The following is a 249,156-nucleotide window of genomic DNA, read 5'->3' as shown; positions in this document are numbered from 1 at the left end:
CAAGGAAACATTCAAACGTAAGTGTAAAAAAGCTCTACTCCCAAACTTTTCAGTAAAGCCAATTACCACTCATGTGATGAATGCTGTATTGATGCCATGCCTTCATTTCAATTTTCTCTTAAACAGGTTGCTCAGTTCCCGATTCCTTCACGGTGAGTTCAATTCTATGCATGTTTTACATAGACTATAAACTGTAAAAGATCATCAAATTTAAGGGTACACAATTTTGGCACTCTACATTTTTGAAGTAGGCCGCACTAACATATTTTAACTTTAAGTAGCCTCTGCCACTAGAATAACAATTATGCTTTACTTGTCTGCAGTGCAAGGAGACCCCAGTTAATGGTAAGTCTCCAAATTACCAGGAATTTCAATTTTGCTGACAAGATTGTATTTTGAAGGTAATATCTGATACACGAATGTTGTCGTTTCACAGAGGACCTCATCTGTGCATCAGTCAATAGGTAGGTGAATTACTGTTTTGACTGGTGCTGAGTTTGCGTGTCTAGTGATTTTACACAAACTAATTGATGTGACAACTGTTTAATTTGTATTGTTCTCCACAGATCACACATGAACCAGAACCTGTCTGTTGGCTATTTCTCTGAAGCCGTGTGCAACTATAACATCACTGAGCATGCCTGTTCCTCGGTAAGATTGTTTTATGGAAGCTGTGAATCCCAGGAAAATACTTGGCTTTTGTTTCATTGCCGTCTTGATACGAATCTCCACAAGCTCTGAGAGTCTGCTTTATGTCTTGTCTATTTTTTCAAAGGCTGCACTTCTCACAGCCAGCAACTTGATCACACTATGGAAATGCTTTCTGGAAAGCCCAAGGACATACCCAGTAGAAGTCTGGAAGCTTTTCCTCCAAAAAGCTTCTCCTGTACTAGACCAGGCTCTCGAGACCTTCGCCACCATGGTAAATCCAATTCCACAATTTCACAAAATTGGTGTTTCCCCAGGGCAATTCTGTGTGAAACCGAAATGATTTTTCAAATTCCAGGCCCCCAACAACAGCCACCCATCCTTGTCACCTCTGCTTGAGGCTCTTGGAGAGGTGAGAATTTCTAACTTCAGCCAGGAACAACTGCAGAATGACACCTTTGTGAGCAGTTGGTTCCAGACAAAGACTCGTCCGTTTTTGGCCTCTGCATCCCTCAACTTCCTGTCCTGCCTGAGCTCCAAGAACTTCAGCTGCCAAACGTACCAGACTGTGTAAGCAACTATGCAATATATTACTCCACTGTTTACAAGATTGCAGAGGAACATGCAGTTTTCTAGTTGTTTAGTTGTTAAAAGCCTTCTCTGAAACTTTAGCATCCAGGCATTCAGCAGCCAAAGGGAATTCATGGACAGTGAAAGACAGAAAGCAGTCTTCACTCATTTCATCAAGCAATTCCTTTCAAGAAATGACACATCAGGTAAAGGCGGGTGCTCAGACTCAGTTTGGTCAAGACTAATGTCATGTGGTGATTATACCCTGTCAATATCTAATTTTTTATCTTCTTTGCAGAGCCTGGCTGTGTCTCATTTACCAGAGGTAGTAAAGAGTGGCTACAGGCAAACCTTGGAAGCTTCTCTGGTTTTGCAACCCTGCTGGATCTGCAAGCCCTCAATGGCAACTTCTCCAGCGTAAGCAGCAACGACGGCTGTAGTATTCCTCTGCCAAACTGAAATGTCTTGCCTATGCTTTTGCAATGACTGCTATTTGACTTCATATTCTTTCCCTTTTTCCCAGACCGAAGCGTTGACAGTGCTCACTCCTACTCAGGTGGCACAGTTGACACTGAGCTCAGGGGCCTTGAATGACACAGACAAAATCGACCTTGTGTTTGAGCGGCTAGAGGAGGGCAATGCTATGGAAAATGTTGAGGAATTCCTGAGGCAGCTGACAGCAAATGGAGAGGTAGGTTATTCTTGATACCTGGAGAAGAAGGACATTTGTGGGCTTTTAACCTGGAATACCTGTCTTTTTACCTGTCAGTATGTATCTTACCCTCAACTTCAGTTGTAGGGGACTCATTCCTATCAAATATTTCAACACATCCTTTCTTGCATCCTGTTTGGTGTACTATGGTATTTAAATGCTTTCATGCCATGATATGACAGGTCCCCGAATTCCAACCTGTTGTGAGAGATCGTGTGATGAATAGGACCTTCGCCATCATCAGTCCCAGTTTCCCACAATTTGACAAACATGACTGGTTTGTTTGGTTCGATGTGATACTGTTTCCTGTCCTCCCGAGTTTCAGTCCAAAGATGCTCAAGAGTGTAACAGCAAACATAAACTGCACAAACTACCATGTTGTGTGAGTAGCATTTCAAGGTCAAGCAAGATTGCAATGCACAAACTACAAAATGCTAAGGAGGGACTGTGTAAGAATTTTCTTTTCATCGTTTCCAGTGTGAGCGGGATGGCCAAAGTAGTCACTGCAAAGCCGATGAAAAGACGAAAAGAAATAGCAGAAGTTCTGCTTGGCTACCTGAGAAAGTCTAAAAGCGTCATCAACGAGCCAGGTAGGCCTTACACAATTAACTGTGCAATGTGGTTCCTTGTGTGGGTTTGCCCATGGATTGGAAATGGCGAACAAGTATGCTGAAATGGCAATGAGAAGAAAACGGCTACTTGACTGGTCCTATTTGTATCAATGCAATTTAAAACTTGCTAAATGGTGTGTATGCTAAAATCTATCTACTTGTCTTAGTTTGTAGGAGGGGAATTGAGAGTGATGCCAAATGGCTTGAAGTAAACTTGGGTCCATTTTCCCAATACACAAAATACTCTGACCTCAAAGTCTTCAACCTCTCTGGGGTAAGTCATACATTTCAATAGCAATCATCATTGAAAACAGCAAGACAATATTCAATCTTGGAGAATCTGCATACACGGTGTGTTTTTTTGCCATGTCAAAGGGAAAAGCAATTCATGTTAGCTCTTTGTTTGTGTCATCAGGTGGCAGTTGTAGACTCCCTCTCACCAGAACAAAAGGCTGAGCTGATTCTGGACCCAGACAGCGGTGCTTTGAAGGATGAGGCCTTCATAAGGGAGGTGTTTACAAGATTGACAGAGTCCCCTGACAACGAGCAGCTTGAGCAATTTTTCCAGGCTTTTGCAAACATCAGCAAGCAGGTGAATGCTCAACTTTAAGTCATGCATATTTTCACACAATGTTGGCTGGAAAACCGGCCATGCACGACTTGTTAAGGGCTGGATAAATTTTGGCAGGATCTAATCAGGGACTGACATTTCGCTCTAGAAATTTCTAATACCTATAGAATGAATGGCCACCGATGATGGCTTGTGCTCATGCCCCTGATGCACTTAAGTACAAAGATGTGTCCCCGAGCTTGTAGACATTTCTACAATTATTTCTGGAAAGTAGATTGTCCCCCTGAAACAAGAATCCTTTTATTTCCAGAAAAACATCAACTTTATCAGAAACACAGGTGTACGAGACACCATCTTGAACCTGACCTTGACAGCCCTTGCTCCTGAGTTTCAAAACTCTGAGCCTGAAGACTTTGAGCTGTGGTTCCAGTACAATTTGCCTCCTGTGATGGCAAGCCTCAACCCTGGCAGCTTGGTGGTGATCCCCAGTAACATCAGCTGTGCATCCTATGCAGCAATGTAAGACATGATATTTTTCAAGTCCACAGCTTGACATCTTGGGTTGGCATGATGATGTCAAACTTTGGCTCCAGACAAGTCACTACGTTTTATGTTTTCCTCTTTCAGACTCGGTGGTCTTCGGCAAAGTTTGAACTCCCTGCCGCTGCATCTTTCAAAGGGTGTGAGATCAAGCATGAAGTTACTCAAGGAAACATTCAAACGTAAGTGTAAAAAAGCTCTACTCACAAACTTTTCAGTTAAGCCAATTAATTAAGTAATGCCATGCCTTCATTTCAATTTTCTCTTAAACAGGTTGCTCAGTTCCCGATTCCTTCACGGTGAGTTCAATTCTATGCGTGTTTTACATAGACTATAAACTGTAAAAGATCATCAAATTTAAGGGTACACAATTTTGGCACTCTACATTTTTGAAGTAGGCCGCACTAACATATTTTAACTTTAAGTAGCCTCTGCCACTAGAATGACAATTTTGCTTTACTTGTCTGCAGTGCAAGGAGACCCCAGTTAATGGTAAGTCTCCAAATTACCAGGTTTTTCAACTTTGCTGACAATATTGTATTTTGAAGGTAATTTCTGATACACAAATGTTGTCGTTTCACAGAGGACCTCATCTGTGCATCAGTCAATAGGTAGGTGAATTACTGTTTTGACTGGTGCTGAGTTTGCGTGTCTAGTGATTTTACACAAACTAAATGATGTGACAAGTGTTTAATTTGTATTGTTCTCCACAGATCACACATGAACCAGAACCTGTCTGTTGGCTATTTCTCTGAAGCCGTGTGCAACTATAACGTCACTGAGCATGCCTGTTCCTCGGTAAGATTGTTTTATGGAAGCTGTGAATCCCAGGAAAATACTTGGCTTTTGTTTCATTGCCCTCTTGATACGAATCTCCACAAGCTCTGAGAGTCTGCTTTATGTCTTGTCTATTTTTTCAAAGGCTGCACTTCTCACAGCCAGCAACTTGATCACACTATGGAAATGCTTTCTGGAAAGCCCAAGGACATACCCAGTAGAAGTCTGGAAGCTTTTCCTCCAAAAAGCTTCTCCTGTACTAGACCAGGCTCTCGAGACCTTCGCCACCATGGTAAATCCAATTCCACAATTTCACAAAATTGGTGTTTCCCCAGGGCAATTCTGTGTGAAACCGAAATTATTTTTCAAATTCCAGGCCCCCAACAACAGCCACCCATCCTTGTCACCTCTGCTTGAGGCTCTTGGAGAGGTGAGAATTTCTAACTTCAGCCAGGAACAACTGCAGAATGACACCTTTGTGAGCAGTTGGTTCCAGACAAAGACTCGTCCGTTTTTGACCTCTGCATCCCTCAACTTCCTGTCCTGCCTGAGCTCCAAGAACTTCAGCTGCCAAACGTACCAGACTGTGTAAGCAACTATGCAATATATTACTCCACTGTTTACAAGATTGCAGAGGAACATGCAGTTTTCTAGTTGTTTAGTTGTTAAAAGCCTTCTCTGAAACTTTAGCATCCAGGCATTCAGCAGCCAAAGGGAATTCATGGACAGTGAAAGACAGAAAGCAGTCTTCACTCATTTCATCAAGCAATTCCTTTCAAGAAATGACACATCAGGTAAAGGCGGGTGCTCAGGCTCAGTTTGGTCAAGACTAATGTCATGTGGTGATTATACCCTGTCAATATCTAATTTTTTATCTTCTTTGCAGAGCCTGGCTGTGTCTCATTTACCAGAGGTAGTAAAGAGTGGCTACAGGCAAACCTTGGAAGCTTCTCTGGTTTTGCAACCCTGCTGGATCTGCAAGCCCTCAATGGCAACTTCTCCAGCGTAAGCAGCAAGGACGGCTGTAGTATTCCTCTGCCAAACTGAAATGTCTTACCTATGCTTTTGCAATGACTGCTATTTGATTTCATATTCTTTCCCTTTTTCCCAGACCGAAGCGTTGACAGTGCTCACTCCTACTCAGGTGGCACAGTTGACACTGAGCTCAGGGGCCTTGAATGACACAGACAAAATCGACCTTGTGTTTGAGCGGCTAGAGGAGGGCAATGCTATGGAAAATGTTGAGGAATACCTGAGGCAGCTGACAGCAAATGGAGAGGTAGGTTATTCTTGATACCTGGAGAAGAAGGACATTTGTGGGCTTTTAACCTGGAATACCTGTCTTTTTACCTGTCAGTATGTATCTAACCCTCAACTTCAGTTGTAGGGGACTCATTCCTATCAAATATTTCAACACATCCTTTCTTGCATCCTGTTTGGTGTACTATGGTATTTAAATGCTTTCATGCCATGATATGACAGGTCCCCGAATTCCAACCTGTTGTGAGAGATCGTGTGATGAATAGGACCTTCACCATCATCAGTCCCAGTTTCCCACAATTTGACAAACATGACTGGTTTGTTTGGTTCCATGTGATACTGTTTCCTGTCCTCCCGAGTTTCAGTCCAAAGATGCTCAAGAGTGTAACAGCAAACATAAACTGCACAAACTACCATGTTGTGTGAGTAGCATTTCAAGGTCAAGCAAGATTGCAATGCACAAACTACAAAATGCTAATGAGGGACTGTGTAAGAATTTTCTTTTCATCGTTTCCAGTGTGAGCGGGATGGCCAAAGTAGTCACTGCAAAGCCGATGAAAAGACAAAAAGAAATAGCAGAAGTTCTGCTTGGCTACCTGAGAAAGTCTAAAAGCGTCATCAACGAGCCAGGTAGGCCTTACACAATAAACTGTGCAATGTGGTTCCTTGTGTGGGTTTGCCCATGGATTGGAAATGGCGAACAAGTATGCTGAAATGGCAATGAGAAGAAAACGGCTACTTGACTTGTCCTATTTGTATCAATGCAATTTAAAACTTGCTTAATGGTGCGTATGCTAAAATCTATCTACTTGTCTTAGTTTGTAGGAGGGGAATTGAGAGTGATGCCAAATGGCTTGAAGTAAACTTGGGTCCATTTTCCCAATACACAAAATACTCTGACCTCAAAGTCTTCAACCTCTCTGGGGTAAGTCATACATTTCAATAGCAATCATCATTGAAAACAGCAAGACAATATTCAGAACTTGGAGAATCTGCGTACAGGGTGTGGTTTTTTGCCATGTAAAAAAGGAAAAGCAATTCATGTTAGCTCTTTGTTTGTGTCATCAGGTGGCAGTTGTAGACTCCCTCTCACCAGAACAAAAGGCTGAGCTGATTCTGGATCCAGACAGCGGTGCTTTGAAGGATGAGGCCTTCATAAGGGAGGTGTTTACAAGATTGACAGAGTCCCCTGACAACGAGCAGCTTGAGCAATTTTTCCAGGCTTTTGCAAACATCAGCAAGCAGGTGAATGCTCAACTTTAAGACATGCATATTTTCACACAACGTTGGCTGGAAAACCGGCCATGCATGACTTGTTAAGGGCTGGATAAATTTTGGCAGGATCTAATCAGGGACTGACATTTCGCTCTAGAAATTTCTAATACCTATAGAATGAATGGCCACCAATGATGGCTTGTGCTCATGCCCCTGATGCACTTAAGTACAAAGATGTGTCCCCGAGCTTGTAGACATTTCTACAATTATTTCTGGAAAGTAGATTGTCCTTCTGAACTGAAACAAGAATCCTTTTATTTCCAGAAAAACATCAACTTTATCAGAAACACAGGTGTACGAGACACCATCTTGAACCTGACCTTGACAGCCCTTGCTCCTGAGTTTCAAAACTCTGAGCCTGAAGACTTTGAGCTGTGGTTCCAGTACAATTTGCCTCCTGTGATGGCAAGCCTCAACCCTGGCAGCTTGGTGGTGATCCCCAGTAACATCAGCTGTGCATCCTATGCAGCAATGTAAGACATGATATTTTTCAAGTCCACAGCTTGACATTTTGGGTTGGCATGATGATGTCAAACTTTGGCTCCAGACAAGTCACTACGTTTTATGTTTTCCTCTTTTAGACTCGGTGGTCTTCGGCAAAGTTTGAACTCCCTGCCGCTGCATCTTTCAAAGGGTGTGAGATCAAGCATGAAGTTACTCAAGGAAACATTCAAACGTAAGTGTAAAAAAGCTCTACTCCCAAACTTTTCAGTAAAGCCAATTACCACACATGTGATGAATGCTGTATTGATGCCATGCCTTCATTTCAATTTTCTCTTAAACAGGTTGCTCAGTTCCCAATTCCTTCACGGTGAGTTCATTTCTATGCGTGTTTTACATAGACTATAAACTGTAAAAGATCATCAAATTTAAGGGTACACAATTTTGGCACACTACATTTTTGAAGTAGGCCGCACTAACATATTTTAACTTTAAGTAGCCTCTGCCACTAGAATGACAATTATGCTTTACTTGTCTGCAGTGCAAGGAGACCCCAGTTAATGGTAAGTCTCCAAATTACCAGGAATTTCAATTTTGCTGACAAGATTGTATTTTGAAGGTAATATCTGATACACGAATGTTGTCGTTTCACAGAGGACCTCATCTGTGCATCAGTCAATAGGTAGGTGAATTACTGTTTTGACTGGTGCTGAGTTTGCGTGTCTAGTGATTTTACACAAACTAATTGATGTGATAACTGTTTAATTTGTATTGTTCTCCACAGATCACACATGAACCAGAACCTGTCTGTTGGCTATTTCTCTGAAGCCGTATGCAACTATAACGTCACTGAGCATGCCTGTTCCTCGGTAAGATTGTTTTATGGAAGCTGTGAATCCCAGGAAAATATTTGTCTTTTGTTTCATTGCCCTCTTGATACGAATCTCCACAAGCTCTGAGAGTCTGCTTTATGTCTTGTCTATTTTTTCAAAGGCTGCACTTCTCACAGCCAGCAACTTGGTCACACTATGGAAATGCTTACTGGAAAGCCCAAGGACATACCCAGTAGAAGTCTGGAAGCTTTTCCTCCAAAAAGCTTCTCCTGTACTAGACCAGGCTCTCGAGACCTTCGCCACCATGGTAAATCCAATTCCACAATTTCACAAAATTGGTGTTTCCCCAGGGCAATTCTGTGTGAAACCGAAATGATTTTTCAAATTCCAGGCCCCCAACAACAGCCACCCATCCTTGTCACCTCTGCTTGAGGCTCTTGGAGAGGTGAGAATTTCTAACTTCAGCCAGGAACAACTGCAGAATGACACCTTTGTGAGCAGTTGGTTCCAGACAAAGACTCGTCCGTTTTTGGCCTCTGCATCCCTCAACTTCCTGTCCTGCCTGAGCTCCAAGAACTTCAGCTGCCAAACGTACCAGACTGTGTAAGCAACTATGCAATATATTACTCCACTGTTTACAAGATTGCAGAGGAACATGCAGTTTTCTAGTTGTTTAGTTGTTAAAAGCCTTCTCTGAAACTTTAGCATCCAGGCATTCAGCAGCCAAAGGGAATTCATGGACAGTGAAAGACAGAAAGCAGTCTTCACTCATTTCATCAAGCAATTCCTTTCAAGAAATGACACATCAGGTAAAGGCGGGTGCTCAGGCTCAGTTTGGTCAAGACTAATGTCATGTGGTGATTATACCCTGTCAATATCTAATTTTCTATCTTCTTTGCAGAGCCTGGCTGTGTCTCATCTACCAGAGGTAGTAAAGAGTGGCTACAGGCAAACCTTGGAAGCTTCTCTGGTTTTGCAACCCTGCCGGATCTGAAAGCCCTCAATGGCAACTTCTCCAGCGTAAGCAGCAAGGACGGCTGTAGTATTCCTCTGCCAAACTGAAATGTCTTACCTATGCTTTTGCAATGACTGCTATTTGATTTCATATTCTTTCCCTTTTCCCAGACCGAAGCGTTGACAGTGCTCACTCCTACTCAGGTGGCACAGTTGACACTGAGCTCAGGGGCCTTGAATGACACAGACAAAATTGACCTTGTGTTTGAGCGGCTAGAGGAGGGCAATGCTATGGAAAATGTTGAGGAATACCTGAGGCAGCTGACAGCAAATGGAGAGGTAGGTTATTCTTGATACCTGGAGAAGAAGGACATTTGTGGGCTTTTAACCTGGAATACCTGTCTTTTTACCTGTCAGTATGTATCTAACCCTCAACTTCAGTTGTAGGGGACTCATTCCTATCAAATATTTCAACACATCCTTTCTTGCATCCTGTTTGGTGTACTATGGTATTTAAATGCTTTCATGCCATGATATGACAGGTCCCCGAATTCCAACCTGTTGTGAGAGATCGTGTGATGAATAGGACCTTCACCATCATCAGTCCCAGTTTCCCACAATTTGACAAACATGACTGGTTTGTTTGGTTCCATGTGATACTGTTTCCTGTCCTCCCGAGTTTCAGTCCAAAGATGCTCAAGAGTGTAACAGCAAACATAAACTGCACAAACTACCATGTTGTGTGAGTAGCATTTCAAGGTCAAGCAAGATTGCAATGCACAAACTACAAAATGCTAATGAGGGACTGTGTAAGAATTTTCTTTTCATCGTTTCCAGTGTGAGCGGGATGGCCAAAGTAGTCACTGCAAAGCCGATGAAAAGACAAAAAGAAATAGCAGAAGTTCTGCTTGGCTACCTGAGAAAGTCTAAAAGCGTCATCAATGAGCCAGGTAGGCCTTACACAATAAACTGTGCAATGTGGTTCCTTGTGTGGGTTTGCCCATGGATTGGAAATGGCGAACAAGTATGCTGAAATGGCAATGAGAAGAAAACGGCTACTTGACTTGTCCTATTTGTATCAATGCAATTTAAAACTTGCTAAATGGTGCGTATGCTAAAATCTATCTACTTGTCTTAGTTTGTAGGAGGGGAATTGAGAGTGATGCCAAATGGCTTGAAGTAAACTTGGGTCCATTTTCCCAATACACAAAATACTCTGACCTCAAAGTCTTCAACCTCTCTGGGGTAAGTCATACATTTCAATAGCAATCATCATTGAAAACAGCAAGACAATATTCAGAACTTGGAGAATCTGCGTACAGGGTGTGGTTTTTTGCCATGTAAACAAGGAAAAGCAATTCATGTTAGCTCTTTGTTTGTGTCATCAGGTGGCAGTTGTAGACTCCCTCTCACCAGAACAAAAGGCTGAGCTGATTCTGGATCCAGACAGCGGTGCTTTGAAGGATGAGGCCTTCATAAGGGAGGTGTTTACAAGATTGACAGAGTCCCCTGACAACGAGCAGCTTGAGCAATTTTTCCAGGCTTTTGCAAACATCAGCAAGCAGGTGAATGCTCAACTTTAAGACATGCATATTTTCACACAACGTTGGCTGAGGACCGGCCAGGCACGACTTGTTAAGGGCTGGATAAATTTTGGCAGGATCTAATCAGGGACTGACATTTCGCTCTAGAAATTTCTAATACCTATAGAATGAATGGCCACCGATGATGGCTTGTGCTCATGCCCCTGATGCACTTAAGTACAAAGATGTGTCCCCGAGCTTGTAGACATTTCTACAATTATTTCTGGAAAGTAGATTGTCCTTCTGAAACAAGAATCCTTTTATTTCCAGAAAAACATCACCTTTATCAGAAACACAGGTGTACGAGACACCATCTTGAACCTGACCTTGACAGCCCTTGCTCCTGAGTTTCAAAACTCTGAGCCTGAAGACTTTGAGCTGTGGTTCCAGTACAATTTGCCTCCTGTGATGGCAAGCCTCAACCCTGGCAGCTTGGTGGTGATCCCCAGTAACATCAGCTGTGCATCCTATGCAGCAATGTAAGACATGATATTTTTCAAGTCCACAGCTTGACATTTTGGGTTGGCATGATGATGTCAAACTTTGGCTCCAGACAAGTCACTACGTTTTATGTTTTCCTCTTTCAGACTCGGTGGTCTTCGGCAAAGTTTGAACTCCCTGCCGCTGCATCTTTCAAAGGGTGTGAGATCAAGCATGAAGTTACTCAAGGAAACATTCAAACGTAAGTGTAAAAAAGCTCTACTCCCAAACTTTTCGGTAAAGCCAATTACCACTCATGTGATGAATGCTGTATTGATGCCATGCCTTCATTTCAATTTTCTCTTAAACAGGTTGCTCAGTTCCAGATTCCTTCACGGTGAGTTCAATTCTATGCGTGTTCTACATAGACTATAAACTATAAAAGATCATCAAATTTAAGGGTACACAATTTTGGCACACTACATTTTTGAAGTAGGCCGCACTAACATATTTTAACTTTAAGTAGCCTCTGCCACTAGAATAACAATTATGCTTTACTTGTCTGCAGTGCAAGGAGACCCCAGTTAATGGTAAGTCTCCAAATTACCAGGAATTTCAATTTTGCTGACAAGATTGTATTTTGAAGGTAATATCTGATACACGAATGTTGTCGTTTCACAGAGGACCTCATCTGTGCATCAGTCAATAGGTAGGTGAATTACTGTTTTGACTGGTGCTGAGTTTGCGTGTCTAGTGATTTTACACAAACTAATTGATGTGACAACTGTTTAATTTGTATTGTTCTCCACAGATCACACATGAACCAGAACCTGTCTGTTGGCTATTTCTCTGAAGCCGTGTGCAACTATAACGTCTCTGAGCATGCCTGTTCCTCGGTAAGATTGTTTTATGGAAGCTGTGAATCCCAGGAAAATATTTGGCTTTTGTTTCATTGCCCTCTTGATACGAATCTCCACAAGCTCTGAGAGTCTGCTTTATGTCTTGTTCATTTTTTCAAAGGCTGCACTTCTCACAGCCAGCAACTTGGTCACACTATGGAAATGCTTACTGGAAAGCCCAAGGACATACCCAGTAGAAGTCTGGAAGCTTTTCCTCCAAAAAGCTTCTCCTGTACTAGACCAGGCTCTCGAGACCTTCGCCACCATGGTAAATCCAATTCCACAATTTCACCAAATTGGTGTTTCCCCGGGCAATTCTGTGTGAAACCGAAATTATTTTTCAAATTCCAGGCCCCCAACAACAGCCACCCATCCTTGTCACCTTTGCTTGAGGCTCTTGGAGAGGTGAGAATTTCTAACTTCAGCCAGGAACAACTGCAGAATGACACCTTTGTGAGCAGTTGGTTCCAGACAAAGACTCGTCCATTTTTGGCCTCTGCATCCTTCAACTTCCTGTCCTGCCTGAGCTCCAAGAACTTCAGCTGCCAAACGTACCAGACTGTGTAAGCAACTATGCAATATATTACTCCACTGTTTACAAGATTGCAGAGGAACATGCAGTTTTCTAGTTGTTTAGTTGTTAAAAGCCTTCTCTGAAACTTTAGCATCCAGGCATTCAGCAGCCAAAGGGAATTCATGGACAGTGAAAGACAGAAAGCAGTCTTCACTCATTTCATCAAGCAATTCCTTTCAAGAAATGACACATCAGGTAAAGGCGGGTGCTCAGGCTCAGTTTGGTCAAGACTAATGTCATGTGGTGATTATACCCTGTCAATATCTAATTTTCTATCTTCTTTGCAGAGCCTGGCTGTGTCTCATCTACCAGAGGTAGTAAAGAGTGGCTACAGGCAAACCTTGGAAGCTTCTCTGGTTTTGCAACCCTGCCGGATCTGCAAGCCCTCAATGGCAACTTCTCCAGCGTAAGCAGCAACGACGGCTGTAGTATTCCTCTGCCAAACTGAAATGTCTTACCTATGCTTTTGCAATGACTGCTATTTGATTTCATATTCTTTCCCTTTTCCCAGACCGAAGCGTTGACAGTGCTCACTCCTACTCAGGTGGCACAGTTGACACTGAGCTCAGGGGCCTTGAATGACACAGACAAAATCGACCTTGTGTTTGAGCGGCTAGAGGAGGGCAATGCTATGGAAAATGTTGAGGAATACCTGAGGCAGCTGACAGCAAATGGAGAGGTAGGTTATTCTTGATACCTGGAGAAGAAGGACATTTGTGGGCTTTTAACCTGGAATACCTGTCTTTTTACCTGTCAGTATGTATCTAACCCTCAACTTCAGTTGTAGGGGACTCATTCCTATCAAATATTTCAACACATCCTTTCTTGCATCCTGTTTGGTGTACTATGGTATTTAAATGCTTTCATGCCATGATATGACAGGTCCCCGAATTCCAACCTGTTGTGAGAGATCGTGTGATGAATAGGACCTTCACCATCATCAGTCCCAGTTTCCCACAATTTGACAAACATGACTGGTTTGTTTGGTTCCATGTGATACTGTTTCCTGTCCTCCCGAGTTTCAGTCCAAAGATGCTCAAGAGTGTAACAGCAAACATAAACTGCACAAACTACCATGTTGTGTGAGTAGCATTTCAAGGTCAAGCAAGATTGCAATGCACAAACTACAAAATGCTAATGAGGGACTGTGTAAGAATTTTCTTTTCATCGTTTCCAGTGTGAGCGGGATGGCCAAAGTAGTCACTGCAAAGCCGATGAAAAGACAAAAAGAAATAGCAGAAGTTCTGCTTGGCTACCTGAGAAAGTCTAAAAGCGTCATCAATGAGCCAGGTAGGCCTTACACAATAAACTGTGCAATGTGGTTCCTTGTGTGGGTTTGCCCATGGATTGGAAATGGCGAACAAGTATGCTGAAATGGCAATGAGAAGAAAACGGCTACTTGACTTGTCCTATTTGTATCAATGCAATTTAAAACTTGCTAAATGGTGCGTATGCTAAAATCTATCTACTTGTCTTAGTTTGTAGGAGGGGAATTGAGAGTGATGCCAAATGGCTTGAAGTAAACTTGGGTCCATTTTCCCAATACACAAAATACTCTGACCTCAAAGTCTTCAACCTCTCTGGGGTAAGTCATACATTTCAATAGCAATCATCATTGAAAACAGCAAGACAATATTCAGAACTTGGAGAATCTGCGTACAGGGTGTGGTTTTTTGCCATGTAAACAAGGAAAAGCAATTCATGTTAGCTCTTTGTTTGTGTCATCAGGTGGCAGTTGTAGACTCCCTCTCACCAGAACAAAAGGCTGAGCTGATTCTGGATCCAGACAGCGGTGCTTTGAAGGATGAGGCCTTCATAAGGGAGGTGTTTACAAGATTGACAGAGTCCCCTGACAACGAGCAGCTTGAGCAATTTTTCCAGGCTTTTGCAAACATCAGCAAGCAGGTGAATGCTCAACTTTAAGACATGCATATTTTCACACAACGTTGGCTGAGGACCGGCCAGGCACGACTTGTTAAGGGCTGGATAAATTTTGGCAGGATCTAATCAGGGACTGACATTTCGCTCTAGAAATTTCTAATACCTATAGAATGAATGGCCACCGATGATGGCTTGTGCTCATGCCCCTGATGCACTTAAGTACAAAGATGTGTCCCCGAGCTTGTAGACATTTCTACAATTATTTCTGGAATGTAGATTGTCCTTCTGAAACAAGAATCCTTTTATTTCCAGAAAAACATCACCTTTATCAGAAACACAGGTGTACGAGACACCATCTTGAACCTGACCTTGACAGCCCTTGCTCCTGAGTTTCAAAACTCTGAGCCTGAAGACTTTGAGCTGTGGTTCCAGTACAATTTGCCTCCTGTGATGGCAAGCCTCAACCCTGGCAGCTTGGTGGTGATCCCCAGTAACATCAGCTGTGCATCCTATGCAGCAATGTAAGACATGATATTTTTCAAGTCCACAGCTTGACATTTTGGGTTGGCATGATGATGTCAAACTTTGGCTCCAGACAAGTCACTACGTTTTATGTTTTCCTCTTTCAGACTCGGTGGTCTTCGGCAAAGTTTGAACTCCCTGCCGCTGCATCTTTCAAAGGGTGTGAGATCAAGCATGAAGTTACTCAAGGAAACATTCAAACGTAAGTGTAAAAAAGCTCTACTCCCAAACTTTTCGGTAAAGCCAATTACCACTCATGTGATGAATGCTGTATTGATGCCATGCCTTCATTTCAATTTTCTCTTAAACAGGTTGCTCAGTTCCAGATTCCTTCACGGTGAGTTCAATTCTATGCGTGTTCTACATAGACTATAAACTATAAAAGATCATCAAATTTAAGGGTACACAATTTTGGCACACTACATTTTTGAAGTAGGCCGCACTAACATATTTTAACTTTAAGTAGCCTCTGCCACTAGAATAACAATTATGCTTTACTTGTCTGCAGTGCAAGGAGACCCCAGTTAATGGTAAGTCTCCAAATTACCAGGAATTTCAATTTTGCTGACAAGATTGTATTTTGAAGGTAATATCTGATACACGAATGTTGTCGTTTCACAGAGGACCTCATCTGTGCATCAGTCAATAGGTAGGTGAATTACTGTTTTGACTGGTGCTGAGTTTGCGTGTCTAGTGATTTTACACAAACTAATTGATGTGACAACTGTTTAATTTGTATTGTTCTCCACAGATCACACATGAACCAGAACCTGTCTGTTGGCTATTTCTCTGAAGCCGTGTGCAACTATAACGTCACTGAGCATGCCTGTTCCTCGGTAAGATTGTTTTATGGAAGCTGTGAATCCCAGGAAAATATTTGGCTTTTGTTTCATTGCCCTCTTGATACGAATCTCCACAAGCTCTGAGAGTCTGCTTTATGTCTTGTCCATTTTTTCAAAGGCTGCACTTCTCACAGCCAGCAACTTGGTCACACTATGGAAATGCTTACTGGAAAGCCCAAGGACATACCCAGTAGAAGTCTGGAAGCTTTTCCTCCAAAAAGCTTCTCCTGTACTAGACCAGGCTCTCGAGACCTTCGCCACCATGGTAAATCCAATTCCACAATTTCACAAAATTGGTGTTTCCCCAGGGCAATTCTGTGTGAAATCGAAATGATTTTTCAAATTCCAGGCCCCCAACAACAGCCACCCATCCTTGTCACCTCTGCTTGAGGCTCTTGGAGAGGTGAGAATTTCTAACTTCAGCCAGGAACAACTGCAGAATGACACCTTTGTGAGCAGTTGGTTCCAGACAAAGACTCGTCCGTTTTTGGCCTCTGCATCCCTCAACTTCCTGTCCTGCCTGAGCTCCAAGAACTTCAGCTGCCAAACGTACCAGACTGTGTAAGCAACTATGCAATATATTACTCCACTGTTTACAAGATTGCAGAGGAACATGCAGTTTTCTAGTTGTTTAGTTGTTAAAAGCCTTCTCTGAAACTTTAGCATCCAGGCATTCAGCAGCCAAAGGGAATTCATGGACAGTGAAAGACAGAAAGCAGTCTTCACTCATTTCATCAAGCAATTCCTTTCAAGAAATGACACATCAGGTAAAGGCGGGTGCTCAGGCTCAGTTTGGTCAAGACTAATGTCATGTGGTGATTATACCCTGTCAATATCTAATTTTCTATCTTCTTTGCAGAGCCTGGCTGTGTCTCATCTACCAGAGGTAGTAAAGAGTGGCTACAGGCAAACCTTGGAAGCTTCTCTGGTTTTGCAACCCTGCCGGATCTGCAAGCCCTCAATGGCAACTTCTCCAGCGTAAGCAGCAAGGACGGCTGTAGTATTCCTCTGCCAAACTGAAATGTCTTACCTATGCTTTTGCAATGACTGCTATTTGATTTCATATTCTTTCCCTTTTCCCAGACCGAAGCGTTGACAGTGCTCACTCCTACTCAGGTGGCACAGTTGACACTGAGCTCAGGGGCCTTGAATGACACAGACAAAATCGACCTTGTGTTTGAGCGGCTAGAGGAGGGCAATGCTATGGAAAATGTTGAGGAATACCTGAGGCAGCTGACAGCAAATGGAGAGGTAGGTTATTCTTGATACCTGGAGAAGAAGGACATTTGTGGGCTTTTAACCTGGAATACCTGTCTTTTTACCTGTCAGTATGTATCTAACCCTCAACTTCAGTTGTAGGGGACTCATTCCTATCAAATATTTCAACACATCCTTTCTTGCATCCTGTTTGGTGTACTATGGTATTTAAATGCTTTCATGCCATGATATGACAGGTCCCCGAATTCCAACCTGTTGTGAGAGATCGTGTGATGAATAGGACCTTCACCATCATCAGTCCCAGTTTCCCACAATTTGACAAACATGACTGGTTTGTTTGGTTCCATGTGATACTGTTTCCTGTCCTCCCGAGTTTCAGTCCAAAGATGCTCAAGAGTGTAACAGCAAACATAAACTGCACAAACTACCATGTTGTGTGAGTAGCATTTCAAGGTCAAGCAAGATTGCAATGCACAAACTACAAAATGCTAATGAGGGACTGTGTAAGAATTTTCTTTTCATCGTTTCCAGTGTGAGCGGGATGGCCAAAGTAGTCACTGCAAAGCCGATGAAAAGACAAAAAGAAATAGCAGAAGTTCTGCTTGGCTACCTGAGAAAGTCTAAAAGCGTCATCAATGAGCCAGGTAGGCCTTACACAATAAACTGTGCAATGTGGTTCCTTGTGGGGGTTTGCCCATGGATTGGAAATGGCGAACAAGTATGCTGAAATGGCAATGAGAAGAAAACGGCTACTTGACTTGTCCTATTTGTATCAATGCAATTTAAAACTTGCTAAATGGTGCGTATGCTAAAATCTATCTACTTGTCTTAGTTTGTAGGAGGGGAATTGAGAGTGATGCCAAATGGCTTGAAGTAAACTTGGGTCCATTTTCCCAATACACAAAATACTCTGACCTCAAAGTCTTCAACCTCTCTGGGGTAAGTCATACATTTCAATAGCAATCATCATTGAAAGCAGCAAGACAATATTCAGAACTTGGAGAATCTGCGTACAGGGTGTGGTTTTTTGCCATGTCAAAAGGAAAAGCAATTCATGTTAGCTCTTTGTTTGTGTCATCAGGTGGCAGTTGTAGACTCCCTCTCACCAGAACAAAAGGCTGAGCTGATTCTGGATCCAGACAGCGGTGCTTTGAAGGATGAGGCCTTCATAAGGGAGGTGTTTACAAGATTGACAGAGTCCCCTGACAACGAGCAGCTTGAGCAATTTTTCCAGGCTTTTGCAAACATCAGCAAGCAGGTGAATGCTCAACTTTAAGACATGCATATTTTCACACAACGTTGGCTGAGGACCGGCCAGGCACGACTTGTTAAGGGCTGGATAAATTTTGGCAGGATCTAATCAGGGACTGACATTTCGCTCTAGAAATTTCTAATACCTATAGAATGAATGGCCACCGATGATGGCTTGTGCTCATGCCCCTGATGCACTTAAGTACAAAGATGTGTCCCAGAGCTTGTAGACATTTCTACAATTATTTCTGGAAAGTAGATTGTCCTTCTGAACTGAAACAAGAATCATTTTATTTCCAGAAAAACATCAACTTTATCAGAAACACAGGTGTACGAGACACCATCTTGAACCTGACCTTGACAGCCCTTGCTCCTGAGTTTCAAAACTCTGAGCCTGAAGACTTTGAGCTGTGGTTCCAGTACAATTTGCCTCCTGTGATGGCAAGCCTCAACCCTGGCAGCTTGGTGGTGATCCCCAGTAACATCAGCTGTGCATCCTATGCAGCAATGTAAGACATGATATTTTTCAAGTCCACAGCTTGACATTTTGGGTTGGCATGATGATTTCAAACTTTGGCTCCAGACAAGTCACTACGTTTTATGTTTTCCTCTTTCAGACTCGGTGGTCTTCGGCAAAGTTTGAACTCCCTGCCGCTGCATCTTTCAAAGGGTGTGAGATCAAGCATGAAGTTACTCAAGGAAACATTCAAACGTAAGTGTAAAAAAGCTCTACTCCCAAACTTTTCAGTAAAGCCAATTACCACTCATGTGATGAATGCTGTATTGATGCCATGCCTTCATTTCAATTTTCTCTTAAACAGGTTGCTCAGTTCCAGATTCCTTCACGGTGAGTTCAATTCTATGCGTGTTCTACATAGACTATAAACTATAAAAGATCATCAAATTTAAGGGTACACAATTTTGGCACACTACATTTTTGAAGTAGGCCGCACTAACATATTTTAACTTTAAGTAGCCTCTGCCACTAGAATAACAATTATGCTTTACTTGTCTGCAGTGCAAGGAGACCCCAGTTAATGGTAAGTCTCCAAATTACCAGGAATTTCAATTTTGCTGACAAGATTGTATTTTGAAGGTAATATCTGATACACGAATGTTGTCGTTTCACAGAGGACCTCATCTGTGCATCAGTCAATAGGTAGGTGAATTACTGTTTTGACTGGTGCTGAGTTTGCGTGTCTAGTGATTTTACACAAACTAATTGATGTGACAAGTGTTTAATTTGTATTGTTCTCCACAGATCACACATGAACCAGAACCTGTCTGTTGGCTATTTCTCTGAAGCCGTGTGCAACTATAACGTCACTGAGCATGCCTGTTCCTCGGTAAGATTGTTTTATGGAAGCTGTGAATCCCAGGAAAATATTTGGCTTTTGTTTCATTGCCCTCTTGATACGAATCTCCACAAGCTCTGAGAGTCTGCTTTATGTCTTGTCCATTTTTTCAAAGGCTGCACTTCTCACAGCCAGCAACTTGGTCACACTATGGAAATGCTTACTGGAAAGCCCAAGGACATACCCAGTAGAAGTCTGGAAGCTTTTCCTCCAAAAAGCTTCTCCTGTACTAGACCAGGCTCTCGAGACCTTCGCCACCATGGTAAATCCAATTCCACAATTTCACAAAATTGGTGTTTCCCCAGGGCAATTCTGTGAAACCGAAATGATTTTTCAAATTCCAGGCCCCCAACAACAGCCACCCATCCTTGTCACCTCTGCTTGAGGCTCTTGGAGAGGTGAGAATTTCTAACTTCAGCCAGGAACAACTGCAGAATGACACCTTTGTGAGCAGTTGGTTCCAGACAAAGACTCGTCCGTTTTTGACCTCTGCATCCCTCAACTTCCTGTCCTGCCTGAGCTCCAAGAACTTCAGCTGCCAAACGTACCAGACTGTGTAAGCAACTATGCAATATATTACTCCACTGTTTACAAAATTGCAGAGGAACATGCAGTTTTCTAGTTGTTTAGTTGTTAAAAGCCTTCTCTGAAACTTTAGCATCCAGGCATTCAGCAGCCAAAGGGAATTCATGGACAGTGAAAGACAGAAAGCAGTCTTCACTCATTTCATCAAGCAATTCCTTTCAAGAAATGACACATCAGGTAAAGGCGGGTGCTCAGACTCAGTTTGGTCAAGACTAATGTCATGTGGTGATTATACCCTGTCAATATCTAATTTTTTATCTTCTTTGCAGAGCCTGGCTGTGTCTCATTTACCAGAGGTAGTAAAGAGTGGCTACAGGCAAACCTTGGAAGCTTCTCTGGTTTTGCAACCCTGCTGGATCTGCAAGCCCTCAATGGCAACTTCTCCAGCGTAAGCAGCAAGGACGGCTGTAGTATTCCTCTGCCAAACTGAAATGTCTTACCTATGCTTTTGCAATGACTGCTATTTGATTTCATATTCTTTCCCTTTTTCCCAGACCGAAGCGTTGACAGTGCTCACTCCTACTCAGGTGGCACAGTTGACACTGAGCTCAGGGGCCTTGAATGACACAGACAAAATCGACCTTGTGTTTGAGCGGCTAGAGGAGGGCAATGCTATGGAAAATGTTGAGGAATACCTGAGGCAGCTGACAGCAAATGGAGAGGTAGGTTATTCTTGATACCTGGAGAAGAAGGACATTTGTGGGCTTTTAACCTGGAATACCTGTCTTTTTACCTGTCAGTATGTATCTTACCCTCAACTTCAGTTGTAGGGGACTCATTCCTATCAAATATTTCAACACATCCTTTCTTGCATCCTGTTTGGTGTACTATGGTATTTAAATGCTTTCATGCTATGATATGACAGGTCCCCGAATTCCAACCTGTTGTGAGAGATCGTGTGATGAATAGGACCTTCGCCATCATCAGTCCCAGTTTCCCACAATTTGACAAACATGACTGGTTTGTTTGGTTCGATGTGATACTGTTTCCTGTCCTCCCGAGTTTCAGTCCAAAGATGCTCAAGAGTGTAACAGCAAACATAAACTGCACAAACTACCATGTTGTGTGAGTAGCATTTCAAGGTCAAGCAAGATTGCAATGCACAAACTACAAAATGCTAATGAGGGACTGTGTAAGAATTTTCTTTTCATCGTTTCCAGTGTGAGCGGGATGGCCAAAGTAGTCACTGCAAAGCCGATGAAAAGACGAAAAGAAATAGCAGAAGTTCTGCTTGGCTACCTGAGAAAGTCTAAAAGCGTCATCAACGAGCCAGGTAGGCCTTACACAATAAACTGTGCAATGTGGTTCCTTGTGTGGGTTTGCCCATGGATTTGAAATGGCGAACAAGTATGCTGAAATGGCAATGAGAAGAAAACGGCTACTTGACTTGTCCTATTTGTATCAATGCAATTTAAAACTTGCTAAATGGTGCGTATGCTAAAATCTATCTACTTGTCTTAGTTTGTAGGAGGGGAATTGAGAGTGATGCCAAATGGCTTGAAGTAAACTTGGGTCCATTTTCCCAATACACAAAATACTCTGACCTCAAAGTCTTCAACCTCTCTGGGGTAAGTCATACATTTCAATAGCAATCATCATTGAAAACAGCAAGACAATATTCAATCTTGGAGAATCTGCGTACACGGTGTGGTTTTTTGCCATGTCAAAAGGAAAAGCAATTCATGTTAGCTCTTTGTTTGTGTCATCAGGTGGCAGTTGTAGACTCCCTCTCACCAGAACAAAAGGCTGAGCTGATTCTGGACCCAGACAGCGGTGCTTTGAAGGATGAGGCCTTCATAAGGGAGGTGTTTACAAGATTGACAGAGTCCCCTGACAACGAGCAGCTTGAGCAATTTTTCCAGGCTTTTGCAAACATCAGCAAGCAGGTGAATGCTCAACTTTAAGACATGCATATTTTCACACAATGTTGGCTGGAAAACCGGCCATGCACGACTTGTTAAGGGCTGGATAAATTTTGGCAGGATCTAATCAGGGACTGACATTTCGCTCTAGAAATTTCTTATACCTATAGAATGAATGGCCACCGATGATGGCTTGTGCTCATGCCCCTGATGCACTTAAGTACAAAGATGTGTCCCAGAGCTTGTAGACATTTCTACAATTATTTCAGGAAAGTAGATTGTCCTTCTGAACTGAAACAAGAATCATTTTATTTCCAGAAAAACATCAACTTTATCAGAAACACAGGTGTACGAGACACCATCTTGAACCTGACCTTGACAGCCCTTGCTCCTGAGTTTCAAAACTCTGAGCCTGAAGACTTTGAGCTGTGGTTCCAGTACAATTTGCCTCCTGTGATGGCAAGCCTCAACCCTGGCAGCTTGGTGGTGATCCCCAGTAACATCAGCTGTGCATCCTATGCAGCAATGTAAGACATGATATTTTTCAAGTCCACAGCTTGACATTTTGGGTTGGCATGATGATTTCAAACTTTGGCTCCAGACAAGTCACTACGTTTTATGTTTTCCTCTTTCAGACTCGGTGGTCTTCGGCAAAGTTTGAACTCCCTGCCGCTGCATCTTTCAAAGGGTGTGAGATCAAGCATGAAGTTACTCAAGGAAACATTCAAACGTAAGTGTAAAAAAGCTCTACTCCCAAACTTTTCAGTAAAGCCAATTACCACTCATGTGATGAATGCTGTATTGATGCCATGCCTTCATTTCAATTTTCTCTTAAACAGGTTGCTCAGTTCCAGATTCCTTTACGGTGAGTTCAATTCTATGCGTGTTCTACATAGACTATAAACTATAAAAGATCATCAAATTTAAGGGTACACAATTTTGGCACACTACATTTTTGAAGTAGGCCGCACTAACATATTTTAACTTTAAGTAGCCTCTGCCACTAGAATAACAATTATGCTTTACTTGTCTGCAGTGCAAGGAGACCCCAGTTAATGGTAAGTCTCCAAATTACCAGGAATTTCAATTTTGCTGACAAGATTGTATTTTGAAGGTAATATCTGATACACGAATGTTGTCGTTTCACAGAGGACGTCATCTGTGCATCAGTCAATAGGTAGGTGAATTACTGTTTTGACTGGTGCTGAGTTTGCGTGTCTAGTGATTTTACACAAACTAATTGATGTGACAAGTGTTTAATTTGTATTGTTCTCCACAGATCACACATGAACCAGAACCTGTCTGTTGGCTATTTCTCTGAAGCCGTGTGCAACTATAACGTCACTGAGCATGCCTGTTCCTCGGTAAGATTGTTTTATGGAAGCTGTGAATCCCAGGAAAATATTTGGCTTTTGTTTCATTGCCCTCTTGATACGAATCTCCACAAGCTCTGAGAGTCTGCTTTATGTCTTGTCCATTTTTTCAAAGGCTGCACTTCTCACAGCCAGCAACTTGGTCACACTATGGAAATGCTTACTGGAAAGCCCAAGGACATACCCAGTAGAAGTCTGGAAGCTTTTCCTCCAAAAAGCTTCTCCTGTACTAGACCAGGCTCTCGAGACCTTCGCCACCATGGTAAATCCAATTCCACAATTTCACAAAATTGGTGTTTCCCCAGGGCAATTCTGTTTGAAACCAAAATGATTTTTCAAATTCCAGGCCCCCAACAACAGCCACCCATCCTTGTCGTCTCTGCTTGAGGCTCTTGGAGAGGTGAGAATTTCTAACTTCAGCCAGGAACAACTGCAGAATGACACCTTTGTGAGCAGTTGGTTCCAGACAAAGACTCGTCCGTTTTTGGCCTCTGCATCCCTCAACTTCCTGTCCTGCCTGAGCTCCAAGAACTTCAGCTGCCAAACGTACCACACTGTGTAAGCAACTATGCAATATATTACTCCACTGTTTACAAAATTGCAGAGGAACATGCAGTTTTCTAGTTGTTTAGTTGTTAAAAGCCTTCTCTGAAACTTTAGCATCCAGGCATTCAGCAGCCAAAGGGAATTCATGGACAGTGAAAGACAGAAAGCAGTCTTCACTCATTTCATCAAGCAATTCCTTTCAAGAAATGACACATCAGGTAAAGGCGGGTGCTCAGGCTCAGTTTGGTCAAGACTAATGTCATGTGGTGATTATACCCTGTCAATATCTAATTTTCTATCTTCTTTGCAGAGCCTGGCTGTGTCTCACCTACCAGAGGTAGTAAAGAGTGGCTACAGGCAAACCTTGGAAGCTTCTCTGGTTTTGCAACCCTGCCGGATCTGCAAGCCCTCAATGGCAACTTCTCCAGCGTAAGCAGCAACGACGGCTGTAGTATTCCTCTGCCAAACTGAAATGTCTTACCTATGCTTTTGCAATGACTGCTATTTGATTTCATATTCTTTCCCTTTTCCCAGACCGAAGCGTTGACAGTGCTCACTCCTACTCAGGTGGCACAGTTGACACTGAGCTCAGGGGCCTTGAATGACACAGACAAAATCGACCTTGTGTTTGAGCGGCTAGAGGAGGGCAATGCTATGGAAAATGTTGAGGAATACCTGAGGCAGCTGACAGCAAATGGAGAGGTAGGTTATTCTTGATACCTGGAGAAGAAGGACATTTGTGGGCTTTTAACCTGGAATACCTGTCTTTTTACCTGTCAGTATGTATCTAACCCTCAACTTCAGTTGTAGGGGACTCATTCCTATCAAATATTTCAACACATCCTTTCTTGCATCCTGTTTGGTGTACTATGGTAATTAAATGCTTTCATGCCATGATATGACAGGTCCCCGAATTCCAACCTGTTGTGAGAGATCGTGTGATGAATAGGACCTTCACCATCATCAGTCCCAGTTTCCCACAATTTGACAAACATGACTGGTTTGTTTGGTTCCATGTGATACTGTTTCCTGTCCTCCCGAGTTTCAGTCCAAAGATGCTCAAGAGTGTAACAGCAAACATAAACTGCACAAACTACCATGTTGTGTGAGTAGCATTTCAAGGTCAAGCAAGATTGCAATGCACAAACTACAAAATGCTAATGAGGGACTGTGTAAGAATTTTCTTTTCATCGTTTCCAGTGTGAGCGGGATGGCCAAAGTAGTCACTGCAAAGCCGATGAAAAGACAAAAAGAAATAGCAGAAGTTCTGCTTGGCTACCTGAGAAAGTCTAAAAGCGTCATCAACGAGCCAGGTAGGCCTTACACAATAAACTGTGCAATGTGGTTCCTTGTGTGGGTTTGCCCATGGATTGGAAATGGCGAACAAGTATGCTGAAATGGCAATGAGAAGAAAACGGCTACTTGACTTGTCCTATTTGTATCAATGCAATTTAAAACTTGCTAAATGGTGCGTATGCTAAAATCTATCTACTTGTCTTAGTTTGTAGGAGGGGAATTGAGAGTGATGCCAAATGGCTTGAAGTAAACTTGGGTCCATTTTCCCAATACACAAAATACTCTGACCTCAAAGTCTTCAACCTCTCTGGGGTAAGTCATACATTTCAATAGCAATCATCATTGAAAACAGCAAGACAATATTCAGAACTTGGAGAATCTGCGTACAGGGTGTGGTTTTTTGCCATGTCAAAAGGAAAAGCAATTCATGTTAGCTCTTTGTTTGTGTCATCAGGTGGCAGTTGTAGACTCCCTCTCACCAGAACAAAAGGCTGAGCTGATTCTGGATCCAGACAGCGGTGCTTTGAAGGATGAGGCCTTCATAAGGGAGGTGTTTACAAGATTGACAGAGTCCCCTGACAACGAGCAGCTTGAGCAATTTTTCCAGGCTTTTGCAAACATCAGCAAGCAGGTGAATGCTCAACTTTAAGACATGCATATTTTCACACAACGTTGGCTGAGGACCGGCCAGGCACGACTTGTTAGGGGCTGGATACATTTTGGCAGGATCTAATCAGGGACTGACCTTTCGCTCTAGAAATTTCTAATACCTATAGAATGAATGGCCACCGATGATGGCTTGTGCTCATGCCCCTGATGCACTTAAGTACAAAGATGTGTCCCCGAGCTTGTAGACATTTCTACAATTATTTCTGGAAAGTAGATTGTCCTTCTGAAACAAGAATCCTTTTATTTCCAGAAAAACATCACCTTTATCAGAAACACAGGTGTACGAGACACCATCTTGAACCTGACCTTGACAGCCCTTGCTCCTGACTTTCAAAACTCTGAGCCTGAAGACTTTGAGCTGTGGTTCCAGTACAATTTGCCTCCTGTGATGGCAAGCCTCAACCCTGGCAGCTTGGTGGTGATCCCCAGTAACATCAGCTGTGCATCCTATGCAGCAATGTAAGACATGATATTTTTCAAGTCCACAGCTTGACATTTTGGGTTGGCATGATGATGTCAAACTTTGGCTCCAGACAAGTCACTACGTTTTATGTTTTCCTCTTTCAGACTCGGTGGTCTTCGGCAAAGTTTGAAATCCCTGCCACTGCATCTTTCAAAGGGTGTGAGATCAAGCGTAAAGTTACTCAAGGAAACATTCAAACGTAAGTGTAAAAAAGCTCTACTCCCAAACTTTTCAGTAAAGCCAATTACACCACATGTGATGAATGCTGTATTGATGCCATGCCTTCATTTCAATTTTCTCTTAAACAGGTTGCTCAGTTCCCGATTCCTTCACGGTGAGTTCAATTCTATGCGTGTTTTACATAGACTATAAACTGTAAAAGATCATCAAATTTATGGGTACACAATTTTGGCACTCTACATTTTTGAAGTAGGCCGCACTAACATATTTTAACTTTAAGTAGCCTCTGCCACTAGAATGACAATTTTGCTTTACTTGTCTGCAGTGCAAGGAGACCCCAGTTAATGGTAAGTCTCTAAATTACCAGGTTTTTCAACTTTGCTGACAATATTGTATTTTGAAGGTAATATCTGATACACAAATGTTGTCGTTTCACAGAGGACCTCATCTGTGCATCAGTCAATAGGTAGGTGAATTACTGTTTTGACTGGTGCTGAGTTTGCGTGTCTAGTGATTTTACACAAACTAAATGATGTGACAAGTGTTTAATTAGTATTGTTCTCCACAGATCACACATGAACCAGAACCTGTCTGTTGGCTATTTCTCTGAAGCCGTGTGCAACTATAACGTCACTGAGCATGCCTGTTCCTCGGTAAGATTGTTTTATGGAAGCTGTGAATCCCAGGAAAATACTTGGCTTTTGTTTCATTGCCCTCTTGATACGAATCTCCACAAGCTCTGAGAGTCTGCTTTATGTCTTGTCTATTTTTTCAAAGGCTGCACTTCTCACAGCCAGCAACTTGATCACACTATGGAAATGCTTTCTGGAAAGCCCAAGGACATACCCAGTAGAAGTCTGGAAGCTTTTCCTCCAAAAAGCTTCTCCTGTACTAGACCAGGCTCTCGAGACCTTCGCCACCATGGTAAATCCAATTCCACAATTTCACAAAATTGGTGTTTCCCCAGGGCAATTCTGTGTGAAACCGAAATGATTTTTCAAATTCCAGGCCCCCAACAACAGCCACCCATCCTTGTCACCTCTGCTTGAGGCTCTTGGAGAGGTGAGAATTTCTAACTTCAGCCAGGAACAACTGCAGAATGACACCTTTGTGAGCAGTTGGTTCCAGACAAAGACTCGTCCGTTTTTGACCTCTGCATCCCTCAACTTCCTGTCCTGCCTGAGCTCCAAGAACTTCAGCTGCCAAACGTACCAGACTGTGTAAGCAACTATGCAATATATTACTCCACTGTTTACAAGATTGCAGAGGAACATGCAGTTTTCTAGTTGTTTAGTTGTTAAAAGCCTTCTCTGAAACTTTAGCATCCAGGCATTCAGCAGCCAAAGGGAATTCATGGACAGTGAAAGACAGAAAGCAGTCTTCACTCATTTCATCAAGCAATTCCTTTCAAGAAATGACACATCAGGTAAAGGCGGGTGCTCAGACTCAGTTTGGTCAAGACTAATGTCATGTGGTGATTATACCCTGTCAATATCTAATTTTTTATCTTCTTTGCAGAGCCTGGCTGTGTCTCATTTACCAGAGGCAGTAAAGAGTGGCTACAGGCAAACCTTGGAAGCTTCTCTGGTTTTGCAACCCTGCTGGATCTGCAAGCCCTCAATGGCAACTTCTCCAGCGTAAGCAGCAAGGACGGCTGTAGTATTCCGCTGCCAAACTGAAATGTCTTACCTATGCTTTTGCAATGACTGCTGTTTGATTTCATATTCTTTCCCTTTTTCCCAGACCGAAGCGTTGACAGTGCTCACTCCTACTCAGGTGGCACAGTTGACACTGAGCTCAGGGGCCTTGAATGACACAGACAAAATCGACCTTGTGTTTGAGCGGCTAGAGGAGGGCAATGCTATGGAAAATGTTGAGGAATACCTGAGGCAGCTGACAGCAAATGGAGAGGTAGGTTATTCTTGATACCTGGAGAAGAAGGACATTTGTGGGCTTTTAACCTGGAATACCTGTCTTTTTACCTGTCAGTATGTATCTTACCCTCAACTTCAGTTGTAGGGGACTCATTCCTATCAAATATTTCAACACATCCTTTCTTGCATCCTGTTTGGTGTACTATGGTATTTAAATGCTTTCATGCTATGATATGACAGGTCCCCGAATTCCAACCTGTTGTGAGAGATCGTGTGATGAATAGGACCTTCGCCATCATCAGTCCCAGTTTCCCACAATTTGACAAACATGACTGGTTTGTTTGGTTCGATGTGATACTGTTTCCTGTCCTCCCGAGTTTCAGTCCAAAGATGCTCAAGAGTGTAACAGCAAACATAAACTGCACAAACTACCATGTTGTGTGAGTAGCATTTCAAGGTCAAGCAAGATTGCAATGCACAAACTACAAAATGCTAATGAGGGACTGTGTAAGAATTTTCTTTTCATCGTTTCCAGTGTGAGCGGGATGGCCAAAGTAGTCACTGCAAAGCCGATGAAAAGACGAAAAGAAATAGCAGAAGTTCTGCTTGGCTACCTGAGAAAGTCTAAAAGCGTCATCAATGAGCCAGGTAGGCCTTACACAATAAACTGTGCAATGTGGTTCCTTGTGTGGGTTTGCCCATGGATTTGAAATGGCGAACAAGTATGCTGAAATGGCAATGAGAAGAAAACGGCTACTTGACTTGTCCTATTTGTATCAATGCAATTTAAAACTTGCTAAATGGTGCGTATGCTAAAATCTATCTACTTGTCTTAGTTTGTAGGAGGGGAATTGAGAGTGATGCCAAATGGCTTGAAGTAAACTTGGGTCCATTTTCCCAATACACAAAATACTCTGACCTCAAAGTCTTCAACCTCTCTGGGGTAAGTCATACATTTCAATAGCAATCATCATTGAAAACAGCAAGACAATATTCAGAACTTGGAGAATCTGCGTACAGGGTGTGGTTTTTTGCCATGTCAAAAGGAAAAGCAATTCATGTTAGCTCTTTGTTTGTGTCATCAGGTGGCAGTTGTAGACTCCCTCTCACCAGAACAAAAGGCTGAGCTGATTCTGGACCCAGACAGCGGTGCTTTGAAGGATGAGGCCTTCATAAGGGAGGTGTTTACAAGATTGACAGAGTCCCCTGACAACGAGCAGCTTGAGCAATTTTTCCAGGCTTTTGCAAACATCAGCAAGCAGGTGAATGCTCAACTTTAAGACATGCATATTTTCACACAATGTTGGCTGGAAAACCGGCCATGCACGACTTGTTAAGGGCTGGATAAATTTTGGCAGGATCTAATCAGGGACTGACATTTCGCTCTAGAAATTTCTTATACCTATAGAATGAATGGCCACCGATGATGGCTTGTGCTCATGCCCCTGATGCACTTAAGTACAAAGATGTGTCCCAGAGCTTGTAGACATTTCTACAATTATTTCAGGAAAGTAGATTGTCCTTCTGAACTGAAACAAGAATCATTTTATTTCCAGAAAAACATCAACTTTATCAGAAACACAGGTGTACGAGACACCATCTTGAACCTGACCTTGACAGCCCTTGCTCCTGAGTTTCAAAACTCTGAGCCTGAAGACTTTGAGCTGTGGTTCCAGTACAATTTGCCTCCTGTGATGGCAAGCCTCAACCCTGGCAGCTTGGTGGTGATCCCCAGTAACATCAGCTGTGCATCCTATGCAGCAATGTAAGACATGATATTTTTCAAGTCCACAGCTTGACATTTTGGGTTGGCATGATGATGTCAAACTTTGGCTCCAGACAAGTCACTACGTTTTATGTTTTCCTCTTTCAGACTCGGTGGTCTTCGGCAAAGTTTGAACTCCCTGCCGCTGCATCTTTCAAAGGGTGTGAGATCAAGCATGAAGTTACTCAAGGAAACATTCAAACGTAAGTGTAAAAAAGCTCTACTCCCAAACTTTTCAGTAAAGCCAATTACCACTCATGTGATGAATGCTGTATTGATGCCATGCCTTCATTTCAATTTTCTCTTAAACAGGTTGCTCAGTTCCAGATTCCTTCACGGTGAGTTCAATTCTATGCGTGTTCTACATAGACTATAAACTATAAAAGATCATCAAATTTAAGGGTACACAATTTTGGCACACTACATTTTTGAAGTAGGCCGCACTAACATATTTTAACTTTAAGTAGCCTCTGCCACTAGAATAACAATTATGCTTTACTTGTCTGCAGTGCAAGGAGACCCCAGTTAATGGTAAGTCTCCAAATTACCAGGAATTTCAATTTTGCTGACAAGATTGTATTTTGAAGGTAATATCTGATACACGAATGTTGTCGTTTCACAGAGGACCTCATCTGTGCATCAGTCAATAGGTAGGTGAATTACTGTTTTGACTGGTGCTGAGTTTGCGTGTCTAGTGATTTTACACAAACTAATTGATGTGACAACTGTTTAATTTGTATTGTTCTCCACAGATCACACATGAACCAGAACCTGTCTGTTGGCTATTTCTCTGAAGCCGTGTGCAACTATAACGTCACTGAGCATGCCTGTTCCTCGGTAAGATTGTTTTATGGAAGCTGTGAATCCCAGGAAAATATTTGGCTTTTGTTTCATTGCCCTCTTGATACGAATCTCCACAAGCTCTGAGAGTCTGCTTTATGTCTTGTCTATTTTTCCAAAGGCTGCACTTCTCACAGCCAGCAACTTGGTCACACTATGGAAATGCTTACTGGAAAGCCCAAGGACATACCCAGTAGAAGTCTGGAAGCTTTTCCTCCAAAAAGCTTCTCCTGTACTAGACCAGGCTCTCGAGACCTTCGCCACCATGGTAAATCCAATTCCACAATTTCACAAAATTGGTGTTTCCCCAGGGCAATTCTGTTTGAAACCAAAATGATTTTTCAAATTCCAGGCCCCCAACAACAGCCACCCATCCTTGTCGTCTCTGCTTGAGGCTCTTGGAGAGGTGAGAATTTCTAACTTCAGCCAGGAACAACTGCAGAATGACACCTTTGTGAGCAGTTGGTTCCAGACAAAGACTCGTCCGTTTTTGGCCTCTGCATCCCTCAACTTCCTGTCCTGCCTGAGCTCCAAGAACTTCAGCTGCCAAACGTACCACACTGTGTAAGCAACTATGCAATATATTACTCCACTGTTTACAAAATTGCAGAGGAACATGCAGTTTTCTAGTTGTTTAGTTGTTAAAAGCCTTCTCTGAAACTTTAGCATCCAGGCATTCAGCAGCCAAAGGGAATTCATGGACAGTGAAAGACAGAGAGCAGTCTTCACTCATTTCATCAAGCAATTCCTTTCAAGAAATGACACATCAGGTAAAGGCGGGTGCTCAGGCTCAGTTTGGTCAAGACTAATGTCATGTGGTGATTATACCCTGTCAATATCTAATTTTCTATCTTCTTTGCAGAGCCTGGCTGTGTCTCATCTACCAGAGGTAGTAAAGAGTGGCTACAGGCAAACCTTGGAAGCTTCTCTGGTTTTGCAACCCTGCCGGATCTGCAATCCCTCAATGGCAACTTCTCCAGCGTAAGCAGCAACGACGGCTGTAGTATTCCTCTGCCAAACTGAAATGTCTTACCTATGCTTTTGCAATGACTGCTATTTGATTTCATATTCTTTCCCTTTTCCCAGACCGAAGCGTTGACAGTGCTCACTCCTACTCAGGTGGCACAGTTGACACTGAGCTCAGGGGCCTTGAATGACACAGACAAAATCGACCTTGTGTTTGAGCGGCTAGAGGAGGGCAATGCTATGGAAAATGTTGAGGAATACCTGAGGCAGCTGACAGCAAATGGAGAGGTAGGTTTTTCTTGATACCTGGAGAAGAAGGACATTTGTGGGCTTTTAACCTGGAATACCTGTCTTTTTACCTGTCAGTATGTATCTAACCCTCAACTTCAGTTGTAGGGGACTCATTCCTATCAGATATTTCAACACATCCTTTCTTGCATCCTGTTTGGTGTACTATGGTAATTAAATGCTTTCATGCCATGATATGACAGGTCCCCGAATTCCAACCTGTTGTGAGAGATCGTGTGATGAATAGGACCTTCACCATCATCAGTCCCAGTTTCCCAAAATTTGACAAACATGACTGGTTTGTTTGGTTCCATGTGATACTGTTTCCTGTCCTCCCGAGTTTCAGTCCAAAGATGCTCAAGAGTGTAACAGCAAACATAAACTGCACAAACTACCATGTTGTGTGAGTAGCATTTCAAGGTCAAGCAAGATTGCAATGCACAAACTACAAAATGCTAATGAGGGACTGTGTAAGAATTTTCTTTTCATCGTTTCCAGTGTGAGCGGGATGGCCAAAGTAGTCACTGCAAAGCCGATGAAAAGACAAAAAGAAATAGCAGAAGTTCTGCTTGGCTACCTGAGAAAGTCTAAAAGCGTCATCAACGAGCCAGGTAGGCCTTACACAATAAACTGTGCAATGTGGTTCCTTGTGTGGGTTTGCCCATGGATTGGAAATGGCGAACAAGTATGCTGAAATGGCAATGAGAAGAAAACGGCTACTTGACTTGTCCTATTTGTATCAATGCAATTTAAAACTTGCTAAATGGTGCGTATGCTAAAATCTATCTACTTGTCTTAGTTTGTAGGAGGGGAATTGAGAGTGATGCCAAATGGCTTGAAGTAAACTTGGGTCCATTTTCCCAATACACAAAATACTCTGACCTCAAAGTCTTCAACCTCTCTGGGGTAAGTCATACATTTCAATAGCAATCATCATTGAAAACAGCAAGACAATATTCAGAACTTGGAGAATCTGCGTACAGGGTGTGGTTTTTTGCCATGTCAAAAGGAAAAGCAATTCATGTTAGCTCTTTGTTTGTGTCATCAGGTGGCAGTTGTAGACTCCCTCTCACCAGAACAAAAGGCTGAGCTGATTCTGGACCCAGACAGCGGTGCTTTGAAGGATGAGGCCTTCATAAGGGAGGTGTTTACAAGATTGACAGAGTCCCCTGACAACGAGCAGCTTGAGCAATTTTTCCAGGCTTTTGCAAACATCAGCAAGCAGGTGAATGCTCAACTTTAAGACATGCATATTTTCACACAATGTTGGCTGGAAAACCGGCCATGCACGACTTGTTAAGGGCTGGATAAATTTTGGCAGGATCTAATCAGGGACTGACATTTCGCTCTAGAAATTTCTTATACCTATAGAATGAATGGCCACCGATGATGGCTTGTGCTCATGCCCCTGATGCACTTAAGTACAAAGATGTGTCCCAGAGCTTGTAGACATTTCTACAATTATTTCTGGAAAGTAGATTGTCCTTCTGAAACAAGAATCCTTTTATTTCCAGAAAAACATCACCTTTATCAGAAACACAGGTGTACGAGACACCATCTTGAACCTGACCTTGACAGCCCTTGCTCCTGAGTTTCAAAACTCTGAGCCTGAAGACTTTGAGCTGTGGTTCCAGTACAATTTGCCTCCTGTGATGGCAAGCCTCAACCCTGGCAGCTTGGTGGTGATCCCCAGTAACATCAGCTGTGCATCCTATGCAGCAATGTAAGACATGATATTTTTCAAGTCCACAGCTTGACATTTTGGGTTGGCATGATGATGTCAAATTTTGGCTCCAGACAAGTCACTATGTTTTATGTTTTCCTCTTTCAGACTCGGTGGTCTTCGGCAAAGTTTGAACTCCCTGCCGCTGCATCTTTCAAAGGGTGTGAGATCAAGCATGAAGTTACTCAAGGAAACATTCAAACGTAAGTGTAAAAAAGCTCTACTCCCAAACTTTTCGGTAAAGCCAATTACCACTCATGTGATGAATGCTGTATTGATGCCATGCCTTCATTTCAATTTTCTCTTAAACAGGTTGCTCAGTTCCAGATTCCTTCACGGTGAGTTCAATTCTATGCGTGTTCTACATAGACTATAAACTATAAAAGATCATCAAATTTAAGGGTACACAATTTTGGCACACTACATTTTTGAAGTAGGCCGCACTAACATAGTTTAACTTTAAGTAGCCTCTGCCACTAGAATAACAATTATGCTTTACTTGTCTGCAGTGCAAGGAGACCCCAGTTAATGGTAAGTCTGCAAATTACCAGGAATTTCAATTTTGCTGACAAGATTGTATTTTGAAGGTAATATCTGATACACGAATGTTGTCGTTTCACAGAGGACCTCATCTGTGCATCAGTCAATAGGTAGGTGAATTACTGTTTTGACTGGTGCTGAGTTTGCGTGTCTAGTGATTTTACACAAACTAATTGATGTGACAACTGTTTAATTTGTATTGTTCTCCACAGATCACACATGAACCAGAACCTGTCTGTTGGCTATTTCTCTGAAGCCGTGTGCAACTATAACGTCACTGAGCATGCCTGTTCCTCGGTAAGATTGTTTAATGGAAGCTGTGAATCCAAGGAAAATATTTGGCTTTTGTTTCATTGCCCTCTTGATACGAATCTCCACAAGCTCTGAGAGTCTGCTTTATGTCTTGTCTATTTTTTCAAAGGCTGCACTTCTCACAGCCAGCAACTTGGTCACACTATGGAAATGCTTACTGGAAAGCCCAAGGACATACCCAGTAGAAGTCTGGAAGCTTTTCCTCCAAAAAGCTTCTCCTGTACTAGACCAGGCTCTCGAGACCTTCGCCACCATGGTAAATCCAATTCCACAATTTCACAAAATTGGTGTTTCCCCAGGGCAATTCTGTTTGAAACCAAAATGATTTTTCAAATTCCAGGCCCCCAACAACAGCCACCCATCCTTGTCACCTCTGCTTGAGGCTCTTGGAGAGGTGAGAATTTCTAACTTCAGCCAGGAACAACTGCAGAATGACACCTTTGTGAGCAGTTGGTTCCAGACAAAGACTCGTCCGTTTTTGGCCTCTGCATCCCTCAACTTCCTGTCCTGCCTGAGCTCCAAGAACTTCAGCTGCCAAACGTACCACACTGTGTAAGCAACTATGCAATATATTACTCCACTGTTTACAAGATTGCAGAGGAACATGCAGTTTTCTAGTTGTTTAGTTGTTAAAAGCCTTCTCTGAAACTTTAGCATCCAGGCATTCAGCAGCCAAAGGGAATTCATGGACAGTGAAAGACAGAGAGCAGTCTTCACTCATTTCATCAAGCAATTCCTTTCAAGAAATGACACATCAGGTAAAGGCGGGTGCTCAGGCTCAGTTTGGTCAAGACTAATGTCATGTGGTGATTATACCCTGTCAATATCTAATTTTCTATCTTCTTTGCAGAGCCTGGCTGTGTCTCATCTACCAGAGGTAGTAAAGAGTGGCTACAGGCAAACCTTGGAAGCTTCTCTGGTTTTGCAACCCTGCCGGATCTGCAAGCCCTCAATGGCAACTTCTCCAGCGTAAGCAGCAACGACGGCTGTAGTATTCCTCTGCCAAACTGAAATGTCTTACCTATGCTTTTGCAATGACTGCTATTTGATTTCATATTCTTTCCCTTTTCCCAGACCGAAGCGTTGACAGTGCTCACTCCTACTCAGGTGGCACAGTTGACACTGAGCTCAGGGGCCTTGAATGACACAGACAAAATTGACCTTGTGTTTGAGCGGCTAGAGGAGGGCAATGCTATGGAAAATGTTGAGGAATACCTGAGGCAGCTGACAGCAAATGGAGAGGTAGGTTATTCTTGATACCTGGAGAAGAAGGACATTTGTGGGCTTTTAACCTGGAATACCTGTCTTTTTACCTGTCAGTATGTATCTAACCCTCAACTTCAGTTGTATGGGACTCATTCCTATCAAATATTTCAACACATCCTTTCTTGCATCCTGTTTGGTGTACTATGGTAATTAAATGCTTTCATGCCATGATATGACAGGTCCCCGAATTCCAACCTGTTGTGAGAGATCGTGTGATGAATAGGACCTTCACCATCATCAGTCCCAGTTTCCCACAATTTGACAAACATGACTGGTTTGTTTGGTTCCATGTGATACTGTTTCCTGTCCTCCCGAGTTTCAGTCCAAAGATGCTCAAGAGTGTAACAGCAAACATAAACTGCACAAACTACCATGTTGTGTGAGTAGCATTTCAAGGTCAAGCAAGATTGCAATGCACAAACTACAAAATGCTAATGAGGGACTGTGTAAGAATTTTCTTTTCATCGTTTCCAGTGTGAGCGGGATGGCCAAAGTAGTCACTGCAAAGCCGATGAAAAGACAAAAAGAAATAGCAGAAGTTCTGCTTGGCTACCTGAGAAAGTCTAAAAGCGTCATCAACGAGCCAGGTAGGCCTTACACAAAAAACTGTGCAATGTGGTTCCTTGTGTGGGTTTGCCCATGGATTGGAAATGGCGAACAAGTATGCTGAAATGGCAATGAGAAGAAAACGGCTACTTGACTTGTCCTATTTGTATCAATGCAATTTAAAACTTGCTAAATGGTGCGTATGCTAAAATCTATCTACTTGTCTTAGTTTGTAGGAGGGGAATTGAGAGTGATGCCAAATGGCTTGAAGTAAACTTGGGTCCATTTTCCCAATACACAAAATACTCTGACCTCAAAGTCTTCAACCTCTCTGGGGTAAGTCATACATTTCAATAGCAATCATCATTGAAAACAGCAAGACAATATTCAGAACTTGGAGAATCTGCGTACAGGGTGTGGTTTTTTGCCATGTCAAAAGGAAAAGCAATTCATGTTAGCTCTTTGTTTGTGTCATCAGGTGGCAGTTGTAGACTCCCTCTCACCAGAACAAAAGGCTGAGCTGATTCTGGATCCAGACAGCGGTGCTTTGAAGGATGAGGCCTTCATAAGGGAGGTGTTTACAAGATTGACAGAGTCCCCTGACAACGAGCAGCTTGAGCAATTTTTCCAGGCTTTTGCAAACATCAGCAAGCAGGTGAATGCTCAACTTTAAGACATGCATATTTTCACACAACGTTGGCTGAGGACCGGCCAGGCACGACTTGTTAAGGGCTGGATCAATTTTGGCAGGATCTAATCAGGGACTGACATTTCGCTCTAGAATTTTCTATACCTATAGAATGAATGGCCACCGATGATGGCTTGTGCTCATGCCCCTGATGCACTTAAGTACAAAGATGTGTCCCCGAGCTTGTAGACATTTCTACAATTATTTCTGGAAAGTAGATTGTCCTTCTGAAACAAGAATCCTTTTATTTCCAGAAAAACATCACCTTTATCAGAAACACAGGTGTACGAGACACCATCTTGAACCTGACCTTGACAGCCCTTGCTCCTGAGTTTCAAAACTCTGAGCCTGAAGACTTTGAGCTGTGGTTCCAGTACAATTTGCCTCCTGTGATGGCAAGCCTCAACCCTGGCAGCTTGGTGGTGATCCCCAGTAACATCAGCTGTGCATCCTATGCAGCAATGTAAGACATGATATTTTTCAAGTCCACAGCTTGACATTTTGGGTTGGCATGATGATGTCAAATTTTGGCTCCAGACAAGTCACTACGTTTTATGTTTTCCTCTTTCAGACTCGGTGGTCTTCGGCAAAGTTTGAACTCCCTGCCGCTGCATCTTTCAAAGGGTGTGAGATCAAGCATGAAGTTACTCAAGGAAACATTCAAACGTAAGTGTAAAAAAGCTCTACTCCCAAACTTTTCGGTAAAGCCAATTACCACTCATGTGATGAATGCTGTATTGATGCCATGCCTTCATTTCAATTTTCTCTTAAACAGGTTGCTCAGTTCCAGATTCCTTCACGGTGAGTTCAATTCTATGCGTGTTCTACATAGACTATAAACTATAAAAGATCATCAAATTTAAGGGTACACAATTTTGGCACACTACATTTTTGAAGTAGGCCGCACTAACATAGTTTAACTTTAAGTAGCCTCTGCCACTAGAATAACAATTATGCTTTACTTGTCTGCAGTGCAAGGAGACCCCAGTTAATGGTAAGTCTGCAAATTACCAGGAATTTCAATTTTGCTGACAAGATTGTATTTTGAAGGTAATATCTGATACACGAATGTTGTCGTTTCACAGAGGACCTCATCTGTGCATCAGTCAATAGGTAGGTGAATTACTGTTTTGACTGGTGCTGAGTTTGCGTGTCTAGTGATTTTACACAAACTAATTGATGTGACAACTGTTTAATTTGTATTGTTCTCCACAGATCACACATGAACCAGAACCTGTCTGTTGGCTATTTCTCTGAAGCCGTGTGCAACTATAACGTCACTGAGCATGCCTGTTCCTCGGTAAGATTGTTTAATGGAAGCTGTGAATCCCAGGAAAATATTTGGCTTTTGTTTCATTGCCCTCTTGATACGAATCTCCACAAGCTCTGAGAGTCTGCTTTATGTCTTGTCTATTTTTTCAAAGGCTGCACTTCTCACAGCCAGCAACTTGGTCACACTATGGAAATGCTTACTGGAAAGCCCAAGGACATACCCAGTAGAAGTCTGGAAGCTTTTCCTCCAAAAAGCTTCTCCTGTACTAGACCAGGCTCTCGAGACCTTCGCCACCATGGTAAATCCAATTCCACAATTTCACAAAATTGGTGTTTCCCCAGGGCAATTCTGTGTGAAACCGAAATGATTTTTCAAATTCCAGGCCCCCAACAACAGCCACCCATCCTTGTCACCTCTGCTTGAGGCTCTTGGAGAGGTGAGAATTTCTAACTTCAGCCAGGAACAACTGCAGAATGACACCTTTGTGAGCAGTTGGTTCCAGACAAAGACTCGTCCGTTTTTGGCCTCTGCATCCCTCAACTTCCTGTCCTGCCTGAGCTCCAAGAACTTCAGCTGCCAAACGTACCACACTGTGTAAGCAACTATGCAATATATTACTCCACTGTTTACAAGATTGCAGAGGAACATGCAGTTTTCTAGTTGTTTAGTTGTTAAAAGCCTTCTCTGAAACTTTAGCATCCAGGCATTCAGCAGCCAAAGGGAATTCATGGACAGTGAAAGACAGAAAGCAGTCTTCACTCATTTCATCAAGCAATTCCTTTCAAGAAATGACACATCAGGTAAAGGCGGGTGCTCAGGCTCAGTTTGGTCAAGACTAATGTCATGTGGTGATTATACCCTGTCAATATCTAATTTTCTATCTTCTTTGCAGAGCCTGGCTGTGTCTCATCTACCAGAGGTAGTAAAGAGTGGCTACAGGCAAACCTTGGAAGCTTCTCTGGTTTTGCAACCCTGCCGGATCTGCAAGCCCTCAATGGCAACTTCTCCAGCGTAAGCAGCAACGACGGCTGTAGTATTCCTCTGCCAAACTGAAATGTCTTACCTATGCTTTTGCAATGACTGCTATTTGATTTCATATTCTTTCCCTTTTCCCAGACCGAAGCGTTGACAGTGCTCACTCCTACTCAGGTGGCACAGTTGACACTGAGCTCAGGGGCCTTGAATGACACAGACAAAATTGACCTTGTGTTTGAGCGGCTAGAGGAGGGCAATACTATGGAAAATGTTGAGGAATACCTGAGGCAGCTGACAGCAAATGGAGAGGTAGGTTATTCTTGATACCTGGAGAAGAAGGACATTTGTGGGCTTTTAACCTGGAATACCTGTCTTTTTACCTGTCAGTATGTATCTAACCCTCAACTTCAGTTGTATGGGACTCATTCCTATCAAATATTTCAACACATCCTTTCTTGCATCCTGTTTGGTGTACTATGGTAATTAAATGCTTTCATGCCATGATATGACAGGTCCCCGAATTCCAACCTGTTGTGAGAGATCGTGTGATGAATAGGACCTTCACCATCATCAGTCCCAGTTTCCCACAATTTGACAAACATGACTGGTTTGTTTGGTTCCATGTGATACTGTTTCCTGTCCTCCCGAGTTTCAGTCCAAAGATGCTCAAGAGTGTAACAGCAAACATAAACTGCACAAACTACCATGTTGTGTGAGTAGCATTTCAAGGTCAAGCAAGATTGCAATGCACAAACTACAAAATGCTAATGAGGGACTGTGTAAGAATTTTCTTTTCATCGTTTCCAGTGTGAGCGGGATGGCCAAAGTAGTCACTGCAAAGCCGATGAAAAGACAAAAAGAAATAGCAGAAGTTCTGCTTGGCTACCTGAGAAAGTCTAAAAGCGTCATCAACGAGCCAGGTAGGCCTTACACAAAAAACTGTGCAATGTGGTTCCTTGTGTGGGTTTGCCCATGGATTGGAAATGGCGAACAAGTATGCTGAAATGGCAATGAGAAGAAAACGGCTACTTGACTTGTCCTATTTGTATCAATGCAATTTAAAACTTGCTAAATGGTGCGTATGCTAAAATCTATCTACTTGTCTTAGTTTGTAGGAGGGGAATTGAGAGTGATGCCAAATGGCTTGAAGTAAACTTGGGTCCATTTTCCCAATACACAAAATACTCTGACCTCAAAGTCTTCAACCTCTCTGGGGTAAGTCATACATTTCAATAGCAATCATCATTGAAAACAGCAAGACAATATTCAGAACTTGGAGAATCTGCGTACAGGGTGTGGTTTTTTGCCATGTCAAAAGGAAAAGCAATTCATGTTAGCTCTTTGTTTGTGTCATCAGGTGGCAGTTGTAGACTCCCTCTCACCAGAACAAAAGGCTGAGCTGATTCTGGATCCAGACAGCGGTGCTTTGAAGGATGAGGCCTTCATAAGGGAGGTGTTTACAAGATTGACAGAGTCCCCTGACAACGAGCAGCTTGAGCAATTTTTCCAGGCTTTTGCAAACATCAGCAAGCAGGTGAATGCTCAACTTTAAGACATGCATATTTTCACACAACGTTGGCTGAGGACCGGCCAGGCACGACTTGTTAAGGGCTGGATCAATTTTGGCAGGATCTAATCAGGGACTGACATTTCGCTCTAGAATTTTCTATACCTATAGAATGAATGGCCACCGATGATGGCTTGTGCTCATGCCCCTGATGCACTTAAGTACAAAGATGTGTCCCCGAGCTTGTAGACATTTCTACAATTATTTCTGGAAAGTAGATTGTCCTTCTGAAACAAGAATCCTTTTATTTCCAGAAAAACATCACCTTTATCAGAAACACAGGTGTACGAGACACCATCTTGAACCTGACCTTGACAGCCCTTGCTCCTGAGTTTCAAAACTCTGAGCCTGAAGACTTTGAGCTGTGGTTCCAGTACAATTTGCCTCCTGTGATGGCAAGCCTCAACCCTGGCAGCTTGGTGGTGATCCCCAGTAACATCAGCTGTGCATCCTATGCAGCAATGTAAGACATGATATTTTTCAAGTCCACAGCTTGACATTTTGGGTTGGCATGATGATGTCAAATTTTGGCTCCAGACAAGTCACTACGTTTTATGTTTTCCTCTTTCAGACTCGGTGGTCTTCGGCAAAGTTTGAACTCCCTGCCGCTGCATCTTTCAAAGGGTGTGAGATCAAGCATGAAGTTACTCAAGGAAACATTCAAACGTAAGTGTAAAAAAGCTCTACTCCCAAACTTTTCGGTAAAGCCAATTACCACTCATGTGATGAATGCTGTATTGATGCCATGCCTTCATTTCAATTTTCTCTTAAACAGGTTGCTCAGTTCCAGATTCCTTCACGGTGAGTTCAATTCTATGCGTGTTCTACATAGACTATAAACTATAAAAGATCATCAAATTTAAGGGTACACAATTTTGGCACACTACATTTTTGAAGTAGGCCGCACTAACATAGTTTAACTTTAAGTAGCCTCTGCCACTAGAATAACAATTATGCTTTACTTGTCTGCAGTGCAAGGAGACCCCAGTTAATGGTAAGTCTGCAAATTACCAGGAATTTCAATTTTGCTGACAAGATTGTATTTTGAAGGTAATATCTGATACACGAATGTTGTCGTTTCACAGAGGACCTTATCTGTGCATCAGTCAATAGGTAGGTGAATTACTGTTTTGACTGGTGCTGAGTTTGCGTGTCTAGTGATTTTACACAAACTAATTGATGTGACAACTGTTTAATTTGTATTGTTCTCCACAGATCACACATGAACCAGAACCTGTCTGTTGGCTATTTCTCTGAAGCCGTGTGCAACTATAACGTCACTGAGCATGCCTGTTCCTCGGTAAGATTGTTTAATGGAAGCTGTGAATCCCAGGAAAATATTTGGCTTTTGTTTCATTGCCCTCTTGATACGAATCTCCACAAGCTCTGAGAGTCTGCTTTATGTCTTGTCTATTTTTTCAAAGGCTGCACTTCTCACAGCCAGCAACTTGGTCACACTATGGAAATGCTTACTGGAAAGCCCAAGGACATACCCAGTAGAAGTCTGGAAGCTTTTCCTCCAAAAAGCTTCTCCTGTACTAGACCAGGCTCTCGAGACCTTCGCCACCATGGTAAATCCAATTCCACAATTTCACAAAATTGGTGTTTCCCCAGGGCAATTCTGTGTGAAACCGAAATGATTTTTCAAATTCCAGGCCCCCAACAACAGCCACCCATCCTTGTCACCTCTGCTTGAGGCTCTTGGAGAGGTGAGAATTTCTAACTTCAGCCAGGAACAACTGCAGAATGACACCTTTGTGAGCAGTTGGTTCCAGACAAAGACTCGTCCGTTTTTGGCCTCTGCATCCCTCAACTTCCTGTCCTGCCTGAGCTCCAAGAACTTCAGCTGCCAAACGTACCACACTGTGTAAGCAACTATGCAATATATTACTCCACTGTTTACAAGATTGCAGAGGAACATGCAGTTTTCTAGTTGTTTAGTTGTTAAAAGCCTTCTCTGAAACTTTAGCATCCAGGCATTCAGCAGCCAAAGGGAATTCATGGACAGTGAAAGACAGAAAGCAGTCTTCACTCATTTCATCAAGCAATTCCTTTCAAGAAATGACACATCAGGTAAAGGCGGGTGCTCAGGCTCAGTTTGGTCAAGACTAATGTCATGTGGTGATTATACCCTGTCAATATCTAATTTTCTATCTTCTTTGCAGAGCCTGGCTGTGTCTCATCTACCAGAGGTAGTAAAGAGTGGCTACAGGCAAACCTTGGAAGCTTCTCTGGTTTTGCAACCCTGCCGGATCTGCAAGCCCTCAATGGCAACTTCTCCAGCGTAAGCAGCAACGACGGCTGTAGTATTCCTCTGCCAAACTGAAATGTCTTACCTATGCTTTTGCAATGACTGCTATTTGATTTCATATTCTTTCCCTTTTCCCAGACCGAAGCGTTGACAGTGCTCACTCCTACTCAGGTGGCACAGTTGACACTGAGCTCAGGGGCCTTGAATGACACAGACAAAATTGACCTTGTGTTTGAGCGGCTAGAGGAGGGCAATGCTATGGAAAATGTTGAGGAATACCTGAGGCAGCTGACAGCAAATGGAGAGGTAGGTTATTCTTGATACCTGGAGAAGAAGGACATTTGTGGGCTTTTAACCTGGAATACCTGTCTTTTTACCTGTCAGTATGTATCTAACCCTCAACTTCAGTTGTATGGGACTCATTCCTATCAAATATTTCAACACATCCTTTCTTGCATCCTGTTTGGTGTACTATGGTAATTAAATGCTTTCATGCCATGATATGACAGGTCCCCGAATTCCAACCTGTTGTGAGAGATCGTGTGATGAATAGGACCTTCACCATCATCAGTCCCAGTTTCCCACAATTTGACAAACATGACTGGTTTGTTTGGTTCCATGTGATACTGTTTCCTGTCCTCCCGAGTTTCAGTCCAAAGATGCTCAAGAGTGTAACAGCAAACATAAACTGCACAAACTACCATGTTGTGTGAGTAGCATTTCAAGGTCAAGCAAGATTGCAATGCACAAACTACAAAATGCTAATGAGGGACTGTGTAAGAATTTTCTTTTCATCGTTTCCAGTGTGAGCGGGATGGCCAAAGTAGTCACTGCAAAGCCGATGAAAAGACAAAAAGAAATAGCAGAAGTTCTGCTTGGCTACCTGAGAAAGTCTAAAAGCGTCATCAACGAGCCAGGTAGGCCTTACACAAAAAACTGTGCAATGTGGTTCCTTGTGTGGGTTTGCCCATGGATTGGAAATGGCGAACAAGTATGCTGAAATGGCAATGAGAAGAAAACGGCTACTTGACTTGTCCTATTTGTATCAATGCAATTTAAAACTTGCTAAATGGTGCGTATGCTAAAATCTATCTACTTGTCTTAGTTTGTAGGAGGGGAATTGAGAGTGATGCCAAATGGCTTGAAGTAAACTTGGGTCCATTTTCCCAATACACAAAATACTCTGACCTCAAAGTCTTCAACCTCTCTGGGGTAAGTCATACATTTCAATAGCAATCATCATTGAAAACAGCAAGACAATATTCAGAACTTGGAGAATCTGCGTACAGGGTGTGGTTTTTTGCCATGTCAAAAGGAAAAGCAATTCATGTTAGCTCTTTGTTTGTGTCATCAGGTGGCAGTTGTAGACTCCCTCTCACCAGAACAAAAGGCTGAGCTGATTCTGGATCCAGACAGCGGTGCTTTGAAGGATGAGGCCTTCATAAGGGAGGTGTTTACAAGATTGACAGAGTCCCCTGACAACGAGCAGCTTGAGCAATTTTTCCAGGCTTTTGCAAACATCAGCAAGCAGGTGAATGCTCAACTTTAAGACATGCATATTTTCACACAACGTTGGCTGAGGACCGGCCAGGCACGACTTGTTAAGGGCTGGATCAATTTTGGCAGGATCTAATCAGGGACTGACATTTCGCTCTAGAAATTTCTAATACCTATAGAATGAATGGCCACCGATGATGGCTTGTGCTCATGCCCCTGATGCACTTAAGTACAAAGATGTGTCCCCGAGCTTGTAGACATTTCTACAATTATTTCTGGAAAGTAGATTGTCCTTCTGAAACAAGAATCCTTTTATTTCCAGAAAAACATCACCTTTATCAGAAACACAGGTGTACGAGACACCATCTTGAACCTGACCTTGACAGCCCTTGCTCCTGAGTTTCAAAACTCTGAGCCTGAAGACTTTGAGCTGTGGTTCCAGTACAATTTGCCTCCTGTGATGGCAAGCCTCAACCCTGGCAGCTTGGTGGTGATCCCCAGTAACATCAGCTGTGCATCCTATGCAGCAATGTAAGACATGATATCTTTCAAGTCCACAGCTTGACATTTTGGGTTGGCATGATGATGTCAAATTTTGGCTCCAGACAAGTCACTACGTTTTATGTTTTCCTCTTTCAGACTCGGTGGTCTTCGGCAAAGTTTGAACTCCCTGCCGCTGCATCTTTCAAAGGGTGTGAGATCAAGCATGAAGTTACTCAAGGAAACATTCAAACGTAAGTGTAAAAAAGCTCTACTCCCAAACTTTTCGGTAAAGCCAATTACCACTCATGTGATGAATGCTGTATTGATGCCATGCCTTCATTTCAATTTTCTCTTAAACAGGTTGCTCAGTTCCAGATTCCTTCACGGTGAGTTCAATTCTATGCGTGTTCTACATAGACTATAAACTATAAAAGATCATCAAATTTAAGGGTACACAATTTTGGCACACTACATTTTTGAAGTAGGCCGCACTAACATATTTTAACTTTAAGTAGCCTCTGCCACTAGAATAACAATTATGCTTTACTTGTCTGCAGTGCAAGGAGACCCCAGTTAATGGTAAGTCTGCAAATTACCAGGAATTTCAATTTTGCTGACAAGATTGTATTTTGAAGGTAATATCTGATACACGAATGTTGTCGTTTCACAGAGGACCTCATCTGTGCATCAGTCAATAGGTAGGTGAATTACTGTTTTGACTGGTGCTGAGTTTGCGTGTCTAGTGATTTTACACAAACTAATTGATGTGACAACTGTTTAATTTGTATTGTTCTCCACAGATCACACATGAACCAGAACCTGTCTGTTGGCTATTTCTCTGAAGCCGTGTGCAACTATAACGTCACTGAGCATGCCTGTTCCTCGGTAAGATTGTTTTATGGAAGCTGTGAATCCCAGGAAAATATTTGGCTTTTGTTTCATTGCCCTCTTGATACGAATCTCCACAAGCTCTGAGAGTCTGCTTTATGTCTTGTCTATTTTTTCAAAGGCTGCACTTCTCACAGCCAGCAACTTGGTCACACTATGGAAATGCTTACTGGAAAGCCCAAGGACATACCCAGTAGAAGTCTGGATGCTTTTCCTCCAAAAAGCTTCTCCTGTACTAGACCAGGCTCTCGAGACCTTCGCCACCATGGTAAATCCAATTCCACAATTTCACAAAATTGGTGTTTCCCCAGGGCAATTCTGTTTGAAACCAAAATGATTTTTCAAATTCCAGGCCCCCAACAACAGCCACCCATCCTTGTCGCCTCTGCTTGAGGCTCTTGGAGAGGTGAGAATTTCTAACTTCAGCCAGGAACAACTGCAGAATGACACCTTTGTGAGCAGTTGGTTCCAGACAAAGACTCGTCCGTTTTTGGCCTCTGCATCCCTCAACTTCCTGTCCTGCCTGAGCTCCAAGAACTTCAGCTGCCAAACGTACCACACTGTGTAAGCAACTATGCAATATATTACTCCACTGTTTACAAGATTGCAGAGGAACATGCAGTTTTCTAGTTGTTTAGTTGTTAAAAGCCTTCTCTGAAACTTTAGCATCCAGGCATTCAGCAGCCAAAGGGAATTCATGGACAGTGAAAGACAGAAAGCAGTCTTCACTCATTTCATCAAGCAATTCCTTTCAAGAAATGACACATCAGGTAAAGGCGGGTGCTCAGGCTCAGTTTGGTCAAGACTAATGTCATGTGGTGATTATACCCTGTCAATATCTAATTTTCTATCTTCTTTGCAGAGCCTGGCTGTGTCTCATCTACCAGAGGTAGTAAAGAGTGGCTACAGGCAAACCTTGGAAGCTTCTCTGGTTTTGCAACCCTGCCGGATCTGCAAGCCCTCAATGGCAACTTCTCCAGCGTAAGCAGCAACGACGGCTGTAGTATTCCTCTGCCAAACTGAAATGTCTTACCTATGCTTTTGCAATGACTGCTATTTGATTTCATATTCTTTCCCTTTTCCCAGACCGAAGCGTTGACAGTGCTCACTCCTACTCAGGTGGCACAGTTGACACTGAGCTCAGGGGCCTTGAATGACACAGACAAAATCGACCTTGTGTTTGAGCGGCTAGAGGAGGGCAATGCTATGGAAAATGTTGAGGAATACCTGAGGCAGCTGACAGCAAATGGAGAGGTAGGTTATTCTTGATACCTGGAGAAGAAGGACATTTGTGGGCTTTTAACCTGGAATACCTGTCTTTTTACCTGTCAGTATGTATCTAACCCTCAACTTCAGTTGTATGGGACTCATTCCTATCAAATATTTCAACACATCCTTTCTTGCATCCTGTTTGGTGTACTATGGTAATTAAATGCTTTCATGCCATGATATGACAGGTCCCCGAATTCCAACCTGTTGTGAGAGATCGTGTGATGAATAGGACCTTCACCATCATCAGTCCCAGTTTCCCACAATTTGACAAACATGACTGGTTTGTTTGGTTCCATGTGATACTGTTTCCTGTCCTCCCGAGTTTCAGTCCAAAGATGCTCAAGAGTGTAACAGCAAACATAAACTGCACAAACTACCATGTTGTGTGAGTAGCATTTCAAGGTCAAGCAAGATTGCAATGCACAAACTACAAAATGCTAATGAGGGACTGTGTAAGAATTTTCTTTTCATCGTTTCCAGTGTGAGCGGGATGGCCAAAGTAGTCACTGCAAAGCCGATGAAAAGACAAAAAGAAATAGCAGAAGTTCTGCTTGGCTACCTGAGAAAGTCTAAAAGCGTCATCAACGAGCCAGGTAGGCCTTACACAATAAACTGTGCAATGTGGTTCCTTGTGTGGGTTTGCCCATGGATTGGAAATGGCGAACAAGTATGCTGAAATGGCAATGAGAAGAAAACGGCTACTTGACTTGTCCTATTTGTATCAATGCAATTTAAAACTTGCTAAATGGTGCGTATGCTAAAATCTATCTACTTGTCTTAGTTTGTAGGAGGGGAATTGAGAGTGATGCCAAATGGCTTGAAGTAAACTTGGGTCCATTTTCCCAATACACAAAATACTCTGACCTCAAAGTCTTCAACCTCTCTGGGGTAAGTCATACATTTCAATAGCAATCATCATTGAAAACAGCAAGACAATATTCAGAACTTGGAGAATCTGCGTACAGGGTGTGTTTTTTTGCCATGTCAAAGGGAAAAGCAATTCATGTTAGCTCTTTGTTTGTGTCATCAGGTGGCAGTTGTAGACTCCCTCTCACCAGAACAAAAGGCTGAGCTGATTCTGGATCCAGACAGCGGTGCTTTGAAGGATGAGGCCTTCATAAGGGAGGTGTTTACAAGATTGACAGAGTCCCCTGACAACGAGCAGCTTGAGCAATTTTTCCAGGCTTTTGCAAACATCAGCAAGCAGGTGAATGCTCAACTTTAAGACATGCATATTTTCACACAACGTTGGCTGGAAAACCGGCCATGCACGACTTGTTAAGGGCTGGATACATTTTGGCAGGATCTAATCAGGGACTGACATTTCGCTCTAGAAATTTCTAATACCTATAGAATGAATGGCCACCAATGATGGCTTGTGCTCATGCCCCTGATGCACTTAAGTACAAAGATGTGTCCCCGAGCTTGTAGACATTTCTACAATTATTTCTGGAAAGTAGATTGTCCTTCTGAAACAAGAATCCTTTTATTTCCAGAAAAACATCACCTTTATCAGAAACACAGGTGTACGAGACACCATCTTGAACCTGACCTTGACAGCCCTTGCTCCTGAGTTTCAAAACTCTGAGCCTGAAGACTTTGAGCTGTGGTTCCAGTACAATTTGCCTCCTGTGATGGCAAGCCTCAACCCTGGCAGCTTGGTGGTGATCCCCAGTAACATCAGCTGTGCATCCTATGCAGCAATGTAAGACATGATATCTTTCAAGTCCACAGCTTGACATTTTGGGTTGGCATGATGATGTCAAATTTTGGCTCCAGACAAGTCACTACGTTTTATGTTTTCCTCTTTCAGACTCGGTGGTCTTCGGCAAAGTTTGAACTCCCTGCCGCTGCATCTTTCAAAGGGTGTGAGATCAAGCATGAAGTTACTCAAGGAAACATTCAAACGTAAGTGTAAAAAAGCTCTACTCCCAAACTTTTCGGTAAAGCCAATTACCACTCATGTGATGAATGCTGTATTGATGCCATGCCTTCATTTCAATTTTCTCTTAAACAGGTTGCTCAGTTCCAGATTCCTTCACGGTGAGTTCAATTCTATGCGTGTTCTACATAGACTATAAACTATAAAAGATCATCAAATTTAAGGGTACACAATTTTGGCACACTACATTTTTGAAGTAGGCCGCACTAACATATTTTAACTTTAAGTAGCCTCTGCCACTAGAATAACAATTATGCTTTACTTGTCTGCAGTGCAAGGAGACCCCAGTTAATGGTAAGTCTGCAAATTACCAGGAATTTCAATTTTGCTGACAAGATTGTATTTTGAAGGTAATATCTGATACACGAATGTTGTCGTTTCACAGAGGACCTCATCTGTGCATCAGTCAATAGGTAGGTGAATTACTGTTTTGACTGGTGCTGAGTTTGCGTGTCTAGTGATTTTACACAAACTAATTGATGTGACAACTGTTTAATTTGTATTGTTCTCCACAGATCACACATGAACCAGAACCTGTCTGTTGGCTATTTCTCTGAAGCCGTGTGCAACTATAACGTCACTGAGCATGCCTGTTCCTCGGTAAGATTGTTTTATGGAAGCTGTGAATCCCAGGAAAATATTTGGCTTTTGTTTCATTGCCCTCTTGATACGAATCTCCACAAGCTCTGAGAGTCTGCTTTATGTCTTGTCTATTTTTTCAAAGGCTGCACTTCTCACAGCCAGCAACTTGGTCACACTATGGAAATGCTTACTGGAAAGCCCAAGGACATACCCAGTAGAAGTCTGGATGCTTTTCCTCCAAAAAGCTTCTCCTGTACTAGACCAGGCTCTCGAGACCTTCGCCACCATGGTAAATCCAATTCCACAATTTCACAAAATTGGTGTTTCCCCAGGGCAATTCTGTTTGAAACCAAAATGATTTTTCAAATTCCAGGCCCCCAACAACAGCCACCCATCCTTGTCGCCTCTGCTTGAGGCTCTTGGAGAGGTGAGAATTTCTAACTTCAGCCAGGAACAACTGCAGAATGACACCTTTGTGAGCAGTTGGTTCCAGACAAAGACTCGTCCGTTTTTGGCCTCTGCATCCCTCAACTTCCTGTCCTGCCTGAGCTCCAAGAACTTCAGCTGCCAAACGTACCACACTGTGTAAGCAACTATGCAATATATTACTCCACTGTTTACAAGATTGCAGAGGAACATGCAGTTTTCTAGTTGTTTAGTTGTTAAAAGCCTTCTCTGAAACTTTAGCATCCAGGCATTCAGCAGCCAAAGGGAATTCATGGACAGTGAAAGACAGAAAGCAGTCTTCACTCATTTCATCAAGCAATTCCTTTCAAGAAATGACACATCAGGTAAAGGCGGGTGCTCAGGCTCAGTTTGGTCAAGACTAATGTCATGTGGTGATTATACCCTGTCAATATCTAATTTTCTGACTTCTTTGCAGAGCCTGGCTGTGTCTCATCTACCAGAGGTAGTAAAGAGTGGCTACAGGCAAACCTTGGAAGCTTCTCTGGTTTTGCAACCCTGCCGGATCTGCAAGCCCTCAATGGCAACTTCTCCAGCGTAAGCAGCAACGACGGCTGTAGTATTCCTCTGCCAAACTGAAATGTCTTACCTATGCTTTTGCAATGACTGCTATTTGATTTCATATTCTTTCCCTTTTCCCAGACCGAAGCGTTGACAGTGCTCACTCCTACTCAGGTGGCACAGTTGACACTGAGCTCAGGGGCCTTGAATGACACAGACAAAATCGACCTTGTGTTTGAGCGGCTAGAGGAGGGCAATGCTATGGAAAATGTTGAGGAATACCTGAGGCAGCTGACAGCAAATGGAGAGGTAGGTTATTCTTGATACCTGGAGAAGAAGGACATTTGTGGGCTTTTAACCTGGAATACCTGTCTTTTTACCTGTCAGTATGTATCTAACCCTCAACTTCAGTTGTATGGGACTCATTCCTATCAAATATTTCAACACATCCTTTCTTGCATCCTGTTTGGTGTACTATGGTAATTAAATGCTTTCATGCCATGATATGACAGGTCCCCGAATTCCAACCTGTTGTGAGAGATCGTGTGATGAATAGGACCTTCACCATCATCAGTCCCAGTTTCCCACAATTTGACAAACATGACTGGTTTGTTTGGTTCCATGTGATACTGTTTCCTGTCCTCCCGAGTTTCAGTCCAAAGATGCTCAAGAGTGTAACAGCAAACATAAACTGCACAAACTACCATGTTGTGTGAGTAGCATTTCAAGGTCAAGCAAGATTGCAATGCACAAACTACAAAATGCTAATGAGGGACTGTGTAAGAATTTTCTTTTCATCGTTTCCAGTGTGAGCGGGATGGCCAAAGTAGTCACTGCAAAGCCGATGAAAAGACAAAAAGAAATAGCAGAAGTTCTGCTTGGCTACCTGAGAAAGTCTAAAAGCGTCATCAACGAGCCAGGTAGGCCTTACACAATAAACTGTGCAATGTGGTTCCTTGTGTGGGTTTGCCCATGGATTGGAAATGGCGAACAAGTATGCTGAAATGGCAATGAGAAGAAAACGGCTACTTGACTTGTCCTATTTGTATCAATGCAATTTAAAACTTGCTAAATGGTGCGTATGCTAAAATCTATCTACTTGTCTTAGTTTGTAGGAGGGGAATTGAGAGTGATGCCAAATGGCTTGAAGTAAACTTGGGTCCATTTTCCCAATACACAAAATACTCTGACCTCAAAGTCTTCAACCTCTCTGGGGTAAGTCATACATTTCAATAGCAATCATCATTGAAAACAGCAAGACAATATTCAGAACTTGGAGAATCTGCGTACAGGGTGTGTTTTTTTGCCATGTCAAAGGGAAAAGCAATTCATGTTAGCTCTTTGTTTGTGTCATCAGGTGGCAGTTGTAGACTCCCTCTCACCAGAACAAAAGGCTGAGCTGATTCTGGATCCAGACAGCGGTGCTTTGAAGGATGAGGCCTTCATAAGGGAGGTGTTTACAAGATTGACAGAGTCCCCTGACAACGAGCAGCTTGAGCAATTTTTCCAGGCTTTTGCAAACATCAGCAAGCAGGTGAATGCTCAACTTTAAGACATGCATATTTTCACACAACGTTGGCTGGAAAACCGGCCATGCACGACTTGTTAAGGGCTGGATACATTTTGGCAGGATCTAATCAGGGACTGACATTTCGCTCTAGAAATTTCTAATACCTATAGAATGAATGGCCACCAATGATGGCTTGTGCTCATGCCCCTGATGCACTTAAGTACAAAGATGTGTCCCCGAGCTTGTAGACATTTCTACAATTATTTCTGGAAAGTAGATTGTCCTTCTGAAACAAGAATCCTTTTATTTCCAGAAAAACATCACCTTTATCAGAAACACAGGTGTACGAGACACCATCTTGAACCTGACCTTGACAGCCCTTGCTCCTGAGTTTCAAAACTCTGAGCCTGAAGACTTTGAGCTGTGGTTCCAGTACAATTTGCCTCCTGTGATGGCAAGCCTCAACCCTGGCAGCTTGGTGGTGATCCCCAGTAACATCAGCTGTGCATCCTATGCAGCAATGTAAGACATGATATCTTTCAAGTCCACAGCTTGACATTTTGGGTTGGCATGATGATGTCAAATTTTGGCTCCAGACAAGTCACTACGTTTTATGTTTTCCTCTTTCAGACTCGGTGGTCTTCGGCAAAGTTTGAACTCCCTGCCGCTGCATCTTTCAAAGGGTGTGAGATCAAGCATGAAGTTACTCAAGGAAACATTCAAACGTAAGTGTAAAAAAGCTCTACTCCCAAACTTTTCGGTAAAGCCAATTACCACTCATGTGATGAATGCTGTATTGATGCCATGCCTTCATTTCAATTTTCTCTTAAACAGGTTGCTCAGTTCCAGATTCCTTCACGGTGAGTTCAATTCTATGCGTGTTCTACATAGACTATAAACTATAAAAGATCATCAAATTTAAGGGTACACAATTTTGGCACACTACATTTTTGAAGTAGGCCGCACTAACATATTTTAACTTTAAGTAGCCTCTGCCACTAGAATAACAATTATGCTTTACTTGTCTGCAGTGCAAGGAGACCCCAGTTAATGGTAAGTCTGCAAATTACCAGGAATTTCAATTTTGCTGACAAGATTGTATTTTGAAGGTAATATCTGATACACGAATGTTGTCGTTTCACAGAGGACCTCATCTGTGCATCAGTCAATAGGTAGGTGAATTACTGTTTTGACTGGTGCTGAGTTTGCGTGTCTAGTGATTTTACACAAACTAATTGATGTGACAACTGTTTAATTTGTATTGTTCTCCACAGATCACACATGAACCAGAACCTGTCTGTTGGCTATTTCTCTGAAGCCGTGTGCAACTATAACGTCACTGAGCATGCCTGTTCCTCGGTAAGATTGTTTTATGGAAGCTGTGAATCCCAGGAAAATATTTGGCTTTTGTTTCATTGCCCTCTTGATACGAATCTCCACAAGCTCTGAGAGTCTGCTTTATGTCTTGTCTATTTTTTCAAAGGCTGCACTTCTCACAGCCAGCAACTTGGTCACACTATGGAAATGCTTACTGGAAAGCCCAAGGACATACCCAGTAGAAGTCTGGATGCTTTTCCTCCAAAAAGCTTCTCCTGTACTAGACCAGGCTCTCGAGACCTTCGCCACCATGGTAAATCCAATTCCACAATTTCACAAAATTGGTGTTTCCCCAGGGCAATTCTGTTTGAAACCAAAATGATTTTTCAAATTCCAGGCCCCCAACAACAGCCACCCATCCTTGTCGCCTCTGCTTGAGGCTCTTGGAGAGGTGAGAATTTCTAACTTCAGCCAGGAACAACTGCAGAATGACACCTTTGTGAGCAGTTGGTTCCAGACAAAGACTCGTCCGTTTTTGGCCTCTGCATCCCTCAACTTCCTGTCCTGCCTGAGCTCCAAGAACTTCAGCTGCCAAACGTACCACACTGTGTAAGCAACTATGCAATATATTACTCCACTGTTTACAAGATTGCAGAGGAACATGCAGTTTTCTAGTTGTTTAGTTGTTAAAAGCCTTCTCTGAAACTTTAGCATCCAGGCATTCAGCAGCCAAAGGGAATTCATGGACAGTGAAAGACAGAAAGCAGTCTTCACTCATTTCATCAAGCAATTCCTTTCAAGAAATGACACATCAGGTAAAGGCGGGTGCTCAGGCTCAGTTTGGTCAAGACTAATGTCATGTGGTGATTATACCCTGTCAATATCTAATTTTCTGACTTCTTTGCAGAGCCTGGCTGTGTCTCATCTACCAGAGGTAGTAAAGAGTGGCTACAGGCAAACCTTGGAAGCTTCTCTGGTTTTGCAACCCTGCCGGATCTGCAAGCCCTCAATGGCAACTTCTCCAGCGTAAGCAGCAACGACGGCTGTAGTATTCCTCTGCCAAACTGAAATGTCTTACCTATGCTTTTGCAATGACTGCTATTTGATTTCATATTCTTTCCCTTTTCCCAGACCGAAGCGTTGACAGTGCTCACTCCTACTCAGGTGGCACAGTTGACACTGAGCTCAGGGGCCTTGAATGACACAGACAAAATCGACCTTGTGTTTGAGCGGCTAGAGGAGGGCAATGCTATGGAAAATGTTGAGGAATACCTGAGGCAGCTGACAGCAAATGGAGAGGTAGGTTATTCTTGATACCTGGAGAAGAAGGACATTTGTGGGCTTTTAACCTGGAATACCTGTCTTTTTACCTGTCAGTATGTATCTAACCCTCAACTTCAGTTGTATGGGACTCATTCCTATCAAATATTTCAACACATCCTTTCTTGCATCCTGTTTGGTGTACTATGGTAATTAAATGCTTTCATGCCATGATATGACAGGTCCCCGAATTCCAACCTGTTGTGAGAGATCGTGTGATGAATAGGACCTTCACCATCATCAGTCCCAGTTTCCCACAATTTGACAAACATGACTGGTTTGTTTGGTTCCATGTGATACTGTTTCCTGTCCTCCCGAGTTTCAGTCCAAAGATGCTCAAGAGTGTAACAGCAAACATAAACTGCACAAACTACCATGTTGTGTGAGTAGCATTTCAAGGTCAAGCAAGATTGCAATGCACAAACTACAAAATGCTAATGAGGGACTGTGTAAGAATTTTCTTTTCATCGTTTCCAGTGTGAGCGGGATGGCCAAAGTAGTCACTGCAAAGCCGATGAAAAGACAAAAAGAAATAGCAGAAGTTCTGCTTGGCTACCTGAGAAAGTCTAAAAGCGTCATCAACGAGCCAGGTAGGCCTTACACAATAAACTGTGCAATGTGGTTCCTTGTGTGGGTTTGCCCATGGATTGGAAATGGCGAACAAGTATGCTGAAATGGCAATGAGAAGAAAACGGCTACTTGACTTGTCCTATTTGTATCAATGCAATTTAAAACTTGCTAAATGGTGCGTATGCTAAAATCTATCTACTTGTCTTAGTTTGTAGGAGGGGAATTGAGAGTGATGCCAAATGGCTTGAAGTAAACTTGGGTCCATTTTCCCAATACACAAAATACTCTGACCTCAAAGTCTTCAACCTCTCTGGGGTAAGTCATACATTTCAATAGCAATCATCATTGAAAACAGCAAGACAATATTCAGAACTTGGAGAATCTGCGTACAGGGTGTGTTTTTTTGCCATGTCAAAGGGAAAAGCAATTCATGTTAGCTCTTTGTTTGTGTCATCAGGTGGCAGTTGTAGACTCCCTCTCACCAGAACAAAAGGCTGAGCTGATTCTGGATCCAGACAGCGGTGCTTTGAAGGATGAGGCCTTCATAAGGGAGGTGTTTACAAGATTGACAGAGTCCCCTGACAACGAGCAGCTTGAGCAATTTTTCCAGGCTTTTGCAAACATCAGCAAGCAGGTGAATGCTCAACTTTAAGACATGCATATTTTCACACAACGTTGGCTGGAAAACCGGCCATGCACGACTTGTTAAGGGCTGGATACATTTTGGCAGGATCTAATCAGGGACTGACATTTCGCTCTAGAAATTTCTAATACCTATAGAATGAATGGCCACCAATGATGGCTTGTGCTCATGCCCCTGATGCACTTAAGTACAAAGATGTGTCCCCGAGCTTGTAGACATTTCTACAATTATTTCTGGAAAGTAGATTGTCCTTCTGAAACAAGAATCCTTTTATTTCCAGAAAAACATCACCTTTATCAGAAACACAGGTGTACGAGACACCATCTTGAACCTGACCTTGACAGCCCTTGCTCCTGAGTTTCAAAACTCTGAGCCTGAAGACTTTGAGCTGTGGTTCCAGTACAATTTGCCTCCTGTGATGGCAAGCCTCAACCCTGGCAGCTTGGTGGTGATCCCCAGTAACATCAGCTGTGCATCCTATGCAGCAATGTAAGACATGATATCTTTCAAGTCCACAGCTTGACATTTTGGGTTGGCATGATGATGTCAAATTTTGGCTCCAGACAAGTCACTACGTTTTATGTTTTCCTCTTTCAGACTCGGTGGTCTTCGGCAAAGTTTGAACTCCCTGCCGCTGCATCTTTCAAAGGGTGTGAGATCAAGCATGAAGTTACTCAAGGAAACATTCAAACGTAAGTGTAAAAAAGCTCTACTCCCAAACTTTTCGGTAAAGCCAATTACCACTCATGTGATGAATGCTGTATTGATGCCATGCCTTCATTTCAATTTTCTCTTAAACAGGTTGCTCAGTTCCAGATTCCTTCACGGTGAGTTCAATTCTATGCGTGTTCTACATAGACTATAAACTATAAAAGATCATCAAATTTAAGGGTACACAATTTTGGCACACTACATTTTTGAAGTAGGCCGCACTAACATATTTTAACTTTAAGTAGCCTCTGCCACTAGAATAACAATTATGCTTTACTTGTCTGCAGTGCAAGGAGACCCCAGTTAATGGTAAGTCTGCAAATTACCAGGAATTTCAATTTTGCTGACAAGATTGTATTTTGAAGGTAATATCTGATACACGAATGTTGTCGTTTCACAGAGGACCTCATCTGTGCATCAGTCAATAGGTAGGTGAATTACTGTTTTGACTGGTGCTGAGTTTGCGTGTCTAGTGATTTTACACAAACTAATTGATGTGACAACTGTTTAATTTGTATTGTTCTCCACAGATCACACATGAACCAGAACCTGTCTGTTGGCTATTTCTCTGAAGCCGTGTGCAACTATAACGTCACTGAGCATGCCTGTTCCTCGGTAAGATTGTTTTATGGAAGCTGTGAATCCCAGGAAAATATTTGGCTTTTGTTTCATTGCCCTCTTGATACGAATCTCCACAAGCTCTGAGAGTCTGCTTTATGTCTTGTCTATTTTTTCAAAGGCTGCACTTCTCACAGCCAGCAACTTGGTCACACTATGGAAATGCTTACTGGAAAGCCCAAGGACATACCCAGTAGAAGTCTGGATGCTTTTCCTCCAAAAAGCTTCTCCTGTACTAGACCAGGCTCTCGAGACCTTCGCCACCATGGTAAATCCAATTCCACAATTTCACAAAATTGGTGTTTCCCCAGGGCAATTCTGTTTGAAACCAAAATGATTTTTCAAATTCCAGGCCCCCAACAACAGCCACCCATCCTTGTCGCCTCTGCTTGAGGCTCTTGGAGAGGTGAGAATTTCTAACTTCAGCCAGGAACAACTGCAGAATGACACCTTTGTGAGCAGTTGGTTCCAGACAAAGACTCGTCCGTTTTTGGCCTCTGCATCCCTCAACTTCCTGTCCTGCCTGAGCTCCAAGAACTTCAGCTGCCAAACGTACCACACTGTGTAAGCAACTATGCAATATATTACTCCACTGTTTACAAGATTGCAGAGGAACATGCAGTTTTCTAGTTGTTTAGTTGTTAAAAGCCTTCTCTGAAACTTTAGCATCCAGGCATTCAGCAGCCAAAGGGAATTCATGGACAGTGAAAGACAGAAAGCAGTCTTCACTCATTTCATCAAGCAATTCCTTTCAAGAAATGACACATCAGGTAAAGGCGGGTGCTCAGGCTCAGTTTGGTCAAGACTAATGTCATGTGGTGATTATACCCTGTCAATATCTAATTTTCTATCTTCTTTGCAGAGCCTGGCTGTGTCTCATCTACCAGAGGTAGTAAAGAGTGGCTACAGGCAAACCTTGGAAGCTTCTCTGGTTTTGCAACCCTGCCGGATCTGCAAGCCCTAAATGGCAACTTCTCCAGCGTAAGCAGCAACGACGGCTGTAGTATTCCTCTGCCAAACTGAAATGTCTTACCTATGCTTTTGCAATGACTGCTATTTGATTTCATATTCTTTCCCTTTTCCCAGACCGAAGCGTTGACAGTGCTCACTCCTACTCAGGTGGCACAGTTGACACTGAGCTCAGGGGCCTTGAATGACACAGACAAAATCGACCTTGTGTTTGAGCGGCTAGAGGAGGGCAATGCTATGGAAAATGTTGAGGAATACCTGAGGCAGCTGACAGCAAATGGAGAGGTAGGTTATTCTTGATACCTGGAGAAGAAGGACATTTGTGGGCTTTTAACCTGGAATACCTGTCTTTTTACCTGTCAGTATGTATCTAACCCTCAACTTCAGTTGTATGGGACTCATTCCTATCAAATATTTCAACACATCCTTTCTTGCATCCTGTTTGGTGTACTATGGTAATTAAATGCTTTCATGCCATGATATGACAGGTCCCCGAATTCCAACCTGTTGTGAGAGATCGTGTGATGAATAGGACCTTCACCATCATCAGTCCCAGTTTCCCACAATTTGACAAACATGACTGGTTTGTTTGGTTCCATGTGATACTGTTTCCTGTCCTCCCGAGTTTCAGTCCAAAGATGCTCAAGAGTGTAACAGCAAACATAAACTGCACAAACTACCATGTTGTGTGAGTAGCATTTCAAGGTCAAGCAAGATTGCAATGCACAAACTACAAAATGCTAATGAGGGACTGTGTAAGAATTTTCTTTTCATCGTTTCCAGTGTGAGCGGGATGGCCAAAGTAGTCACTGCAAAGCCGATGAAAAGACAAAAAGAAATAGCAGAAGTTCTGCTTGGCTACCTGAGAAAGTCTAAAAGCGTCATCAACGAGCCAGGTAGGCCTTACACAATAAACTGTGCAATGTGGTTCCTTGTGTGGGTTTGCCCATGGATTGGAAATGGCGAACAAGTATGCTGAAATGGCAATGAGAAGAAAACGGCTACTTGACTTGTCCTATTTGTATCAATGCAATTTAAAACTTGCTAAATGGTGCGTATGCTAAAATCTATCTACTTGTCTTAGTTTGTAGGAGGGGAATTGAGAGTGATGCCAAATGGCTTGAAGTAAACTTGGGTCCATTTTCCCAATACACAAAATACTCTGACCTCAAAGTCTTCAACCTCTCTGGGGTAAGTCATACATTTCAATAGCAATCATCATTGAAAACAGCAAGACAATATTCAGAACTTGGAGAATCTGCGTACAGGGTGTGTTTTTTTGCCGTGTCAAAGGGAAAAGCAATTCATGTTAGCTCTTTGTTTGTGTCATCAGGTGGCAGTTGTAGACTCCCTCTCACCAGAACAAAAGGCTGAGCTGATTCTGGATCCAGACAGCGGTGCTTTGAAGGATGAGGCCTTCATAAGGGAGGTGTTTACAAGATTGACAGAGTCCCCTGACAACGAGCAGCTTGAGCAATTTTTCCAGGCTTTTGCAAACATCAGCAAGCAGGTGAATGCTCAACTTTAAGACATGCATATTTTCACACAACGTTGGCTGGAAAACCGGCCATGCACGACTTGTTAAGGGCTGGATACATTTTGGCAGGATCTAATCAGGGACTGACATTTCGCTCTAGAAATTTCTAATACCTATAGAATGAATGGCCACCGATGATGGCTTGTGCTCATGCCCCTGATGCACTTAAGTACAAAGATGTGTCCCCGAGCTTGTAGACATTTCTACAATTATTTCTGGAAAGTAGATAGTCCTTCTGAAACAAGAATCCTTTTATTTCCAGAAAAACATCAACTTTATCAGAAACACAGGTGTACGAGACACCATCTTGAACCTGACCTTGACAGCCCTTGCTCCTGAGTTTCAAAACTCTGAGCCTGAAGACTTTGAGCTGTGGTTCCAGTACAATTTGCCTCCTGTGATGGCAAGCCTCAACCCTGGCAGCTTGGTGGTGATCCCCAGTAACATCAGCTGTGCATCCTATGCAGCAATGTAAGACATGATATTTTTCAAGTCCACAGCTTGACATTTTGGGTTGGCATGATGATGTCAAACTTTGGCTCCAGACAAGTCACTACGTTTTATGTTTTCCTCTTTCAGACTCGGTGGTCTTCGGCAAGGTTTGAACTCCCTGCCGCTGCATCTTTCAAAGGGTGTGAGATCAAGCATGAAGTTACTCAAGGAAACATTCAAACGTAAGTGTAAAAAAGCTCTACTCCCAAACTTTTCAGTAAAGCCAATTACCACTCATGTGATGAATGCTGTATTGATGCCATGCCTTCATTTCAATTTTCTCTTAAACAGGTTGCTCAGTTCCAGATTCCTTCACGGTGAGTTCAATTCTATGCGTGTTCTACATAGACTATAAACTATAAAAGATCATCAAATTTAAGGGTACACAATTTTGGCACACTACATTTTTGAAGTAGGCCGCACTAACATATTTTAACTTTAAGTAGCCTCTGCCACTAGAATAACAATTATGCTTTACTTGTCTGCAGTGCAAGGAGACCCCAGTTAATGGTAAGTCTCCAAATTACCAGGAATTTCAATTTTGCTGACAAGATTGTATTTTGAAGGTAATATCTGATACACGAATGTTGTCGTTTCACAGAGGACCTCATCTGTGCATCAGTCAATAGGTAGGTGAATTACTGTTTTGACTGGTGCTGAGTTTGCGTGTCTAGTGATTTTACACAAACTAATTGATGTGACAACTGTTTAATTTGTATTGTTCTCCACAGATCACACATGAACCAGAACCTGTCTGTTGGCTATTTCTCTGAAGCCGTGTGCAACTATAACGTCACTGAGCATGCCTGTTCCTCGGTAAGATTGTTTTATGGAAGCTGTGAATCCCAGGAAAATATTTGGCTTTTGTTTCATTGCCCTCTTGATACGAATCTCCACAAGCTCTGAGAGTCTGCTTTATGTCTTGTCTATTTTTTCAAAGGCTGCACTTCTCACAGCCAGCAACTTGGTCACACTATGGAAATGCTTACTGGAAAGCCCAAGGACATACCCAGTAGAAGTCTGGAAGCTTTTCCTCCAAAAAGCTTCTCCTGTACTAGACCAGGCTCTCGAGACCTTCGCCACCATGGTAAATCCAATTCCACAATTTCACAAAATTGGTGTTTCCCCAGGGCAATTCTGTGTGAAACCGAAATGATTTTTCAAATTCCAGGCCCCCAACAACAGCCACCCATCCTTGTCACCTCTGCTTGAGGCTCTTGGAGAGGTGAGAATTTCTAACATCAGCCAGGAACAACTGCAGAATGACACCTTTGTGAGCAGTTGGTTCCAGACAAAGACTCGTCCATTTTTGGCCTCTGCATCCCTCAACTTCCTGTCCTGCCTGAGCTCCAAGAACTTCAGCTGCCAAACGTACCACACTGTGTAAGCAACTATGCAATACATTACTCCACTGTTTACAAGATTGCAGAGGAACATGCAGTTTTCTAGTTGTTTAGTTGTTAAAAGCCTTCTCTGAAACTTTAGCATCCAGGCATTCAGCAGCCAAAGGGAATTCATGGACAGTGATAGACAGAAAGCAGTCTTCACTCATTTCATCAAGCAATTCCTTTCAAGAAATGACACATCAGGTAAAGGCGGGTGCTCAGGCTCAGTTTGGTCAAGACTAATGTCATGTGGTGATTATACCCTGTCAATATCTAATTTTCTATCTTCTTTGCAGAGCCTGGCTGTGTCTCATCTACCAGAGGTAGTAAAGAGTGGCTACAGGCAAACCTTGGAAGCTTCTCTGGTTTTGCAACCCTGCCGGATCTGCAAGCCCTCAATGGCAACTTCTCCAGCGTAAGCAGCAACGACGGCTGTAGTATTCCTCTGCCAAACTGAAATGTCTTACCTATGCTTTTGCAATGACTGCTATTTGATTTCATATTCTTTCCCTTTTCCCAGACCGAAGCGTTGACAGTGCTCACTCCTACTCAGGTGGCACAGTTGACACTGAGCTCAGGGGCCTTGAATGACACAGACAAAATCGACCTTGTGTTTGAGCGGCTAGAGGAGGGCAATGCTATGGAAAATGTTGAGGAATACCTGAGGCAGCTGACAGCAAATGGAGAGGTAGGTTATTCTTGATACCTGGAGAAGAAGGACATTTGTGGGCTTTTAACCTGGAATACCTGTCTTTTTACCTGTCAGTATGTATCTAACCCTCAACTTCAGTTGTAGGGGACTCATTCCTATCAAATATTTCAACACATCCTTTCTTGCATCCTGTTTGGTGTACTATGGTATTTAAATGCTTTCATGCCATGATATGACAGGTCCCCGAATTCCAACCTGTTGTGAGAGATCGTGTGATGAATAGGACCTTCACCATCATCAGTCCTAGTTTCCCACAATTTGACAAACATGACTGGTTTGTTTGGTTCCATGTGATACTGTTTCCTGTCCTCCCGAGTTTCAGTCCAAAGATGCTCAAGAGTGTAACAGCAAACATAAACTGCACAAACTACCATGTTGTGTGAGTAGCATTTCAAGGTCAAGCAAGATTGCAATGCACAAACTACAAAATGCTAATGAGGGACTGTGTAAGAATTTTCTTTTCATCGTTTCCAGTGTGAGCGGGATGGCCAAAGTAGTCACTGCAAAGCCGATGAAAAGACAAAAAGAAATAGCAGAAGTTCTGCTTGGCTACCTGAGAAAGTCTAAAAGCGTCATCAATGAGCCAGGTAGGCCTTACACAATAAACTGTGCAATGTGGTTCCTTGTGTGGGTTTGCCCATGGATTGGAAATGGCCAACAAGTATGCTGAAATGGCAATGAGAAGGAAACGGCTACTTGACTTGTCCTATTTGTATCAATGCAATTTAGAACTTGCTAAATGGTGCGTATGCTAAAATCTATCTACTTGTCTTAGTTTGTAGGAGGGGAATTGAGAGTGATGCCAAATGGCTTGAAGTAAACTTGGGTCCATTTTCCCAATACACAAAATACTCTGACCTCAAAGTCTTCAACCTCTCTGGGGTAAGTCATACATTTCAATAGCAATCATCATTGAAAGCAGCAAGACAATATTCAGAACTTGGAGAATCTGCGTACAGGGTGTGGTTTTTTGCCATGTCAAAAGGAAAAGCAATTCATGTTAGCTCTTTGTTTGTGTCATCAGGTGGCAGTTGTAGACTCCCTCTCACCAGAACAAAAGGCTGAGCTGATTCTGGATCCAGACAGCGGTGCTTTGAAGGATGAGGCCTTCATAAGGGAGGTGTTTACAAGATTGACAGAGTCCCCTGACAACGAGCAGCTTGAGCAATTTTTCCAGGCTTTTGCAAACATCAGCAAGCAGGTGAATGCTCAACTTTAAGACATGCATATTTTCACACAACGTTGGCTGAGGACCGGCCAGGCACGACTTGTTAAGGGCTGGATAAATTTTGGCAGGATCTAATCAGGGACTGACATTTCGCTCTAGAAATTTCTAATACCTATAGAATGAATGGCCACCGATGATGGCTTGTGCTCATGCCCCTGATGCACTTAAGTACAAAGATGTGTCCCCGAGCTTGTAGACATTTCTACAATTATTTCTGGAAAGTAGATAGTCCTTCTGAAACAAGAATCCTTTTATTTCCAGAAAAACATCACCTTTATCAGAAACACAGGTGTACGAGACACCATCTTGAACCTGACCTTGACAGCCCTTGCTCCTGAGTTTCAAAACTCTGAGCCTGAAGACTTTGAGCTGTGGTTCCAGTACAATTTGCCTCCTGTGATGGCAAGCCTCAACCCTGGCAGCTTGGTGGTGATCCCCAGTAACATCAGCTGTGCATCCTATGCAGCAATGTAAGACATGATATTTTTCAAGTCCACAGCTTGACATTTTGGGTTGGCATGATGATGTCAAACTTTGGCTCCAGACAAGTCACTACGTTTTATGTTTTCCTCTTTCAGACTCGGTGGTCTTCGGCAAAGTTTGAACTCCCTGCCGCTGCATCTTTCAAAGGGTGTGAGATCAAGCATGAAGTTACTCAAGGAAACATTCAAACGTAAGTGTAAAAAAGCTCTACTCCCAAACTTTTCAGTAAAGCCAATTACCACTCATGTGATGAATGCTGTATTGATGCCATGCCTTCATTTTGATTTTCTCTTAAACAGGTTGCTCAGTTCCCGATTCCTTCACGGTGAGTTCATTTCTATGCATGTTTTACATAGACTATAAACTGTAAAAGATCATCAAATTTAAGGGTACACAATTTTGGCACACTACATTTTTGAAGTAGGCCGCACTAACATATTTTAACTTTAAGTAGCCTCTGCCACTAGAATAACAATTATGCTTTACTTGTCTGCAGTGCAAGGAGACCCCAGTTAATGGTAAGTCTCCAAATTACCAGGAATTTCAATTTTGCTGACAAGATTGTATTTTGAAGGTAATATCTGATACACAAATGTTGTCGTTTCACAGAGGACCTCATCTGTGCATCAGTCAATAGGTAGGTGAATTACTGTTTTGACTGGTGCTGAGTTTGCGTGTCTAGTGATTTTACACAAACTAATTGATGTGACAACTGTTTAATTTGTATTGTTCTCCACAGATCACACATGAACCAGAACCTGTCTGTTGGCTATTTATCTGAAGCCGTTTGCAACTATAACGTCACTGAGCATGCCTGTTCCTCGGTAAGATTGTTTAATGGAAGCTGTGAATCCCAGGAAAATATTTGGCTTTTGTTTCATTGCCCTCTTGATACGAATCTCCACAAGCTCTGAGAGTCTGCTTTATGTCTTGTCTATTTTTTCAAAGGCTGCACTTCTCACAGCCAGCAACTTGGTCACACTATGGAAATGCTTACTGGAAAGCCCAAGGACATACCCAGTAGAAGTCTGGAAGCTTTTCCTCCAAAAAGCTTCTCCTGTACTAGACCAGGCTCTCGAGACCTTCGCCACCATGGTAAATCCAATTCCACAATTTCACAAAATTGGTGTTTCCCCAGGGCAATTCTGTGTGAAACCGAAATGATTTTTCAAATTCCAGGCCCCCAACAACAGCCACCCATCCTTGTCACCTCTGCTTGAGGCTCTTGGAGAGGTGAGAATTTCTAACTTCAGCCAGGAACAACTGCAGAATGACACCTTTGTGAGCAGTTGGTTCCAGACAAAGACTCGTCCGTTTTTGGCCTCTGCATCCCTCAACTTCCTGTCCTGCCTGAGCTCCAAGAACTTCAGCTGCCAAACGTACCACACTGTGTAAGCAACTATGCAATATATTACTCCACTGTTTACAAGATTGCAGAGGAACATGCAGTTTTCTAGTTGTTTAGTTGTTAAAAGCCTTCTCTGAAACTTTAGCATCCAGGCATTCAGCAGCCAAAGGGAATTCATGGACAGTGAAAGACAGAAAGCAGTCTTCACTCATTTCATCAAGCAATTCCTTTCAAGAAATGACACATCAGGTAAAGGCGGGTGCTCAGGCTCAGTTTGGTCAAGACTAATGTCATGTGGTGATTATACCCTGTCAATATCTAATTTTCTATCTTCTTTGCAGAGCCTGGCTGTGTCTCATCTACCAGAGGTAGTAAAGAGTGGCTACAGGCAAACCTTGGAAGCTTCTCTGGTTTTGCAACCCTGCCGGATCTGCAAGCCCTCAATGGCAACTTCTCCAGCGTAAGCAGCAACGACGGCTGTAGTATTCCTCTGCCAAACTGAAATGTCTTACCTATGCTTTTGCAATGACTGCTATTTGATTTCATATTCTTTCCCTTTTCCCAGACCGAAGCGTTGACAGTGCTCACTCCTACTCAGGTGGCACAGTTGACACTGAGCTCAGGGGCCTTGAATGACACAGACAAAATCGACCTTGTGTTTGAGCGGCTAGAGGAGGGCAATGCTATGGAAAATGTTGAGGAATACCTGAGGCAGCTGACAGCAAATGGAGAGGTAGGTTATTCTTGATACCTGGAGAAGAAGGACATTTGTGGGCTTTTAACCTGGAATACCTGTCTTTTTACCTGTCAGTATGTATCTAACCCTCAACTTCAGTTGTAGGGGACTCATTCCTATCAAATATTTCAACACATCCTTTCTTGCATCCTGTTTGGTGTACTATGGTAATTAAATGCTTTCATGCCATGATATGACAGGTCCCCGAATTCCAACCTGTTGTGAGAGATCGTGTGATGAATAGGACCTTCACCATCATCAGTCCCAGTTTCCCACAATTTGACAAACATGACTGGTTTGTTTGGTTCCATGTGATACTGTTTCCTGTCCTCCCGAGTTTCAGTCCAAAGATGCTCAAGAGTGTAACAGCAAACATAAACTGCACAAACTACCATGTTGTGTGAGTAGCATTTCAAGGTCAAGCAAGATTGCAATGCACAAACTACAAAATGCTAATGAGGGACTGTGTAAGAATTTTCTTTTCATCGTTTCCAGTGTGAGCGGGATGGCCAAAGTAGTCACTGCAAAGCCGATGAAAAGACAAAAAGAAATAGCAGAAGTTCTGCTTGGCTACCTGAGAAAGTCTAAAAGCGTCATCAACGAGCCAGGTAGGCCTTACACAATAAACTGTGCAATGTGGTTCCTTGTGTGGGTTTGCCCATGGATTGGAAATGGCGAACAAGTATGCTGAAATGGCAATGAGAAGAAAACGGCTACTTGACTTGTCCTATTTGTATCAATGCAATTTAAAACTTGCTAAATGGTGCGTATGCTAAAATCTATCTACTTGTCTTAGTTTGTAGGAGGGGAATTGAGAGTGATGCCAAATGGCTTGAAGTAAACTTGGGTCCATTTTCCCAATACACAAAATACTCTGACCTCAAAGTCTTCAACCTCTCTGGGGTAAGTCATACATTTCAATAGCAATCATCATTGAAAACAGCAAGACAATATTCAGAACTTGGAGAATCTGCGTACAGGGTGTGGTTTTTTTGCCATGTCAAAGGGAAAAGCAATTCATGTTAGCTCTTTGTTTGTGTCATCAGGTGGCAGTTGTAGACTCCCTCTCACCAGAACAAAAGGCTGAGCTGATTCTGGATCCAGACAGCGGTGCTTTGAAGGATGAGGCCTTCATAAGGGAGGTGTTTACAAGATTGACAGAGTCCCCTGACAACGAGCAGCTTGAGCAATTTTTCCAGGCTTTTGCAAACATCAGCAAGCAGGTGAATGCTCAACTTTAAGACATGCATATTTTCACACAACGTTGGCTGGAAAACCGGCCATGCACGACTTGTTAAGGGCTGGATACATTTTGGCAGGATCTAATCAGGGACTGACATTTCGCTCTAGAAATTTCTAATACCTATAGAATGAATGGCCACCAATGATGGCTTGTGCTCATGCCCCTGATGCACTTAAGTACAAAGATGTGTCCCCGAGCTTGTAGACATTTCTACAATTATTTCTGGAAAGTAGATTGTCCTTCTGAACTGAAACAAGAATCCTTTTATTTCCAGAAAAAAATCAACTTTATCAGAAACACAGGTGTACGAGACACCATCTTGAACCTGACCTTGACAGCCCTTGCTCCTGAGTTTCAAAACTCTGAGCCTGAAGACTTTGAGCTGTGGTTCCAGTACAATTTGCCTCCTGTGATGGCAAGCCTCAACCCTGGCAGCTTGGTGGTGATCCCCAGTAACATCAGCTGTGCATCCTATGCAGCAATGTAAGACATGATATTTTTCAAGTCCACAGCTTGACATTTTGGGTTGGCATGATGATGTCAAACTTTGGCTCCAGACAAGTCACTACGTTTTATGTTTTCCTCTTTCAGACTCGGTGGTCTTCAGCAAAGTTTGAACTCCCTGCCGCTGCATCTTTCAAAGGGTGTGAGATCAAGCATGAAGTTACTCAAGGAAACATTCAAACGTAAGTGTAAAAAAGCTCTACTCCCAAACTTTTCAGTAAAGCCAATTACCACTCATGTGATGAATGCTGTATTGATGCCATGCCTTCATTTCAATTTTCTCTTAAACAGGTTGCTCAGTTCCAGATTCCTTCACGGTGAGTTCAATTCTATGCGTGTTCTACATAGACTATAAACTGTAAAAGATCATCAAATTTAAGGGTACACAATTTTGGCACACTACATTTTTGAAGTAGGCCGCACTAACATATTTTAACTTTAAGTAGCCTCTGCCACTAGAATAACAATTATGCTTTACTTGTCTGCAGTGCAAGGAGACCCCAGTTAATGGTAAGTCTCCAAATTACCAGGAATTTCAATTTTGCTGACAAGATTGTATTTTGGAGGTAATATCTGATACACGAATGTTGTCGTTTCACAGAGGACCTCATCTGTGCATCAGTCAATAGGTATGTTAATTACTGTTTTGACTGGTGCTGAGTTTGCGTGTCTAGTGATTTTACACAAACTAATTGATGTGACAACTGTTTAATTTGTATTGTTCTCCACAGATCACACATGAACCAGAACCTGTCTGTTGGCTATTTCTCTGAAGCCGTGTGCAACTATAATGTCACTGAGCATGCCTGTTCCTCGGTAAGATTGTTTTATGGAAGCTGTGAATCCCAGGAAAATATTTGGCTTTTGTTTCATTGCCCTCTTGATACGAATCTCCACAAGCTCTGAGAGTCTGCTTTATGTCTTGTCTATTTTTTCAAAGGCTGCACATCTCACAGCCAGCAACTTGGTCACACTATGGAAATGCTTACTGGAAAGCCCAAGGACATACCCAGTAGAAGTCTGGAAGCTTTTCCTCCAAAAAGCTTCTCCTGTACTAGACCAGGCTCTCGAGACCTTCGCCACCATGGTAAATCCAATTCCACAATTTCACAAAATTGGTGTTTCCCCAGGGCAATTCTGTGTGAAACCGAAATGATTTTTCAAATTCCAGGCCCCCAACAACAGCCACCCATCCTTGTCACCTCTGCTTGAGGCTCTTGGAGAGGTGAGAATTTCTAACTTCAGCCAGGAACAACTGCAGAATGACACCTTTGTGAGCAGTTGGTTCCAGACAAAGACTCGTCCGTTTTTGGCCTCTGCATCCCTCAACTTCCTGTCCTGCCTGAGCTCCAAGAACTTCAGCTGCCAAACGTACCACACTGTGTAAGCAACTATGCAATATATTACTCCACTGTTTACAAGATTGCAGAGGAACATGCAGTTTTCTAGTTGTTTAGTTGTTAAAAGCCTTCTCTGAAACTTTAGCATCCAGGCATTCAGCAGCCAAAGGGAATTCATGGACAGTGAAAGACAGAAAGCAGTCTTCACTCATTTCATCAAGCAATTCCTTTCAAGAAATGACACATCAGGTAAAGGCGGGTGCTCAGGCTCAGTTTGGTCAAGACTAATGTCATGTGGTGATTATACCCTGTCAATATCTAATTTTCTATCTTCTTTGCAGAGCCTGGCTGTGTCTCATCTACCAGAGGTAGTAAAGAGTGGCTACAGGCAAACCTTGGAAGCTTCTCTGGTTTTGCAACCCTGCCGGATCTGCAAGCCCTAAATGGCAACTTCTCCAGCGTAAGCAGCAACGACGGCTGTAGTATTCCTCTGCCAAACTGAAATGTCTTACCTATGCTTTTGCAATGACTGCTATTTGATTTCATATTCTTTCCCTTTTCCCAGACCGAAGCGTTGACAGTGCTCACTCCTACTCAGGTGGCACAGTTGACACTGAGCTCAGGGGCCTTGAATGACACAGACAAAATCGACCTTGTGTTTGAGCGGCTAGAGGAGGGCAATGCTATGGAAAATGTTGAGGAATACCTGAGGCAGCTGACAGCAAATGGAGAGGTAGGTTATTCTTGATACCTGGAGAAGAAGGACATTTGTGGGCTTTTAACCTGGAATACCTGTCCTTTTACCTTTCAGTATGTATCTAACCCTCAACTTCAGTTGTAGGGGACTCATTCCTATCAAATATTTCAACACATCCTTTCTTGCATCCTGTTTGGTGTACTATGGTATTTAAATGCTTTCATGCCATGATATGACAGGTCCCCGAATTCCAACCTGTTGTGAGAGATCGTGTGATGAATAGGACCTTCACCATCATCAGTCCCAGTTTCCCACAATTTGACAAACATGACTGGTTTGTTTGGTTCCATGTGATACTGTTTCCTGTCCTCCCGAGTTTCAGTCCAAAGATGCTCAAGAGTGTAACAGCAAACATAAACTGCACAAACTACCATGTTGTGTGAGTAGCATTTCAAGGTCAAGCAAGATTGCAATGCACAAACTACAAAATGCTAATGAGGGACTGTGTAAGAATTTTCTTTTCATCGTTTCCAGTGTGAGCGGGATGGCCAAAGTAGTCACTGCAAAGCCGATGAAAAGACAAAAAGAAATAGCAGAAGTTCTGCTTGGCTACCTGAGAAAGTCTAAAAGCGTCATCAACGAGCCAGGTAGGCCATACACGATAAACTGTGCAATGTGGTTCCTTGTGTGGGTTTGCCCATGGATTGGAAATGGCGAACAAGTATGCTGAAATGGCAATGAGAAGAAAACGGCTACTTGACTTGTCCTATTTGTATCAATGCAATTTAAAACTTGCTAAATGGTGCGTATGCTAAAATCTATCTACTTGTCTTAGTTTGTAGGAGGGGAATTGAGAGTGATGCCAAATGGCTTGAAGTAAACTTGGGTCCATTTTCCCAATACACAAAATACTCTGACCTCAAAGTCTTCAACCTCTCTGGGGTAAGTCATACATTTCAATAGCAATCATCATTGAAAACAGCAAGACAATATTCAGAACTTGGAGAATCTGCGTACAGGGTGTGGTTTTTTGCCATGTCAAAGGGAAAAGCAATTCATGTTAGCTCTTTGTTTGTGTCATCAGGTGGCAGTTGTAGACTCCCTCTCACCAGAACAAAAGGCTGAGCTGATTCTGGATCCAGACAGCGGTGCTTTGAAGGATGAGGCCTTCATAAGGGAGGTGTTTACAAGATTGACAGAGTCCCCTGACAACGAGCAGCTTGAGCAATTTTTCCAGGCTTTTGCAAACATCAGCAAGCAGGTGAATGCTCAACTTTAAGACATGCATATTTTCACACAACGTTGGCTGGAAAACCGGCCATGCACGACTTGTTAAGGGCTGGATACATTTTGGCAGGATCTAATCAGGGACTGACATTTCGCTCTAGAAATTTCTAATACCTCTAGAATGAATGGTCACCGATGATGGCTTGTGCTCATGCCCCTGATGCACTTAAGTACAAAGATGTGTCCCCGAGCTTGTAGACATTTCTACAATTATTTCTGGAAAGTAGATTGTCCTTCTGAACTGAAACAAGAATCCTTTTATTTCCAGAAAAAAATCAACTTTATCAGAAACACAGGTGTACGAGACACCATCTTGAACCTGACCTTGACAGCCCTTGCTCCTGAGTTTCAAAACTCTGAGCCTGAAGACTTTGAGCTGTGGTTCCAGTACAATTTGCCTCCTGTGATGGCAAGCCTCAACCCTGGCAGCTTGGTGGTGATCCCCAGTAACATCAGCTGTGCATCCTATGCAGCAATGTAAGACATGATATTTTTCAAGTCCACAGCTTGACATTTTGGGTTGGCATGATGATGTCAAACTTTGGCTCCAGACAAGTCACTACGTTTTATGTTTTCCTCTTTCAGACTCGGTGGTCTTCAGCAAAGTTTGAACTCCCTGCCGCTGCATCTTTCAAAGGGTGTGAGATCAAGCATGAAGTTACTCAAGGAAACATTCAAACGTAAGTGTAAAAAAGCTCTACTCCCAAACTTTTCAGTAAAGCCAATTACCACTCATGTGATGAATGCTGTATTGATGCCATGCCTTCATTTCAATTTTCTCTTAAACAGGTTGCTCAGTTCCAGATTCCTTCACGGTGAGTTCAATTCTATGCGTGTTCTACATAGACTATAAACTATAAAAGATCATCAAATTTAAGGGTACACAATTTTGGCACACTACATTTTTGAAGTAGGCCGCACTAACATATTTTAACTTTAAGTAGCCTCTGCCACTAGAATAACAATTATGCTTTACTTGTCTGCAGTGCAAGGAGACCCCAGTTAATGGTAAGTCTCCAAATTACCAGGAATTTCAATTTTGCTGACAAGATTGTATTTTGAAGGTAATATCTGATACACAAATGTTGTTGTTTCACAGAGGACCTCATCTGTGCATCAGTCAATAGGTAGGTGAATTACTGTTTTGACTAGTGCTGAGTTTGCGTGTCTAGGGATTTTACACAAACTAATTGATGTGACAACTGTTTAATTTGTATTGTTCTCCACAGATCACACATGAACCAGAACCGGTCTGTTGGCTATTTCTCTGAAGCCGTGTGCAACTATAACGTCACTGAGCATGCCTGTTCCTCGGTAAGATTGTTTTATGGAAGCTGTGAATCCCAGGAAAATATTTGGCTTTTGTTTCATTGCCCTCTTGATACGAATCTCCACAAGCTCTGAGAGTCTGCTTTATGTCTTGTCTATTTTTTCAAAGGCTGCACTTCTCACAGCCAGCAACTTGGTCACACTATGGAAATGCTTACTGGAAAGCCCAAGGACATACCCAGTAGAAGTCTGGAAGCTTTTCCTCCAAAAAGCTTCTCCTGTACTAGACCAGGCTCTCGAGACCTTCGCCACCATGGTAAATCCAATTCCACAATTTCACAAAATTGGTGTTTCCCCAGGGCAATTCTGTGTGAAACCAAAATGATTTTTCAAATTCCAGGCCCCCAACAACAGCCACCCATCCTTGTCACCTCTGCTTGAGGCTCTTGGAGAGGTGAGAATTTCTAACTTCAGCCAGGAACAACTGCAGAATGACACCTTTGTGAGCAGTTGGTTCCAGACAAAGACTCGTCCGTTTTTGGCCTCTGCATCCCTCAACTTCCTGTCCTGCCTGAGCTCCAAGAACTTCAGCTGCCAAACGTACCAGACTGTGTAAGCAACTATGCAATATATTACTCCACTGTTTACAAGATTGCAGAGGAACATGCAGTTTTCTAGTTGTTTAGTTGTTAAAAGCCTTCTCTGAAACTTTAGCATCCAGGCATTCAGCAGCCAAAGGCAATTCATGGACAGTGAAAGACAGAAAGCAGTCTTCACTCATTTCATCAAGCAATTCCTTTCAAGAAATGACACATCAGGTAAAGGCGGGTGCTCAGGCTCAGTTTGGTCAAGACTAATGTCATGTGGTGATTATACCCTGTCAATATCTAATTTTCTATCTTCTTTGCAGATCCTGGCTGTGTCTCATCTACCAGAGGTAGTAAAGAGTGGCTACAGGCAAACCTTGGAAGCTTCTCTGGTTTTGCAACCCTGCCGGATCTGCAAGCCCTCAATGGCAACTTCTCCAGCGTAAGCAGCAACGACGGCTGTAGTATTCCTCTGCCAAACTGAAATGTCTTACCTATGCTTTTGCAATGACTGCTATTTGATTTCATATTCTTTCCCTTTTCCCAGACCGAAGCGTTGACAGTGCTCACTCCTACTCAGGTGGCACAGTTGACACTGAGCTCAGGGGCCTTGAATGACACAGACAAAATCGACCTTGTGTTTGAGCGGCTAGAGGAGGGCAATGCTATGGAAAATGTTGAGGAATACCTGAGGCAGCTGACAGCAAATGGAGAGGTAGGTTATTCTTGATACCTGGAGAAGAAGGACATTTGTGGGCTTTTAACCTGGAATACCTGTCCTTTTACCTTTCAGTATGTATCTAACCCTCAACTTCAGTTGTAGGGGACTCATTCCTATCAAATATTTCAACACATCCTTTCTTGCATCCTGTTTGGTGTACTATGGTATTTAAATGCTTTCATGCCATGATATGACAGGTCCCCGAATTCCAACCTGTTGTGAGAGATCGTGTGATGAATAGGACCTTCACCATCATCAGTCCCAGTTTCCCACAATTTGACAAACATGACTGGTTTGTTTGGTTCCATGTGATACTGTTTCCTGTCCTCCCGAGTTTCAGTCCAAAGATGCTCAAGAGTGTAACAGCAAACATAAACTGCACAAACTACCATGTTGTGTGAGTAGCATTTCAAGGTCAAGCAAGATTGCAATGCACAAACTACAAAATGCTAATGAGGGACTGTGTAAGAATTTTCTTTTCATCGTTTCCAGTGTGAGCGGGATGGCCAAAGTAGTCACTGCAAAGCCGATGAAAAGACAAAAAGAAATAGCAGAAGTTCTGCTTGGCTACCTGAGAAAGTCTAAAAGCGTCATCAACGAGCCAGGTAGGCCATACACGATAAACTGTGCAATGTGGTTCCTTGTGTGGGTTTGCCCATGGATTGGAAATGGCGAACAAGTATGCTGAAATGGCAATGAGAAGAAAACGGCTACTTGACTTGTCCTATTTGTATCAATGCAATTTAAAACTTGCTAAATGGTGCGTATGCTAAAATCTATCTACTTGTCTTAGTTTGTAGGAGGGGAATTGAGAGTGATGCCAAATGGCTTGAAGTAAACTTGGGTCCATTTTCCCAATACACAAAATACTCTGACCTCAAAGTCTTCAACCTCTCTGGGGTAAGTCATACATTTCAATAGCAATCATCATTGAAAACAGCAAGACAATATTCAGAACTTGGAGAATCTGCGTACAGGGTGTGGTTTTTTGCCATGTCAAAGGGAAAAGCAATTCATGTTAGCTCTTTGTTTGTGTCATCAGGTGGCAGTTGTAGACTCCCTCTCACCAGAACAAAAGGCTGAGCTGATTCTGGATCCAGACAGCGGTGCTTTGAAGGATGAGGCCTTCATAAGGGAGGTGTTTACAAGATTGACAGAGTCCCCTGACAACGAGCAGCTTGAGCAATTTTTCCAGGCTTTTGCAAACATCAGCAAGCAGGTGAATGCTCAACTTTAAGACATGCATATTTTCACACAACGTTGGCTGGAAAACCGGCCATGCACGACTTGTTAAGGGCTGGATACATTTTGGCAGGATCTAATCAGGGACTGACATTTCGCTCTAGAAATTTCTAATACCTCTAGAATGAATGGTCACCGATGATGGCTTGTGCTCATGCCCCTGATGCACTTAAGTACAAAGATGTGTCCCCGAGCTTGTAGACATTTCTACAATTATTTCTGGAAAGTAGATTGTCCTTCTGAACTGAAACAAGAATCCTTTTATTTCCAGAAAAAAATCAACTTTATCAGAAACACAGGTGTACGAGACACCATCTTGAACCTGACCTTGACAGCCCTTGCTCCTGAGTTTCAAAACTCTGAGCCTGAAGACTTTGAGCTGTGGTTCCAGTACAATTTGCCTCCTGTGATGGCAAGCCTCAACCCTGGCAGCTTGGTGGTGATCCCCAGTAACATCAGCTGTGCATCCTATGCAGCAATGTAAGACATGATATTTTTCAAGTCCACAGCTTGACATTTTGGGTTGGCATGATGATGTCAAACTTTGGCTCCAGACAAGTCACTACGTTTTATGTTTTCCTCTTTCAGACTCGGTGGTCTTCAGCAAAGTTTGAACTCCCTGCCGCTGCATCTTTCAAAGGGTGTGAGATCAAGCATGAAGTTACTCAAGGAAACATTCAAACGTAAGTGTAAAAAAGCTCTACTCCCAAACTTTTCAGTAAAGCCAATTACCACTCATGTGATGAATGCTGTATTGATGCCATGCCTTCATTTCAATTTTCTCTTAAACAGGTTGCTCAGTTCCAGATTCCTTCACGGTGAGTTCAATTCTATGCGTGTTCTACATAGACTATAAACTATAAAAGATCATCAAATTTAAGGGTACACAATTTTGGCACACTACATTTTTGAAGTAGGCCGCACTAACATATTTTAACTTTAAGTAGCCTCTGCCACTAGAATAACAATTATGCTTTACTTGTCTGCAGTGCAAGGAGACCCCAGTTAATGGTAAGTCTCCAAATTACCAGGAATTTCAATTTTGCTGACAAGATTGTATTTTGAAGGTAATATCTGATACACAAATGTTGTTGTTTCACAGAGGACCTCATCTGTGCATCAGTCAATAGGTAGGTGAATTACTGTTTTGACTAGTGCTGAGTTTGCGTGTCTAGGGATTTTACACAAACTAATTGATGTGACAACTGTTTAATTTGTATTGTTCTCCACAGATCACACATGAACCAGAACCGGTCTGTTGGCTATTTCTCTGAAGCCGTGTGCAACTATAACGTCACTGAGCATGCCTGTTCCTCGGTAAGATTGTTTTATGGAAGCTGTGAATCCCAGGAAAATATTTGGCTTTTGTTTCATTGCCCTCTTGATACGAATCTCCACAAGCTCTGAGAGTCTGCTTTATGTCTTGTCCATTTTTTCAAAGGCTGCACTTCTCACAGCCAGCAACTTGGTCACACTATGGAAATGCTTACTGGAAAGCCCAAGGACATACCCAGTAGAAGTCTGGAAGCTTTTCCTCCAAAAAGCTTCTCCTGTACTAGACCAGGCTCTCGAGACCTTCGCCACCATGGTAAATCCAATTCCACAATTTCACAAAATTGGTGTTTCCCCAGGGCAATTCTGTGTGAAACCAAAATGATTTTTCAAATTCCAGGCCCCCAACAACAGCCACCCATCCTTGTCACCTCTGCTTGAGGCTCTTGGAGAGGTGAGAATTTCTAACTTCAGCCAGGAACAACTGCAGAATGACACCTTTGTGAGCAGTTGGTTCCAGACAAAGACTCGTCCGTTTTTGGCCTCTGCATCCCTCAACTTCCTGTCCTGCCTGAGCTCCAAGAACTTCAGCTGCCAAACGTACCAGACTGTGTAAGCAACTATGCAATATATTACTCCACTGTTTACAAGATTGCAGAGGAACATGCAGTTTTCTAGTTGTTTAGTTGTTAAAAGCCTTCTCTGAAACTTTAGCATCCAGGCATTCAGCAGCCAAAGGCAATTCATGGACAGTGAAAGACAGAAAGCAGTCTTCACTCATTTCATCAAGCAATTCCTTTCAAGAAATGACACATCAGGTAAAGGCGGGTGCTCAGGCTCAGTTTGGTCAAGACTAATGTCATGTGGTGATTATACCCTGTCAATATCTAATTTTCTATCTTCTTTGCAGATCCTGGCTGTGTCTCATCTACCAGAGGTAGTAAAGAGTGGCTACAGGCAAACCTTGGAAGCTTCTCTGGTTTTGCAACCCTGCCGGATCTGCAAGCCCTCAATGGCAACTTCTCCAGCGTAAGCAGCAACGACGGCTGTAGTATTCCTCTGCCAAACTGAAATGTCTTACCTATGCTTTTGCAATGACTGCTATTTGATTTCATATTCTTTCCCTTTTCCCAGACCGAAGCGTTGACAGTGCTCACTCCTACTCAGGTGGCACAGTTGACACTGAGCTCAGGGGCCTTGAATGACACAGACAAAATCGACCTTGTGTTTGAGCGGCTAGAGGAGGGCAATGCTATGGAAAATGTTGAGGAATACCTGAGGCAGCTGACAGCAAATGGAGAGGTAGGTTATTCTTGATACCTGGAGAAGAAGGACATTTGTGGGCTTTTAACCTGGAATACCTGTCTTTTTACCTGTCAGTATGTATCTAACCCTCAACTTCAGTTGTAGGGGACTCATTCCTATCAAATATTTCAACACATCCTTTCTTGCATCCTGTTTGGTGTACTATGGTATTTAAATGCTTTCATGCCATGATATGACAGGTCCCCGAATTCCAACCTGTTGTGAGAGATCGTGTGATGAATAGGACCTTTACCATCATCAGTCCCAGTTTCCCACAATTTGACAAACATGACTGGTTTGTTTGGTTCCATGTGATACTGTTTCCTGTCCTCCCGAGTTTCAGTCCAAAGATGCTCAAGAGTGTAACAGCAAACATAAACTGCACAAACTACCATGTTGTGTGAGTAGCATTTCAAGGTCAAGCAAGATTGCAATGCACAAACTACAAAATGCTAATGAGGGACTGTGTAAGAATTTTCTTTTCATCGTTTCCAGTGTGAGCGGGATGGCCAAAGTAGTCACTGCAAAGCCGATGAAAAGACAAAAAGAAATAGCAGAAGTTCTGCTTGGCTACCTGAGAAAGTCTAAAAGCGTCATCAACGAGCCAGGTAGGCCTTACACAATAAACTGTGCAATGTGGTTCCTTGTGTGGGTTTGCCCATGGATTGGAAATGGCGAACAAGTATGCTGAAATGGCAATGAGAAGAAAACGGCTACTTGACTTGTCCTATTTGTATCAATGCAATTTAAAACTTGCTAAATGGTGCGTATGCTAAAATCTATCTACTTGTCTTAGTTTGTAGGAGGGGAATTGAGAGTGATGCCAAATGGCTTGAAGTAAACTTGGGTCCATTTTCCCAATACACAAAATACTCTGACCTCAAAGTCTTCAACCTCTCTGGGGTAAGTCATACATTTCAATAGCAATCATCATTGAAAACAGCAAGACAATATTCAGAACTTGGAGAATCTGCGTACAGGGTGTGGTTTTTTGCCATGTCAAAGGGAAAAGCAATTCATGTTAGCTCTTTTTTTGTGTCATCAGGTGGCAGTTGTAGACTCCCTCTCACCAGAACAAAAGGCTGAGCTGATTCTGGACCCAGACAGCGGTGCTTTGAAGGATGAGGCCTTCATAAGGGAAGTGTTTACAAGATTGACAGAGTCCCCTGACAACGAGCAGCTTGAGCAATTTTTCCAGGCTTTTGCAAACATCAGCAAGCAGGTGAATGCTCAACTTTAAGACATGCATATTTTCACACAACGTTGGCTGGAAAACCGGCCATGCACGACTTGTTAAGGGCTGGATAAATTTTGGCAGGATCTAATCAGGGACTGACATTTCGCTCTAGAAATTTCTAATACCTATAGAATGAATGGCCACCGATGATGGCTTGTGCTCATGCCCCTGATGCACTTAAGTACAAAGATGTGTCCCCGAGCTTGTAGACATTTCTACAATTATTTCTGGAAAGTAGATTGTCCTTCTGAAACAAGAATCCTTTTATTTCCAGAAAAACATCACCTTTATCAGAAACACAGGTGTACGAGACACCATCTTGAACCTGACCTTGACAGCCCTTGCTCCTGAGTTTCAAAACTCTGAGCCTGAAGACTTTGAGCTGTGGTTCCAGTACAATTTGCCTCCTGTGATGGCAAGCCTCAACCCTGGCAGCTTGGTGGTGATCCCCAGTAACATCAGCTGTGCATCCTATGCAGCAATGTAAGACATGATATTTTTCAAGTCCACAGCTTGACATTTTGGGTTGGCATGATGATGTCAAACTTTGGCTCCAGACAAGTCACTACGTTTTATGTTTTCCTCTTTCAGACTCGGTGGTCTTCAGCAAAGTTTGAACTCCCTGCCGCTGCATCTTTCAAAGGGTGTGAGATCAAGCATGAAGTTACTCAAGGAAACATTCAAACGTAAGTGTAAAAAAGCTCTACTCCCAAACTTTTCAGTAAAGCCAATTACCACTCATGTGATGAATGCTGTATTGATGCCATGCCTTCATTTCAATTTTCTCTTAAACAGGTTGCTCAGTTCCAGATTCCTTCACGGTGAGTTCAATTCTATGCGTGTTCTACATAGACTATAAACTATAAAAGATCATCAAATTTAAGGGTACACAATTTTGGCACACTACATTTTTGAAGTAGGCCGCACTAACATATTTTAACTTTAAGTAGCCTCTGCCACTAGAATAACAATTATGCTTTACTTGTCTGCAGTGCAAGGAGACCCCAGTTAATGGTAAGTCTCCAAATTACCAGGAATTTCAATTTTGCTGACAAGATTGTATTTTGAAGGTAATATCTGATACACGAATGTTGTCGTTTCACAGAGGACCTCATCTGTGCATCAGTCAATAGGTAGGTGAATTACTGTTTTGACTGGTGCTGAGTTTGCGTGTCTAGTGATTTTACACAAACTAATTGATGTGACAACTGTTTAATTTGTATTGTTCTCCACAGATCACACATGAACCAGAACCTGTCTGTTGGCTATTTCTCTGAAGCCGTGTGCAACTATAACATCACTGAGCATGCCTGTTCCTCGGTAAGATTGTTTTATGGAAGCTGTGAATCCCAGGAAAATATTTGGCTTTTGTTTCATTGCCCTCTTGATACGAATCTCCACAAGCTCTGAGAGTCTGCTTTATGTCTTGTCTATTTTTTCAAAGGCTGCACTTCTCACAGCCAGCAACTTGGTCACACTATGGAAATGCTTACTGGAAAGCCCAAGGACATACCCAGTAGAAGTCTGGAAGCTTTTCCTCCAAAAAGCTTCTCCTGTACTAGACCAGGCTCTCGAGACCTTCGCCACCATGGTAAATCCAATTCCACAATTTCACAAAATTGGTGTTTCCCCAGGGCAATTCTGTGTGAAACCAAAATGATTTTTCAAATTCCAGGCCCCCAACAACAGCCACCCATCCTTGTCACCTCTGCTTGAGGCTCTTGGAGAGGTGAGAATGTCTAACTTCAGCCAGGAACAACTGCAGAATGACACCTTTGTGAGCAGTTGGTTCCAGACAAAGACTCGTGCGTTTTTGGCCTCTGCATCCCTCAACTTCCTGTCCTGCCTGAGCTCCAAGAACTTCAGCTGCCAAACGTACCAGACTGTGTAAGCAACTATGCAATATATTACTCCACTGTTTACAAGATTGCAGAGGAACATGCAGTTTTCTAGTTGTTTAGTTGTTAAAAGCCTTCTCTGAAACTTTAGCATCCAGGCATTCAGCAGCCAAAGGGAATTCATGGACAGTGAAAGACAGAAAGCAGTCTTCACTCATTTCATCAAGCAATTCCTTTCAAGAAATGACACATCAGGTAAAGGCGGGTGCTCAGGCTCAGTTTGGTCAAGACTAATGTCATGTGGTGATTATACCCTGTCAATATCTAATTTTCTGTCCTCATCATCTTTGCAGATCCTGGCTGTGTCTCATCTACCAGAGGTAGTAAAGAGTGGCTACAGGCAAACCTTGGAAGCTTCTCTGGTTTTGCAACCCTGCCGGATCTGCAAGCCCTCAATGCCAACTTCTCCAGTGTAAGCGGCCACATGCGTTTGTAGTTTTCCACTCCCAAATTGAAATGTTTTACCCTTTGTTTTGCAGACACTGCCTTTGATCTCATGAAATAATAAATCATAATAATAAGTTGTAATTATAATTTAAATTTAAATACTAATTATTGAAATTCAGTTTCTTTTCACACATTATTTCGTCCTTAACAGCTAAACCCCTTTTTTACCCTTTACACTCGCAAATTGTTTCAGGAAATTTCCCACTCTCACAACAATATTTTGTTACCATATATATATATATATATATATATGTATATATACTTCCAATACAGATACAGATTAGAATTATGCTTACAGTACATATTAAGCAGATATAAGCAGATATATTTTTTAATTAATTTTTAAAGAATAAATTGGGTTGTACTTTTGTTTTACTTTTATTGTGCTTGGTAAACATATTATTCTGCTGTCTCACCCAGTACATCATGACAATGAATAAGTGAGGTAAAGGACAAATAGTCATAAAACAGTGGTAATGATATAACTCTATAGCGTTAGCCTAGTTAGCCAACCATTGCCTGAAAAAATAGTCAGTGCAAAATATTCAAACCCCCCATCAACAAAACATCTTAGAACAAGCATCACAGTTGCTTACAATAAATCACTGTGTAACAACTTTGCTCTGATTTGAAAATACCAAAAAAGAAACTTCTTTTTGCCAAACTAAAAAGGTCTCAGTTAGCCGATTAGCTGACTGCGTAGCATGTGAGGTCCAATGTTTACAACTGCATGCCATATACTGTATGTTACAGTTCCACTGATGGTGTTCTCTTAATGAAATGTTGCTTTACCGTTTTAGGTGGAGGTCGCAGAGCTTCTCTCTCTCAATCAGCTGGCCAAGCTTGCAGCAACTCCCTCACAGCTTAAGAGCATGCAAGATGTGCAAAAAATCATGACAGTCATCAATCCTGTTGACTTTGCTGATTTCTTTGACATAGTCTCACCAGCCGTTGAGGTAATTTTCTGTGTAGTTGACACTTTCTTTTCTTGCTTAATTAAACTTAAATTGCTTTATTTTTCTACGCACAAACACACCCACCATCAGTTTAATTTTAAAGATGCTATAATATGAAAAAGTAACTTTTAAATCTAACTGAAACTGAATTGCAAATTATTTTGAAACATCATATGTACACTGAAATGTCAGTTTATTGTGCCCATGTAGCCAAATCACTGCAGTCTTCTTCTTTAAGGTTAAGTTAAACTGTTTAAGAGAGTTTATTTTATGTTTGTGTGTAGCAGTAATAATAGACAGCAAAAAAATGTTATTTTGTTAAATTCTATATAGATTTATATCACTTTGAGAGCAAAATTAATTGTTTAAATCTGTGAAAAACTGTGTGTTCTTATAAATAATTCAAACACAAACAAATTGGTTTCAGGCTTTATATAGGAATCAGTACTGCTCCTGTTATTGATAGTCCTAACCGGTTCAGTCCTTTATCAATACTAAATACTTGTTTTTAAATATATATATATATATTTTTAAAAATCAGAACAGAATTAGAATTAATTTATATTTTAGCCTAACAATACAGACCCTAGTGACACTTTAAGAATAGAAAGTAAAATTTAAACAGTTTGGGTGTTTTTTATTAGGTGCAGAATGAAGTGGCCCATGTAACCTAGTGAGCCTTGGAAAGTAACGAGGAAGCATATTTTGCTTTTTACTTGTATATACAATTAGATAAATGACTGGTAATTGTGATTAATTCATGATTTAGTTCAAACTCTTATATATATAATATTTCCCCAGATCCAGGAAGCCAACTACACAGTGGAGGTGAAATCTGCGTTCCTTCAGGAAGTATTTGACAGAGGGAATCTGTCCTCTCCGGCCATCAGTGACACAGAGTTCCTGGTGTGGCTCAGAGCTCGACTGAACCCTCTTCTTGTTGACCTCGCTCCCAACCTGGTGACACCTTTATTTGACATCGGGAAGAAGAGGAGTTGTAACAGCAGCCAAGAGATGTAAGAATTCCTTTGGTTGGGGTCAAGATCATTGTGATTATGTTTATTTTTTTAATTGCTTCAAACTAATGTTAAACTGAATGTAGGATTCAACTGCTGGACACACAACGCCTCAGCAAAAACACCCAGGAGGAGATCTACAAAAACATCGTAGTCTTCCTCAAAGGTTTGTGCATTTATTGTGAAGTGATTATTAAGTTGTTGTTTTTTTCTAATAAAATGTTCACAGTGATTTAATTTGTATTTAAAGCAGGTCCGGTCCCTCTGAAGTGTTACAGCGGTGGAAGCTTCTACATCTATCTGAAAAACACTTTCCTCAGCTTTGGTTTACCAGATTTGTCCGTTTTCACATCTCTTCTGCCAAAGACACGCGAGTCAGAGGTAATAACACTTAAACAAAACAATGATTAGCTAAAGACAATAATTAGTTACATTTCAAAACAGAGGGTAAATTAGTATTTACCACCTGGTGATAGCCGTAATGCAGACGCCCACAGATCCTGTCATGTTACAACATTAATATAAAAACATGTCTAACTTTTTCCTTTCAGCTCCTAAGTACCATCAGCACCTCAGAGCTGCAACAGTTCCTCAGTCAACCCAATGTGATTGGTAAAGACTCTGACATCTGTGTCATCTTCAACAACTACAACAACACGCCTGCCTTCCTAGAAACTGTATGTCCCTCTCCTAAATGACGCCATAGAAACATACATTCTTACTGATAAACAATATTTGTATATAAAACAACATTTCTTCATCTGTTGATGATGAAACATTTTACACCATCCTTCCATCAAACATGTAAATGAATGTTTACGTCATTAGGAGGATGTTCCAGACGATGTGAAGATGGCGATCCTTCCCTGTGTTTGGCCTTTGGCGCTGAGCAGCATCAGCAGATTCGAGGTTAATTCCTGGTTTGACACGCGGTTGAAAGACTATCTTCGATTCCTCAGCAAGAGCCTCATCAGCTCCAACGAAGTGCAGAATGCTTCATGTCCCGCCTTCCAGAAACTGTAAGTCTCTTTTTCACAGTGTCCGAAAGCTCTGTAACAATAGGGCAATCATTGAATTTTGCGTTGTTTGCTCTCAATAGGGTCTCTGTAATGGGAAATACCTTCACATACAACAACTCAGAGTTTGGACAGGCTGATGTATACACCACCATCAAAGCCTACTTGAGAACTGGTAAGATGCATGTATGAGCAAATGTATAATGTGTGATGGATATGGATCTAAATACTGACCGTCTATGTTGAGTCTAACTTTCTCTAGACTCAGCGTTTGATCGAGGTTTTTTAGGGGAAGGTTTTTGATTTAGTTTTTAAGGTGGAATCTGTCATCTGGTGTAGGTGGAGAAGTGTCCACACCCAATACAAAAATATATAGAATATTTAAATATAATCTATGCATTTATACGAATAGTGTGATTCTACAGAATATCAATTATGAGACTTGTAACTTTGACCTATAAGATGACAACCTTAAACCATCACAACATTTTTTTTACTTAGCAGTGTGGCTCTAGGAATGGCAGTGCCAGTCTATCATGAAATTTTGTACAAACACAGATGTAAATATTTGAGTCGTCATATATCGTATAAATATAAATGATCGTTATATCAAAATATTGTTACATGTGTTACATTACATGTGGATTTCTTTCTGTTTCATAGTCTCTGAAATCAGGTGCTACAATGCCAGTGACGCAGAACTCAATTCTACCGCCTGGTTTGCCAATTACATCGGCAGCTTTGTGACATTCGTCACTGTGGAGGATCTCACCGCCTTCACCTCCATCAGTCAAGTACGTCCTGATATTCAATAAGAATATAGAAGTTCTTTATTTAATTAGATTAGTCACATCTTTCACAACTATAATCTACTTTTGTTTAAATCTTTTTTCATCAAATTATTGGCTAATTTTAGATAAAATAATATATATTTTTTTAAAATAGGATGATTAAATGAGCTATGTTGGTTTATTTTTGAAGGCTAAAGTGTTCGTGGTGGACCAAGCCAACATGGAGCTCTTTACCAACACAGCCATCACGGAAAATGTAATCGACTACTACATCTCACAGATTTTTGAACTGAACCCAACCTTTGACCCTCTGAAGTAAGTATCCACTCATTTGACAAAATGAGTAATTCTGGCACATCAAAAATATTATTAAGTGGATGAATGTTTTGTTGCTGCCCCCCAGGGTCCCAGGCTCTTTCCTGTGCTCTTCTGAGGTCCCGAGTTCAACATATTCTTCCGTGAATGAAGCTGATACCCTACTCATCTTGGAAGAGCTCAAAAAATTCTGCAATGGAACAGAGAATCTTGAGGTACCAGCTCTACTTATTTCTACACAGAAACAAAGTGCGAGCTTCACTGTTTTATTGTTGAAAACAATCAATAAAATTAAAACAATTTATGTGTCTGCGCCAAGATTCAGAGCTGCTCCAAATTTGTCAAAAATATTAGGACATGTTGTTAGGTCTTATGAGCTTCCTGTGCAACATTTTAATTGCATAATTATATAATATAATTAATTAGAGACAGTAAACAGTCTCGAATGAATCTAAGAGGGGGCGGCAGTAGCTCAGTCCATAGGTGGCTCAGCTGGAAACCGTAGGGTCGTCGGTTCGAGTCCCTGTGTGGACCATGAATAGAGCGTGGACTGGTGGCTGGAGAGGTGCCAATTCATCTCCTGGGCACTGCCGAGGTGCTGTTGAGCAAGGCACTGAACCCCCAACTGCCCGGGGCACTGATCCATTGGCAGCCCCCTCGCTCTGACATCTCTCCATTAGTTGCATGTATATAGGTCCTGTTTGTGCATGTGTGTATTTCGGGCCTGTGTGTTTGTAATGATTAATAACAGAGTGAAAAAATTGAATTTCCCTGTGGGATAAATAAAAAGTAAATTCTTCTTAAATTCTTAAATGTACAGTGTGTAAGCATGACTTTGTAACCCGGCTCACCATACTACCTTACTCTTGATCTATGCCTTTCTGAAAACGCTTTAAGAAGGACTCTCTTCACATATTATAAAAACTATATGACAGTAAAATGTCCTCATTTGATTCTTTCATAACTGGGCGCATTTTATTGCATAGGTATCTGCTGCCCTGGCATCCAACATCCAGACCTTCACAGCGGCGACGTTTGCGACCCTGGGCAGTAACAGTGCAGGCCTGACCACCAGCCAAATCACCTCAGTCGACCCATCAGTGCTGGTTTCCTCTTTGTCCACCCTAAACTCAGTCACCACCTGGAACCAGGCGCAGGCCATGATCGTCATCCAAACCATGTCCACCTCAGGATTTGCGGTAAAGGCTTTACTTTCCGCTTAACATAACAATAATAATGCAATATATTCTATGCGTCAAAGCATGTACCTAACAGTGTTCTGTATGTGGTTCAGGATAGTTAAATTAAATATGAAGTAGCCCTGAAGTGCTTTAATGTGCCACTTCACTGACCATGGCTTTGATAAATGCAAATGTATTTAACAGGTCAACAGTGGATCCTCCCTGGGATCCCTCGGCACACTTATTACCGGAGTTCCTTCAGAATCGATCAAAAACATCCCAGCTTCTGAGCTGTTAAGCATCTCCCAGAGCAGCACCTTTGTTTCCAACATGCTGACAGCCTCACCTGTCGTCCAACAGACGTTCGTGCAAAAGGTACACGTTTACTTTTGTTTCTACCATACCAGTGCAGCCATTGCTGATCTTAGATACTAGGATGCCTATTTACCTGTATTATTACTATTATTATTATCATTATTATTACTATTAATATTATTATTATAATACAAAGAAAATACAAGTGAACAAGGCTGCCATTTTTCCTCCTTAAAATTCTGTTCTCTTCCCTGCATGTTTATTTGTTTGTATGTGACATTTTAACATCCTGTTTAAAAAAAAAACAATTAAACATCATACAAAGCTAATGCAGCTAAGGACTGACTGACAGTATTTCCGTTATGAATACTAAACAGGCTTTACTTCATTTATTTATTCATTTTCTTAGGAGTTAAAGATGTTAAAACAGCCCTAAATTTCCATTTATTACCAGTGAAACTATGTGAGCTGTGTCTTTCAGTTGAGTTAGTTCATTTCTGACTTTTACTGTGACTATTACATACATAGTTAGACTTTCAAAAGGCACAATGATCATACGTTTCATAATACATGATGTACTAGGTTGATATAAATGTGTGCAAATGAAGACAAAAGCGTTTAAGAATCTCGGAAGTTAGTACATGTTCTGGATGTATTAATTTAGATGAATTTTTAGATTGTTTTTTCACTTTGCTTTGAACTCTATCCAACTCCCTACTAGATCATTTCTGTGGACACAAGTGCCGCCAGCGTGGTGCAGAATGTCCCCGATGCTATGGCAACTGAGATTCCACCATCCCTGCTCGTATTCTCTGAGGATACGGTGGACGTCAGTGTGATCAACAAAAAGAAATGGAAGGGAAATCAGGTCAGTATATTAGATGTGGAGGGGCGACTGTGGCTCAGTGAAAGAGTATGTCGTCCTCCATTCGAGAGATTGGCGGTTCTATTTCCCACCTTCCCCGGTCCACATGTCGAAGTGTCCTTGGGCAAGACACTGAACCCTGAATTGCTCCCCGTGCTGCGCATGGGTGTGTAAATGTGGTGTGAATGGTTAGATTAGATGGTATGTAGATGCCCACTGCCATCACTGTGAATGTCTGTGTGAATGGGTGAATGTGACAAACACAGGTGAAAGCGCCTTGAGTAGTCAGAAGAATAGAAAGGCGCTATATACAAGTCCATTCACCATTTAGATGTATTAAGTCTGAAGCCACAGATATTCCATCATAATGCCAGAAATTACATTCAGCACATAGTGTAACTCATTAGCATCCTACAGACACTCATCAACAATCCAAAGAATCCCTGTTACATTTATATTGTGCTGGGGGAGAGTCAAATATTTAGGTACAAGTCTAATCTAAATGCCACGTAACTGCATTGTGTCTAGAGCGATCCCTACTTTGGGACCTTTGTTGCATGCCATGTCCATCCAGTCTGCATCTACACTTTAATCCATCCAATAAAGAAGAAAAATGCCCAAAAAGTAATCTTTAAAAAAAACAACCTCAATATAAAGTCAGTTGCAACAGTTGAACAACACACATCCAATGGCCCCGGGAACTGCCCTCAAAGTCCAGGGTTATGGTCTTTCTATACAACATCAGTTGAAAGCTACGGATGAGCTACAGTTTTTAATTTTCTTAACATAACTAACACAGATATATAAGCCATAATGTATATTGGTATGTGCCACAGTTTTAGAGTGTTGCTGTAAAGAGATAATTCATTTCAGTTTTAGCTGACATTGCTGTGTCTGTTCTTCCAGGCCTCCATATTTTTTGGGACACTGACTGAACCCGACTTTGACGTCGAGGAGTAAGTGAACCAAGTCCCACAACTACTCCACCCCTCCCTCCCCCCATTTTTCACCGCCTGCTATAACCTCTTGTGTGTTTTCTTTGTCATTTTACCCCCATAGGCTTACACCGTCTGTTCTGCAAGGCTTCACTTGCTCATCAGTCACCAAACTGAAGAAAAAAAGGATCCAGAAACTGATCCGTGCCTGTAGGCCGAGGAAAGGGAGGGCCAAAGTGCAGCTGAAGGAATCACAGGTAAATTGATTGAAATCTATCCGAAACTAAGTTTAATTAAATTACTATGACCCTTTATCAAAGGTTGATCATTACAATAAACTGGATGTATGATGCCAGGAGATATATAATTAACAATTAGTATTAATTTGTGGCTTTGCATTATTTTCTCCAGCTGACATGCATGTACAACCTTCTCAACGGAAACATCTCCCAGAACTTCCAGGAGTATCCCTCGGACATGCTGCTTTACCTAGAGTGAGTCTCCAAATCCTCATAATACGCATGTGGTTGAAAATGCTATATACTTGCTTATTGATTTCCCCATTTCTATGTTTGTTTATTACAGCAACAAAGATGTCAATAGTGGCAACTGCAGGTCATACTATTCCGCAGTAGGTGCTGCAGACTTCGCCGTGGCCTCCAGCATTTTGAACAAGGACTCACTGCTGCTCGGCGGAGCCAGGGCCTGCTTGGTGAGTGCTATTTAAATTAAGGGAAGGCTGTAGTTTGTTACAGATTCCTGCATTCATTATACATGTAACTTATACTGCCAGAAAAACATCAAATGCAGCTTGAATCACTAGAGCATGACAACAGTAGTGGTACTGTAGCACGTACCAATAATATGTGGATGTACATAAACATTTTTATACATGTAACTACAGTATATATGAAAAACGGTGTAGAAGGGACATTCAAAGTATGGCTTGAACAGGAATTGTCATTTCTCATATCAATGATACCAATATCTAGTTAGACTGTGGCACAATTTCAAATTGAATACTGTGTTTTTAACTTTCTAGGGTATAAGTGGTGTGAAGCTGACTAAAGACAATGTGGAGGTGCTAGGGAACATGGCCTGCACTCTGGACAGTTCTTACATCCAGAACTCTGATCCTCTCATTCTGGAAAAACTCAAAGTCTGCGAGGACTTCTCTGACAGCCAGGTGGCTGCCATGGAGACACTGCTGCTAAGTGGGACAACACAATACGGGTACAATAATTAAATCAACTAATAGCCATACGGTTTTCAATGTAAAGGATAATGCTGGTGATATTCTATATTCTACTAATCTGTCAGCAAATTCCCTGAAAAGACCAACACCAAAAATGAATGCATCTTACTAAGAATGATTGAATGTCTTGAAAAACCTGATGTAGCTTTTTCCTCTGTGCAATAGAACTCATTTTTTGACTAAATACTATTCAAAGCACATCAGTGAGCTACACCGTTGGTGATATTATCCTTCATGACCATGAACACACAGCAAAGTGTAATAACTTTATAGTATTAAGTACAGTACCTAGCTGTACCTATATATACACATATATACAAATATACAAATATATATATATATATATATATATATATATATATATATATATATATATATATATATATATATATTTATATATATATATGATCCATTTTCAAAGATGTACGACTTCAGTAGGAACAAATAGACTTGGGGCTGAGAGCCACACAAAGGGTGAGGGAGCCAGAAAGTATTGAGGGAGCCAGAAAGTATTGAGGGACGGACAAATGCTGTTTCAGTTTTGGGTTTTTCATTGGATTTGTTGACAATAAGGAAAAAAATTAAGAATATCACCAGTCATACGCTTTAACTGTGCTACATAGAACATTGCATTATCAACCAATAATTACCACCTTTATCTAGAGGCATGTTTATAGCCTTTATAGGATATGTAATGCCCATTCGCTAAATTCTGCATCGTATGCCACCAAGTGGGTATCAAGGTAACAAGCCTGCTTATATGAATGTGTCATCTTCTGTTTTCAGGAATGTCCCCACCTGGAACAGGCAAACACTGAAAGACCTTGGGAGTCTGCCTCTCTATCTAACAAAGAACTTCTGGACCAAGTTCAAAACTGTAAATGTTTCACTTTGACTTGTTTCTCGATACTAATTGGACCACTAAAAGGCCTTTCATGTCATGATTTTGAAGTTCCTTGTAGGAGACATACCAATATCTGGAATGTTTTTGTTTTTTTTCAGACAACAAAGAAAAAGTTCCTTAAGAAATTTATGTCCCAACTGAGGAAAAAGAAGACAAAGAAGAGCAAGCTCAAGAACTTGTTTAAGCAGGTCAGCGCTATCAGGACAAAACGCGGAGCAGGTAAAGATCAAAGAGGCAGAAAGATACAGTTTCTTTTACAGCTGTTGATACATTACAAAACTTGTGAGCATCAAGTTTGTCTTTATTATATAAAATGAAATAAGACCTTGTGATACAGTCATATTTTTCTCTCTCACTGGTCATTTATTCTCCAGGCTGCACCGTGGGCAACATCACCCACGTGACAGTCAGCGACAACTCCTTCCCCTTTGGATACGATGCGACGCAATTTGACCTCTGCCTGGACGCTTCTGTTCTCAAGGAAAACCTCAACTCTATCTGCGAGAAAGTGGATGATGACGACTATCAGAGAATCATTCTAGAGAAATTCGACCAGGTAATTGCTGAGTACAGAATATGAAATTGTAGTCTCGCTATGGTGTTTTTGAAAAATATCAAGAAATCATGAGAAAAAACGAGACAAGGAATGTTACAGGAATATAGCAGAATGTGTTTCCAATATTACATAACATGGTTGTTTTTAGTTGCTTTGTGTGAATGTGTTAATCAATCAAGAGGTTATTATGGTGCAGCAGTCACGTCATGCGCTACTGGCAAAAGGGGTTCTGATTCGTTTATTGATAGAAAAATGGACTTTGAACACGCTACCACATGTTACTCCACATTCTCTATTCTTCCAGGCATTCCCGTCGGGTCTTTCTGATGAGGAAGTTCAGGTGCTCGGTGGAGTGTCTCGCGTGGCGTCTCTTGATGACATCTCCAAGTGGAACGTCACCAAAGTTGACACCCTCTCGGCACTCATGAATGCTGATGATGGATCATGGGACGCAGCAAAGGTACAAAGTAGAGTAAAGGGATGGTCAAAACTACACAATGTCAGAATTTTGAATCTAAAAACAGTATACAAAATGATTAAAAAAATACATTTTAATATACTCATACCTGTCAGTATTTTCCACTTACTGTGTTTGCTTTAAATTTGTTTAGAGCAAAGCTATCATCACCAAGTATCTGACGACTTCTGGGAACTCCCTGGGTAGCACCGAGCTGAACAGTATTGACTCCAACGTGTGCTCATTAGACACCAGTACACTGAGGACCATTACCCAAGACAGTCTCAGGTGAGTGGTAGCATGTAGTTAAAAGATGCCCAAACGTGACCCCTGTGAGCGATGTTACAGACTCAGCACTGTGTGTTAATTTCTTCTTGCACCTTTTCAGAAATGCCAACCCTCTGAATGTGGCGTCGTGTTCATCGGAGCAGAAGAGAGTCCTGTATGAGATCAGTAACACTTCCTTCAGCTCCCAGCGTTCGAGTCCCAGTGTCTTTTACAATTTAATTAGTCCCTATCTAGGTAAGACTGCATGTTACCTGTCTTTCTGGCCTTTCTCTTCCTCCCTCTTAAAACTCCCATCTAACTTCCTGTTTACCTTTCTACTCTGATAGGTGGGGCACCTCTGCAAGATGTAGTAGCACTGTCGACCCAGAACATCAGCATGGACATAGACACTTTCCAGAGTCTGGATTCTGACGTGATCGATGTAAGGACACTAGAGTTGGCAACAGAAGGGGTTCTACTAAATTTATTTAGTTGTTTTGATGTGAATATGTTGTTACAGGGTTTTTTTTTTTGCTGTTTTTTTCTCTTTTTCTTATTTCTAATCTCATCTCATCTTCAAATTAAATATATGGCAACTGAGCTGAGGTGATGCTTTAGTATCACAGATAGCCAAAAGCTTACCACCTCTAAAGCTTACTATTTAACATGTTATATATTCTTTCTTGAATACGTACAAGAGTACAAAGTGTAGAAAGCAACTTTTGTAAGAGGGGAAGCTAGATGTTTCTCCCTGTTTCCACTCTTTAATCCAAAAGGCTGCTGGCTGTAGCCTTTTACTGAACAGACACGTGAGTGCACACCCTGCTCACACTGCAACGACAAAGAGCTGGTAGAAAAATTAGTTACATTTCACTTTAAGGATTTATGTAATATGGAACTTAAACCAAAATTAGGCTATTTCCAAGAATATGAGGTCAGTTTATGCACGATTTAAAAAATCTTAAATCTGTTTTTTTTTTAGTGAGGTCTTTAAAATAGCATTTCCAAGAAGTTGTAAGATGTGTGATAGTCTTATGAGTACTTTTGCTTTGAGCTTTCTTTATATTGGACCAAAAGTGTCCATATTAAAAGAAATTGACTGAATTCTTTTTATATTTATTATGTTTTCCTTTTTGGTTATTGTACATTTTGAATCTTTTACTCTTTGTGTCTTTAAATGAGCAGAGCTTGACCGTGACCGATGTGCAAGGCATCATGGGGAACCATCTACCAGATATGAAAACATTTGAGAATGCTACCGCGGTTGAGAGATGGAGAAACCTGCAGACACAAGAAGACCTGGACAAACTGGGTGTGGACCTGACCACCAGCAGGGCCAGCCCTACCACTTCACCAACCACCTCCAACAGCAACACAAACGCTGTTACAGCAGCCAGCACCGCAGCGCCAACACGGGGTAAAAGCACATACTTTAAGTGTATGTTGAGCGACAGTAGGTTTTATGCTCACACTTCCAGAGATCCAGAGTTGAAGGGAGCACACAGATAGCATGCAGAAAACTGTCTAAAATACAAAATACCATATTCAAATACATACACATACAATGCATGGCTACCAAAACTGAACGCACAGGATTTGGTTTATTGTTAATGGCTCCTTTTGGATTTACATCTCGTTATTGCCATGCATGAAGTCAGACTGCTGGGTGTTCAACTATTGTACAAAGCAACGCTTAACCAAAGTGAATCTCATCCACAGCAAAGACAAGCAGCTCAGGAGCAACCGTGGCATCTACAGCAGCTGCTACACCAGGTGAGCAACTACGACTGGCTTCTCAAAGACATAGACAAAAAGCAAACTAGTGAATGACGAGGAGTAGCACTTTAAACAGTAAGTAGGCTATCTCAGTTTCAGTGCAGTGACGGTGTCATTGCTCGTGAAGTGTTAAGGTCCTCACCCTGTACCGTTTTCAGCCACAGGAGGACGCCAGTGTGCAGCAGTTTGTGTTTGTGAACATTTTAGAGACAACTGGTTGATGCCATGCATGAAGTCAAGCTGCTGGGTGTTCACTTATTATACAAAGCAACGCTTAACCAGAGTGAATCTCATCCACAGCAACGACAAGCAACTCAGGAGCAACCGTGGCATCTACAGCAGCTGCTACACCAGGTGAGCAACTACGACTGGCTTCTCTTTTACAGTAAACATTTACCCACTGTAGATAAACGACTTGTGACAGGTAAAAATATGTTTTGTCTCCTCTAAAGCCAAAATATTTCTATAATTGTATATCAGTACTGTATGAGAGTTAAAAACAACAAAAGAGTTCTAAACTCTGCAACCAAGTCAGCCTAATTTGACAAAAAGCAAACTAATGAATGACAAGGACTAACACTTCAAACAGTAATAGGCTATCTCAGTTTTAGTGCAGTGACGGTGTCATTGCTTGTGAAGTGTTAAGGTCCCCATCCTGTACTGTTTTCAGCCACAGGAGGACGCCAGTGTGTAACAGTTTGTGTTTGTGAACATTTTAGAGACAACCACAATGTTAGTGACAAATTCAACTTTAAACAGCTCATATCTACTAAGCATGGATACCAAAACACGCCAATTTCACACAAGATTTGGTGTTTATTGTTAATGGCTCCATTTGAATTTACATTTTGTTAACGCCATGCATGAAGTCACACTGCTGGGTGTTCTCTTATTATACAATGCAACGCTTAACCAGAGTGAATCTCATCCACAGGAACGACAAGCAGCTCAGGAGCAACAGTGGCATCTACAGCAGCTGCTACACCAGGTGAGCAACTACGACTGGCTTCTCTTTTACAGAACACATTTACCCACTGTAGATAAACGACTTGTGACAGGTAAAAATATTTTATGTGTCCTCTAAAGCCAAAATATTATATAACAATTGTATATCAGTACTGTATGAAAGTTAACAACAACAAGAGAGTTATAGACTCTGTGACCAAGTCGACCTAATTAGAATAAAAGCAAACTAATGAATGACAAGGACTAACACTTTAAACAGTGATAGGCTATCTCAGTTTCAGTGCAGTGACGGTGTCATTGCATGTGAAGTGTGAAGGTCCTCAGCCTGTACTGTTCTCAGCCACAGGAGGACGCCAGTGTGCAACAGTTTGTGTTTGTGAACATTTTAGTGACAACTGGTTAATGACATGCATGAAGTCAAGCTGCTGGTTGTTCACTTATTATACAATGCAACGCTTAACCAGAGTGAATCTCATCCACAGGAAAGACAAGCAGCTCAGGAGCAACAGTGGCATCTACAGCAGCTGCTACACCAGGTGAGCAACTACGACAGGCTTCTCTTTTACAGTACACATTTACCCACTGTAGATAAACGACTTGTGACAGGTAAAAATATGTTTTGTGACCTCTAAAGCCAAAATATTTCTACAATTGTACATCACCACTGTTTGAAAGTTAACCACAAAAACAGTCTTAGTCCAAGTCAGTCGCACCAAACAAATCACATACTACTGTAAGATAAGGCCCCTGAGCTAGCACTTTAAACAGTGAGTGGACTGTGTTTGTGACCATCTTAGTGACAACAAGCATGTTAGTGACAATATTAACATTTATAGGATATGCAAGCTTTGGTTAATGGCACCATTTGAATTTACATCCAGTCAATGACATACATGAAGTTACACTGCTGGTTGTTCACTTATTATACAATGCAACACTTAACCAGAGTGAATCTCATCCACAGGAAAGACAAGCAACTCAGGAGCAACCGTGGCATCTACAGCAGCTGCTACACCAGGTGAGAAACTACGAATGGCTTCTCTTTTACAGTACACATTTACCCACTGTAGATAAACAACTTCTATAATTGTGTATCAGTCCTGTATGAGAGTTAAAAACAACAAAAGAGTTCTAAACTCTGCAACCAAGTCAGCCTTATTAGACAAAAAGCAAACTAGTGAATGACGAGGACTTGCACTTTAAACAGTAAGTAGGCTATCTCAGTTTCAGAGCAGTGACGGCGTCATTGCTTGTGAAGTGTTCAGGTCCTCACCCTGTACCATTTTCAGCCACAGGAGGACGCCATTGTGCAACAGTTTGTATTTGTGAACATTTTAGGAACAACTGGTTGATGCCATGCATGAAGTCAAGCTGCTGGTTGTTCACTTATTGTACAATGCAACACTTAACCAGAGTGAATCTCATCCACAGGAAAGACAAGCAACTCAGGAGCAACCGTGGCATCTACAGCAGCTGCTACAGCAGGTGAGCAACTACGACTGGCTTCTCTTTTACAGTACACATGTACCCACTGTAGATAAACGACTTGTGACAGGAAAAAATTATGTTTTGTCTCCTCTAAAGCCAAAATATTTCTCACAATTGTACATTAGTACTGTATGAAAGTTAACAACAACAGGAGAGTAATAGACTCTGTGACCAAGTCAGCCTAATTAGACAAAAAGCAAACTAAAGAATGACAAAGACTAGCACTTTAAACAGAAAGTAGACTATCTCAATTTCAGTGCAGTGACGGTGTCATTGCTTGTGAAGTGTTCAGGTGTTTGTGTTTGTGAACATTTTAGTGACAACAGGTTAACGCCATGCATGAAGTCACACTGCTGGATGGTCACTTATTAAACAAAGCAACACTTAACCAGAGTAAATCTCATCCACAGGAAAGACAAGCAACTCAGGAGCAACCGTGGCATCTACAGCAGCTGCTACACCAGGTGAGCGACTACGACTGGCTTCTCATTTACAGTAAACATTTACCCACTGTAGATAAACAACTTGTGACGGGTATAAATATGTTTTGTGACCTCTAAAGCCGAAATATTTCTAACAATTGTACATCAGTACTGTATGAAAGTTAAAAACAACAAAAGAGTTCTAAACTCTGCAACCAAGTCAGCCTAATTAGAAAAAAAGCAAACTAATGAATGACGAGGAGTAGCACTTTAAACAGTGATAGGCTATCTCAGTTTCAGTGCAGTGACAGTGTCATTGCTTGTGAAGTTTTAAGGTCCTTACCCTGTACTGTTCTCAGCCACAGGAGGGCGCCAGTGTGCAACAGTTTGTGTTTGTGAACATATTAGTGACAACAGGTTAATGACATGCATGAAGTCAACCTGCTAGATGTTGACTTATTAAACAATGCAACGCTTAACCAGAGTGAATCTCATCCACAGCAAAGACAAGCAGCTCAGGAGCAATCGTGGCATCTACAGCAGCTGCTACAGCAGGTGAGCAACTACGACTGACTCTACACTTTTCCAAAGCCTGAATTTGGCTGAATTTAAGATCTGGGCCTTTCTAAATAAACTATGTAACCATGCTTGAACAGCCTTTTAGTTGCTCAATCCATGCTCTATCTATGTTCCAACCACGTGAATAATAACCTGTTGAGAATACAATTATGCATGATGAATGTAATCCCAGTATAAATGTGTTTTTTGGCTTTCATTTACAGCTAATACCACAAGTGGGGGAGCAGAGCTTACGAAACACCCAACAACCATACTCCTGGCTGCTCTGCTGACAACTGTGCTGCAACTCCTACAACAACGAGCCTAAATACATTTGTGACTTACTAACCATGCTAATTAATATTTAGTAACTATTTAATTGTGCTTCTCCGCAATTCTCACATCATGAGTGAGATTCATTAATTGTATCGTTTGTTATTTATCCATGCCAATAGAAAATTGCTTTATTGAAACTGTAACTTCTGATACACTCTATTTCTTCTTGTTGTAAAACCATGTCATTGAAAAAAATCAATGTGAATTAAAATGTCTTTTAAGGGGTGATGTGGATTATTCTGTGTATACTGGGATTTTGAAATGAAGTACTGCTAATATTAATGTTATGTTCAACTATTATTATATATAAAAATTCTCTCAAATCAACTGTGATATTGTTTATTCAAACTAAAACTGTACTGAACTGCTATAACTAAAATGAATAAATGCACACTAACAAATACCTGGTGTATGTGTTTTTGTCTCCCGTAGCAGATTGCAAAGACATTCAATAGTATAGTATCTTTATTAGGTTTAGTGCAAAGTGGTTAAAACAAAAGTCGATCCCAGCTTGAAACAGAAAATACTATAACCCACTTAAAACATTGTATCCCAAACAAATTCACAAAAAGGATAGCGCTGCTTTTGCAGCCAATAAACCTGCACAAATAAGACAGAATGTAGCAAAGAAACTGTGTAATGCTCAAAGCACCTGCAAATGGTGAAATGCATCCCTAAATGTGCTGCCACGTTGCTCAGTGCTATGCAGTCCTATGCTATTTGGAAATATTAAAATGAGGTCATATGCACACGTGTGGTCCCTTTCTAAATTACCCTTGTTACAAATAACCACATGCCTTTACAGAGTTAAGCTACTCGATATGTCAGGAGTTTTCTATGGGTCTTCACATCGTCTGCTGCTTATATCTTCATCTCTTCTCTGTCAGGTTAAGTGTACATCGTCAGGTACATCCACTGCAAATTTAAGAAGGATAGATTATTATTGCACATTAATGTATCCATAGCACGCTTTAAAAGCGTGATCATTTCATCACAGAAAACTAAAAATGAAGGAAAAGAATGTCATATAACTATATAAAAGAGGAATTATGTTTTTTTGCCAATAACATATTTTTGTCGTTTTGTTTCATATCAACAGCTGTGCAGGTTGTGAATGTTTAAAACTTACAATTCTGACAAATTTTAAGAAATTTGAAAAACCTCTAAAGGACTTTTATCACCTCTGATTCGCGAAGACTCATGGTCATTCCATCAGACAACTGGCGGAAGATTTCTGTTGAGAAAAAGCGGTTCATGATGTCACCCTCGTGTGCACGACCACTTCATATTTGCCACTTGCTGCGCTGTACCGCCCCATATGTGAAGGAATGGTGTGCTGCAGGTAGAATACTATATTAAGATACACTAGCCCACCTGAAGGTGCACTGGTACAGTGTCACACAGGCTTTAATATGACAAAAGTGACATTTTCACAAGTTTCCTTTTGCTACATCGTATCACTTATTAATGTGACACAAATATAGCGACTGTAGCTGGAAACATATATTAAAACCAAACTGTAAATTCTTTATTAAAGACACTAAAATCAAAGATTGAAGTAATATGAGTCAACCAGAGTGTAAAAACATGGGGGATAGCTGGGGAAGGCTAGTCTGAAGAGGTGGGTTTTGAGGGCTGTTTTGAATGATGGCAGAGTTGGGGCCTGTTCGATGGGGTTAGGGAGTGAGTCTCACAGAGAGAGTGTTCAATTCAATTCAATTGTATTTATAGTGTCAAATCATCTCAGGACACTTTACAGAGTAGGTAAAGACCACACTCAATGACTTATTTATGATTTACATAGACCCAACAATTCCCCCGTAGAGTACGGTGGCAACGAAAACCTTCCCTATAACAGAGAGGAACATCAGACAGACGCAGCTCTGTGGAGGACGGACATCTGTCTGCACCGGTGGGGAGGAAGAAAGGGAGAGAGAAAGAGAGAAAAGACGAACAGACGGACAGAGAGAGACAAAGACAGACACGATTCCAGAGATGCAAACAACCAAAGCGTAACAGTAACTATAATAATATCTATAGTAATGTGAATATGACTTATATGTTATGGCAGTTAAGGCAAGGCAAGGCAAGGCGAGGCAGCTTTATTTGTATAGCACTTTTCATACACAAGGCAGACTCAAAGTGCTTCACAGCACAACATGTCATGAATTCAAATGCATTACAGGAAGACAAAGAGAATAAAAACATAGACAATAATCAAAACAGTGCGGACGTTAAAAGTGCGAAGATTTAGCAGAAAGCTAAGGTGAACATAAAAGTTTTCAGTCTAGTTTTAAAAGTGGTCAGAGTGGGTGAAAGTCTCACATCTTCAGGAACTTTATTCCAGCTGTTTGTTGCATAATGACTGAAAGATGCTTTCCCTTGATTTGAGTTTACTCTGCGAACCACTAACAGATTGGTCTCAGAGGATCTTAGTGATGTAGAAGGCTTATGTAGTGGGAGCATATCAGTGATATACCTCGGCCCTAGACCATGAAGTGATTTATATGTGAGCAGGAGGATTTTGAAATCAATTCTCTGAAGTACAGGAAGCCAGTGTAATGATTTAAGAATTGGTGTAATGTGCTCACATTTTTTGGTCTTTGTTAGAACTCTAGCAGCAGCGTTCTGAACGAGCTGTAGCTGCCTGACAGTTTTTTTGGGAAGACCTGCAAGGAGACCATTACAGTAGTCTAGCCTACTGGTTATAAAGGCATGGACAAGTTTTTCTAAGTCTTGAGCTGACATGAGCCCTCTAAGTGTTGTTACATTTTTAAGGTGATAGTAGGCCGATTTTGTTACTGATTTGATGTGACTGTCGAAATGTAAATCAGAATCCATAATAACCCCAAGATTTCTGGCTTTATTTGAGGTTTTCAGGGACAGTGACTGAAGGTGTTGGATGACTTTAGACCTTTCTTTCTTAGCACCAAAAACAATTATCTCAGTTTTATCCTCATTTAGTTAAAGGAAATTTAATACAGCAGAATAGTAGGAACAAGCACAGCTAAGGTGATAGAATATGAAAATGATAATAATTATGGTGTTGTGACTGAAAACTTCCAGGACTAAATGCAGAGACACTGTGTAAAGACCAATCAAGATCCCACAAGTGTGTTTTGGGGCTCAAATAGTTTCCTTCATGACGACCTTTGCATTCGTATTAATTTGTTTGATACTGCTTTCAAAGTAAATTTGATTTACACATTTAAATAAATGTTTGCTGATCACACAAAAAAGAGACTCAAAGTCCCGACTCACATTTCAAGTATTTCTATATGTACTTTTACTTCTAACACTACTGTCGTCAGCGGCTTAAATGTACTTACGGTTCATGCTGTCAAAGCGGATCATGAGACTGATGAAGCTCTCCAGTGTGATGTGTCCAGAGGTGGCACTGTAGCGCAGAGACATCAAGTTCAGCAATCCATCGTTGATCCTCTTTCCTGACCACCATACATGAGACAAAAAGGTAAGGTTAATATATATATATAATATATACAAGAATCTTTATCATCCTCATTATATACATATCATTATAATCAAAGCAAAGATTCACATTACGACAACACACCCACAAAAACAAAGGAAGGTTCCTCCTCAGTGTAGTATGTTGGAAAAGAATAAAGTCATAGAATTGTATGTCGCCGTCAGTCAAACACAAAGCTACACAATGGCAGTACAGCTCATATATATATCACACACTGTCAGCACATGGTATTATTACAACATAGGAATTAAAGGCTGGGAGAATAGCCAATAAACTCCACTACACCCCGATTTCTTGCTACACGCTTAAAGGTGTCTTCTGCAGGAAAAGAACATTTGCATACATTGTGCCTAGGGGACAAATGCGTTTCATTCATAGCCGACACTGAATCCCTGAGTGTGCACAAAAGCTGTCTTTGCGCCAAATTTCCACACACTGTAATTGCTTTCACTTACCACCTTTATACTGTTTAAATGCAGAACCCCTGTAAGTGCTTAACATGTGATCATCCGCCAAGTGAATTCCTGTGTAAGTGTTTCTAAACATTAGTATTACTGTAAGAAAGAAATGACTTCTAGATGGGATCATCACAGCCTGCCATTCTGTTATTTATGTGGTTGCTAAATACCAGACACAGCCGTAACTAATGTGTTTTAATGTTTATGTAACCCTTACTTGAGATATAATCACAGCAAGCTCTAACATGCATGCGTGAAAGTACTATACATGCATTATCATGATACAAGTTTTTGTAAACACCAGCTTGTGTGGAATGTGTGTATTTTTATGTCACTGTGTGTATTCCCTTTTGTGTACAGGTATCTGCCACCTTCATAGCGTCGTTTTGCATCAAAAAACACATTTCCAGATAATAAGCGGTTGGCTTTTGCTGTGCACCGTCCATGAGATTTAAAATTGGGGTGATAACTCCAAGAATGGTTCGGTTCTGTCTTTAGACAAAGAGAAGTGGATGGGTAATCTACCTGAAGCCACGATTGCATTCCTCAGCTCACTCAGGGACAGCGTTCCTGTTTGTGAAACATCAGTGCGGAAGAACATGTTCTGGAAAAAGAAAAGACAGTTAGGATTGTAACAGTCTGGGTTTGACAGCAGGGATGCATAAATCAGGACGCACAGCCAACAGTTATTTTATTTGACTATGAAGATTTTTAACCTTTACTTGGTTCTCTTTACCTTGTATTTGATGACCTTCTTCCACAGATGAAGAAATTCTTGAATCGTCAGTTTGCCATTGACTGATGTCTAAACCAACATTAAGGTATCAGAGCTGCATGTTGTTTCATGCCTGAGCATGACCTTTACATTATGTTCATGGGTGGGAAACCACCAAAAGGGCATTCAGGTTTAGGCCTGTACTCTAATTATGTGTTTTATATAACTACAATTAAATTCCCCTTCAGCTAATTTGGCAGCTGACACGGCGAAAGAGTGAAAAACATAATCTTCTGTCAATTAATAATGACTATCACAATGGAGGATACATCCATCAGAGCAACCAGGCTGCTACAGGCATCGATGCTGAAGCCTCCGTTTCTCAAGTTGCCTAAATAGAAATAAAAAAAAATAACAAGGAAATAAACTAAGCAATTAAAACCTAGCAACATAGCAGTGCTACACAAAATTAATATATCTGAATATGTTTCGCTCATGTATTGTAAAGCCTCTTGGGAGATTTGTAGTCCAAACCTCTCAGGATTATTTCATTTAGAACCTTCTGGAGCTGCTCAGCATCCACTTCTTCACACTGGAAATGAAACGAAAAGGTTAGCGTTGTGTTTGTCCGTCATAACTGACACAATCTCAGTTACCTTTATGTACAACATGCTCTTTCCAAAAGTTCCATGAGAGGATCATTTCCACTACAGCCATTTTTTTTTCAGGACAAGAAATTGGAGTCTACGCTGGCAGACAATGCAGCAAAGCAAAGTGTTGAACTAATACGTTATGACACACAGATTACCTTGTCACAGTATCGACGGAACAAGGCTCTCACGTTGTCGTCATTTTCTCCATCTTCAGTGTGCTGCAAAAGATTTCAGCTGATGAATTGATGCACTGTTCAATATACAGTATACTATATACTGTATCATATGCCACCAATGTTATCAATATAGTAAATATTATGTTACACAACCGCAATACCAAAGTAATATGAACATCAACAATATATTTAAAAATCTTGCACACCTCCTCCTCCTCATGGTCATGGTCATGGTCATGGTCATGGTCGTGGTCATGGTCATGGTTATGGTCATCAGAATTCTCACTGAGAGGAAACACAAGAGACATCAGCACATTACTTGTGGCCAGTGTTGAGTAGGTATGCATTACTAAAGCCTCTTTCACGCATGCAGTCTATTCCTGATATGTTCAGGAACATTTCCTGCATGCCTTTATGTGTGGATGGGAGCATGGATTGATGTCCAGTGTCATCTGTAACACCAGTTTCTCACTTCAAGGCCTAAGCACATTTAATCAGACACGCAACCATGACAGTTAATCTAGACATTATGTATGTCACAACAGTAAATTTACAAATCAGTCGGACTGGAATTTAAACAGACTTTGCCCTGTCAGTTATTTTCTAGATATTTTACAGTAAACAATTGAGCGTTTATGATGTTAACATCATGCGGATTGCGCAAAACTAGAAAAGAGCAAACAAAAAATAAAAGCAAACATCCGAGGTTTTATAAGTAAAGTCAAGTCAGTAAAAACAAACCATGTTGACTAAAGTGCTGTACAAATCAGAGCAGGTTGCTAAAATCACAAAAAGAAACTGACATGAACAGGAATGCACACAGCCCACAGGTACAAACAGGCTCAAAGGAATAGGAACAAAGGGAAAATCAGGGGGATTCAAACGCTAGTGAATAAACATTTTGAGCCTAGGCTCAAAGGAGTCGACGAAGGGGGCAGATCTGATAGGGAGTTGAATGCTGTTGCACAGTGGGGCTGCAACAGCAAAGGCTTAAGTCTAGATCACAGGAGAACCAGGAGCCCCAAGCCAGCTGACCTTAGGGACCTTTAGGTAGAGTAAAGGGTAGGAGGTCTGTGATACACGGGGGAGCATTTAGAGCTTTAAGAAGATGAGTGACACAAGATTGCAAACTTCTGTTGATAAGGGCAGATATCAATTAATTCAAGGAACAGCAAGAAACTCAGTGGTATAGGACAAAAATATGAACTGGCTAAGGGACCGGGGGTGTAATCCCTGCCATGTTCTCCTGCATATCCTACCCAGGCACCACTCCTCACCCAAACCAAGTATTTACAGTTAATGAGAATGCCTCTGACATGGACAATCTCCCTTACTGTGGTGTTTGCTACAAAAGGGAGACTTCTGACAATGTTCGCTCCTGATTTGTGGGACATATTCAGGAGTTCATATGAGAAAATGGCTCTAGTGGCATTTTAGGGAAAATGCATGTAGGGCTGTGTTGTGAATGAAAGCAGGAACATTGCAGGGACCAGAACACTGAGGGCCACGTCCATCTGACCAAACAAGCTTTCACTTGGCGTGAGCTGTCCAAACACAACACTGAATCAGTTTCTGATTCAAGATTCAAGATTCAAGATTCAAGAAGCTTTATTTATCCCGAGGGAAATTATTGTGCAACAGTTTCGATACAAAGGCAGAAAAGGGTCAGAGTAACAATAAGCATAAACATAAATCAAATCAAAATAAAGCTAACGTCAGATAAATCATGCAATGATCCAAGTGTGACAGAGTGCAACAGACATCGTGGTTAAGCGTAGGTTTATACAATATACAACAATACGCAGCGTGCAGTTTAGCAGCAGATTGAAATAAAATAAGTACAAACTAAATAAGTGAGAAGGAGCGATAAGTTATAAGTGTTAAAATTGTTAAAAATATAGCAGCATGTCCTACAGAACTAAGTGACAGTATGGCACAGTCGAGTGTAGCAGCATTTCGTACTTCAGTCAGTTACAGTAAACCACAGTGAAATGTAGCAGCATGTCCTACAGAACTAAGTGACAGTGTGGCACAGTGGAGTGTAGCAGCATTTCGTACTTAAGTAAGTTACAGTAAACCACAGTGAAATGTAGCAGCATGTCCTAAAGCACAGTAAGTGTATCAGCAGATAGTTACAGTAAACCATTAATAAATAAATAAAGTGATGTAGTGGTGATATAAAGTGACAGTGTCGTATAGCAGCATTACTTACTGAAGTAAGTGACAGTACAACTGAATAAAGTACAACTGAATAAAGTGGTGCAGTGATGGTATAAAGTGACAAAGTGACATTTTCAGGATACAGTGTCTCCACTGTTCCTTACCTGACTGGGGGGAGATGAATTATAAAGTTTGATGGCCGCCGGAAGAAAAGACTTCCTCCGGCGTTCCGTATTACACCGATTCAAGTAGATCATAGACTTTCCCAAACTTCTTGAATATTAAATGTCCATTGTCCTGAAATTAAATTATTAATAGACATCTGCCGCGCACACGTACATTCGGCCTAGCCCTATCTTCTTCTTATGGGTAGTAGGGTGGTTGGCATCCATTTATGTTGCACTACACCTGTCCCATCTATTATACATCTGAATAGGGAAAAATCACCAAATTATCCCAATAATTTCATGGGGACTGTGTGTGAAAGAGGCTTTAATATTGCATTAACAGAACAAGAAGTGTCAGCGCTTACTATTTGAAATTAAGGATTGACATTACAGTTACTAATCCAAGTCACGCTCTGTTACTTTGACATTTAAGGGATCGGCTAACTTGCTCTCTTAACAGGAGTGTCCTTACACAATGTCATTATGTTGAATTGGGAATGACGGTAAATGATTACAGTCTTGTCGTAACTTGACAAACACTGCTTTTGGCACTGCAGTGTAAAAGGCTCATAATATGTTGTGAATGGCGTATAGATTAATCGTCCAAGCTTTAAAAGCTAACAGACTTACTGGACGTGGGTCTCTGACTTGGAGAGGATGGTCAGGATGAAGGAGGCTGTCTCGTTGGGATTGAAGGTGGACGGCACAATGAGGTATTCGCCAGGCCTCAGGGTAAAGAACTCCATCACCTCACGTGCATTCAGGTATTTTCTAGTTTGGGCCACAGGCTGGTTTCTGGTGAAGAAAGAGGCTGGGAACTTCCCCTTGTGTCTCTTGAACTGTTACACAGGTAATAAATAGATGTAAATGTATATACGGCTCATGATAATCATTTCTGCATAAAGGATTGGGGTAAAAGGTTACTTACTTCTGCAGTAAGCTTGGAAGAGATCAGAGGAAAATGAGATAATGTTAGTGACAAAAAAAAGTAGTTTGAGTCAATTAATGAAAAATTCAGTGAAAACGCTGCATTCAAAGTTTCTCCAAGAACTTGGTAAAGATGTTTTATGCTGTTAACATTTTTGTGTTTCAGCACTTTTCGTTCACCATGATGACACAGAATAAGTGAGTCTACAGAACCATTTATTTAATGTGACAGCTACTTCCCGGGCCTATGCATGAGATATATACATAAAATATATCCATAATAGCCTTGCACTATGACAGGGCAACGAAGGGTAATATTTACCTCAAATACAGAGAATCCAATGTGGAGATTTTCGACCAATCGTCTGTTTCTCTTGTCAGGCTTTTGCATGAGTGACACCAGCATGTTTTTCTCACCCTGTTCCACAGCACATTCACTGAGTAACTCGTCAATTCTGACCCGATACTGTGGGTTAGTCCAGAAACTGTCTGTAAGTCAAAAAGAGAAACAATTTTACCTTTTACTATTTTGCCAAAAGAAGAGGAAATCTGTTGATTCAGTTTTAAAAGATTAAACCAAGTTACTGAAACCAATTTCTTTTTAGTATAGTACAATATTGAGCTGTAGACAGTGACAGTATATATGTCTATACCAATATATGAAGAGCTCTTTTCCAAAACGAGATAAAAGCCAAATTTAAAAAGAGTTTGTCGTGCCACTTTGCTGTATACAGAACCTTTTCACTGCTTCATCAGTGTTTCTGCCAAATCGCTATATATCCTTGTTTAAAATGGTCCGCAAGATGCAGTTCCTTTCCAAACCGCGACCAGCGCCAAACCTATTTTTAGCCTAAATGCGATACGTCCTCTCGACCAATCAGAATTCAGTGAGCGTTCTATGCGATCCAACATGGCGGCGCTCTGAAGCGGGAGACTTTTTTGTGTTGTCTGTTCGTTCAACACGTTCAGAATGAGCCAATAAAACCATTTTGACAAGATAAATTGAATATTAACCAAATGTGTGGGTCTGGGTAAAAAATGTAATTTTCCTGAAAACTATTAAAATGGATTTATAGCGTTTTGGAAAAGAGCTCCTCATATACACATAGGGAACAGTGTGTGTTGTTTTTTTTTTACAGAGGGTCTTTTGAGCTGATACATTTTTAAATTTTATATTATATTATACATGAATTAATTATATTCTCTACAGATATCCAGGAAATACCGAAGTTATTCATGCATCCTCCAGCAGTTGTTCCTGCAACCCATCTGCCCTCATAGTAGGAAGTCTTCCAATGGCAAGCAGAGCTCCCATCGAGGAAGTCAGGACACAGGCAGCAGATGTCGAGATCTGAGTAGAATCGACAGAAGGTTTCCAAAGGCATCCTGTCGACGTCAGAGATTCATTTTAATGACACATTTGTTCGCTATCAGTTGAGGAAAAACATGCAAATGTACAATTGTTTTTGTGACTTTACTGCAATTATAATCAAATCAAATAATTACAAGTTATACTTAATTCCAATGTAAATAAGGATGCAATGTGTCCTTAATGAAATATATGCATAGCTACTGTTTAGAAAGTTTATGTACATACTTTCGCTGTACTTTGTATATGTAAAACTGTGGTTATGAAATACAAACTAGTTTTTAATGTATTTTAAGTATAAATATCAGACCATCAGTTTTAAGTTTAAGTTGCCACTCTGTATGACTTTTACAAACGTCACAAATTCTGTTTTATTTAGTTTTAAGAAATGACTGTAACCTTTGTCAACTTCAGGTTTCAGCATGCTTACCAAAACTCCCCATCCTCACGCACTGAAAGGCACAGGTCCCGATCTTGAGGATTCACAGTTTGCCAGAGAGGCGACCTTTAGATGCAATTTGTTAGTGAAGAAAAAGGGGTTTAATATTATATAAATTCTTCCTAACAGACACCTTTCACAAGCTCAGGGCCAAGTGGACTAGAAATATTTAGTAGTGTAAATCCTAATTTATAACCTTATAGATGCGGCATGGAGTTTATGAAAACAGGGTCTCACAAATCAGTATTAAGTCAAGTCTCTTCATGGAAAATGTAGGATGTAGTGTTTTCAGAGTTTGACACATACGAGGTACTTATCGTAGGGATATCTCATGTTGATTTTGACCAAACTATTTTCTATCAGTCTTATATGGAACTAACTATATGGAAGTACAATACTTAATCACTGAAGCACTGTTTAAAATGACTTTAGTAGGGAAGGAGGAACTTCCAACTCAACCAGTGGCTACTGAGTGACCAACAGATCCTTAGCAGATTGATATGTTTATCCGTAAAAGCCAACGGATGATCTGTTTACAACAATACTTGTCATGCCAAGACTCAAAACTGCCAAAACCAGTTTTGTGTAAACTGCCAAGACAACAAGACAGCAGACACTATTAGCTTAACACTAATAAAGCAATACATAGCTGAGGAGAAACCCTTTAAACACCCTATATTGATATTCTAGCATGAATGACTGCATGAGACACCTGCATGGTCTGGATCAGGGGTCTGCAACCCGCGGCTCTTGGGCCACATGCGGCTCTTTAGCCCCTTTTCAGTGGCTCCCTGTAGCTTTGCCAAAAAAATTACATGGAAATAAATAGCATGTTTTTTTTTTGCACAGTAGACAATCTTGCAAAGGGAACACCTGTTATCTTGGAGTTCAAGGTGAAATGTTATGTGAAACTAAAATATGCGTCACATCCTTGGTCTATGGCCCAGCGCCTTTCAGTGCAGGTGGCTAATCTTGACTATTAGACACATGCTGTCCGTACGCTAACCATGGATAAATCCCCCCAAAATCCTATCAGAGGAAAATAGTGCCGGTGGACATTAATTTGCTTTCACATGATGATGGCTTGATACGTGGTGAAAGAATTAGCGAACAACAACAATTTTTATAACAGGTAATAATAGGAATAAAATGTCAACAGTTTTCTTTACTGTTGTTCTATAATTTCATAATTATCATATAACTATATATAAACCTTTAAAGGCTGCGACATCAAATGTGTTTTGCGGCTCCAGACAAATTTTAATTGGTGAAAGAGGGGAAAAAAATGGCTCTTTTGACTGAGTAAAGGTTGCACACCCCTGGTCTGGATACACCACTTTAACTTGTCTGCTGCAATCATTGTGAAGGGTTCAGGTTAGTAATAATTGATTATTGTTAAGGCTGGGTATTGTCCATTTAGCTTATGTAAAAAGCAATACAATTTCACTTGCATAGATTTACATTCACTGATATAAAATGAATTGCATCTGGTATAGCCTTCAAAATATGAATCCAGAATGCGGCTTCCCTCAGAAAGCAGTCTGACAGTGAAGCATGACCAGGGAAGTTGCCTGGACATGTTTTGCTGTTTGGCACAACCAGTTTATAATAATGGGGTGGGTTATTAAATAAGACAACAACAGAAAGACTTCTCATGGCTCTGTTGAAAATGTCCTCAACCCCTTTATGACGTGCAAAACACGATTCAATACCACTGTAGAGATTATCATCATAAGCAGACAAAAATGTTTACAGCTTTCCCAGAGCATGTGTGTGAAAATGATCTGTGTTGTAACTTCTGAGAGAGGAAATCAGAGCAATTTCTCTGTAAAACAATCTCTGCACTCGTGTCATTTTTACTTGTCACTCCAGTCGCTGTTCCACTCTCCTTGGCCCCAGGGGTTCCACAAACGCACCAGGTTTACCAGTTGCCCTTGGCTCCTCACCTGACCAGCAATTACCAGAGAAAACACAATTGTTATTTGTCCTAAAAATAACTACCCTTTACTGTACATACTTTCTTTAATGCTTAAGCCTATACGGTAGAGACCTGTATTACCCTTATACTATAAACAGTAGAGGCTTGCAGTTAAGGTTAGGGCCTAAACGCCCTTAAACCTGACTGCTAGCAGTCAGTAATATATTTTATATTGTGTCTTTAAAACAAATGCAATTATTTACCTGTTTCACACCCGTGACAGTGTAGGCATGGCCTTGGACCAATCCATTTGGTAATACAGAGTTGGCAGATGTCTCCTAAAAGATATATACGTATAATATTATTGCAGATAGTCTTGTGCAACATACTTTGCAGTAGTTACAGTTGATGATACTGGAACATATATTATTTTGTATAATTTAGATAGTCTTATACTTTCAGATAAACCATAAAAGCAAAATAGCTGTTACATCAGCTGGCTGGGATGTTGACCTTCCAAGGTTGTGAAATTATCAGCCTGAAATAATAGTCCATATTATGTTCCCTTCTTTTCAAGTAACGTTTTCCAATAGCTAACTTTATTGCATCAAGACGTCTTTTAAAATTGTGTAAAATGAATAAAGTAAAAACTATGTGAATTAAATTAACTGGTCATGAAAGCTGGATCATGACCGAAATAACGAGGTCACGGGTACAAGCGGCTGAAATGGGCTTTCTCAGTAGGGTGGCTGGAGTCTCCCTTAGAGAAAGGGTGAGAAGTTCAGCCATCCGTGAGGAACTCGGAGTAGAGCCGCTGCTCCTTTGCGTTGAAAGGAGCCAGTTGAGGTGGTTCGGCATCTAGTAAGGATGCCCCCTGGGCGCCTCCCTAGGGAGGTGTTCCAGGCACGTCCAGCTGGGAGGAGGCCTCTGGGAAGACCCAGGACCAGGTGGAGAGATTAGATCTCCACACTGGCCTGGGAACGCCTCTGGATCCCCCAGTTAGAGCTGGTTAATGTGGCCCGGGAAATGGAAGTTTGGGGTCCCCTGCTAAAGCTGCTGCCCCCGCGACCCGACCCCGGATAAGTGGATGAAGATGAGATGAGATGAGATGAGATGGATTACTGACAGCTGCATCAACTAGACCAACCACTTTCATGTATCATTAGAATGTGCCCTGACAAAACCCTGACCTCACCCTATCTTCCATCACATTATTTAGTCGTCAAATATGTCACTACTCATTAGCATACTATCATGAATGCATGCCTGCTCATTTCACAACATTTCATCAGACTCAGAATACTGAGATTCTACAGAGCCACCTAGGGGTCACTTTGGAAGAGTAAGGCGAATAAGATGCATATGGATTAATAATGTGTGCAAACAAACTATAATAAAGTAAATAACAACAAAACAAATTGTTTATAACTTTTTTTCTGTTCCAAAGAATTCTCATTGTATACTCACACACACAAAAAATACTAAAAATGTCAGGTTTTTGAAAAGAATGATATAATCAAAGCACTTTGGACCGTCAGTTTCCACTGTAGCTGTAAGGACATTTTAGTTCAAGACTTTAATATTGCAACCTGTAACGGCATTCATCTCTGCTTTCTTAGCACAATACATTTTTTAATGGAAGTCGTTTTTAATTGTCACACACCTACCACATGCATTTTAGGTATGTCAGTGCCCAGATATCATCTATACTGACTTACTAGCATGGTTAACACATGATAATGATTAAAACCAGTTTATGCCATAATCAGTTTCGTTTAAATCCCCTATTTCCTTTACATAAATGTGTCAAGTAAAGCATAGCTATTTACTTCTATTTCCTTTGGGGATTATATATATATATATATATATATCTCTCTATATATATATATATATATATATATATATATATAATGTTCTGCATGTCCTGCCCCTGATTTAAGACTTGGCAGATAAGATAAGATTCTATTTTAATGATTATTTACGTGGCCTAAGTCTTGAGATGTAATCAAGTATAAAGTGTGGAGCTGCTCCAAAGACATTAAATGGGAGTTTTTTTTGGTTGTTCATATTTATATATATTATGTTCTGCATGTCTTGCCCCTGATTTACTGTTGTCCTGCCCCTGATTTACTGTTAAGACCTGGCAACTTGACATGCTGGAACTTCTCCAGTCTTTCAGTTCAAGTACATAGTGTATATAAACAGAGAGTACACACCTGTAAATGGAACCATGCCATCAAAAGGATTTCTCCTGCTATGAGAAGTGAAAACATTGGCAGCCAAAAAGGTCACCACATAAATCATCTGTCTATCAAATACCAAAGACTGAGGCTGCAAACTCATTTTTAAAACGGATTTTCTAAACATCGTACTAAAATGATCTTTCTAACTCTAGCAATGTAAGGTCATCTTAGCCTGAAAGACATTTCCACATTAAAATGTCTAAAAACAACAAAACCTATGTTGTATATTTTGTTGAGTTATGTGCTAACATTATCCCGAATGTTTGCAGCAATGTTCAGACTCAGATCTGTAATTGTATTTAAGGTCTTTACCCCTAGTTGCTCTACATTTCAGAGAAACAAGGGGACAAAAGACCAGAGAGTAAATCTAACAATTTCACAGAATTATGCTCAAGAACAATTGCAAAAGCAGGTTTTCTGCTACACAGTAATTATTGATATGGCATTTAAATATTGATCAAACTTACTACAATTTGCAACTACGACAAGTAGCTCATGCCTAGCCACCAAGGTAATGCATATGGTAACATTATAACATTACAACATTATTCAACATGGTTCATAAAGTTATTTGTATGATTGTTTTGGCCGCAGCTTTGGGTTACCCCACGATTTGATTCACCAAATAAATTTAGCTGCAGCCGCTGTATAGGAAGTGGCTGTAATGCTAAGCAAGTCATTTTACTGTTAATGTGAATTAATGGAACGTGAATAAAACTTATATATAATATATATATATATATATATATATATATATATATATATATATATATATATATATATAACTTGTCTGTGAACATTATTTCTTCCAGAGTCCTGTCAGATAGATCATCAGAGACAATGGTCATAGTTTAAAGAGATTTTGCTGATTTAGGTCCAGCTCTGTGTCATGGCAATGTGGGCAGTATGTGCAAACGATGTGGCTTCCGTGGCCACAGCATGTGGAGCTCAGAGCATCAGAGACCAGCCGAATGACATGGAGCGGATTTTGCTGCTATGCTTTGTGGGATGCAAACACCAACTATCTGCACACATTGCCATGACACAAAGCTTGTTTAAAATCCCAAAGGTATCTCTTTTACAATAAAGATAAGAGAGTCCCACGATCCTACGCTATATCGAAATGGGTTTTTTTGTCTGTTTTGATTTGAGTAGGAGATCCCCAGCTGAAGAAATCGTTTTTGTGTTAAATGTTTTTTGTCTCTGTCCCCTTTTCACTTAAAGGCAGACACACTGTACGGCTGTTGTGATTTTTCTTGTGCACTTGTCTGCAAAATTTAATAAACTCAGGTTTAAAAAACAAAGATGAGTTCATGATGGGACAGCCAGAGGAGTTTCAGCGCATAAAAGCAAAAGGAACATCAGTTTTTTTGTGTGTGATATTTGTACTTACCCCTTGCGGTGTACCACAAGCCATCAGTGACTTAGATTGACCAGCTCTGCACATGAGTTCCCACAGTTTTAGGGGAGGGTTTCGCAAATCAATGGATATGTGAACACCACCGGTGAAGTCCACCAAGGCTTCAGCAGGAGTTCCAGCATTCATGTCCCAGTAGGAACCACACACTCTGACACAAAGAAAGACGGTGAAATGACCTACACAATAAGACAAATCTCACTCTGTGAAAATAAATGTTATGACTGAGAAACAATAAATTGTTTTTTCATACTTGGCATAGGCTTTCTCCAGCAAAGCAGGCCAGAACTCAGCACTTTCTTTGGACTGAACGAAGATCAGTCTGCCATTTATTGTTGGTAGCTTGTCATCAATGACAACATCCACCCATCTTCCAAATCGCCAGAACTGTGTAGTTCAGAAATTATGAGAAAATATGAGATGTGTGCCATTAAGCAGGAATTATTTTTTAACAAATACTGGTGGGAAGGATTGTTGGTTTACCCTGAAGTGGAATATCCCCTGGTAGTTCTCATCAAAGTTTTGCTCAGGAACAACTTGGTCAAATATGTATTGCTGGAATGTCAGAGCGCCGATAGATGCAAGAAACCAGCAGTTTCCTGAGGGAAAAAAGGTTCATTGAGTTGCCAGAAAGGTGTACTAATTACGCAAAGGCATAGCAGTCAAAAGTAAACAGAAGGGTTTCAAGATTACGAGCTATTGAGAAAAGTAGCAGAGCCGAGAGGGCACAAAACACAAACCTACTTTGGTCTTTTCTCTGCACTTACATCTTTATATTTCGTTACTAGACAAACAATTTATAGATCATTATGAGTGAAGCAATTTTCCTACCAACAGTGCCTTGGCTAAAGTCAAACCTGGAGATCCCATCAACTTTAAATTTTGGATTGGAAACCAGATGCTGCAAAAGAGGAATTGTTGACAGGGTTTGGTATTAACCTGTCAGAGAACAATACAAAGTATGTATTTTTGCTGTTTATCCGTTAAAACTCATCAATACTGGGGTAGCCAGTTTTCTTCTCGGCATCACTGGACAAAACTTCCATAAACATACAGAATATTATAATTCAAGTGGTCTATGAGAAAATTAGATCCATGCACCTCCTCTTGGCTCTTTTCTCAGGCTTTAGATATGATAGACTGTAAATTAAACATGTCGTTTTACTAATAGTCCGTAACCGAAGGCTCATGGCTGCAAAATGATGTTTCTTTACCTACTGAGTCTTGAATCATACAATATTATTCCGTGTTTGCAAAGAAAAGGTCTGATAATTTTGTAGAATTGCTGCCATATAACAGCACTGGGTTCACAATCAGAATGACCGAGATGAATGACTAGGACTCATAGAGGTTACGGTGTGAAGGGAGGGGCTGAGGACAAAGAGGAGAGAGCTGCAGCAGGAGGGCTGGATTTTCAAATTCTTGTGTTTTCTTGTTCCCTTTCCCAGAAAACTGCCTACCCCATGCTTTAGGCAGAGTATTTTATATTAATACTGAACCAAATGAATCAGCGATGGTTCTGTGAAAGGGTTGCTAGTAGTCCCGATGTAACTGAGTGTAATTGGGAATCTTAGCTACCCGCCCAACATTAGGGGTGGAAATGAAATAAGTGACAGACGAACAAAGTTGAACATTTACCAAAACAAAGACATTTTTACATGAGAGTTAAGAGACGAAAAACCTTTAAACACAGGTTTTTGTGAGTTTAGCTTGACCCACAACAGGGGTCCTAGGTTCTAAACTAAATCTGAAGTTTAGTAACTGAAACAGTTTAGTTCTCTGCTGGTTGAAGACTATGACAATGCACATGTTTGTTTTCATCATCAAGATTTACTGTGATATGGGATCAAACACTAAAACACTTACCCCTGGTCTCAGCCACTTTATACGTGTCAAGTCAGAAGGCGGCAGGACATTACCGACGGACCGTTTGTCAGGAGGGAACATGTCATCAATGAATCTAGCCCGAATATTGGCACAGTATTGCTTTAGCTGCTCGTAGTCTTGAGCGAGAAACTTCTCAGGGTTGGTGACAGTCCCATAGCCATCTTTACTGTGACGGGCATTAATGATGTTCATACACACACCCGGTGGAGGCATCGCTGCAGTGTTTGAAGTCTGTTCAGAAAAAGGAGATTGGAAACAAGTTTGACATTATATGTATAGTTTGCTTTTTTAACAACCTTAATCAGTGCCTTAATTTCCATCTGCATCACTCCCCTTTTTCATTATCGCTTTGGGTTTTTTGATAAGACATCCAAACAGCAGTTTCAACCACATTGTAAGTTATAACTAACAGAAGGTAGGAAACAATATGTGCTGAACACATGATTTACAAGCGATCAGCTTAAGTTTAAGGATTGAAATCATTTCAGAAGCAAATGTCTAATTATATCATCTGTTGCTGATACTTTGCGTCCGACTGCACTCTTGAATTTGAGCACTGCAGGATATATTACAAAACAATGCAGTCCAAATGTTTTCAAAGTCTGTGACTGTGGGCCTCTCCCCCTAGACAAAGCTTGGACAAAAGGCTCTGCTTTCTATTTATTTATTTTTAATCTAATGTGCCCATATTAGTCCATAGTCTACTACTATTGGTAGTTTGTATGTGCGCTCCACATAGGGTAAAGGAACCGATGCACAATATTGGATTTTTTGCAGATATCTGACACACGGATATCTTAAAAGTCATTTGGCCAATTACTGATAACTATACCAATATATGAAGAGCTCTTTTCCAAAACAAGATAAAAGCCAAATTTAAAAAAAAATGAGTGTGTCATGCCACTTTGCTGTTTACAGAACCTATTCACTGCTTCATCAGTGTTTCATGCCAAATCTCTATATTTCCTTGTTTAAAATGGTCCGCAAGATGCAGTTCCTTTCCAAAGTGCGACCAGCGCTAAAACCTATTTTTGGCCTAAATGCGATACGTCCTCTCGACCAATCAGAATTCAGTGAGCGTTCTATGCGATCCAACATGGCGGCGTTCTGAAGCGGGAGAGTTTTTTGTTTGGTCCGTCCGTTCAACATGTTCAGACTGAGCCATAAAAAACATTTTGACAAGATACATTGAATATTAACCAAATGTGTGGGTCTGGGTAAAAAATTACATTTTCCTGAAAACTATTAAAATGGATTCATAGCGTTTTGGAAAAGAGTTTCTCATATTCATATAAATATATACTCTTTTTCCCCACACATAGTTGCAGGTGCAGGGATCATCAAGTCTCTTCTGTAGAGGAATTAAAATATTATTATGCAAACTCTTATCGTGTTGACCCACCGCTAAATGCAGGCTTAAAATACAGAGCATAAAATGATGAAATATTGATTCCTTGTTAAAAATGAGAAAGGACATTATGTTACGTTATGTAAACACGCAAAATTCATTTATGACAATTGCTTTTAAACAAAACAAGTCAGATACAACCAGCTATTCATTTCAAAGTCAATATCGGCTGATACTGATAATGTGCCGGTATAATCGAGCATCCCTACTACAGATTTAAGTTTTTAGATCTCACTCTGATCTTCGTGCTTAAAGAAATTGCATTTGTTTTAAATTCAAACTCAACATTACAATGAAAACAGACTTTCAATGGCAGAGGGCCAGGAGCAGCAGCAATGACATTAATCACAAGTGTCGACCGGTCCTGAAATGGAAAATCCTTTTGTGAGGAGACCGGTGATCCCTCCACTGTGTAGTTAATCCTTGTATTTCAGCTACATACAGTAAGTACAGAGTCATTTTCGGTTCCTCAAATGTTACAACATTGATTACACAATACACAACCACAAGTTGCTAAACTGAAAGTATAAATCGACCTGCCGAAAATGTTACTGGCATACGAACATCTTAATCTTACCTCACAAGCCGGCAAGTGTTGAGTCTGTGTGAAACAGCAGGTAAGAGAGAAGAAGCTCCAGTTCTTATATAGGAATTGCAAACGCCCTTAAGGCTACTGCTGTCAGCAAAGAGATTTTCTTTTACGGAACTCACTTCAAACAAAGAGACAGGACATTTTACCTGTCACAGCTGTGTAAAGTATGCAGGAAGACCTTTAGATAGATAGACAGACAGACAGACAGACAGGCGGGCAGGCAGGCGGGCAGGCGGGCAGACTGACAGACGGATAGACAGACAGACAGACAGATAGACAGATAGATAGATAGATAGATAGATAGATAGATAGATAGATAGATGGATGTTTCATGAGGCCAACAGCAATGTCTTATTTACTCAAAAGTTTCAAAATGTCACACTTATACATCAAGGATTTAGGAGTGTATGCCTGCATGTATCAGGGGAGAGGCAGGTGTTGATCATGGACGTGTTTGTCAAAGGGCTTATATAACAAACCTTGGCAGACTCCCTTATACGTGACATTTAAGGTAATTGCAGTCTTGGAGTCTTGAAAGGCTTGATGTCTTGCAAACAGGCATCAACGCAAACTTGCTCACATAGATTTGCAAGGTAAGCCGATATGAGATGACTGTCATAGAGATGAAAGAAAGTGTTTCATTAACATACACAGATGCTTTAATATGCAAGATCAAAGAGGAATTTTATTGTTTACTATACATGTAAAACAGTGCTTCACAGTATACATAACTGTGAATATCCTTCTCTGTGTACTACGGTACTACAGTACATTTTTAGATACTTTTGAAATCAGAATCTAAAGAGGAAAAATACAACAAAACAGAGATTTCAGGATTTTGACCAGTACAACTCACACATTAACAAAGGAATTTTGCAATGTTTTGGTGTTAGTCTGTGTCACTGTTTGCCCTCATTTCCTTTGCTGGTAGGGGAATTAAAGTCAATGAATTAGTTAAACACAGTTGATTTGTTCCCATGGGGACGACATGAAAACTATTTTGGTTTTGTAAACTTCTGTCAGTCAGCTGGTGAAGGTTATCCAGCAGCTTTCACTCAGGAGCTGCTGACAGACAGTAGAGATCGTTTACCAAACACACGGACACATGTGGAGGCTCCGGTTGTTAAAAAATAAATGGTATTAAATTATGTGGTCTGTTAAATGTTGAAGTACGGTTTAAAAGGTTTAAAATGATGTCTGTCCTCACTTCTCGACTCTGCAGGATCTACCCGGTGCTGTTTGGGTGAGTTACTACCTTCTGCAGACATGCCATAGAGATGTTATGTACCATGAAACAGTTGTGACACTGACAGTGTAGAGAATATTAAGACTGTTTCAAAAAATGAGCCCAAACGATTGATTAAAACTGTAAAAAACGTCCATTAAGGCCTCCATCAGGTCTGTTCCTTATACATGTCAACAAGTTATAGTCACATGGTCATTATGGACAATAAGTAGTCACATAATTAGTGTAAACAGGCAGTCACATGACAGACCAGTCAGTGGAGGAAACCACACTCAATGTAAATGCAAAGCAGCAACAACAAGTAGAAGAATTTTTGTGTCCAAAAGTTTTTGGGATAAAATCTTTTACTGATTTATTTACAGCATTTTTAGAAGTAGAAAATGGTCTGTTTTGGAAGGTACGAATGAGCTCGTGTCAGAAATTGAAATCTGAAATGTGTTTGTATATTGTCTTCATTTTGTTAAGCAGACTGATAAGATGGTGGTTCGGGCATCTAGTAAGGATCCCCCCTGGGCGCCTCCCTAGGGAGGTGTTCCAGGCACGTCCAGCTGGGAGGAGGCCTCGGGGAAGACCCAGGACTAGGTGGAGAGATTATATCTCCACACTGGCCTGGGAACGCCTCGGGATCCCCCAGTTAGAGCTGGTTAATGTGGCCCGGGAAAGGGAAGTTTGGGGTCCCCTGCTAAAGCTGCTGCCCCTGCCACCCGACCCCGGATAAGTGGTCCAAGATGAGATGAGATGAGAGTGATAAGATGAGCCAACATTATAATTCTACCATTAATATAAAAAAAAACACATATCATTTACATCTACATGAAATAACATTCCATCAGTATAACATAATGTCACATAATGTCGACAAAGCTTCATGTTATATAGAAGGATTGGTTATGTCATAATGTTTTCACATTAACGTGTGTTACAATACAATGGAAGTAAAGTAGTATGCAATTTGGCAAATGGAAAAAAATCACTGATGAGTTGGGCCTCCATTTTCCTTAAGTGTACATTGAAATGCACATCCACTGAAAATTAAGAAGAGACAGGTCGTTAATGAAGTGCAACATATAAGCGATGACATAACCTGTATTGCAGTAACCATATAATGAAGAAACATTATGTCCCTTCATCAGTCTATCCTGGACAAATGATTATTTCCTATCTAGTCCAGACCAACAGCTGCTGTGTGTGAAAAGACATGAACGTCTGATGAGAAGCATATGTTTAATTACCTCTGATTCTTTTAGATTCATGGATTTTCCATCAGACAGTTGTTTGAAGATTTCTGTTGAGCAACACACAAGTAGTAAATATGGTGCATCACCTTAAGCTTTAAGCATTTTACATTCTATATCTGGACTAGACCAACTAGTCGTGAACTCCTGATCTTTCCAATACAAATATATGTATTTTGAGACATTTATAAGACGAGAGTGGTAGACAGTTACTTCTGTTACAGTGTCATTGTTTGTCCTACTTGACTTCACTCACTGTGCATGCAATCCAAGCGAAGGATGAGAGTGATGAAGCTCTCCAGCGTCATGTGTCCGGCGGAGGCACCGTAGCGAAGCGCCAGCAAATTGAGCATGTCATCTTTAAACCTCATTCCTGTTCAACATGTACGTACAGCAAGAGCTTAGGAGGACTTCTGGAATTTAGTTTATTCTTATTAACATCTTGGTGTGACACATGTTTCGAACGAGCCAAATTCCCACTTACACAGTTAGTCACAAATGGACATCTGTTTGGACATCAGACTCATTCTCTCTTTAGTCCGGCATTATAACAACCCCAACGATATTTAAAAGGTCAACTTTTTCACAATTTCTCTGTCAAAAAATGATCAAATAAGAAAGATCTGCAGTTGGTTTTTTTTGCATACACATTATTAGCTTAAGTCAAAGTCAAATACAAATCAATAATAGTGGGAAGGAATGTGTTTCCCTAGGCAGTGCTTATAGGCTTCGCATCGCACCATTTAAAAACACTTTAATACTGTCATTTTGTCATGACCCCAGTCTGTTTAACTGCCATAACATATGAGTCATATTCACCTTACTATAGATATTATTATAGTAACTGGAAGTGTGTCTGTCTCTGTCTTTGTGTCTGTCTTTGTCTCTCTCTGTCTATCTGTCTGTCTTTTCTCTCTTTCTCTCTCCTTTTCTTCCTCCCCAACCGGTGCAGACAGATGTCCGTCCTCCACAGAGCTGGGTCTGTCTGACGTTCCTGTCTGTTATAGTGAAGGTTTTCGTTGCCACCGTACTCTACGGGGGAATTGTTGGGTCTATGTTTATCATAAATAAGTCATAGAGTGTGGTCTTTACCTACTCTGTAAAGTGTCCTGAGATAACTTTTGTGATGATTTGGCACTATAAATACAATTGAATTTAATTGAATTGATTAATACGAACCAGCCTTCCAACTTAGTAGTTGCGGTACAAATTCAGTTTTCAACAATCTTTTCCTAATCCTAAGTGTTTCTGTTGCCTAACTCCTGACCATGTAGTTTTCATTGAATTTTTAGGTTAGCTTTAGTATATATCATAATATATATCAAATATTTTTGGTCAAGGGAATGAATATATCCTAAAGTGGTCTACCTGAAGCTATGAAAGCATTCCTCAGCTCACTCAGCGACAGTGTTCCAGTTCGTGAAACATCAGTGCGGAAGAACATGTCCTGGTAAATAAAGAAAACACAAACAATGATCAAATCTTCTACACAGATGCACATTTATTTATAGAATGAAGATGCTGCTATATATATATATATATATTTATAGAGAGAGAGAGAGAGAGAGAGAGAGCAATGTATTCAATATCGCAAAAGATTTACGATCAATTTGAAGGCTTTAACCTGGACTTGGTTCCGTTTACCTTGTAAGTGACGACCTTCTTCCACAGACGAAGAAATTCCGCACTGTTCAGTTTGCCAGTGATTGATGTCTAACTCAGCATTAAGGTATAAGCACTGTGCATGTTTTAGCCTGAACTTTATAACTGTTCTTGTGTGTCAAATATACAAAAAGGCAGGCAGGTTGTATTGCCAGTTTGCATTACGTTCTATGTAACTGCAATCACTGTGAGGGATTTTTTTTTCACATTTAAGCAGCTTGACTAGAGTAGAAGTTTAGTTAATTTATAAGTTATACCAAATCATAATCAATGTCACATGCATCACCGCAGGATACATCCATGAGAGCAACCATGCTACGACAGGCATCAATGCTGAAGCCTCCAGATTTCAAGTCTCCTAAAACAAAAACAAAGTTTCAGCATGAGACATATTTGGCATAAAAACCTTCAAATACGTGCACGTATCATTTAAGGTTTATAGCAATGTATTTTATTGACCTCTTGTGCTTTTTGTCAAGCCTTTTAATGTTATTTTTACAGTCCAAACCTTTCAAGATGTTTTCATTCAGAAGCCTCTGCAGCTTCTCAGCATCCACTTCTTCAAACTGGAAATGAATAAAACAAAACAAGCTATAATAGACTGGGGTAAACTTTCACTAAAGCTTTCACGAGTGAGTTTTCTGTCAGTCATATATTATCAGAACAAAGAAGCTGTTCCCACAGCGAGCTAGCAAAGACTGCTACTGTATTTGGCTAACTTAGTTGCCAATTGTGCCCAGTTTCTGCTAACATATCCAGCAGCCACTATGCAACATTAGCATCCACTTGAGTCAGGGTCTAACTCTTTTTTTTTAAACAGTTGAGGCTATAAATGAGGTTGATAACGGCAATAGGTGAGACCCAAACATAAGGTTGGGCTGAAAAGCACCAACATGCCTCATAGACTGTAGATGGACACATTGGACTGCTTGACAGCTCCCCATAAACCAAAGCATCTTGAGCGCCCCCTGGTGTCTGGCTGCAGCATCGACCCACCCCCCTCCATTTAAGCGAAGGGGACGTGGACAAAAACAAAAAAAGTCAAACTACATTCATTCATTCGTCTTCAACCGCTTGTCCCTGTCTGGGTCGCGGGTGGCTGGAGCCTCGGGCGTGAGGCCGGGTACACCCTGGACAGGACGCCAGTCTACTACACCTCAAATAAAAAAATTCTAAAAATTCTGTCAGTGTAGGTAGTGTTTACCACACTGATGTATGTTCGAGTGTTTGTTTTTCTTGTAAGTTTGGTTTTGATTGGCTGGTTTTACAAGGTGAAACGTCATGAGTGACAGCCGTGATCGACTTGTCATTGTTCTGACGGGTGTTTGTCACTTAAAAGAAATGACTCTACCGCCCAATCACTACTGAGCAGACTCTGGTTGCACAATTCCCACACGGCGTCGTCCATCTTCATATACAGCCTATGACATGCTCTGTAAAGATGAGGGGAACTGCAGAGTAAGGTGATAATTATTTATCATTATAATGACCTCTCTCACTATTTGACATTGTGCATATAAAAAAAATATTGGATTACTATTATGTGAGCATTGGTTGGATTTTAAATATTTTTTTAATTAGAGTAGTAATCAAACCCAATACATTTATGTTGGCAAGTATATGAACATTACCTTGTCGGAGTATTGCCGGAAAAGCTTTTTCTTTTTTTCGTCCTCCTGTGGATTTGTGATCTGTATGGGCTGGAAATTAAAAGAAGATTTTACCCCCAATGAAACGACAATGAAATTTGTCAGAACAGGAAGTACAGTCAGTATCATGTCACACAATATCCAAATAACGTGAACACCAACAACACTGATATTATCAAATCTTGCACACCTGTTCGACTGACTCGTGTTTATGGTCACCAGAATTCTCACTGTCGGGGAAGAGCATAGACATTCAATGAGGGATCAGTGATTTTTCTCTACTATTATTATTATTTTTATCACTAGTAATGTGTTATTGTTGGTATGATGTTATATTATGGTGTCTGTCATATCTGTCCTTTCTCGCAACAGTGAGAAAAGCAGTGGGTGGTGAAGAGGATGAACGTACTAGCCATGTGTCTCTGCCTTGGAGACGATGGTCAGGATGAAGGAGGCTGTCTCATTGGGATTGAAGGTGGACGGCACGATCAGGTATTCAGCAGGCTTCAGCAGAAGAAACTCCATCACCTCACGTGCATTCATGTAGGTTTTAGTTTGGGCCACAGGTGTGTGGCTGCCGAAGAAAGCCGCTGGGAATTTCCCCGTATGTGCCTTGTACTGTAATAATAAATATATATGTATATATATTTAGTTCTCTTCTGTTGAGATCATTTAACCTGAGCTGCACAATGTGGATGGAGAAGGGTTATAAATGGGATTGGAATTAAGAAAAATAGTTTCTTACTTCTTCCTTCACCTGGAGGGAAATCAGTGGAAGATGAGTTCATGTTGGGGATAAAAACAATCAATTCAATCAGTGACTTTCAAATTATCAGTAAATGTATAATTGTTTCATGTAAACATTCAGTCACTTGAACTAAATAGCAGACCAAGATGTGAACCTTTAGCTAGCTGTTGCCTAAAGTACAGATTACATGAACTTTGACTTTCCATTTACTGTGTTTACATTTGATTTACTGCGACCCTTCTCTGAATCCTCCCTGATTGTTTCTTTCAATGGTCAAGTATTGAAAGCCTCTCGTGTCTACTGCATGCACAACACATCTAAGATGGTCCTCACACTGTGACAGACACACTAAATAATCATATTTACCTCAAATACAGCGAGTCCAATGTGGAGATTTTGGATTAGATGTCTGTTCCTCTTGTCAGACTTTTGCATTAGAGACACCAGCACATTTTTCTCGCCATCTTTCTCAAGATAGTCACCGTCAATCTTGACTCGATACTGCGGATTAGTCCAGAAACTGTCTGGAAGCAGAGAGGCGTGCGATTTATTTGTATTTTATAATGTTACAAAGATGAGGGTCAGGGATTTGATGAATTTACCGAGAGTAGGAACTGATGTTAGGTAAAGAGTCTCACTCATCAATGAGACAAAATCCATAACGTGAAGCTTCACACTGAGCAATGAATACAGGAAACAGCTATCAATGTATTGTTTAAATGCGAATTAAAATACAACAGCTCTTCCCTGTAGCATGCATGTTGTTTCCACATTAAGACTTAAAGCTCATCAAAACACCAAAGTCAGTAGAACAACTTCCCAACCCAGGGAACGAGACCGTCCAAGGAGCACATGAATGCAGCACAAGTTTTTCTCTCAAAGTGGGAATTTGCCACATTGTTTTGCTTAAGTTCTGTTGCTTGTGACCTCTTTGTGTATGACCAAGACATCAACATCAACAGCTAGGGAGTTCTAGCTTAGTACTATCTTGAATAGTTTATCTAGCATTGGCTAAGCTAGTCATGTTTTTATATTTACCAGCCACGACAGTAACTCTGGTATTGTTTTCACCTCATTGATAAAGCAAATTATGTTAATAAGCTGATAACTTGTTGCCCCGTTGTTAGTGATGTCACTCATCAACTACCACAACACTACTGGCGACGCTATCATAACCATCATTACCAAAGAACCATTGGCTACCTGGAGGTCCAAAAATATAAACAAAGATAGATCGGGTATTCAGGCTACTGACGCTAGCTCCAATAAAGCTTTTGTTCCTTTATTTTCTATATACGGAATAAATCCATATATTATATATTATAAGGTTAAAATGGGGAACTGGAGTTTCCATATATGTTGAGTGTTGATAATAACTCTTGCCCAAAATAACCTGTACCCTACCTTTTGCTGAACTTCACTATAAATCTCCTGGTTTTGTACATAAACCTCCTTGTTTTACATTATTAGAGTAAGGGTAGGAGTGAAAACAGGATATTCACATCTCCTGCAGTGCCACATTCCCAAATGACTGGTTGATGCTGACAGGACAGGTCCCACTTGCTAGCATGATTAAAATGGTTATCAATCCTACAGTTTGGCAAATAATGTGAAGCCATATCATGACATCAAATTTTGGTCGAGATATCCTGGAGGTACCTTTATTATTCATGCATCCTCCAGCGGTTATTCCTGCAACCCATCTGCCCTCAAACATGGAGGTCTTCCAGTGACGAGAGGAGTCTCCATCAAGGTAGTCGGGATACATGGAGCAGATGTCAAGATCAACAAAGAACTTACAGAGGTCTTCCAGGGTCATCCTGTTGAGTATCATATTAATAATGTGAATATTTTCCCTCTGGATGTGATGCTGAAACTATGAAAACAACCCTAAACTTGAGATATACAGTGCAACATAAGCAAATGAAGATGTATTCCTTCTGTATGAGTTGGAGTTTGTTAAGCGGTGTAGATGAAATATTTTATAATCACAAAACGCCCAATTTACCTGTAATGTCTATCACTTAATGACTTACAGTTCCCTCTGTGTATTTTTGAATAAGTACGTTTGTGAAGGAGCGACAAACAAGCCTGTTGCACAAGGTGTTTTGTGCCTGAAAATATTTTAACAATCCTGTTACAGACAACTGTCACTCTTTTCAACACAGTATGTCTGTTATCCTATGGAAGCCCTGAAAGGCAAGGGGATTTTCTTTTTCTACAGATACATTTTGAGGCTTAGTTAGCTGCTTTGAGGTTGAGAAAGCCATGCTGAATGAAGTGCCTGACGCACGATACAAAGGGAAGTAAAAGTTCAGCAAAATACAGCATGAACAACATGTTTTACTTTTATCAGTTACCTACAAATGTCTGTAAAACATAGTGGGACTGTGCGTAGGGGTCAACTTGGGTTAAACAGTGTAGATATAAGGTCTCATGGAATCATATTGTGAAGAGCTACTTAATATTCACATCAATGGATGACGTGATTATGATGCCTGCAGGCAGCGTAAACCTAAATCTAATGTGTATATGAAGCACCTGGATACAAGAAATCCAATATGTACAATAAGTGTAACAACAAATAGCAAGTTAAGCACACGCCTGGACATTATTTGTACATCACAGCTGATGCGTCTGGACATGGCTGTTACACATGAGGTCTGTGTGTTTGAACTGTAGCAAGCTGCTGTTGTCTTCAGTTGATTTAAGAGGATAAACACGCGGTCTACAGAACCAGTCAAAAGTCTGGACATGCTTTCTCATTCACTTGAATGGTAAAGCATGTCCAAACCTTTGACTGATACTGTATGTCCACGCATGTAAAAATGATGCATTGAGCTGGGAACTGGCTGTGAGCAGCTCACTTCACTACCTATGTTAATCGAGATAATGAACTCCTACATATGAGTTAATATCTCCTACGTAAGAGAAGAACTTTTGGCCAACAATGCCCCAATAAATAAAAAATGCACCATGCCTTTCATGACTTCCTTATATTTCACCTTGCACAACATTAAAATCACACCACAGTGAAATGCATTCAAAATATTAAATATGTAATATGTTGTATTTTATAATGGTGCATAAGGGTTGTTTTTCTATTTCCTGCTATTGTTAAGCATAGTTGTGAATTTCTTACATTTTAAAACATTGCACTTTAATTATCTGCTGATTTGTAGTAGTTACTTTAGCTGCTATTGTGTAGGCGTAAGTGGGACGGAAAACATATAGACCCTTAATTTAAACTGAGTTTGCTTACCAAAACTCTCCATCATCAGCCACTAAAAGGCACATTTCCCGATCTTCAGCACTCACGGTTTGCCACAGAGACGACCTTCAAGTTAAAGTTCAGTAAGAGGGGAGACAAAATTTTACTGACAGTTGTTTTAAGGCATTCAGAGGTAAATTGCAGCACATGTCCCGGGGCTTTGAAACTGTGCCCCTCAATTATGTAGTATGCAGTATGCAAATACAGGGATATAGAGCAGGGGGCCTTCTCTGTGAATGAAAAGCCTATGTTTTCACTTGTCTTTAAGGCAGGCCATTATAGTGGATCACTTCACTGTAACTGGGAAAACCAGTTTATAATAACCAGAGGGAGATTTTCAGATGACAGCTCTCATTAGCTTCTAATGCTCCTTTTCAAACGACCTTATAAGAGAGTTACCTACAGAAATGCACAAAAAAGACCACTGTAGTGATTATATTTTCAAAAAGCAAGTGGTGGCAATGTGGATCAACTCCTCATCATCACTCATCATGCACTGACACATCCAACACTGCACACTTTTTCTCTGAATCTCTTTTTACTGTGTGCTGGTCATTTCTTGCTGCAGGTGTGTAAGCAGTTGATGGTGAAATGTGTAAATGTGAACCACAACTTGCACTATTATATGTCTTAGATCGAGATGTTTGAGATCTACGCTGCTGACCGCCTCTCTGTAATTGTTACACACATCATACGAACTTGAACTTGAACTTGAACTTCTACTACTAAATAGATCTTCAGCTATTGTGTCATTGTAAAATAATCTCAACATTTCCACATATTAGAGCCATGTCTCTGTAAAAGGGTCTCTGAGTTGTTCTCACCGATCGCTCCAGTCTCCGTTCCACTCTCCTCTGCCCCAGGGGTTCCACAAACGCACCAGGTTTACTGCTTTCCCCCGGATCATCACCTGAACAGTGATCATCATGGGATACAGCCCCACAGTTATGTAGCATAAACTTAACAAAAATGCAAAATAATTCAGGTGAATTATTTGCAAAGGTATGCTTCAGTAGAAGCCTACAAACCTGGTGGCTAATATAATCTTTTTGATAGTTATTAATAGCTGTTTGTTGTGTTGATGCTTAAGTGCAATGTCTTGAGTTAATTCTTCACCTGTTTCACACCCGTGACAGTGTAGGCATGGCCTTGGACCAATCCATTTGGCAATAGCTGGTTGCCAGGTGTCTCCTACAAGCCAAAAACATCCATCAGTGATAACAGTTGGCTGACCTGCATTTAAAAAACTATGCATAAATGTCGTAGACACAATTTACATGAAGTACAAAAGGAATGTGCAACAGCAGTATAAATAATTGGCTCAATTCAACAAAAAAACATTATTTTGAAAGGTGAAAATTCAGTCGGCGGAAAGGCTACAGGGTTTTTTAATTTTAAAGGTAAACAGTAAATGTTCTCATCTCATATTCTACGTGTTCACACACTGAAACTGTAGCAGGAGTTCTGTTATGATGTCAAAAAACACTGTCGCTTTTTGCTGCGAACAGCGTGCGTCACATGGGAAAAAAAAAGGCGTGATGATGAATCTCTAGGTGTTCCCAAGCCGACACATAGCCGAGCCGCGCTGCTCAGGCGGGCTGTGTGGCCTGGGAGTAAAACCACACTTGCTGGGCCTTTTATGTTGCATTCAATGAAATTTCACAATGGACTAATTTTAGCTGGAACATATTTAAATATTGTTACTGACAATTAAATCTGTTGAGTTTTTCTTACAGTAGTAGAGCGTGAGGTGATTTTGGATATTGGGATGTTAAAGTTAAATTGACTTGACTTGTTTCTCTCTGAATTACTTAGATTTTAAATATCTGATATTGTTCGTATCTCAGTTTGTCACATCTAAATAGAGGTGAATGAAAAAAGAAGCACAGCAGATTGATAAAAAAAAGTTATAGCCTACTGGGTTTGTTCCCAATGTTGAACAGTTAGGTGCTTTACCCTCCTCCAGAAAAGGTAGACAAGCTGGCAAGGCTACCAAAAACTAGCCTACTGATGCATTCAGCTTTCTAAGTCAGCTGTGCGACCCTCACTTTGCAGGTCACAGTGGCTCTGTTAAGGGAACAGAATCTGCCTATCAACACCTCTAAAGCCTGGTAATTAACACGTCATATCTTGTTTGATAGTGCAAGAGACCGGCAAGCTGATTCCCCCTGTTTCCTGTCTTTGTTCTGAAGCACACCAGCTGATGGCTGTAGCTTCATATTTAATAGACAGATATGACCATGACAATGAGTATCTCTGTCACACCGCGGTGAGGAATGTCCTGTCTTGGGCTGTTTGTCTTGTGAATTTTTATTTTGAAAAGTAACTCTCCTCTCGTTTCAGGTCACTTGCCCTTCCTCTTGTGTCACCAGTCTGGTGTCTCCCCTAATCCCTGATTGTTTCCACCTGTGCTCCCTTCCCTGGTGTATATATTGTCTTTGTCTTCCCCTGTCACGTCGCCAGAGTATTTCGTCATGTCATGAAGCTCCAGCATTTCACAGCCTTGCCACAGAGTTGCCTAGTAAATTGATAAGTATTGCCTTGCTTGTTTTTCTGTTTTCTTGTATACCTCTGACGAAGAGTGATTTTGATTTTGATGAAGTTTTTTGGTCAGTTGAGAACCCTTTTTGTTTTCTAGAAAGCCATAGCCCTTTGTTTTGTTCCTCCCTCCTTGTGGAGCGCTTTGATTTTGTAATTATTCTCAGCACAGTGTAGAGTAGATAACTTTATAGCCTTTTGTCCTTTTCCTCCTCGAGAGTGAATTTTTGTTGTAACGTTTCTTAGTTTATTCATTATTAGACCAGTGTAGAGTTTTTAGTTTCTCCTCCTTCGGGAGCGAATTTCAGTTTCTAGCCCTGTTTATGGTTTTCTTGTCTATACTCTGTCTGTTGACGAGGTAGAGTTTTAAGCCGTTTTGTTGTCACTTCTTCTGAAGGAGATACGAGAGTTTCAGAATAAAAGCCTGTCATACTCGTTCTCTGACTGCATCTGAGTCCTCATTTCGCCAGGCCTGACAATCTCATCATAATCTCAGCAAGAAAGTCAAACTACCTCCTTTAAGCATGAAGAACAAGGTTAATCAAGTAAAACGTTGTTTTGTTATGGGTATGGAAGGGCTGAGGAATGCCCATGGATTATAAGGAGACTTTTCTGAAAATTTCAAAAAGAAAAGTAGAAAGACTTCATCCACTACTCTAACATTTATTTTTTCCCCCACATATCTCAGGGTCAGACAAGTTAACTATGTCAGTAATTATAGTATTTACGTCTTTAACAATGTGTGCAGGAAGAACATGAACCCATCATCTTTTCGTCACATTTTAAGTGACAATGGATCTCTTCAGCCTCCAGTGCTCCTTCTCACGAGAAACATAAATTCCAACCTGTCTTTTTGTTTAAGTTTTAGTTTAGTTTAGTTTAGTTTAGTTTAGTTAAGTTAAGTTTAGTTTAATTAAGTTTAGCATCCCTCTAAATAGTTTATGTGCAGTTTACAAAATATATGAAAAAGGACCAGCCAGTGTCAGTTTTGTGTGGTAAATGTGAACTTACCCCTTTTGATGTACCACAGCCCATCAGTGATGTGGACTGACCAGCTCTACACATCAGCTCCCACATGTTTGCAGGGGGATCCGAAAGCTGGATCCACATGTGAACACCACCTGTGAAGTCCATCATAGCCTCTGCGGGAGTTCCAGCATCCATGTCGGTATAGGAACCACACACTCTGACAAAAATGGATGTAATATTATTTGTTGTTCTTGCAAAGCACTGTAACTGTGTTTTGAAAGGTTCTATATACATATAGTTTATTATTATTATTACGGTTGCTGTTACTCTAGATATAAAAATAGTACTTGATGCTTGGAAAACACATTTATGTCTGAGAAAAAAATGTACTGTTCTTTTCCTACTTGGCATAGGCTTTCTCCAGCAAAGCAGGCCAGAACTCATTTTTGTCTTTCGAGTGGACAAAGATCAGTCTGCCATTTATCGTCGGAAGTTTGTCATCAATGACGACATCCATCCACCTCCCAAATCTCCAGAACTGAATGGTTTAAAAAAAACAAGGAAATATAAAACTGTTCCTTTAGAAAAAGTGAGATATGATACTGAATGCGTCATGAAATCTGTGCCAACGTGTGTTCATTATTTTTTAGTGTGCAAAATTTTCCTTTTTCACATTGTTAGTCACAGTAAATGATCAATTTCACCAAATTGCGTTTTCAAATGTGTAAAGTGCAAACAAGAATTTGGTTAGTGACATCACATACACACAGTAAGTCTGATTTCTGTCGGTGTTCAATAAAAAATAAACAATGAAAAAATAAATGTGCTGTTATAATTGTACCCTGAAGTGGAACAGCCCGCAGTATTTCTCATCGAATGTTTGCTCAAGAGGGACGACTTGCCCGAGGACTTTTTTCTGGAACGTCAGAGCTCCGATAGACGCAAGAAACCAGCAGTTTCCTGAGTAAACAAATGATCATTGAGTTGTTCAAGAGATAAAAACATAACAGTACATGACGAATGAAGATATTTCCCTACCAAGTATTCCTTGGCCAAAGTCAAATCTGGAGATCCCGTCAAGTATCAAGGCTGGCTTAGGAGAGATTTTCTGAAACAGAGGGAGTGATAGTCAAAAATGACTACTAACAAAAGAGGATAGGTTCCCATTTTTTAAAGTCTTAGTGTCCCAACCCGTCACATACGTACGCCTTATGAGGACCCCTTGGCATTACGGTACTTCCAGAACATGTGTCGTGATTTCAAACATTGGTTGGGTTAGGAGAGATCGTGGGTTTGAATAAATACATTTGTAACAAAAGTGACGCACGGGACAAAAAGGGGACAAGAACCAGGGTCAGAAAGTCCCGTGTTTGTTTGACCCGTCTGCCAGCCCGACATCCTCCCACAGAAACACACACACACACACACACACACACACACACACACGCACACATGCACACATTACACCCCTGCGGCTGGTGTGATCCCATTGCAAGATGGTCTAATATTGAAACTGTCACAAATCAATACGTGCGTGTTTTTGTATGTTGAGCGTTGATTTGATCCATCAGTTTATTTCACAGGTTATTTGACCACATATACTTTATTGTATGTTTTTCCAGAGCTTGCTAAGCTGCAACCAAGACACTATTTAGTTATTAATGAATTTAATTTCAATTCAATTCAATTCAATTGTATTTATAGTGCCAAATCATAACAAAAGTTATCTCAGGACACTTTACAGAGTAGGTATAGACCACACTCTATGACTTATTTATGATTTACATAGACCCAACAATTTATATAATTATTGCTATACTGTTATAATGTTTTGAATATTTAAGGAGAAGGTGTTTTGCAGTCTTTACTAAGTCAGAGGGTCCAAACAAAATGCCATCATCCTGGAGAGGGCAAAGCCTTTTTAAAAAGTGAAATAGGAGGTTTAGTATTTTTGTACACACGTGCACTATCGAAGTATAGCAGCTTGTAAAGGAGCCATTTAAAAACATGTAAAGACAAACACACTAGACTGCACTTGACTTGTGTGCTGTTACACACAAAGCCATACATACCATACCTGTTTGAACTGTGGGAGGCAATTTTTCAAACACAGGGAGAAATGCAAATTTCACTCCAACTAGTCAGTCAAGTTGAGTGTGAACACAGAACATGTTCAAGGTGCTACACAGTGAATCACTGAAAGATGATATCTCAGCACAATTGGCTTAGTGCCCTGCCGATGACAGACGACTTTAAATGACATGCTCGATTAAACATTAACATTTACTGTGACAAGGGCTCTCCCCTGCCTCTGTTTAACTCTTCCAAAACACTCACCCCTGGTCTCAGCCACACCACACGGGCCAGGTCTTCAGGGCTCAGTAACCCCTCACCGATGGAGTGCCTGTCAGGGGGGAACATGTTGTCGATGTACCGGACTCCTTGGAGGAGGCAGTACTGTTGCAGCTGATGGTAGTCCTGGTTGAAGAACCTGTCAGGGTTAGCAAAGCTCCCATAGCCATCTTTCCTATGACGAGCCTCCATAATGTTCAGACACACACCGGGAGCAGACATTGGTGCGGTGTTTGGCTCTGTTAAGGACAATGAGATTCATAACCATCGTGACATTAACAATAATTTTTCATGCAAAGTTGAGATATGAATGAAAAAGTACAGTAAAGTAAGTTTTGGTCTAGATAGACTATTTATGTAGTCTGTGGGGCTCCGCTTTGAGTGATGAGAACAGTTCTTCCAAAAGATATTTCCTCATTTGCTGTCAACATGTTGTCCAAAATCTCCCACAGGTGTTCAGTCAGGTTGAGATCGGGGCCCATATTTATCAAACTCCTAAGAAATGCACGACTAATAACTTGCTTTAAGCAAAAATAACTAATTATGTTATTTTGCAAAAACATATGGATTTTTTTTTTATGTTAGTTATATTTGTATGAAATCAAGTATCCGGTAGCAATTGATGTAAAAATAACAGTTTACATTAATGACATATGGATGAGAATATCGTAAATTGGCTGAAAATAATTTAAAACGTTTAGTAAACTGCAGCAAGAAGCAAATTATTCTGTGTAGACGATGACGATGAAGAGATGAAAGTGACTGCACATTAAATCAATGCTGTTTTATAAAACAAAAATAAAATAAGGAAGAAAAATGGTTTACATCCTATGAAATCTACAAATCAAATGCAAATAACAGGCTAAAACTGGGAAATACAGTAAGATCGTAAGAGCAGTTTTGTATCGTAGCCATTTAGGGTCTTTTAAAACAATTTAATGGTATTTCTTTAACCACTAAGACATATGATACAAGGTTATGGGAGTAAAGGTGAGTTTTTGTTTTTTTGCTGTTATATTTCACTTAGGTCAAAGATTTTGCATTTAAATACATAATCTGGCGAAAACAAAGCCCATTGCACATTAATCATATTAATTTAATCCTGACCTCATCAGTGCATCTGCGTTTGATTGAATCAGATACAGAATACAACTTTTACCAGACATGAACTATACAAAAGAATCAATGCAGTCCAATAGAAAAACTGTTCTTCCTGTAATGCATATAATATAGATATAATGTACAACATGTTATTGTATGTTTATAGGAGGAGAAAACTATCCTAACTGTCCAGAGCATAATACAAAAGTACAGCATTGATTCTTAAAACAACAAGAGCACATGTAGTCACTCTCTTTAAACTACAACATGCTCACATGCACTGCCTTGTCAGCAAAAGGCATTTCACTAATGTCTAGGTTACTGTGAATGACAATAAGCAGCAACCTGCTAAAATGTGTATATCTGAATCAACTGGTTTAAAATAGAATTGACTTATAAAGAGCTTACCTCAACGGGTAAAGAGAGAACGACAGAGTGGATTTGCAGTGAAGAGCCAGAGAGGCTCCGTCATTTATACAATGCCTGTAAACGCCTGAGGCGGCGGGGCAGGCCAGGTGCTCAGGTGATTCCTAACAACATGTCCTAACCTTCAACAAACACCCACCGCCTGTGGTCATCTGCAGCGTCCTCTTGCACCACTCTAAACTACAGTATGAGGGAGAGAGAGAGAGAAAAAGAGAGAGAGAGAAAGAAAGAAAGAAAGACACAGACAGATAGACAGACAGGCACACACAGAGAGAGACAGAGAGAGAGAGAGAGAGACAGAGAGAGAGAGGGAGAGAGAGACAGACAGACACACAGAGAGAGACAGAGAGAGAGAGAGAAAGAAAGAAAGAGACAGACAGACAGACAGGCAAACACAGAGAGAGACAGAGAGAGAGAGAGAGAGAGACAGACAGACAGACAGACAGACACACAGAGAGAGAGACAGAGAGATTGAAAGAAAGAAAGAGACAGACAGACAGAGAGAGACAGAGAGAAAGAGACACACAGAGAGAGAGAGAGAGAGAGAGAGAGAGAGAGAGACAGAGAGAGAGAGAGAAAGAAAGAGACAGACAGACAGGCAGGCAGGCAGACAGACAAACACAGAGAGAGACAGAGAGAGAGAGTATTCATATTTTTGGCCTGAAGCTTGAACGTCTTCGAGGAAAGAACTGATGATAGCTTCAAATGTATCCATAATTGTGTGTGTGTCACAGGCACCATGAAGCAAAAAGCCACACACAGACCTACACAGCTTAGTCATTAACCGTATAAAAAGTATAACTGTCAGAAATGAAATGTCTGAACAGCTTTAAAAGTAGAAAAAAAATATCCATTCAAGAGTTATCATTCCCAAAAATATGACCGGTTTAAAATCAATGCTTGTGCTTAACACTGTATAATGTGTATTGGGCTATTTTTTTGAAAGCGCTTACGAAGAAGTGAAGATAAAGCTTTGATGAATGAGGGGAAATTAGATCACTGCAGCAGTCTGTGATTACATCACTTTTACACTTATAAACAAACAATCGCACTGCTGCACATGATCTTATCTCAGTTTACTCTTTTGTCTGCATCTCTCTGCTGTGTAGCTTTTAAATAGGGGACTTAAAGAAACTTCAACTTCAACTCTAGTTTTCAAAAGTCAGTTCACAGGAGAGGTGCTTTTACGAAGAAACCTGGCTTCAATGCCTGGTTAAGAAATCAGCGAAGCCTCTCATTACCCGGTTTGATGTCAATCAAACTGCATGTGGGTGAGGTGCAGTTTGACTTGAAACTGGAGCTGGTTTGGTTGCATATGAAACACCACATTCTTCTGTTTGTTTGAGCTTACACTACAATAGTGAGCAGTGCCAGATGGTGACAGTTTCCCTTTAATTTAGTAGCACTATTTAGACATTTTGTAAAACCCTGACAAAAATGAAACAATTGTATGGCTATAGTGCAATGAACTGTAACCTATATATATGTTTTATTATCCTACGTACAGAAATGATCTTACGCAACCTACTTTTTAAGCCGTCCAGCAGCACTTTAGCCATTGTGGTGATCCAGAGGGCCAAAAATAGCAATACCCCACTGACAGTAACCCTGTGAGAAGAGTTGATGCAGAATCATGCGCCATTTAAAACAAGTCCCATTCTCCCTCACTTTACATAAGCAGGGTGTGAGACACCTGACTCGTGTTATCAGCGAACAGGGGTTATGGGACTCCTATTCCAGATAAGCCTCACACACAGATCAATAAGAACGCACACCCCAAGACAGCTCAGTAAAAACCGACCTATAAAAGCTGACAGGTTAAAGGTGAAGTCTGGCAACCTGCAGCACATACCTCTTCATAAGTCAAATCTCATACAGGACCAAAGACGCACACAGAAATCCGCTGGTGTAGGTCGTATAAACTGCCCCCAGAAGTCAGTGGCAGAGACGTTGCTTACTGATGGGCCTAACCCATGATGCTGTTTTTTTGTTTTTTTTAAAGAAAAGCTTGAGATTTTCAGAGAGCTTATTTTGCTTTCGAGTGGAGAGAAGATTGACATCACTCTTGTGTTTGTACAGTAAATATGTAGGTACAGCCAGCTGCCAGTTTAATCTGGATACAGGAGAAAAAACACTAGCATTGTTCTGTCCATAAGTAACAAAACCCGCCTACCAGCACCTCTGAAGCTCACTGAGTCCAATAGTCTCGCTGTAATTTGACACACAAGACATTGTTGGATTAATAGCCCAATAAAATTGAACAAATTGCTGCAGAAATGATTTATACTAACATGCTGTAACATGTCCGACACAGACACTTAATCCACAGAGAAATGCACACAGCCCCATTCAGAAACGATGTCTTCAAACGAGCCGCCAGGACTTCTGTAGGGTTGTGATGTCACAACTAAAAACCAGTATACTCCCGAATAAAAGAGTGTTGTTGTTTTTTTCTGGACATCCGCCTTAAAAACGGGGGTCGTCATATTTTCGGTGTCAAGATTTTAAAGGCCCAGTAAGTGCTTCTATCCGACTGTAAAGGTTGACGTAACACCGTAACGCCCTCTTTCATCAGTTAGACATATTTTTCATCGATAGAAAGAGGTAAAATGACAATTACAACTCAGATCTTTTCAAACAACAGGGAACACGGCACTGCTGCGTTGGACCTTTTCAAAGATGTAAACAAAAAAAGGCCAAAACCGTCCTGATTTATTTCCTGTTGCAGTTCATGTGAATAACTTTACAGGAAGTTAACAAGGGCCAAGCCTGTTGCCTTGCAATGGAATTCCATTGAAAAAGTCTACACAGTCACGGAGTCACAGTGTGAGTACATGTCAATCAATATATAGACCTTTTCCACAGAATTCAATTACTAGGCAACTTGCTGTCAGCTGATGTCATTCACATACACTGCAACAGGAAATAAAGTAGGAATGTTTATATCTTTCAAAAGGTCTAAAGTCACAACAACAGATCGCGCCAAAAATCTCTAAAACGAGTTCCTTTCATGCCGAGCCGTCAATCACAAAACTGATAACAGCAACACTCTTTAAAGAGACAAGTAGTTTAGTTTAGCAAGTCTATGGGCATGATACTGTGTTGAAAATCAAAGATCATACATGCTGCCTGCACTTGACTCCCTGGCCGGTGTGTTTTCCTCTAGACTGACACAGGAGTGAGTGCACTAGAGAGACGGAGTGCTGTGTCAGTCTCTACCCTCTAAAAATTCCCTTTCCCGTTACAAAATTTAAAATATGATTCCTGTTCCCTCCTGATCCTGGAAAAAAATCTCAACACTGACTCCCACTCCCGTTTATCTAGCAGCGTGTTCTGTTAGCCTAGCTCAGAGTCAAATTCTGACAAGATGGCGACTCCCAGAGGCGAGTACGATTGGATAAAGTTGAGAGAACGGGCCCCGACGGAGAGGCTACGTCCATTTTTTATAGTCTATATATAGACTGTAAGGCCTCAGGCAGGGGCACTCGTCATGAGGTAAAGGTTTGTGTAGTTTGCATTCAGTTTTTTTCCAAACTTGAAGTTTCCCACTGCTGTTGACTTCCTCTACATCATTGTCTAAAGTAATGCTGCATAAAAAGTACAGGTAAAAGTAGAAGAGGTACACCTATAAAGACAGCTCATGCGTGCACATACTGGGGGGAGACGCCCCCGCTGTAATGGTGAAGCAGCTACATGGCGAAAACACACAAACGGCCAGATTCGTCTATAACCTTACATTGAGAGAGAGGGTGAATACAGGTATATTCTGACAGTATGAGAAAAATTGTGGGTTCTTATTTCATTGAAGCACGTAAACAGGCTCTAGTAGGAACCTATAGAAACCACCATAGGATTTTAATGATTTCACCTTTTCTGGGATTCCTTAAAGACTGACAGCGGATAAGGTTTTAACCTGATAGCAATTTCATATTGGAAGAATCTGTTTTGAGGGTGAGCTCAGTGAGTGGAGGGGTGTCTTACTCTACTTCCTGTGATTGTATTTGTGGCATTTCCTGTGTTTAAACAAACACAGGAAATGTTGTCTGGATTCACGTGAAATTTCCTCGGCACTTTCCATCCAAATCCGTCCATTCAGGCTACTTAAACACACACAGGTGATACACAAGTGTACACAGTGCCACAATATTTTAGACCTCACTATTTTAGTTATTTAGTTGTGTTTGCATGACTGTCTAGTTACCTGAAGGGCAAAACCCACACAAAACATTGAATACAGAAGCAGAAAGAAAAGGGTAAGTAAAGTGCATTGTTTCTGTTTTATGTATGTATTCATTTAAGGTAAATATGAGGAGATTATTGAAACAAAAACAAAGGATGCCTTGATTTGATGACTCATTTGGGTGAGTAATCATAGATTCACCTCTATTTTGTTTGTTTGTATACACATCATGACTCATAATTCCCACAATGCAGGCTCCGTACCACTATTTATGAAATGAATTCCTACCTTATCTCCTGCTGCAATAGAGTCTCAAACTGAGCCTTCCACAGAAGTGAATCATTTTTCAAGTTGTATCTTTATTAATGATCACTCAGTTAGAGCCACAATCAGTACAGTCAACGATTCAACATACTAAACAATGGATGATATTAATACAACTTTTATAAATAATCAAGTGTATGGACTAGTCTCTGTGGCAGCAGTGTAGCGAAGGTTCCAGGATCATTACCTCCTGTAGCTATTGTGCATCCATCCACAGCGTCCATTTGTAATGTCAAAGTGTCTCTGAGGCTCTGACCCCTGCATATTCATGTATTGTAAGGCACCACAATCAAGGGAGTCAGCTTAAACGCCTAAAGCCTGCTGGGGCCGGAGACATCTGGAGAAGCAGTCAAAACACTGAGGAGCCGCCCATTGTTTTTTTTATTTCAAAACGGAACTGGTCAGCGGGGGAGAAAGAAAGAACCCATAACTGCTGCTAAACATGGTTTCCGTCTTTAGTTTGTGGCCCAAACAGGATGCATGAGCATGAATGTTAGTCTCAGACCCACAGCACTTGTTTTTGGCTACGAATGGACAACCACATATTGGTCACTTTTCACCCCAGAATCTCCCAGGGACCTTCTGGATATCAGCTCATTCGTGGATCTCTATTATGTTGTGGATTATGTTGTGGATTTTTCTGCTGCAGCTCATCAACAGCTTTGAGAGTTCATCTGGAGCTGAACATGAGACGCTGTGCAACTCCAACGCCTGCTTCACGCTGCATATGGACAGGTTGAGCTTTGAGAAGGCCCGTCAGAACTGTGTCCACAATGGAGGTTATCTGATGACGGTCAGAGACGGAGAAGAAGAGGATGTGCTGCGCTTGCTGCTCTCACAGGTCCAAAGACAACGTCAGGCGCTGAAAATTTGGATCGCATTAAAACTACACAGGGGGGACTGTGTGTCAGCTGACAAGACCCTCAGGGGGTTTAGGTGGGTATCTGGGGAGGAAGATTCCCAGTACTCCAACTGGGAAAAAGAACCTCTCACCACATGCACAGAGGAGAGATGTGTGAAGGTTCATCACACTGCAGGTCAGAACCAACTGAAATGGACTGCTGGAACTTGCAAAAGCCCTGCTTTTTATGCCTGTAAATTTTATTTTAAGGGAATGTGCAAACCTTTGGCTCTGTTAGGGCCTGGACAAATCGTCTACACAGCACCCTTCTCAGAAGAGCCACAAAGAAATGAAATGGAATCATTCCCGCTGGGAACATTTGCTGATATTTCATGTGGTGACCAACAGAATCAATACTCTGTGTGCATGGGGGAGGACGACGTCTATCGTTGGACTGTACCAGGTCCATTTTGCAAAACAGGAAAGCAAAGTTGTGCGATGAACAATGGCGGATGTGGACATTTGTGCCGCCAGGATGAAGATGAGGTTCACTGCTTTTGCAAAGAAGGCTACAACCTGGATGAGGATGGACTCACTTGCAGGATGAAAGACTTGTGCAGCGATGACCTTTGCGAGCATCAGTGCGTAAAGGGGGAGTCTGGGTATTCCTGCAAATGTCCAGATGGGTTCAAACTAGATGCAAACCAACGCAACTGCTCTGACATAGATGAGTGCCAGTTAACAGCCTGCGAGCATCATTTGTGCATGAATACGCAGGGCAGTTACACGTGTGCCTGTAAAGGTGGCTATGAAATGGTTGATGGTAGATGCAGTGATGTGGATGAGTGCGCGCAAACAAGATGCGAGCACGGCTGTTTGAACAGTATTGGATCCTTCTCTTGTTACTGCAACGAGGGCTTCGCTTTATCCAAGGATGGCCACTCGTGTTTAGACATTAACGAATGTGTCAGTAATCTCTGTCAGTTCAAATGCGTCAATAACATAGGCAGCTTCTTGTGCACCTGTCCGCAAGGCTTCCACACAGAGACCGATGGATTGACTTGCGCTCAAGACACGAAAGAAACGTCAGCTGTTTCATCAGATGACCCAGGTGAGGAGGAAACTCAAGAAAACTTCACAGAGTCTTTAAGCAGAACCACAGTCGAGCTCCAGCACCAGTCCCCTCACACCGACCCACCTCTTCCAGACCTGGCGAACGTTACGCACAGCGACCAGCAGAGCAACACATCCTTGGTGACAAGTTTCGCCAAGACAGTGAATCCCAGGGTTATCATCTGCGTCCTTGGTTCAGTCATTCCCCTGATGGCTTTGGTCGCAGTGACTCTGGCTATTGCGATTTTTCGATGCAGCCGCTCCAAAAAAGAAGCCAAGAAAAAAAACACCACTGATGGCTACTGTTGGGTGTCCTCTGGTTTGGATCCACGTTTAGAGAAACTATATGAGTCCATCTTGACTGATGACCTATGACCTGGTAGTAATGGAGAAGACTTTCTACATGGATTATCATGTTTATTTATGTAATTTATGTCCTCTCTCGGCTAGGCTATCTGTTGTTGTAAAAAAACACGACATATCAAATCACATATCAAAAAATATATGGTCAGTTTGGGAAGAAGTAGCAAAGTGTAAATACGCAAAGGTCTTGGTGCTCTGTACACTGAGGGTGACTGAGTGTGAACTGATAGTTTGGACCTGGTGTCAGATGATTCCAGAAGGTTTTGATTTGAGTTTAACGGCGAAAGTTGTACCAGGGTGTGATGGTGAAAGTGAACATTTGAATGTTAAACTCAGTGAGCTAAGTTTGTAATTTATCTATTTTCTGCATTTATCTATTTCCTGCGATTTGACAAATATAAATGTTTGAGTTCAGATCATTTACTAAAGGGGAACAACCTAAATTTACTTCCCATGACCTGAAAAGTTCAATCAATATTTGTGAACATGAGCTTGTCTCTCTCAAAGCCATAAAGTGATGACAGTAAGAATAAGAGTAAGTAAATTAAACTTGTGATTTCATCAAGTATAACATTTGGAAGGGGCTCCATAGACAATGAATGGGAAACTGATTTTGTTTGTTTTCTTTTTTTATACCCAAATGAGCTTTAATCTATTGTAGTGTTGTGTCCATTGTGAAGCACAAAATGTTTCCATATACTCCCTGGTGCTCTCAGTGTCATCTATAAAGTCTTTCACAGTTCATTGTCTGTGGAGCAGCTCCACCCTTTATACTTGATGATGTTATACATTTGAGTTTTAGCACTTTTTGGATTTTGGAGAGAATTGTTCATGTTTCCGAATATTTTGGAGAGTCTTAGAGCATAGGAATAACATGTATACAGTTTGAAAAAATACTCCACTAAAAGTAAAAGTCCTGCATTCAAAACCTTTCTAGTGTAAAATTATGCAAGTATCATCATCATCCATCATCATCCGCAGTGCTGAAAGTAAATGTAAAAGTATTCAACATGCAGTCAAATATTCTCTGTCAGTGTTTTAATGATTCTGTAGATGTTTCAGGTGGGGCTCATTTTAGCTCCTTTATATACTGTCGGGTAGTTTAATCTGCAGTAATGCATAATATTCTATAATATTTTTGTCGTGTGGCTGTAAGAACAACGCATATCGCTAAAAAGTCAACTTTTCAATGCGTCAGAAAACAGCCCAGTTTGTCTATTTAAACCTGCAATAACTGATTTTCCCTTTTAACTTTATTTTTTAACTGAATGGAGTTTGCACATCTGATGCTGGTGTAAATATAAGGTAATTTAAAACACATGTACGTATCGAATCAAGACACTGTTTCTTATGTGATGATAATAAATGATATGAGACAAAAACTAAATAAATTGTTTGTTCTGACATATGAATAGGATTTGGTTCCTGTTTTTGCATCATGGCAGTGCTTGCCTTGGAAAAAGCCAGGATCCCGACTCTATCTGATTTCCTTCCTGTCTTTGACCCTGTCATTGTCCAGAGGGGTGTTGCTTCCGGAGTAGGTAGCCCCAGGCTCTAAATTCTCCATAACTTTAGTCAGCCAACATTACAAGATGACTGCACGCCATCATGACCTGCTTGCAACTGACTGAATCAGTGCCAGTGAAGGTAACAAAAATGACTATTTTGATGTTACTGTTTTTTTCCTTGTCTATTAAGACAGGATTTGGGATGAAGCAGGCTGGTGTCTGTAGGCCTTTTTGTACAGGCAGTGACTGCATTACTATAAACCAGGACAGAGTGGATTTTTCAACAGCTGAGGAAGCATGCCGACACAGCAACGGAGAGCTAATGACATTTCAGTCTGAGACAGATGAGGGCACCCTTGACCTTTTGAGTCAAGACTTGTATGGAACCTACTGGATTGGGCTACGTTTACCAGTTGCCGCCTGCAGCAACCTTTCAGCTCCATTGAGAGGCTATGAGTGGACTTCTGGTACTGTGAACAGGAGCTTTATTCCATCATTCAGCACCTGGAAAGACAGTGTAAAAAGCTGCTCTCCACGCTGTGTGTCACTGTCAAATGACCAAAAGTGGACAGAGAGGCCGTGCTCGGACAAAGCTGATGGGTTTCTGTGTAGAACAAAGCACAAAGATGCATGCCAGGCACGAGAATTATCCGATCCAAAAGTCATCCAGAGCTCTAAACGCTGTTCAGATGGTCCCTGTGAGCACTTATGCACGGATGTAAAAGAAGGTTATATATGCTCATGTTTCAGAGGATATGCCCCAGACAGCAAGAACCCCAGGCGGTGCAAATTGCACTGTGCACAACAGAAATGCCCTGCGGTATGTCAGAGAAACACCGAAAGCACATGCTTCTGTCCTGAAGGCTTTATAATTGATAATAAATTTTGCGAGGACATTGATGAATGTTTGAATTATGGATGCGATCAGGAGTGTAAAAACACTTTTGGAAGTTTTGTGTGCTCTTGCCGAAAGGGATTTGTTCTGAAAGACCAAGTGAAATGCATCAAAGCAGAGGGAAATGAGAGTTTTGTTGTCACAACTCCTATCTTTAAACAAACCGGCAAAAATCATACACTGAAAGGTTCTTCACTACATACTGGTGGACTTATCTGGATATGGATATTTGTTGTTGTGGTTGTGGCAGTGTTTATAGTTCTTGCAAGGTTTTATGTTGTTAAGCGTCAGAAGTCCAGAGAACAAAACTCCAGTCAGCAGTCTACTGCTCAGTCTGCTCCCGTGGACAATGCTGAGTGTTGATTTCAGTCAATGATCATTAGCAACTCCTCTGGTCGCTTTAGCATTTAGAGTTCACATTTTTCAGATGGCTGCAAAAAGTAGCTACCCAGAATAAACTACTTGTGAGTAACTGCTTAAGGTAATTCAGTAGAAAATATGAATAACATTCATTGATAAGAATACATTTGAAATGAAGTGGGGGTACTTTAAGTAGTTCTTTAAGAAGTACATAGGCCACTCAGTTCTTCATAATTAAAATGCAATTGTTGCATTAACATAAATGGCATATCAACATGTTGTAGGTAACCCTGGGATGTTAGAATACTACTGTACGTTGCAGTTCACTCAATGAGTTCAGCATATATGTTTCATAAGTAAAATGTTTAACTGAAAACTTTTATTTTCACATTAGCTTTCTGCTAAACCTTTGCACTTTTAACGTCCGCACTGTTTTTATTATTGTCTCTCTTTGTCTTTCTGTAATGCATTTTAATTCATGACATGTTGTGCTGTGAAGCACTTTGAGTCTGCCTTGTGTATGAAAAGTGCTATACAAATAAAGTTGCCTTGCCTTGCCTTGCCTATCTACAAAGCAGTTATTAAGTAAAACTGTCAGATAAACAGTCAGCAACTGTCTGGGTCATTGAGTTAAGACAAGTCTCACAAAATGGAAATCCTCCTGGAAGGTGCCGAATCCTTCAACTGTCAAAGTAAATGTATAAATTGTGTTATTTTCAGCACAGAGACTTATATTGTGTGCAAATGCATTTAAACTGTTGTAAAATATGAGTTTTGAAGTAAGGGGCAATAAAGCCATGTGTCATTTTGTGTTCATTATGTACAATGACATGAAATTAAAGTCATTCATAACTTTGCTATCATCATTCTTGTTCTTTGAGCGCCATCTACTGTTTGTTTGTACCAACTGCTGAGAAAGGGGAAGAAACAGTCACATAAGTGCACATATACTCAAAGATGTGCAAGCTTCTTTCTAGTGAATCCTCGTGTTGTTGATGATTATTTGATGAAAAAATGATCGCTCATTACAATACTGGGAGAGCTGGAATATTTTACCTAACAAAATAGGCTGTTTTTCTTGGAAGACATTTTGTCACATTAGGAAAGGCACAGAAAACAAATACTAAAATGATTTACATCTGTGCTCAATTATTTAAAGTAACATTAAATAATAAGCAATTTTTAAAAAGTGGGGGGAAATGGTTCCTGGTTCCTGGTCTCACTGTCGTCATGACTTACAGGGATATTTGCATAGAACAGGTCCTTTAATGTTAACACCTTTCTTATTATGACAAGTCATTTGTCTTCTGTATAATCCAATATTAAAGGTCTATGGCGTCATGTTTGTGAAGTTAAATGTTATCATCTGGTTACAATTTTCCATTGAATCTGCCTTATTTCCAAAACTGAAATTCAAAAATGTGTGTCTCAAAGTGCAATCAGTTCAGAATATACATTATCATCAGCAAACATTTTTAGTGCAACTTGATGATAAATTCAATTTATTATCCGACAGAATAAAGTCCTAGAGTCCATTATGCCTTTGCTACTTCTGGGGATTGAAGTCCTATATGCCTGTATGTTTGCTGCAGTACAACAATGCAGAGTGTTGGAGTTTAGCATCTTGTAGGTGCTTTTAGATCTGCCCAGACGCCCCACCCTTTTTGTCCCTGGCTTTCAACTCAGGCCGATCAAGACACCTGTTTACTGTATTTCATGTGTTTTTCTTACTGTATTGTATTGCGTGGACATGTAGCACTTTGGTCAACCGTTGGTTGTAAAGTAAAATCTTGCTAAACTGTTACAGTTTAGTAACTTGGGGGCGCCCGGTGACTCAGCGGTATAGCGGACACCCCTCATACAAAGGCTGGAAGGCCTCGCCGCAGTGGCCAGGGTTTGACTCTGAGCTGTGCACTGCATGACAGTGGGATTTGCAGCAGTTTTCTTTACTGTAAGTTACTGTGTTGTCAGTCAGCTACAGATAACTACCAGGCATTGCCGTAAACTCGCAGTCCAAACAGGTGAGAAAGCCCCCCCCACACACACACACAGACACGCATGTAAATGACCATGCTGTGATCTATGAGTGTGTGTGTCTCCACCGAAGAGATACACAAGTAAGGAAATTTATAATCAGATACATAGATATAGGTACATTAGACTGGCTCTTTATTACATGTCGACCTATCTCTCTCTCAGTTCCCCATTTCCTCTCAATATTCAGCTGTACTATAATAAAGGCAAAGAGCCAAAAAAAGAACAGTTTAGCATCTTATTTCCAACAAAGCTGGTCTCTGCTGACCAGTGGTACCAGTCACGGCTCTGGCTCAGTCTCAGCTTCAGTTGCACTCAGAATAGCATGTGACACTTTTTTTTTTTGTCATTTGCCTGTTGAATTACCTGCCTGCCACTAAAAATGTTTTACCTACTGAACAAACAGTACTCACTTCTTGTTTCGTACCCTAAAGCATTCCACCAGCTGTTTGCAAATGCAGTGTTGGTGCTTGAAATCTTAGGATAGTCTTGCAGCAATCGCTTTCTCGCCTTTTATGAGGGAAAAAGATGTAAAACAACAGCTCAAAAGCCCAAACCAGGGGAGGGCGATCAGTTCCTCTCTCTCTCTCTTCATATACATAATTGTACAGTTTTACAGAACTGTGGAAATGGAGGTTTTTTTTATATTTTCCTGGACATTGTCTCTTTTTATCTGGATGGGTAATTAAGTAGATCCCTCTCCCTCTTCATCTGATGCTTCCCATGATCCTTCAAAACATCAGAACAGATCATCGTCGTCATCATCATCATCCTCATCATCATCATCATCATCACCGCTCCGTCAATGACACCCTGAACCAGTCCTCTCTTTGTTAATTTAGTCACACATCTGCTAACTTGAATCAACGATCATGACCGAAAGAACGAGCTCGCGGGTACAAGCTGCCGAAATGGGAATCCTCAGGAGGGTGGCTGGAGTCTCCCTTAGAGATAGGGTGAGAAGTTCAGCCATCCGTGAGGAACTCGGAGTAGAGCTGCTGATCCTTTGCGTTGAAAGGAGCCAGTTGAGGTGGTTCGGGCATCTAGTAAGGATGCCCCCTGGGCGCCTCCCTAGGGAGGTGTTTCAGGCACGTCCAGCTGGGAGGAGGCCTCGAGGAAGACCCAGGACTAGGTGGAGAGATTATATCTCCACACTGGCCTTGGAACCCCTCGGGATCCCCCAGTTAGAGCTGGTTAATGTGGACCGGGAAAGGGAAGTTTGGGGTCCCCTGCTAGAGCTGCTGCCCCTGTGACCCGACCCCGGATAAGCGGATGAAGATGAGATGAGATGAGATCTGCTAACTAAAGGCAGTTGACAAAGTGACTGGATACACTATCACAGTGTTAACTTTAGGTATATCATGAAGCAGTTCCCTACAGCTGCCGCTAGATGTTACTGTTAAGACCTATTTTATTGATAGCCCTCCACCAATAATCAATATCTAAACAGTCCCTTTGGTTATGGAAACAAAGAGCACTAAAAGTCTGCCTGTTAATATGACACCATTAGTGCAAATGAGACCCTAACAGGGACTAACTTGAGTTTACACAAGTTAAATGGTGAACCAAATCACTCCTGAGATGACCTAGAAAATCCTGTTTATAAACTCCCAGAATCTATTCTTGCAGGAGGGGAAACTTTGACCATCATTGAGAGCTGCCTTTATCTCACTGGGTCTATATAAGTGTTTCCTCTTCTCTCCCTCGAAAAGAATCAGTCCAGATAAGACGGCTGTTAAACAGGAATTCCAGTGTGTAATCATCGGTGAGAAAGCGCCAAGGCTGTGAATGAACAAACACAATTAAAAAAAAAGAAAAAATGTGGGTGAACATCAGTTGTGACAGGAATCTCATAATGTGCTTGAAAAAAAGACTAGTTTATTATCTTTCATAACCATGATACTATAAGTCATGGAAAGAGTGATTACAGAACAGCACAGCCCAGTTCATTAAGAATAAGGTCCCACTGCAGTCAAGGAGTATCAGGACAGGGACACGTTTTCATTGAGTTGGCCCTGCTTCCCAGTACTTTAAAATGAAACCGTGACAATGAGGTGCTGAGTCAACTATGCAAGGGCTTGTTTAGGCTTAGAGTTGGGGTCAGAAGGTCAATAACGGGTCAGTATAGAAAGGGTCAGATGAAAAGAGAAGGACGTTTCAAAGGAACAAAATATATCAATAAATTCATCGTATTGGGAGACATGGTGGTTTAGAGGTTAGCACTGTCGCCTCCCAGCGAGAAAGTTCCAGATTCGCATCCCGGCTGGGGCCCTTTTGTGTGGAGTTTGCATGTTCTCCCCGTGTCTTCGTGGGTTTTCTCCGGGTTCTCCGGTCTCCTCCCACGATCCAAAGAAATGCACGTGTTATAATAATTGATGACTCTAAATCACCCGTAGGTGTGAATGATTGTCTGTCTGTGTTCGTCTCTATGTGTCCTGTGATAGACTGGCGTCCTGTCCAGGGTGTACCTCGCCTCACGCCCGATGTCAGCTGGGATCGGCTCCAGCCCCCTGCGACCCCGACAGGGACAAGCGGTTGAAGATGAATACCCTTGAAGATGAATGAATGAATGAATACATTCATCATATCATGATATCTCCCTTGATAATGGACTAAGAGACCTGTACTCTAGTGTTCTGAAAATAAAACTCTCAGTTGGATTCAGGTCATGTGAGGTAAGGTTGGCAAAATCAAAACATGACAACAAGTGCCAACCTTGCAGCGTCACCTGTCCTGCAATATAATTTTTTAATATGTATTACTCATTTAGAATGTTTTAATGGCATGCTTGAACATTGTTTGTTTGCCAAACCCTAAAAACACACAAAACTCAATTGCTTAACTATGTTTTAAAGGTTACGCACAACAAAAAAAGTCTCTGCTCTGCACACTAACATGCACTGGAGAATCCGGAGGCCGCCATGTGACCTCATTCTGCTGTGGTTTGTGATCTCCTGATAGATGTGTTATGTGACTAACAGAGCATATTGTAAAGTAGGAGTGCAGTGTTGATAAGACTGGGTGATACAAACCTAACCTGGATGGCTCCGGTTGTGGCTGACACGACTTCACCTCTGCCAGTAAATACACGGTCCTTTGAGAACATGATCAGCCAATCACAACAGGAGGAGTTCCCTTTTTTTGAAAAGGAACAAAAAAAAGAAAAACAGAAAAGAAAAAATAGGTTTTGTTGTCTTGTATGTGGCAGCGGCAGACAAGTAGTTTGGCTACATTTAAGTTGCCTTGTTCTCATTAGTACTTTGGTTTTATGCATCTTCTTTGGCAAAATGTTTTGTTTCAGATGTTATTCTTTGTCATGAGTTCATGTACTTGCACCACGATATGTGCAGTCTGCATTTGGAGAAGTGCTGTGCAATAAGGTTAATAATTATTACTTGATTAAAAAATGTTGCCTGTTAGCATATGAACACAAGCTTTACTGCATACACCATATATGTTTTCACATCCAACAACTTCCTGTATATGAAGCAACTCGTTACATTAACAATTACTTATGTAATACAACGTCCTTTGCACTTTGCTCCATTGCATTATTCTCATATTTTTTACAATTTCAGTGTTCTGTGCTTTGTATGCTCTATATATTATCATTATTATTATTATTATTATTATTATGGCTTAGTTTTATATGGCGTCTTTCTCAGTGCTCAAGGCGCTTTACAGAGTCCAGGTTCTGTTCATTCACACAGACACACATGGTGGTGGTAAACTACATAGTAGTCACAGCTGCCCTGGTCAAGATATACACTTGAGATCAAAGTTAGAGAACAAAGTAATACTTGATTTATTGTGAAATATTGTTATTTTTTTATTTTGTTGAGAACTTGATAAAATATACTCTGTGGCTATACCACTGCTCTACTAGCATGTTTTTTTTTTTTAAATAACCAAGGCACTTCAACAAAAACTATTTTTTGTGAAAAAACCATGAGCAAAATTAGAGAACAGTAACCATTGTGTCAGAAGAGAAGATTTAAACACTGTTTTCTTCGGGCTATAGGATTAAAAAATGAACAGGAAGTGTAGAGGCCCTTGCTTTGAATGACTTCAGCACATCTGCGCCCACAGGACATCACTAGTTTCTCACACTGCTCTGGTTCGATCTGCGTCCGTTCTTCTTCAGTCTCTTCCACAGTTCAGTAACTGTAGTGGGTTTCTTTGTCTCTTTGTTGCCAAGGATTTTCCAGAGATCCTCTATGGGGCTCTTCTGACACAATGGTCACTGTTCTCTTATTGTGCTCACTGCTTTTTTCAAAAAATAAAGATTTTTGTTGAAGTCCCTTGGTAATCTAAAAAAAAAAACATGCAAGTACGGAAGTGGTGTAACCAGAGCTGAATTCTGAACAATAAAAAATAAGAATATTTCCGAATAAATGAAGAATTAATCATTCGTTCTCTAATTTTGATCTCCAGTGTACATACTATACCTGTAGCACATAGCAGTCAACTGTTTATTTACCTTTGTTTTCATTTTGTTATCCTTATTTTTGGATATCTGTTTATGTGCATGTATATTGAGAGCAACAAAAACTTGGAGACAAATCCCTTATATGTGTTCACACTTGGCCATTAAAGCAGATTCTGATTATTGCTGTTGTGTAATACAATTACAAATAAACCCTATATTTCTGCTTACATCATTGCTGTTAATTTGTAAAACTCATGATTCATAAGAAATGTCTCCAGGGTGCATGATAAAATGATGAATGATGAAATGTTTGAGTTGGAGGAGATGGAGAGAAACACATTACAACATTTTCATATTATGCCCTGAGCCACTTGGGCAGCACCTTCTTTCAGGCCGGGTCCAAACTCTGTGTTTATTCAGCAGTCTGGCTGACATCAAACATGTCCCTACTAACCTAAACATCTAATACGTTTCACGCCGGGGACGTCTGCCTACGTAAACACGGAAGTGGGCACCGTCTCCCCTCGCTCCGTCCTATCAGAAAGAAGGCGTCCGTTTAAGGCGCGGTGTCATTGGGTTAAAGTTTGCCCCCTCCGGCGTTGCTCATATAAATAACAACAACAGGAGCCTGGTGAAGGCTAGCATGTGGCGAGACAACACGTTTGACAAGGAGCACGTTTCCATACAATTTTAAAGCAGTAAGGTTGCTGAATATCTCACCAGTTTGCCGAGAAAGCCGCAAGAAAACACCCGAGAAAAGCAGCAGCATGTCGGTCGACAGCGTGTTTCGGACCCGCTCTCTCGGTGTGGCTGCCGAGGGTCTCCCTGACCAGTACGCCGACGGCAAAGCAGCGAAGGTCTGGGAGCTGTACATCGGAGACACGCAGAGTAGGACGCAGGAATACAAAAGCTGGGTGGTGTCTTTGCTGAAAGAGCAAGGTGTGCGGAGAGTGCTGGATGTAGCCTGCGGAACAGGGTAATGTCAGGCCGACTCTGCAGCTTTACAGTGAGGGGTTTAAGTCTGGGCTGGTGGGGCAGTGAACGTCTCACCAAACTCCATTGAAAATGTGTTGAATTTAACGCATAACCCTTGTATATCAGCCAAAATCATACATACCAATCATACATTTTACTCCTGTTTTTGTATGTTTATAAACCATTCTTTAATTCGGCATTAGTTCTTTGCATCAAGTCTACATTATTTACATATACTTAATATGTAAAATTCCTCTGACTACAGCATAAGATAAGTGATATTGTGAAAAGCTGCAATGCCAAATGATGTGCAAAGTTGTCTATGAAGTGGAATTATGCACTATACAGCATATGATGTTTCTATGATTTCGCATATTTAATGTCTCAGTCATATTGAAGCAACTTTTTCATCATAATTACCCAGCAGGGTTGTGAATGGGTGTGATCATGAAAGTACTGATTGAGCTGCTCCATAGCAGAGTCTAGTTTTATAAAAAATGTGCCTCATTTACAGTGGAAGAAGAATCAATCCTGCATAAAATAGTTCATTTGAGGTTCAGATAATTCATTATGTAAAAGTATTAAGATGCATATTTGTTCTATAATAAATAGCCTAAATTAAATTGTCTTTATAGGTAACCTAGTTAGTTGGATTTTCCTGGAATTTCAACCCACTGCTGACCCTCTTTTTCTTTTTTTACTCTGAACAAAATCCGGATTAGGCGAGAGAGTGATGAATGAAAGTGCAGAGTTGCACCAGCCACTGTGCTTGTTCCTGTCTCTGGCACCACGAGCAGCTGAGACATGTTGATTAAAAGTGTTTGATGTTACAAATAAGAAGGCTTACATGGCCTACAACACAGAAGCCTCAAGATACAAGAGCTATTGTGCAGATCAACCTTTTTACATTTGACATCAGTTACATTCATTTGAACCACATCTAATAAACATAAAACAGAGGGTTACTGAATGGAGGATGTAGGCTACTGGTTTTTTTGTGGAAGTGGGAGCTAGCTGCTGTGTGTGTGCGTGTGTGCCTGCATGCGTGCACGTGTGTGACTGGTTCTGGGTTGTTGTAGGGAGTTTTGACTGGTTCCATGTTTACCACTGCTGATAGTGTATCTGTGCACTGGAACATCAGCAAGGCCATTGGCTGACCTCAGACAAGAAAACAACATACTTTAACCTGTCCCCAATTAGTCTTTCTGTCTGGGGTAGGTTGTGCAGGCGAAGCGCAATTATCACATATTTTGTCATCTAATGTAAAACCAATAAAACAGCTAAACCATCTGCAAACAGAACTACTGAAATGTATTTTTTTTGATCACCTAAAAACCATCACCACAGCCACTCTTATTTTGCTGGTAAACATCACTAAGCTAATTATCTTTATCGCAACACTCTCCGCTCTTGGTCAACACCACAATCATTTGCATCTCAAAAATAGACATTGTAAATCATCATATCTCACATATTGCTGCTGGGATCCAGTGTGGAGGGAAATTAGCACACAGACTCTGACCTCGGATTCTAGTATAGTAGTAGTGTGTCCCAGTCAGCAGCTCGGCGATCCGGGTCGACGTACACACGCTCACAGTGGAATGAAGTTACAAATGGCCTCGCTATTTTTGGCTGTCAAAATGTGCCTGTGATGCCGAGCTCTCCAGTTGTTCTGCCGTTAGATTTAGCAGCGACTTGTGCAAGAGCAGCAGAAACTGCAGACCATGCTTTTAGTAAAGAGTATCATCATCTTTACTTCATCCTCGATTTGAACCGTAGAGAACTCTGTTGCCTTGTACAACCTGAGATCTATGTTGCATAAGTGCAAAACGTTGCCTCAAGTATGAGGTTTAATTTTAGCTACAGTTTGTAGTATCTATTCTTACTTTTGGTTTGCTTGGTTTACTACATACACACTGTATTTTGTGATGTATTGCTTTGCTATTGTATATTATCTTGCAGTTACCCAGTAGTTGTTAATGATTGCAGGTTTTTTTTCCCCAGATTGCGTAATGAATTTCGCTCCGATGTTGCTCCTTAACAAGGGCCGTGCATCAATTTGTGTCGTTTGAATGTTTGCGTAGCTTTTCGTCACTATTTGATCAGCTCAAGGAGAGTCCAAACCAAACGTAACAGCCCTATTCCAGTCTGTGTTTTGGCTCGGGTTCATGTTGTTCTGCCAGGCTCTCTAAAAGCAGGGCGAGTGACTCACTGTTATCTCTTTATATCTGTCAAACATTGAGGGATTGTGACTTTCCTCACAAACCGCAGTGCCGTTTGTTCCACTTTGAGGGATTACATTTATGCTGTCTTCTTATACAGAATGAATTTGTATTTACAGAGCCCATGTGTTTCATTTCGTAGAGTTGACTCCGTCATGTTGGTGGAGGAGGGCTTTAATATGACTAGCGTGGACGCCAGCGACAAAATGCTCAAGTACGCTCTGAAGTCAAGATGGGAGAGAAGAAAAGAAACAGCTTTCGACCAGTGGGGTACGGCATTTTTCATTTGGTTAAGCTTGAATTGTCATGTTTGAATGTTCAGAACACTTGAACGTTATTTAACTCATTTTCTTTATTGCATAAACTGAGTGTGATACTTTAGATCATGTCAAATCAAATTGCTGCGGTGTACACAACCTCATATTTTCCTCTTTGGCTGTTCTTTCCCCTCTTATCCTCAGTAATCGAAGAGGCCAACTGGTTGACGTTACCAGAGGACCTTCAGAAACCAGGGCCTGGATTTGACGCTGTTATCTGCCTCGGCAACTCATTCGCCCACTTACCAGACTTTAAAGGTGTGTGAGATAAAGGGACAGGTCCATACATAAGAAATCAATCTGGATTCTGGATCACAATAAGAACCAGAGATCTATTTGATTCTTTCCAGACCATCTCCAACCAACCAAAATCTATCCTGGAATTGATGCCAATTATCAACCAATGTCAAGCCACTTACATAATCTCTTATCCACACGTGATTGAATTGAAGATTATCCCGTTAATGCTGCATGATCATGTTATTGCTCTCAGGGGACCAGAGTGACCAGAAGTTGGCCCTTCAGAACATTGCCAGTATGGTCAGACCAGGCGGGATCCTCATTATTGATCACCGTAATTACGACTTCATCCTGGAGACCGGTCGGGCGCCACAAGGCAAAAATATCTACTATAAGGTACTTAGCAAATTGATTTAGGGACAAGTTTGGTGATTTATTTCCAGATTCTGCGTTGTCCTATTTTGTATTTTCTGAGTTCTGTGTTTTACGATTTAAGCACATTTTGTCGGTTGTGTCTAATCATGTGGCGGATGAATACAACTTCAATGATTCAAAAAGAAAAATATTCAATTGCTATCGATGTTCCGATCTAAATTTGGCTGTGAGCATCAAATTCCTCAGTGCTCCAATCACGTAGCCATCACAGAGGGCCCCTAGCCCATGACACAAGTCCAAGAGGCTCTCTGAAAGCAGAGGACGGAAGCCCATAAATGCCGTAAATGATTATAATGGTGGGGAAAGCCCTGATTTAACAAATTCCAAGATATTCCACATTTTACAGTATCATAATTCTGCTAGTCCATAACTGTTTTCTGCATCGTGGGAACCCAGTTAATGGAGTTGAGAATGTTTCTTTAAAGAGGTGAAAATTCACATTTAGATTTATCATTTGGTAACCCATCCAACCTCATTCTTAACATGACTCCGCCAGATGGATTGATTTGCATAATTCGCATTTGCTCTGCATATCCATCTGGGAACTCTGGGTTGCAGATCTTGAGGCGGGAATACTGTTTGCTGATTGGATAAATCATCTGTCTATCACCACCTATGTTGGTGAATGAATGAACCGTATACCTCGCCATGTGAGTGAAGGCATCAGTCTTGACATAAACATCTAGCCATGTTAAAACAAAGGCAACAAATTAACAGATATAAATGTACTTAATATTATTTATTAAAAAAGTGAACATTAGCAGCAAAAAGAAATAACACTTTCATGTAAAGTGCACTGCGTGAAACCCAACAAACAATAGCCTAATTAACTTGGTGTGTATGATATTAATAAAAATCAATCCAGCTAATTATTCAATACGGGCACTGATATCGGATTTGGGTATCGGTGTTTGTGTTCCAAGTAAAGTTAAGCCGAACAATCCGTGACCTGCGAGGAGCTACTGGTAGTTGAGCAGGTAGCTGGGGGAAGTGCTGACGACATGATGGGCAACTGTCCGATCAAAACAACGATGGCTTCTCCTAAAAGGTTAGCTTGGATGCTGCAGTTACATCAGAGCAGGAGAGTATGTCCTCATTGAAAGAGCAGAGAACGGCGTTAAAGGCTTTTTTTTAGATGGAAAAGACGTTTTCACAGTTATAAGAGACTACTGAAAGATATCAAAGAAGATCAAAGCCCTCAGCCTGACCGGTCCAAAAACTTTTCAATCTTAATGCCTGCTCTATCTGAGTCTTCAGTGTTTTGCGAAGAGGAGTTGGACAGACAATTGTTTACCAAGGGATTTTTACACTATCCCTAGCAGCAGCTGAGTTTAAGACCTAAATCTCTCTCCAGAAACCGCCGGATATTGTGAGATTTTCTATGAAAGTGGTCCTAGAGAAACAGAAGGAAATGCGGAGTACCAAAGAAAAATACCAATTTGGAAAGTTGGAAAAGTATGTTATGTAGCTTAAAATAATATGTAGCATCTACAGTACTTTGTAGCTAAATGCACATTTATTTGCATTGACTATTAGTACCATGATGGCTTACAGTGTGTTGATATCTTAAGTTAAATAAAATAACCAATCCTGCAATTTATTATCAATCTTTTTGGCAATTTGGAGAAAGATTAGATGGAAATATACAGATATTACTGCTGGTGCCAACAGCAATGAGTCATATTTGATTACTTCTCCACAAAACAAGTTCCATATTCTTTAATCAAGCCAAAATAGAAACTAACCAGCTGGAAGGCCTAAATAGAAATACTAAATCAACAGCTGTGTGCTAGAGCAAAATCTACTACTGATACCTCTGTAATCCCAGAGTCTGCTCTCATCTCCAACCCTGTACTCTAACAATAGGAGGTAGTCCTGGTGTTGTTCAGTCACTGCTCACTCACTACTGAAGAAAAGTTTTTTTTGGTGCCTAATGCTGATGGACATGTTTCATGTGTGTTTGTGTTGCGCTGCAGAGTGATCTAACTCAGGACATCTCCACTTCGGTGCTGTGGGTCAACAATAAGCCCCACATGATCACTCTTGACTACACCATCCAAGTGCCCAAAGCTACCCTCCACAATCTTCCTGAAGTCAGGTAGGTCAGCACGCACACAGCATTAGGGCTGGACACTATGGGAAGAAAAAACAAGCCTTCTATGAGTGTATGATTTTTATATTGCTTGCACAGTTTCTGGAGAATCAATTGATTCATTGCTAATAGATAAAATAACCAGGCATTTATGTCTGTTTTTGGCAAATTAAAGGAGCAGTGTGTAGCATTTAGTGGCATCTAGCGGTCCACAATGCTACAGTGGTCTTCAGGTCACACAAAAAACAAATTTCCCTCTCCAGAGCCAGTGTTTTCTACTGTAGAAACATGGCGTTGCAACATGGCAGGCTCTGTGGAAGCACTATGTCCCAATGTAGATATGAAGGGCTCATTCTAAAGTGAAGCACGATTCTTAGGGCGCAATCGCACTGTCCATCCGTCCCGTGCCCCGTGCTTTAGGGTACTTGTCCCACCTCCCTCTCCCCTTGCGGGCCAGGCCCGTTTGTACTCACACTACCTGGGCCTCGGCGAATGCTTCTTGCTGCCTATACGTCATCACGCCGTAACACGTCACACGCATTGATTGACGTCATCGGGATGCGTCACTTTGTTTACAAATCTTTCCATAGACCTCAGTTTTTGTGCATCTTGTCCGACTGTTTTTGAATATTTTCATCCGACCAAATCTGCAGTAAACACTCCACCTCCGCATCACACCAATGTGAACCTTTCGCCGCCATTGTTTTAAATGTCAGCACATGCTACGTCCTTTTTTCTGTCTGAACAGGCGCACATAAAATGACGTCAGAACCGCCGTAGACCTCGTGCTCGTACACGTGCGCATGCTCGTACACATGCTCGTACACGTGCGCACGCTCGTGCTCGCACACGTGCAAACGTGCTTTACGAAAGCCCACCTCTCCCAAACCGGCCACTAACACTGGTCAAACGAACTAGACTCTACCCGTGAAACGTGCTTGGGCACAGTACAGATGGAAAGTGTGAGTACGCCCTGTGTTTCAGGTCTGACTCTGCAAACGTACTCAGAAGGCTGCTTTCCTAAACAAATGAGTTTATGAAAGAATATTACCAGTTCTAGAAATGAACACAAAAAACAATAAAAACAAGATGAATAGCTATATAAACGTGTTTATTATCAGTAAATTGCTGACCATTTAAATAAGGAATGAGTATAAAATAAATAACTTTATGACACCATTTATAAATCATCCCAAGCATCATTGTTTGCTTTATATGTTCTGGCATTATCAAATAACTGGCTCTTCAGGCATCATAAACATGCATTTGTTAGGGTATAATAACAGAGATGACGTGTGACCCTTTGAATATTTGGTATTTGTCTCTTTTTTTCCCCTGTGAAGACTCTCATAATGTTGTTTTCTGAAATACCTTACAGTCAAGGTCGTTGGATTCTCTCACCAAACACGTCAGACACAATAGCAAGTAACCTTTAAAGAGTGGCTGGAGGAATTTCAATGTTTGCATGCTCCGTTTGTCCTCTGCAGTAAATTCCGTCTGTCCTACTACCCTCACCGTCTGGAGAGCTTTACAGCTTTGCTGAACGAGGCTTTCAGCGGCAAAATGGAGCACAGCGTCTACGGAGATTTCAAGACATACGTCCCCGGCAAGTCCCAGGCCCCGTGCTACTTCATCCATGTCTGTAAGAAGACCGCCTAAGAGCCCATCCCACCAACTTGCTACACACACTGCGAAGAAAATGATAGCTCTTTGTCCTCTTTAAGTCTGAACATGCCACTGCTGTCCTCCAGATATGAGTAAAATTCAATTTGAATACGTTTTTAAGAGACATTTCATCTTAAAAGCATATTGGCACTAAAATCATGATAGTTTGTGTTACTCATGAGCATACACAAGCATGGCAGTGCCAGTAGCTAGTAGTAATAATATATAATCAGTGATTGTTTTTTTGTCTATGGTCTCAAAAGTTGTAATTAATATAATTTGCTATGTTTTAATTTGTAATGATTGTAAAGGGACGTATGCTAAAATGTTTGGCTTTACCGGGAACATTGTGATGTCTCTGTGAAACGTAAAACACAGTGTGTTTCTAAAACTTTCAAATAGTAACAGTCCAGAAAGGTCAAAGCTAGTTTGAAAAATATATGCCAAAAGTGTCGGACCACTGTTAACAGTTGCCCATATCTGGAATTTCCCCAATGTGCCGTGTGCTGCTTTTGTGTTTACCTCATCTCCTCCCTGCTTCCCTCCTTTGACATCCGCCATGAGGATGTTTGGAAATGGTGCTGTACATCAGTGATATTCCTCATGATGGAACACTTAATCACCAGTAATGTACAAAGCGCTAAGATATATTAGACGATTATATTTTGTATTTTTACCACAAGGGTCTTAAAAACAGATAAAGCATCTGTGCTTTGTGAATAACATTACTGTATCTTGGAGCTTGGAAAGAAAAACAAAACACCAAATCACCTTCTGGCCTACTGCCTTTCTTTAGGTTCAGGCAAATCTGGCACAGCACGAAGGCAGTTTGAGTTCATTAGCATCACTTTTATGGCGGTCCCCCCCGTGTTAAACAGGAATTGTGCTCACCTTGGTGGATGTCATTTGAATAAGACCAGAGAACAGACAGTGACGATTGTGACTCACCCTGAACTTATTTTAAAAAGAAAAGGCCTATTTAACCTGTTTGGATCAAATCAGTACCTGACTGTCGGTCCGATCAACAACCCTCCACCCTGAAGTGTCCTTGGCCACCTCTCCAAATCCCCTCCCGCTCCACAGCTAAATGACCTCTCTGAAGCTGAAAAACAACAAAGCCTGCTCTTGAGAAGAACAACTTCTCATATTTGAAAGGAATCTGACTTGTTGTAGCAATTTCAATTTTGTTTAACAGGACTCTAGTGTCTCCTATTTTATGTTTACGTTATTTGAGCCAAAATCCGCCTTTTACGTGTTCTGGTCACAAATGAACGTACAACAGGCCAGGAGTGAGAGTGAGCACTTATTCGTCCTACTGAGGATCCATAAATCATTTTAGGAATACTCAGAAAGCCAGTGACTGTACTAAAACTGATTACAAATGCAGATGGTTGCATTACAGTAACAACACAACAATCCAACGGTCTTTAAAGTTGTGTTATAAACCAAAGATATTTGAAAAGTGTTGTTTTCTGCTCCATCTTTGAAATCTGTTGCTCCAAAAGTGACAGAAAGTTGAATCTTTTTCACTTGTGCAGCACAGTAAATTGAGTTTACCCAAATAATAATGGAAGAATAATTATAATGTTGCTGTATTATCCAGGTTCAAAATAGCTTTCGCTTTGACACCAAATTAAAAAAGTGATTTTCACTGGAATGAGAAAGGAGCTCTTTCCCTGCTGTCTGCCCAAACGAGAGCTCACGGTGCATTCAAGTGTTGTGCCAGTGCCTCTTGTAGAGCTACATGTTTGGTACGTGGTAGTTTGTGATTAAAATCAACAGTAGGGTCAGGACGTGGTAAGATGTTGGCTAGATGTTTGCTTTGAAAGTTTATGTAGAGATTTCACAGCAGTCTTATTATGTTGCCTTAGAAAAAAAGTGTCAACATTTTATAATGAAAAAGGATTATTGAAGGACTTTTGCATGAAATAAAAAAATAAATAAAAAAACTAACCTGATTGTCACATTTGTATTTTCAGTATCATGTGGTGGCGGTGGGATTCATACTAATTGAATTTAAAGAGGATCAGATCCTTTAATGATATTACCAGATTTATGAAGCCAAGTAAACGTTTATGTTCGGAAGGTTATGGCACCTGGCTCATATATTTTCTATAAAAGGGTTTTGGACTTTTGGACATGTCCGCGAGCTCTTTAGGAAAGCACCTTATTACAGCCATGTTGATAACAGTAGATGACTCAGTATCAAGTAAAGATATTTGTACTTGCATTTTGTGTTGCTTTTATGCAGAATTAAAATACACAGAGTATTTTAAGGATCAGGATTTTCATGATAACTGTGCCCTAGCAGCTGATAAAACTACTTTCTATTCAAATGTTCCAGTGAGTGAGCCAGCGTGCACCAGGACCCTGAAATCAAAGCAGCTAAATGGAATTCATCTCATCTTCATCCTCTTATCCGGGGTCGGGTCGTGGGGGCAGCAGCTTTAGCAGGGGACCTCAAACTTCCCTTTCCCGGGCCACATTAACCAGCTCTAACTGGGGGATCCCGAGGCGTTCCCATTATTTACACCTTTGCTCTCTCTTCTACTACTACTCAGTCAAAATGTGTTGGGTGAAAAAGGCCTGTCGCCATGTTACTCCATCAACATGATGGGATCCTTATTCTCACATAAAGGCATCTGTCATTGTCCTCTAAGTGCAGAATACAGGATGGGCACAAGGGGGCACTGTTACATTACATGCAACTGTTGAAAAGCAGTCAAATCCAACAGATGAGGACCAAACGGCATTAGTAAACTACTGCTTTGTGTCTTTCTGCGTGATGAATTTTATATTCATACCAATGTAATTCTTTGACCTTATCCAGGCAAAGTTTTCATTTAATTTAATGGCGCTGGTCTGGCCTCAATTATGTTCATTGTGATTGCCAAACTATTTTATATATTGCCTTAAAGACCCAAAGTCTTCCTTTATTTTATGGTGGAAGATTGAAACCTATATAAGACATTTTGCCTTCTAGATCCCTTTCAAGAAACTGCTGCCGTAAATAAAAAATTCAAAGAAAGTAGAGAGTTCTTAGCCCCAATAAAACATACAGCTTCTTCACTTTCTGACACTTTGTCAGTGAGTGGCATTTCCTGCCTTGTCTGTCTAGCTTGTCAACATGAACTTGCTCACCACCAACCAGCTTCTCTTCCCGGGAGTGGAGCGCCTGTAGCTCATCTCACGTCTCCGAGGTATGCGATCAGACTCTGTGGTAGACGGCCGTGCAAGGAGCTGATACACAAACCAGATGTGAGAACCGTTTGCCAGATGTGGCTGCTCTGCTCTGCTCTGCTTTGCTCCAGTAAAGGGAGTCAAAGTGGTCAACCGTGACTGGCTTCACTGGGGAGGATTGCTTTCACAGCACGTCATTGGCCAAATCAAACAAAAACAGAGAGAAAGATTGGATTGGAAGAAGGAGACGAGTAATTATGATTAATAATGGGTATACTGAAGACAGAGGTGTACAATATGTTGTGGAACTATTTCGAGGAACCTCAGCATTAAACTCACTCGTCAGATTTGGATTTTCTGGCTCTAGCATTTGACAGCGTGGCGAGATCCAGTACTCATTACATCCTTTCATCTGGTGCCTTACTGACTGTTGTTTGGATACAACCGGTCGTGCAGCTGTTACATGTTTGGTCTTTTTAAACTCCTCATAGATGGTACATCACCTGAAAAAAAGAAAGTGTAGCAACAGTTTGTTTGGAGTTCATTTTCTGTAACCAGACCTTTTGGCAGAGGTCTGGACAATTTCAACCCCATTTTTGGTTAAGAGGATACAATGGGCTGTCGTTTTACTCCAAATCTTTGAAATGACATTATTGAAGACTTGTTCGTAACCATTAATACATAAACAGTACGTGCAGTTTATTGTCCAAACTCGTCATATTTCTGCCTGAGGATTTACGTCGTGCTTGATAAGAAGGATAAAATTCTCCTTTAGCTGTGAACTCTCTTCCCTTTCTGAGGCGAGAAACACGGCTTTGATGTGTCAGTAACTGATTAAGCCCTTAGCAACTCAACAGCAGCAATGCAAAATTAAGCCAGTAAAATGTTTCACTCATTGAAAACAGATACAAAAAGACGCCCCAGGCTGCTAAAACACACAGCGCCTCAAGCCTGATCTATATTTTTATTCAAACAGTGGATACATGACAGTGGAATGTGAAATTCACGTCAGTGCTAATAGCCACATTCAGTTAGTTTGCATCTTCAGAGAGTTGGTGGTAATGAAGTGCATGTATAAGCGACGTCCTCTGCTCCATATCATGCCATCTTCTTAGGGCGCACTCACACTGTCCTTCCGCACCGGGCCAAAACAGGTTTTTCGGGTCAAGCCTAGTGCGTTTGACCAGTGCGAGTGCAACCGCTCCGCGCATAACTGCGTCCACGGCCCATCTGAGAGAGGTGGCCGTTTTTGTAGAGCGCTTTGCACATGTACGAGCACAACGCCTACGGCGGTTCTGAGGTAATTTATATGTGCCTGTTCGGACATAGAAAATAGAAGGAGGGACCATGCGCGGACATTTAACAACATCAACAATTGCGGCGAAAGGTTCATGTTGGTGTGATGCGGAGGTGGAGTGTTTACTGCAGATTTGGTCGGATGAAAATATTCAAAAACAGTCGACAAGACGCACAAAAACTCTGAGGTCTATGGAAAGATTTGGAAACAAAGCGACGCATCGCGATGACGTCAATCAATGCGTGTGACGTGTTACAAAGTGATGACGTATGAACAGAAACGAGGCCCAGGCAGTGTGAGTACAAACGGGCTCGGGGCACGGTGCGGAAGGACAGTGTGAGTGCGCCCTTAACAGTCTGAAGATGCAGCACTGACAAGAGTGATTATAAATCCCAAATAGCCAATCGTTTTCTCTCTGTCTTGTGAGTTACATGTTTCCTTCTTGTCTCTGCCATTGCCTTGCCTAATGTGTTCTTGGTACAAAGGTAACGTTTATACTTAGCCACATGGAAAGTTGCAATCACATGCAAAAAAACCTTGGTTAAACCTTATGGTCTCTGCTGATCGTGGTGGTGCCTGCTGCCGTGGTCCTGCATGACGCTTCCTGCTACTTCTATAACTATTAGTCATTTATACTGTCACTAGTCTTATAAACTATAAAACTTGTAGCCATAAAAACACCATCAGTGGTGTGTGTAGCTGTACCATAGCTGCTATTGCAGCTACTCATCATTGATCATGTTTGTCATAATTATCATTTTCATTTTCTATCACCTTAGCTGTGCGTGTTCCTACTATTCTGCTGCATTAACTGCCATAACATACAAGTCATATTCACATTACTATAGATATTATTATAGTTACTGTTACGCATCTCTGTAAGTGTGTCTGTCTGTCTTTGTCTCTCTCTGTCCATCTTTTCTCTCCTTTTCTTCCTCCCCAACTGGTGCAGACAGATGTGCGTCCTCCACAGAGCTGGGTCTGTCTGACGTTCCTGTCTGTTGTAGTGAAGGTTTTTGTTGCCACTGTACTCTACGGGGGAATTGTTGGGTCTATGTAAATCATAAATAAGTCATAGAGTGTGGTCTTTACCTACTCTGTAGTGTCCTGGGATAACTTTTGTTAGCGGCCATAAAAAAGGTTTACACACAACAATGAACTAGCAGCACAATATTCCTAAACAATTAACACAGGTTTAAACATTAAAAGATCATTCAGACCAGTTCAAGTCTGTCCCGACTGGTTTTAGAGAGTATTTAAGGCTAATTCTCAAGTTATTTTTTGTAGCTCTCTGTTAGCATGCTAATACGTTGATCTTGTTATCATGCTAATACGTTGATCTTGTTAGCATGCTAATACGTTGATCTTGTTATCATGCTAATACGTTGATCTTGTTAGCATGCTAATACGTTGATCTTGTTATCATGCTAATACGTTGATCTTGTTATCATGCTAATACGTTGATCTTGTTAGCATGCTAATACGTTGATCTTGTTAGCATGCTAATACGTTGATCTTGTTATCATGCTAATACGTTGATCTTGTTAGCATGCTAATACGTTGATCTTGTTAGCATGCTAATACGTTGATCTTGTTATCATGCTAATACGTTGATCTTGTTATCATGCTAATGCATTGATCTTGTTAGCATGCTAATACGTTGATCTTGTTATCATGCTAATACGTTGATCTTGTTATCATGCTAATGCATTGATCTTGTTAGCATGCTAATACGTTGATCTTGTTAGCAGGTTAATATGTTGATCTTGACTCACCGGGATTTCTATTGTTTACGCAACTCACGTGGTCCTACTCGAACTCGCGGCACACCGACGGTCTCTTCTGTCTCTCTGTCTTCAGTTTCTGACTTCTAACTGTTCATTTTTATGTATCAGTTAAACTCTTACGTTTCTTTTCCTCCAGTTACTAACACAACTGCACCAGACATCAGTGGAGAGGGGCTCACAAAGATCGGGTCTAAGGTGAGATGCACACTCCCGTCAGATTTTCTCTCACCGAAAACAGCGCAGAAAAAACGGCCACCTAATTTCAAGAGACAGTAACGCATATACAGCTTTGTCTGTAGGAGAATATATTTTTACTGCTCCCCTCTCATGAAAAAATTACTTAGATTTTAGAGAATACTTAAAACATACCCCAAGTGAAGGAGTTCAAGTACCTCGGGATCATGTTCACGAGTGAGGGGACGATGGAGCGTGAGTTTGGCCGGAGAATCGGAGCAGCGGGGGCGGTGTTGCAGTCGCTCTACCGCACCGATGTGACGAAAAGAGAGCTGAGCCGGAAGGCAAAGTTCTCGATCTACCGGTCAATCTTCGTTCCTACTCTCACCTATGGTCATGAAAGCTGGGTCAGGACCGAAAGAACATGGTTGCGGGTACAAGCGGCTGAAATGGGTTTTCTCAGGAGGGTGGCTGGGGTCGCCCTTAGAGATAGGGTGAGAAGTTCAGCATCCGAGAGGAACTCGGGGTAGAGCCGCTGCTCCTTTGCGTTGAAAGGAGCCAGTTGAGGTGGTTCAGGATCATCTGGTAAGGATGCCCCCTGGGCGCCTCCCTAGGGAGGTGTTCCAGGCATGTCCAGTTGGGAGGAGGCCTCGGGGAAGACCCAGGACCAGGTGGAGAGATTATATCTCCACACTGGCCTGGGAACGCCTCAGGATCCCCCAGTTAGAGCTGGTTAATGTGGCCCGGGAAAGGGAAGTATGGGGTCCCCTGCTAAAGCTGCTGCCCCCGCGACCCGACCCCGGATAAGAGGATGAAGATGAGATGAGATGAGGCTTAAAACATTAATTCATACACGGATAATTGACTACAAATGCCTGGGGTTTAACTAACCTTGGTTACACATTCACACCAAAAGAGATGGAGGGGATGAAAGCGCCAAGCTGCCATTCAAGATCAATGTAAATGACGCAATGACGGGCAATAAGAGTGATGCGATGAAGCGACCATCGCGTTCATTGCCTCATTGCGCGAGTCGTTTGAAGTTGAAAAATTTGAACTTCTCAAGCAACATTGCGTGACGCTGTGTCGCGGCAGCCAATCAGCGTTGAGATATCGTAAGCAGGCGAGTCGTTACACCTGGGTATTCAGGTCTATCCGGCTGTTAAGTCGTTACTTAACACCCTTTCAAAATATGATGTCCGGGTCCAAGCCGGTCGAAACCCCGTATTTCTACAACGCAGCAGTGCCGTGTTCCCCGTTGTTTGAACAGATCTGAGTTTTTGAAAAACAACTTAATTGTCATTTTACCTCTTTCTTATCGATGAAAAATATGTAGATGAAGATGTGATAGTGAGTGAGTGAATGAGGGAACGATATCGAACACAGCTAGTGACCGTGAACGTGACAAGATTGAGGCCCGACAGAACAGGTTCGCCCCCATTTGCATTGTACGGCCAACGAGGCTGCTAGAAGCAAGGTATCTCAATCCTCATGGATTACAGCTTTAATGCTAAGCTAGGCTAACGGTCGCTAGCTTCATGTGTACCATGGTAGGTCTATTTCAATCGCTTCATCTAACTTTCAGCAATCAAATGACAGTCAAACGTATCTTTTAATATAGGCTATAGTATTAGTGTTTATGTTACTTAATGGTCCAGTAAGATTCACCAACCGTGTTTGAGAAGGAGTTCTAGGAAAAGAGAGGGAAAAGAGAGGGGTCTCTGATGACTTCCTTAAAATAGAAATGGGCTTTGGAGGGAAAGAATAGAAGGTGAGAAACAAGATGCAATAAAAACTTCCACAACTTTGCCAACAAAATCACCGAACAGAAACTCTCACAGAGAAGCAAGAACTCAGAAGACACGTAAAAAGTTTGAAGTGCGAGTGGAAAAAGATGCGGGAGGAATCCAGAGGTGCTGAAAGAGAAAAGGCTGAGAAGGGGAGGGGAAAGAGAAGTCAGACAGCATCGCACTGCTGCTGCCAGATGAGGATTTCCCAGATGTTACGAGGTAGGGGAACGATAGGGAGGGGCTGTGGAGGGGAAAAACTTCTCTTTTTATTTGTCTTCCTGTGAGTTTCCAACGCTGGTCAGGACGAGAAGCAAGTGGCTGAAAACACTTCAACGAGGTGAGGGCCTCTGAGTGCTTCGATAGCCTCCGTAGCCTCACAGCGCTCGCAGAAACAATAGATTTAGGGGGGAAAGCGCAGCCGAGCTTGATGGCTTTCTATGAACTCACTGAACTGCTCTCTTTCCCCCCTCCACCTCTCCCCTCTTTATACTTCTTCCTCCCACATCACTGATCGTTTTCTTTCCAGGGCGCATGAGAAATGATGTTTTTATGTGTGTGTCATGTGATTCCTTAGTTCTAAAAGCCTGGCTCTCATTTTTCAATCCCCCTGTGTGTGCGTGCGTGCCTGTGTGTGTGTGTGTGTGTGTGTGTGTGCGTGCGTGTGTGTAGAGGCAGAGGAGCAAAACTAAGGAGTCCCAGCTGTCTCTTTCCCAGCTGCCACTGCTTGACTCCTGATGAGAAAAGTGGACACAGTGGAAGAATAGACAGCTTGTGTGTTTTGTCGTATCTTCACCTGTGTTTGTTAAGTCTTGCACGCACTTAACTGCGGTGTGTACATAATGTGTTTGAATAACTCTGTTTTTTTTTTATTTGAATCCCCTCCTCGGGCGGGGGGCCAAGTTGAGGGTCTGTAAGCATTTATAGAGTCGTTATAATAAAAGAGCGGGTCACACCAAAAACTCGACAGCAGCTCTGGGATTTTCCAGCCCTCCACTGAGCCGGTGCCAAGACACTGTTTGGACAGAGAAGCTGGAGATATTGAATGCCTTGTCTAGTGTTACGCAGGGGAATAGCCTAATCCAGACTGGGCCCATTCTTTCCCACATGAATGGTGTGCGTGTGTGTGTGTGTGTGTGTGAGTGTGTGTGTGTGTGTGCGTGTGTGTGTGTGTGTGTGTGTGTGTGTGTGTGTGTGTGTGTGTGTGTGTGTGTGTGTGTGTGTGTGTGTGTGTGTGTGTGTGTGTGAGAGTGCGTGTCGAGAGGGGCCGGTATGAGAATCAAGAAACAGACAACATCCTCCCGCTGAGCAGAGAGGGCCTGAAAAACAATAAAGCCTGGTGGGTAAAGGAAGCACCCTGGCTGGAGGCCCGCGACTGGACAACGCTTACCTTGTTTAGAGCTCTGAAACAAAAAAAAAGCTTGCACACACACACACACACACACACACACACACACACACACACACACACACACACACACACAGATGAAGACATACGGAAATCAATATGGCTTTCTTATAACCAAAGGATTGCATGAGGACAGAACAAAACCAATCTGATTTGAGAGTATGCAGAGACAGATTTGAATGTGCAGTAACATTTTTGAGCCCAGAACAGGAGCATATATGAAAAAGAACATGCCTAAGCGCAATGTTCAGGGAAATAGCCTGTTGTTCAGGCAGACAGGATGTTTCTTCACTTCCGGCTTATATAACATGAGTATTTTTCAGTAAAAAAAAGTGTCGAAAAACAAAAGATGATGGGCCTTCAAGCACCTTCCCAGTTTACCTTGCACTTGCATATGTTTGTTATGGTAATGAAAAACACACAGTTGTTAGTACAGACTGTAACAATACTGTATATTCCTTGAGGCAGCAATTGCACTGCACGGGATAATACACCTGTGCATGGCAGGAAGTGCAATGAGTTTAAGTTTATCTTAAAATAACACTCACATACCCATTTGTATGAGGTTAATAGTCGGAGCGTGCTTTCCTCCTGTCGGCACGGTCCAAAAAGCAATACCAATGTGAGTGATGGAGGACAAACTCCTCAGTGCTTGTTTGTGCAAAAATGGACCCAAAAGCTGAAGTTCGGTGACAAATTCCTTCTTTGTGTTGTCACGGACACTGTTTCCTTTTCTGAGCTGCAGTGGTGGAAAAGGCCAGTTGCTCAAAGATGGAATTTACTGAATCCTGTGGATGAAAACTCACACCCGCTCTCATCCCAACTCTTAAGTGTTGTTTTGTCTGGACCGTTTGGCGTCACATGTCAATGCCCTGGGTAGCCCTACGTGTCAAACGGTGAGATTCATGTGTAATGTAGACATTATTGGGGAAGTAGTCATCAACGGAGACTTAAGTTCACTCAATTTACATTAACTGGGCTATGGCGTGTCAAAACTTCAGCACAGCGCTTTAAAGCTGCAACAGGACAAATCGTGGGGTTGAGGTGATGAAACGGTCCAGCCATGTTTAGTGTGTACGGCTTGTGACACACCGCTTTCTTTAATTGTGAATCTTACGTTGTCTGCCTTCACGCTTACACAGTCAAAGTCGGGCTATCTATCCAACTGTGTGTGTGTGTGTTCGTCTGGTTGCATCTCCAGTTATAGCTCAATAAACTGTGCTGTGGCCTTACAGTACATGAAACAGCACTGTCAGCCCATTAACACACACACAGAGACACACACACACACACACACACACACACACACAGTCTTTTTATGTGCATGTATTTACACACATATACTGACACACATCAATGGAAATACATTAACAACACAAATACAAACCCAACGTTCTGCGAGCGTGTGTTCTCCGGAGGCTTGTCAATGAGGCTGTTCTTTCGAGAGGTGCAGTCATGGAGTCTTGACAGTTATGACTCTCAGGCCTCTTTACAACACCCTGTGTGGTTTGTTTTTCTTCAGTTAGCCTCTAAAAAATTTTGGTGTGTGAGGTCTCCCTCTCTGTGTCTAGCCCTCCGCCCCCAACTTCCCATTCATGCCCTTCGCTTGGTTTTCCTCCCAGTGGTCCTCCAGGTTCGTTTCAGAGAGTGTTGCCAGCTCACCACAGGTTAGACAGAAATAACAGACAGCCTCTCCAAGTTAAACAGCAACCTTGTCATAGCATCTGAAAGCCCCTCTGCTTCCTCCGGGCCGCCCACCGCTCAAAGAATGTGTCTTCAGTTCTCTGAGAAATGGCACCGTCAACCGAACAGACCTGCTCGCATGTAGAAAATGAACACATAGATGTCATTTTCTCCTACACACACACGTGGAAGGTGTAACTCTAAGGAGACACTCAGGGGCGAATTTCAGTGACAGTCTTGAGTACACTGCGTCTATTGTTCGGAGGCTTTGTGGGTCCCAAAGAGAGCGGCGAAGTGTTTGCCCAAAGAAAGGGAGATGGGGAGGAGGAGGAGGAGGAGGGGCAGGGTGGATATCCATTTCTACGCACTAGTGAAACCACATTTATTCTCCTAACTGCTGCCACATGCTGAGCTCTCTTAATGGCATACATTACAGACACACAGGTATGGACATGACCAAATTAAAATTTTCTCCCGGCAGCCTGCCAGTTTCTACTGATACAATGATTCAACTATAGATCTGTAACAAAAATATCAAAAGTACTATGACTTATTTTTATTTGAAGCTGGCCTTCTCTCTCTCTCTCACTCTCTCTCTCTCTCTCTCTCTCTCTCTCGTAAAAAAAGCCCAACACGTTTTTTTTATCAGACACATACTGCATGCACTGCCACTGCTGAAAATCAGCCCGGCTTAAATGATCGTTACAAATATTCCTGTCTAGTAGCATGATTAGGGTCCCAACACATAAACGCAAACCCGGAGTTTATTAAAAGAGACTGTTTTACAAGTCTGTGCCTTACCAGTAGCTCCATGTTGACAACTACATTGTTGGTGCTTTGTTTTAGGGACCCTTATCATGCCAATGCAGAGGTTTGGTGCTATTTTGAGCAATATTAGTGGTTAAAAAAGGCCGTTTTGGATGCTTTCAGCGTGCCGCCCTGAGCTAATCAGCGTTAGCCCTTTGAGGCATTCTCTATACATGGTTGATCAACAAAAAAAAATTGTCTCGATGGCTTATTTGATGTTTTTTCATGCCAAAAAAGACCATGGGGTCTATTTTCGCTGGACTTATCCTTTAAAAATGAGATTGGATAGTTTTCTAAATTGATAAATCAAGCTGAAGTTTTTCTTATAGACCTATAGACTAATCTGGGTCGTGTACGTGGAAGTGAACAAGCTGCCGTTACAGCTGTCGTATCTCACTTTTTTTTAACATTGCTTTAGCAGATTCATATTCAGAGGGTAGCAAGTAATGCTGGCTAGGTTTACAGCACTTTAACATCCAGACTGTGGAGGTTGGACAAGGTTATTTTTTTTCCATTTGAAGGCTGCGGTGTTGAGACTGAATAACTTCCACATTAACAAAGGCTACCTTCATCTGTTGGAGGGGGTGCCTGCCGACAGTAATGAATCTGTGCTTTCACTGTCAGTGAAAAGGCTTTCAGACTGATGGAGTGACGCTGTAGAGAGCACAACACATAAATCAACCAGCAGATTCGCCTATAGGGTTATCTCTGGTATCTGGCTATTTATTTATCAGTGCCATACTGTATATTACTTTATGTTTTAGCAATATTTTGTGTCAGTTGGTCTCAGTGTAACTTGTGTTTCTCTAACATACACTAAACAGACTGGATGTTTGGTTGTGGGTGGTTGCTATGCACTTAGTCCAGAGGAAAGTTCTGTATGTGGGATTCTTGGTATAACCACCATCTCCCATAAAGTTAGAATTGCGGTTAGAACTTGGACCTCTTTTGTCCTAATGTGTGTTTGTTTTCACTATGGGCAGTTATTCTGTTTGACTCCCCTCGCCAAGACGAGACCGTCTCCTTTTATTGGAAATTAAAAGCATGATTTGTGTTCCCAGAGAGACCAGAAACATCGTTTGGACCTAACCAAACCGTATTTGTATTGAACGTGCAGGGGGTGCTGTCAACAATGCCCCGTTTTTGCTAGGAGGCTACAGTTGTTGATGCATTTTACAAAGCCACTGTAAAATCCCATTAGCAATGTTTTGATCTCTTTATTCTTTCCCTTTTGGTAACATTGCTTTGAAAATGTGTTTTTAATAATATGTAGGAGGTCTTTTCTCTATGGCTCTAATTCCAACCCTGTTATGAGTGGGAGTGATAACAGTGATAAGACTAAATGGCACATGTTTCCTGCCCTTTACTTCAAATGAATGCCAAGGGGTTTGGGTTGAAGTGAAGTTAGATGAAAGCAAAGGGTGCAGGTTGCTGTGAAAAGGAGTTTGGGTATTAGTATTCTCATTGGTTCTGCTTATTTATAACAGTTCTGTGAAGAATAAAGACAGTGAGATAAACACCTCAGAATCTCAGTAACACTTTCTCTAGTCTTAATAAAAGTGTTCAAAACTGGAATGACAACTCTATATGATTGTGTTTTTTCACTATATTGGTATTGTATACGGATCAACAACGTACTTTTGACCTTTCTTGATGCAAGCGCTCCTTGTTTGTCTGGGCTGTAATTGATTACACCGGGACCCATAATTCTTTGCAAAACCACAAACACACAGGAGACAGAGAAGCTAGTTAATAAGAATTTAGCCTGCGTGCCAATTCGAGTCTGGAGTTTCAGGTTATTTGAGGCTGAGAAGAGCAGCAGAAGTGACGCAAAGGGCCGTCTGAGTCATAGCTTTAATATGATGAATGCTGGCGCACTGAGGGATCTGAGAGAGGCTCCTTATCTGGATACAGCCAGTGATGACTCGGAGGACTGTGTGTTGTTTTTTTTTTTAATGCATGTGAGAAAACTCTTTGTGGATATTTCAGCTGTGGATTAAACTGAAAAACAAGCTGAAGTCTGCTGGATTGTGAGGGCCTGGTACTCTTACTTCTGATCAAGACAGAACCTATGGTCAGTGTGTAAGATTTTATCCACATAGCTAACAAGCTACATGCTAGAAATTGCAAACTTTGACAAAAACAACACATTGTACTGGAGCTGGAGAATAAGTTGTATAGGTCCACTAAAATTTTGAGTCATTGGACATTAGCCTGTAAACGTACTGATGCTAGATGTCCAGAAAACTGCACACCATGCAAAAAAATCCAGTGCCAGTGGGACCGGAGGCAATAACGGGGTGTTCCTTTTTACACAATGTTTGATTTACCAAACCAGATTTAGCTCTACCTGCATGCCAACTTGAGTCTGGAGATTTGAGACATACGCTTTACTTTCTTGCTGAGAACTTGACAGAAATTGATAACACTCTCATGTCTACGATAAATATGAGGCTATAACTAGCAGCTGATTAGCTTCAAGGGTGCCAGTAGGCAGGTTAGTTTTACCTTAAGAAAGACCCAGGGGGGTAACCCCTATGTCACCTGGGTCTTATGTTCTCTACTTATGGGAACATTGGACCTTTTTTTCCCAAAAAGGGTGCTCTGTTCCCAGGTCGCATAAGCCTCTGCCTTTGTGGATTGAATTCGGCATTTTACGGTTAGGGTTAGGGTGAGGGGGTAGCGTTAGGGTCTACATAACAGACTGGGGAAAATAGGACCCTTTCTGTGACAAGCAGGGACCAGCAGACCTTTTTTTTTAAAACAAAGGACCAATACCCAGGGAACATACAGTAGGTACGCTCCTGAGCCAGGTAAGCTCTTTCCCCTTTACCAGTTCTTCAGCCTAGCTAACAGGCTGCTGGCTGTAGTTCTTTTTCAGGGTACAGAACAAACCTTTCCAACTCCCAAATTGTCAAATAGTGTCTGTGACCATCAGTATCGGATACTGCTGCACAAGGCACCCTGTAGCACCTTTAAAACACACAGGCTTTTAACTAACTCAGTGTAAAACCATTTATTAGTCTATCAATCAATCTATCTATTAGTCACATCTGCTCAATGCAGTGCTGTAAGATGATGTAGTATGAAGAGTGACAGAGTCTGCAGGGATAAAGAGTGACAAAGTAGATTAAACCAAGAAGTTTTGTTGTTGGAAAGTGGATGCGTGATTCCAAAACTGCTGTCCCAAGCTACCAGAGAATAAGGAAGCATTCGTGACTTTCCCTTGTTAAACGGGGTAAAAGAAAATGTTTAGTGGTGATTTGACCACTGGACAAAACTGGTATCACAGGGGAATGATGTTAACAATTCAGTTACTGTTGTATTTTGTTAAAGTGCCCTACTGAATTCCTTCTGTATGGGCTATTTTTCAGCTTAGTTGCACCCTCATTTGCGCTTCAGAACACAATTGCTGCATTTCCAGTCAAACAGCACTTTGGGTCGGAGACAACAAGCCGAGAGACGGGGAGAGTGGCATTAATCAGACACAGATGACCTGGCTTGCCTCGTATGATAAATGCATCCAAAAAGGGAAAAAAAAGGTTGACATTTGAAAGTCAGAAGTGAAGAGTGAAAATGGTTCATAAGAGCAGGGGGAAACTTAAAAGGGTTAGAGCAACGCTGACATCCTCACATCAAGGCTTGCCAGGTCTTCTTCTGTCTCCAGTTTTCACATTTCTGTCATTCCATCCCATCCTCCCAGATTATTTTACAGTCAAGGAGACCATGGTGCAATGCAGTTAAGGACATGACTTTGGGTAATAGCACGTGGGCGCGGGGTGAAGAGATGTTTAGCTCATCAGCTGATCCCTGGCGTTGTACAGTATGTGTGGAGGAGAAGCAGGGATGCGGCAGGACAGATATAGAAACAAGGTTATGGGAGGACATGTTGTGGATGCTCTCAGGCGGTTCTCTCCCCTCCTCCAACGTTTAACCTCATTCTTTCTCTCACGTCCGTTAGGCCTCATTGCTGCTACATGCTGAAACAGGGAGAGTGATTCAGGTCCTCGACAGGAAACGCGTGGATTGTTGCCAAAGATATTAGTCTTCAGACAGGGTGTGGACTTTGGCTTTGCCTGCTTCCACTTCATACTACTACTCTGTTAACTGTTAAACCTCACACCTGGATACTTTACTGCCCACTGAAAATCTCACCAACATTGACAAAAGTTGCTTTGAAAAGCAACTCAACACTGTTGAGAGGAGAAAATGAGTGTCAAAGGGTCTGAATGTTAAATCGGGTTTGTCTCTTTATTTTCTAAAATGATTATCGTGGCAGCACAAAGACTAATGAACCTTAGTTCAGGTTTAATTAATGATAGGCCTACATCTGATAACTGCGACCTTGAGCATGAGGTGAGATGACAGTTGGGTTCTGTTTGTTATCTAAAAGTCAGAAAAGTAGGATATTCAGCTATTATGACAGAAACATGCCACTAACATACCACGCAATCGGGCTGGAACCAATTAGAAACTTTTGTTTTGTAAGATCAAAGAAATAGGAGGTTAAAATCATAATCCAATTTTACCCACTGATGAGTGAGCACATTAAGTTGTAGTGAAAGAAAACGTTGTCAAAATTCCGCAATCGTGCATAAATCTACAGTGTCTGACTTTCTTTGGCCACTTGGGGCAAGTGCGAAAAACACTCTAAACACATCATCGCAACCAGTCGTATATAACCTATTTACGCATCCAGCAGACACAATGCAACACTCTAGTGTGTGTTTCTGGCCACCTGGTGAATGCAATATTCACCTTACTTTTGTCTCTACTTTTGGTCTCCACCAACCCAAAAAATATCTGTCTCTCAAGCCGCTAAATACTCCACTATGTTCCCCAGCTAATCGCTAACGTTGTCTGCTGTTTGGTGCTGGGTAGTTCATGTCCAGTGGTTTCACCAGGCCTTTTTTTCACTTAATTCCACTCTGTGTGGAAACATGTTAATGAGAGCCGTAAGACTGAACCAAAACAGTCAAGTTGTGGGCTGTAAAACCAAAACAATTAGCTGAAAGAAGCTAAAATGCTCCATTGAAGTGAGAACCACAGAGTTGGGTGATAATTATTTGTGTGTTTGTCACCATGAGCAACTCCTTGTTAATATAAATATAATGATTATCATTCATTCATCTTCAACCGCTTGTGCCTGTCGGGGTCGCGGGGGGGCTGGAGCCGATCCCAGCTGACATCGGGCATGAGGCGGGGTACACCCTGGACAGGACGCCAGTTTATCACAGGGCACATAGACACAAACAGAGACAGACAACCATTTACACCTACGGGCAATTTTAGAGTCATCAATTAACCTAACACATGCACGTCTTTAGGATTGTGGGAGGAAACCGGAGAACCCGGAGAAAACCAACGCAGACACGGGGAGAACATGCAAACTCCACACAGAAGTAGTGTAGTGCAGCTTTAAATGTGTTCCAGAGGGCCTTTTTTTTATCATCTTTGATCATTTAAGATCAAATGCCAGTGGGTTGTTTTTGCGTTGCATGTACAAAATCGACTGTTGAGCCATTTCTGTGCTGTGGGCCAGAAAAATACAATGTTAGGCCAGTGAGATAATTTATTGTTCAATACGGTTTTTAGTTGAAGACACCAATAATCTTCAAATCCAGTTGTCAAAGCTAATAAAATGCATCTCTTTCATCCTCACAGTCACATTTCGTACACTACTTTTTCTCGGTACCGTGAAAGATTCATTGGTGGGGAAAGGGAGTGGGCTTCACAGTCAAGGATTGAGGACATCCTCCACATTGCAAGTGTTTATCAAATACCAACAGCTTCTGTCTGCACTGAAAATACAGACGCATTATGCTGGAGAGAGAGAGAGACCCAGAAACACCAACAACAGCCACAGAGCCGTGGTTGTTATGTAAGCTGAATCAAATTGATCCTATGGGGATCGACTTGTTGGGCTTGAGCTGCAGTGACATGGATGAAAATTCAGGCGTCATAATCTGTAAGCACTTGCGGAGGGCATATCATTGCTGTAGTCCATGTTGTTTAATGTGTATTCTAGTTGTGTTGATCAAACACTCTCTGATAGCATCTGATCTTTAGTCTGATCTCTGTGAAATTGCCCAGGATCTTTAATTTTTCAGTGACTGCAGTTGTCGGAAAACTAATAACAGGGCATGTACTTGTCACCAGAGGTTTGTACCTGAAGATCTGCAGTATTTTCATATTTATCCTAAAGATAATGAAAATAAAGAATAATCCTAATGAGGATGCTGTAGTTACAGATTCTACCGGGGTGACCACAAAATACGGCTCAGGCCAGAATCATTGATAGTGATACAGCAGCATTTATAGCGGCTAATGCATTATGTGCCGTGGAGCCATTTGTCATGATTAATGAGGTACACCATTAATAGGCTACCTAATACATTCTCATTACCACACAATGATTTAGCAAACATTAGGCACTTCCAGTTTTTAACCGTAAATGACGATTGTGTATTGCGTCAATTGTCGACACAACAGCAGCATATAAGCAAAACCAGTAGCACTAAACAGATTAAAGCAGTCTGTGTTTGGTAATATTTATCCTGTGGGTGTGATCCAACCCCAAATTCCACTTTTTATAAACTGTCCAATTCCGATGCTCAACTTTAAAGCTGAAAGGATTGGTCGATTCATCGGTCGACTGACAGAAAACTAATGCGATGATGAATTGTTTCTGTCCTTTTTAAAGCAGACATGACAAACATTTACTTGATCCATCTTCTCAAGGGTTTTTGATTTTTCAGTTACAGAGGTATCTTTTTTTAAAATATTAGAACATTTTATAGACAAAACAACAACTAATCGATTCATGGAGAAAATCTGAAAGACACACTGACAAGCATTTGTCTATCTATCTATCTATCTATCTATCTATCTATCAATCTGTCTGTCTGTCTGTCTATCTATCTGTCTGTCTGTCTGTCTATCTATCTATCTGTCTGTCTGTCTATCTATCTATCTATCTGTCTGTCTGTCTATCTATCTGTCTATCTATCTATCTGTCTGTCTATCTATCTATCTATTTGTCTGTCTATCTATCCGTCTGTCTATCTATCTTTCTATCTGTCTGTCTGTCTATCTATCTGTCTGTCTGTCCATCTATCTGTCTGTCTGTCTATCTATCTATCTGTCTGTCTATCTATCTGTCTGTCTGTCCATCTATCTGTCTGTCTGTCTATCTATCTATCTGCCGGTCTGTCTGTCTGTTTATCTATCTATCTATCTGTCTGCCGATCTATCTATCTATCTATCTGTCTGTCTATCTATCTGTCCATCTGTCTATCTGACTGTCTATCTATCTATCTATCTATCTGCCGATCTATCTATCTATCTATCTATCTGCCGGTCTGTCTGTCTGTCTGTCTGTCTATCTATCTATCTATCATCCATCTATCTGTCCATCTATCTATCTATCTGTCTGTCTATCTATCTATCTGTCTGTCTATCTATCTGCCCATCTGACTGTCTATCTGTCTATCTATCTGTCTGTCTATCTATCTATCTATCTGTCTGTCTATCTGTCCGCCCGGCTATCTATCTGTCAATCCATCTACCCGTCTGTCTGTCTGTCTGTCTGTCTGTCTGCCTGGTAGCTGTTGTAAATCAAACAGCTGATACAAATCCTCCTGCTAATGAGAATATCTGAGTGGTGAATGAAACGGGGAGTCTGTCTCTGAGGAGGACGGCAGCAGAACAGGGAGGAAAAAAGAAAAAAGAAAAACCTGACAATATGTTTGAAGCTGCGAGAGACAGAGGTGAGGCGGGTGGAGGAGGGGTGGGACCTCCGAGTCTTTGGAGCCAATTCGAGGACCTTGTGATGCAAAACCAGTCCTCGGCAACAGACAGTTCCCATGGCAACGGTGAGCTGCCAAAGTTCCTTGTTGACAAATGACAGCTCCCCTCTCCTCAGCACTCGCCTGGCGATGTGTGTGTGTGTGTTATTTGGCAAGTCCCCGTCTTTGCCTTAGGCACGGGGGGAAGAAGGGGTGAAGGGACAGAGAGAAGAAGCATTGTATTATGTATGAAGACATGCATACAGTATTCAAAACACACACACACACACACACACACACACACACACACACACACACACACACACACACACACACACACACACACAGCCCTTCCTGGATTCTGGATACTTGGCCAAACTACATGTTATAACAATATTGATTTAAATCCACATGTAAAATCAGTTGGTAAGTGTTGCAACAGTGTGTGAAACTATAGTGAACAGGGAAGTCTTACGGTCTTTATCAGTCGCTTTGTCTCATTTTGAGTCAGTCTTAATATTCTAAGCGTCAGTGTCACAACTCTACGCCTGCAGAAGGTAGTCACTCACCCAAAACATGTCGTTTATGCCTCCAAACCTAGTTATTGTGTCAGTGAATTGGCCACCAAAAGGAAAAGTTGATTTGTTATTGTGTGAGCCGTACTGGTCAAACTGTTTTCATGTTTTTTCAGGCAGCCAACCCTGAAAATGTTTCTTTTATACTAATCTATGTTTTGTTTTTTGACATTGACTGCGTACTGTTCTCTATGCAAGAATGTTGTTTCGTCTAGCCGGTTGCTTTCTCGTATCACACTGAGCTTTTTAGATTCAGATTTCAACTGCAGGTAAACATTTACTGGGACCTTTGGGTCATATACAGTACTTTCCACCTCTGTGCTCAAAAGAACTCTTCTATCAGATTCAGAAATGGGGCGTGTGGTGGAAGGAACCCCATATCCTTTACAACAAACCATTCCCCAACGTAGATATCTATGGAATAAACATGGATATCTGACAGGTTTTGGTAAATGAATGGATCATTTTGCATGTGGCGGCTCAAACGAACGTTTAGAAGTTGTGACAATTTCGCTAAGAATCATCTCATTAGTTTCGACCAGCAAGCCATGCAGTTATTGTGCAGGTTACGGACAACTGTGCGTACTCTTTTTGCATGTGCAATTTGCTTGAATCAATTTTAAATTCCCCTCTGCTGTGAACAACAATCTAATTGTTCACGTCAAAACAGTTAGCTTAACAAAACAGTCATGGATAAATGATTTTATTGTAGATAATCGCTCAAAGTATTGGATTAATGTTGAAATATCTGATGGAAATAGATAAATTGTTGAAACATGTAACGATAAAAAGTCCCATGGTTGGGTTAATGTAGTGAACCATGCACTGTATAAAGTCTATGTTGCAGACCTGACCGACCTGAACGTTACTAGTCCAAATGTGTGAAGAACTGTTCACTTTTATATAATCAAGAAACAGTCATTTGGAACATGATAGGTGGTGTCAATAATGGGGGCACTTGAGCTCACAGGACAGGGCTGAAGGGGGACATCTGACAAACAAAAAGGGTTGGGAACCACTGGTTTACTTCATACATAATAATAAAACCTCAAACAAATAGCAATTTCACATATCCATTCAAATGAACCACTTTAAATTTGCATGTGAATATGGAATTATAAAAACTAAATTACAATGTTTGTTGTTTTTTTAAACATTTCTATTCAAAAACAAACACAAACAGCCAGCGCAGTTATAGTGTGTACAGTGACATGCGAGACAGTGAATGACAGGAATGTGAAGCAGGAGCGGGGGGGAAGTAGGGGGCAGGCTGAGCGGCAGCATACACACACCCCCGTGGCGCAAGTGTCGTGAAAAAGATGATCTTCCATCCTCACCTCGCAACACAGCTGTCAAGATGTTCAGACCCATGATTTAACCTCCCCACTTCACACTGTTGCGTCCCAAAAACACACACACACACACACTCACACACTCTCTGTACAGTATGCACTACAATGGCTTAGCTGCTTTCAAACAAGCCGGAGCAATGTCATAGAAAACCCGCACAGTGTTATAAATAATCCAGTAATTAGGGTGCACATGGTGAACACTATTGCTGGATCAAAGGAACATTTTACTTAAAGCCCAGTAATGCCAGTGGATGACATTACTGTGAAACACACACACACACACTCACACACACACACAGCAGTATAGCAGTGTATAGAGTGGCTTCAGCCGTCATAATAACAAGTAATCAGGAGTCTGTTTTGTGAAATGGTTCCTGTTTTTCTCTAGCTTGTACGGGACACACATAGCCTACAAATGTGTGTTTTATAGGCACAATAGATACGACAGTGAGTGCGGGGAGGAGTGTGGAGGTGACTGCTCCGAGCGTAATGTCAAAAAGATTAACAGGAATCGAGCGTCAAAGTGACACCTGAGAGACATTTGGCGAGTGCAATAAGCCGTGATAGCCGCACTCCGCTGAACAACAGGCAGGACGGGAAGCAAGACAATAAGAAGGAATCAAACGCACACACATATGTCATTGTGTCGTGGACTGCAGGGTTGTGAGGTGAAGGAATAAAGGAGGAGGCGAGATTTTTCTCAACATTTCTTTTACTGATCTTTTACACTTGTCACAGAACATCACAGAAAATTATCAGAGCAGACTCGCTCTTGTGTTTTTTTGTTTTTTTTTAATATCAGACAATGCAGTTACACGTTCTCGTCTCTGGAAACAAACACTGCTCCGTCCAAGTTTTTCATCTTTAAAAAATACCACAGATATTCACTGGGTTTATCATTTAGGGTTTAGAGAAATGAAAATGAGATAGGCTGGTACTCGGTTCGTCTAGTCGTAGATGTGTCACCGATGCCGAAACAGTCTCTTGGATGCAAACTGTTGTTTTTTGTACATCTGATGAAGAGATAGGACGTAGTGGCAAGGCAGGAGTAATTCCACCTAACAAACCCACTGAGACCATCCAATTCTGGTACCGTCACAATAACGAAAAGAAGAAAAAAAACACTACTGACTGGTATAATTTGTACATTTTTAAACAACTTTGGTTTGGGCTTGTCATCAGTGTGAGGACCCTGATCTTCAGAGGTGCCACATGAGACACACCAACAAACAAGAAACCACTGATCATGCCATCGTGACAGAAAGGCTTATACACGTAGATTAAAACAGGTTTTGCATTGTATCTGTCCTTGATTGATTGATTTTAGTCAAGTAGAAAATGTATAGTCTGTCAACTGCTGCAAAAATGTAGGGTGAGATACAGGTATACGTGTATCTCAAGGGTCTATTTTATTTGTTTCCTTCTTAGTATGCTGACAATATCCCACAACCACCATGACTTCTTTCTATCATGCTCGATTCTAGATGCTTACGAGCCAGGTCATACTGTGATAGGTAGAACACTTGAGTCTCTTTCTTGTTAAGAGATAGACGGGAAAATATGAAGACATCTCTCATGTCATGTAAAGTTAATATGAAGCTACAGGCAGCAACCGCCTTTTGCTTAGCATAAGGAGTGGAAACAGCGAGCTCGACTCTCTCCAAAGGTAACAAAATCAGTCTATTAGCACCTCCGCAGCTCACTAATTAACACATACGATCTTGTTTGTTTAATACGTATAACACCCGATGTAGAAATGGTGTTACAGAGACGGACTATTCCTCGGCCGGGTGCAGAGCAACTGAGTTACTGCTGGTATATAAAGGAAGAATGTGTGGTGAGAATGTGCCCAGTTCACACATACTTCAGACCAGCGCACACATGGTTTTAGCTGAGAGCGGCTGGTAAAATGATGACGCGGAGATTGAACATAATTTGAGATACAGAAACATTGTTCCCTGTAAATGATCATTTTCATTTTATCTTGAATTTTGAAGCATTTGGTAAAATCTGTTTCATAAGGCGCACTGTGAATGAATCATTAATGATCCTTCTGATGATTAATAGCAATAACGATTTAGATTTTAACGCGATGTTGGTTTTCAGAAACATGCACTGAATTAATGGTGTGGTTGCTACAAGTAGCAACAGAGCTGTGCGTAACGACAGCTGCACCGTTGGAGAACCTCGCTGATGCAACACAGTTGGTGAAACCGCACTTTATTTGCCGTATCTCTCATTGACAGGTCTAGTGAGTGCTGGAGTAGGGCACAAGTATCGATATGCAACGACAAACAACAAGAGATTAACCGTGTTTTTACATCCATTTTTCTGCAAACTGCGGGTGTGAAAATGATGCTTGCACACGTGCTCCCGATGGTTGAGATTTACTAAACAGAATCAGGCAAACATGCAGCTTCATGCATCGGATCCCAGAGAGGTATCCCTGTAAAATGAGATAAGAGAGATATTATTTGTTAACTAGTGAGCTCTAAGGGTGCCGGTGAGCGGATTTTGTTAAATTTAAGAGTTTAATTTGATTTAATTATGCTGCAGACAGACTTCTACTCTCTCTTTGATAAACCTTCATCAATGGACAGACCAACCAAACCATAAAAAGCCTCTTCGGATTGAATCTAACTAATGTAAAGGTGGTTTTTAACATAATTAGCTTTTCAAGGCTTTTAGCCACTGCCCTTGAAAGCTGGCTTTAACGTTGTGCATTGTCAAGACCACAGGTAGTGCCAGAAAACATGCAACAAACATCTGGGGTGTGGAGATTGACTTTGCTTTGACCTTTCATAGAAATTTGATAGAATCCCTGCATTTAACTACATGCCTGTGCCCTGTTTCAGTCAAACGCAGTCACTTGGAATGCAAGATACTTAGTAACGAGAACAATTACATTAACACACAATATACATGAATCTATAAAAACACTAAGGCACTTGAACTTGCGATTTAACATTTCCAATGTTTATGATTGTTGTCTCTTAAAATCATCTGAAGAATACACATGGTGCCGCCACTGCAGCGGAGTCGCTCACCATTGCCTGAGACAGCGTCAAAATCAACAGGCACACATCGTTATGTGTGACCCCTGTGTCATAAAAAGAAACGGCTTAAAATCAAGTTTTTAAAATGCTACATCATATCTTGCAAACACACTCACGTACACACACAGAATCACACACTCTCAAATCCACAACCCTTCATTTCATAGGCTTGTTTAGGGTCCTAAAATGAGACCGGTGCACCAATGTAAAGCCCCAATTTAGACCTTTTAGTTTTGTGCTGTGGGGCTTTGAAATGGTCTTGGAGACCCTTCACTTCACGTTTGGGATTTAAGATCCCACCATATAGACCTTAGCCTACTTAATTGTTTGAGAAAACGTTCCAGTGCCAACAGTGGCCAAGAAGCATTTGTGTATTTTTTTTCCTTTCAGCAAAACACTAGCAATATGGAGTTGAATGGAGTTGTCTGTGTGCGATCCTGAAGCATATTAGACCATTAAAATAAAGCTGACTTGGCATAACTATAGTGTAGGTAGCTCATATCTTCATCTGCTATGAGGAGAAATAATCGTCGTCATTGCATTTCCATTCTAACAGACTTAGAATGTACGTAATCTATCGGAGAGCACAATCATTGTCTGTGAGCCCTGCGGTGCCAAAAGCTCACCTTGTGGAGCTCCCTTTCAGTGGCAGTAGAGTTCCACTGACAAGGTCTCACAACTTGCCCGTCTTCCTCCTCCTCTTCTTCCTCCTCCTCCTCTTCCTCCTCTTCCTCCTGCTCTCCCTCCTCCTCCTCCTCTTCCACCCTATCTGTCATGCAGCTGTCCTCCTCTGTCCTTGTGTGTGCGTGACCCAGCAAGGTCCTAGTCCTACATTTCTTGCTTGACTTGTCCTTAACAACATTAAGGGAAGGCCCAGCTTCTCTTCTATCATCCTCTTCTTCTTCCTCCTCCTCTTCCCTCTCCTCTTCCTCATCGTTCTCTTCCTCCTCCTCCTCAACATCATCATCCTCATCATCATCATGCTCTCCTATGGCTAATGTCAGCCCTAACTTACTATGACTAGCTAGCTGAAGAAAAGAGGAGTGAGGTGTGGACGGACAGGCTGAGAGTGCTGCATCATACATGGAGAAGGGGAGGTGGAGGTAGTGTCCTGCAGCGGCTGCCGCTGCGTAGATGCAGCAGCAAGTCTGGGCACAGTCAGGGCGTAGATCCCCCTGTCCTCCACGGACCATTCTGAAGCGCTTACGGAAAGGTGGTCCAGCTTGGGGTGCTAAGCAGATCCGGGTGGGTAATGCTCCGTGAAGTGCCTGGTGAGCGGGGTTAGCGCTGGGTGCTGGGACACAGGGGCCAGTGGCAAATGCTGGGTTGGGAGGGAAGCACCAGTCAGTGCTCTGGAGCAGAATCTCAGCTCGCAGGCGCCGAAGGAGGTTGTTTACAAGGACAGAGCGCCGGAGGAAGGCCTCTGGGTCGTCGATGAATCGCATCTTCTCAAGGGAGAGGCGCAGCACATGGGCACGCTCCTCCAAGACCGGTGCAACCTGAAGGACATGTTCCATTAGATCTATGAAACCTGCTCAGTTAGTTTAAAAAGCCAGACATCCACATTCAGTTAGATTGCATTTCCCAACAACTTTTAAATTACTTGGGTAAGAGTAAGAGTGACTTTTCATCTCTTTTACATTATTAACAATTGCAAATGAAATGTTGAATGTGCAGACGAATAAATCCCCTTTTCAATTATCACCTTTCAGCTACAACATTAAGCAGCAACTCCATACCTCTTTATTCCAAAGCTCCCTTTATAATATCAGATCAGAGCAGTTCCTTATGAGGCTTGTATGCTGCTCTGATTGTAGCCATTGTGAATAAGCACTAAAATGAATCCCCATGTACTAGTAGTGCACAACATTTACTGAAATTCTAGGTGTAGAATTGATCTGCTATAGTGTTCTCAGAAATTCCCATAATGGAAAAAAAAAAGGAAAAATGGAAAAGGAAGTTTGGGGTCCCCTGCTGGAGTTGCTGCCCCTGTGAATCAACCCTGAATAAGCAGTTAAAGAGGAGTGAGAGTGAGGAACAAAAAATCGATCCAAAACTACATCTGTGAGATGCTGTGTGTGGGGCCTTGGCCTGATAAATATGTTCACGCTCTCTGGCTGAGGTAACGTCGAGTGTGACTTCTGTAATTCCCACACTCTCGATTGTGTGAATTCATGATGTATTTCTGTTCATTTCATTTGGGGGAATAGGGAATATTTGTTGAACACATGGACAGTTTTTGTACCATGTGACAAATGATGTTCTACAATAAATATAGCTAAAGAGAGGATGCTTTGATTTCCATGACCTCACTTAACAACAACATCTAATAGACACAGTTACCTAATAATCTGACCGTAATGGTTTTCTTGTAACCCTGTTTATTTACAGTAGTACAATCCACTACAGTTAGTAAAGGTAACCTAGGACACGCTTTGAATGTGTCAAAACTTACGGTCTGGCAGTACGTCCTGAAGCTGAATGGAGGCTCATCATCGTCATCAACAAACTTCCTCTTGAAGTATGCAATCCTTGATACTGAAACATGATCAGGAACTCGCCTGCAGGAGTGTTCTGCAGACAGAATAATAAAAATAATGATAATAATAACAATATCTATTCATAACACTCATGATCTTTATAATGCTCATTGAGTTTCAGTCCACTCAGTCTAACAGTCACCCTGGTTAAGCTTCAGTTAAACCGTAGCTTTAAAAGTAGCCGGCCTATTCTGGCAAAACAGGTTTCTTTGGGAACTCAGTTAATACCAAAACGACTGTTTAACTGACATTGTTATTAAATGAATCCTTGAATTAAACAGACTATGTAGTGAAAGCAAGTGCACATACTGTTGACCTGCTACCATGTTAATTAATTCTGCAGGCTTACCTACATTCAGATCTTCCATTTTGACTCATGGAGTACATCTCGAAAACTATGACAGTAAAGCCCTGACAGACGAATACTGATGGATGGCTCGGACAGATGGGTCAAATGTGGGTGTGATAGACGCAACGAAATCACAAGACAAGAAGGTAAAGCGGTGCATGATCATATTTGGATCCTATTTGGACTATAACGCGAAACGTGCCAATTGCGTCCTCCACCCCATGATGATGCGAACCCACCTCTATAAAAAATTTTCACCCACTGATTCCTTACTCTCATCCACCATTGCTGAGAAAATCACTGTTGCTGCAGTGTACCTGCTGTTCGAGATACGTCTCCTCTATTGTTGAAAGGTAGTGCTTCTGTCGGCGGCGGAATCACACTCGCACCCCCTCCTCCCTTCTGATTGGCTGACGCGCCACAGTGTCATGCCATTCAGCTGAAAAGTTCAATATTTCAACTCGCATGTTGGAGGCAATGGACGCAAAGGACGCAAATCTCGTTTGATTTATCGCGTTTACCACATTGCCAGTAAGGCAAGTAAAGCGCTGAAATCTCGTACTCAGATTGACTTTGTATGTAATCGCGCAGCTTCTATCACTTCCTGTTTGAACGCGGAATTAGGGTCAGGTCTGAAAACTAAGGATCAGATCAGATGTTACGCAGCATCCTTGGTAAACCTTATCAAATAACTTTGTGGACAGGCATGTGGTTCAATCCAGTTTACATAATTGACTGAACTAAGAATGAAACATCTGTGTTTGGTGTCTGTACCTTGTGTAAATTGCTCTTCTGAGCTGCATGGTGGGGTTGGGTTCGACAGGCAGGTCTTGGTGCAACGCTCTGATTCCCATATGGGCTTGTATGTGGAGAGCGGAGGGTCTCCCTCAGGGTCCAGGAAAGGATTCATGGACAAAACTAGGGTCATCTCTCTCTCTGATTCAGGTCTGGAAAAAAACAGAATGGCAATTATTAAGCAAACAACAAAGCTAGTCAAACCCCTACTTAACATACACAAACTTATCCACTTTAAACATGTGGATAAAAAAAACACAATAGTTTATTAAGTAAAAGAATTTGAATACTATATGTAATCAATTCGCACATTAGCACACGATAATCTCCATACATCTGCCAAGCATTCTGCGTATGCTTTGCTAATGATGTGGTAAATGTTAACAAGATGTTTGTCTACGATACTGGCAGATACTTCGGTGTTGCGTGGAGGAGTAACCAGCTTCAGTGCAAACTGCATGACAAATCTGAACGGCAATAATGGCGAGCACTAAAGATCGGCAGATGGGCTGGCAACTCTGTGATATGCATGGTACTGTCACAAATGGGTCACAGATGGAGAGCTGACACCCACTCACACCATGAATTCCCTATCGATTGGTTGGTAGGAGAGCTAGCGAGATGTTTAACACACTCGTTTGGTGAAATGGATCCCACACATCCAGCCGCACTGGGAAGCTGTGTCAACAACATGGTAATCTTTATGAAGTGAAGGAGATGTGCACAGTGTCGGTAAGTCCAGTGAACAATCTGTGAATCTGAAAAAAGAGCCCAGAAGCAACGGAGGGGCCTGAGAGACAAAGTCTGTCGTGATTCTTTGAATCCGAGGAGAGAAACTCTATCATCCTTTTGATCACAGTGAATGCCTGTCATTTGGTTTGCTGTTAATTCCTCCCCTTCATGCAGAATTCAAAGCCATCTGTTTCAGGCATCAGTGGCTGGACCTCCTTGTCACCGCCCTCCCTCCTCAAAACTTCTCCTGCCCCTCCTCTACCTTTACACATCAACAGATATCATCGCCCACAACCCAGCTTGACAGACCTAACCGAGACGACACCATCTCAGCCTCACCCGTTGGGTAGCTGATTAAAATGTCCGCTTCAATAAGCTCCCTGGTTTGCTTGGGTGAACAGTTTTATTTCTGTATTGCTATTCTTGCGTTTGCCTCTGACTGACTAATCAGACACACCTAAAGCCTCTGAAACATCACCTTAGGCATCCAGCCCCAGGGAGTAATGGATTACATAGAACAGCATTGCATTTTATATTTAAGGGTTCAGCGAGCATGCTTTAATATCAACTCCAACAGTGCCTTACAATGCCTGTATCACTGCAAGTGCTGTACCAATCCATGTGGCAATCTTATGCTCCATCTTATATGAACAAGCCAGGGAACAACCCCCCCCCTGTGAACAGCCACTTTATTGTGGTGGAGGAGTTTGCAGGTCCTTGTCACTTATAGCCGGTAGGGTCTCCCAAGACAAACTGCCCAGAAGACAGACATTGGTTCAAGAATCGACTTTCCTTGTATGTAATGTTATAAAAAACGTGGCCCACCACTGTCACCATGGGCCGTGATACACAAAGATGTGTGTAAGGTTTTGTTGCAATGGCAGTTGGGTACTCACGAGTCCCCGCCTGATCACCACTGTGATTGAGTTTTAACCATGTGATCTGTATGTAGCCTGGTCAAGTATATAGCCAGCTGAATTATTTTTTTTTTAAAGTAGATTCAGTTTTTTGGGCAGAGGGGTTTTTGAAGATGCAGGATACAATGCAGGTCACTGGAGGGCTTCATGACATGAAAAAGCGGTTTCTTGGTAAAAATGTTTGATCTATCGAGAGCCGCAGGGGGACTAACGATGAGCCAATCAATGCCACAGGCAGGACTTAAGCCATTGTCAAGCTGTCTCAATATCTTCTGACATTGCAGTCTCTTTTTATTTCACTCCGCTCCATTCGGGGAAAAAAACAGTAAAATCAGAATATTTGGCTACGCATTAGTGTCGACTTAAAATGACTACGATTCAGACGTCAAACATCGGTCTCTGGAGATTGGTTAAAGAAAATTGAATCCTTCCCCCAGCATGCATACCTGTTAGAGTGGAGGCAACGTCTGACTGAAGATGGAAACGGATTGTAATGAGTTCTGTCTGGAATCATCAAACACAGCTATCAGGGCTTGACGCTAGCTTTTGTCCCGAGGAGCACATGTACATGTACATTTAAGAGCACATTAAGCACAAACTTTGTTTATTTTTCCACATTATTGTTTTACTTTTTATTGACTTTGTCTTGTTTTACAGCAGTGTTTGCAGGTGGGTAGCTGGTGAGGGATCACATTCTTATCGCTGCAACAGTAGAGTGGGTGGGATCTAGGCAGGACACGCATCAAACCTATGACGGGTGCAGAGAAGCAGCTGGTGACTCCGGGTGTATCAGAGAATACACACGATTGTCTACATTTGCTTCAGGCCAACAGTGAAAACAACAGAGAAAAGGACTGTAGCACACAACTCGAAAGGTTATCCCCTGACAGTTGGAGCCTGCGACTCAGCTATTGCAGTTTTGGTCCTAATCCATCGTGTTGCATTATGGATTACTCACATTTTATTACATGCTGTCAGAGTCAAACTATACTTGTGTGAGGCCTCCCCCGCAAAGGACCACCAACTAGGGCCAATTATGTCACTGTTATTGAGCACTAGTGCCATGGCTAATTAGCAGCTTTAGCCCTTCTCATTTCCCCCCTGAGCTGCTTTTTTACCCTTAGCTATTTTCCTCTCCATCACCTCCCCTCACTGCTGCTGTTGCTACGTTTGCTTGGGCACAAAGAAACAAGCATGCCATCACTCCCTCTGCCCTCTTTAGGGACCTCCATCTCAACAACCCACCACCCCCCCGCCCCCCCCCCCCCCGCCACCCCGCTTTACCGCCTCTTTCATCCCCCAGTCTCAATCTCTCTCTCCCTCTCTCTTTCTCGCTGACATCCTTTCAACAGCGGTCACAGTCGACAGCTCTCTGAACCGGGGGGGAGGGGGGTGAAAAAAAACAATGAGAATACCGACAGAGCAGCTTCCCTGCATGTACAGCGATACTTCTTGTTCTTCAAAGACGAGGAGGAGGAGGAGACAGTGTGAACAAGTGTGTGTGTGTGTCTGTGAAAGAGGAAGGGAGGGATGGAGGGCTGAGAAATAAAAACAAGGAATGCGGAGAGAATAATCTCCTGGGGGGATATCATACCTCTCATTCTCCCTTTCTGTCTGTATCTCGACGAAAGGTGAGAGTGACTGAGAGCGAGTATAGGCTGCGTGTGTGTGATTGTGTTTAACAGTGATTTAGGGGGGCGCCAACCTGTGAGTATGCACGTGTAAGCGTGTGTGAGAGAGACACTGCTTCACCTCTGTATCCATCCTTCTTATCCTCCGTCTCTCACAGCTTCCCTACCTCTCTATCTCGCCTTCTTTTTCATTACACCCTTTGATGATGAGAAGTTAATTGCAGTGCCAGGGCACGAGACAAACCGTGGGAGGGAAGCAGAGAACGATAGAGGAGAGGAAGAGAGAATGGGGAGAGCTGGAGATAGAGGGAGGGCTGAGGGATGGATGGACGGAATGAGTCAAGGAAAGGAAAGATAAGTGCCTTAGGAGTCTTGTCATGAGTGGAGACAGATCGCCCGCAGGGATGATTTCTGCCGCTGTGATTGACTCACTCCCTCCAGTGTGAGATAGACGTGCGCACACACTCAGACACGCACAGCTTGTACTGTCCTGAAACATTTCAGAAGGAGAGTCAACTCAGGCTAAGACAGTCAACTGAGGTGCCCTAACACCACACAACCACTGTCAGAATCTGGATTTTCACACACATGGGTAGGTTTTCATCAGACGCAGCCTCATGGTATGTGTGCACAAAAGTCGCTGCCACGCTACCAGAATGTCACACACAGCGTGTTTACATGCAGTTTAAAAACCCAATTATATTCTAAGTTTGACCATACCCCCGGTAAAATCTGGGTTCTCATACTCTGGTAAACATACCTAGAGAACTCCTTAAGTTCCCCAATTATTTGTGCATGTAAACAGCATTCGTGTTTCTCGTCTGCGCGTGCTTGCAACTCTGCAGAAGTGGCATTTAAACTGGAAATAGAATAAACCAGGAAGCCACAGCGACGGAAACAACGTGATAAAACAACAATAATAGAGTGTTACCTTTAAACCAAGGGAGGACTCTGCTACGGCAAGTAACATCACTACCAAGAAGACCCGTTTGAGTAGTTATTTTGTCCAAAAGTCGGCAATTTGTGATTTTGATGAAAAAAGATCTTTACAGGCATAACAGGAGCAAGCTCTGAGCAACAATGGACCCAAATTTCAAAGGATCACAAGGAAGGTTTCCTCAACTAAACTGACAGTGGTAAATGTGTCAAATTTATCATGTCAGCTTTAGTCTCAGTCTGTTAGCATGTCATCAAGTGCATACTTAAAGTTATTCTTACCTTTCTGGCATTTTTACACCTTTCTTTTGTATCGTAAAATGCTCCAAATAAGCGTATGGCACACTCAAATATAAAAAAAATCCACCAGGTTTTGAAACTCAAAAATGTTAAATTCTCGTAAATTTCTGATAAAAGTCTGACTTATCTGAATTATTGACTGGCCTTCCAGTGCTCTTTGCCTAGTTGGAGGTCCGAAACTTTGGTCAACAATTCGCTAGCTTATGCTGCTACCATCTATTTGGCGGAGGACGTGCATGTCAAGCCTAAACTCTGCCCCCACAATCTACAACGCTGTGGCCACACAAATTCAAGAGCTAACGTGACTGGATACACTGGAGTTTGGATGCTAGCCTTAGCCTCACGGCGAAGTGGATTGACAAAGATTTGAATTTGATAAAAGGAGGGCTGAGTTACACTCCCTGGATAAAATATTAACATTATTTTATTGCTTTAGTAAAATTTAGCATTTACATTTACGTCTAATGTTTCATAAAGTGCTGACAATGATTTTCCCTGTGTAGGTGACATTACTTGTCTCCCCCCCCAGCACCTACTTGTTTTCACATTTTTCGCCCAAATTGCTTCATAATATCCACAGCAGGGTTTTAATGATGAAAGTTGTGGTGGCTCCGCGGTCGCAGGTATTTATGTTGCAGTATTGAGGTGGGTAAGATATGACCCTGTGCTCTGCAAAGCACCACCTGTGTTATAAATCCATCTGAAAAATAAACCGCCTGACAGTAAACAATAGTATTTGCTTATTTTCTTCATTCGTTCGGTCGTGGCTTTTTAGGAGTGTTTAGAGGTTTCAATTACTTGCCCTGACCCTATGTTTAATACAAAACATTCAAAGAAAAACTGATATTTATGCCAAAAGTGGGGGGAGATTTCATTTGTCCAAGGATTCTGGGGAAGTATAAAGCATGCCTCTAATAAACTTTGTGTTCTCTCTTTTCTCTGTGGCCTCAAAAATGCTAATCGATCCCGCATGTGTTTGAGTGTATGCTGTATCACTGTGTGTGTGTGTGTGTGTGTGTGTGTGTGTGTGTGTGTGTGTGTGTGTGTGTGTGTGTGTGTGTGTGTGTGTGTGTGTGTGTGTGTGTGTGTGTGTGTGTGTGTGTGTGTGTGTGTGTGTGTGTGTGTGTGTGTGTGTGTGTGTGTGTGTGTGTGTGTGTGTGTGTGTGTGTGTGTGTGTGTGTGTGTGTGTGTGTGTTTTAAGTGTTTACTCCCTGTTCTGTTGGCCAGGTTTTTACTAAGTGTTTCCGAGCCTTAGGGGAACGGATAGCAGTGAAAGAGTTCATGTCTGTGGTTTTTGCATCAAAATAGATCCCAGACCGCCCGAGAGGGTCTTCACAGCAATGTGTCAGGACTTAACAGCTGCACAGAATCAGGCAGATAAAATTGTCGAACAGGGAATTCTGCAGAGGATATGAGCGTAATGGTAAGATTTCGCTCTGCCATATTGCATTACAGCAAAAGACATGAGCACACACCCAGTGTATCTGGAACACACGTTAATAAAGACTAACATGTAATCTGTGCAGTCAAAGAACTTCAGAAACAGCAAGAACTGCACAGTTCTTACACATTTGTGTGGCTAAACTGTGATCACCATAATTAAACACAATTATGTGTCTCTGGGCAACATTTTTGATTACTTTTTCTCTTTTGTGTTGCAGTGAAATTAGCATAAACTTGTTAAAATGTCATCCGGTTTAAACAAGAACATCTTCAAATGAATTGCCTTCAATTTCCTCACTTATGTTGAGCCAATCCTTTCTTCTTTTTTCCACAAGATGGATAATGTAATAATAATTATCTGCCCGGTTCTCCATCTTAACATTTGTCTTGGTTAAGCTGATGCACCTGATTGTTACTGATTGTGTGTAAATGTGACTTGATGACGATGTGGAGGGACTCTAAATGGTTCTACGGTGATGCATAACTGTAGTGTATGTTGAACCATGGGCCTTACAGCTCATTTCATTGGTGAGATGCTTAATGTGAAAATGGCTCATTTGAAGGTGGAGACGGGCAGAGAAGTCCATCTAAACGTATTCTATATGTGTAAAGCGCTGGGGAGGGCGTTGACAGTAAGTTATGTGCATATGTACAATGTGAGACAAATCCTTGTTCTACTCTTGACAACGTCAGCTCTTGAAACTGTCAGCCTCTGTGTATGTCAGTACTCATCCCAGTAAAGATGCAGACGGGTCTGTCTATGTGTGTGTGTGTGTGTGTGTGTGTGTGTGTGTGTGTGTGTGTGTGTGTGTGTGTGTGTGTGTGTGTGTTTGTGTGTCTGTGTGTGTGTGTGTGTGTGTGTGTGTGTGTGTGTTTGTGTGTCTGTGTGTGTGTGTGTGTGTGTGTGTGTGTGTGTGTGTGTGTGTGTGTGTGTGTGTGTGTGTGGTGGACCAAAATAAGCAATACATCTTCCCAGTGAGAAGATAAGTGGGCGTAGCCCTGAAAAGAGTTGCCTGTGGTTGCCTTGACAGGAGCCTTAACAGCAAGCTTCCTGGGAGCTCTGTGATCTCACGCCACGCACTTTGAATCTCGTCAGGAAAAGAGAAAACTTTAGGACTGGCAGGGCCTTTCCTGCTCCCTTGCATTTCTTTTTTCGCTTGATGCGTGCTGCCTTTGCTCACACGGCGACTGAAGACTGATGTGATTTGACAGGGACAGAGCAACTGAAATCTGACACATGTGGAGTACCTGTTGTATCTTAATGCCACCTGGTCACCTGCCTCACTTTGAAGCCTAGCCTTTGAATCCTGCCTTCTCTCTTGCATTACATCTACCATCAGTGTAAAACACCAGTTTGTAAGAACACAAAGTGTTAAAAATTTAGGAGCTTATCCACAATATGATAAGGGCTGTAACTAACAGAGTTACATGATATGATTTTCATATTGTGGATTATATTCTCTAGCATTTATTCGAGAAAACATAACTTTAATGAGTAGTTATCAAAAGCAGCATTTTACTAAATAGTCACAGGCATTTATAATAACTGTGCCAAATTACATTGTATCGAATCCTACATAGTAAAGTTTGCATTATTTACACTGTCTTCTCTTATACTTTTACCGGTGTACTGCTACCTTTAGTGATGCTTTACGGTCACTATCAACACTATCAATACGCAGTAATGCCCTACAGTTGGCAGCAATGTGTCACAACAACCCTCCCACGCGTGCAGTATGCATATGCAGCATGTCTACTACTGGAATGTAAGTATGTTATTATGTTTTAAAAGGCTCAGCAAAGGCAAAATACCAATATCAAGGTAGGCATTTACTTTCTACCTGCAACCCATATCCTATTACCCAAAGCACATTGATCTCGACACAATACCAATTAGAAAGAACAGTAATGAGATAAAGAAATAAGGAAGACAGAAGACACAACATCATCTGATAACTGAGAACTCTAAGCCAAGATACAGCCCACCTCTTCTCAATATGGCGGCGCTACATCCCATCAATATGCCTGTTGGCGTGGGGGTGGAGAGTGTGCAAGTGCTGGCATAAGAGGGTGAAGCACACAGCAAGAGACAACAGATAGAGAATATAAAATAGGTGTCATGACATCAAGTTCTCCTTCAGAGTAGCAACAGCAGTGCACCGCACGCCATGAATCAAAATTGCGACACTCTCGCACACAATTAGCCCCCTGCTAGAAGAGTGGACCGCGGTTACACGCTAAAAACAGCCACGCTGGGTAAATGAGACAGAAAAAGAGATGCTTTGCAGAGGTATGTTCAAAAAATCAATCAGTGCAAAAACAGAAAAATCCAGGCTTTTTGGGCTTTCACAAAAGCCTTGATGCAACAGGATCAATGACCACTGCACGCAGATCTCTTCCTTTATGTATTCATGTGCGATTTTAGATCCTTGTACTGTATCCAGCAGTGATTTGTGTAGGACTACAAACAGTACGTAGAGTTGTTTTGTGTGCCTTAAGTAAGACTTTTAAACCTTCATGTAAATCACTGTTAAACAGCCATGCTCCCAACACGTCTCCACTGAGAGGAGAGAGGGACTAAAGCAGCTTCGATGGGACGTCATCAGAGCTGCGAGTCTGGGGCTGGTGCACTTAATGCGACACTTGCCTCCTTGCGCACGTGATGGCTATGCATATTTGCGAAACATTTTTCAGGCATGACAAAGATCTCTCGGGTCACGTATTTCTTTTTTTTACTCAATCAAAGCGGACGAGTCAGTCCCAACTGTACCCTAAACAGGCTAAGTTATTCATTTGGACTTTTCATTTGCCAGTGTTTAAATGTTCTGTATCTGACTGGATATTTAAAGTTTGAGGAAATGTTGAGATCAACAGAAATAGTGACTAACCATGAATATCAATATGGACTTTTATTCATTTTCGTCATATCGCTTAGCTCTATAGACAGTAGGGCTGTCACGATACTGGAATTTCAAAGTAGATACCAAGGGAAATACTTGATGACTTTCTCGATAACGCAGGGAGAAAATTACGAAAAATGAAGGCAGAATTTAAAAAAATAAAGATTCGAACAATAGAAACACAATCAACAACACTTTTAAGTTGTCTGACAGTGAAAAGAAAGCACAACTGTAGGGTGTGTTTTTTAATACATATTTTCAAATTCTCTTATTTGTTTCTATTGTGTTGTAGAGCTCAGGAATTTCTGTGTACGTGAAATGATTCCATGAAGGAGGTTAAACCTTGGATTCACTTGGTGATTAAGTTGTTAGTCAGGTTTCTCCACAGTGTAAACAGGGATCTGCTCCATGCTAATGCATTCAGCTACAGTCCTGTTTATCTTCTGTGTTTTCTACCTGGTTATTTATTGGAAACAAACACTGCGACTATGTCTATAATCAATAAAGGGATGCGTGTTGTTCTAATTGGTACTTAGAAGCTTATTATTATATCCTACGCTAATGTGCTCTTTATGAGTACAGAAAAAACCTGTCCACACCTGATTTCTTGTTTTGTGGTGTACTAGTGTATGCAAACAATTTGTGAATGAAACCGATAAATCCTTTTAGTTCACGACACCAAAACAGAAATAACCTTTCACGGATGTATGTTAACATTTGAGGCTTTATGGTTTTATTATCTAAATCAAGGATTTTCCAGATTTTTCAAGGATACTCTGATGTTGGGACATAAAATAAGAGCCAACCAAGAGGCGTCTTCCCCTGCCCTTCCACTCTTATGCTGCGTTATGTTGCTATTTTCTTTTGGTTGCATCTTAGATTGTGCCAGCTTGCAGCCTGTCAGGAGTCATCAGAGCAGCTTGCAGTTGGTGGAGGGCCGTCTTGGCCGCGGTGGCGTGACTAAGTTGGGCTCATGGCCCCCGGGGTTTTTCGCCTAGCACTCTTCTTGCTGAGTGGTGACACATGTGTTGTGGCAGGGCAGCTGTACGGGGCTGCATTATGGACAATCTGGGGACGGCTTGTTGTGGCTGTGAGGGTTAACAGGCCAGGGGTCTGTGGGTTCGTCACTGCCAGAGGTGGATGCGGCACATTAGAGGGACAAGGGCATCGGAACGTGTTATTGAAAACACAGTTACAGAGTTATTACAGTATTATATAAATCCCTTTTACACTCCCGAACAGACACTGTAAAGGGAATTTCAAGCTATGATTTTTTATATTTGAGTATGAAACAGAAAGGTCGTTACCAAAGCTGATGAAAGGGGCTTGAAATCCTTCACAAATGTTGCCACTTATGATAAGGGATTAACTGTTACATTCAGGAATATGAGGCGTTTTGTTTGAACCTGCATGTTTGTTACCTTTGCACAGCTGCCGAATTCTCGCGGTAACACAAGATCACGCGACAATGACACGAGAGGAGACCGCTCATTTAAAACAACAACGGCATCTCCTCAAGGGTTTGGCTTAGATGCTGCAATAGCATCCGTTCCAGATTCGATTTGAGATTTTCTTTATCGAGGGAAGAGAATGACACTGAAGGCTTTCCTCGCGTTTGATAGACCGATGGTTCATCCAATCACCTGCCAGGTATGTTTGGAAAGCCCTTTCCCAAACAGTTTCAAGTGAGCGCTTTCGTACATGTTGCATTAATTCTGTCTCGTCTAAATGAGTGCATGCTGTTATGCAGGTCTGAATTCACTGCAGACACACGGAGCACAGAGTAAGGCCCTAGAAGGAATCTCTGAGAAAAACAGTTTTTGGGAGTAACTACAGGATTTCAAGGAGAATGATCTCAGGTTGTAAATCCATTTTTTCTCGGTGAAGATGAAGTCATAAGGTCTGAGCTATAAATACATGTCATGTCATACCTTCCTCTGCTTTTGCACTTGTGCAGAAACAAGTGTGTGTTCTCCTTTCCTCTCAAGTTGTCCACCTCTAACTGTGTGTCTTTCTGGAGCACAAAGGCGTATTCATGATGGGGAAGTGGTGCCTGAGGGGGGAAAAAAGAAGTCTGGGGCTACACCCTGCAGTCCTCACACACACACACACAAACACACACTATAGCAGCTCAACTTGTCTTGGCTGAGATCTTATACACAAAACAGAGCAGAGAGAGAGAGAGAGGGACAAAGGGAATGAGATGGGAAGCCCGCCTATTTCATGACAACTATCATCACCAATGACATCCCATTAGCATTTTTGTCTTTCAGTGATAATCTCAACTTTCCTTTGCATTGCAATCTTATCCACTGCACCTGCTTTTTCTGCCTTATTGGCAAATTACAAACCATTCCGCGTTTGTGTATGAACAACACACTTTGAGTGCTGTTAATGTTATGCCTTGCACCAGATCTGCTGAAAGGTAGCCTTTAAAAATGTATTGAATTTCCTTGAGTGTACACTACGTCTGCTAAGAGCCATGTTTTGAAATGCTGTTCCAGATGTGAGACTCTGCTCCCCGCTGAGAGACATGAATGGCTAGGGGGGCTGCAGGCTACCTACAGGTTCACATCCTTAATGAGCAGAAGAGTCTGCTGGGAGCAAGATATGATTGATAGCGCCGCAACAGAACTGGAAGAGGGGAAATCGCAGCGAGGGCTTTTGATAAAGACGATGGGGTGGAGGGCTTTGGCAGGCGGCAAAGAGAAAGAATCTGGCATGGTAACTTGCCCATGCTCGATGCCAGGAAACCCGTCCACCGTGCCGCAGAGCAGGAGTGCTTCCTCTTGTTACAGCCCGTCTTCTCTGGTCTGTTAGTTTAATCAGAGCTGGATGTTCCTCACTATTACGTATTCGTATTCCACCTCCAAGGAAAACAAAAAAAGCAAAAGGTGGAATTTCTGGCAAGTGACTCCGGATGTTGTTGGCAGTGGAGGTGAAGCGCATCCAACCCTGTTACCAGCCCACTGCGCTCAGAGCCTTTCTTTCACCAGAACAGCAGATACAGGAGAGAGAGAGAGGGGAGATAGTATATTTCCTGCCTCCATGAGACTTGCTACTGTATGTTTTTTTTTAATCCTCTGAGGCTAACAGGGTGTTAATGGTCCACTCTGAGCGAGTCGACGATTGTGACATTAAGGCAGCACAGAAATGACATCAAGGAGAGAATTACAACAGCGGCTCAGAATTCAGCTAAATCTTCTAAACCCGCGTCCTTTCACAAGGCAGCAGTAATAGAGGCAACCGCCACTTCAGGATCTGCAGCCAGGAGCAGTTCCCCCCACAAAATAATGAAGCGAGGCTGGATGGATGCCAGGAGGGTGGCTGGTTATGTCAGCCTGCATAATGTGTCGGACCAGGGTCTCTGTCATGTCACACTAGTGAGCTATTGCCATGCCAGAGTCTCATTAATCCTACAGTATCACATCGAGACTAATCAGTCTACTCCAGGTTTTTCAAAACCATGCATTCAGCAAGTACATAAACAATAATTATGCATAAAGCTATTTTGCAAAATCAACAGAATTGCCTTAAATGTTTCATTTTAAGTGTCTTTTGTTCTTTACTTATCAAATGTGTGTTGCCATTGTTCACTTTGCATGATTGAAATGTCAAATTAAACAGAACCAACATACTATAATAAAGAAAACAACCTTATGAGATTCATTTACAAAATAAAACCATAACTTAATAAGTTGCTTATCGGTGCAATGGGCGTCAACAATAAGGGGGAATAGTAGTTTGAGTCCGCAGACGGGATTCATCGTTACATTGCACTCACAAAGACGCTTGAATGCATAAACACGGTTGCAAAAACACTTAAAACTTTTCATTAATAAAGCCCCTGAACGTGACACGCACGGGCACGTTTGTCTCACCTGTCTCGGGTTGTCTTGACCTCGTCCTCGCCTCCACACTTGCTTTGTGATAGCGACAGAAATCCAAGGTGCGTTGATGAAAAATGCAAAAGTCCTAGTGAGTAAAAACAGCGCGTCCCTCCGCCGGCAGCGTTGTTTCTAATTTTAGCCTTTATAACGAGCAGACACGCGAAGCACGCTCGCGCTTCAAACGCCACTTATGTAATTACTAGTTAATGAGCTACTTGTCTAAATACTCTACTTGCGCGCGCGTTTCGCTCACTATACCCGCGCAAAGCATCTCCACGCTCGTAAAACCTCGCGCAGCTGTTGTTGTTTTTTCTTTCTTTTTCCTCAATGGGGGGAGAGAGGTGTCCGTGTGTTGTCCCGGTGCGGAGGTAGTCCATTCACGGTGGTTTCCCGTGCAGGGGAGTCCGAGCAGCTCACGTCGTCCCGGCCGGGTCGACAGTTCATAACGTGACTATGTGGCGGAGACAACAACAGCAGCGCCGCAGCTCCGGCCCCTCCACACACTGAACTACTGCCGAGGAGTTCACGGACGGCTCGGAATTCTCACAATTGTCTTTGGTTCTCCATTTATTTATTATTTTTACAGTGAGTTATTTATTGCATCAGCTTTTGCATTGGTGCTTCGTTTGATTTTGTTCTAAGGATGCAATTCACTAACAGAAAATTGAAAGATATTGGATTTAATATCAATTTTATTGCCATGCAAGAGCAAGAGAAGCAAAGAAAAACCTGCAAAAACTTGAATCTATAAAAAATAAAGGTTGAACATGTAGAATTTTCATTAAAAAGCTATATTAAATACACCCACTGAGCGTTATGAGGGATACAGAATGAGTATTGCTTTTGCATAAAAAATATATTTAGTTCAAATTAATATTTTTAATCATATTGAATTTGCTATCAATTTATTGCCGTGCAAGAACAAGAGGAGCACAGAAAAACCTGCAAAAACTAGAACCAGGGATTATTTTTACATTTTATTTATTTATTTAACAACTATCCTCATCAACCACTATCAGAATCTATAAAAAATAAAGGTTGATTATGTAGAATTTTCATTAAAAGCTACATTCAATACACCCACGGGGCGTTTTGAGGGATACAGAATGAGTATATTTTCCATAAAAAATATATTTAGTTCGAATTAATATTTTTAAACATATCGAATTTACTATCATTTTATTGCCGTGCAAGAACAAGAGAGGCAAAGAAAAACCTTCAAAATCTTGAACCAGGGATTTTTTTGTTTGTTTATTATTATTATTTTTTTTTTTTTAGCAATTATCCTCATCAACCACTATCAGAATCTATTAAAAACAAAGGTTGAATATGTAGAATTTTCATGAAAAGCTATATTGAATACACCCACGGGGCGTTACGGAATGAGTGTATTTTCTATAAAATATATATTTAGTTCGAATTAATACTTTTAAACAGGTTTTAGGGGTTTGTTCTCCCAATCCGGCTGGTAAGTCTGATGTAACACCCTTTCAAAATACGATTTCCGGGTCCAAACGCTCCGTAGAAACAAAACAGACAACAACGGCCGAACATGTGAACAATTACGATATTTTTCATCCATAAGCAAGAGGTAAAATGACAATTATGTTGTTTTTCAAAAACTCAGATCTGTTCAAACAACGGGGAACACGGCGCTGCTGCGGTGTAGAAATACGACGCTTGGACCCAGAAATCATATTCTGAAAGGGTGTTACGTCACAACTTAACAGCCGGATATCGCCCAGCATTGTGGGTTGCCAGAGTTGTCTGTTGTTGGGTGCAGCTAGTGTAGGCTGGCACTGGGTGAAATAGAGTTTACCAATCCTGCAGCTGCGTTATTTGTCCCAGCAGCTTAGTGACCAGATACGGGCAAAAACCAGAGTCAATATAAGCCAAGCATTCACTCCATGGACTGAGATAAAGACGTTCAACAGCATTAAAACGCACAAAATGGCTACGTTTCTCCTTGATCTGTAAGCTAACTTTCATATTTACTTAGCTGTAACGGCTAACGTAACGGCTAACAGTAAATGTCAGTCAAACTACTCTACAATACTTGTTTTTATGGCGTGATGTGCTGGAGGGGACGGGTTCAAACCGGCTCAAACAGACTCCGGTCTCCTGTAGGCTACTGGACCGGGTCTAACAAACCTGGCAACCCAACTGCTGGAATTATGTTTTGTTGTTGCGACTACGATCTTGAGACACTAGATGTCGATGTTCTGCTCATTCTCCATATTCAACCTTTAAGGGTGGCGGTTAACATCATTTTAAAGTTATGGCTTAGTGAAACACGTTCTTGTTTAATTGAAAAAATTATTAATAATCTGGTCCAAACCCCCATAAAATATTCTATTTACAGTCACGTACGACCAAGAAGAGCAGCAGGAATCATCAAATGTTGTCATTCTTGGTTGTTCTTATCACGCTGATATTTCTTCAAGTGGTCATTTTCTTTAATACGTTTGGTTTTAGTTATTTCACGCTATAAAAACGAGTCGAAACGTCATGATCGACAGCTGGGATTGACTCGAGCAGGTGTGTTTGGTGGAGGAGCAGGTGTACGGATGTGACTTTGATCACACTGTGCAGACTACGGTTGCAAAATGACGGATGAGATGACCGATATAGGTGACAGCGTCCTTAAGCGGGATATTTTGGCTCCACTTTTGTACAGTAGGTGGGAGACATGTCGTCCATCTTACAGTCTACAGCAAGGATGTCAAACTGATCCAGTAAAGGGCCGTGTGGCTGCAGGTTTTCATTCCAACCAATCAAAAACACACCTGGTCCAACAAATCAACTATGTGAAGACAGTTCAGGGGATTGAGTAAGTCGAGTCAGGTGTGTTCTTGCTTGGTTGGAATGAAAACCTGCAGCCACACGGCCCTTTACTGGATCAGTTTGACACCCCTGGTCTACAGTATATAAGCCCACATACACCAATTTCACCTTATACTTCAATCATTTCATTTACTTTGTGTGTTAATTTTCCTTTAGTCTCTTAAATGTCACATTAACGCCCATTTGTCTGGGTATAAGAAGTCGTGATTGTCATAATTCCGACAGCACCTGAAGGCAATCTTACACTTTTTTTTTTTTTAGATGGATTGTGTGTTGGAGAACTGCTCTGCAGGGATGTGACCGACAAAGAGAGGGGAGGGAGCAAGCCCCTCTCATCTGTCATGCATTTCCCCTTTGATTCAGCAGCAGCCACTGAATCTTATTTTCCAGCATTTCTCCCCCCTGGGCGCTTTGTTCTGTGCTCAGCTGAGGAATGCTGGAGAACACAGTTAATTGTAAAAAACCTTATACCTCTGATCTTGTTTTTCTCTCTCTTTACCTTTGTTTTCTATAATAGCTCAAACTACCACTGAACGGTTGGGGTTTGGGCGGTTTGTCAGTCAGACCTACATCACAGCAGCGTCTCTGCACAGTGGAACAAAGACGTACAGCATGAAAGATACGATCCGTCTGTGCGGTAAAAATGAAGCTTACGCTGTAATCAGCTAAGAGGAAACTGCTTCAAAGTGTTCCATATTAATATGCTTTTTGATTTATTGTTATTAATAGTATCATGGATATAATGATAGGCTATATAATGTTGAAAATGTACTGAATGTGTTTTACTTTCAACAGTTAAGAAGCTCCTTAGAACAGTTAAGAAAACTGTTTGTTTTCTGGATACGAACAAGTCAAAATATTCAAAGTTTGAAGGTCAAATTTGTCAAACACTGCCAAATAAGCAGCAAAATGCAATACTTGCTCCACCTGTTGGTTGTTTTGTGACAATGTGAACATTTTATATACTTGAATAACTGAATTAGTGCCGACTGCACATCTAATTTAAAACGCACCGAAGGCCCAAAACCTGACAAAGTCAAAGGGTTCAAGAGTGAAGGCCACAGAGTACAAGGTGTATGTTTGCTCAACACTGGCGTAGTAGCTATAGGGTGAATGTCAGCATGTTGTCACACACACACACACACACACACACGCACACACACATGCACACGTCATGAGATGTGGCAGAACAAAGGGCTCCCACACAGGTTCTTTGTTTTTCTTTTTTTAAAACAATAATATCACATATAAATTCTCTCTATCACAAACCAATTTGTGAGACATTTTACAAATCAGACCAGAAAAGTACAGTTACATTAAGACACTGTGACACAGGTGGCTGCGGAGTGAAACACAGTAAGGCACCAATGCCGTCTATGGCATGGGTAGTTTCCAGACTAAAAAGAAAAGAAATACCAATAAAAGCAGCATTTAAAAACGTAGGATTTTAAAAACCCTTTCAGTGGAACACATCTTGTGAAAGATTAGCAGAACAAAGAAGAGTGATCCGTGGTCTTTGTGTTGGTTTGTACAGAAGCAGAGGAACGCCACAGTAGACTGGATTTTTAACCCAGATGAGTGAGCCTACTGAACCTAATTGTGAAAAATAACCACTGAATACTTCACGTTAAACCATAAATGTTTCTGAATGAATAGCAGTGAAACACAGTATTTTTTCAAAACAGTTTTTTGGTTTTCAGGTTCACAAAATAAAATAGAAAATTGAAATGTTCGGGGTCCTTTTAGGTTAAAGTTTTTATTTTGTTCGTTGAATTTTGGCATCTGAATTTCCCGGTCCAATTTTAGCAACCTGATATTTTAAGGGGACCCACGTTGAAATTCTAGATCTTAAAATAACGTGCTGGATTTGAGAAACCAGAGTGCAGTTGTTCTTTAATTTTGGGCACCATTTTCCATCTGAATTTGCAAACCATAAAAATACATTAAAAAAGGATTTAAGATGCAAATTTAAACCACCACCATTTAATAAATTATTATAACTCAACAACTGTAACATTTCATATCTAGATCCTCCTTTGCTTGCCAAATTGGGAGCATTTCTGCCTATTTTTGCTTCCGTAGCTGGTGTCAAGACCTGGTTTTCATGTCCATAAATAAATGTGACGTGAACCACACTAATGCTAAGATGTGTTGTGCGTGAAGGAAGGCGTGAGGAACCTGAAGAACCTTTTTTGTCACCTATGTTCATTATTTCAGGATGCACAAAAATAAACTCCTTCACTTGTAGTCTTGAGCTTGGCTGCCATCAGACACCCACTGCCAGTGTGAAAGATCACACTATTTATATTTCTTATATTTCACACTTTCTGTTGATTCAACAAGATCGCTCCTCTTCTTCTGCACGGCCGTTGATGGGCGACAGAAGACTTCGTATTCTAAAGTCTGATCATGAATCCAATATTGCAAGAGTGGATCTTTACTTTCAGCAAATTTTGAATTCAAACGATATAACGTATACCTCTACGTGCGCGGGTAGGCTGTCTTTTACACGGTGTGTTTCACTGTTGTGCTGTAAAGGCTGTGCTTCAAAGCTGAAAAGTCTTGACAGATTGTTCTGAGATGAGCTCTGCTGGTCTCCATCATATCACGCCCCCCTCTCTGGTTTTAGAGAAGGGTTTGTAAAGAGCACCAGAGCTACAAGACACAACTCCTAACAGAATAAACAATAGCAATCCACGGTCGTATTGCTCACAGGGTGGGTTCATGTACAAAATACAAAAATAGATAAGAAAACATTTACTGTATATAAAGTATATGGCAGACAATCAAATGGGTTACTTTGTTCTAAATGACAGTTATTCAATTCAGAAATTGTTACACACACAACGAGAAAATGCAACTATGTACTGTATTTCACAGCCCCCCCCCCCCCCCCCCACGCTCCCTTTACTGTACCTTTCCAGTCAACACACCCACACACACACACACACACACACTTGGTAAATACTACACAAAGCTAGCTTTCACCACAACCACAGGCACAGTAAAGAGTATATGTGTTTCCTGTTGTCTCTAAAGGAAAGTGAGAAAGTGGCCACAGCTAAAAATACAACTCCTTCGCCTGTAGATATTCTGTCAATGCACACTGCGGCTCTTATGAACCCAGCTTGAATTCCCCTTCAGTGAGGTTGAGTGCTGTGTGTGCTTTGTGTAATTATGGATGCAGGTCTGTGTGCTCTGAGGGTGTGCCCCGTGTCTGTTTTTTTGTTTGTACTGGGTACACTTACACAAACGTATGAACTGACTAAACCATAAGGCAAGGGATTCTGTGCGTGCAGCCATAGCACTTGTTAGCACCAGAGCAGGTAAAACACTATAACAGGTACATTTTCTGCTCACCTGTTAGCTTTACTGCTGTGATGTATGACCATTAGAATTCAAGAGATATCCAAAGAGATATCCATACAAATGTGTTTGAATATGCCTGTCATTCTGTGGGACCTTTGAATATATACAGTATATATATATATATATATATATATATATATATATATATATATACTGTATATCATATATAACATATCTCAGTCTGTCAGTGCTCCCACAAGCTGGTCTTTTCTAACTCTTTTCTCTTCAGCTAACAATGTGAAATGCTTATTTCTTCCCAGAGATCACTACTCAACTACATCTCAACATCAATGACACTTCCACTTCCACTGTCATTCATATGTCGTGAAATATATTTGCCTGAAAAATGATTTTATTGATGTTTTGCGTACATACGTTGAGGCTCAGACGATGGTGAGATGTTTTGCTCCAAATTAATTCATCAACAACCACTGAACGCAATGAATTTGTAGTAGACACATCGGGGATGTGGCGAGTTAAGATTTGGCAAAATAACAATCAGCGACATTTATAACATGATCATTTAAACTTAACTGTATCCATATTCTATGTATTAAAGCTGCTTCACTAATGCCTTCCTTTGAAGTGAGAAGCGATGCATTTTTGCGTTTCTAGCCCAAAACGATATTTCATGATGAACAGGCTAGCTAACACGAGCGGTGATAGTAGCTTCATTTAGCCACATCTCTGGCTTAAACAACAGACATGTGGAGAAATGCAAACTCAAGTGCTTAGTGGAAAGGTTCATTGGTGGTGTTGTGTTTCTCTCAGACACACAGAGCATGACACCATGTTTACTGCTGCTAGCTAGCTGGGGGAAGAAAGCTAAACGTGGTTTCACGTTCCATGAAAAGTCCCTGAAAACTTGGTTTCAAAGCACTTCTCGACAACATTAAATAGTCATTAACAAATATGCTAAAGAAGTTAAAGTTTGGAAGAATAAATTATATTGTGGTAATATTTGTTAAGAGTTAGCCACTCGGAAACTGGGTGTGGTTTGTTTGATATACTGGGAACATAAGCAAACAATCCACAACTGGATAAGATTCAAATGTTGCCCGACTAAAGGCTCATTTGTGCTCCTCTAACCTTTTAAATAGATATGACCATTTCAAACGATGTAACAGTAACTGCCCACAAACGTCCATGTGTGCTTTACGTTGGCAAAGATGTTGAACAACACATCCACAAGAGGGCCGCTGTGATAATGTACCTCTGAGGAAAAAGGTAAAAGCTGAAGCAGCATTGTAGATGACTGGTGGTACTGCTCCATTTCGCCAGCACCCGTAAGCTTTCAGAAAACGTGCATGGGCGAAATCAACACAGAGTATCTGTATACATGTTTAAAGTTGGTGCATGGTATTAGGCAACATGACATCACCTGTTTCCATCTAAGCCACACCCAATTCAAAGCAGTGATAAAAACACCAATATAGCAATCTCTCATTTAAAATAATCAAATAGATAAAACTGTTCTAACTTCAGTGGCATATTTGTGTTCATGTGGGACCGCCTCATTAAAATAACTCCCTACTACTATGATTTAAGTCTGAAATCTATTCCCTGCATAAACCTTGTTTACAGGCAGAAAAACAAAATAGAAGGGTTTCATGTTGTAATCCTTTCTGATAAGATAAAGGCTGATCTGGACGTCAGTTGTTTGAGCTGGAGGCGTGGATACACAAAATTATCAGACGAAAATTTACGCAACAATCTTATCCAGAACCTACGTCTTGGAACAGGTCCCAGCTGAACCGGTTCAACAGACAAAAACAGAGTGCCATCTACAGAAACTTAGAGTTCATTACAAGGCAATTCATAAAAAAAAAAAACATTACTAGCCCTATATGACTAATCAATGGCTGTCAGTGATTTTACAAACAGTGCCATGAAAATCTGTGTCTTTTCCCTTCCTCACCACTGACCGTGGTTCCTCTGACCTTCACCTTCTTCAGCTGAACTTCCATTTTTTCGCCCGTCTGGGAAGTGAACCGCTCTGTGCATTTACCCTCACACACACTCTTCATTTAGTGTCCCCTTGCTGTTAGGACTCCAACAAACTGTGCCAGCGGCAAACCTGCTGTCCTTTGGACTCTTTCATCTGAGTCCAGTGGGTGAGCTCCTCCTCTCCAGAGCTGTTGAGGCCAAGCGAAATCCAGCCGATCATCTCCTTACGCTTCATGCTGCGCTTGTTGTAAACGGAGAGGATGAGCGTGACGTCCGATAGCTGGAAAAGAGCTACCTGGAAAACAAACGTCTCTTTGTAGGTTGGGTTGGGCTGACCTCGACAGATGGATGTCTTACACTTGGACATCTCGTGGCCCATGGAGTTCAGTAAGGTCAGCTTAACATATGTATCTGAGCGAGAAACAAGCGTAGACAATTAAATAGGAAATGTAAACATGTCAGAATATTTTAAAATGTAAGGCACCTCACTTGAGGGCTGTTGGATCATTTGTGCAAAATCGTTATGTTTCTGCAGTGTATTCTCTTGAATTAAAGCATTACTACCTGCTACAGCTGTGTTTCCTCCGCAGCAGAGTATGACCCATTTTCCCCGTAAGCATTTGTTCTTGTTATAATGTCACTGCAGTTGATGTAAAAGATCATGACCACATAGGATGCGGTTTTCTCCTGATCAAACGCAAAACGCGGCTGTGACTGTTCCTGATAACAAGACCGAGAACTCAAAGGATGCAAGGAGCGCTACTTCTGTCTTGTTGCTATGCAACTACAGTATGTCTAACCTGAAGTAGGTGATAATGTTGAAGAAATGGACTAGAAAAAGTTAGCAATGCGTGAGTTAGTAATGAATGTTCCTCATCAGGAGAGCGCTGCAGGAGCTACTTTTATCTTCTCTGACTTTGACATGATGTCAGGGTAATGACATAACATGTGCACAGACTTTAAGAGCCTGCGGCAGTGTCGCAGAACCCTCTTTGTCCAGAACGTGATGCATGCATACTGAAACAAAACATGTTCTCAGTAACTGGTGCATAATCCTAATATGTCAGGACAATTGTATTAACCTTTCAGAAGCAGGATGAAAAAATAAACCTAAACAGAAATCATTATCTTTGGACGTTTATCACAATAGCAGTATTTAAGAATTTACATCTTGTACATAGCAGTTGTGTTACTGATAATCTTGACATTTCCCAGCTTTGTCCCCAGCTGACTCCCTTCTATTTGATTGTAAATCAGCGCATATTCCAAATATCCCCAATAAATCTCATTCATTAAACCGCAAAGAGGAGAAAGGGAGAAACACTGGCATTATCAAGTGATTCAGCATTCACACTTTCCTTTCTCACTCCTCATCTCGGTGCAGAAATCACGATATAAACTGAAGCCACAAATCCAGCGGAAAGTAAACGAGGCGAGACTAGCAATCACAATGGGTCTTTGAGAGTGTTTCGCCCCTCGTCTACAACCATACTCCATAATAATGCTGTGTATTATGTTCCTGTCTAGGAGGGAGTATAGGGAATGAATTGCCGGGGCTTTCATGCTGTCGAGTGCCAGCTGCCTTCCAAACGCCGAGCTCACCGCCTTGAATCACACATTCAGTTGCTCTCTTTGACATAAAAGCACAGTGAAAAAAATAGCCTTGATTTCTTTTTTGACTGCTGCTGAATGGGCTCTGTAGAGCTGTGGATGTCTTAAGTGGTCAGTAGCGGTGATGCATGGCTCTTTGGTATTGTTGCTGAATGAGAGGGGCTGCGACTGATGATTAACTTGACTTGTCGGCTTGGTACTGTTTTGAAATTACAGAAAAAGGAGCTCTGAAATTGCTCTGCATCTTTCGCCGTGCTCTTTCCACTTTGTAAGACGCACAAAGTCAATCAAGGCCTTCATAAGGATTTTGCACAAAGATTTTTTTCAGTGTTACCAGATGTGACTATTTTCTAAATTCAATTTCCATACAGTATGTGGATACGCTATCAAGAAAAGCACAGACAATATCCAAATCTGGCAGCTAGTCATTAGTTACAAATACGAGGAACACAGCAATTAATGGGAGGACAGTACAGTGCATCACGAAAAAGAATATTTATGCTCTACTCATAAGCTGAACTGAAAAAAAACGTAAAATTAAACCCAAAGCATGCCAAAGTGTATTGTTTGAATAAACCAGCAGTCAGTGACACACAGCGTTTCTTTCTAGCTGGCCATCGGTCACAGATTAAACCAGATTGTTAGCACAAAAAGTGTTACTTCAGGCATGGCTGTCACAAACACAAGACTGACACGACACAGGTAATGAGAGTGCTTACAGGGCTGCATGCACAACAAGACACACACATTCAAAAACGAACATGTTTTACAACAAGTGCCTATCTTCATGGACAAGTGTTCAAATTTTAAAAAGGGTGTGAAGGAGGAAATCTCGAGTTACTGCTATAGTTCCTATTGCCCTTTGATTCACTTTTTACCAAGACTTAGACAAGAAGATTGGTGGAGCCCTCATGTCTTCAGCCAGGAGACCATTAGCTTAGCTTAGCATAAAGACTGGAAACAGGGGGAAACAGCTAGCTTCACTCTGTCTGTAATTATATGGTCTCGCATATCGTTGGATTTCCACGCCTCTCACATGCCAGATGTCAGGCTTGATCCCAGCACTGTACATCTGGTAAGCTAGACTAGTAATTAACTCTCCGCCTACCAGCGACTCCAAAGCACACTAATTAATGTAATCTCTTATTTGTAGTAACAGCCAGACAATCAGCGTAGACGGAGCGGAGGGATTTTGTTACCTTTCGACCCAACCCTTACCCTAGTTCCAGTCTCTATGCTAAGCTAAATGAACCAGCTGCTAGCTGAATTTACAATATTTATTATATTTAACAAACAAATCCAATTAGAAAAGAAAGTACAGTCGCACAGTTTAGGACACTTTTGTTCCCTAATAAAATAATCGGAAAAGTAAAAAAGGTAAATTGCAAATACTGGAAAATGCTTTGTGTTTGACTGACCGTATCCATGAAGATAGTATGAAGGTCTAGAACAGTGATCGCACCTCTCTGTGCGGCAGGAACAGGAGAGGAGACTCACCTCTGATAATATAAACCTGTCCACCTATCAAGTGTTTTAGACAACAGAACAGCCCATCTGACAACAAGGGTTGGACAGCAGTAAGAGAAAACAACGGACCAAGATGTCAAAAAGGGAAGTAGGGCGAGAGAATTTCAGATGCGGAAATAACAGAAGGTGCGAGGGAAGAGAAACAGGGTCAGAGGGCCAACAACATTGCACAAAGTTCAAGAGGCAGTGTTTGTTTGAACTTGCTGCTCAGACCCCAACAAAAACTGACCAGTAAATAAGGGAAACCAGGGATCAAAGCCATGGGGGAAGTGAAAAACAGGTAGTGCAGCTTAGATGGATCAGACTATTTCTTATATGGAGAAGTTATAATCTGTGCATGTTCTCTCTGGCTCAGTTTGACAAAGAAAAGGAAAAAGCATGTATTTCATATATATTCAACAAAGGTCTTTCACGCAATATATACTTATTTAAGATGAATGAATGACGTGTACTGACAATAAACAAGACTTAAAAGGCTCATACAAAAAACAAGTTGATGGCCTGTATTGACTGCTTATCAGTAGAAATTGCACGGAGTTGTTTGTGCTTTGTCGCCTCGCAGGTCTCTGCTGATCGTGGAGGTGCCTGCTGCCGTGGTCCTGCATGACGCTTCCTGCTACTATTATAATCTATAACCTTAGCTGTGCTTGTTTCTCCTATTCTGCTGTATTAACTGCCATAACATATAAGTCATATTCACATTACTATAGATATTATTATAGTTACTGGAAGTGTGTCTGTCTCTGTTTTTGTGTCTCTCTCTCTCCTTTTCTTTCTCCCCAACCGGTGCAGACAGATGTCCGTCCTCCACAGAGCTGGGTCTGTCTGACGTTCCTGTCTGTTATAGTGAAGGTTTTCGTTGCCACCATACTCTACAGGGGAATTGTTGGTTCTATGTAAATCTTAACTAAGTCATAGAGTGTGGTCTTTACCTACTCTGTAAAGTGTCCTGAGATAACTTTTGTTATGATTTGGCACTATAAATAAAATTGAATTGAATTGAATTGAAGAAAAAACAATATAATTGGTTATGACATTTGCTGTAGCAGCAGATTAGAGTGGCGTGTTGTACATTGTTAGGCTGCGTAAACATACATCTCTATGCACAGGCTCAACTTGCCCTTTTGTTCCCATCTGGAAAACAAGTTGAAAAATTGTTTACACTCTTCACTGCTCTTTTGGCAATGACTCAAATAAAACGTTTTAGAGTACTTACTGGGTGGCTTGTTGACAGCTAAGTTTTTAAAATGGATGCCTTTGATGATCTCCACCGAGAGACGTCCTGTAGTGGCGTTGTACACCAGGCCCACGAGGATCTCTGGTGTGGAAGTCTGACTGACTGACTGGAATGATGAGGCGCTTTCACTGCATGTCATATCTGAAAGGCTGACTTGGGACTCACCGCCCTGAAAATGTTTGCAGACATTCAGAAAATGATTCCCTTGTATATCACAAAAACCACAGACAATGTTCCCTTACCCAGGGCAACATCAATAATGTGTATGAGTTTCTGTCGCCACTTTATTTCCTAACACTATCAACAGCATTTGTAGAACCCAGTGTATAAAGGCATGATCATTTGTGTTCTCACTTATTGGAATACTACGTTAGACGGGGGGTGGCGCCTGGATAGAGCGTGCAGGAAGCAGGACATGATGCTGATGACACCACGGTCATGTAGCCAGTTTGTAATCCGGTCATTAAAAACCGAGATTCTTGCCGTGACTTGAATTTGTCAAATTTGTTGAATTGACGGTTTCGGTGTTACAGACAGCTGATCCCGAATCTTGCCGTCCCTCCAGTTAAACATTTCCGTTGGTGTCTTTCTGTAAATCGCCCTTATTCTTCTTCACCCTTGGATGTTTGTTTGTTTCGCGTTAGCCGCATGATATGTAGATACCAGACTTGGTTTTATTCACTGGTCTCAGCCCCAAGAACTTAAGATTGGAGGATATCTGTGTGTCTGATCATCAAGCAATTTTATTCAATGTGGTTTTATCTGTTTTACATGCAGATAAGGGAACAGCTGTCCGCCACCGAGCTTTGACCTCTATGTCTGCTTTTAAGTTTTCTGACCCTGTTACCTCGGCTTCTTTTAGCGCTCTTAACCACAATTTTAACAAAGGAGCTGGTCTCCAATTTTAACCAAACATGTCAATCTGTTCTGGACTTTGTTGCCCCTTTTAAAATGAAAAAGAAGAATTTTAATTCACAGCCTTGGCACAATGATTTTACACACCAACTGAAAAGAGATTGTAGAAAAAATGACAGAAATTGGAAAAAGACCAGCATTCATGTTTTTAAGGAAATATGGAAAGACTCAATGAAAACATATCAAAAGGCAGTAAAAGAAGCAAAGAATTCCTACTTTTCCAACCTGATTTTAGAGATTCGTTCTAACCCCAGAGTTTTACTTAAGGTTTTAGATTCAGTTAACCTGACTAACGCCAGATGACTTTCGTTTCATCTGGCTAGAGTCAGGTTAAGATTTATTCAGAACCTGCGCGGTCACCATAGCCAACCACTCCTCCTCTACAACCCAAATAGCCTATGGTGTACCACAGGGTTCCATTTTAGGTCCAATTTTATTCTCTATTTTTATGCTTCCACATGGCCAAATTATCCAGTAGCTCCAAACGTTTCCCTCCGTTGATATGCTGACGACACACAGATATACCTCCCGCTGAGACCCAACGATCCGTGAAGCCTGGTTTCTGTTTTTGACTGTCTGAAAGATGTGAACCGCTGGTTGGCCCATAACTTTCTCCAATTAAACAACTCCAAATCAAAAATAATACTGTTAATCAGTCTTGGTCTGTTAACCAGTAACATTAAGCCCACTGCCAGAAACCTAGGTATCATCTTTGATTCAGACTTCACCTTCATCCTTCATATCAATAAAGTTGTTCAGTCCTTCTTCCTCCACATCAGAACCATCTCCAAAATCCAAAATATTCTATCACAGTCAGACCTAGAAAACGCAGTCCACGCCCTCATATTCTCCCGTTTAGATTACTGTAACTCCCTCCTAACCAGCATCACGAACAAATCCCTCTCCCGCCTCCAGCTGGTTCAAAACTCAGCAGCCAGGCTTCTCGATGGTTTTAACAGACGGCCTCACACCACTCCAATTTTAGCTTCACTTCACTGGTTCCCTGTATGTTTTAGAAATTGATTTTAAGATTTTACTAATCACTTTTAAGGCTCGTCACATTTCAGACATGCTGACCCCATACGAGCCTGTTTGCAGCCTTAGATCCGTGGGTGGGTCTCTTCACTGTTCCAAGGCGAGAGGAGAAAAGGCTTGCTGAATCAGTATCCTCTTTTAAATCACTTCTTCAAACTCATTTTTATAGACTTGCCTTCCTGGTGTTGTCTTTTTATCCTTTTATCTCATTGTTCTTCTTTCTTTGCAAGCACCTTAAATTAATTAGCCAACAAGCTAATAATAATTTCCTTTGTCCTCTGTACACTAATGATGTGTAATTTATTGTTATGTTCTACTGTACCTCATTGGATTTTACTACTATTATTATTTGTTTTGTCTGTATTGTATTTGTGTGTGTATTCTGATTGTTGCTATGTCAAAGTACTGTTTGCTGTTTTTAAAGGTGCTATACAAATAAAGTTATTGTTATTATTATTATTATTAATAATAAATGTCATCAACACGCCCACTTGCTCACTGTGAATCCTCCAGACAGTGAGCACAAGGGCACATGGGATCAATAGGACATTATAAAGACTTTTTACTAGGGAGCCGGCAGTATGAAGTCTGTTTAATGTCTGGTCCAATCGATTCAGACATTTCGTTCTCACACAAGCAACTCTGGGTATTTAGTAAACAAATTGATTCCTAAATTCCTCGTTGAATGTTACCAGAATATCACAAGCTCATTCTGAAAATGTTATCCAAACACATCGACCGACATAGAGGGCAAACTAGTGAGGTTTTGAGAGCTTGCTTGAAAGCCAGCACCTGCTTTGATCCTACTTACCGGGAGAGCACAGCATGGGTCTAATATGACCGGCACAGACATTCTGCCCTGAAGGTTGAGCTTGGTGAGGTAGAACACCTTTTCCCCGAGCATCTTCTCCTTCTTCATCCGCCGCATACTGTAAAGGCGGAATCGGATGGCGTAATTGCTGATCATCTCTGACTCCACGTGGCTAAAGCGGAAGGTCTCGGTGAAGATTGGGCATGGACCTCTCTGGATTCCTGTCTTGGCTCTCTGCTTCTTGGTGGGCAGTAGCACTAGGTGGACCTGCCAGGAGATGTTGCCTGTGTGTTTTATGGCCGGAAGATCCGATACTGCCGTGATGGTGACCGCCAGCTGCTGATCGTCTGAGTCGAAGTCAAACACCACGTCCAGAGTGCCATATTTTGCAACCGGATCTGGTTCATAACCTTTAGGGAGCTGAGCTGCTGATCCACGGGCTGACATGTCCTTAGGAAACCAATGAGATGTTCAATGTTCAATAAAAACCTCAATATACATTTCCAACCATATCTTGCATTACTGGTGTTTACCTCTGGGCTGAGGACAGCTGTACTGTCACTGGGTACATCCTCCTCATAGCCTTTGTTTAGGTAACTCTCAGTCTCATGGCCGTCGCTGCACTCACTGGGGCATTTGTCAAAAGACAGGTGGGGACTGCCGCTGGAATAGGACAGATCACACTTGGCGTCTCCCAGGTCAGACAGGGTACAGGACATCCTCGGAGAGCCATTCTCATCCTGATAAGGAGGTGGCTGAAGCTCATCCAGCGGCGGCGTTCGTCTCATCCTCTGGATGCAGTTGGCTGGTTAGAAGGAAGTCAGGAGAGAGATCAAGAATCACAATGTACATATTGTCAGGTGTCATATGATTTTTATTTGATTGATGTGAAGACCACAACCATGGTTCTGGCCATGCCAGCAGCAGTGCTCTAGCAATGGCAGTGTTGATTGGTCAGTTGGTTAACAGTTAACAATGGTTGCAGGGTAAAATGTCTCTTGTTGGATGGATTGCCATAAATTTGGTGCATTCATGGGACATTCATGGTCCCCAGAGAATGAAGACCTCGGACTTTGGTTATCCCTTAAATTTTCATCTGGAGCCATAGCAAGTCAAAGTTTCCACCTATCCTGTGGAAAATCTCAGCATGAGCTGTTTTTTTTTGGGAATACATTAATTTTTACAAATACTCATACTGTAGTTTCTAGATGATGTATCCTACTAGATGTGGTGACAAGGGCCAATTTGTATTCAGAATGTGATGTCTCAACAAATATTACAATACTAAAAAACCTGCTCTAGTGAGGTGCTTGCTTGCAGGCTGACGACATAAATGTAAATGCCACACACTCATAACTTTTATTTCTATGTTTAAATAGCGGCATTTCAGCAAACTGCATTCGTTAGGCTCATAATTCGTATTTATCCTAAAGAAGGCAATTTGCCAAATCATCGATCTGTATAAGTCGAAATAAATGCTTCAGCCCATTTTCTTTTTTAAATGGAAAGTCATACTGACTAACGTTTAGCTCAAAGACAATTCATAACAACAATTCCAGATTACAGGATGCAAGGTGGAGTGAGACTGTGTGCCCATGTAGTAATGAGTAACAGAATTAACAGCAGGTTACACAGCAAAGGCCGAATTTACCGACAATGAATGTAGCACTCATTACTAAAGGCTTACATAGCCATTATGCATTTGTACGTCTGCATAGCCATGTTATTCTATTATATCTTTTATTAACTGAGGTTAGAGTAAATGTTTAATCTAGCTGCACTTTAATGCACAGGTAAGATTTAGTTTCTTATTTCCTAATGTGTATCATTCATGCAATTCTTTAGCATCTAGTCATACACCGTTATATGCAATTCATCATATATTTTCCTTTTCACTCCGACAAATGGAGCTCATTCTGCCCCTTCTTGTGAGAATAATGTTCTCTGTGAGTGGAGTCTTTTGAATGCACAACCTAAATAAAACATCAGATGTGCACCATTAAAGGGCTGAACTGAATACTTCTTAATCTGCCACAGATTTCATGCCTCTCACCTTTCTAAATGATTCAGGTTGCCTGGAAGCCAGAGAATAATGCTATACTGAGAGTCTCTGTGGCATTTGTAAAAAAAAAAAAAACTTTGAATAGTGTTGTCAGCTGCATTCTTAAATCTGCCTCCCTTGTCCAATTTGGATTCACCAAAATTGAGCAGCCGATGCTAATACTCCCATAGGGACACTGGCGGAGAGTGCTTTAAACCCCGGTCTCTTGCAGAAAAAGAGGAAATAAAAAAAAAAACTACAAAAGATGAAGAAGAAAATAACTTTGGGGGAAAAAAAACCCTCTTCTTATTTTTGTTTCCGTAACTTTTGAAAAAAGCCACTAAAAGCAGCGTAGTGACGTAATCCTCTCCAACTCATTGTTCCGGCTCTCTCCCAAGTTCTTGAAACTTTCACTCTTAATAACGTCTGTGAGACACCACCTCAAAGTGGCACATAACAGTGGCAGGATGGAGGCAGAGGAGTCTTAACTAAGTGTCATGGAGGGCTTGATAAAAGGAGCAAATCCATTTTGAGCAGCTTTTTTCCTGCTGAGCCGTGGGCGGTTGATTTGATGGAAGCTGCTGTGTAAAAGCACTACTCCTTTCTCCAGCCCGCTAATTGGGATGGTTACCGTTCCTTCTCTCGTCTAACCCACCCTTCCTTCACAGAGTTTCATCCCCTCTGTACTGGCAGTCGCCTCGATCTGCCTTCTTGTACCTCTGTAAGTGGAGAAACGCTTTGTGATTTGTGCATTTTGACTGTGAAACTCAGGTATACATATCCATCTTCGTTGTCCTTTCCATGGCTACACGACGAGGGGCAAATGGAATATCATGACTATCAATCAGTAGCTATCAATAATACAAGCAGTGAAGACTCCAAACCCCTCAGGGTAAAGGCCAGTATCAGTTTATGCAAGTCGTATGCTACTGTCTAATGAATGTTTGTAACAGTATCAAGTATCATCGTCCTGATTTAAACACAACAATGTATGACTGAGGTAAATTCAAACACATTTTTTTATGGATCTGTACATGGCTATACAGTAAAACAGGGATTTACAAGGTGTTTTTACTAGACACCCCTCTTTATGTGTGCCTCGGAGCACCAGGAAAACACTTTGAAAATGATCTCGGCTATGTGCTTCCCTTGTTTATCAACTGGCGTCATTTCTTAACCTCATGTAATGTCTTTCTTTCTGAGAGTAAACTGAGGAGGGTGATATCAGTCTCATGTCATGTCATGTAGACCTGTGCTACGTCTCAATTTGTGCACTTCTGTACTTACACTTGCTATTTCGAGTGCATATTGCGTTCACACTGACACGAGTACCCAGATGGTGCACTTGCAACGGTCAAAAGGTTGAGAGTGATGCTGGACCTTACTCACTCTTACAGGTGGCCATCTTTGCTACATAGCAGAAGCTACGGGACCATGCGGGACCGACATATTCTCAAACTGGTGAAAAAGGCAGGCAGGGAAGGTGCAATGGCTGCGATTAAAATAGCCAACACCTATACAAATTAGTTATTAGTTATACCTGTGTTTTATCCACTAAGTACCGCTATACTGTATTTCGGAGCCAGCATATATTTTGCTGTGCGACAATAGCGCTAATGCTCCGTCCATTTTGAAATCCACCATTAAAAAGACCCCCCACTTTACGCCCCTGTCCCAATTTGAAGTCAGCTTGTCTGATCCCATTGCAAGATCATCTCTACTTATACATTAGTTTGATTGAAAACTGAAATAAGTCATTAAAGAGGTATTGTGACGCAACAATGTCCTCATCAGACAGCCATGACCTCAGAGAAGGGAATTTGGTCCAGACAAACCTCTTTCTTACTGCTTACTTCCTGTTTAAGGAGGCGGTCTTGTGCCACCGGGGCACCCGCCCTACCTCATTCTGCAGCCTCTGCACAATCCTCCTCATGTATATTACATGTGTCCCGAGGATAAAGCTCTTCATACTCACAGACAAACACGCAGCAGTGGGAGTCGACAGAAAATAACACAAGCGCCTCAGAACTTTCACGACAGCTTCTTTGAAATGAAGAGCACTCTCTCAGCTACATCTACATTTCTAATAATATTTTTCTGTTTTGGAGGGAAATAGTGACCTAGCAGGACTGGTCATTGCCGATCCACGGTGGCTTGGTGGGAGAGAAAATGACAGCCATCAAAGCCTTACCACAGGGAGGAAAATAATGAAGCTCCAGATCTTTTAACCAAAGTGCAGCCACAGATGGACAGAGCTCTCACTCCACTACACTCCGGGCTGCAGATTGGATTAGTGTGTTGTTTATTACATGTAAACTGATCAAAAATGATCTGACGATAAAAAAAGTGTAAAGAAACTGCGTACATATCTGAATTTCCCTCTATGAATAAGTTCTCTTAGTGGGTTTTTTTTTTACAGAAAGAAATAATCTGCTTCCAATGTTGGATATTATATAATTGTTCAAACATTTAAGGGTATTTGACTCACAGAAACAAACACAAGACTTTGCGTAGCTAAAATGTTGCTATATAAATAAACCAAATGTGATATGATTGCCGTCGGGCACACATGACTCAAATCCCTGCCTCTCTCTAACAAGTAACACCGACTACATCACTGCTACAGAAAACAAGTCAGTGATGACTGAGGAACAAAACTGCTTGAATCCAGTGTGAGCTGCTTCTTTGAATAAATGCAAAGTTACAGTACTGCATACCTCCACATATTTTCTCAGAAGAATATTAAAAAACAATGTAATTTAGGAAGAAATACAGCAAATGTCTCTAAAAACATTACCGCCCTGCACATGGTAAAGTCCGGGAGGTCAATATTCTAAAATAGTTGTTCCACCATTGGCGACTGCTGGTCTTTAAAGGAGGGGAAGCTAATTTTTCCGGCCTACATCATGAATGTGTTTGTTTATTTGGATGTAAATTCTAGCCTTCGTTCCTTTTCAAGTAAATGATCTGTGACCTTGTCGTACCAACTCGGTGTCTTTAGCAGGACCTTGACAAGTGTCCTCTTAATGGCAGCAGAGCTAGGCTGCTTAAACGGCCTTGGCCCAGCTGGAGCTGCTGCGCCAGGCTACTGTGAAGTGTGACCGCCTGTGAGTGTGAGTGTGAGTGATGGGGGGAGAAGCTCCGCATCTGTCACTGCTCGTTGGAGAAAGAAACTGCAGAGTGACAGAACAGAGTCGCCAAACACTACGCTAGTCGTTTTTGTCAAACACAAAGTCGCTGGGGATCGGTAAAGTCTCCGGATCAGTTCAGTACAACGGAATGAAAAACTTGGAAAATGCTCCGGTGGATGTTTATTCTTCAAGATCGCTGATTCGCTCATTTAGCTGTCAATCAAAAAAGGATTCTGCCTCAGACAGATCATCCAATCATCATGCAGAAGCCCAGCGTCCGGGCTAGCCCACTGTCCGATAAACCCCCAGAGACGCTGAGTGTCTGATGGGCGGGACAAAGCCCAGCATTTATCCAATGACTATCTAGTTTCGTTGCAGTGGAACAACCCGCTCTACGCTTCCCCATTGAAGTCAGTAGAAGCTGAGCGTCCAACTGTGTAAAGAGCTGTGGAGCTGTGGGGATGAATGAGAAGGAAGTTGCTCCGGTTACCTGTGATAAGTAGCTGATTCTGAACAAAAGAAGCGCGTATCAAGTCAATGAAATGTACACACAGCAGTACATATTTCACCACTTCCCTTGAGCTTCCCTTGTCTTAGAGCAATTGCCACTGTTCCCAACCTAGGGACTGGGACACCCACAATGTGCTGCAAGATACATTAGAGGGATCTTGAGATGATTAACAGAAGAGGAAAGTCCGTTTAGGCTACGAAACGTCATGTTTAATATTTAAGACTTTCCTCCGGTCTTTGCTCTTGTTCCTGTAAATGAATTACTAATGGGGGCTCTAACAACGGTTATTCTAATACAAGAAGGAAACAAATTGGACTTTGATTAAACTGATCTGTTAGACACAGCTTATAAACAGTATGATTGTAAACTTGGAGTCAAATAAAACAAGCAATTTCAGTTCTTCATTACTCACATTTTCACTGTAATCAGACAGAAGAAAATAATGCAGATTAATTGACAATAAATTATACTTGACACCCTAGTCGTGAGTAGAACATGTTTTATTTTAAAGGGTCCCAAATAAAAAAGGTTGGGGACCATTGCTCTAAATACTGGTCTCATTTAACAACATTGCTGTTTAAAGATTCATTTGACAACAACTAAACAGTGATGTGTTAAAGACAGCATGTTCTCAGTCCTGTCAGAGAGCCACTTGCCAACATTACTGATTAGCTTGTGTCCTTTAAGTCTCAAAACGAAGAATCACTGGCTGTGAGACAGAAACTAAATCAGGCTACTGTTCCAGTTCTGATCAGATGACGCACTTGTCCTTTAACTGCAAACTTGTTTGTATTACAAAAGCAAGATCGCCTTCAGGAATTTCTGTGCACCAAATGCGTCCAAAATGACCTGAAAACCGCGAACTTGTGTTAATACTGAACAGCCCGTGTGGTACCACATCTCTGAGCCCAGACTGGGGATGACAAGGACCATCCAGCGGTAATGAGAAGACAGCTTTTGCAGCACTTGCATAACAACAACCTTGTTCACTGCGTTGCTTCTTTACTAATGGAGTCAGAAGCGTGTCATGCGCTATTTATCCCTCAGCTACACATTCATACATTGCTTTAAATAGACTGTGCCAGACACTCTGCCATGGAACCCACTGTCTTATATAACACAAAGCTGGTTCAGACATGATTCACTAATTGAGGACCCTGGCGAAGATTAGATTGTTCTTGGCTTTGAAAAACACTGTCAGGATGAAACACAGTTCATTTCTGTCTAAGGACATCGAACACAAGCACGTATAACTACAATGTTACAAAGTCACCGCCTAACAGCAAATGTAAACGTGTGTCGTATAAACTGCTTGCATATACCCTACAGGGCAGCTTTTTTGTGTGAGGACACAAAACGGTCGGTAATTACAAGTTTCATAATCTGCTCCTGGTCTGTCACATAACCCGTCCACCACGGTAAAAACACCTTGTGGTGGTGAGTCGGGCAGATGGGAAACAGAGATGCATCAATAAAAAAGAAGAAGACAAGTGTGAGGCTGCGGCTGTGCAGATTATGCAGACAGTTGACTTTTTCACAACTCTCCCACGGAGAGTGTGCTGAATGGGAGCTTCGCTTTGATCACATCTTTGGATTAACTGACAGTGTGTGTGAGTGTGTACGCTGTGTGTGCGATGCGTTTGTGTTTGTTGGCTTGGGAAGTGCAGAAGAGTGTCTGCGTTTGGCTCAAGCTCACTGCAGCGATAAGGAGGGAAGTATCCGCATTGATCTATTACACAAGTGAAACTTTGCATTGTTGAGGCAACCTTTGGAGATGTTTTTGGGAAAGTTAACAAAAAAATCAAAGTGATGTGAAGAACAAAAGAACTCAATAATGCACCATCTCACGTGACTACTGGCTAAGAATACTTATATTTCGACCCACAGACAGAAAGCCTACCGTCGTCAGCCGAGGCGTCACTGCTGTAGCCGTCATAATCAGCAGTCAGAGGGCTGTACTTCTGCCGGCTCTCCCAGCTGAAACCTCCTGCGAGTTTGGTGTTCACGGCCGCCTTGGCTCCTCCCCGAAGGCCTTGGGAGCGGCTGACCGCTTCCTGATACTGACCCATCAGTTCATCCTCGCTGTCCGATGACGAGGCCTGCAGGTCGGCGTCAGAGTAGGCCTTGTCTGTTTGGGGGTAAAGAAAGCCGGCCTGGTTACCGTGGGACAGACTGAACTGAACTGCTGAACTGCTTTCATAGAAAAACTTATTTTGAGGTAGAATTTCCGTGTCAGAATAGTTCAGATTCACCAGATTCTGTGTATGAAAGTAGAGGCTAGGAAGCTTGCAGCTGATGGAAAAGATGAATGAAAATCTACATTTTCAGGGGTTTAAGATTCAAAATGATTAAATCAGGTGATCATCTCCTTCCTCTTCATATAAGCATGAGAACAGTAGCTGATGTTAACTGTGAGTGGCACTTGAGCACATGCGCCTTTTCCTCCCAATAGGACACTTTGGGGAGTTTTGGCCCCCACGTGTTTTGGCTTCCAAGAGGGCACTTCAGCGCGTGTGTTTCAACAATTAGGCCACAAGTGAACGCCAGTGATGTTAACAGTGTAATAATGATTAATAATTATTAGAATGACATTTGAAATAAGATATCTAACTGTATACTGACAGAACATGCTAATATTGTTCATTAAACACAAGTGATTATAGAAAATGTAATGATCATTTAGAGGTCCGAAACTTTTGTCTATTTGTATTTTATCTTATTCTAATTTTTTAAGTTTATTCTTTTTATCTTTCCTTTGTTGAGTTTTTAAATGTTCAAATGAATTAAACATAAAGGTGCCGGACAAATACACTTGCCTGGCCTAAGTTTGAACCATTACCTCAATGATCTCATCATTGACATATAAATTTAATATAAAAAAAGACATTTATACATTTGTATTGTTTCGTAGTATAAACGTATTAAATGCATCCATCCGTTCATTGCACCGTAGTGTTGTTGCAGCTGTTGTTGATTGGATCATTGTGAACTGAGAGCAACAGATCATTTAATCGCAGCTTTGTTAAGGTGCTGCAGTTAAAGAGGCATCTGCGCGCTCACCCTGCCGGGCCATTGTCTCATGTGTCAAATGATCTAGATGATCCTTCCAGTGTTTTGTACGTGTGAAAGGAAATGACAAGGTGTCGTGTTTAATTTTAGTTTATCCAGGGGTCGTCATCCATTGGTTTTTTTAGTGTCTTTTAGTATTTTTAGTATTTTGTTTTCAAGTGACTGAGATGCTGAAGGAATGGGTCCTGGAAAAGGATATAAAGAAGATGTTGATAATTTTATTCTAAGATCCTCAACATGGAATTGTAATGTAATTAGTTATTTCTCCACCCATTTCATACATCAAACACATGTTGTTAGAGTGTCTTTAATATGTATTAGGCGACTGAGAAGGGGATTCATTGCTCTGATAATAACATGTGTCATGTGTGGTTTTGAAAGCCAGCAGATGGAAACAAAGTCAGTCATATTTCTAAAACTGTCACTGTAGCCTGACAGTACATGAGGCGCATACTTGTTCCTCTGCCTCCTCCTAGTGCTTCTAATGGCATCTGCAAGATTGTGACCCGGCCACCATGTTGAAAACAACAAACAACAAAACCAAGCACGACCAACCGAAGCACAGCTTCTCTTTTCACTGCTGATGATTGATTCATATTTTAAGGTTCCTTCACCTTTTCCAAAGTCAAATTCAAGCACCTTTCAAGCATTTCAAGGTGCATTTTCATGCTTTTCCAGCACCTTACAGCTGTGATAAAACACATATTTGTATACAGTACATTGAGTATACTCAGTGAACTTATTATTGCACCTATTCATCACATTAAATTAGATGTGACTGTCCTATAAACAACCAACATGATGTTTTGAGACAGCTTTCCACAGTAGGACGACAAATGAAAGCAAAGCTAACTCGACTAATAGATCGACAGAAAATATAAATCACCAACTTTTTTGATAATCTGTTTTAATGAAAAGGAATTTTTAATGCAAAAGCGTCCAAAAAAGCTCTTTTCAGTCTCAAATATAGAGATCTTCTCTATCTCTCTCACACATAACATCCATTTCAAGCAGTTTCAAGCACTTTATTGAAAACCCAAGCACACTAAAATAAAATTCAAGTGTTTTCAAGGATTTCCAGCATCCGTACGAACCCTGATATTTGATGGTTTCGTTTCACAGTTTGATCCGAGTTCACAAGCAATGACACTGTGTTGGAGACTGCTCAGCTCTGACTGGTTGCTTTAACTGAATCGAATGAGCGGCAGGTACGTGATTTTAGTCGTGTTAAAGATTCTAGTATATAATGAAGTGGGTAAAGCTAATGTTGCCATGGAGCTCTGTCCGCGATACGACACATTATGCAACAAAATGCCTCGTTATGCAACAGAAATGTATTTATAGACACACAAGTCATCTATTAATGACATTAATGAACTGTCATTTAACCCTTTCTAATGTCTGTCCCACATGAAGGGGAAATGAAAAATAGCAAAGAGAAAACAACGAGGAAATCTTAAACGCAAGTAATGTACAATCAATACATTTTTGAAGAAATATAAGAATATTATTTGCATCGTGTATGTCAATAACATCACTCAGCATCACTACAACATCAGCTGTAGCTTCACTTTTGTTCCAGCAAGGGGCAGCAGAGCTTTAAAAAAACTTCCTGTTCAGACTAAACAAACAAACAAACCAAACTAACTGATTTGCAAAGTGCGTTTCCTTTTAAGAGCATAAAAAAGCAATTTATAAAACATTGTGCATCTATTAAAAACATTGTCAAATCTAAACGGTACCAGCTTTGGCACAGAAGGGACGGAAGATAAATATTAGACTGTATTATAGTTTTACACAATTAATAAAGAAAAAAACATAACCGCCCCAAGTATTTGTTTAAACAGTCATTGTGTTAGAAGATAAACAGGAAAAGACACCAAGAACAACCCCCTCACAGCTTCATACTGCCTTGTTTTTAACTGAGTGTTTACCAGGAGGCTTCTCAGGGTAGAGCCAACTCCCTGTGTGGGCTCCCCGGGGCCACCAACCTTTTAAACTTCTGAAGCTCTGTGGACGCATGACAAGTAAACAGGCATACATCTGTCGACAACAGTAATCTCCTCATGGGTTGAGAACGACCAGTACCAAAGGAAACTGTCCCCTTTCACAGGTCAGGCCTCGCGCTGCAGACTGAGTCATGGGTCCATATTTTTATGGAGTGGCCGGACGACACAAATGACTTGAGTTCAGCCCAGGTTTGGCTTTCTGAACAAGGAGGGGGGGAATCTTGTGGAAGATTTGTTTATATTTAAATTTATTAATCTGTGCCTTAAACAGCAAGTAGAAACTATATATTATTTTGTGTTTTAAATTAACTTTGCATATTATATAAAACAGACATCCATCCATCTTCAACCTCTCGTCCCTATCGGGGTCGCAGGGGGCTAGAGCCGATCCCAGCTGACATCGGGCGTGAGGCGGGGTACACCCTGGACAGGACGCCAGTCTATCGCAGGACACACACACACAGACAAACAGAGACAGACAACCATTCACACCTACGGGCAATTTTAGAGTCCCAATTTTAAACCCACACAGACACGGGGAGAACATGCAAACTCCACACAGAAGGGCCCCGGCAGGGATTCGAACCAGAAACCCTCTTGCTGTGAGGCTAAATCTGAATCCTACTCCCTGGTGTTTTTACTGAAACACCAGTCTGAGTCCAACCCTATCTCCTCCGCCATACAGTCCTTCACCTCTTTTACAGTTTCTGTTGCATTTAAATGGTATAATATGTAACATTTACAAAACACGACCTTTCATACATATTTTGTTGAGATAGTGTCCTTGCATTACCCTAAATGCTTCTAACAATGTTCAAACAAATCTGTCATTTTAACCAAGTTAATGGTTCTCTACATTGGGTCACCTGTCAATGTCATCATATCCCCTTTGCCCATGCGTCATCATCTGCCAGATGCCGTCATAAATTAACTTTTTATCCAGTTTCAAGCCACATAAAATACACTTTTTTATATCTAGGTCATTTTTAATTATACATTTTAACAGGATGATGTTCTTTTTAAGCATCTGACATTTGGATCTTAGGTTATCAGAGAAACAAGTTAGATTTTTAACATGAAACCACTGTATTCAGTGTTTTTACCGGTTTAAATCACCATCTCCGTTTGTTTTGGAGAGGAGGAAACCACTACAGATAATCTAGCTCTCCTTAACGATGAACACTGAAGGAATCATAACCAGGGGACAGCAACTACAGCACGTGGTGAGGACAACAACTTCCCTGATCTACTTCATCAGACTGTGTCTTTTCTTATTGTTTTGACCGAGGCGACAGAAAATGACATATTGTGTGTTTTATGTCAATTGTGGAAATAGTAAACAATATCAGTCCTGTCCTCAGCTGTCAGATGAATCAGAATCAGAAATACTTTAATAAACCAGGGGGACTATTACATATCTGAACAGACATCAAAATGTTATAGGTCCAACAAACTCAGCCAAAACAGTGTAAACCAAGGTAAATACGCACATGGACACGTAGCTCTTAATTGGGTCATGTAGCCTTAGTTAAAATCAGTCCAAACTTTACTACAAGTGTAAGAATGTAATTTTGCCAGGGACAATAAGTGAACTTAAAAGACGTCCAAGCTCTAAGTGACATGTAGAGATAATTATGGTGAAATGTGTCTTGAAACCTTGACCACAGAAGCGCAGACATGTGAATGCAGGTTCACCTTGTAGTTCAGTTTTTTTCCTGAAGTCATCGAGGCACTGGAGGCTCCCTGGGTTGTCCAGCGCCAACTTGTTGTTGAGGTACCAGAACAGGAGGGTCATGAGGATGATGAAGAGTCCGATGGCCGTCAGAAACCCCAGCACCTCTGGAGAAACTGAGACGGAAATTTAAAGGTAAAGTTGCTGCTGTTAAATACGAGCGCGCTATAATAAAAACTAATTTGGTACAATGGGAACACACTTGTTGTGATCATGTCTGTCCAGGTCAAATTGATCACTTTAAGTAGATAGTTACCATTGTTTTCTTTATTTCTCATGTAGATTACCATCTTATTGACATTTGTATATTATTAGATATTAAATGGATTTTTTTGACTGTGTCAAGTACAGTACAGATGTTTGAAACACTTAAAATACAGCTTACTTTTGTTTAAGTTATAACTCAGCTAAGGCTAAAACAGTATAATGCATAGTGTTTAGTTTAGTTTAGTTTAGTTTAGTTTAGTTTAGTTTTAGTTTAACAGGCCTGAAAATAAACTGTAGTCTATCAATGGCAGACTGGTAGCAGAAAACAAAAATATTCATAAAATATTCTAATCTTATTCAAAAGAGAGAAAAATAAAAGCAAATTATTGAAACAACATTGGAAGGATTCTGTCCCAATAGCTTTTTGATCCGTATAAGGGGTTGATCATTGTAACGGCGATCAATAAGTGATTTCCACTGTATAGTTTTGGTCATTTATTGTCCAGTGTATTTAAAAAATATTGTAAAATGTTGCATATACTTTTAATTTGGAGGAGAAAGGTTATCAAAGTAAGCTTACATGAAAATGACAAAAAATATGTTGATGAGAGTGAGAGAGAGAAAGAGGGGGAGAAAGAGAGAGTCGCTGTAGAAACATATCCGGTTAGTTGCCATAGCAACAGGTTCAGGTGCATCATCAGTCCAGACTCCAGACACACAGGCGAGTCTCATTAAATGCAACAGCGACTGCCACAGTCAGCAGACGCGGTTTGGTTTGGAAACAAACATCATCAGATATTCAGACGGGATCCGTAAAAAGCCCAATGAAGACAGTCTGAGAGATGAGAGTCAGCTGTTTGACCTTCCACCTCATGTTTGACCTTCCAACACCTTCGCTGAGGCGTTATCAGATCATCAGGTCTGGTCACCGGGCAGAATTCCTGTCTTAGCTCCCGGTACGTCTTTCTTTTGTTCCTCTCTCTGGTAGTGGATCCACTCTTGTGACATCAAAGCTATCAAATGAGCGTAACACCTTTGTCTTCAACCGTTTGATGTAACCCTTTCAAACATAACACACCGCACCACGCTACAGTCATAAAAGAGAGCATTTAACAACAACCTTTACAAAAGTTCAGGAGCAATCAACCTTCAATCCCGGGGATTGATCGTCACCTCCTGCAGGGAGTTCAGGAAATTAATTTGACATTTTATGGCGGAAAAATGACATGTCGCAATCAGGGACACGGAGAGGAGGAGGGGGTCACTGACTGTTCACAGGCCGTCACACGTTACAAGACGGCAGTGCTAAAAAGAAACACAGAGAACCACATGTGTGTGAAATCAATGCAAACAGCTGTCATGGAAGCGCCGCTAAACACACACACTGGATCTTGATTTGTGCTGTCAGTGGAGTTAATTGTCCAACGAGCGGGGATACATTTTCATAGCTTAATGGATGATGCACTGTCCATAATTTAGGGAGGGAAGTGCACTCGTGCGATTCAGACACGGCTAAAGGCTTCGAAGGCAATAACAGCCGTCTATTAAAGCCATTATGCTGAGTGTGACTCATTGCAAAGACTTATACATGCGGGGTGATCGTGTCTTTGCAAATTAACGATCAAATAAAATTGCCACATCGTGTGCGCGTCACGCCGTCAGTAAGGACAATAGGGATCAGGAAAGAGTGGAAAGTGTGGTGCATTAGGGGATGACACGGCGTATTATCTCTCTTGTTACGGACGAGTGTTGCAAAGGAGGTATTGTATTCACAGTGTAACATGCAGACTGCACCGTGGATTTTATGTATGAACACCACACATGCATACAAACTTTACCAAAGTTTGATGGAAAAAACAAACTTGTTCACCGCTCTGTATTCTCTCCAACACCCACGGGATTAAGGTGAGAAGGAGTTGGATTGAGAGAGAGAGAGAGAGAGAGAGAGAGAGAGAGAGAGAGAGAGAGAGAGAGAGAGAGAGAGAGAGAGAGAGACTTTACCCCAGACTCTACCAGTTGAGCTCATGTTTGAAGCTGATCAAAGTTAAACTATGCATATACTTACTTATATATGAATTAAATCCCAAATACTAAAATCCTATATTATTTGTATTATTATAGGATTATTTTTATACAGCCCCACTTCTACAAACTACTGCCTTATAAGAGAAATATATAAAAAAAACAAAATCAAAGAAACAGAGACAGCAACATTTTGAGTTTTCCTCACCAGTATGGGCCAAGCTCCAGAAACCCTACAACTCCCATCATGCAACCAGTGTCGTGATTAAGTAAGACCCTCCCTGCCTGATACATGTCCACAGTTGGTGATGCATAGTTTCTTATGTCATTAAAGGGGCCTTCACATGATTAGCTTTTTGCCCTGGGCTCACCGTGAGGTTGGGCGCAGAGACCCAGTACACGGCTAAAACAGGTATTATACAACCGTTAGCTCCTAAACCTCCTATTCACAAACCTAGTGTAACTGCTGTGAACCTCCAAGCGTCACGTTTTCTTCCCAGATCGTGAAACGACTTTAATGTAACGTTAAATAATTCAGGAAACACACAAATTATACGTTTTCCTCCACCTTTCTAACCGGCTCGATGTCGCCCTCTGCTTGCCTAGGAAACATAATGTCACAGTCAGAGCTTCTATCTCATTGGTTGCGCTTTTGAGAGGTCAGTGGAGCGCAGCGAGGCCAATCTGAGTGGTGCGCGCCGCTACATCCGGCGCTACCGCCTCTTTCATAGGAATAAATGGAGCGTTCTTCTCAAGGCTCCAAGCACAAGCTGAGATAGCTGGAATGATATCTTCAGGGTCACTGTAATTTTACACAAATCTTAAAACAAAAACAAAATAATATACCTATATATAGATTTACATCCTCTACATTAGCACATGTCTAGAAATTCACTGTAAAACATACCACTGAAGGGGCAGCCGGTGGCTCAGTGGTTAAAGCAGTAAAATGGCTGAAGGTCCTCGAGGCAGCGGCTGCAGATTCAACTCTGACTTGCGGCCATTTGCTGCATGTATCTCTCTCTCTCTCTCTCTCTCTCACCCCATTTCCTGTCTGTCCTATCTAATAAAGGCTTGAAAAACTGCCCAAAAAATGATCTTTAAAAAAAAAATACCACTGAATGAAAGACACACTATAATGGCAAAGGAGAAAAGTGCAACAGCATATTTGGTGCGATTAGAAAGAATACTTTGTTCCCTCCTCAAATTACTGCTGAGCTCATTCACAGCGAAGAATTAAGCCCATTTGTTCAATTAAACCAAATTATTGCCTTGGTACAGATGGACAATAATGAGCTCATTTGGCAAGGAAGTGTACTTAGATGACATCTTGTTTTGCGATCACTGATGGCGGTGATGTTTCCTGTTATTTATGTAATGTCCATATAATGCCTGCAACAATTAACCGCTGTCACTGGGGACAACTTCACTGCCTGAACTTTATTCTAGTCCGTAGCGTAGTTAACGCTGACTACTTACACCGGCTTAATTATATTTACCTTACTTCTCCATTATGAAAACAAGGAGCTGTTAATTGTTCTTTAACAGTATTATTGTTACATAACAGCCAGACTCAAGAACAAGAAAGGAACGCTACACCTGCTGGAGAGACTGCTCTTATTTCCAGTCAAAAAAAAAAGAATGCAGCTTTGTTTTTACAACAACAACAAAAAAGCACAATACTGTTTGAGTATTTGTTAAATGTGCCTGTGCTGTAATGAGCTTGGGTTATCGTTGGTAGTCCTCAATGTTTGGTCGTATGGCGAGGTGGGGAAAGGAGGCGTTATCCCGCGGGAAAGCCTGTCTGCTCACACAGCACCAGCTTCTCACTGTTGACTATTCACAGCACAGATGGAGAGGGAACGTGCTCCGTATAATTCCCCTCGGGCTCAAACAGGGAGAATAAAATTCAATCACAGAAGTCTACAGACGGTTTCTCTCTTTACTTTTGGCTACCTGACTCAGGACTACAACTCAAACATTTGACGAGATGCCAGCGCTGAAGTAGAAGTGCTGTAACGCAGTGTGGGCGATGCGTGGTGGATGATGTCTAACATGATTTCTCATTGTGCATTTATAATTTCACGAAACGGAGAGTCCCTGCTTGTTGATTCCAACGCAAATCTGACATTTAGAGCATTTAGATTCTTACATCAGTCATGTTCTCATTCAGTTTTCAAACAGCCTTTAACTAGAACTAACTGGAAACAGTCAAATAATAAGTAAAAAATTGTAGGATTTAAGAAGAACACATGCTCTTGGTTAAAACTAGTTAGCGTAACGAGTTAAAGTAAGCTGTTTTGACTTTGCATTAATGACTACTGGACATTATTGTTAAGGATACAAATACTGCAGCCACACACACACATGTACACACACACACATATAGCCTTCAGTTTTAGCTGATAGCAGCGGCCAAATCTACTGTATTTCATTAAGTGTCCTTTATTGGAAAAGGTCAGATTTCCATATCTTTTTAATTATAAATGCTTCTCTGAAAGCATCAAGAAGCTCAATCGACAGAGAAATGCATGGGCCCAAAGGTACTGTACTCAAAATACTCTCAAATGTTGCCTATGCAAAGTTTTCACCAGCTTTAGGACAAACCTCTGCATCTGATATCAACACACAAGGCACTTCCATGCACCCACTATCAAAACAAACTCATGACAACATTACAACATGCGCAGAGGGAGAATGACTTCATTCTTCATTGCATAGAATATATTTGTTTACTGCTTTATTAATGATCTGAATGTTGAGAACAGCCCCTTTAAAGAGACAGGTGCTAACGCGTTTCAGTCAGAGGGTAAATAAAGGTATATTCAAACAGAAAAATAATGTGTTTGTTGAACATGAACATGAGCATAATGAGCACACTACTGTATGTGCCCCTTAAAATAATGAGAATCCCCCTTAGATGATGTGTGGGGGACTGAATGATGACTCACAGGAAGATTCAACAACAAGCGACTCTTTTGCACAAGAAGCTCAGAGACCAATCATGTGGGAAAGCCATCTACAGTGTTAAGAGTCTTTAAAGTGAGTGATTGGAGATGAAAAGCAAACGTGAGAGATAATGAATTCACTGTAGCTCAAGAAAAAGGACTGGTATATGATTACTGGCGTATGATGCAAGTATGAAAATGAAATCAACAGATGTCATTGCAGCTTGGTGTGTGCTAAAGGAGAACTGTCGAGACATACATTAATGTCTGCGCCATTCTCCAAGACGCAGAGTCTAAGGTTCAGACTACTAAAAAAAATATTAAACAAATAGGTGTTTGACATGGAAGCCAGGGAATTTAACATAAAACTCGATATAGACAGGAGTATTTATTAACAGCAGAGTATAAGGAAATGAAGAACGCAGCCGAAGGACAGACACGTTTACAAAAAAGGTTCATTCCATATGTGTTTTTCTCAAAAAGCTGTAAAGTCTCATTTTCTTTTGTCGGCCTACAACATTGCACTGATCAATTTTCTTTTTTTCAAGTTTTAGTGCAGCCTGTTTAGGTTGATATCAACCTTGTGCACCAACTGATTTGTATGAGACTCTCAGTTTAAGGTAGAAACTGAATATTGAGGAGGCTAGAAATTGGACGAGAAAGTCTACTTGACTCTATCTCCCTCAGTAGATGACACGTAATATTGAAAATGAATAACTTTTTTTGACATAGCTTAATGACAGAAAGAAGGGAGTGGGGGTGCTGGAGCCAATCCCAGCTGACATCAGGCGTGATGGGGTAGGGGTACACCCTGGACAGGACGCCAGTATATCGCAGGGCACATAAAGACAAACAACTATTCATACTCATACACACCTACGGGCAATTTAGAGTAACCAATTAACACATGCATGTCTTTGGAATGTGGGAGGAAGCCGGAGAACCCGGAGAAAACCCACGCAGACACGGGGAGAACATGCAAACTCCACACAGGAGGGCACCATTCGATTCGAACCAAGAACCCTCTTGCTATGAGGCGTCAGTGCTAACCACCACACCACTGTGCCACCACAGAAAGAAGTGGTTACGTTAGGGCAATTGCTTGTAGTGTAAGGACTCATTGACTCTTCATTGTGTTCAACAAATAGAAGGTATGTAGGTCACTGAAAGGTTTCTGCACAGCGCAGCATCTTGCCCTAACCAAACAAGGAGCAGGTGGTCTTGACCGGATCCGACAGTCACCTTGTTGGTCTGAAATCAAACTACAGTGGCTACAAATACTCTACATGTTCAGTTAGAGCCAATAAAGACTGTTTATAATTTCACCCTCATAATCCAGACAATCAAAGACATATCAATAATCAGAGGTAGGGGATTTGTGACAGAGGTACAAACACAGGACACACTGAAGGAACTACATTTCCCACAGTGCCGGGGAACACTTAGATCCTGTAGGAGGAGCTAGAAGACATAGCTTGGGGAAAAGGAGATCTGGGCTACTCAGCTGACCCTGTTGCCATGGCGACCTGACTTCAGGTATGTGGCTAAAAAAGTCAGTGGCTAAAATAGTCAGTACTGTTTAGGTTTAGGAGGATATTTGGGAGGTATTTGATAGTATATGCACATACCTGTACATGTTGTACAAGTGGGAGCCCCTCACTGTGCAACTAATAATCTACTCATACAGGCCTGTATACTGCACATGACTGTTTTAGTTCTGTGAGTTGCTCTATTGTCCCTGTTGGTGAATACTGTTGGTACTTTTTTCATTCATTGTTGCATGTTTCTATTGTCTTTGTTGCGTTCGGTCCGCATGGAAACCGTTGCCATGTTGAATGTCAAAAAGTACAAAACCATCTCAAAACTACAAAGACACCCACTCACTCCACAGACAGTCCATCAGCTCTCTCACCAGCACTTCCATACACACTCCCACACATGTTCAAACAGGGCCTCAGAGCGCAGTACCTGCTGTATGCGCGCACACACACACACACACACACACACACACACACACACGATCACACAACAAATAGGATAACCCAAATGATTCAACATGCACACACTTACACAACTAGACCATTCAGCTGGCTCTACACTGTGATAAGCACCCTCTATCCATTTATTTGGGTTAAAAGAGTCATCTCCATCCAGAATATGAATACTGCCATGGCAAAGAGAGGCACTAAGTGCTCTTACTCAACATGCACAATTGTGATTATGCTAGCTGGAATGATTTGTTAAAAGCTTGTTATTACAGAACTTTACAGTTGCAGCAACATCATGACCTTTAATGCGTGCAGTTACGTAAATCACAAATCAAAAATAAATCTATTCATTTTTGTGTCTTGACGAGGTGCGACATGTGTTTCTACGTAGATGTTACAAACTTAAACTTCACAATCACCCATATAGTGAAATTTGGTTTATCCATTTAGGTCTTCTTCACGCAATTATTTAATAGAAATCCACAATAAAGCAACAGTAACATCCCCATTGGGGCCTTTTTGTGCGGAGTTTGCTTGTTCTCCCCGTGTCTGCGTGGGTTTTCTCCGGGTTCTCCGGTTTCCTCCCACAATCCAAAGACGTGCAGGTGTTCGGTTCATTGATGACTCTAAAATTGCCCTTAGGTGTGAATGGTTGTCTGTCTCTGTTCGTCTCTATGTGCCCTGCGTCCTGTCCAGGGTGTACCCCGCCTCGCGCCCGATGTCAGCGGGGATCGGCTCCAGCGCCCCCCGACCCTGACAGGGAAAGCGGTTGAAGATGAATGAATGAATGAAGGGTATGAGAGGTGCCTAGTTACCATGTGAGAACCTACAATGCCAATATCATTTTAAAGAAAATTATTACTACAATACAATACTTTGAGAAATTAAATTGTAAAATAAAACCTGTGATGAGGTTGTGTCTTTATAGAAATAGCTATGAAATATTATGTTTTTAAAATTATGATAAAACACTGGGGAACAGTAACGTAGTTTTGGGGTCCATGGAAACAACAACTTCTAACTTAGAAACCAATTTAATCAATAATTAGGTTTGACTATGTTCATTATTTATTTATTTTTAAATATATACCCCCTTTTTGTGTATTTGTGCCACGTATAAATAAGGCTCCTTTTCACAACTTTGCTATTGTTTAAGAAAATAAAGGCAAAAACATTTTATTCCCCTGTCTGCACCCTGTAATTATTCAATATGTACAGTGCTTTAAATATTATTTGGGATATAACTTCTTTCTATGTCCATCCTTAACATACATGTGTAACGAGTACCCATTAAGTATCGGTTCCTCCATTGTACAAAATGTTACACTGTAATTTGATGGCTTTCATTTTAAGCATTACCATATTATTCACTATGTACTCTTGTCTAACTAGAGCTTAACTTTATTAACTTAAATAAGCACGAATGTTTATTTTTGAGTGACTTATAGCACAATTAAAGACACTGAAAGAGCCTCAATCTCCCTAACAACTGTAGACGGATGTGTGTCAGGACAAAATCCATCTTTCATGCCTAAAAGGTCTTTTCTCCTACTTGGTCGGCCTTGAAAGAATATGACATTCATTGTAAACAATTCAGTCGACGGCTGAAGTTAAAACAATGGACACAAGCAGTGAGCACATACAACGAAACAAGGCACTAACAAATGGCACAGCCGGACGACAGTGAAGGCAGCACAGCTAACACAGAACACAGTGAGGACAAGGACGAGCGTTAACGGTGACAGTTTAAGTGATGTAGGCTGATGAGGAAGCTGGAGTGTGGGGTCAAAGGTCAACCTCCCAGAGCTCTGATCTGCCCTACCTTTTCTGACGCAGATCAGCTCATGTACTCCACAGTTACGCTCGCCACCTGGAAAGACAATGCAGTTTCATTGAGCCACACTGTGATGGCGGCAACGACGGACAGAACAAACATCATGGAAACACATCGAAATATGTCGGAACATTCAGACAAATTCCCAGAAAAGGACAAAATAACACAGATATAAGACACTGACAGAGACTAGATGGTAACAGTCTGATGTGGGTGTACACTCAAATTTAAGGGCGCACTCACACTGTCCATCCGTACCGTGCCCCGTTCTTTAAGGTAAAGCTCAGAAAGCAAACAACATGTCGGTAAATGATATTTGCTGTCTGTGTAACATTGAATTTACGGATAAAAGGCACAATTTCGGGTGCCCTGTTCATAGTCTCGTAAGTCCCTCCCAGGCTTTTTTTTAAAAAAAAATGGAAACATGGCGAGTGAGAGGACTTTTGAGAGGGCGTGCTCTGCACCTTTCCCAGTGGCTGAATTGTACCCCCATGGAAACGCGCCTGTTGACCATGCTTCCACACCCGACATGAACAGCGGTCTTCTGAAAGTCCTGTGTTTGTCTGATCCATTCATCCACCCTGCTATTTTGCCCGACTTGCAGCCCTGCACGCCCTGGCTCACAAATACAGTATGTGGGTTAGATATAGTGCTTTACCTCTTGAAGGTATAACTATGAGCAGTGATTGAGAACAGCCTGGGGGGTGAGACGGCATTTCTACCAGGGTTTCCAAGATGATGTCCTCTGTCGCTCTGAATTCTTATCAAGCATTGTGTCATCTCAGCGGCCTGGACCCTGTGTGTCCACCAGAGCATCAGCATACCACAAGGTAGCTACCTAGGCACTGTTATTCAGACACAGAACCTCTGCATAGAGCTCACCATGGTTTTCTACACCAGAGAGTGACTGTAATTCAGAACCATTACTCACACTTGTGAGGGCTTCTTAGTCTCTGAGCTCTGCCTCAGGGATCTGCCTACAGGTTGAGGTTTCAAATAGCTCCGGCTGCCTTCAACTGTGACACTTGTAAGATTTGCACAGCCCTGTAAAGCTACAGGAGGGTGAAAGCAATGAGACAAATGGTGTCATGGTGGTGTAATGGTCGTAGAGACACATGACCTTTGCCTCATGTTTCATTTTCCCTACCAAGCTAACATTTTATCTGATGAAGTATTCATAGAATAACCAGTCATATAGGGCGTCAGAAAAGGCTTTTTGTTACGGGACTGTTTGCAAAAACATATGAGGACTTTCGTCTTATCTAGACAGAAATACTTAAGAATATTAAAAAGGTACAACATATTATGAAAAGAAGCATTTAAGATCTTTGAATTAAAGATTAATTGTATATGCAAAAGAAATAAAACATTACTTTTTAAATAATTTAACCATAACCAACCCTGCTAAGACTAAACAACAGCATTTCCCTCGTTGATAGTTCCCTCCTGCATTCGCTCAGCCTGCCATCTTGGAAAAGGTCATATCCATCATCCAAATATAGCTCCAATTTGACACTGATGAATAAGAACAGTGTTGGTTAAATGCCTCAAATTTACTTCTTCTTCTTCTAGCTTCTCAAAAGTGAATCTTGGCTGGTTTTCTGTGGACTGTTGGTTGGGAAAAGCAAATTTAATATGGGCTTAAAAACAAAATGTTTCATGTATTTTGCAGACTGAAAAATATACATTTTTATTGAGAAAATGATGCATATTGATTGATAATGAAACTAACTGTTAGGTGCAGCCCTAAAGAGAACAACTCAAATGCTTTTGGGTGGATCTAACACCAAACTATGAGTTTGTACTACCATGTGGGCTTTAAAGTCTGAATGAAAAGGGCACCTTGACTACATCCCTGTGTTGCTCTTACAGCTCAGTAAATATCAAATCAAATCAACCTTTATTTATACGGCGCTTTTCATACAGAAAGTATTGCAAAGTGCCTCACAGGGATGTACAGAAAAAGAGAAACATCAAATAAAATCAGGAGAAGAAAGTTAAAAGAACCCAACCCTCCCACAGTCATGCACAGAGACATACATATATATATATATACGTTCATACACACACATTCACACATACACACACAGCCACGCTGACACACAGACACACCCACCTACATAAACACTATCTGTCACTACAAATATGCCCAATTTGTGCATTTGTGGCCATGGGAGAAGTGTTTAAAGATATCAAAGCTTCATGTAAATACTAACCTCGGTAAGACATAAAAAATGGCTCATCATGTTCCTGCATGTAAACACAGCCACTGAAGGAAGTCGAGCCGCCACATGACAACACTGAAAATCGTTCCTGCACAACTAGAGGCTGAAAGCCGAGTTGTTGCTGTTGTCCAGCAGATCGATACAGCAGCTGTGTGTGGGAGGAAGCTCCCCGTGCTCTTTCACTCCTCTTTCACATCACACACCATACTTGTCAAAAATAACATTTTCTTGCATGTGCTCTTGAATACAGTACAAAGTGCCGGTTGCTCATATCACCCCACAAGCAATCTCTTTGCCATCTTTTAAATATATATGGGGATGGAAGTTCCTTTAACCAGAACTCACATTTTCTATGCAGCCCCCAAAGGATCTACTACAGAATGTCACACTTCAATTTTCCCTCCAGACAAAGCGTTAAGCATTTACACTCCCTGATGTCTCGCCTATACGTCTTTCAAAACATTCTTGCTGCTGCTAATTAGACTGTCAGTAAGAAAATCTATGCATTCATAGGGAAATACGTGCAGACATATGTCATAAATAATGGGGAAAATTAATACTATCAGACATAGAAATTATACTCTGCTAATAGATCATGTCGGCAGTAGGGCCCGACCCATATGGGAGTTTTGAGGCAGGTATCAGTTTTACACATCAAAGCCTGTTTACGGGTGTGGGGGAGAACTACTGCATGTTTGTGGCTCCAGTGGGAGCTGTGTGAAGTCTGATTAAAACCGCCTCAAATTATGTCACTTGAGTCCGCGCTGGTTAGAGCAGAAGACCAAAAGTTTGAAAGTTTTGAGTTAGAAAGAAGTGTTATAACCAGATCAGCCTGCTTCTCATCTCTGCTTGAGGCTATAGTGGCTCGAGGCTTCATTAGCTGCTACAAGCAGACACCCGTGAATCTATGACCAAACTGTTGGTGGTTGAGTTGCATTGTGGATGATGTAGGCTCCAGGCTTTGCCAAATAAAAATAAACATATAGCGAGGATATCTCTGGTTCTACTGCATCAAATTTGATCTTTTTTTAATAAAACGATGTCATAGGAGAGCAATACTAAATTGATGGAGTACTGAAGCTCTAAGAGATGCAACGATTGGTCGATTACTTGATTAGAAAGAACATTAACCAGCGACTGTTTTGATATGGATTGAATCGATTCATCGTTTCATCTTGATGTCAAACAAACAGCCTCATCAACCTCAAAAGTCTGCCTCATATTAAGGCCAAACAACACAAAATAAACCCCTCTACACAATGAGAAACTAAAAAAACATCACTAAAGTTGCCTCAGAAACAGCCAAATTAACATTAACACGAGCACAATATGGCAGAAGAAAACATTTGGCCCGCCTAAAATCTCATGTTGCAGGATAGAGGAGATGAAGAGGAATATTTTCAAACAGACTGATGATGATACATACGGATGGTGATAGTAACAGGTGTCCTGCACACTGTGTAATACAGAAGAGCTGTCACCAGGACAGACATGTTATTGATTATCTGCTTTCCTATTGTTACAACTCCTAATTGCATAACTAAGACACAACAACAACAACTAAGTGACACCAGTGAGAATTATGAAGAGGTTTTGAAGAATGTCTTAGTGCTTAAGCGCACTCTGTGTCTACCTGTGAACCTTTCGAGAGTATACTGAAAAGAGAAGTTCTTGCTCCTAAAAAAACTTGGCAGTACACGGAGAAGTTCACATGATTTTCCCTCGAGTCTGGCAGAAATCAATTTGAAGCACCAGTTGTGATCGATATGTGCGGTTACAGATTTTTTTGTTTCTCACCCTTGGCCTCTCCGGTGAGCATGTCTCACTTCTGCATGTAAATCGAGGTGAAGTCTGTAGCTTCACAGTCCTCCCTCATGCAGACATCTGGGGCCGGGCTGGCAGCATTTTTAGGATTCGTCCCAGTTTCTTTAAGGGATCTCCTCTACCTGCCCCCTCTAATCAGGCTGCCGAGGCTAACACGTCTAGGTTAAGGAGAGAGGGATGGACTGAGGCCGTGACACAGAAAGTTGGGTGGAAGAAATTGACCTGACAGGTATTTGGTTGTTTGAGGTCAGTGGAGAGAACATGTTGTGAGAGAAAGAAACTTTTGGTGTTGCCCACATTAAGTTTTAAACTCAAATGTAAGTCTAATATTCACTCTTTTTTCCACCTTCTGATGGAAATATCTTGCCCTTTAACTGCTGCAGGTGCTTCTCCACTATGCTTACCAGCTAGTTGCTAACTTTGCCAGTGGTTAGGTATCATACCCAGCTTTTTCACTTAAAACTGTTGCCTGCTAACGACTGAATCAAGACAGTGAAGTTGCGGGCTGTAGACCGAAACAATGAGCTGAAAGCTGCTAAAACGCTAGGTAAAACTCTGGATTGCAGAGTTGGATGATCATTCTCTCTGTGTTCGTCACTGTGGCCGTGTTTACATCCACGTATTTTATGTATTTTATGTGCATGGTGTCAAATTAGAAAAGCGGTTTGGTAACAGCAAAATTTTATCAAATTTTATCAATAGCCTAAGAAAGTTTTCACACTCGCCGATATCTTTTTGCCTTTGTCATAAAATAGTTTATGCGCTAAATGGTTTATGAAAACCCCTTTGCTGGATAATTTAAACCAAAGACACAATTGAACCCAAGTACTGAAGACCTGTCTCCATTTTTCTACCGAGCATGGGTTAAATGTCCATGGTGACTTGTTTAGTTTCCAGTCCTTAACCTCTGCTTTTATACTCTGTTTACTGACGGTTTACAGCCATGCGTAAATCGTAGCCTATAGCGCTAACTTGTTATGAAACTACAATGTAGACTAGTTTATTTGCTCCAGACCAGTTAATGAAACCTTTTTTTGGTGACATTTCAAGAGTACGCTGAAAATTCGTTTGACAATTGAATGGAAACATGGCTTATGAGTGACCTCTTTGACATTAATGTTATCATTTTACCATTTATTAATATAAAAAGATGAATCGGTGCAGCTTTAACATTAATAACTAAAAGAAGGCATGTGGGAACTATTCTGTAATGGACTGGACTTGGAACTAAGCTAGCAAAATGTGCAGTGGTTACTTAGGGCGCACTCACACTGTCTTTCTGTCCCGGGACAAAACCGTTTTTTCAGCTAAAGCCTAGTACGTTTAAGCAGTGTGAGTGCACCCGTTCACGGCCCGCTTGAAAGAGGTGGGCTTTAGCGGAGCCGTTTGCACATGTACGAGCACGAGCGTGCGCAAGTGTACAAGCACGAGCACGAGCCCTACGGCGGTAGCATTATGTGCGCCTGTTCGGACATAGAAAAAAGAAGGAGGGACCATGCGCGGACATTTAACAACAACAACAATGGCGGTGAAAGGTTCACGTTGGTGTGATGCGGAGGTGGAGTGTTTACTGCAGATTTGGTCGGATGAAAATATTCAAAAACAGTCGACAAGACGCACAAAAACTCTGAGGTCTATGCAAAGATTTGTAAACAAAGCCACACACACGCGATCAATGCGTGTAACGTGTTACAGCGTGATGACGTATGGACAGCAAGAAGCATTGGCCGAGGCCCTGGCAGTGTGAGTACAAACAGGGCTGGGGCGCGGGGGGAGAGGGAGGGGGGACAAGTACCCTAAAGCCCGGGTCGCGGTGCGGAAGGATAGTGTGAGTGCGCCCTTAATCTTCATTAATTAAACAGAGACAATGGATCAGCTTCTGTTGCCTGTGTTCTGCGTTATATCCTCTCAATATTTGATTTATGAGACACATTTCTTGTCAGTGACCATTAACTTGAAAATCACTCAGTCTCTTTATTCTAACTGGCAGTCGGAAGGGTTGTTTTACATCAGGTTGTTCATGAAACGTCTGGGCGTTGTCACGATGAAAGGCAAGAGGCAGCGCTTTCAGGATAAGCTCCAGCTAAGCCAGTTAGCAAGTGGAGGATACAGCACGTCAAAGATTAGCCAATTTACACGACAGTTCAGCTGTGCGTTCATAAAGCAGCAACAGTTTCCTCATGCTTCAGCTGTACAACACACAGTGTTGCACAGGTTTTTCTTGTGCGGAAACTGTGTGAAGTCCCAGCTAACTATTGCTCTATATTGTTCTGCCCCTGGCAATGGAAACACACTTTCAAAGTAGTGCAGTTACCTTATTTTTAGAACAGACAAAGTCACATACACTTAAATTAGTGCCAGAATATTCATTTGACAAAAACTGTAAATAGCTTTAAGTAATAATAGCTTTACAAATGGACAACAATACAGAAGTAAAAACCCAAGGCAGATGTATTTGAACTTTTTACTTCTAGTGAGTCTGCTATCTTCAAATCAAACCTCAGTGTCATTTGCATCTTCAGCCTTTCTCTGTATCCACTGGGACAAATTCATCAACGTAACACCGAGCCCTTGACTAAGGGCGCACTCACTCTGTCCATCCATACTGTGCCCAAGCACGTTCAATGGCTAAAGTTTTTCATTTTTCGATCAAAGGGTGCAATGGAAACGCTTAATCCACAGAGAAAAGCACACAGCCAGTATTTTAAAACTGTGCCTCTAAAAGAGCCCTCACAACTTCTGTATGTTTTTTTATGTAACAACTGTTCTATTTATGTTATATTATTATAATAATTTATATTATATATCGGCAGAAAGTGCTGCTACAGTGTGGTTACGAAGTCTTGGAAACAACGACCAATTAGAGCAGTCCTTTGGTGTGTTTCAGACAGAGGTTGAATATACAGGTATATTCAGAGAGACCATACGAGAAAAAAAAGTGTTTTTTGATTTGTAATAATTTATGTATTTTACTTACTTAAAGGGGACATATTATGCTATTTTTCAGGTTCATACTTGTATTTAGGTTTTCCTTTACTGGATCACTTTGACACCCATTCTCTAGTAGAAAATCTAAATACAAGTATGAACCTGAAAAATAGCATAATATGTCCCCTTTAAGTAAATAAAATACATAAATTATTACCACATTAATCGCCAAACTTTAAGCTGCATCTTTTTTCCTTTTGGACCACTTGGACTCAACTAACCCAACAAGCCGAAACGTGGTATATTATTGCCTTAGCTGCTAACAAGTTGCCTCTTTACACATTAGGTAGACACACAGCAACATTAGCATTCATTTAGAGTAGTGCTTCTGGCCAACTGACAAATATAAGTCCAATATTCACTCTTCTTCTGACTGTCTTAGTGTCTGTTTACTCTGGTTGGAAATATCTGTCTCGCTGCTAATCACTCTGTGTTCACAAGCTAGTCGCTAACTTTGTCTGTCTGCCATTCAGCGCCGAGCAAGCAGTGAGTGTACAGTTGATTTTATCTGGTAAATGGTCTTGTAAAGCGCCTTTCTAGTCTTCTGACTACTCAAGGCGCCTTCACAGTGTTATCATTCAAACCACATTTACACACCCATGCGCAGCATGAGGAGCAATTCGGGGTTCAGTCCGAACTGCCGATCTCTCGAATGGAGGACGACCCTCTCTGCCACTGAGCCACAGTCGCCCCATCTGCTTGTGGCTGAGGGGAATCAACTAGCAATACCTTTTATATTATACATAGCTATTTCATCCATTTTTAATATAAAAGTATCGATGAGCGCAGCTTTAATTATAACTTTCTTGAATAAGTGACGGTGAGCACTACCAGCCTCCTCTCTGCCTTTTAGCTCGTGTAAAACTGAAATCTCCTGGTTTGATTTATGGTGCACAGTTTCACTTAGTTTTACTTTGAAAGTCATGTAATGCTCTATCCCAGCTACAGTGTCTCATAGCTCACATTAGCTCAGTTGGTCCAAAGACATATTGGCTATTATCAGCACAAATCCTGTTGAACAGCCATGCCAGGGAGAAGGAAAACATATTTGACACGGAGCAACAGGGCTCATGGGAAACGCGGTTTTAATGTTGTTTGAGATAACAGTGCACTGTTTGTATTAAACATATGTGCTCTGCCATGTATTTCACATTTGACTTAGCTCAACTGGTTGGCATGGCAGACATTTTCAGTAAGATGTGAAGGATACTGTCAAGATTTCAGCGTAAACAGCTTCTCACATTATATTGCCACAGCTAAACACCTCCTGTGCTAATCCGTACTTAGCTCCAGCTCAGGACTCGAGGCTTCATGCAAACGACACACGTTAAGAGTACAGAGTGGGTGAGTCGGGCTGTTTTTAGTCTGCTGGCCAGAACACCGGGCTTACCCAGGATATGTGAAATTCATCTGGGCCAGCAGTCGATCAGTCGACAGTTTGTCCCAGGACCTGGTACATGGAGCTCAGGGTGCACTCACTGTCCATCCTCAGAGTTTTTATGCGTCTTGTCGACTGTTTTTGAATATTTTCATCGACCAAATCTGCAGTAAACACTCCACCTCCGCATCACACCAACGTGAACCTTTCACTGCAATTGTTTTAAATGTCCGTGCATGGTCCTTCCTTCTTTTTTCTATGTCCCAACAGGCGCACATAACATGACGTCAGAACCGCCGTAGGCATCGTCCTCGTACACGTGCGCACGCTTTTAAACAACATAATTACTTGCAAACACACATCACACATCATAACATCTGAATTCATTCTTTGCTCTAAAATGTCAAGCAGAAACAACGCGTTCCTGTTTTTTGTGACACCTCATGATGTTCATGCAGCCTAACAAGTACAGACGGAAACACAGCCTCCCACGGGCGTGGACCGCTCAGCCTCTGGGTGCTGCAGGTGTCAGTCAGACCCACAGCTACTTCATAAATCTCAGCAGAGCCAACTACCTCTGGTGAAATATCGCTGACAGGGGCAGCTATAATCACGGCCTTTCAGAAAATGGCACTTTGCTGACTAATGCGGTGGGAGGTTCAGGTCAGTGGGCATCATCGAACGCATCTAAGGTGTGGCAGTCTAATGAACTGGGGGGGAAGAGGTATGATGGCAGTGAGAGAGAGTAATGCAGGGGTAAAGAGCTGCCTCTAATGGTGTGTCTTGTGGGGAATATATAAGATGATCAAGGTCTCCTTCTAATGGTAAAATGTCAGATATAAGCAAAACTGTCCAATAAATAATCCCCAGATTAGTCCGTGTCACTGTAAAGTCCTGGATCACAAAAAGTGTCAAATTAAAATGCGATGGGTTCACATCAGCAAGTGAGGGGGCAATGGCACCTTCCCAACTTCCTACCTCCCCTACTTTTGGCGCCCTTGCTGGGACCACACTCATCTTCGAATTTGGCTTTCTCTTTTATCCCAACTAAACACCTGGGAAGTTTGGTGACTGGATCTTACACAGTTGTGATGCTATTGCGGTGTCTGTAAACAGACATATGAACACCTGGCAAAGAACTCAAAACCACCTTTGTGGTAGTTACCACTGGAACGCACGCACCATTCAGTGGGGAGAAACAGCATCTAGTGCAGGGGCGGGCAATTCCGGTCCTGGAGAGCCACTGTCCTGCATGTTTGAGGTTTTTCCCTACCCTAACACACCTGAGTCTAACAATAATCAAACTGTGACGAGCATCAGCTGCTTGATAACGAGCAAATCAGTAGAATCAGGTGTGTTAGAGCAGAGAGAAACCTAAAACATGCAGGACTAAGGCTCTCCAGGACCCGAATTGCCCACCCCTGGTCTAGTGTGTAAGTGTTCCTATGTGTGTGTGTGTGTGTGTGAGTAAGTGAGAGCTTTTGGTTATGATTATATAGAGGCAAGAACACACACACACACACACACACACACACACACACACACACACACACACACACACACACACACACACACACACACACACACACACACACACACACACACACACACACACACACACACACACACACACACACAAAGTGGATTTAGCTGGCACTGAGACCCTGAGCTGGTGGGTGGTCTAGTTGCCTAGTTTACAGCAGGAAGTGGATGGTTCACATCACTGTGCTAATTTCTCAACCCACTTGTCTCGTATTCCCTGCAGCCTTCTATTTTCTCCTGTTTCTCCAAAAACTGGTAAAACCCTTAAACCTTTACGGGATCAGGGCAGTCTATGGCCAAGTGGTGGTTTAAACATAGAAGCAGGGTTATGGAGAAGAGGTGAGAGTAAATAAGTTATTCTTCTTCTCACTCCTTTCCGAGCTGTCAAGAAGAACAATGTTGGACATTTCAATTTTGCTTTATGATTTTCATTGCTCTGCAAATATTGCCTGGAATGTCTATTGTCCGTTGTTTTTATTTCTATTTTATGTCTTTACTTGTTCGTAACAAATACACAAATACAAATACTGTGGTTACAGCTTTCTGCCATTTATTCTGGGTGGGAAACTTTGGTGTGCCATATTCCATACTTCTGTTTGCCCTCCTGTCTTGTGAAATATATCAAATCATTCAATACTTAGAAAGAAATATTGAAATCTACCTTGCAGAGTGAACATTTTCAACCCCGCCGTACAATCACACAATGCAGAACAGACCAGTTAAAGCGCTGGCACTGACGGATTTTAGGAAACATCTAGAAAAACAACAACAATATCAGAAAACTGTGTTTGTTTCATACCAAAGTAACCAAAATGAACTATAAGTCACCCGTAAATGGAGGATATTTTTCAGCTAAATTCCCATTGAAAGGGACGAAGGCTTCCACTTCCACTTACTACAAAAGTGCTCATCTATCATTGAGCTATGTGTCGTCCTCTTTCCAGTGACATTTAAACTAATGCGTCCCATAGCTGCGAGTGAAGCTTTATATTCTAACTGATTAAATAAAGAACCAAAGCTGCTTACAACCTGCAAAGTTATGTAAGCGGAGTGTAAGGTGTAATTTAAGCACATATCTGTCCACTGTGCAGCCCACAAACAGGTCATATCTTCTAAAACACAGGAAATGATTTACTACACACCACATAGGCTGACACAAATTGCAAATTCATTTATAAATGCATTTATTCCTTCAGCCATCAGGCTTTTAAATGCTGCTGACAGCTAATGAACTCAGGCCAGGCACTGCACACCTGAGAGCCTTAATGTGTGTATTTCCTATTGTTACATGCTGCTAGCCCAGGTCGCCTGTGCCAACCTGCAGCACTGACAGAGTGGATGCTCTATGTGTCTTGTTTTGGTTGTTCTTGTTTCTATGTGACCGAGGCTGCAACCTGAATTGCCCCGTGGGGATAAATAAAGTTGTTTGAATTGAACTTACATGTTTTTATTCATACTAAAGCTGAACCAGAGCTCTCCAAAGCGTACCGTCCTGGGCTAAAACTTGGCACGGTTTCCCACTCCCTGCACCCGCTGACTGAAGCCTCAGAGCCCATCTGCGTGCGGTCCGCTCCCTTACACCCAAGTTGTAAAGTACCAACATAACAAAACGACGAGAAAGCAAACGACACACGGAGTTACGTACGTGTGAGTGAACA

The 249,156-nt window shown here is 41.5% G+C and overlaps 7 protein-coding genes across 46 annotated transcripts; 3 read left to right on the top strand and 4 right to left on the bottom strand.

Moving 5' to 3' along the window:
• The first annotated feature begins 81,232 nt into the window (after positions 1-81,232).
• On the top strand, positions 81,233-98,621 carry LOC310954574 (uncharacterized protein). Of its 40 annotated transcripts, none has more exons than XM_083924108.1 (38): positions 81,233-81,385; positions 81,488-81,591; positions 81,690-81,808; positions 82,644-82,799; positions 83,601-83,815; positions 83,902-83,981; positions 84,069-84,196; positions 84,367-84,492; positions 84,644-84,834; positions 84,915-85,006; positions 85,495-85,625; positions 85,813-85,937; positions 86,026-86,152; positions 86,924-87,136; positions 87,323-87,493; positions 88,155-88,301; positions 89,205-89,254; positions 89,358-89,490; positions 89,645-89,727; positions 89,819-89,945; positions 90,276-90,466; positions 91,275-91,365; positions 91,491-91,611; positions 91,767-91,948; positions 92,253-92,408; positions 92,560-92,693; positions 92,794-92,927; positions 93,020-93,114; positions 93,858-94,089; positions 94,392-94,445; positions 94,749-94,802; positions 95,383-95,436; positions 95,897-95,950; positions 96,379-96,432; positions 96,846-96,899; positions 97,313-97,366; positions 97,826-97,879; positions 98,107-98,621. In XM_083924108.1, the coding sequence occupies exons 1-38, from the start codon at positions 81,234-81,236 to the stop codon at positions 98,208-98,210; spliced, it is 4,542 nt and encodes a 1,513-aa protein (XP_083780234.1). In that variant the 5' UTR covers position 81,233; the 3' UTR covers positions 98,211-98,621. The 40 variants fall into 40 exon arrangements, with proteins under 40 accessions (XP_083780234.1, XP_083780223.1, XP_083780260.1 ...); XM_083924097.1 differs by having other exon boundaries at positions 84,066-84,196; XM_083924134.1 differs by lacking the exon at positions 94,749-94,802 and having other exon boundaries at positions 84,066-84,196.
• A 52-nt stretch (positions 98,622-98,673) lies between these two features.
• On the bottom strand, positions 98,674-118,375 carry LOC310954578 (calpain-1 catalytic subunit-like). Its single transcript, XM_083924140.1, has 22 exons — positions 118,223-118,375; positions 116,217-116,468; positions 115,182-115,251; positions 114,834-114,949; positions 114,604-114,737; positions 114,327-114,501; positions 110,954-111,028; positions 110,633-110,718; positions 108,764-108,838; positions 108,190-108,350; positions 107,287-107,453; positions 106,966-106,977; positions 106,668-106,876; positions 103,917-103,995; positions 103,690-103,752; positions 103,416-103,473; positions 103,211-103,272; positions 102,903-102,971; positions 102,692-102,770; positions 101,548-101,664; positions 99,400-99,452; positions 98,674-99,133 (listed from the first exon to the last, which is right to left on the bottom strand). The coding sequence occupies exons 2-22, from the start codon at positions 116,448-116,450 to the stop codon at positions 99,107-99,109; spliced, it is 2,121 nt and encodes a 706-aa protein (XP_083780266.1). The 5' UTR covers positions 116,451-116,468; positions 118,223-118,375; the 3' UTR covers positions 98,674-99,106.
• A 2,106-nt stretch (positions 118,376-120,481) lies between these two features.
• LOC310954871 (calpain-1 catalytic subunit-like) lies at positions 120,482-134,129 on the bottom strand (the record flags this gene model as incomplete). Its single annotated transcript, XM_083924559.1, has 20 exons — positions 120,482-120,508; positions 120,716-120,768; positions 120,975-121,091; positions 122,087-122,165; positions 122,363-122,431; positions 122,677-122,738; positions 122,889-122,946; positions 124,012-124,080; positions 124,220-124,259; positions 124,439-124,647; positions 125,144-125,301; positions 126,437-126,597; positions 128,040-128,114; positions 128,873-128,958; positions 129,165-129,239; positions 131,598-131,772; positions 131,960-132,093; positions 132,397-132,515; positions 132,594-132,663; positions 133,893-134,129. 20 exons carry the CDS (start codon positions 134,127-134,129, stop codon positions 120,482-120,484), a joined length of 2,073 nt encoding a protein of 690 aa, XP_083780685.1.
• Positions 134,130-140,466: 6,337 nt separating this feature from the next.
• cd93 (CD93 molecule) lies at positions 140,467-142,516 on the top strand. Its single transcript, XM_083924507.1, has one exon. It carries the CDS (start codon positions 140,552-140,554, stop codon positions 142,265-142,267), a length of 1,716 nt encoding a protein of 571 aa, XP_083780633.1. The 5' UTR covers positions 140,467-140,551; the 3' UTR covers positions 142,268-142,516.
• Positions 142,517-152,117: 9,601 nt separating this feature from the next.
• gnmt (glycine N-methyltransferase) lies at positions 152,118-161,340 on the top strand. Its single transcript, XM_083923936.1, has 6 exons — positions 152,118-152,457; positions 154,821-154,948; positions 155,140-155,253; positions 155,489-155,631; positions 157,647-157,768; positions 159,250-161,340. Exons 1-6 carry the CDS (start codon positions 152,249-152,251, stop codon positions 159,419-159,421), a joined length of 888 nt encoding a protein of 295 aa, XP_083780062.1. The 5' UTR covers positions 152,118-152,248; the 3' UTR covers positions 159,422-161,340.
• A 20,697-nt stretch (positions 161,341-182,037) lies between these two features.
• Positions 182,038-201,157, bottom strand: sertad4 (SERTA domain containing 4). The gene is made up of 4 exons (XM_083924384.1): positions 200,745-201,157; positions 187,984-188,156; positions 186,776-186,894; positions 182,038-185,819 (listed from the first exon to the last, which is right to left on the bottom strand). Exons 2-4 carry the CDS (start codon positions 188,135-188,137, stop codon positions 184,911-184,913), a joined length of 1,182 nt encoding a protein of 393 aa, XP_083780510.1. The 5' UTR covers positions 188,138-188,156; positions 200,745-201,157; the 3' UTR covers positions 182,038-184,910.
• Positions 201,158-209,010: 7,853 nt separating this feature from the next.
• syt14a (synaptotagmin XIVa) lies at positions 209,011-237,572 on the bottom strand (the record flags this gene model as incomplete). Its single annotated transcript, XM_083924732.1, has 8 exons — positions 237,530-237,572; positions 228,506-228,658; positions 223,633-223,860; positions 216,583-216,854; positions 216,050-216,499; positions 213,268-213,457; positions 212,022-212,078; positions 209,011-209,324 (listed from the first exon to the last, which is right to left on the bottom strand). Exons 2-8 carry the CDS (start codon positions 228,603-228,605, stop codon positions 209,011-209,013), a joined length of 1,611 nt encoding a protein of 536 aa, XP_083780858.1. The 5' UTR covers positions 228,606-228,658; positions 237,530-237,572.
• Positions 237,573-249,156: the final 11,584 nt, after the last annotated feature.

The sequence above is a fragment of the Echiichthys vipera genome (assembly GCF_963691815.1).
Source record: "Echiichthys vipera genome assembly, chromosome: 12".
In the NCBI taxonomy this organism is placed as follows: domain Eukaryota; kingdom Metazoa; phylum Chordata; class Actinopteri; order Perciformes; family Trachinidae; genus Echiichthys; species Echiichthys vipera.
This window is presented reverse-complemented; position numbering and strand designations above follow the sequence as displayed.

Coding starts and splice junctions, on each gene's coding strand:
- LOC310954574 (XM_083924097.1), top strand. CDS start 81,234: ATGTCTAACTTCAGCCAGGAACAACTGCAGAATGACACCTTTGTGAGC. Junction 87,137..87,322: donor TGTCCACCTCAGGATTTGCG/GTAAAGGCTTTA, acceptor TGTATTTAACAG/GTCAACAGTGGATCCTCCCT. Junction 89,946..90,275: donor GCGGAGCCAGGGCCTGCTTG/GTGAGTGCTATT, acceptor TTAACTTTCTAG/GGTATAAGTGGTGTGAAGCT.
- LOC310954578 (XM_083924140.1), bottom strand. CDS start 116,450: ATGCCTCCACCGGGTGTGTGTATGAACATCATTAATGCCCGTCACAGT. Junction 114,950..115,181: donor CTTTAGCCAAGGCACTGTTG/GTAGGAAAATTG, acceptor TTTTTCCCTCAG/GAAACTGCTGGTTTCTTGCA. Junction 103,753..103,916: donor ATGACCATGAGGAGGAGGAG/GTGTGCAAGATT, acceptor AATCTTTTGCAG/CACACTGAAGATGGAGAAAA.
- cd93 (XM_083924507.1), top strand. CDS start 140,552: ATGTTGTGGATTATGTTGTGGATTTTTCTGCTGCAGCTCATCAACAGC.
- gnmt (XM_083923936.1), top strand. CDS start 152,249: ATGTCGGTCGACAGCGTGTTTCGGACCCGCTCTCTCGGTGTGGCTGCC. Junction 152,458..154,820: donor GATGTAGCCTGCGGAACAGG/GTAATGTCAGGC, acceptor TTCATTTCGTAG/AGTTGACTCCGTCATGTTGG. Junction 155,632..157,646: donor GCAAAAATATCTACTATAAG/GTACTTAGCAAA, acceptor GTTGCGCTGCAG/AGTGATCTAACTCAGGACAT.
- sertad4 (XM_083924384.1), bottom strand. CDS start 188,137: ATGACCCTAGTTTTGTCCATGAATCCTTTCCTGGACCCTGAGGGAGAC. Junction 186,895..187,983: donor AGAAGAGCAATTTACACAAG/GTACAGACACCA, acceptor TTCTGTCTGCAG/AACACTCCTGCAGGCGAGTT. Junction 185,820..186,775: donor TCAGGACGTACTGCCAGACC/GTAAGTTTTGAC, acceptor CATGTCCTTCAG/GTTGCACCGGTCTTGGAGGA.